Source organism: Aulonocara stuartgranti (assembly GCF_965226115.1).
Source record: "Aulonocara stuartgranti genome assembly, chromosome: 3".
NCBI lineage: Eukaryota > Metazoa > Chordata > Actinopteri > Cichliformes > Cichlidae > Aulonocara > Aulonocara stuartgranti.
In genome coordinates, this window is record NC_138941.1 from 25,557,667 (window position 1) to 25,846,024 (window position 288,358).

General features: G+C 40.6%; 14 protein-coding genes and 5 long non-coding RNA genes across 25 annotated transcripts in view; 5 read left to right on the forward strand and 14 right to left on the reverse strand.

Moving 5' to 3' along the window:
- The window catches only part of tbc1d14 (TBC1 domain family, member 14), a 45,019-nt gene extending 5,185 nt beyond the window's left edge, over positions 1-39,834 (reverse strand). The window contains 12 exon segments of the mRNA XM_082511144.1: positions 2,016-2,125; positions 2,590-2,718; positions 5,770-5,841; positions 6,078-6,166; positions 6,256-6,336; positions 7,780-7,886; positions 8,923-9,040; positions 9,211-9,293; positions 10,992-11,116; positions 23,105-23,228; positions 34,012-34,774; positions 39,253-39,834. Of these exon segments, the coding sequence (XP_082367270.1) occupies positions 2,016-2,125; positions 2,590-2,718; positions 5,770-5,841; positions 6,078-6,166; positions 6,256-6,336; positions 7,780-7,886; positions 8,923-9,040; positions 9,211-9,293; positions 10,992-11,116; positions 23,105-23,228; positions 34,012-34,774; positions 39,253-39,301 (1,850 nt within the window). The 5' untranslated portion in view covers positions 39,302-39,834.
- LOC309692633 (C-C motif chemokine 3-like) overlaps positions 1-67,578 on the reverse strand; it is an 81,783-nt gene extending 14,205 nt beyond the window's left edge. The window contains exon 1 of the mRNA XM_082511313.1: positions 67,568-67,578. The gene's annotated coding sequence lies outside the window, so the exon portion shown is untranslated. The remainder of the gene's footprint in view (positions 1-67,567) is intronic.
- kiaa0232 (KIAA0232) lies at positions 41,919-56,150 on the reverse strand. Its single transcript, XM_082510946.1, has 8 exons — positions 55,609-56,150; positions 53,248-53,816; positions 52,863-53,003; positions 49,446-49,515; positions 49,264-49,348; positions 45,784-49,135; positions 45,541-45,649; positions 41,919-45,113 (listed from the first exon to the last, which is right to left on the reverse strand). Exons 2-8 carry the CDS (start codon positions 53,482-53,484, stop codon positions 45,097-45,099), a joined length of 4,011 nt encoding a protein of 1,336 aa, XP_082367072.1. The 5' UTR covers positions 53,485-53,816; positions 55,609-56,150; the 3' UTR covers positions 41,919-45,096.
- A 1,474-nt stretch (positions 67,579-69,052) lies between the features above and the next one.
- On the reverse strand, positions 69,053-72,628 carry LOC309703314. Its single transcript, XR_014275849.1, has 3 exons — positions 72,473-72,628; positions 71,113-71,228; positions 69,053-70,113 (listed from the first exon to the last, which is right to left on the reverse strand). It is a non-coding gene; the product is annotated as an uncharacterized lncRNA (long non-coding RNA).
- A 2,043-nt stretch (positions 72,629-74,671) lies between these two features.
- On the reverse strand, positions 74,672-78,288 carry LOC309701757. Its single transcript, XR_014275238.1, has 3 exons — positions 78,108-78,288; positions 76,739-76,854; positions 74,672-75,739 (listed from the first exon to the last, which is right to left on the reverse strand). It is a non-coding gene; the product is annotated as an uncharacterized lncRNA (long non-coding RNA).
- A 2,016-nt stretch (positions 78,289-80,304) lies between these two features.
- Positions 80,305-83,921, reverse strand: LOC309703313. The gene is made up of 3 exons (XR_014275848.1): positions 83,740-83,921; positions 82,372-82,487; positions 80,305-81,372 (listed from the first exon to the last, which is right to left on the reverse strand). It is a non-coding gene; the product is annotated as an uncharacterized lncRNA (long non-coding RNA).
- A 2,015-nt stretch (positions 83,922-85,936) lies between these two features.
- LOC309704025 lies at positions 85,937-89,554 on the reverse strand. Its single transcript, XR_014276118.1, has 3 exons — positions 89,373-89,554; positions 88,004-88,119; positions 85,937-87,004 (listed from the first exon to the last, which is right to left on the reverse strand). It is a non-coding gene; the product is annotated as an uncharacterized lncRNA (long non-coding RNA).
- A 3,090-nt stretch (positions 89,555-92,644) lies between these two features.
- LOC309698123 (uncharacterized protein) lies at positions 92,645-96,925 on the forward strand (the record flags this gene model as incomplete). The annotated part of the gene is made up of 2 exons (XM_082520439.1): positions 92,645-93,201; positions 95,267-96,925. The coding sequence occupies exon 2, from the start codon at positions 95,471-95,473 to the stop codon at positions 96,923-96,925; it is 1,455 nt and encodes a 484-aa protein (XP_082376565.1). The 5' UTR covers positions 92,645-93,201; positions 95,267-95,470.
- A 284-nt stretch (positions 96,926-97,209) lies between these two features.
- LOC309702002 lies at positions 97,210-99,714 on the reverse strand. Its single transcript, XR_014275339.1, has 2 exons — positions 99,277-99,714; positions 97,210-98,277 (listed from the first exon to the last, which is right to left on the reverse strand). It is a non-coding gene; the product is annotated as an uncharacterized lncRNA (long non-coding RNA).
- A 10,154-nt stretch (positions 99,715-109,868) lies between these two features.
- LOC309703763 (protein S100-P-like) lies at positions 109,869-110,696 on the reverse strand. Its single transcript, XM_082528656.1, has 2 exons — positions 110,469-110,696; positions 109,869-110,118 (listed from the first exon to the last, which is right to left on the reverse strand). Exons 1-2 carry the CDS (start codon positions 110,604-110,606, stop codon positions 109,972-109,974), a joined length of 285 nt encoding a protein of 94 aa, XP_082384782.1. The 5' UTR covers positions 110,607-110,696; the 3' UTR covers positions 109,869-109,971.
- A 420-nt stretch (positions 110,697-111,116) lies between these two features.
- On the reverse strand, positions 111,117-112,101 carry LOC309704057 (protein S100-G-like). Its single transcript, XM_082529008.1, has 2 exons — positions 111,836-112,101; positions 111,117-111,358 (listed from the first exon to the last, which is right to left on the reverse strand). Exons 1-2 carry the CDS (start codon positions 111,971-111,973, stop codon positions 111,218-111,220), a joined length of 279 nt encoding a protein of 92 aa, XP_082385134.1. The 5' UTR covers positions 111,974-112,101; the 3' UTR covers positions 111,117-111,217.
- Positions 112,102-122,320: 10,219 nt separating this feature from the next.
- Positions 122,321-127,467, reverse strand: LOC309702154 (uncharacterized protein). The gene is made up of 5 exons (XM_082526597.1): positions 127,402-127,467; positions 126,381-126,728; positions 126,001-126,108; positions 122,935-123,035; positions 122,321-122,627 (listed from the first exon to the last, which is right to left on the reverse strand). The coding sequence occupies exons 1-5, from the start codon at positions 127,457-127,459 to the stop codon at positions 122,565-122,567; spliced, it is 678 nt and encodes a 225-aa protein (XP_082382723.1). The 5' UTR covers positions 127,460-127,467; the 3' UTR covers positions 122,321-122,564.
- A 1,581-nt stretch (positions 127,468-129,048) lies between these two features.
- Positions 129,049-157,625, reverse strand: LOC309692600 (uncharacterized protein). 2 transcript variants are annotated; one of them, XM_082511258.1, is made up of 4 exons: positions 157,336-157,625; positions 137,061-137,483; positions 132,493-132,609; positions 129,049-132,416 (listed from the first exon to the last, which is right to left on the reverse strand). In XM_082511258.1, the coding sequence occupies exons 1-4, from the start codon at positions 157,358-157,360 to the stop codon at positions 132,316-132,318; spliced, it is 666 nt and encodes a 221-aa protein (XP_082367384.1). In that variant the 5' UTR covers positions 157,361-157,625; the 3' UTR covers positions 129,049-132,315. The 2 variants fall into 2 exon arrangements, with proteins under 2 accessions (XP_082367384.1, XP_082367383.1); XM_082511257.1 differs by lacking the exon at positions 157,336-157,625 and adding an exon at positions 139,801-139,867.
- Positions 157,626-157,754: 129 nt separating this feature from the next.
- Positions 157,755-169,974, forward strand: LOC309692570 (equilibrative nucleoside transporter 2-like). 2 transcript variants are annotated; one of them, XM_082511199.1, is made up of 13 exons: positions 157,755-157,919; positions 163,076-163,132; positions 163,281-163,362; positions 163,505-163,650; positions 164,175-164,314; positions 164,411-164,545; positions 164,775-164,872; positions 165,211-165,280; positions 165,733-165,920; positions 166,030-166,135; positions 166,270-166,355; positions 167,063-167,262; positions 168,036-169,974. In XM_082511199.1, exons 2-13 carry the CDS (start codon positions 163,101-163,103, stop codon positions 168,145-168,147), a joined length of 1,395 nt encoding a protein of 464 aa, XP_082367325.1. In that variant the 5' UTR covers positions 157,755-157,919; positions 163,076-163,100; the 3' UTR covers positions 168,148-169,974. The 2 variants fall into 2 exon arrangements, with proteins under 2 accessions (XP_082367325.1, XP_082367326.1); XM_082511200.1 differs by lacking the exon at positions 164,411-164,545.
- A 3,402-nt stretch (positions 169,975-173,376) lies between these two features.
- LOC309702874 (serine/threonine-protein phosphatase PP1-beta catalytic subunit) lies at positions 173,377-204,958 on the reverse strand. The gene is made up of 8 exons (XM_082527501.1): positions 204,828-204,958; positions 185,780-185,911; positions 185,397-185,627; positions 184,227-184,331; positions 183,263-183,334; positions 181,243-181,394; positions 180,885-181,019; positions 173,377-173,928 (listed from the first exon to the last, which is right to left on the reverse strand). Exons 1-8 carry the CDS (start codon positions 204,877-204,879, stop codon positions 173,824-173,826), a joined length of 984 nt encoding a protein of 327 aa, XP_082383627.1. The 5' UTR covers positions 204,880-204,958; the 3' UTR covers positions 173,377-173,823.
- A 2,163-nt stretch (positions 204,959-207,121) lies between these two features.
- Positions 207,122-218,143, forward strand: rela (v-rel avian reticuloendotheliosis viral oncogene homolog A). 2 transcript variants are annotated; one of them, XM_082527499.1, is made up of 11 exons: positions 207,122-207,287; positions 209,059-209,094; positions 209,268-209,401; positions 210,200-210,345; positions 211,354-211,445; positions 211,792-211,926; positions 212,487-212,591; positions 215,482-215,697; positions 215,782-215,862; positions 215,969-216,052; positions 216,378-218,143. In XM_082527499.1, the coding sequence occupies exons 1-11, from the start codon at positions 207,281-207,283 to the stop codon at positions 217,175-217,177; spliced, it is 1,836 nt and encodes a 611-aa protein (XP_082383625.1). In that variant the 5' UTR covers positions 207,122-207,280; the 3' UTR covers positions 217,178-218,143. The 2 variants fall into 2 exon arrangements, with proteins under 2 accessions (XP_082383625.1, XP_082383626.1); XM_082527500.1 differs by having other exon boundaries at positions 216,381-218,143.
- On the reverse strand, positions 218,130-220,372 carry cUnh11orf68 (chromosome Un C11orf68 homolog). 4 transcript variants are annotated; one of them, XM_082527504.1, is made up of 3 exons: positions 220,283-220,365; positions 219,855-219,924; positions 218,130-219,391 (listed from the first exon to the last, which is right to left on the reverse strand). In XM_082527504.1, exon 3 carries the CDS (start codon positions 219,346-219,348, stop codon positions 218,605-218,607), a length of 744 nt encoding a protein of 247 aa, XP_082383630.1. In that variant the 5' UTR covers positions 219,349-219,391; positions 219,855-219,924; positions 220,283-220,365; the 3' UTR covers positions 218,130-218,604. The 4 variants fall into 4 exon arrangements, with proteins under 4 accessions (XP_082383630.1, XP_082383629.1, XP_082383631.1 ...); XM_082527503.1 differs by lacking the exon at positions 220,283-220,365 and adding an exon at positions 219,998-220,276; XM_082527505.1 differs by lacking the exon at positions 219,855-219,924 and having other exon boundaries at positions 220,283-220,372.
- On the forward strand, positions 220,340-228,051 carry drap1 (DR1-associated protein 1 (negative cofactor 2 alpha)). Its single transcript, XM_082527506.1, has 7 exons — positions 220,340-220,521; positions 221,117-221,189; positions 221,396-221,489; positions 222,633-222,758; positions 223,630-223,720; positions 223,819-223,907; positions 226,553-228,051. The coding sequence occupies exons 1-7, from the start codon at positions 220,480-220,482 to the stop codon at positions 226,743-226,745; spliced, it is 708 nt and encodes a 235-aa protein (XP_082383632.1). The 5' UTR covers positions 220,340-220,479; the 3' UTR covers positions 226,746-228,051.
- Positions 228,052-230,752: 2,701 nt separating this feature from the next.
- LOC309702871 (mitogen-activated protein kinase kinase kinase 11) lies at positions 230,753-283,165 on the forward strand. The gene is made up of 10 exons (XM_082527498.1): positions 230,753-232,670; positions 255,681-255,861; positions 259,265-259,413; positions 260,403-260,578; positions 261,793-262,039; positions 264,752-264,868; positions 267,861-268,032; positions 268,123-268,235; positions 268,419-269,033; positions 273,897-283,165. Exons 1-10 carry the CDS (start codon positions 231,914-231,916, stop codon positions 274,481-274,483), a joined length of 3,114 nt encoding a protein of 1,037 aa, XP_082383624.1. The 5' UTR covers positions 230,753-231,913; the 3' UTR covers positions 274,484-283,165.
- Positions 283,166-288,358: the final 5,193 nt, after the last annotated feature.

Genomic DNA, 288,358 nt, shown 5'->3' on the forward strand with positions numbered 1-288,358 from the left:
CCCTATTCTGGTATTTTAAAGAGTACTTAGCGTAAATATTAAGCAACCTAACTAATAGGGTTCCAACTCCCAGCAACAACAAAAATAAATAAATAAAAAATAGGGAACCACCCCTCACGTGCCACCTCATGATGCTTAATCAACGTAATCAACCTTAATTTGACGCAGTGTGAAAAAAAATGCACAGAAATCAATTATTTTTCAAGAAATATTAAATAGATTCAACATCTTTCTTCAACAAAATTGCAGACTGCACAGATGGTACCTTCCCAAAGGAAAAAGTACTATAGCTTACTAGGGTATATATATTAGACTTAATAGTCACTATATACAGTAATTGACTTCTATTCATTTTACATCAAATTAAAACTTTCGGTGTAAGATAATTATTTATTAAAAGCTCGACATTTTAAATGAGAATAAGAAAGAAAAGTATGTCTTTGTGCCCCCTTTTCCCAGTTAATGCCCTATCGGCCCCCCTGGCTAAACTTTGCTAGATCCGCCCCTGCACAGTTACCAGCCTCAGCTACGTAGAAAAAGATCCTCGAGTAGAAAGTAATATTAAATAAATTCTAACAACAGCTGATCAAGCTTAAACGTGCTGCTGTTGTTCAGCCGCTGGTTTCCTCTTTCTGGTGCAAAGTGGGCGATAAACAAACAAGAGAGACGGACTCGCAACAGAAAAGCCGATCAGCTGATCATTAAGCAGTTTCATGATTGAAGTAGCAGCCAGAAGAGGCAGTCGCTCCATATATCGTTTGGTAAGCTTAACGCAGGAATGCTTTACAAACATTCAGAGATGGACTTACACACTTGCTTTACTTCTCTCGGGGATAACTTTGTCGGAGATGAAATGCCGGGTTGCTAGCGAAGCTCCAAATGCTATTCAGACCACCGACAGGTCCCGCATGCCACAGCCGCTCTATCACGTGATGCATACTGCTCCGACATGCTAACGTTCTGAGGTGAGTTATGGCGTGTTGCAAGTTTTGTGAGGTGCTTTTGTGATATTTAATGGATCGGATTACATTTTTTATTTTTCTCCGATATCCGATCCAGTAATTTAGGTCAGTATCGGACCGATACCGATACGTAATATCGGATCGGTCCATCTCTACTTTACACCACTGCATCCCACGCTTTGCACTGTGCCTGGTGATGTAAGGATTCAGCTGCTGAGCCATGGAAACCCAGTCCATGAAGCTGAAGTTGTTCACGTTTGTACCGCAGCATCCACTGTGATTTTACAAGGCCTACCACTTCTGTCAGTTCCCAGTTGCTTTGTTATAATTCCACTAACAGCTGACTGGAATATGTAGTAGTGAGGAAATGTCTGGACTGGTAGCACAGGTGCATCCTAGCTTGAATTCACTGAGTTCCTGAGAGCGACCCATCCTTTCACAAATATTTGCAGAATTACTCCGCATGCAAATAAAAAAACAAAAACACTTTTTAAAAGAAAAAAGGCTCCTTTCTACGTTGTTACAAGCTTCAAGAGATTTAGAAGCGAGCCGACTACCACCTGCTCTTAATAAAACTAAAAGGCTGTTTTAGGTGTAATTACAAACAAACAAAAAACACAATAATTCACAATATTAAAGTCAGAAGTCTGTGAATAAAAATAAATGATTGATATTATTGCCCTAGTTATGTGGCATATATGTGGTTAAAGTGAAGATACAAACACAAATTTCTACCTCAAATGGGCAGTGACCACTCATACAACCCCTTTCCTGTTTTCTCAGAAACACACCTGACACTGAAAGTATGACAAACTGAATGTGAGGCAAGTGTCATGTTTCGAGATGAAGGCATGTAGCGTGTTTTCAGCAAGACGGGGTACAAAGTGCACTGTGCATGTGGGTGGAGGACGAATCGGTAGAGCTTTGCTGCATCAGTGAAATGACACACTGCCAAGTAATTCATGTTCATCAATAGATGCAAGTTCACTGTTAAAACAAAACAGGAGATATAAAATAAAATGAGGCAATAGCACAATACAGGGAAGCACTCACCAGTCAATTAAATAAATATCAGGTGTCAAGTTGTTTTTCTTGAAATGTGCAAATAGCTTTGGTAGATTTTCTTCAAAGAACACTTCAAATGCTGCAAAGTACGTCAACATCTGCGGAGAGGAGAGGAGGTGGTCTTAGAGAGAAGTAAACCCAAACCACACTTACAGTTTGCTCAGTGAGTCAGACACAAATGACAGACACTTTGGTTTAAATGGAGACAAGTGTGTAAACACAGTAGAGATGATGATGGGACAGTAACATTACCAAGTTTATAAATGTGGTTAGAAATAACAGCACTAGCACTGCTATATTCAGTAAAACAGGTAATGGAATTTACTGACGTATTAGGTATTACTGATAAATGTTTTAAGTCAAACAGATTTTTTTTTTAAACCGTTAAGTTCTCAACTTTACAGCTGAACAAAGAGCTTGGCGGAAAAAGGTGATTTGCAGTCAACACATATGTATACATATATGTTTATTTAAAAAAAAGCTCAGAGTCATGTGTATTTATAGGTACTGCGTGTGAAATAAGTGGGCGCGCACGTGTTTGCCATGCTCTTTGTTTACTTACAAGGCTGTGGTCAACCCTGAAAAAGGCCATCTGACAGGGCTTGTTGAGCAGGTTGGCAAAAGCTATGAAGGCATCGGCTGTGTCCAGGTTCAGGATGAGCACAGCAGCGATGAAGGACATTCCCTGCACCTTAAAAACACACAAACACAGAGTCAGTACAAGCGAATACTTACAGCAACCCTAAAACCGGTGACGGTGCGAGCTTGTACGTGTCAAATGTTGTAATATTTAGACAGAAACACTGGCAGGAAGTCATTAACGGGTAACCTTGCATTTGAGTCAGACACTATTAATCGGTGCAGGCGCTTTGACAGTGATGTGCAAGTATTACAAGTAGTGTGGACAATAAATCTGGGGAGAGAGATGATAATGCTGATGGAGAAATGGAAAGAAATAAACCTGCGTACAGCTTACACAGACTGAGAGTGTGTGTATGTGTAGCTGCTCATGGGTTGGGGTCAAATGCAGGAAGTCACAGTCATTTCTACCTGTCTATAGACAAAAGCATGGGGCTGCGGGTAGGAGCAGCAAGGCAAACCACAGCAGCACTGCTCATTAGTGCAAATGCAGCAATTTTGCTGTAAGAGCACACAGTGATGATACTGAGAGAAACAATAAAACAGAGAGCACAGTTGGTCAGGTCCATTACAACTGACAACATAAACAAAATGTAGCGGGTGACTTTTTAAAAATACTGCTTTGCGATCGTTGCTTCTTTATCCCAAATATTCGCTGGGTTCACACTTTGTAAATGTGCAGATTGTTTGCTAATGCTCCTGCGCATGTCTTGTAAATTCAATGTTTGGAGGTTTGGATGATTTAATGAATAAAGAATCAATCTGAATACATCCCCCTATGGATTTTTGGTTTGTTTGATATTTTAACAGGCCAACACTGTGAATGAACAAAAACATACATTTTATTAAATAATAGTTTAAAAAATAAATAAAACTTCAGCCAAAAAATTCAGTTTGATTTCTAGGAATCAAGTAAACCATGAAAGTATCACAAGGGAGGATCAGGGCATCGTGAGAAACTAGAGTCGGAAATCCAGGGCGTCACTGAGGCTCAATACAAAGTCTCCTTGAAAGGAAGAAAAGAGCGAATGGAAGGAAAATATTTGAGGTCTTCTAACTTTAAAATGGAACCTACATGCTGCAGAAACCCCCTGACCAATCTCCTGGGCACGGTATTTCAGGGTTAGTGAACGTCACACAGAACTGATCTTTTGACTGGTTGCTGGTGATGAGGCACAAAAAATCCCCCCAAAAACACAAAAGACAAAACAGCGCAAACAAATGTGAATCTGTTGCTTAGAGAATTCTAGAAATTACTCTGAGCACATCACCTGTTAAACACACTAATGCCAATCATAAATGTAATATTTAATACTATCAGAAATGAAAAATGATTTGCTTTTAATATTAATGCTCAGTCCTGAGGGTCCTTCTAAATTTCCAAGTAATTTTTGCTTGCTTAGAAAATTCTGTAAATTTTCACGTGTGGTCTTGTTCATAAGTAATTCAGCAGAGGTTAATCACGGGCTCCCTTTTCTACAGTTGGCTAGCCCCACATTCTGTAAATAGCATCCTACATTTTACTCATCATAGCTTGCAAAAAGGAACATAAGTGAGTCAAGCAGAAATAGGAAACTTAAAAAGAAATGCATACATATGGATGTATCCCAACTGAAACCCAAAAAAGATCGCAAACAGAAAACCAGATCAAATGAGACTTAACTACATTTGTCCTTCGTATGATTGATACCAAACACGCAGAGTTATCCTTTTAGATCAGCTCTCAGCATCAGTAACAAATGTATCTACTGGAAATCTGAAGCACCTTTATTTACACTAAAAACAAACCTATGGCATAATGTAATAAATCTGAAAATGCATCATTTTCCTCATACAGAGCTTTAGTTGGGTGGAAACGCTCACACAGATTGCTAACAGGACCATCCTCTATATGAATCTGATGATTTCATTAAAATAAAAGCCTGTGTATGTTAATACGTGTCATGTTTTATAATGTTAGACCACATCTATTAATACATTCTATTGAGGGGAGTGACTATTCATGTGGTACTACTACCACACCAAAGCTTATATAACTGTAATTCATGTGCAATATATTCCTTACTTACAATCAATTAGCAGCTTTTGGGAGGTTTTTGAGAAAAAATACTGGAGAATATGATGGAGCTAAAGAAGGTTGTGCACAACTGTTTTATAATTGATATGAAAAAGACAAAATGCATGAAATCAAGCCAATGAGTATGAAGTGCTTTAATATCAGGACACCTAGTGAAATATCAGTGCTTGAAAGAAATACTTAGCGCCAAGAGTAAGAAGATAAAGATGGCACAGCAGGTAAAGCATTTATTTACTTAATGAGAAGGAATCGGGCCTAAATATTCTATTATTTCTGGCAGGATTTTGTTTTTCAGACTGGTGAAATATTTGAGAACCGTACTCACAGACAGTCATCCCATCTGTCTGTCTTCTTATTCATTTGGTGACTTTGAGGTAAATTACCGTGCTTTCCCCTTTTTGCTGCACTTACATTGAGCCCAGGTATCGAACTGTATCACACACCGGCATAGAAAATGTTGCCGACTTCATATTCAGTACCCACTCAGCTCCTCGCGTGTGGCAGCAACCTCCCACTTGGTGCAAATTGAATCGTCTTATTTTAAGCTAATATTAGGCTACTGTAGGTGTTGTGTGGGAGATCAAAGTCTGTTTAACCTTCATAATACACAATGAGCTGCAAGGTGCAATATCTCAAAGTTCACTTAAAATTTCCAAGAACAGTCACTTTAGTTTCAAGAAGACAAAGTCGTGGAGCGACTCCAAGGGAACAAGACTTATATTTGTGGTGTAAAAATGACCCGTTTTATCTACTACCTGAACAAATGTATTAAACAGAAATTGTTTTATTTGTTCGTTTGTTAAATAAGAGCATATAGATGAATAAACTCTTTATGGTCTCCAAAAATCAATCTAAATTTCAGCGCCAGTAGATGTAAGAATCTCATGACTAAACAATATTTTCTATACTTGAGATATTCATGTGGCACTTTGTGTTTTTGTCCTAAACATGAAGCTGTAACATGCCCCAGTCACAGGTGTGAGTATCACAACATGATGTAATATTGGTTAAGCATGTGTGACTTACATAGCCAACATCAGGCCTGTAACAAGTGTATGCTCCCAGAATGCTGTGCAGCACGTCGTGATAGGGCCCACCCTGATGACGTACAAAGAAAAACAAAACAATGGAACAATGAGTCCAAAAACGCACAACGTACACACACCTTTTTACATTTACAACCTTTCAAAACCTGTTTCAATCATACAAATATTTTTTTACAAAAATAAGCAAGACGTTCCTTTCATGTCTTGCCCAGTTTAGTCACGTTTTCCTTCGGTGCATCCCATTACCCACATCGTGCTGAAACGTTATTCTAATTCTCTCTCACTGACCTTCTGGAAGATGCACAGTTGTGGGAAAGTTCTTGAGATGTCCAGCTTGATGAGCTCGAGACTTGACTCTCTGTCTGAGGAACCAACATCTGCAAGACATTTCAGCACATTAAAAAAAACAAACTGGAAAAATATGAGTATTATTATAAAATTAAAGCAGTTTCTTTAGAAACTCCACCTTCACTTTCAGTCTCGGTGAAGAGTGTCGCTGTGCTCTTCCACTTCTCCTTGGCCCGGGACAGACAGATGTTATACAACTCTGCACAGACACACAAACAGCAGCACAGTGAAGTTAATGTGAGAGATTGGAGGGACGCACAAGTTTGAAGACTGAAATGTGAACGTGATAAATGGACAGAAAGCACTCGCATCAGCAAACAGTGAAGGTGACTGAAGAAAACATGTCCCCCAATTACAGAAGACTGCACTGCTGTGCAGCCTTTCCTTTGAACTGCTGCTGCCCTCTGGTGCTCAGATGCTAGATTTAATATTGAGCGTTCAGAGAGGAGACGTGGAGATTTACACTAGTGCTCGAGTCAAATCTGAACTACAACAAGCTGCTTGTAGGATGAAGAGGTTAAGCTGATGATCGGTTAGCCTGTGGTATGCAGCTCGTTAAAGACAGATTGAAGCATTAGTTGATGCTAGGACTTTAAGCAGCCTGTCGGGTGATTGGTCTAATAGAGACGTTGATGTTTTGGAGGAACCGATTAGTGAAGTTAACTCTGAGTTTTAAAACAGCTGATATTTATTTAAAGCTGCTGTAAATAATTGCACGTTATGACAAGTGAACAATTTCTCTAATCATTAAAGACAGATTATTACTCTGCTATATTACTCATCTGCAAGCCAGTCAAAGACATTAGTAGTAGCATTAGCATCAATAATAAAAATGCTTCTGTGAAAGTGAGGGAGTGCTGTCACTGAGCTGCCCATGCAGCTACTTTAAAGGGACTGAAAACTCCACGAGTGTGTGTGTGACTGCAGTGTGTGTTTTGGTGTGTAGGATAGTGTAGCTCCAGTTAAAACGATGAATAGCACAAAGTGGAGCAGACCAGCTCAGCAGTCAGAGAGAGTGCTTATCTGCAAGCAGCCTTGAGGGTGCTGAGGAGCACACACACACACATTTGAGCATGCATGCACACAAACACACAGTCTAAGGAATGCCAATTTCAGTTTGTACTCCATTCTCAAGAGGAAGATGAGGGTAGTGTGTGTGTGTGTGTGTGTGTGTGTGTGTGTGTGTGTGTGTGTGTGTGTGTGTGTGTGTGTGTGTGTGTGTGTGTGTGTCGTCTGTGCAGGATCAGCGAAGTCATTGAAATGCTGCACATTCTCTCGTGTACTGGGGGAATTATTGGACCGTGCTCCTTAATGGACACGCTCTTCCTTCCTCTTCTATCCATCTCACTGCCACACATTCAACTACAAACACTGAGACAAATTGGTGCACCCATCTGCGTGTGTGTGTGTGTGCTTTTATTACTTATTTTGTGGGGATGTGTGTTTTTGCAATCACCCAATGAGAAGAACACCAACTTTTGAGCATCAAAACGCTCGCATTAAAGAAACTGTTACATTTTAAGTTGCAGACATAATTCAGGGCTAGGTTAAGTTAACCCAGCTGGCAGTTTTTAGGTTAAGGTTTGGCCTGCTAACAGATCTTTTAACTTGAGAAAACACACACACACTCATTCCCACGTACCGTGTGTTATGTTGAGATCGTTGCCCACAGCCAGGCTCCACACTTTCCCTCTGACACTGGGGGGGATGCCCTGCCACCAGAGGTCCCTCACTCGTCGAGATGTACACCTGTAGCAGTGGGGGATTAGAGGGGAAAAAAATGTTAGCACATCAGAGTCTATGATAAAAATGTTTTATAGAGTGGGCTGTAGGTTAACAATAACCTAATTGGCAAACCACTGATTCGAAAGCAAGAAAAACACTTTCCTTCAGTCTAACACCATCTATAATGTCTTCTGTTTGTATTGTTGTAGTAATAAAGATACAATAGACTAAAGGAACGATCTGGCAGCAGTACTGTAGCGATGTTTGGTAGTGTGAAGTGAATTAGTCACATATTAATCAAGGAGTACACCTGCAGGAGGAGCCTGGTACTTTTATGAAGATTACCTGAGATGACCACACTGGTTTGAACGTGTTTTTCCAGCTTAACCGCCACAACAAGTTGTGTCTTGTTATATTCTTATGTCTGCATACTGCATTTCCGCCCTGCAGTGCTGGCCAACAGCAGCAGTGTACTAAATGCTCCCAAGAAGGATCAAATATTGAAGATTCAGTAAACTTTTAAGCAGGCAGAGAAGTAAAACTGTCTATGTGGTAATAAAGGAATAGCGAGTTGAATTTGTTGGTCATTATTTTCTCTGACTTGTACTTCTGTGTTTTTTATTAAAAATTCAAGTCCAAAGTCAACAACACTATTGCGTGTTCTTCCAACATGTACACTCCTATAGTCAGGCTCTTTTCAGGGTCAAATTCAAGCATTTTCAAGCACCTGTACAAACCCTGAATACTGTACATGTTGACCAAGGAATACTGCACATTGAGCATGTTGCACATTTTGCAAGTTCTGCATTAAACTGAGAATAAAACGGCAGTAAAGCTCCATGTAATCCCGCAGTGTAACATGCAGCGAAGACCAACATCAGGCTTAACCTTCGTAGCCACCTAAACACAAATGCTAAACACTGATACGGCATTTTTGTTGTTGTGACTCTAGCTGTTGGGATGGAAGCTAACTGCACAACTGAATATACTGAAGCAAAGCAATGAGCTTTGTTATTGTTAAATATGTTATAATTCAAACCAGAGTCTTTTTTGTACTCACACTGTACTCCAATTAGGCAGGATGTCTTGGTTCCAGGTCTGAGCTGCTGTGCCAATGCTCTCTTCAAGCTTGCATCGATCCTCCAGCTGCTTCTTCCTCCTCTGAGCTTCTTTTAACTCTGCAGAAGTCATTAAACATAAAATTACATGGGAAAGAGAGGAGCGGACAACAGACTGGACAGAAATAAGAGTCTGAACTATTGTGTAGTGTGCCAGGCTGGAGGACAAAAAAAAAAGAAAGCAACATTGATGCTGAAGCTGCAGCCTCAGTTCACTCCACTGAACTCACCCCTCTTCTTAACCTGGGCCACCATCTCTTCATACTGCTGCCTGTGTTTCTGTGCCTCCTCAGCTGGCTTGGCAGGCAGGTTACTGCACATGCAAATGCAAACACACACACACACACACACACACACACACACACACACACGGTTAGCAACTATGTGCTCTTGCATTACTCATGCTGAGCAATCTTGGAGTGTATAAAAAGAACATCAGGACAGGAAGCTGCATGTGTTTATGGAGTGAACACAGCTGCTTATATTCCAGTAAATTCAACTTACTGCCTCTTTAACATGCTACAAACATTAGATAACCCTTTTTTCTTTTTTTTCATCTTTTCCAGTCTTTCTAAATCACTTGGCTGATGTCGTGCTAGTTGCTGGTTAAAATCAATAAGCATTTAAATTTTCTCAACACCTTTGCCTTTATATATCAGCCCCTGGCAACAAAGTTTATTCTTGGAATAAGGACTCGGAATAGGCTCAGGGAAAGAACATAAAGGAGGAACATAAACATCTAACTGATAAAGAAAACACTCCACAGCACGTACTACAACGGACCTTGAGAAAAGAAAAGAAAACACAATGAACTAAAGGAACATTTACAATCATTACAGTGCAGATTGTTTTCCTTTCCACTATCTTGCTTTGAGTCTTCTGCATGGCAAAAAAAACGTATCAAAACTGTGTATATGGTTAACAATGTGCAACACAACTTTCATTATTTGGACGGCTTTCATGAAGTTCAAGCAGATCAATTCACTGTTACTCATATAACACGAAATCACAACAACAGTCGCGTCAACGTGCTCTATAATGTATGATAGAGGATACAATCATACAGAAAAGCCCCCAACTTGGCGATAGTGGGGAAGAAAAACTCCCTTTTAACAGGAAGAAACCTCCAGCAGAACCAGGCTCAGGGAGAGACGAATAGCACAGCCGAAACTGATTAAGCAGCTCTGCTACTTAAGTGACATGATCCTATACTCCGATTAAAAAGTGTTCCTTTAATTTTTTTTTCAACAGTGTATAAAATGCTATATACATATGTGCCAAAGTCATCAGACTATATTTGTTATACTCTTATCAACTGTGACAATAAACATAAATACAAACGGCATTAAATTCAAACGTATTCAATTATTAAATTGCAATGTGAAAAACAACATTCGTAACAATGCTAAAATAAATCCATCTTTGTTAACAGCAAAATAAATGTTAAAATATATATGCTATGTTTAGTCACATTTGTTATAAAACACATCATTTGCACTTTTCTTGCAGGTTCAGAGCTTGTGTGCAGACACATGAGAGGCTGCATGCCACAAAGGGAGCAGCAGCTGAATGCAGTTCTGCCATTCATGGTGTCAAAATAAACTTCCTGGTGTTCACAGAGGAAATGTGTCTGAATACGTTTTCATACACTTAGCTCATGGCTAAGCAGCAGTACTCAAAGATGTTGCTCGGCATGTCTGTCTGCCTGAATGCAAAAACATTACAACATACTAAAGAAAAGAAAAAACAATTACAAAAGGGAGGGTAATGAAACCAAGCTCAGCGAGGGCCATTAAACTTTCAGCAGCACGTCTCTTTTACCATCTGCGATACAAGCGGGGAAACAGTGAGAGCTGAAACAATGCAGAACAGAGCCTAACGACCTGGCAGGGGAAGGAGAACTGATAAGAAATGAGAGGAAGAAGGAGATTGGCTTTTATGTCTGATAAGCAAACTCAGCTGACAGTGAGAGGGAAAGAAAAATGTGACTGCGCCGTTTGTGTTTACATACGCAGGTCTGTCTTCTAGTATCAGCGCAGTGGTGGAGAGAGGCTCAAAATCCAGGTTTTTCCTCACACTCTGCCTCGGAGATGTTGGGTTGCCAGATCCAGCTCTGCCACTCTTTGTTTCATATTCCTGACATCAACAAAAAAATAGAAAATTTAGACATAGAAACATGAAAGTAACAGTGTAACTGTGTCACAGGGAAACCAACTTGCTTTTGAGGTCAGTTTCATTTGGTATATATTTAGTTTCACACATTAAGATCTGCAGCATTTAAACTGAAGTGAAGAACAGAACAAGGTAGAGCACTAACAAAGGTCACAGGAGGCCTCAGTTCATGCTGTAGCTTGATGCAGACCGGTTAATAATGGAGGGAAAAAAGTTGATAAAAGAAGAGATGACTACTATTCTGTATTTGTATGACGTTAACTTGACATGGCCTCTGAACATTTGCCAGCTGCTGTTTAACGAGTCTGTTGCTTCTGCTTCACTACTGGGAATGTGATACAGGACTTTTAGGAAGAGAGCACCATGTGACAGGCAGTCATTACAGCTAAGACCACACTACACACAAGACCAACCGTCAGCTGACTCACGGGGTGTGTGTGTGTGTGTGTGTGTGTGTGTGTGTGTGTGTGGCATTCAGAGAAGGCCTGTCATAGATCTTATGGTGTGCTGCTAATCAATTAGGAAGCTATAAATGGGGTGAGTGCAATATGAGTGCAGAAACACCCCAAGTGTGACCAAAATGGCCTCCAGTGTGTAGTGTTGGTTAATAATGCAGGCTGAGATCTGCAAGCAATCAACAACACTATACCACCAATGGGACACACACACACACACACACACACACACACACACAGTCGGAAAATCTATTCCCTCAACAGGACTGTGTGTGCACAAGTGCATTCATGACTTTTGTAATGCAGCCAGTGTCATTAATTTCTTTGTGTTTGTGTCTGTTGCACCTGCTCTCAATTGGTGTTGGGGGTGGGGTGAGTAAATAAAGGTAATTGGACCTAATTTTTTCCTTGAGGTGGGGGGGTGGGGCACCAATATGCTTGTCATACTCTGCACCACGCTTTGGTGTCAGGCAGTCTCACACCTTTCTGTTTTTTGGGAGGTGTCCGCCCCCTCCCCTCCTCCCCTCACACAGGTGATGCAGCAGCCAGCGCCATCACAGCCAGGTGGAAGACATGGCATGTAGGATCACACCAATTTTTAGCTACAATTTTAATGATATGGGAGATGCTGCAACAGACTAAAGCTGAGACTTTCTACTAGGGCTGCTCGATTATGGCAAAAATGATAATCACGATTATTTTCACTGAAATTGAGATCACGATTATTTGACGATATTTATTTAACCCTTTAAGACCTACTATAGAACCAAGTCCGCCAGAGCTTATATTATTTTTTTACATGCTGTAGTGCCATTTGTGGGAGCATTTCAAGTTGCTATACATCAATACAACTGTTATAGCCCATATTTTAATAATATGTATGCATTAAGTGCATAGTAATTACATAAAATTCAAAAAAGTGCAATAAACTACAAAAAAATTTGAAAATCGCTTTTGTTTTGTTTACATATATTTCTACTTGGAGAAGTTTAAGAGGTTTATCCCTCAAAACTTTAAATACAATAAAGTTGCAAAAAATAGTTTCCCACCACAGGAAATTTATTTTGAGTGTCTTCATAGTTTTATTTTGGAGATACAGCAATTTTTATATACTGCAGGAAAAACAAAAAACAATCCTATGATGCAAATTTGCAAAGAAAACAGCATGTGCATCATTTCACTGTGGGAAGTGTTACGAACAGCTGATAGGAACGGCAAAGCGTGTTTCTGGAATATTATGTTTTTGTTCCTGCAAGCGCTTTTTATGCAATTTTTGCAAAGCTATATGTGGAACGAAACCGTGACCGAGGACAAGCTGATGGCATCAGATGTAAGTACAACTCCTCCGGTTTCATGTGCAAAACAAATTATTGCGCTAGCTTACACGGTTCAGGTTCTACAGGGATTTAAAAATAGTTACGCAAAACGGAGCGTGCTGCTCTGACCGGCTTTAAAGGGTTAACAATGACTTTAAAAAAATAATATAAAATAGTGTGCAACACCACTGAAGTTTTTTTTTTTTTTAACTCTTTTCAACCAACGGCAGTCACTCTCCAAATAACTTCTGCTTAGCTTTCCGAGCTTCCCTCGGGTCCTCTTAATCAGCGGTCTCCACCCTTTTTTGCGCCACGGACTGGTTTATGCCCGACAATATTTTCACGGACCGGCCTTTAAGGTGTCGCGGATAAATGAGGGAGGGGCTAATAATCGGCTCGGTCATTTTTAATGATCGTTGAAAGCCCAGATCGTAATCGTGATTAAAATTCGATTAATTGAGCAGCCCTACTTTCTACTACTACTACTCCTCCTACACCACCACTGAGTCAGTCACTTTGTGTGAACGGTGACACCTGTTGTTTAGTTGTTTAGGGGGATAATGCAGCAGCATTACAAAAGCAGTGTACAAAAAATTCACTATGTAATACTAAATGCGATGTTCACCTAATATTTACAAAAACCTTTAAGAAAAAAGGGTGAAATTAGTGTGCACTTCCTGTGTTAAATGTTTCTCAGTTTTGAGGCACATGATTGAAGTAACTACCTGTGAAGTGTAGGGTACCTAAATGGACTAAATGGTAAATGGCCTGTATTTGTATAGCGCTTTACTAAGGACCCCAAAATGCTTTACACTACATTCAGTCATCCACCCATTCACACATTCACACACTGGTGATGGCAGCTACATTGTAGCCACAGCCACCCTGGGGCGCACTGACAGAGGTGAGGCTGCCGGACACTGGCGCCACCGAGCCCTCTGACCACCACCAGTAGGCAACGGGTGAAGTGTCTTGCCCAAGGACACAACGGCTGAGACTGTCCGAGCCGGGGCTCGAACCGGCAACCTTCTGATTACAAGACGAACTGGCAACTCTTGAGCCACAATTGCCCTAACATGAACTTAAAAATAAAAAATAAAAGCACTGCAAGACTGTTTAAATCCACCAATATCCTATATCTAGAAAAAAGCTAGCTTAACATAAAGGTCAAGTGTAAACTAGTAAGTTATCAAGTGTAATAAAGCTGAAATAGATCAGATATGCTTGTCTTTTAAGATTCAGGTGAGTGAATGACCTGATATTGGATCAGGAGCCAGTGCTGGATGGAGTGCAGACGAAAGTAGTAAAGTACACAACAAAGCAGTCACAGAAATTGTGTTTTTCCCCAGTCACAAAGAAAGAAGTACTGTTAAGGGGGGGGGGGGGGGGGGGGAGTGGTAACAAACACATGAGGAAAGATACTTATCGTTAGCTTCATAGCATAATTGCCTAAGTCATTTGACTAAGTCAATGACTTAGGCACTTATGCTATGAAGCTAACGTTATGTGAAAATAAATGGAAGAGAAATAGCAAACCAATAAAACACAACACTAGTTTTAGAGTTTAAGGTATCATGTGAAGGTGATTGAAACAGAAACATGCACATGATGGAGGGAGATAAGATGAGCTAAGCTTGTAGTGTGGAAGAGGAAAATTCTGCTACTGTAAGTGACTGAGGAAAGTTAGAGAGGAGAGTACTACACAGAAGGTTATTTAGCAGTGCCATTTGTGTGTACTTCTGTCTGCTTTGCCTGTAGTTGCTGTCCATATCCTCTTTCATCTGCTTTGCATCTGTCTGTCTTTCACTTACTCTGTGCTTGACTGTTCTTTAACTGCACCATACTGAAGATCACTGATCTCCCGAACTGGCTAATTTAGCTTCAATCTTCTGTTTCATTGTTTTGGTTTCTTGACTCACAGATTTATATTCAGTCATATTAATCCACCCACCTTTGATTCCAGCAGCTATTTAAAGTATTTAGCTGTCAGTCAGATATTTCTCCTAGGAGTCTTCCCAAACATGCTTCCAATGAAATCCTGAGGTTGTTCACTGAACTTAGAATAGTAAAGTCTCTGTTAACCAGGTTTTTCTGGTCAACCATAGTGGTTTAATTGCTTAATGAAGAAATAACAGTCATGTGCTGCTGCATGGCTTATTAAACATGATGTGTACTCAAGCAGCTGCAGGTCAAAGAAAAAGGTTAGAGATGTGCTGCCTGAAAATCAATGGATACTGCAGAGAGGGGGAGGAAGAGCAGATTTTGAAGAGGAGTAGGCATCTGTTCAACCTGGCATCTGTTCAGCAGCAGGGCAGGTACACGCACCAACGTGAAACTAAAGAAGAAAGGATGTGTGAGTGGCAGTGCTGAGGTGCTGATGAGAAGGTGTTGGTGCAGTATTAAAGTGCCCGAGGTAGAAAAATATGTAAAGTTAATGAGGTTATTTAAAAAAAAAAAAAAAAAAAAAAAAAAAAAAAGATGAGACATGGCTCCAATCCTGGATTCTCTTCATGGCTCCCTGTTAAATCCAAGGGAGTTTTTATATCCTGCTATCACCATGCGCTTTCTCAAAGGAAATGATGTGAATGTTGGGATTTTCTCCCTATTATTGTAAACTTACTGCAAAATTATTCTTTACCTTACAATAAAAAGTACCTTGGGCTGAATGTTGTGTGTTGGCACTATATAAATAAAATTTATTTGAACTTAAAGCTGAAGTGAATTGAAGTGATCATCTGGGAGGTGAGGCCGAAGAGCTATTGTGCCATTGTGACAATGAAACAAAATCCAGTAAAACGGTAACCCAACTATTCCAAGTCTTGATGCATCCTCAACCATCAAGATAAGGAAATCCTAGAAAGTTTATTCTGTTCATCTGGGAGAAATATTTCACTCATCCAAGCGATGTTCAGATAATTACAATCAACTTTTTGTGGCACACTACTCCACATTCCTCTGTTACCTCACAGGTAGTGCTACAAGTTAATCAACACTTAAGCTGACGAAGCATGAGCAGAAAGGATGAAACATTACTTTACCAACTCTTCCTCCTGTGGTTCTGTCACTATTATAAATGCAACACATTTGTTTTCTTGTTTTGCAACACAAAAAGCTTCTGCTTTACAAAAACAAAAAACTACACCCTGATGTTTATTGCCCTTGTTTTGGATACTGAAAGCTTGATGCATACAGCTTGATTTCAAACTGCTCATATGCAAAGGTGATCAAAGATCTCTTCCCCAGTTTCCCTCTGCTTACCACTGATCAAATAACAGAGCTTTATCGGACTGTGCCACGCCTTCTGATGTTTCATACTGTTTCATGTGGAAAGATATAGTAAAATCCAATTCATTTGTCATCCTGGTACAGGAACAAAGCTGTAAATAACACTTGTAAAACGTGCTATATTTCTTAGAGACTCAGCGCTGGGAATAAAGGCAATCTGTCATCTGTTATACCCGTTAGCTGCAATAGCAATTGGATCCCATGATAAACTACAGCCAAGGCAACCTGCTTTGTCACTATGGCTTTCAGTAAAGTTCTCCAATTTCCTGGTAGTGATGTAAGAGCTCTCTGGGTGCCTGGCTGGCACAGTCTTTCCGATTTAAAGCTATAGACGTGAGGAAGCTGCTCTGTGATGATGACCTCAGGATATTTTCTTTAATGATTCGCATTTGGTCAGTCAGTAATATGTGTTCAAAGTCAAATGAAATTCTGCTTGAGAAGAGGTTAATTTCACTCCTGGTTGTAAAACCGTCCTCCTACAGTGTCAAAGAGCATAGCCTCTGCATCAAATCCTCAGAAAAACACCACAGGGCTTTCTAATAATGCAAGCTGGGAGCTGAGAGGAGACAGCAGTCTGCTTATCCTTGTCGCCAAACTCAGCTTTTCACCAAATGCTGCTTAAGGCATCAACAAGCATACAACAGAGTAAAATACTAATTGATTCTCTATCATTTGTTATGTAGGAAGGTAGGGGTGTGTGTCAATTTACAGGTTATCTAATCAGAAAGGTAGTAAATTCTGCTGAAGGTCTCTTCCTGGTAAAATTCTTTCCTAATGTTGCCTTTTCACAGAGGATTTCACAGCTATTGGGGTTGTCTCTCCAATAGTGTATGTCTGAAGGTTCTCACTCATCCAGGTCATCATAATCTAAGGAGGTTGGAAATAAAGGAGTCTGGACTTCTGCAAGTTTCCTGGAAGACGTTTCACCCCTCATCTGAGAAGCTTCTTCAGTTCTAAGAGCAACCGTGGGGCTACCGTGGTTCAGGGGGTTGCCGGTTCGATCCCCAGCTCTCTCTGTCCTGGTCGTTGTTTCCTTGGGCAAGACACTTTGGCCAACACCAGTAGGTGGTAGGTTAGAGGGGCTGATGGCACAATATGGCAGCCTCACTTCTGTCAGTCTGCCCCAGGGCAGCTGTGGCTACAACTGCCTGCACCAGTGTGTGAGATTGAATGAATAGTAGAATTGTAAAGTGCTTTGGGTGGCTCTTCTATGTTGTGCCATGCACTTATGAAGTGGCTGTTTGGTCTTGGGGACACCCCCATAGGGCTTAAAATCTGGGACTCTCCACCAATTACTCTTAGAACTGATGAAGTTTCTCAGATGATAGGTGAACGTCTTCAAGGAAACTTAAAGTCCAGATGCTTTTCTTTCCAAGCTCCTTAGACTGTACGTTCTGTACTTAACACTTAAAAGGTACTTTTTGACAATGTTTGCTATGGACTCCTATTATGTTGTGACCAACGTCTGGTATATGAGAACACCATAATGTAAATAGTAGACACACAAGCAACATGAAATTCTGCCTGTTACGTTTGGTTGCGTAACAAAAACAAACTTGACCTAACAAAAAAACAAAAATAAACATTTTACTCCTTTTTCATCTTCTGTCAGTAGAAGTTTGTCAATAGGATGATTCTGCGTGAGTACCAGATTGAGTTTTTATTAACCTACAGATTAAAAGGTTTGTGGTGGTGAAAAAAAAAAAATCAAGGTTAAATCAGGAACAATCAAGAACCACAATGTCACTTTGTTTTTAATGCCAACCATCATTGTCATTATCCCATTTGCTTATTTATATCATCTATGACACGTGACCTTACTCATGTTGGAGTAATTAAATGTTTCTGAATTGCTTTCAAACAAGGATTCCAACTGCATGTAGTGTCTTTGGCACAGGACAGCTGACACATTAATAACAGTTCTCACAGGGGAGCTGAGGAGGAGTCTGTAATGATCTGGCAGAAAGTGAACAATATCTAGACAAAAACATAGAACTGAATACTGGCATCAAACACTCCAATGAGACGTCTTAGATGAGCTGTTTCTTTTTAACTGCATCAGTGGTGACAGCAGGAGGAAATCCCTTGGATGTCCCTACAATTAAAAAAGACAATGCTACTTCCACACTGCTACACATACTTTGGTAATACTTGGTAAAGGGCTACAGGTCAGGTTCCATGCAGTGGCGATGCCCTGTCCCCTAGCTGGCCAACCAACCATCAACACATCCAAAAACCAGACATTATCTTTTTAGAGACATTCCAGCAATCATCACCCTGCTCCCCAACACAAAGCACAAAGCTACGGCTATTATGGAATAGCCTGAAAGAGGCTATTACAGGATACCCGAGATGTCCTTTTCCTGTGCTGCTTCTCTTTCAACCTCTGACTACCAGTGTCCTCTGATTCTGCCAGACAAGGCGAGAGACAGTGGGTCATCACACTCACAATGCAGCTGCTCACTCACCATGAACGCTGCGGTTCTGTACAGACAGCCAGTCCTCCGGTGGGGGTTCGTCTTGAAAACCCTAGCCTAGCATCATTGCTGCTCCACAGGGCTCACTCCTGGCAACAGGAAACCCAGGAGGTGAAAAAGAAGGGCTGCTGACAGAGCAACACACCCCGCATTACAAGATGATACAGCACCATGATACCCTGTTTCCTCCCCCCACTCTCTCAGTGTCCCTCACTTGGAGCGGTGACGCTACACTGATCCACTCTAGTCTGTCAGTGCCGCTGCTGCGTGTGTGTCAGCAAATCAGCACCACCGTGTCGCTGCGCTCGAAGGAGCTCTGCACTCTGCTGTGCTCTGGCAGGCGCTCTAATCAAACCCCGAGTAATAGATTAGTTCACAGCCACTCTGGCCTCCACTCTCTTAATCCAGTCAGGACAGAATGAGCAGCTGCGACTTAAGAACTGATAGATCTTTTAAAGACAGCATAACAACACATGAAGAGATCTAAAATTGAATGAAAGCTGTGATTCCATTTCTAAACATTCAGTTGCCTTTCAAAGACGCAAGTATCCAGAAAGCTTTTGTTGCTAAGGCTGAAACACAAAGTTCAACTAATGAAGGCTTCAGGTGCTTGTATCTGTACTCTGGACAGATGGAAAACTTGCCGGGGGGGGGGGGGGGGGTCTGAAAATGTTATTCTATTCATTTCTATGTTGAAACTGGTTAGATCCATTAGCAGCATCTAACCAGTTGTTAGAGGAAGCTAACATATCAGAGGAAACCAAAGGCTAGGCAGTTAAGAGGATTATAGGCTGATACGACCAATTTTTTTTTTTTTTAAATAAAGTCAAATTATTGCAACCATGCTACTAAATTTAGACAACATATGTTTGGCTATCAGCTTCTATGTGAACATTTGTTGAGAATCTTTTATTTTTTAATTTATTTATGGTGACAAAAGGTAACTTGATTCCAATTATTATATTGTTCACACACGTGAGCGAGGTGCTGGACACACGCGGGGGACTGGCTATAAATAACTGCATTATACAGTAAAAACAAATCACATTGAGACTAGATTAAATAAATAAGCGAGTAATCTAATCCTCTTTCCTTCATTGAATTTATCTTTGTCTCTTTTTATGCATTATTAATGTGAAATCAGACTCGAAGTCACAACAAGGCCTTTAAACACAGTGGAGCACAGTGATGTTTTACTCTCAGCAATGCAGAATTGGTGTACATGACAGAATAATGATTCATAGCTTTGGGAAAAACTGTTAGTGGAAACAGCACAGTGAGTCTCATAATAGCTCAACAATAACAGAGTCAAATAGGAGTCCACACAGAGTCCAGTAACTCCTCCGTGAAACAGCAGCAGCACTGGCTTAACAAAGCCTTGAAATCCGAGCCTTGTTAACTGATTCCTCAGGTCCAATATAGAGTTACAGCCACAGACAGACTTGTGTGTGTACATGAGAACTTGTATATCAACATGCAATTTAAAGCCAACTTGTTAAAAGGTTACACATTAACAGAACCTTTAACTGGGCTTCCCATGCACAAAGATCACTGTAGAGTGCTTTTTCCTTTGTATCAGAAACGGGGCAAATGGAAACACAATAACAGGTTTCTGATGGCTCTAATTACATGTTAGCATCTGGTTCTTTAGTTTATTTTATCAGCACAGAGCGACCCTCTGCTTTTATTGAGCCTTGGGCACTTTTCTGTGGAAGTGGGAAAAAATAATAAGTATTCAGGCACCAGCTGGCTATCTGGCAGTGTTGTCAAAGACCTTGACATTTTGAATACTGCATAACAAACACGTTATGCTTGCTCTCCACTAAACCCAGTCACATAGAGAGAAACAGAAAAATAAGTATATATAATATTTTAGCAGGTTCTACTTGTATACATGCAACTGTTTCTTCTATTTTGGCCATTTTACATCAAAAGACAAAAAATATTTTAGGCAGCCATAAAAAGAATTGATGATTCATTATAACCGAAAAGCTGGAGCTCAAAGCAAATGGGTGTCCATAAAGGAAGCAACTACCAGCAGCCACAGAAAGTCAATGAGATCGAGCAACTTCAAGAAAAGATGGAAAAAATAACCACTGACCATATGAAGTTAAAATATACAGATCGTTTTCATCTTTGAGGTGAGCAACTGCAGCTTGGAATGTCTGATAGCGACCAAACATCACTGTCTGTCAGGGATAATACGTGTAGCATACTTACATCCCCAAAGGAGTATATTATCAACTACTTCAGCTGTCTTCCTGAAGTCCACTGTATTGTAATAACATGCTCCTGCTATAGTGACCATGCAAATAAAATTCTCCTTGTCATGTAAAACCCAAACCATGACCGTGCATGCTCCCTGCTTTGAATAAACGAATAAATAGCTCAAGTCAAACATTTGCTGGGCCATCTACTATACTTCTAAGAGCTGCTGAAGCCAAACAGAGGGGCCACTTCAATTTCTGCAAGTGGTATTTTTTTAAATATAGCAGCTGAACCTGCATGTCATTTTTCAGCTCAGTACTCTTATTGTTCGAGAATACAGCAGATTGTATGCATGATCTGAGTATTTTGAACTTGCTTATGATGAGAGCCATTATGAACCAACTACTGACAAAGGCTTCTTTATCAGTCTTAAGTAGTTATGATGTTACTGTACTTTACCTCATGGTACAACATTAAGGCTCTGCTTAAAACTGAATCCAAGCTATCTGTCTGACCTTTGAACAACAGATGCACACTCTGCAGAAACACCAATTCAAAACTGCACTTTCTGAATTGAACTGATCACATTTTGGGTCAGAGCTGGACCCTGGATCATGGAGCCAATGCCTACTTGTATTAGCGTCAGTTACCTTATGAATATAATACCAATGGTTTGTGCATCAGACAGCTGGCTGTACAGTTTGACTGGGGCTGTGATGGCAGCACCTTCTGCAGTCACATAAACCGCTCCTGATGGTCTATGCCCAGGCCAGATCAACCCCATTCATAGCACACATGCGGAAGGCTGGTTTTCAAGGACAGTGACCGACTGGAGTAGGATGTTGATACCTTATCAGCTTTATCAAACTCCAGACTAAAAATGTAATTATACTTTTCATGGTTATTTTCCTGTTGGAGTCTTCATAATTTTATTTGATGGTTTCCATTTTTCTGCATAGTCACCACAAACAGAAGATCAGCTGCTCTGGGAAGAAAAGTCCTTGGTTCTACTGAAGTACGCAAGGCCATGTTCTGTGTGTCAACCAAGCAAAGCACACACAGAGCTGAACAAATGGGCTACAAACAGACAAAACTCTCCTTGGTTTATAAACAGGACAGTGAAACTTCATGTAAAGGAGAAACAGTTCCTTTTCTGATTAGTTTTCTCTCAAACGAGCAGTGACCTCCACCTCACACTGGGGCGGTGCCCAGCTGAGCAACAGGAATGAAATTTGGCACATCGCAAGTCTGAGAGAACAGTTCTCATCTGGAAAAGAGTTAAAGGCACATACCAGGGAAGGCAGAGGTTCATCTGCAGTGGTGCAGACACTGTACTGGTGTGCTTTGAAAATAAGAGCTGAGTGTACAGCAGAGCTGTAAATTCATTGGTCGGTCTATGTTCTTACCCTCGCCTATGGCCACAGGCTGTAGGCAGGGACTGAAACAATAGGATAGCAGATGGCTGAAAACTACAATATACCTGCTGCAACAGTCGGTCACTTCGCTCAGCACGGCAACTGTGTTTCATAGACATTTGTTTTATACCTGCTGTTACAGGAGGCTGCCGCAGTATTCTCCTGAACTATAGATATGGCCACTTAGACAATACATCCACATAAGCGTTGATATAGGAGGAAAAGAAGCCAAAACTGGAAGCCAAGATGTTGTCAAAGGTTTTTTGCAAAGTTTTTTTCCACAAATTGTCAAGTTTTCTGCATCTGTGCATCTCTGATCATGTGCTACAATATCATTAAAATGGCAGTAAAAACCAATACAGATGTGTCTTCAACCCAGCTCTAGCAGCGCACCGTGCCAAGTTAAAAAAATTGAGAGGTGCATAAGCAGCCGACTGGCATCAAAATTGATGCGCAACACTACATCATGCCACATGAGATTAAGCCTAGCTAGTACATTGAAAGAAGCCTGGTTCAGGAATCTTTTCTAGAATGTCGTCAGGATGCCTCCTTGTTTTGGAGTTTTAGGCTTGTCCTACCAGGGAGGTGAAGAAATTAATTGGAGAATGGAAAGTATGGTGGGGAAATGGAGATCTGCACATCACTGCTTGGACTGCTGTTCGTCTGACGCAGACGCAACTACTGCCCACGTCTCCATCCTTTCTGGCAATTCAATAGGTATGCTCGTGCCACAAGCCACACACAAAATAAAGCCCCTTAAGTTCTGCTGAACCCCTGGTCTGACTACAGATTCTACCTTTTGTATTTTCTTAGGGTCTTTGAGGGGGCTTTCCCGAAGTGGGACTTTCCCAAACAGCTTCCACCCAGGATCCTTCTGCTCCACAGGCTGATTTTCCTTCACTCTCCTGGCAAACAGGCTCCTGGGAGAGGAGAATGACACAGAATTAGAATGGACGATAATTAGCTCATTATAACAGCAACAAAAAGGAAGGAAGGCGTTGACAACCTGCCTCCTGACTAAAGCAATCAGTGAGGTGAAACACTGTAGTGTGTGTGTCTCTACTACTGGAGGGGACAGCTGATGTAAAGCCACATATTGTATATTTGACTTAAAGAACAAGGGGTTATAGGTCGCAAGCCATTTAACCTCCTACCTTATATGAGCGATATTCAATTAAAATTTAAGGTCTAGTTAGAGAAAATTTCCTCAAACCAAGGTCCAAAATATCAAAGTTCCAAATGCATTATAATTTAATGCAATATATAATAAAGTAGCCCAATTTTTGAATCAGTAGTAGTTTGAAGTTATATAAGAATATTAAATCTACATTTATGGTAATTACATTTTAATGGAGAAAGAATTCAACCAAAAATCCAGAAAGAAAATATTACATGAAAGTAATAAATAAATAGATTTGCATGTCTCTGAGTAAAATAAAAATTTGATTCCCCCACAGATTGACTATAATCATGGGACATAGCCAGTCAATTCCAGATACTACTGATCTTAACTTGTTGTGTATAAAGTACACCTTTTCACAGAATCAATTTGCTTTTATTCCAACCTATCCACGACCACAGGTAAGACCAAAGATCGATCAAAGAACGTGACAAGACTGCAGATCTGCACAACGCTGGGCTACACATGGATGAGTTACAAGAACATCAGCAAGAAGCTTGGTGAGAATATGACAACTGTCCGTGCAATTATTCAGAAGAAACTGTCACCCTTGAAGGAGTTCTTCCCTCACAGGGTGAGGATGATCACAAAAAAAGTGGATCAGCCTAGAGCTACACTTGTTAATGACGTAAAGGCAAATAAGACCACAGTCACCAAGAACACCACTTTTAACACACTACACATTGAAACCTTGCAGCGTTCCAAGTTCCCCCCTTGGTTATGCGGCCGATCTTACAAACTCAGAAGGAGAACATTTCCCCCACTGTACATCGACTATTGTAGACAAAGGAAAAGGCTGACCATACTAAAATAACAATAAGATAAATGTGAGAAATGTGGCACTAACGTAAAATAGAAATGGTGCATCAAAATCTAGTAATAGGTCTGGGTTCAGATCCAGATTGTAGTCTGCCTATTCACGACTTAGGCACAATATGGAAGAAAGCATTGGGAAATGGTTGAATTTGGGTGTTTTTTTGTCCCACTGCCACAGGTGTATAAAACTCAAGCACTTGTAAAAGAATGGGTCATCTAAAGAGCTTACTGAATTTGAGTATGGTAGTAAAAAAGATGCCACTGCTGCAACAAGTCAGAGTGAAATTTCGTATCGGCAAGTGGTATTATTGCAAAACTAAAGTGTTTAAAAACCACATCAACATCATGTAAAGTTACGGAGCAGGCTTGCCATGTGCTGAGACACACAGTGCCTAACTGCAGAGTTCCAAATTTCCCCTCATTATTGCCGCTTTGACTGAAGAATACTACCTTCATCCAATGAATTTTGTGAATTCCCATTTGAAATGAATTGTATCCAGTCTCCTCTGCACTGCATTGAAAGTGCAGTGGTTTCAACCCACCTGGGGTTTAAATACTACCTGCTAAACCGTTGAAAAGCTTTCTTTTGTTCCACAACATTCACTAAGCCGTTTAGCCAGCTATTCGGTTTTATTTTTTTATTCATTTATCACTGCGTTGATGTCACTGAGCTGTTAGAGGTGGCTTTAATTAAAAGCCCGAATAGAGGCAAGCTGTGAAAAGACATTTAAATTGGTCAAATAAAAAGCCTCTTCTGATCAAGCAGGGCAAGAACAGGCACAATAGAAGGCTGTAACATCAAAGAGCCCACACACTGCTGTTTGTCTAAGGCTGAATTTCATCAAGGGGTCTTCTATAATGATTTTCACACGTCAGCTAAATATGACATTTTCAAGCTTTGGCTCTCAGCAAGTTGTACAGACATGTGGAAAGAGCCGGGAAGGGTCAAATAGGTCTAAATGCACAAGTTGTCTCAGTTGAATCAGTGACCCCTGACCTCTTAAGTGCTGCACAGCTTGACCTGTGCCCCGTGGGTTGGTCTCGAGAGTAGTGATGACAGGAAACATGCTGCCAAACACAGGACAGACTCATTCAATGACTGTCACCACATGTGCTACGGGCTTCTGTTTTTGCTTTGGAAATTGCTTCATTCAAGATGTTCTGTGCTCAGTAAAACCTTACAGTTCCTGTCATCTGGACAACAAAATGACACTGGCTCTTATCTTGCTTAATAACAGTAGTTATAAAGTTATTATAAAGTGCAATTAATACTAATCAAGAAGAAGCTGCATCATATCAAAAACAAGCAATGCTTTGCTGCTAGTAATCACTTATGTTCAATTATTAAACAAATCTTGCAGCTGCTCTAAAATTAGTTTGTAATTTTCCTTTTTTATGATTTGGTAATATTTCAGTTTTCTAGTTACAGTAAAACAGCCCAAGTTGCAAATATGACCTATATTCCACAAGAAAAAAAAAAACAAAACTAACATGCACAGAGACCAAACTACTATAATAAAGCTCACCACCTCTGAGCAGCTAACTCGGCTGAACTTCCCTTGTTCTATGCAAGTCTGATCTCTTCAGGAGCTTTTAATTATCTTAAGAAGCCAATTAAAAAGCTCTATTTTAAATTCAGAAAAGAAATCCATGAGCTATGAGCCCTAAAATGCTGAGGCCTGAACAACTTATTCAGCAATATTAGCTGAGAATTAATAGGGAAGAAGTATTATTTATGTATAACCTGCAGGTTTTCCAGTATTCAGAAAGCAATGTGTTTTATGAGTTACAGAGCAGTCTGAGGAGCAAATATCAGGAAAAAAAACATTATTTCTTGTAGACCATTAATACTGTTAGGAATCAGAAGGTGACGCAAGACAGAAAGATGACAATACCATCACACTGCAACTCTGGACAACATTTCAAACAGCCAAGCTTTACAGCCAACCAGCTGTAATTGCTTATGAAACGTAACAAAGATTAACAACAATTTTGCTAATGATTTACCATGGTGACATTTCAGTTTCCAGTGACAACCTGAAAACAAAATAACTTGATCTTAACAAGTAAATCCATTTATGTTCACAGTCAGGCATAAGCTGGGCGAGTCGCCATTCTATTTACCCTCTAATGCCAACGCCTCATTCCTGCCTCGTTGTAGCTGCACGTTTCACATCAACCCTGCATATTTTCCGCTCTGCTTGCTGATAACTACAGTACACAAAGATAAAAGTAATGGAATGTTACTCCCAAGGTGAAAAAAAGAAAGCCGTTAAAAGCCAACACTTTTAATATTTTACAAACTGTAAATGCACAGTGACATTTAAGCTGAACTTCTCTGCTATTTTCACAATTGCACAGACAAACCAGTGAACAAAACAAAAAAAAACCCCACCATTTTCCATACTATCGCCATTTTCTTAATATTTTGACAAAGAAGTGCTTGAACGCATAAGACATCGGTAAATTGTACAGCACCATTTCACACTCAAATATAGAGGAAATGGTCAATTTAAGGATGTAATATCTACTGACATCAAAGCCATCTAACTCCACCCACAGCAAACAGAGGAAGGAAACGTTAGCCTTCAGATTACAAAGAAACAAAAGATGGAGAGGATAACTGAGGAACGCATGGGGTGACGGAGGAAAGAGTCATTTAGCCACAAAGACCAGGGGAAAGACAAGGACTATTTAACAGATTTCTTTTGAAGCTTGGAGAACTCAAAACAATTCAAGGAAAACTGCTTCACAGACTTTGCACAGGCTGTACTGAATGCTACACTTAAGAATCCCATTATTATCATTGCTCACTCCCTGTCATAGATTTACTTTTAGAAAGACGAGTACTGGCAAACATGGCAAAGTTTCATATATTGAATCCAGCTTTACTACTTTTCTCTACTTTTGGTTCTGAATGATGTTAATCTGAACATGTCGTTAGAATCTGATCTCTCTGGTTATGAGAACCTACCTCCTGTTTAATTCTTCTGTCTTAAAATGAATAAGGATTATTTATAAGTGTTAATCATACAAAACTACTAAGAGTTCTAGAATTTAACACTTCTCTTTGGTGAGGAGGACAGACGAGCTGACCCATGCAACAGGGCTCTCCAACACCATTATAGGCAATCCATCCCTCCATCGCAATTCCAAAGACTTAGAGAAGTAATACCAAGAAGCAGGGTGTGGAACAATATCTTAAAACACTGCACAGCCGTGAAAAACACAAATTCACAGCTTAAAAAACCCAATTACACCCTGATGGCTTCCAAAGAAATTAACAACAATAACAATCTTGGCAAAATTGGACATTCTAGCAAATTCACCACAAAAATGAGAATGCTTAGAGAACCTGCTAAATGCAACAAACCCCAAGAACTGCATCTCAGACTCAACATTTAACATGCTGACATTTGTAAACGTTCAGAAAAAGACTTTTAAAGTATGGCTTGTTTGGAAGGGTTGTCAGCAGGAAGCCTATTCTCTGTAGAAAGAAAATGGCTGCATGACACAGGTTTTTAAAGTTGCATCGGAATAAAAAACAAAAACAAAAAAAGAACAACTTTGGAACGATGTCCTTTGGAAATAAAGACAAATCCAAAGTAGAGATGTTTTACCATAATGCAGTGTTGTAGTTGAAAAACAAACAAACAACATGAGCACAAGCAGTGGTTTTGTAACAATTTATTCTAGTTAAATGTGAGGCCATCAGTGGATGAGCCCTGCGAAAGCTGATGAAGACCCAGAGGGAACATCACGAGTGTAGATTAGATGATTCACGAAAACACGGCTAAACTCAAACTTCTCAAACCACAATGTTTCAGTGACTTGTTTTTCAAGCAAATAAAGATGGCAAGTAGAAAAGTAGAGGAATTTCATAGTTTGTGAAAGTTATTGAACTGATTCCTGGTCCACGGTTATCAGTTTGGTAATGTGGATAGCAAACTGATAGCTTGCTATCCACACTAGCTTTGGCTGGCCTAAAATCAAAATGGAAAGCATCTCTTGATCCTTTGCAATTTACTTGAATACCAAATCTGAGTGTGGATGATGCAATCATGCCGCAGAGACTATACTCCCATTTTAACAGTAACAGCTGCACATTAAAGAACCTTTAAGAAATCTTGGTAAACATGCCCACCATCACAGGGCTTACTAGAATATATTATTGTCATCTCAACCTAAAAAATAAACCCACTAATAAATCTTAAAATGTGGTTCAAAGCTTGGGAAAACATTACTTGGTCAATAATCAACTTTTTGGCTCAACCAACTAATTATTTAAACAAGAATCTGTACATCTGTAACGCAAAAGCAATACTGAAAATATGCGATATGCCAGAAAAAGTAAACTGTCAGCAGGGAGTAGTGAACACGAGTAACCCCAGAAAGCCTCTATAAAAGAACGCAACACAGATCAAAGTGCAGAGGCCAACACGGTGCCACCTTTAAGAAGCAAACTTTGACTTCAACTCCTGGATTACTCAACACCTCGTGTGGATGCCATGTGTTTTGTTTTTGCTTGTTTTTGGCTTTCGTGTCTGCAGGAACATGGTTTGCATTCAGTCAGGGCCAAAGTTGCTTCAACGTGACATCTGAATTGGTGCGGCTACGGTCGAGTACTCAAACGGAACAGCTAGGAAGAACCAAAGAACTGACTGTCAGAAGTGCTTATTTATATATGGTCAGTGTGAGCTAAGACATAGCACTAGATTATTTTTTCCCCAAAGGATTTTAAGATTTTTAGCATTTCACAAATCTGGTTTTCAGCCTTGATGTCTGCAAATAAGGTGATAAAGTGTCTCAGCATGGTTACAGGCCTGAATTTACAATAAAGAGACATGACTCAAAAAAATTAACACAAGCCATCTCAAGTAGAAAAGCAGACTCAAGTCATAGAAAACATAAAATAACCAGGACAAAGAACTGCTCAAAGCTGCCAAGCAGAAAAAAAAAAAAAAAAAATCCAACAGGAAACAGTAGCCATGACATGTCAATCAAGACAAACTTATGCCACCAAATACTGTTCATTGTCCTACCTGTCAGTGTACAGCATGAGCGATGGAGTTGCCATCCTGCTCTGTTAATGCAATTACACAACAGAGAAACAAGAGCCTGGAGTCTAAGCTTCAAAAGACGATAAGAGGAACAGAAAAATAGCAAAAACCCTGTGGTTAAACTCATAGATCAGCAAGTCCCACTGCATTTACGGCTTTTACTACAGAGTGTAAAAAAAGCCCTACACAGCCCTTTGTTCAGGCAGAGTGGAAAGGAGGGAGCTGCTCTCTCCTCTGTGTCCCCACCTCCTCAGTCACAAGGCTGACTTCTAAACAAATGGGATGTAAGGAACAGGAGGAATGAGTGTGAGAAGCAGGAATCTGAAGGGCAATCAGTAAATGAGTAACTTTTACTTGTGACGAATGAATAAAAACAGGGATGACGAGTTGAGTTTGAGGGAGTGCCAATTTAACACTTGATGTTACCTCATTAACTGATTAATTCAGTCAGTAAACATTTTGAGTGTGTTTGGAACTTGGATTCAATTTGAGGAAAACCAGAGCAGGCAGTGGATCATTTCATTCCCGTCATCCTACCCATCTAATAACTACAACCAAAACAAAATGTAAACTCATGGTTTTGACTCAAATGCATCTTTCCTGAAATATATATTGGGAAAGATGCATTCAGCAGAGAGGAATAGTACATTTCTTGCAAGTCAAACAGAATACGGAAATTCCAGGTTTGGCTTCAGTTCCTAAAAGAAATAAAGCGTCTGAAAATTAAAATAGAGTCTCTGCTTACGTTTAAGTAAAACCTCCAGGCACCGATGAAAAGAGGATTTAAACCAAGGTCATCTCAAATCATCACATTTTTGGCAGCTTTCATTTGCCAAGTGAACTCCTACACAAATACAGAAACAAGAAAAGGGCTACTTTCAGCTGCTCTATTACAACAGTGGGCAGTTCCACATGTTTGATTTGGCAGAGTCTTGCACCAGATGCCAAATATGAAATGATTCACACACTAAATCAATGAAATGTTACATTTCGGTAGCAGAGTAGATCTGGGTTAGAGGAAGAAAGAATGAGACCATGCGATCTGACACACGTGGCAATGGCACCAGCAGCCTCAAGCTGAAAGCGGTCTCAGTTGAGATTACACTTTTTCAAAACTCAATGCACACAACAATCTCTGCAGCATCTGTAGTGCTAAATGCAAGCTATCCATGACAACACACTTGATCTGAAATAAGAGCCTGGTCAAATACAAAAAGAAATCTTGGTAGACTAAAAGCGTTCCTCAGAACGTGTGCAAAAACCTGTAAGTCAAATGAAAGTAACTTTAGCATGTCTGTGCCAGCTTATAACAAGTTGAACCCGAGTATGATGATGAAACTTGTAGTGAGACATCAAAAACCTCATTAGCATTTTCTTCAGGCAATTAAGTAGTTTGATATGTTCTTGTTGGCTGGCGTTTTTTAACTTAGTTACTTACTACGAGGACTACGGTCACCATCCTGCTGCCTTTTCTGTGCACTTAACCCTCTAACTTCATCTTAAATAGTCTTAGTAAACTGCTGTTCCCCTAAGGTGCTCTATCTGTAACATGCACAAGGAGGAGGAAGAGGAAGGAGCACCACACCTTTAGCTGCACACATTCAGAAATGGGAAGTAGCCCATTAGATGCAATGTCATGACAGTATCGTCTTCACAAACAGAGAAGCAGTGCACACTCTCTCAGGACAAGTTATGCTGTTAAGGACGTTCCCTGCCAGAAAACAGAAAATTCCTCAGGATCTGAGATACTAGGTAGGGATGCACATATCTGATAGTCGTATATAAGGGGACAGAGTGCTTTGAATCAGCACAAATATGCTCCACTGCAGGCCTCTAAAAATTCCAACTGCACATTTGGGTCACGCTGTGCATTTGTTGAATATTGAAGCAAACGGCCCCCTCACCCCCCTAAAGAAAGAAAAAAAGAAAACCCCAAAGATCCAAAAACACAGTATGAAGAGTACAAACAGGAGTCGCTAACATCAGCACAAACAACAGTGGTCAACAGACCAGTTGTATGTAACACATCTTTTTGACACTGGCCCCATCTGAAAGCAGCAACGTGCAACCACCACTGAAACTTCATAACTTCTACATGAAACAGCACAGAGGAAGCTGACGGCAAAGGGTCAGTCGTTTGAAGGCATTTCACAGTCTGTTTGCAGTAATTCATGTAATTAACAGCAAACTATAGTCAAGTGAGTTAACATGAGCCAGAAGCTCCAAAAACAGCACTTTCCTTGTTAGCTGCTCTCGCCCCTTTTCTCTTTATGTTCGTTTTAGCACTTGTGAAGCTTTTACTGCACCTACAGTAGAATATGGAGTTTCTTGTTAGACATACTCTGCATGTGTGGCTCTAAGAGCAATGCTTAGTGCTGAGAAACTACTGTGAACATAAATTAGAGCAGCAAATTCTCACTGAGCTTAAATTAAATCTGTTTTGTTCACCATGGTTTTGTTATTGTTTTACCAACAAATACAACTTCAGCACATACATGAATGAACTTTAGATTTATGTTATAAGGATGGGATCAGTAATAATTGGTCTAACTGGTCCATTTGTACTATTGAAACATGATGTGCTGGGAGCTGGTGTCAAAAGGTGTGAATAACAAGCAAACCAGGCTTTACCAGGGGTGTTCATATACTAGTCTGTATCTTAAACACAAGAGACAACATGTAAGTGGTAGCTAGGTCGCTGCTGTGCTTTAAAGCTGCTATCAGACTCATGCTTGGCCATGATTTGGATAAGCAGAGGTCAGGGTCATGATCTTTTATGTTCTGGGTGAGCTGCAATTTCCAAGAGTGGTGGAATGGGTCAGAGGGATATTTTGCTTAATGCACGTTTGTGAAGCAATCTTAAGCATACAAATTCTGCAAGTCAAAGAGGAAGTTGACAATCTAGTATTATCTCAGTAAGGCTGGCTACAATGCTGCTTTTTGTTTTTCTTCTATTTCTGCCCTATTATGGCCTCATAACATTTGTGATAGATCAATATTTCTGCCCACGTTTCATTATACTCCAGCATGGTGCAAAGATCTTGAAGAAAGTTTACAGCCCTTAATTTGTAGTTTACATCCAAAGAGACAGGCTTTTTAGATTTTTTTTTTTTTTAAGTGTTCTTGGACATCAGGCTGTCTGGAGGTCTTTTAAAGTTTTTCCTTTGGACAACTGCTGCTTTTTCATAAAACAAAAGGCAGCCAATATCCAAAGAAAAGCTCTACAAATGTCCCTCCTAAATCCTGCAACTCCTCTAAAAGATTCTAAATTACAAGTAGTGGTGTGTGGATCACACCATATATCGATCGTGGCTCAAGAGTTGGCAGTTCGTCTTGTAACCAGAAGGTTGCCGGTTCGAGCCCGGCTCGGACAGTCTCGGTTGTTGTGTCCTTGGGCAAGACACTTCACATACTGCCTACTGATGATGGCCAGAGGGGCCGATGGCGCGATGTGGCAGCCTCGCTTCTGTCAGTCTGCCCCAAGGCAGCTGTGGCTACAGCTGTAGCTGCCTCCACCAGTGTGTGAATGTGAGAGTGAATGAATAGTGGAATAGCGGAGGGCCCCGAAAAGCGCTATATAAATGCAATCCATTATTATTATGATATATACACGATTCCTCTGATACCAGATATGTATGTTCTAGAATCGATTCTCACATTAAAATATTGATATTTTAGTAATTTAGTAATAAATTTGTACTTTATCATTAACAAGAACACAGTGGAAAGTAGCCGTTATTGGGATCGTCTAAATGATTGGTAGGAACAACTCCTTCCTGTCGTAGTGAGATGCAAAATGCTGCAATATAAATGTGTCACGGCTTACGTGTTGACAATAAGGGCTGATTGCAAACGGAGTCATGTACCAGCTAAGATGAGGTTTGTGGCACATGTGGCAAGACCACAAACAAAAATAAATCATAGCACAGAATATGAATACTTGATGATGAGGATGAGAGGGACAGGTGATGCTAGGGCGAGACAGAGTCCTTTGGTGCTACAGGCACCATCTTGGTACAGAGACAGAAAATGTGGGGATGTGTACCACTGCTGCCGATTTTTGAAAAGTGACTTATGTCTAGGCTTAGTTTTTGTTTTGATGTTTAAACAAGTTGAATTCCCCGCACCCTTAAAACTATGGAATCACATTTGTTCTTGTTTGTTGTTAATTTACATTAATAAATATGGTAATGAAATAAATACATGCCTGAATGAGTAATTAACTTTAGATGTTTACCCTGAGATTACCTCACATGAATTCAATTGACCTAGATTTGGTCAAGGTTGTACATCGTTGACAGTGGATTATACAGGTTAGGTATCATCAAAATATATTATCTATATGCAAAAAACAGCTACTGTAGGCTTTGAAAAAATAAAAATGCATCCAATAAAAACACAGCTCAAAAATATTTCATATATAAGACAAATAGATAATAACGTGAGTCTAAAAACTTTCTCAGTTGTATTATTATTTTAAATCATTTGTTTCAAATGATTGTTAATTGAATATTCCAAAATGTAGGTACTGACTTTACAGGTTTTTTTATTTCTTATATGATAATTGTTCATAATTGAACAAGAACAGATAGTCTGTGGGGGTGTGGTGGGGTGTTACAAATACAAAGTACAGAACCATGGACTTACCTTGCAAATAAACTTGCTAGTGGTCCCAATTTTCTCTGCCTCCCATCCTCTTCTTTCTGCTTGACTTCTGCCGCCCATAAGTCTCTGGAGGTTCCCGCTGAAGACGACAACACCACTTCTGAAAAGTGGTTAGTGCTGCTGTCGGCTGTCTCCAAAGTGACAATCGCACTGGAGTCAGATGTAACTGTGAAATCCAGGATGTCTTCGTTGGAGACCGACAGTTCTGTGCTCATGCTTGACACGCTGCACACAGAGATGTCATCACTACGGTTTAATGCTCCGCCCCCAACACCAGCTCCCATGGTGGAGGATAATCTGAGGGTGGGGCTAAAGAGGCGGATGTTGTCATAGCCACTGCGGGGAAAGGTGGAGGATTTTCGTACAGTGGTGCCATCAGAGGGACCATTGTCCAGAGGTAATGTGGCGGGGGTGTCGTGACTTGATTCCAGCATAAGGCCTCCGTCGCTTTGCCTTTGGTGACTGTGAAGGAAGGGCTCCGGAGGATTGATCTCCAGAGTGGGGATACCAGAGTCCTGGGAAGTCAGGCTGTGGTTGTCTGGCTCCAGGTCTGGGTAACTTTTCTGTGGGCTGCTATAACAGACAGTAGTGGGCGAGCAGGATGGCTTGTAGATGGGCAGGACGGCGTTGCTGTGTGTGGCCGCTCTGGCCTCATGGCAGTGATTGCTGATGTGATCATTTAGGTGAGAGGCCGTCGGGTCTTTGACCACAGAGCCATTCTCCACTATGGTTCCTCCAGGCATAACTGTAGGAAACAGAAATTTCAGTTTAACAACATAAATATATTTATTCACCTCCTGATAACTAGTTTGAGCCAATTTGCTGTAGTCTTTCATAAAAAGTACGTTAAAAAAAAAAAAAGTGACAATTCCATTGTTACATTGTTGAAATAAAGAAGCACAGAGAGTGCAAACTCGGTCAACACGATTAAGATTTTTAACGCTATTAATGCATCTGGAGTGCAGAATGATTCAAAATTCCCGAAATGTTTCTGTCAACGCATTTTGGGCAGTTTGTCCAAGTAGAGTTACCTTCACACATGTGCAAATGTGCAGTTGATCTGGTAGTGACGGGCAGCTGAACCAAACAACTCAATATAGAAGATGATAAACGCACGTTTGAGTACGTTTGAATATTAAAAAAAAAAAAAAAAAAAAAAAAAGACAGAACAGTCAACCGACATAGTATTATGCACATTGTGAAAGAATGAATTCTCTTTTCACCGAAGCACTTCCATCTTAAAATATCACATCGACGTGAAGCATACATTAGTCGTGGATGCTGCTAGGACTAACGCGTCACCAAGCTTGCAACAAACCACTCACAGAGCATTGGCAGATTGCAACAAACTGCAGACCTATTAATATCTTTGGGAACATGCGCTTTACATAGCTTTGGTTCCTCGTTTCAAGGACTTGAAGCCTCCCCAAAAGTGACAGAGAGAGAGCGGATAAATGTTTACAGAGTTTTTTGTTAACATGAATGTTCAGGGTCTTGATGCATTCTCAATCATCCAGGAAAATAAATCTCCAAATTCTGTTCATCCAGATTCTATTCATCTGGACGTAGCGTTTTGTGGGAGAAAACGCTACGTCCTTCAGTGAGCTGGTTTCAGTCATTATGCAAATGTACTGTTTATAAGATTGGGGAAACCTGCAGTCAGCTGAGACTGAAGAAGTCACTTGGATGAGTGACGAAACGTTTCTCCCACAAAACGCTACGTCCAGATGAACAGAATCAACTTTTTGGAGATGAATGTTCAAGATAAATAAACATGTTAAGTACGCATATTTTCCCTTTTTTCTTGAATCTGTTTGCTCGTGCAAAATTAAATGTGATTAATATAGAATAAAAATAAATGGTATTTAATTGTGATTAATCAAAATTAATCCAGAGTAACCCTGTGATGAATCGGATTAAACATTACCTATTAATTTTCAATTCAATTCAATTTTATTTATATAGCACCAAATAACCTCTAGGTACTTGCACAGTAGATCGTACAATAACAAATACAGAAAACAAACAAACAAACAATCATATGACCCCCTATGAGCAAGCACTTTGGCGACAGTGGGAAGGAAAACTCCCTTTTAACAGGAAGAAACTTCGAGCAGAACCAGGCTCAAGGGGTGAGATAAGGAAAACAGGATAAAGACATTCCTATTAGTATGTAGGTTTTTTAAAAAGTTGTATTTCACTGGTGAGAACCAGTTTAAGCATACATTCTTTGTGTTTACTCTCCATTTACTTCATTATATTGCATAAATGTCAGTTACAAGCTTAAATATAAAGTTGAAAAAATGTAATTGCAACCAGGCTGTTGATCAAGTAATTGCAATTAATCGCGAATAATTACAGAAAATTGTGCAATTAATTAGTTATTTTTTTACTCTATTGACAGCACTAAGAATAATGTAATATGGAGTCAAATTGATAGAAAAGCAGTGCATTATAAAAGTGAGATCAGAGGTGAAATGTGACATGGCATTTGGATGCAAACTATAATGTGACATTTAGTATCCCCATATACCAGTTTCAAATGTTGCCAATATGAACAGAAGGCAGTAAAATTTTAAACAGTTAAAGATAAGACAGTTTATGAAAGTTTGACCTTATTTGACCTTGAAGAGGTCAGAGATCCAAATGTGATTGCAAAGGTGGGAAGCGGCCTTTCTCCAAACAGCTTGTGTGGAACATGGCTTTAACTTTCTGCAGTTAAATCACCGTCCTGCAGCATCTACATACCTATGCATGTGACAAATAATAAAGAACCTAGAACCTATTCGTGGAGGAATTTCTTAATTTCTCTTTCAGCTTGTTGAGGTTCTGGTTGCGCTCTGAATACAAGTTCATGCACATTTTTCCTTAATGTGAATTTCTCTATATACAGACACCAACAGATTTTTGGTTTCCAAAGATTTGTCACAGCTAATCACCATCTTATCAAACGCATTGCACACAAATGCCAATTTAAACCCATTCAATGGCAAACTGATAGGAAACTCATCATCATATTTTCATTTTATTGGCGCCTTGATGCAATAAAATCCATTTAATAACAGCAACTGACTGCACTGTCTTCAAAGCAACTAGGAAAATAAATCTCAAGTTCACTGCACACAGTTGGAATACCTTTGGTTATGTCGTGGTCCCACACCAAAGTTTTCCCTAGTATGACTGCACCATAACTGAAATGTTTTAATTTGCATTTTGTTTAAAGAGGCTATATAGGGGTCATTTGACAGCTCAGTGTTGTTATTCGTGGGCTTTAGCCAAAATGATCCCACTTCTCTCCTTCACAAACAAAGTTTGAACAGTATGTGAGTGAAGCTTCTGTGCTTACAGAACCTTCAGCTCAAATAACCACATCTATGATATCGCCTCTCAATGACATCATCAAGGCCCAAGAGTAAGAAGAAAAAGAACAACCCAGAAGTGTCTAGATCAGTCTGAGCTTTTGGCCCACAGGACTTACTTGTACACGCGTATACTTGCACACGCGTATACTTGCACTTTGTCTATGTTTAATACGGGCATCCAACCTTTCAATAAACACCTGCTCAATCAAATAACCACAGCTTTATTAGAATTAATGGGCTAGGCAGAAAAACTGCAGAAAAGTTATTTTTGACTGTACATCCCATTGATATTGGTAGCTTTAATACAACAGGATTAAAGGTTTCCTCTAATTGACATTGGATACACGAGCATGTGAGCCTAACTAGGTGAAAACTAATCCTAAAGTAACCCGACTGTAACTGGAGTCTGCAGTGTAATGTGAACATGTTTTCTGCTGGGCTCCATCATGCTCCAACCCCAGCTTAGAAGCTAGTGTGTCTAAGCTCTAAGCTGCATTAGCAGTGACAGGAGAGAATTTCAGGAATCCTTTCATTAAACCAATTCTGATGCGGGGAGGGGGGGTGTTATCTCCTGCACTCTGGCAACAAGGGAAACTCTCATAAACTTCAGAGCACACATGGTGGGTTTAGTGTTCCTACTACATAACTCACAGTGGCCCGACTTCCTAAATTTAATCACACAGAAATAAACGACAGGCATGTTAAGACAGTAAACAGGTTACGATTAAACCAACCACGCCCTAATCAGTAAAAATAAATACCCTTTCAAAGTCAAAACCCTAAAAGAGTTGAGTGCTCTCCAACGCACTGACACGCGAAGCCAGATTTTTACCCAAGCTCTAAACCCTGACCTGCAGGTAGTCATGTGAGCCAGGCAGACTTTGTCCCAAAACACAGCAACAGGTTGTGCCACTGTAGAAATCAAAATACAAGTAGAGGAGAGGTCACCAACAAATGTCAAAATTAATGATGATGACCCTACGGTCATTATTATTAATACTGCTATGTATTCTGAAAATATTAAAAGGTCTTAACAGCTAAGCACTGAAATGTAAAAGCTGTGAAGCATGCGGCCGCACCAGAGTTTTTTTTGTTCTTGTAAAAGTAATGAAACAGAAACAACAAGATTGCCTTCATTGTCTGCCCAACTTAGCCGCCTATTTGAATACACACACAGACACACACACACAAATCTGGTTCTTCAAGTCATGATATGATGACTCTATGGACACCATAAGGAAATGCAATATTACACCACTATATCCCTGACTAAAAGCAGAAATTGTGAAAAGTGGGCCAACACTTTCACAAGCAATGGAGCCAGTTTTCAGTTTACCTGCATTTGTTTAAAAGCACATCACGTGTTATGGCATAACCCAATTCCAAATATCTGTGTCAGGTATATGGAGGATTCCAGTTTTCGGGAGTGGTTACAAATATTTATTCCATGCCAATATCACTTTCTACAAAATTGAATGAAAGTTCAAGTTTTATTTATTCTGAAATGATGTGCAGAACTGAAGACTAGCCATAGCAATTTGCAAACTCACTCAGTGACGCTTGATATTTGAGATATGTGACGAAATAAAAAGTGCAAGTGCTGTTTAATGTATAATTAATCTATGCCGAATTCATGCCCGTATCTATAAAACACGAATTATTCAACTGGTCATAGTTAAACATCTGTGTAAATTCGCGATATTACATAGTTTTGATTTTTAAAAGTTTTTCTAATGCAGTTTGGTGTGACATACGTCACCAGGGAGGGCAGCACACTCAGTGTCAGGGTCACGGTGAACATGTCATGTTGTCTAACCGCGATAAATACACAGAACTGAGACCGTGCTCGACAGTAACGTACCACAGTGGTTCTCCCTCCGGTCCTGTGTGTCGTGGGCCGTGTTGGCCATGCTGCCGGTTAAAGCTACAGGTGGGTGACAGGTAGGCGCTGGCCGGAGTGGTCCATGATGATGCTGTGACTAGTGCTGCACCACCATCAACTCCCAGCCTCCTCAGCGGAGCTTCGGCCAAACGAACAGCACTGAAGTCAGCTCATTTGTTGTCGAATAAATTCCCCGGAATTCAGTCGGAATGCGGCCAGTGAACACACAAACGCCGTGTTGAACCGCACTTGCTCGCCAAGTGCACTTGCCGCTGACGCCAACTCACTAATTTCACGAGCGCTTCCTCAAATGGAACCAACACTTTTTAAAATGAGAGAGACATGTTGGTTTAGCCTTCCCGGCATCACAGCAGGACAGGAAGTGCTTCTCCGCTCTTTTGTGAATCATAGAAGCAAGCGCATTTCTCAAGTTTCTCCGGAATCGTTAAGATTTCATACCTGTGTCGATGCTTCTGCCGCCATTTTAAAACAAACTTGTACGGAGAGTGCGGTCTAATCGAGTAAAGAGTGCTCCCTGTCGATGGTTCACCTGTCTGGACCTGAAGGCATTATTAATCGACTTCGCAACCTGCGGGCTTATTATTTATATCACTGACCGTATGTTACTTCTACAATATAGACGGTTGTATGACGTAGAAGAGTAGTCCTCCCAAAATAAACAATTAAATAACATTTTTAAAGTCGGGTTAATGTTACAAACACATTTTATTAAATGTATGTTCATATTAAAACCATATTGAGCCAATATCAACAGAAGTATATTCAATAGCATCGTAAACTGAAATTTCACAAATTGCTATAATAACTGAGCACCTGCTTATCAAATTGTGAAAACTGTCATTAGAAGTGCTATAGGCCTGAAACTTTTAAGAAGATATACTCTGTATAAATAAAGTGGAATTCTACAGAAGCAGCTCTGGGAAAATGTATAATTGTTATGACACAAAATAATGTACAGAGTTATCTCCTATATGTCTACACCATTTTGGGTGGCATTCCTTTATAGGCCATATAAATAAAAAGTTGATGGTAGTATTTTTAATTGTACAAATCCTGTAGTGACAACAAACCTCTGTTTTAAATAAATATTTTAGTAGCAAAATAATATTTTCTTAATAAAATATTTTTTTCTGCTGATAGAAAACCCAGTCTTTGGTTACACCATGACATTTTCATATCCCAACTCTTCTGTAGCATCCGCACAACTTGACAAAAGACCTGTAAAACATGGTTGTGAATTCTGGATTGTATTGTAACATATCATCAACTACTTAAGTGTATATTTTCTTATAAACATTAATTCTCAAGCTATTCCCAATTCCCGTTACATATTTATAGGTCTAAATAAGGGATAGCTAGAATTAATATGAAGTAATATGACACTGTTGAATATCTGGAAGTCCTACTCGTCTTTTTGTTTTATAAGTTTACAACAGATTTTCTAATTACTAATAAAAGTTTTGTGCAAAGCAGCAATTATTCATCCAAACTCAAAAAATATCAAGGTTAAAATATTAAGTGTGTCCGTACTTTTGGATTGCAGTTTTATTAAGTGCAATTTCCAAAATTAATCTAAAGTGTAGGTGGCTGGCCTTTCACTTAGAGATAAGGTGAGTTCAGCCACCCGGGAGGAGCTACTCATCCGCCACATGAAGTGGTTCGGCATCTAATATGCCAGCATGTTTTCTGTACATAGTAAATTGTTAGCAAATGCATAATCATAATAAAGTAATATAGTGAACTTTAATTATTACTGCTACTATTATTAATGAAAGCTTTTATTTTGATTGTAGACATCAATATTATAAAAAGCTACACTTAAATGCTATGCTCAGGAATATCAACCTGTTTTCTGCATTGTTGTGGTGTAACCCCTCCCACCATGTCGCTAGCCTCCACCATTTTAACGAGAAGGCACAGATCAAGTCTGACAGAAGCAACACTCACACATGGGATAATCATTTATCTCGTTTGGTCATCTTATTAACACACATTGGGTTTGTTTGACAACCACAAACATCACATTCATTTTATTCTGTTACATTAGAAATATAAAATCTTAATGTGTATGTGTGGATAATCTCATAATGTTAAATATTTAGTCACAATTCTTCAGTGCAATGGATAAATTATTTAAGGCTGTTGCTGTTATATTAGCCTTTCAAAAACCAGCTAATAATGTGTTGGAAAACCACCTTTGGTACACAAAAGTATACAGGATCTTAAAAACATTGTCCGCAAGAATAAAAGCTGCAGTCTGACATGTGCTATAAATACTTAAGCAGTTGGCAGTGCCTCACCTGCTCTCTAGTGTCACCGTGAGGCTGACGAGCTAAAATGTAACGCTGCTCCTATTTCCTTTCAACACTCTAGATCAGGGGTGGGCAACTCCAGGCCTCGAGTCCAACACAGCTCCTTGATCCAACACAGCTGATTTAAGTGGCTAAATTAGCTCCTCAACATGTCCTGAAGTTCTCCAGAGGCCTGGTAACGAACGAATCGTTTTAATTCAGGTGTGTTGACCCAAGGTGAGATTCAAAACCTGCAGGACACCGGCCCTCGAGGCCTGGAATTGCCCACACCTGCTCTAGATAATGCAAAGACACAGGAACCTACAGACTGCATTTTGGTTTAATCCTTTATTATGTGTTAAGAAAATCCACAATGAAACAAAAATAATTTACTCAGGGTGAACATGAAATAAGAACACAGCTACGCAGGATACATAGGGTTCAGGAACATAGAGAAGAGGGAGGGCAAAGGAGCATCATCTACTTGGGAATGAACAGACGAGGAAAACTTGGGTTTTCTGTGCTGGATATGCTGTTCAGAACACAGCGCAGTTGAAAGTTTGCTTGTAAGAAGTCTCTCCGAACACATAAACCCTCTCTGAATGCGTTTACTCGTCACGTTTTGTTTCAAACACAGCCTATCAAAATGGAAGAGTTAAATACAGAACTCCCAAGTAAGTGTTTTTTGTGATTTCTTGCACACATTCACTGACAGTTTCTCACACACACACACAGTCATAGCATTCTTTCAATCACTTTAACCTCACTCGTAAGTTTATTTTTTTTACCCATAATAATCCAACTAAAAAAGATGGAGTGTGATGTTTGCATGCTGTATTTTTAGAGACATTCCATAAGTTTGTTTTTTCTGTCCCATGTGTTCCTCACTCAAAAGCGATCCACATGCAAAAGTAACTAAAGGACATTTCTCCATATTCTCTTCAATGTTTCCATGCGCCAAGGTATTGCATAGGACTTGGGGCTCGTGGGACTCCCTTCCACATTGCTTATGCAATTTACAATGGCTTAGTTCTTTTTTCCCCCTTCCTAAAACTACAGCTCTAAATTAATGACAGTCACCTCTGCTGTTTGGAAAGAACTCCTGTCAATAATTTGTTCAACATTTGAAGAAAATGTTTTACATTGATGCATCAATGCACTGCCACAGGTCTGAGTGTAGACTATGCAGTATGCTTATATTAAAAAATTCCTGAGTGTCTCAAAGAAAGGTGACAAGACCCTGAAGTTAAGTACCTTCCATTCAGCTACTTGGGGGGCCCTTTTTTAAAATCAAGCGGCATTGGACTAAAACTTTGGACCTTCAAATCTTAATTTTCTACAGAGCCATGTCAAAGCCATGCCCAAAATAAAAACACCTTTACCTGCGACAGTGCATTACTGTGTACACTGCTGACATGTACCCATGACAGAGGGATGATTTTGGTAATCTGTGCTTCAGTTTGGGGTATGATATGACAACAACAAAAAAAAAAAAAAAAATTAAATATGAAAATAAAAAGAATATATACACACTGCTACTATCCTCAAACGAGAAGACAATAAAAGATCAGACAGAAAAACACCTTTTAGGAAACATGCTTATCTGCAAATATTTTGGGGTTTCAAAAGCAAAGGTCACACAGGGAGGCACATGTGCCACGACAAATTGGTAGCCAATTGGATCAGGGTTTTAGTTCAAGCTAGGCCAAATTAATGAAGGTGAAGCTCACCATACACATATTTAAAAAAAAAAAAAAAAAATCAACAACCACTCATTCTGAACCAGTAGTTTCACAAGTTCTATGTCAACACACACACACACACACACACACACACACACACACACACACACACACTGACATTACTTAATATTTCATTTCAACATGATATAGTGAACACCAAAAGATAAAAATAAAATAAAAACAAAACCCATATGGAGAACAAAAAGCATTTGTACCTTAGTGTAGTTACGCCTTTTTTTAGATTGAACATTTGCCCCACCACTTACACTGCTATCAATCTGTTTAGCTGCAGCAGGGAGAACCAGTTTTGGCCTTTCCGAGGATGGATAGAAAATGAAGACATGCTACCTGCAAGTATTTCTCCTTCTGCTGTTACAGGAGAGTAAGACATCAGATAGGTTTCATTAAAATAAAAATCCAGCCAAATTAACTAGGAAGGGCAAGTTTTCTATTAATTTTCTTATAGGTTATCTGAGGGACAACAAATAAAATTTTTGTCATCTTTAAATCAAGAGTCATATAATAAAACTGCAACTTCAAAATATTTTGAACGTATTTATAGCACCAATAGTGTGTACCATTAAAATTACAAAAGAAACAGAGACCCCCCCCCCAAAAAAAAAACAAAAAACCCACACACGCTCTCTCACACAACCTCCCACCCCAAATAAACAAATAAACAAACACAAAAAAAAAAAAAAACCAACAACAACAACAACATATCTCATTCAATTGCAATGCAGGTCTCTGGAGAGAAAAACAAAACATTAAAAGAAAACAAAGACTGTAGTCATGTCTTATCATGATGGGTTATTACCCCAAATCAAACGTTGCCCCCCAGTGTCTTTTACAGCATTGCATTTTCAAGTAGATTATTAGTATTTTTTGCCAAACAAAAAACTCATTTGATTTCCTTATTTTTATTCATTTGTTTAATATTTTTGCGACTCACAAACCACACTATATCTACTGCTGGATTCTAAAAAGACTATCACCATTCCAAAAAAAAAAAAAAAAAAAAAAAAAAAAAAAAATCTCTCACATGGGGAACAGAGATTCAGAATGAAGCTGCACACATTCTCTACTTCACATTCAGAAAGTCATCCAAACAAACTAAACTTTTAAACTGAACTCTTAAAAGTCTTATGGTGTCATTCAAAGAAAAAAAAAAAATGTTGTATCGTCTTTCTGAACACAATCTTGTAAGTAGAGGATGCGATAGCAGTCGTTTTCACACAACTACAAAGGAGGAGTGAGGCTGGACAAACATACCGAACAACCATTCAAAGACCACCAACTACCAGAGACCTAATTCAAAAAGCAAAAATGGTGGTAACAAAATGGACAACAATAGAACAAAAGATTGTCCCTCCTGATAACTGTGAGACTTGAAAAGGGACCAGTGTACAAAAGAATCAACCCAAACAAATTCAAAAAAAAAAAAAAATGCCTAAATGCTTAAAAATGCACATCCGCACATGGCATCACTCAAACACAGAACATATTTTTTTTAATTTTCCTATTTTTGTTGATCCGATTGTTGATTACACAAGGTTTTTTTTCTCCTTTTTTTTTTTCTCCTTTTTTAAAGTTAGAAAATGAAAACCAACAGGGTTTATGCATTGTGGGATTTGGAGGGGCGTCTCAGAAAAAAAATGAGCCTAAATTAGGTTTTCCAGCTCTGAGATGACCCTGAATCATTGCTGGTAGAGAGGTCCAGTCACAAAAGGAGAGGAAGAAAGGTTTCCTCTCTGCAACAGGTAGAATATTCAAATGTTGCTGCTCCCTGGAGAAGGACAGAAAGAAAAATGGTCAGATTCTTAACTAGAACTAGACTAGACTAATGCTACAAGCAGAATGTCTCTAGATACCAGAGTAGCAAAATTGTAAAAGAAACAACTACAGTTTCGGTAAAGCAGACAATTATATGCTGAGAGAAAAACTTAATTCCAATAATCTCCCAAAAATAAAATCCCCTGTACAAGATCTTCAAAAAACTTGTCTCAAAGTCAAGTTCATTGAGATTCAAACTTGTCCACGTGGCCTCATTCTCAATTATACACAAACTTAGCAGCCCACGCAACCCACCCAACCAACGGGGTGATGACTATACCCCATCAGACTTTTACAGCTGAGAGGTAAAAAGTTGTTTCATGTGTTCTACACAATAATGGCATGAATAAGATAAGGATCTAATGTTTTCCAAGTTTTACCTGTGCACTGAGATCCAGGGAAGAGGGGGGAACAAGTTGTGTTCTGCCACCAGCACTCATCTTGCTGGTTCCCAGTTCCTTCCTGTTCACCTGTATTTAACAGAGAGAACTAAATAAAACAAATACACAGTTAGTTGTTTGTTTGTTTTTAAATCCGTATTCATCCAACAGATTGATTTCACAGCAAATGACAAAACACCGTGTAGAAATTGACAATCAGAAATCATTTGAATAAAGACTTACCTCTGCCACATCTCCAATAAAGTCGTAAGCAATCCCATACTTGGGAATGTGACCAGTTGGTGAACACGAGCAGAACCGCTTTTCTCCTGAAGATTCGTCTTTTTGAATCTTGGTGACTGAAGTGTCCGTCTGTCCACCTGCACTGGTAACAGCTGCTGCTGTTTTGCAGTCTAAGCAAATCTCTTGCTCAGCGATTGGCAGGAGGGTACTGGAGCCCTCCTGTGAATCCAGAGAGGTCTGAGCACTCTTCTCCATGCCAGACTTCTTTAATCTGGGTAAGAATTTACCAGATTCCAGTTCTGACTTTCCATAATAAGGGCCCTCGCACTCTGCGTCCTCCTCCAAAGGTTTCAGGTCTGCCTGAGGATCATCGAAGACGTCAACTGGTGCTAGGATGGGAAAACTTGTCTCCTCTTTGTCAGACTCAGCCTCAGAATCACTCGCTCCACCAGGGGACAACTCAGAGGCAGATATTGGTCGGAAATGGGTCCTGGGGGAAATACGAATGGCCCTGTACTGTGTCCGATTGATGCCATATATTCGAGGGTGAAAAGCTTCATTCTCAGAGTCTGAGCAAAGAATAGATTTTGGCTTGAACCCTGGACTGAATGACGCCATATCCTCAGGCTCAAAGGAACACTCAACATGAAGGACTTGAGAGAAGGGACTGTTCAAGTTGAAGGATGCAAATGGGTATTCTAAACCTTGATCCTCACTATGCAGGCCTCCATAAGATCCAAGCAAATCTTCATGGAAGATGAAAGAAAATCCCTTATTCAATCCATCGCCACCTCCTCTAATGGCCTGGTCACTCTGCCCAAAGGACACCAGTGGCCTCCACAGGGGCCTGTGCCCAGGTGCAAAGCAGCTGCTTGTGTTCATGAACACATCAGTGCCAGTGATGGTGAGCATATCTGAGCCTGAAGCAGATGCAGCTACAGCAGCGCACTGCAGCAAGTTATCTTGGGCATTACTTGGTGGCACAACAGCCCAATTCTTATCACCGCTTAGTGTCTTCAACTCTCCATATACCCCTCCTAGGATGAACGACGTGCTTTCCTTGTCAGAGTTCAAGTCCCAGGGCTTGGACGGAGTCATGTAATCCCCAGCACCATCTAACTTGGAGAGTTTGTTTTTGGCCAAGTCCTGCTCTTCTTTCTTGCCTTCCCACAGGTGGTATTCTGACCGCTGCACTGCTTTTTTCTGAGGTCCCTGAATTGGAGCTCCTTTCGCATGCACCTCCAGACAGCTGCAGCAGTAACCACCTGACTCCTCTGAGAAGAGGCCCTCACTGGATTTTTCTGCTCTTTGACGTGACGTTACAGATTTGCTGTTTCCAATTGCAGTCCAAATGTCTTTTATTATCCCTGAGGTGTAGTTATCACTCTGTTGGTTTGTGTTGTCCGAAAACATGCCGGTGCTATACTGTTTACTCTCGTCCTCTTCCAAAGCTATACCACAAATGGACTCCAATTTAGATTTTTTGGTGAAGGTCTGATTGGATGCTGTGCTAACACTGACCTCCTCACACTTACGGCCAGAGTCTTCTTGCAAAAAATCCAAGATTTCATCCTCGAGATATGTACTAGTCAGAGGAGGTATTATACAGTTAATCTCTTCACTGCCAATTTGAGCAACATCTTCTGCTGGAACGTTTCCTTGCTCATTATCAGAACGAGTCTCCTCCGAATGAGACCACGGACTGCACGTTCGCGTTGATAGGTTGGAACAGTGTTCAGTTTCGTCAAAGGCACTATTTTTGGTCCATATTAGCAAACGAGACTGTTTATTTGAATGTAGGTCGAGACAGCTACTAGAATCGGTGTTGTTTTCGTGACCAACGGTGAGTGAGTCGCATGGAAAAGGAAAAGTAGGACTGTCGTACTGCAGCTCGAAAAGAGAGAAGCAGGATTGTTCACTGGTGGCTTCAGGAACGGGGCACTCCTCCAGATGTCCTGACAGTTTGCTCAGTGTGAATGAAACACTATCGAGGAGAGGAGAGAGACGGATGGGAGAGTCTCCTATGAAGCTTTCTCCATCTATATCCTCTGAAGTAGATGGTGAATAACATCCCCAAACTTGCGCCATGTTTTCAAGATCCTCCATTAAATATCCAACAGATCCTGAAGCTTCCTGCATTGCACTTTTCCCTTGCTGCTCAAGGCCATCTAACACTAAACAACATTCTGCCTCAACGTCTCTTTGCTCTTTGCTTTTCTGTCGAATCATGCTTAAGATCCGACTCTCTTGTATTGAATCTGAGGCACTAGTATCCAATATGGATTGATAAATATCTACTTCATAGAAGTGAGTGAATTCAGACAGATGCTTGTCATCTAAATCTCTACTATCCTCTGGCTGAGGGCAGCTTGAGGTCCCAGTGAGTTCAGCAGCTTCATCGTCTGCTTCGCCAGGCCCTTCTACAAAGTGCCCATCCACAAATGAGCCTGCTGCTAGGTATGCTCTCTGGTACTCATTGGCGATGTAGATTCCCTGGATTCTCTCCGGCAGCCTCTCCATGTTGGTTGACAAGGAAAAGCCACCGGGAGAATCTACCTTGCTTCGATATTTTGTTTCCAGCTTGCTTTCTCTGCTGCTGAAAGGTATGAAATACTCTGTTATGGGCTCAGTGTACCAAAGTGGCTCCTCCATGTATTCTTTTCTGTTCCTGGCCTCAATTCCGGACTCTTTTGCTTCCACCCAGCCTGGATCTTTACGAATCTCTTTCAGCGGTCTCTTCCCCTTTTTGTAAGGCTGTGGTTGCTTGGCAGTGCCACCGGTGGTGCCACTACTGCTCCCTCCAGTGTTTCTTCGCTCTTCTTTATCAAGAACCTTCACCTGCAGCTTCACTTGCCCACTGTTGCGTGTTCTCCTGTTCTTTGCAGCCTCCCTGGACTTGTGCCTTATTCTAACTGCCTTGCTTCTTGATGACTTTGAGTCACCCTGGTTCCCACTTGAGCTTGAGCCTGCCTCACTAGAGCCAGAAGACCAAGATCTTGGTCGGTATTTGCCCTCAGATCTGTGTCTCATCTGTCTCTTAGAGTGGACAGTAGGTTTCTCCTCTGCTGTTGCACCACTGTGATATCTGTTTTCTTTCTCCTTCTTGCCTCGTCGTTGCTGGCCTCTCTCGCTGGTTACAGTAGTGATGGTACCACACGCCTCTAGGTTTCGCTCCTTTGCAGCCTCGCCTTCACTGTTGCAATCTTTGGGGGAAGAGGTGTCTGTGCTAGTTTGTGGGGCTGCAGAGGATGAGGAGCTTGAATACGTACAGGCCTTAGCCTTGTTCCACACTGTCATAATCTCCTGGAGACAAACAGATTTCTCTGACAAAGGAGGAAAGGCTTCATAATACCTGCAGATATAAGAGATGAGGAAATGGGAGTTACATGCAATTTAATTCAAATACAACTGCAAAAGGTCACCTTTATTTTTTAGTAAAACACACACTTTGGATGAAAACGCCCACATTATATAGCTTACATTTCCACCTGGTCCTTTGAAGAGGGGGACTCAACACGTTCTGGAGACTGAGAGCCATCAGATTTCCTTCTAATCTGTTTTTCCTCTGCACAAAACATTAAACACCAAAACATCACATTAGAACAATCACTTAATGTTTTTAAATGAAATGATTATAGATTTGATAACACAGGATATCAAACCTTTCTGTTTGTTTTGGATCTCCTTCAGTTTAGAGCAAAGCTCTTCAACAAGGCTTTCAATTCCAGAGTTCTGCACAGATGAAAAAGACAAAAAGATTAGAGATGCATATTTTTATACTGTACTTAATAATTCCCACAACGACCCAATTTTGGACAGCAAATCTCAACAATGAAATTTATCAAGATATTGCAGTTTTCTTGCTTGTTTAGTAACAATATAAACTGTTTTATAAAAAAAATATTTGTCATACATGGTTCAAAACAAGATTTTAATATTAAATAAAGTAACCAGAATTAATGCAAAAATTATAGCTTTTTAATTATTTCATTCAGATGGAAGAAAAAAATGCCATCCAACCCTGCCGGTCCTTCTTTTAAAATAGTAATTGCTCCCGTTTGTTAAACTATGAATCAACTGTGATTAACCACAATATTTTAGAAAGCCAAGTTCCGTAGCCAAATGAATCCTAATTAGTGCTGTTCCTGTTAAATTGAGAAATCACTTAAATAGAACCCATCTGACAAGGCAAAGTAGACCAAAACATCTCAACACACTCTACATCATGTCACAAGGCTTTGGGACTCCAGCAAACCACGGTGAGAGACATTATCCACAAACAGAGTAAACACAGCTGTCTGGATGCATGCTGTCCAGGATACTACAGCTATGAATGGGGGATATATATATATATATATATATATATATATATATATATAAAAATTTCTCCTGCTGAAGACTGAAGATGGACACACAAAGTCATTTCACTGCGTGATATAAAAACATGTTGTACAACCAGGCTACGAAAGAGGATGCTAGCAGCTGGAAATGCATGACCCAAATATAAACAAATGATTTGACCAAGTGTGGTTGAAGCACCCGCTAGTTCAAATTTGTAGGACAGGAAGAGCAAATGCTGAATGGAAATTACTAATGCAGCTGCATGGTAGCAACATAGGGGTGGTTGAAACGTCTGACAAGGTTGATTTCCTTTCGTTATTGCTAAACAAAAATGTTAAGCAGTTATTTTAATACTTCTACTTAAAACTTACAGAAAAAAATAAAAATACTGGCAACTGCCAGTGCTACCCCTCAGCCTGCTAGCACACACATCTAGGTTTGCTGTTATTGAGTTCACAAGATTTTCAGAAAACATGACCTTGACCTCAAAGTCAGAGGTCACTGAGATTCAAAATCCCAGATTTTTAGTAGATTGAAAATCCAACATCCCCAACATTCTCAAGTTATCGCATTCACAAAGTTTTTAGAAAACTTGACTTATTACCTTAACCTTGAGGTCAATGTCACTGGGATTTGAATTGATCCTAAAAAAAAAATTTGACACCTACGGTATCAATTTCAAAATCCTATGTGTCTCATTCAAGTTATCACATTCATTTGGTTTTCAGAAAACTTGACCGAGGTTGAGGTCACTGAAAATCTCAGATTTTTTTGGGTGTCCACACCAATCTCCCATCTACCCACCAGGTTGGGTGACAAGGATATCCCATTAGCCTTTAAGGCCAAGAGGTAAAAATGAGAAAATGATAATAAGTTACTAGAAAAAAAAAAGGATGGGAAATGCTCTTCATTTACTTATAAATCCTTCTGCCTGCAAGCATCAATAAAATGTTGATCAGTAATTTTTCCCACGCATTTCAAAATATTTTTGGAATATTTGACACATTTTCTTGGAATATTATGATGTAATTTTGAGGCTCTAGAGTCCTCTCTTACATGGAACAAGGCATAACCTTCCCAAAAGTGGCTAGCCTAGAAAAATTACACTAAGACCCACTGCAGGCCTTACTTGCCTGAGTCATGGTCGGCATTCACGACAATAAAAAATAGACAGTGGGAAAAAAAAATGGCACCCATTGAAAAGTTCCTTGGTGAAAACCATTGCCATCTAATTTGCCTGAATTAAAGCAAAGAGTGGGCCAAAAGCTGTCCACAGCAATGACTGCAGTTCTTGCTGTCAAGGGTACCAGAGGCAACATTTTTAATGCAACATGCAAGTGTGACAAAAAATGGGAGAAAACAAACAAACAAAAAAAGCACAATCCTGCCTTAGATAAGACTGCAGTGTTCCTAACACTACTACTCTTACCCAAATGAAAGAATGAAAAACACAAGATGGACATAACTTGAGCCAACTGAATTACAAAAGCTCAGGCATGCTCAGAAACAATTGTTCTATATTTAGCTTTGGTACAGAAATGCTTTCAAAATGATAGAAAAAAAAACCCCAAAAAACCCCTCCACTAACGATAAATAATTGACTTACGCGTTTTTAACAATGTGCAGTTGCTACATATACTGTTACAATACACTGCTTCCTTCAACAGTTGAACAGAATGTGAAAAACAGTAACTGTAACAAAAACAACAACTTGTTTAAAATGCCAGCTTAAACCAAGGAGTCAGAGCAATGAGCGTGAAACAAATAAAAACAACCATTTCTCAACAGTTTCACATATTTGTTGTTCATTCTCCCAGACAACAAAATTTCTTCCCATACCACTTCATTAAAAGGAAACCAAAGTTTTCTCCTCCCTGTGTTTCCTCTTGCATCATTGTGCTAATGCTGGTCAGCTGACAACCCACAGACTCTGCTGCAATTCCGTGCACTGTGTACTAGTTAAAAAATAGAGTGCAGAGTCCAGTCCCCAGGGAGGAGCTCCACACTCCTCCCTCTTGCCTTGCAGATCCTTCCCCCTTTCTCCTTCCAGCTATTTACACTGTGTCATTCTCAGCTGAAGCACACACCCCTTACTACAGCTGACCATACATTAAAATGCCAGCAATTTTTTTTCTGCTGTTTTTCCCCTTCATAAAAATAGAAATGCAATCTAATTTATACTTGTGTAATACCTTAACCCCTTACACAAATTATGTTGATTTTGAAGGTCATTTAGAAGTCAGAATAGCACTATTTTATGTTCAATAGAAACTTAACTCCTGACAGTAATATACCCCTTCTAGTGCAGACTAATAGAAGGTGTGACCATCCAGCAAAAAAGGTGACTATGCATTTTCAATACAGATCTCCATTTTACACTGCTTTGGCTTCACATACTGACATAGCTTTATTCACAGTCTATCCACTGCGATTCAATCAATCAGGAGCTGCATGACTGCACCTTAACAAATGACAAGAATACTACAGTAACAGATTCCTTACATAATTAGCACCACCATGTCTCTTGTATTCAGACTGCTTTTCATTCACAAGTTTCCCAAAAAAAATGGAGTCAGTGACAGTCACCGACAGGTTTATCAGGTTCCAAAGCAACAGTGATTTGAGTTCATCACTTTAAACCACAGAAAATAAAATCATTAAAAATAAAGCCTAAGTTGTGTCATAATGAACAGCTGAACAACCGCAGAATTACAAGAGCCAAGTAGAAGAAAGCTTACTTCATCAGATGCAGAGCGGAGACATTGCACAGCGGCTTGCTTCTTCATTTCCTCAAGACTCAGATCGGTCCCTCCCTTCTTCTTGCTCTTGCCCCATTTCTTCCCCGTTCCCTTCTCCCATCCCAAGAAGATGTCATTTTCCTTTCGCACACAAACCAAGAAAAGTCAATCACAAAGCATTTTAAAATGTAAAGGCAAAGAGCAAAACTCAAAAGATTCCTCATTGAAACAGTGGTACAATTGCCAGTTGAAAGAAAATCCACACTGTGAACCTCTCCTGGCAAACTGACTTATTCCCCTGATGAGACATTTTTATTCCTACACCAGCAATGAAAATAATTGCTTTAGGGTAAAAGAAAATTTATTTAGATTTCTGAATTCTCACCTGGTCTTGTAGGTCATAATCATAACTGTCATGCAGGAGAAGACTGAGAACATAGCGGGTGTAAATCATGGCATCAATCCCGCACTTCTCAAGCTCCTGGCCTAGCCAGCTTTGCACTGGACCCAGCGAATGAAGCAGAGACATCTTTGAGGCAGGCAGGGGGCCCACAAGAGGGTAGGGGCAAGAGAGGTTCTCAGGAGGAGCAGGACCGTCTGAATCGGTGCTCACTGGACGCATGGGACCTCAGGTATTGGCCATTCTTGGGTAGAGCAACATTATGACAGGTATTTATTGTTGGGTGGTTGGTGGAGAAAGGTGCAGAGGCGATTAACCTATCTGAAAGAGGAGGCTGTCACTCCAGCAGTACAAACTACATGGGGAGACATGTAGAATGTTTTTTTGTTTTTTTTTGTTTTTTTTATTGCTTTGAGCAAAAAGGGGGGATGTTACTCATCAGGCATGGCTTAATGCTGCTGATAGATTTCAGCTTCTGAGCAAAACACAAGACGTGTTTGCATTTTAGTCAGAGGGGTCCATTTTGTGGCTACGTCTTACTTCACCGGCACAACCTGAAACAGAGTAAACAAGTTTCTCACATATATTTTCCAATGTAGAATGCAAGAGAGCATAGCAGCGTGAATCAGGACCTTTTTTTTTTTAAAAATTAAAAAAAATACATGAAGACACAAGTTTGCTCCTTTCAGCTGAATATAAGATGCATTTTATGGAGGAAACAAAGGAGCATTTAATGTTATAATAGGTTCAATTGTAGCATGTGTGTCAGATAATCAAATCTTTAATTTTTTTTTTTGTTTCTATAAAATCTTAACAAGTATGCCCAATCTCTTTCAGCAGAATAAAAAGGTTTGTTTTAAGCAATGTTGCATTTCCTCAAAATATAGCCGACTGTGACCCTTCACATAATTCTCAAATGCTCATGCTATTCAGGTCTGCATGCCATTTAAGTGACAGACAAAGTGAAACATGTTTGTAGTGCAGGGCATGAAGAAATCCTTCCTGTTTGACTACTTTTGTGTATCACGATCACAAAACATCCGCATTGTTTCATGACTAATATCGCCAATAAGTTCTGTATTAGCGACAAATCCAACAGCTGAGTGTAACTGCGGGCAGTGAGCAGGGGAAGGCTCGTATAGCAGCGGTGGATTAGGACACCGACGTGAAGAGCAAATGGAGGCTGCGGCGATTTGATTGGCTCCAGTGCTCGTCATTCAGCGGTGGTATATTATAAGTTACGACATAAAAAGGTCGAGATATGAAGCATTAGAGCTTGTCATCACGTGATTCCAGCGGCCGACACCTTTATGTATAAGAATGTTTATAGAAGTGCAGATGGACAGCAGCTGAAAGGTTAGCTAGCTCGAAAACTACTAAATATGGCTGACCAGTATCTCCAACCCAGCTGTTTCTTAAATGCACACCATCTCCGGCCGGCAGTTAGCTTTTCACTGCACGACACCAGACCAACTTTATCCAACAGTACTCAAATTATCCCACATGAGAAACAAATGCGTGCCGCTTTAGCGGGTTTATTGTGACTTAGCGCAAATATTAACTGACTTAACGTCACGCCGTTGAGCTACCGAGTGCGGCAAAGCAACTACAGGGAAATCTAGAAGAATATTTAGTATTAGTCAGAAATGTCATCACCATGCCAATATACCATTTAGTCTGGCATTAGCCAACAGCTGTGGCGTCAGCTAACGTTGCGCAGACTTATGCTATAAGAGTCATTTTGCAGTCAAACAGCAAGGTTAGCTTGACCACCGACCTTTAGCTAATAAGCCGTTAGCCAAGTTAGCTGCCGACGGCTTCTCATTTTTGGTCATAAGACGGATTTTAATATTAATGCGACTACTACCTAGCATACATAATTATAACGAAGTGTTTGTTTGATTTGGTTCGTTTCTTCTTTTTTTTAAATCTGAAGACTAACGCTACTGAAGTGGTGAGCAGGTAAACGGAGCTTGTTTCTATACGGTGACAGAGACCTGACAGTTCTCTATTAAATATATCAACACGCTAACATTTGAGCAACTTTCTGTAACACGGCACATGAAAATAGCAAGCACAGAGTCAAAACAAAACGGAGATGCGTTTTTATTAAAACCGAAACAACCATTACATAAGGTTAGCTACGCTTGTTGTTGTGACCGAGGGGGAGGAGGAGCGCCTGCCCGGTAGCCTACAGAGGACTTTCAGACGTTTCCCTTCAAAATTGTGCGTCATATCGTCGTATATAGGCAAAGCAGTAAGCTGCTTAAGCATGAAATACAGAGTAGGAACTAGGATATTTCAATGCGAAAAGAAAACTTCCATGTGAGTCGCTGGTTTACGTACCTGCCGTTGGCTGAAGTTAAGAGAAGCAGCGAGAGGGGAGCGGCTATTTCTCTCCCGCTGCTGTTCCGAGCTCGAGCTCTGGAATCTGTTCCAGTCGCATAGCTATCATGGACGCCGACAGAAATGGCGCTGTTTTCACGTCTGGTGCGTCTTCAACAGCGTCAAGGAAACTGGCGTCATTCGGGCTCAAACATCAGAGAAGGTCATACTGTGTCGAGACAGAATGCGCAGAGCCAAAATGTCCGCTGAGTAATGGCAGTTTCATTTAGAAACGGATCCCAAATGCACCGCCCTTTGCGTTCGTATCCAAGCAACAACGCAAACCGCTGCTGATCCTGCTCGTATGGGTTGAACCCTCCGCTGGGGTATTGCATCAGAAGGCCATCTAGTACTGTCAAAGGCGGGTCTGACGGGGTGTCCCCCACGCCCCCTGAAGGGTAGTTTCAGTTCCGGCGTCCCCCCACTAAAAATTGCTGTTTTAACAAAGGAAACGCCAACATTCACTGCGTGGGAATACAAACTTGAGTTGAAACAAGAAGAGAGAAAATCACTGTGTCCTATAGTAAAACGGATGATACAAGTTAAATGCAAATTTCATTCAATAATGACGCCTTCTTGTCTGAGTTCTAAGAAATTGTAGATATTATTCAACAAATTTCATGTACACATTTTGGTACAATTAAATAACATTGTTCACTGTGACATGCTGTCTCGTTGTCATTTGAATGCCAATAATGAAGTAGTGTACTCTTAATTTGACACTTTTTCATAATATGTTTTTAATAAAGCAGGTTAAGTCTAAACTGATGCAGAACTGATGCAGGTGATGACCACGCTCAGCATATTTATCTGTATGATTCACAAAAACAAGTACATATGTCAGACAGTTTTGACCTTTTGCTCTTATCAATATGAGACAGCTGGAGCTTTATCTCATACTGTCTACCATCACTGGTTTGAGTGCAGCTTTTGAGTGTCACTTTTACCACTATTACTATTTATAGCTCTGCCATTCAACAAGAAAAAGATTTAATATTTAGGATTTTGTAACAAGAACAACCAGCATCTCCAGATTACTGCAAATAGGAAAAATTATGGTTCAGTGGCAGTAGTGTGTGTCCACTGGCAGTTATGGATCGCCCATCTACGTGCAGAGAGCATTTGTTGAGAAATGGCGGCGGTGTCAAAAATATGTGATGCAGCCAGTCCCACATATTTTTCTATGTGTTGTTATTAATCCATCAGCCAACTGTGGAGAAATTATAACATATGAAGTAATAAAGTAAAACTGAGTGTTAAAAACAGCTACTGTCTGTAGTTTTCATGCTGTATTTTTTTCATCTTTGATGGGTTTTTTGTGCTTTTCTCTTCTACTGTATGTGTCAATCAAGTATTCAACCAATGCGCAGTGTTGTCCACATTAAGCAATACAGTTGAGAGCATGCTCATGTTTGTACAAATCCCCTCTCTGTAGGCAAATACAATCACATAATCATAAGACTGTGTATTTTGAGAGGGGGTTGATGGTGCTTGTTCTATGGACTGCCTTCTAATAAGGATCTATAGTGTGGCACTCTTTATCTGACCCCAGGGGTTATGACCTTTGTGCTGAGACGAGCCAAAGCCTATTGACCAGCTGTTTCTACCACCATGTGTGCAGATACACACACACAGCACAGTCTGCTTCAATCAGGTTAGCACTAATGGTGAGGGAGCACCCAAACTGCTAACTGTGACTACATCGTAATAATCACCACCACAATATTCCAAAATTAGCACAATTCAACATCAGACTGTGAACTTGGCAGCTGGCAAGTTAATGTCCCATTTGAACGTGTTGGAGAACTGTGTTGTAATACATAACTTTACCAGGGAAGTCCTGTAAAAATTCAGGTATGCAAAGCTAATGCACAACAGCCACATATGAATTTCTGTTTTGTCTGCAAGAGCACTGGGGCTAAAAAGTCAAATTCATATTGACTTTTTGTCACCTGGAGACTAAAGCCATGATGAAGTATTATAAGTTTTCAGCATCAACATTTTGTGCACACTGCAAATTCAAGATGTTTTTTTTTTTCATTGTTTACTTTGTTCACTTTTTTTGCCTTTCCTGTTACATGATAACATCTCATGAAAGCCTCAGCCATGAGCACGGCAGCAGTTTAGCTCAAGGCTGTTTGACATCTTCATCACCAAATTTGCTCAGCAGCAACTATACACTGCCCAAACGATTTGTGAGGATTAAAATACACAACGTTGGGCTTTGTGGAAAGTACGGTTTTGTAATACCACAAGTTTCCCAATACAAAGCACAGAGTCAGGTTAAAAAAAATCTAGCAGATCCTGATAGCCTAATCAATACAATCACTCAGGCAGTCTAAATTAGATGTATCAGTGTGCAAATTGAAATCAAATGTAATCTACAGAAACAAGAATCAAATGTAATAAAATATATATATATATCAATTTTGGCCTAATTTTTGTCTTATTACAAGTTGGTTTCTTTAGTAAATTTAGTAAATCGTCCACTCTTCTCTCACCCCAAATGGTTGCGGCAGATGCCCGCCCCTCCCTGAGCCTGCTTCTTCCTGTTAAACAGGAGTTTTCTTCTTCCCACTGTCGCGAAAGTGCTTGCTCATGATTGTTGGGCTTTTCTCTGTATGTATTATTGAAGGGTCTAATTTACAATATAAAGCGCCTTGAGGCGACTGATGTTATGATTTCACGTTGTATAAATAAAATTGAATTGAATTGAATACGAACTGGATGTGGTACAGGATCCTCCATTCACAGAGCAACAGCTCAATCTGCTCTGCTCTTTGCTCTGACAGCTTTCTCATTTGCCAGTGTTAATTGAAAGTCAATTTGGAACAGATGGCAGAGTTAAAAGATGCCCCATAATCCTCTCAGCAAAAGGCGTTAGGGAAGTGGGGGTAGGGAAGTATGCCTCTGGGTGATAGCACTACAATGTTATGACAGTAAAATGTTTCTCATAATGCTATAGCTTTGCTTTTCAACAGAGCACACAGTAGCATTTCAAAGTGAAATTGGTTCTCATTCACATGGTGGGTCAAACCTTTTATTTGTCACAAGCATGAGAGCAACCAAAGCTGATACTGATTTGAGTTTTAAAATATAATCTCATTAGTTGAAGTTTCCTGCAAATTTCTCTATTTTCATGCTGTAAAAAAATATAAACAATCTCACAACTGAAAACTTCAATGAACATTCAAAGAAACTATATACAATGGGATACATACATTTCACGTTCTTGGAAACAACTAGCTCCCTTCGGTGAAGTGATTTACTACACCTGACTGCCTCATTAAAGGTCAATACTCGCTGTGTATTTTCAATTTAATTTAGCTATATAGTGTCAAATCACAATAACAGTTAGGGGCGCTTTATATTGTAAGGTAAAGACCCTATAATAATAAAGAGACAACAAAGAAAACCACAAAAATCAGATGGGCCCCTTATAAGCAACCACTTTGGCTACAGTGGGAAGAAAAAAATTCTTTTGAACAGGAAGAAACCTCTGGCAGAGCCAGGGTCTTGGAGACCCATCTGCCATGACCGTCTGGGGCTGATGAGAGAGAGACAGGGCAAAGACTAGTCCCCATTATTATTGCTGTCACCTGTAGTAACCTTCGCACCTACAGCATAAAGTGGCAAGTATTTTAAGGAGAATATTCTAGAAGATTGACATATGTCATTGTGGTATTTTTCAGGGCCCAACATTTTATTAATTGTGCAAAACCTAGATATTCAAATAAAATAGTGTAGAGAGTATAGCAGTCTTTATAAAGACTTTTGTGGGTTTTCAAGAAATTACAGCTTTTCTGAGGTTCTGTTTACGCTTTTTAAAGATAAGTCAGTTGACCATCTTTCAGATAAAGTATATAGAATAATTGAAAAATTTGTGCTTACCTCGCGAACCTGCTAACAATGCTAATATTGAGTCATGATATTTTGTAATTTGAGGTAAGCTATGTTGTTAAATTGTATAAGAAAAGGTCCCCCGTTTATGTCATTATTAGGTAGCACTTTATCAGTTGTACAGTAAACCACTCTATACATTTTATAGTACCTAAAGCTATTCAAAATAGCTCATATTAATAAGCTAAAGTAAGTTTTGTTGCTAGCAACACTAACAACACAACAGTAGTAGTAGTTTTCCTTTGTAAATAAATACTAGTAACAGTTAATCCTCAAGTAACAACTAGTTTGGGTTGTGCAGCCCTTTTAGTTTAATGATTTATACTTAATGTCTTAATTTAACTGTGTGATTTAGCCACTTAGCTATTGCTGCTGAGAGTAGCATGTGAAAAAATAAACAAAATTAATTTCAGTCAAATCTGTAAACACAATGAGCATAGGGACTTGACTTCATTAGGTTTGAGAAATTCACACCATGTTCTGAAAAAATGAATGCTGAAACTAAACTAAAATATATTATTAAAAAAACATGGAAAATACAAAACTAATAGTTTAATGATCATATTCCATATACTGTAAACAAAAATAAGCAAAGAATATAAGAAAGAATTTTAACTAGCGCAGTCAGCCCAGCATCAAATGCATCTGGTAGTTAGTAAAAACAAATTTTTATATAAAAACTAGTTCCTGTGCTGCAACCAGATTATCTGTGCTTTATGAGCACTTGTGTAACACACATGGTAAGAGATGGTATAACTGGGTCAAGTAAGTATTAGCTTGGTTACAAATAGCTAGTTCTACTAGCTCCTGATCCACCAGTACAACTACAAACAGTAATGGAAAATGAAGAAAAAAGAAACACCAGTCATTATATTTTATTACCAGTATGCATTTATGTAGAGTAAAATACTTTCTATTTTTATTTTGAGTACTAATGTCACTAATAACTGTATTATTAAAGGACTGTTATCAATTGCACAATGCAGTTAGTCAGTTATTGTTCAGTAAGTATCAGTAAGAGCATATTGATACTGTCTGTATCGAGTGTATTTTTCTTTTATAGGGCTTATTTCAGACAGAGAATTTATTTATGTGTTATCCATATAATCGGATTGAATTTATGAAACATATTCCTCATTATTATAAAAATCTAATCACATGTTAGGATTCAGTGCTGACTGTAGAAACTATAGCTCACATGTGCCACAAACGGCAAGTTAATTCTCACCTCCTGTGAGGGTGACACACTTCTTACAACGCTAATCTATTTACAGAATGTAAATGCTCATGGAGAGACCAATCACAGCTTGATGCATTATTCAAAGAGACCAATCAGCATAATTAGAAGACCAATGTGACTTAAATTCTTTTTTCTCATCTCCAGACATGTTTACCGCTGTCTGTGCTCTTTCTGACCACTAATTGCATAAATGCATTTGTTTGTGCTTTGACAACAACTCCTCTAACTGTGACTAGTGTGGTTGAGTGATGTTTTGTTTCCTGTGCTCAAACTTGCACAATGCTCCTGCTAGCACTCAGCCTGCACACTGTATCTCTCCTCAGGCCATTCACAGAGATATTAATAAAAACAAATCCATCATCTTCTCTCGATTTGTCATTGTTTTACCTGCAGTGCTGACTGCAGTCTTTTCAGCTTTCCTATTCTGGAAATAGGAAAGCTTCCTATTTCCAGAATCCAGAATCCTTGCATCCTACTGTAATCATGCCTCAGCTTGCAAATATGTATCAACAGCTCTAGCATTAAAATGCTGATTTTAAATTCATGTAAAATAGATGGGCTTTGTTTTGCCAAATATATGTTGCCATGGGGACCTTTGTTGCTTATGTCTTGTTTGATAAAGAGCTGTGAGATTGAAAAGAAAATGTGATGATAATAATACTGATGCAGATGAAACTCCTGTAGTTCACCTAAACTAGCTGAGTGGAGGCTTAACAACTTTCCTGACTGGTGCAATGCATTAATCCTTATATGTCTACTTATCTCACAAATACCCTTGCAGCTCCCTCACTTAAACCACACAGAGTATTTTCAGCAGTGAGAATGCTTTTGATGCAGACGTCCTCTATTTGGTGCTACATGTGAGACAGGGCAACTGTAGACCACGTCATAACTTTACTCTCCAAATATCATCGTGGGTTAATTTGTAAATATGGATTTCTGTCAGTGAGCCAAGCAGCAGCAGCAAATAGCACTTCAGTAGGTCTCTGACTGTTTGCTGTCTGAGGATACTTTTGTAATGACGACATTCATGTTAAAGGTCAGCCTGGTTTCTGCTGTAGGAAAACTCATCAGTACATAATCTAAAGAGCTGTTTGCAATATTGACAGTTATGACTTGACCAGAGAGCTCACTCAGTGAGTCATTCAATGCAGATCAATGTGTCTGACAGCTCTGGGCCTCTTCCTGTGATCACATGGAGCCCCTTAACTTAAGGTGCTTAAAGAAGTGGTGAAATGTAATTGATTATTACATTTTGATCATCAACAGTAGACTAGTTTGTGTTGTAAAACAGCACAATTTGGCACACAAGCAAATGCTAATTGATAAGCTGATGATTGAATGGTTTCACTCTTGATTGTGGACTTTGTAGATAATGATCTTCGATGATATCTAGGAATTTAAGCTGCAGATGTTAAACACAGCACATGTTTTGCAGGGAGAGTAACTGTGAAAGCAAAGGCACAATTAAAGGCTTTTATGTGTGCTAATGGTTTTGGATGCTTTGAGATATGTGCTGGCTGAGAGTGATGTGACGCTAAGATAACAGTGTGTAAATGTGTCTTGTTGCTGAAGGGTTTTTCTTGGGCCGCTGATGATAAAGGCGAACAAGGTCTTCCTGTCATGTGGTTGGCTGCATGTCAGTGAATGAACAAGTAAGACAGAGAATGGCCCTGTTCACGTAAGGAAAGCACACATACATTGCTGGTTTTAATTACGTCAGAGGCAAATGGGTGTGAAAGCAATGAAAATGTGGATTACAGCACGGGGTCACAGTCTTTCCACAGAGGGCCTGTTATCAGCACAGCACAGGCATGAATGTGCTCTCAATGCAAATGCCCTGGCCTCACAGTCCTCAGTCAACCTGTCTGCTGTTTGCAAATGATGAAACTGATAGTCAGTTCAACAGGTTTACAGTTTCTTTTTCATGCTCTGTTTGATCAGATCGAGTTTAACAACAAATTATTGAAAATGCAGATTTACAGTAAATTTACCCATAATTTCATAAAAAGTAAAAGATTTGGTACAAACCATGTTGTATTTAGATTATTTTGTTATTATTGTGTTACTGTACTAACTTTCGCAATCGTGCAACAGTTACTAACAAAACAATTATTGTGTGTTTTTTTTGTTACTCATGCTACGAAAGTTCTTTGGTTATCAGAAAGATGACAAGATGTGCCTTTTCCTGCAAACTCACACTACAGTTACCTAACTCTAGTTCATGTGAAGGAAGGAGGTAAATAATAGAACTCTACAACTTTTACTATGAGAGGCTCTTTAATGTTTATTGCATGATAAAACAAGAACGTGATAGACAGGCCCAGGTCACAAATAATTACCCACTGGTGCTAACACTTAGCACCTGCATGATAGCATGCAGCACGTTAACACAAAGCTAGTAGCAAAGAACACTCCATGCAGACACCAACCAAGCCAAGCTTAATGAGGAATGATGAGCACTCATTATCAACTTTCATGTCAGCTTTGTGATAATACTTCAAAGGTGAAGGTAGGACAAATAACCTAGCATGTCTTTGGTAAAACAGAAGCACCCAGGAGAAACCCATGTGGGCACAGGGAGAACATACATCGCCATACAGAAAGGCCCCAGCTGACTTGAGCATTCAAGCCCAGAACCTTCATGCTGTTTGCATTTTTGCAATACGTCATAATGTTTAACCATTTTATACTTAAGATCCCTGAAGTATTTACAGCACATATTTGTAGCACGGTGACTCAGTCAGACAGTCATAGCTTTCAATCTCTTCTCTTCAGGACTGAGTCTACTTTGCTCCCAAAATGGTTTATGTAGTTAATGACTTTGTGGTATCTTTTCATGGTTATTTATGTGGGTCTCTCACGAACACGATGGAGTAGCCAAAAAGTCAACAAACTGTGGAAGGTTTAGTCCTGAAATAAATCTGAAACCCAAGCTGTAAGTCACAGTAGCTATGTTTACAGTAATGTTTCCTAACCACTTAGTTTTTAGTGTGCCTCCTTAACATACCTGTAGTACAGATGCAAATATGGCATCTGTATGTTAAATGTGGGCCAAAAGCTTGCTGAATCACATCCAACCTGCTAAAGTTCACTGGTTAACAGGTAAAAATAAATTGCCATGGGTCTGAACACATGGGCACATTTAAGCAGCTTGGCCAAATAAAAGACAGAGGCAAAAAAAAAAAAAAGACAGAATTACATCAGCGTTTTATACTCTGACCCTCAGGCCTTGAGTCAGGGAGACACAAAAGAGGACACAAGAGTAAGTCAGCTCTGCCACTGTGTTGCTGTGTTGACTCATTAGACATAGTACTAAAAATATAATTCAAATAGCAATGGAATTTTTGACTAGTGTCTGATTTTGGAATTTTCCTTCATGACCGTAAACATATTTTTAACATAAACTGATGCAGGAACGGTCCTCTTTGAGTGCTTCACTTGATGTTTAAGCAAAACCTACTGCCATTTACAGTCAGAAGTAACCATTTACTTTTTGTTTCCTCTAAATCGAACTGCTGTTAAAAATAGCCCTGACCAGTTGCAGTTTTTCCTCCTGTTGAAATTATATTTCCTGAAAACAGCAGTGCTCAGGTGTTTCATGACGTCATGGATCTCTGAGCCATTGTTAAAAATCAAAGCGTGTGACACCTGTAAAAATGTACAGCACCTGTAAAAATTTGTTTATTGAACTCACTGTTTGACATTTCAAGAAAACAAAGAATGCAGTCAGGGCTTGGGACATTATTTAGTTTATTATTTAGTTTAGTTCTTAAAAGAGAGTGATGAGAATATGATGCAGTTCAACTGAATTTAATTGAGTGTAAGTGCTGATTGAACTCTTTTAAGCAGAAATTCTGCTAATTGAACTCTTTTCAGCAGAAATTCTGCTGATTCACCTCTTTTCTGCAAAGTTTTCAGCCTTTTCACCTCTTAACAGCACAATTCTCAGCCGCTTCTGCTAATTTCAGCACAATTGTCAGTCTCTCCACCACTTCTTTGTGAGAAAGAGTTTGGTGCAATGAGATGAATAGCCGCATTGAGACCTGAAGGGCCAGGTTCAAATCCTGCTCAGGGCAATGTTGTTGTTTTTTTTTCTTTATTCAACCTTTTCAGCTTTTTTCAGCAGACATCTTTAACGTTAAGGCATCCACACAGCATTTTCGCAGGAAATGAAAAATTTTCTAGTTCTTTATTCCACTATTTACTAGTTACTTCCGTACACTTTTTGGCACTCAACTACTCCCACAGTTTTTATCCGATTTTCGCCATTCAAACTTTAAAAAATTCTGCTCTTTCTGCTAATGTGTGCTATGACTTTTGGTGCTCATAACTTCTATACTTTTTGAGACGTTGCCCACAAAATTACAGATATAATGGTGACTTAGCTGCCCGTTGGATAAACCCATGGACCTTAGAAAAGATCAACACTAGTGATGTGACGTTCTGTATCGAGGCTTCGAAGCTTGTGTCGAGTAATTGAGGGAGCGTTTCCGCGATGCACGTATCGAGGCTTGCTTCATTTATGGGAGGAGCTGAAAATGATGACGTCCGAAGCCTCACTGCCCGGCTGTACCACGTGACTGGTTCATGAAGTGGTTCGAACTTTGCCGCGAGATATGACAGCGATATAAACCCCTCAGACTTCATTCAAAAATGTGGGTGTTTGATGGAGAGTTGCGGTTAGTGAGAGTTTGGAGACAGTTTGGAGGTTTATGAGAGTGAGGAGAGAAAGTCAGGAGAGAATGGAGCCAGCTAAGAAGAGGATGTCCTCCCCTGTGTGGGAACATTTTGATCCTCCCAACAAGGTATGTAAATTTCAGAAGATGTATTTTCATAATACTGATGGTGCAATACAATTTATGTTAAGCTGTCTTGACTTTTGTACAAGGTGAAGTGTTTGCTATGTGCCAGGGAGCTGGGATATAACAACAACACCTCATCCATGCTTAGGCACTACAGAGCTTTGCATGAGAATAAGGGGGACACCGATTGTGGAGCAAGACCAGGTCAGCCATCAAATGCAATGATAATATAGGATGCCGTAATGTTACTAAATGATATAACAATATTATACAACTGTTATAAGTTAAGTGTAAAGTAAAGTGTAAAGTGTGCGTGTTAGTCCCCATAGGGAAATAGTTCCTCTGCATTTAACCCATTCACCCAGTGAAGCAGTGGGCAGCCACCAATGCAGCGCCCGGGGAGCAGTGTGTAGGGATGGTACCTTGCTCAGGGGTACCTCAGGGTAGCCGTTCAGTGGAGTCGAACCCCCGACCTTCCGATCATGGGGCCACCAATCTACCTACTGAGCTATCCCTGCCCCTGTGTGTGATATTTATATTTGTGCTTTGTCTTTATTGTCTTTCCTCAGGAGAACAATCTCAAATAGCTGAAGACCTGGTTAGCATGGTGATTGAGGACTCCTAGCCATTTAGCATTGTGGAGGACAAAGGATTCAAAAGATTTGTTAAATCATTAAATCCTAGCTATGTTCTCCCCACTAAAAAGGTCATAAAAGCAGTGAAACTTCAGTTTTTACAGAATGAAATGTGAACAGGCAGGACTGAGGCTCAAAGCCTCAGTGTGTAGCTGTCCATACCTAAACGTTACAAAAGCACAACCACTGTCCACACCCCAACCACACCTCACCTCACAGTAAATGATCATTTCCATTTTAAGCATTTCCAAATAATCATTTTCCATACTGCCAGTATAAATATACACAGTATACTGCCATCACTACAATATACATGTTTTACACACTCCTTTTGTTGTTGACATTTACAGGCTGTGTGCAAAAGGCCACACTCTTCAAATTCATGCCAACTAATATTTTTACGTCCAGTAGGTGTCCTACTAGAGCAAATGAAGCTTCAAGAAGCTTTGCGCTGGGATGAACCAATTGGATGAAAAGCTTCAGTGCTTCATGAAGCTTCATCTACCCATCACTAATCAACAATACTCGGATGTAAGCACCCGTGTATAACACAATAGGCAAAATTACGCTTGCTAACCTTTCCACATCACAGGCTTCTCATTAAATAAACATTTTTTTCAAATACTCACCATGATCTGAGACCGTTTAAATATTTTGTTACTCTGAAAATATGGCAGTATGAAGCTAAACCTTTAGCTTGACGGCTAAAGCAATGCTAAGATTTACACGGAAACGATCAGCGGACATCGTTAAAGTACTATTGGTCTACATTCTTCTTCTATGGTAGCAGCCTGGGCAGAGTAACAGCCAACTTTAAACTGCGCCATCTGTTGGCACAAATTACAGTAGAAAACATTATTGCGACAACACGTTTTTTGGGGAAAAATAACAGAGATTGAAACTTTATTGATAATTTGTCCAAATTGAAAAATGCCCTCCTCCAAAAATATCACGTGACAACCTCATTGCCTTACAGAATTATGACGTCACACACATGTAGAATCTTACCACCATTCTGATCCTTTGATCCTTTGATCCAAAAATCTATAAATAGCGGTGAAGAGCAACGACTTTTAGTCCGTTTCTCGCAGCATTGATGTGTGCAGCATTGAACCGTTCGCCAGAAAAGCCTTTTGAAATATTTGGATCCTTTGCAATTCTAACTGTATCCAGACCCAAGATGTCTCAAACAAATCCAAAGGGACAAGAAGTTGACCCCTACACTCTTCCCTGGGATGAGCCACTAGACTCTTCCCTTTCCTCTCTTCCTTGGTGTGACCAAGTCGAACTAGAGGAAAAGCGTTTGGAAGAAATGGAGGATGAAGCGCTCAGAAACACCGAGAAGATTAAGTTCTTGATGGAGGAAAATGAGCAAAAGAGCGCTCAGCTAAAAAAGTTGTCATACCAGCTTCAAGAAAAGGAAGCTATTATTGAGGAGAAACAACAAGATCTCCATGACATGGACAAAAAGAACCAGGAGCTCCAAGGAAAGCTTGATGAAGCCCTGCAACAAAATAAAAAACTTGTCCAAGAGAAAAAACAAGACGGCACGAAGAAGAGAGGGCTGTACAGCAATCTCCAAGAAATGGAGCTAATGTACAGTGTATACAAAAAAAAGCTTGATCGCACACTGCTAGAAAATGAAAAGCTTCTCCAAGAAAAAAGGCAACAGGAGTTAAAAGAGAAAGAAATGCATTCCAAGCTTCAGAGCATCAAGCAACACAATGAAAGCTTGCAAGGAAAGCTTGATGAAGCTCTTCGACAAAATAGAAAACTCCTCCAAGAGAAGAAAGAAGATGGCATGAAGAAGAGAGGGCTGCACAGCAACCTCCGAGACATGGAGCTAAAGTACAATGTTGACAAAAAAAGGCTTGATCGCACAGAGCAAGCAAATGAGAAGCTCCTCCAAGAGAAAAGGGAACAAGAAAGCAAACAAAAAGAAATGGATTCCAATCTTCAGAGCATCAAGCAACAAAATGAAAGCTTGCAAGGAAAGCTCGATGAAGCTCTGCGACAAAATAAAGCAATCCTTCAAGAGAAAGAGCAGCTGGACAGAAAGCAGGGAGACATGGAGTGCCAACTCCAGCTCATGGAGGGAAATGACAGGATGCTGCAGGTAAAGTTCAATGAGACACTGCACAAATATCAAGACCTGCTTCAAGAAAGAGAACAGCTGGTCAGTAAGCAGAGAGAAGAAAAACTTCTTCTCCAGGAGTTTGAGAAGAACAACCAAAACCTGCAAGAACTTTACAACAAACTGAAGTTCAAAGCATCTGAGCTGGAAGGAGAAAATGAAAAACTACAAAAACAGGAGGTAACATCTAAAGTGCTGACAGAAAGGTTGGAAGAAAAACAAGGCGAAAAAGAAGAAGTGGTGAAAAAATGCAACAAGCTGCAGAAGCAAAACACCGAAACAATCGAGGAGCTGATCCTCATCCTTGAGAAAAAGCAGAAAAAGAAAAAACGCTTCTGCTTCTTCTCGAGGAAGAACACTCCTTCTCTCACTACTGCCAATGTCACCTCTTCTTCCCCCACCTCTATTCCAGCTTAATTCCCCCCCCCCTTAACTACTAACACCTCTCCCATCTCCCTCCCCTCTCTTCACAGTCACCCCCCAACCAGTCCCGACAGTTGACTGCCCCCTCTAGAGCCTGGTTCTGTCATAGGTTTCTTCCTTTAATTTTAAAGGGAGTTTTTCCTATCCACTGTCGCCTAGTGCTTGCTCGGAGGGGATTGTTGGGGTTTTCTCTCCTCTCTCCCTTTACATCCCACCCACCTTCTCTTTTTTCTTAATAATTGAACAATTAAAAACAATTGGCTGCTAATTAAATGTGTCAAATCAATGTCTTTATTCAAGAATACAAGAAATGGGTAATAGCTGCATGTGTGTTTGTGTGTGTGCATAATATGCATACTTTACGTGTTGGATCCAAATCCCACAAGGAATTAAATAAAACAAGAAGACAAACAAAAACAAATATTTCTCTCCCTTCCCAGGTCAGGAATCAGGATGAGGAAGAAATGAGGTCAGATCAGTGCAGGTTTTTGCACTACTGACAGAAAGTTTCTGCTGATTAAAAAAAGTATGTCGATATTTCTGAAATACATTTGCAAACAAATAACTTTGACAACTTGTGTTTTTTCATAAAAGAAAAATCAGAGAGCAGAGCTGGTAAAACAGCTTAGCTCCGCAGGTTACAGGAGATCAGATGCCAAATACTTTTCATGACAGTCTTCGTTATTGCATAAATCTCCCCTTTTATCATTGATCAGTAAATCACTGCATATACATTCATCTAACCGTTATAATTTCATGAGTAAAGATTCTCAGATGACTGAATGGCGGTTTTAGTAAATGTTGAACTTTATTGTGATTTCTATTTTTAGAATCAATAGCACACATTTTGATTTAGTTTTGCAAGCTGCTGATTTCACACAGATCCACTGCCCAAACGTGCCTTTGAGCTTTTCATCATTTAACAAGAATAGGCTCAGGCAATCATTGTGTAATTAGGCTTTGGGAAGGTCTGGGGACAGGTATGATGGTGGTGGTTTTAAAGCACTGTGGCACAACAGCTTGACTCAGGGAGATGTTAAAGATGCCCGCTAGGACATCAGTCAGCTGGTCAGCACGGGCTCCGAGCACGCGTCCAGGTATATTGTCTGGTCCAGCAACTTTGTGTGGGTTGACTTTAGTGAGAGTCCTTCTCACACTGGCCGTGGACAGGGACAGCACTTGGTTGTCTGGCAAGGGGCTGGCCCTCTATAGTCCATCTTGCGTCCCACTTAAACAAGTGCGTGTTCACACTGCCCCTGGATGTCCTGGCCTCTGAGGTTAAGGTGTACGGCTCCTGGTTGTCAACTGACCAATTTATCATGGCAAAGTCTGTGGTGGACAAAAGATAAGAGGCTGATTATAAAAATGATCCATGCACGCCTTATGACCTACAGCATGTACAGTTAACACAGCTAAATGGCTGTGAAATTGTAAAATTACTTTTGAAATAAAGCTATTCAAAGTCAATTAACTGTGACTATAATAATAGCAATGTTAGCCAGCAAACAAAGCGTTAGCACTAATTAAAATAAGCTGCTAGGTGATGTTACCGTTTCAAGTTCTCTCATTGTTTGACATGTAGGGCAGATATTTTGGTGACACTGAGATTAGCCAGACACTAAACAGCAGTGTAATATCAACGCTAGATTAGATGTTTTCTAATCCGATAAAATGACATTATTCCTGTTTATAGAAGATGTTTGTCGTCTGTTTGTTTGACTGACAGGAACAGGAAATAGTGGTTGGAAATTACTGTTGGCGTTACATGAGGGTAAAGAAGGGCTTTAAGCACCTGGGTAAAAACTGGACCCATGATGAAACACTACAACAAGTACAACATATTCTTCAGTTTTAATATGTGACCATACTGTGCAGACTGCTGATGAGTTACACGGTTACATTTCATTAGTCATTGTTAAACTAAAGTGGTAAGCAGTTACTTTATCCTTTCACTTAAAATTTCCAGGAAAAACACTACCTTGGCTACTTTTGTGCTTACATTTGATCTATGCTGGGTCACTACTTTTGCACTATAATGCTGCTGCTGACACCTTGGTTCACACTGACAATTAGAAAAAAGCTGATATGAAAAGAAGGATGGAAAATGCCTGGAATTTAGTTACACTTGCAAATACTGCTGCCTCCAAACTGCAAGCATCAATAAAATGTTACAGTATTGTTTTCTATATCTGTGCATATATCCTTATTGGTAGTTTTCTCGAAATAGAAGATCTTCATTTTTAAAAAAGAAAATCTCTGATAACATTGCTGAAGCTAGCGCCCACCCCTACTGCGCGTACTGCAAATATAAAACTGATATATACTTACATCATGAAGCAGTTGATGTTTGGTTTCTGACAAATACAGTAAAGAGGTGCGTTCTCCCCCTCCATACCAGTGTTCTCAGGCACTGGTACATGGTCAGTGTCAGACACTTCACTGTCCTACAACATACCACATAGGACCACATTAGAAATGACATGTATGTAGACATGCTAATTATACCTGGCTAAATGGATGCAGTAACAAAATGTTACTTAACTACTCTAGTTATTAGTTTCCAGATGTGTGCAGTTGCTCCAGTCTTACTGACAGTATACTGTTTCAAACACCAGTGCCAACATTTTATTTTTTAAATCTTAGTATGATTCTGCACCAAGACTTGTGGCCTGTTGCTCGGTAACTTATTGTCTGACTACATTAACTACAGTTCATAAACATCATTCATTTTCTCCTACTTATTTTATTCAGGTTGTATTCCAGCTGTCATAGGGCAAAAGTACACCCTGGACAGGTCGCCAGTCTGTTGGAGGGTTATTAGAGAGACTCAGACAACCACTAGCCAACTAACCTAACCCCGCGCATGTCTTTGGAGTTCAACACCAGTCTGGCCGAATCACAGATAAGCAGGGTGTCTGTGCTGCAGAGCACAGCTGTGTCAGAGACTCTTGACATCAATGTAGCGTTAAGGATGCGGAGCGACGGGTGCACTAACGTAATGAAATTATGAGAGTGATCGTCATTGTCTCTATGTTGTTGCGCCCTTATTCGTATTACTGAAACCATATATCTATTCTAGCTCACCCTAAAACTGTGGATAAAATTAATCTGTTAATAAACGTGGTCAATTATTTGGGAATGTTCTGGCAAGAACGTCGCATTCTTCCGGTGGGGAAACTAATCATAATACATAGTAATTATAATAACAATAATAAATATAATCACCGGTAAAGTCAGTTAGCGAACACTACTGGCATGTAATGCCAATGACGACCATTTCACAAACTGTCGAAAATGCTCAAAATGTTGTCGGCACCAAAAGTGAAGGGCTGACAGTTGTGTTATATACGAACCGTAAGCGCTAATGTTGGTTAGCATCAGCTAAAGCGAGGAAGTTTGACACTTGCAGAGGCAGTGAACGCAGAGAGAGCTTAAAAACGCATTGTGTGGTTTTTTAGTCTTTGCTTCGTTGCTTTGGGATTTTTTTTTTTTGCATTAAGACGTTGCCCACAAAATTACAGATATAACGGTGACTTAGCTGCTCGTTGGATAAACCCATGGACCTTAGAAAAGATCAACAATACTCGGATGTAAGCACCCGTGTATAACACAATAGGCAAAATTACGCTTGCTAACCTTTCCACATCACAGGCTTCTCATTAAATAAACATTTTTTTCAAATACTCACCATGATCTGAGACCGTTTAAATATTTTGTTACTCTGAAAATATGGCAGTATGAAGCTAAACCTTTAGCTTGACGGCTAAAGCAATGCTAAGATTTACACGGAAACGATCAGCGGACATCGTTAAAGTACTATTGGTCTACATTCTTCTTCTGTGGTAGCAGCCTGGGCAGAGTAACAGCCAACTTTAAACTGCGCCATCTGTTGGCACAAATTACAGTAGAAAACATTATTGCGACAACACGTTTTTTGGGGAAAAATAACAGAGATTGAAACTTTATTGATAATTTGTCCAAATTGAAAAATGCCCTCCTCCAAAAATATCACGTGACAACCTCATTGCCTTACAGAATTATGACGTCACACACATGTAGAATCTTACCACCATTCTGATCCTTTGATCCTTTGATCCAAAAATCTATAAATAGCGGTGAAGAGCAACGACTTTTAGTCCGTTTCTCGCAGCATTGATGTGTGCAGCATTGAACCGTTCGCCAGAAAAGCCTTTTGAAATATTTGGATTCTTTGCAATTCTAACTGTATCCAGACCCAAGATGTCTCAAACAAATCCAAAGGGACAAGAAGTTGACCCCTACACTCTTCCCTGGGATGAGCCACTAGACTCTTCCCTTTCCTCTCTTCCTTGGTGTGACCAAGTCGAACTAGAGGAAAAGCGTTTGGAAGAAATGGAGGATGAAGCGCTCAGAAACACCGAGAAGATTAAGTTCTTGATGGAGGAAAATGAGCAAAAGAGCGCTCAGCTAAAAAAGTTGTCATACCAGCTTCAAGAAAAGGAAGCTATTATTGAGGAGAAACAACAAGATCTCCATGACATGGACAAAAAGAACCAGGAGCTCCAAGGAAAGCTTGATGAAGCCCTGCAACAAAATAAAAAACTTGTCCAAGAGAAAAAACAAGACGGCACGAAGAAGAGAGGGCTGTACAGCAATCTCCAAGAAATGGAGCTAATGTACAGTGTATACAAAAAAAAGCTTGATCGCACACTGCTAGAAAATGAAAAGCTTCTCCAAGAAAAAAGGCAACAGGAGTTAAAAGAGAAAGAAATGCATTCCAAGCTTCAGAGCATCAAGCAACACAATGAAAGCTTGCAAGGAAAGCTTGATGAAGCTCTTCGACAAAATAGAAAACTCCTCCAAGAGAAGAAAGAAGATGGCATGAAGAAGAGAGGGCTGCACAGCAACCTCCGAGACATGGAGCTAAAGTACAATGTTGACAAAAAAAGGCTTGATCGCACAGAGCAAGCAAATGAGAAGCTCCTCCAAGAGAAAAGGGAACAAGAAAGCAAACAAAAAGAAATGGATTCCAATCTTCAGAGCATCAAGCAACAAAATGAAAGCTTGCAAGGAAAGCTCGATGAAGCTCTGCGACAAAATAAAGCAATCCTTCAAGAGAAAGAGCAGCTGGACAGAAAGCAGGGAGACATGGAGTGCCAACTCCAGCTCATGGAGGGAAATGACAGGATGCTGCAGGTAAAGTTCAATGAGACACTGCACAAATATCAAGACCTGCTTCAAGAAAGAGAACAGCTGGTCAGTAAGCAGAGAGAAGAAAAACTTCTTCTCCAGGAGTTTGAGAAGAACAACCAAAACCTGCAAGAACTTTACAACAAACTGAAGTTCAAAGCATCTGAGCTGGAAGGAGAAAATGAAAAACTACAAAAACAGGAGGTAACATCTAAAGTGCTGACAGAAAGGTTGGAAGAAAAACAAGGCGAAAAAGAAGAAGTGGTGAAAAAATGCAACAAGCTGCAGAAGCAAAACACCGAAACAATCGAGGAGCTGATCCTCATCCTTGAGAAAAAGCAGAAAAAGAAAAAACGCTTCTGCTTCTTCTCGAGGAAGAACACTCCTTCTCTCACTACTGCCAATGTCACCTCTTCTTCCCCCACCTCTATTCCAGCTTAATTCCCCCCCCCCCCCTTAACTACTAACACCTCTCCCATCTCCCTCCCCTCTCTTCACAGTCACCCCCCAACCAGTCCCGACAGTTGACTGCCCCCTCTAGAGCTTGGTTCTGTCATAGGTTTCTTCCTTTAATTTTAAAGGGAGTTTTTCCTATCCACTGTCGCCTAGTGCTTGCTCAGAGGGGATTGTTGGGGTTTTCTCTCCTCTCTCCCTTTACATCCCACCCACCTTCTCTTTTTTCTTAACAATTGAACAATTAAAAACAATTGGCTGCTAATTAAATGTGTCAAATCAATGTCTTTATTCAAGAATACAAGAAATGGGTAATAGCTGCATGTGTGTTTGTGTGTGTGCATAATATGCATACTTTACGTGTTGGATCCAAATCCCACAAGGAATTAAATAAAACAAGAAGACAAACAAAAACAAATATTTCTCTCCCTTCCCAGGTCAGGAATCAGGATGAGGAAGAAATGAGGTCAGATCAGTGCAGGTTTTTGCACTACTGACAGAAAGTTTCTGCTGATTAAAAAAAGTATGTCGATATTTCTGAAATACATTTGCAAACAAATAACTTTGACAACTTGTGTTTTTTCATAAAAGAAAAAAGAAAAATCAGAGAGCAGAGCTGGTAAAACAGCTTAGCTCCGCAGGTTACAGGAGATCAGATGCCAAATACTTTTCATGACAGTCTTCGTTATTGCATAAATCTCCCCTTTTATCATTGATCAGTAAATCACTGCATATACATTCATCTAACCGTTATAATTTCATGAGTAAAGATTCTCAGATGACTGAATGGCGGTTTTAGTAAATGTTGAACTTTATTGTGATTTCTATTTTTAGAATCAATAGCACACATTTTGATTTAGTTTTGCAAGCTGCTGATTTCACACAGATCCACTGCCCAAACGTGCCTTTGAGTTTTTCATCATTTAACAAGAATAGGCTCAGGCAATCATTGTGTAACTAGGCTTTGGGAAGGTCTGGGGACAGGTATGATGGTGGTGGTTTTAAAGCACTGTGGCACAACAGCTTGACTCAGGGAGATGTTAAAGATGCCCGCTAGGACATCAGTCAGCTGGTCAGCACGGGCTCCGAGCACGCGTCCAGGTATATTGTCTGGTCCAGCAACTTTGTGTGGGTTGACTTTAGTGAGAGTCCTTCTCACACTGGCCGTGGACAGGGACAGCACTTGGTTGTCTGGCAAGGGGCTGGCCCTCTATAGTCCATCTTGCGTCCCACTTAAACAAGTGCGTGTTCACACTGCCCCTGGATGTCCTGGCCTCTGAGGTTAAGGTGTACGGCTCCTGGTTGTCAACTGACCAATTTATCATGGCAAAGTCTGTGGTGGACAAAAGATAAGAGGCTGATTATAAAAATGATCCATGCACGCCTTATGACCTACAGCATGTACAGTTAACACAGCTAAATGGCTGTGAAATTGTAAAATTACTTTTGAAATAAAGCTATTCAAAGTCAATTAACTGTGACTATAATAATAGCAATGTTAGCCAGCAAACAAAGCGTTAGCACTAATTAAAATAAGCTGCTAGGTGATGTTACCGTTTCAAGTTCTCTCATTGTTTGACATGTAGGGCAGATATTTTGGTGACACTGAGATTAGCCAGACACTAAACAGCAGTGTAATATCAACGCTAGATTAGATGTTTTCTAATCCGATAAAATGACATTATTCCTGTTTATAGAAGATGTTTGTCGTCTGTTTGTTTGACTGACAGGAACAGGAAATAGTGGTTGGAAATTACTGTTGGCGTTACATGAGGGTAAAGAAGGGCTTTAAGCACCTGGGTAAAAACTGGACCCATGATGAAACACTACAACAAGTACAACATATTCTTCAGTTTTAATATGTGACCATACTGTGCAGACTGCTGATGAGTTACACGGTTACATTTCATTAGTCATTGTTAAACTAAAGTGGTAAGCAGTTACTTTATCCTTTCACTTAAAATTTCCAGGAAAAACACTACCTTGGCTACTTTTGTGCTTACATTTGATCTATGCTGGGTCACTACTTTTGCACTATAATGCTGCTGCTGACACCTTGGTTCACACTGACAATTAGAAAAAAGCTGATATGAAAAGAAGGATGGAAAATGCCTGGAATTTAGTTACACTTGCAAATACTGCTGCCTCCAAACTGCAAGCATCAATAAAATGTTACAGTATTGTTTTCTATATCTGTGCATATATCCTTATTGGTAGTTTTCTCGAAATAGAAGATCTTCATTTTTAAAAAAGAAAATCTCTGATAACATTGCTGAAGCTAGCGCCCACCCCTACTGCGCGTACTGCAAATATAAAACTGATATATACTTACATCATGAAGCAGTTGATGTTTGGTTTCTGACAAATACAGTAAAGAGGTGCGTTCTCCCCCTCCATACCAGTGTTCTCAGGCACTGGTACATGGTCAGTGTCAGACACTTCACTGTCCTACAACATACCACATAGGACCACATTAGAAATGACATGTATGTAGACATGCTAATTATACCTGGCTAAATGGATGCAGTAACAAAATGTTACTTAACTACTCTAGTTATTAGTTTCCAGATGTGTGCAGTTGCTCCAGTCTTACTGACAGTATACTGTTTCAAACACCAGTGCCAACATTTTATTTTTTAAATCTTAGTATGATTCTGCACCAAGACTTGTGGCCTGTTGCTCGGTAACTTATTGTCTGACTACATTAACTACAGTTCATAAACATCATTCATTTTCTCCTACTTATTTTATTCAGGTTGTATTCCAGCTGTCATAGGGCAAAAGTACACCCTGGACAGGTCGCCAGTCTGTTGGAGGGTTATTAGAGAGACTCAGACAACCACTCACACCAACAGCCAACTAACCTAACCCCGCGCATGTCTTTGGAGTTCAACACCAGTCTGGCCGAATCACAGATAAGCAGGGTGTCTGTGCTGCAGAGCACAGCTGTGTCAGAGACTCTTGACATCAATGTAGCGTTAAGGATGCGGAGCGACGGGTGCACTAACGTAATGAAATTATGAGAGTGATCGTCATTGTCTCTATGTTGTTGCGCCCTTATTCGTATTACTGAAACCATATATCTATTCTAGCTCACCCTAAAACTGTGGATAAAATTAATCTGTTAATAAACGTGGTCAATTATTTGGGAATGTTCTGGCAAGAACGTCGCATTCTTCCGGTGGGGAAACTAATCATAATACATAGTAATTATAATAACAATAATAAATATAATCACCGGTAAAGTCAGTTAGCGAACACTACTGGCATGTAATGCCAATGACGACCATTTCACAAACTGTCGAAAATGCTCAAAATGTTGTCGGCACCAAAAGTGAAGGGCTGACAGTTGTGTTATATACGAACCGTAAGCGCTAATGTTGGTTAGCATCAGCTAAAGCGAGGAAGTTTGACACTTGCAGAGGCAGTGAACGCAGAGAGAGCTTAAAAACGCATTGTGTGGTTTTTTTAGTCTTTGCTTCGTTGCTTTGGGATTTTTTTTTTTGCATTAAGACGTTGCCCACAAAATTACAGATATAACGGTGACTTAGCTGCTCGTTGGATAAACCCATGGACCTTAGAAAAGATCAACAATACTCGGATGTAAGCACACGTGTATAACACAATAGGCAAAATTACGCTTGCTAACCTTTCCACATCACAGGCTTCTCATTAAATAAACATTTTTTTCAAATACTCACCATGATCTGAGACCGTTTAAATATTTTGTTACTCTGAAAATATGGCAGTATGAAGCTAAACCTTTAGCTTGACGGCTAAAGCAATGCTAAGATTTACACGGAAACGATCAGCGGACATCGTTAAAGTACTATTGGTCTACATTCTTCTTCTATGGTAGCAGCCTGGGCAGAGTAACAGCCAACTTTAAACTGCGCCATCTGTTGGCACAAATTACAGTAGAAAACATTATTGCGACAACACGTTTTTTGGGGAAAAATAACAGAGATTGAAACTTTATTGATAATTTGTCCAAATTGAAAAATGCCCTCCTCCAAAAATATCACGTGACAACCTCATTGCCTTACAGAATTATGACGTCACACACATGTAGAATCTTACCACCATTCTGATCCTTTGATCCTTTGATCCAAAAATCTATAAATAGCGGTGAAGAGCAACGACTTTTAGTCCGTTTCTCGCAGCATTGATGTGTGCAGCATTGAACCGTTCGCCAGAAAAGCCTTTTGAAATATTTGGATCCTTTGCAATTCTAACTGTATCCAGACCCAAGATGTCTCAAACAAATCCAAAGGGACAAGAAGTTGACCCCTACACTCTTCCCTGGGATGAGCCACTAGACTCTTCCCTTTCCTCTCTTCCTTGGTGTGACCAAGTCGAACTAGAGGAAAAGCGTTTGGAAGAAATGGAGGATGAAGCGCTCAGAAACACCGAGAAGATTAAGTTCTTGATGGAGGAAAATGAGCAAAAGAGCGCTCAGCTAAAAAAGTTGTCATACCAGCTTCAAGAAAAGGAAGCTATTATTGAGGAGAAACAACAAGATCTCCATGACATGGACAAAAAGAACCAGGAGCTCCAAGGAAAGCTTGATGAAGCCCTGCAACAAAATAAAAAACTTGTCCAAGAGAAAAAACAAGACGGCACGAAGAAGAGAGGGCTGTACAGCAATCTCCAAGAAATGGAGCTAATGTACAGTGTATACAAAAAAAAGCTTGATCGCACACTGCTAGAAAATGAAAAGCTTCTCCAAGAAAAAAGGCAACAGGAGTTAAAAGAGAAAGAAATGGATTCCAAGCTTCAGAGCATCAAGCAACACAATGAAAGCTTGCAAGGAAAGCTTGATGAAGCTCTTCGACAAAATAGAAAACTCCTCCAAGAGAAGAAAGAAGATGGCATGAAGAAGAGAGGGCTGCACAGCAACCTCCGAGACATGGAGCTAAAGTACAATGTTGACAAAAAAAGGCTTGATCGCACAGAGCAAGCAAATGAGAAGCTCCTCCAAGAGAAAAGGGAACAAGAAAGCAAACAAAAAGAAATGGATTCCAATCTTCAGAGCATCAAGCAACAAAATGAAAGCTTGCAAGGAAAGCTCGATGAAGCTCTGCGACAAAATAAAGCAATCCTTCAAGAGAAAGAGCAGCTGGACAGAAAGCAGGGAGACATGGAGTGCCAACTCCAGCTCATGGAGGGAAATGACAGGATGCTGCAGGTAAAGTTCAATGAGACACTGCACAAATATCAAGACCTGCTTCAAGAAAGAGAACAGCTGGTCAGTAAGCAGAGAGAAGAAAAACTTCTTCTCCAGGAGTTTGAGAAGAACAACCAAAACCTGCAAGAACTTTACAACAAACTGAAGTTCAAAGCATCTGAGCTGGAAGGAGAAAATGAAAAACTACAAAAACAGGAGGTAACATCTAAAGTGCTGACAGAAAGGTTGGAAGAAAAACAAGGCGAAAAAGAAGAAGTGGTGAAAAAATGCAACAAGCTGCAGAAGCAAAACACCGAAACAATCGAGGAGCTGATCCTCATCCTTGAGAAAAAGCAGAAAAAGAAAAAACGCTTCTGCTTCTTCTCGAGGAAGAACACTCCTTCTCTCACTACTGCCAATGTCACCTCTTCTTCCCCCACCTCTATTCCAGCTTAATTCCCCCCCCCCCTTAACTACTAACACCTCTCCCATCTCCCTCCCCTCTCTTCACAGTCACCCCCCAACCAGTCCCGACAGTTGACTGCCCCCTCTAGAGCCTGGTTCTGTCATAGGTTTCTTCCTTTAATTTTAAAGGGAGTTTTTCCTATCCACTGTCGCCTAGTGCTTGCTCGGAGGGGATTGTTGGGGTTTTCTCTCCTCTCTCCCTTTACATCCCACCCACCTTCTCTTTTTTCTTAACAATTGAACAATTAAAAACAATTGGCTGCTAATTAAATGTGTCAAATCAATGTCTTTATTCAAGAATACAAGAAATGGGTAATAGCTGCATGTGTGTTTGTGTGTGTGCATAATATGCATACTTTACGTGTTGGATCCAAATCCCACAAGGAATTAAATAAAACAAGAAGACAAACAAAAACAAATATTTCTCTCCCTTCCCAGGTCAGGAATCAGGATGAGGAAGAAATGAGGTCAGATCAGTGCAGGTTTTTGCACTACTGACAGAAAGTTTCTGCTGATTAAAAAAAGTATGTCGATATTTCTGAAATACATTTGCAAACAAATAACTTTGACAACTTGTGTTTTTTCATAAAAGAAAAAAGAAAAATCAGAGAGCAGAGCTGGTAAAACAGCTTAGCTCCGCAGGTTACAGGAGATCAGATGCCAAATACTTTTCATGACAGTCTTCGTTATTGCATAAATCTCCCCTTTTATCATTGATCAGTAAATCACTGCATATACATTCATCTAACCGTTATAATTTCATGAGTAAAGATTCTCAGATGACTGAATGGCGGTTTTAGTAAATGTTGAACTTTATTGTGATTTCTATTTTTAGAATCAATAGCACACATTTTGATTTAGTTTTGCAAGCTGCTGATTTCACACAGATCCACTGCCCAAACGTGCCTTTGAGTTTTTCATCATTTAACAAGAATAGGCTCAGGCAATCATTGTGTAACTAGGCTTTGGGAAGGTCTGGGGACAGGTATGATGGTGGTGGTTTTAAAGCACTGTGGCACAACAGCTTGACTCAGGGAGATGTTAAAGATGCCCGCTAGGACATCAGTCAGCTGGTCAGCACGGGCTCCGAGCACGCGTCCAGGTATATTGTCTGGTCCAGCAACTTTGTGTGGGTTGACTTTAGTGAGAGTCCTTCTCACACTGGCCGTGGACAGGGACAGCACTTGGTTGTCTGGCAAGGGGCTGGCCCTCTATAGTCCATCTTGCGTCCCACTTAAACAAGTGCGTGTTCACACTGCCCCTGGATGTCCTGGCCTCTGAGGTTAAGGTGTACGGCTCCTGGTTGTCAACTGACCAATTTATCATGGCAAAGTCTGTGGTGGACAAAAGATAAGAGGCTGATTATAAAAATGATCCATGCACGCCTTATGACCTACAGCATGTACAGTTAACACAGCTAAATGGCTGTGAAATTGTAAAATTACTTTTGAAATAAAGCTATTCAAAGTCAATTAACTGTGACTATAATAATAGCAATGTTAGCCAGCAAACAAAGCGTTAGCACTAATTAAAATAAGCTGCTAGGTGATGTTACCGTTTCAAGTTCTCTCATTGTTTGACATGTAGGGCAGATATTTTGGTGACACTGAGATTAGCCAGACACTAAACAGCAGTGTAATATCAACGCTAGATTAGATGTTTTCTAATCCGATAAAATGACATTATTCCTGTTTATAGAAGATGTTTGTCGTCTGTTTGTTTGACTGACAGGAACAGGAAATAGTGGTTGGAAATTACTGTTGGCGTTACATGAGGGTAAAGAAGGGCTTTAAGCACCTGGGTAAAAACTGGACCCATGATGAAACACTACAACAAGTACAACATATTCTTCAGTTTTAATATGTGACCATACTGTGCAGACTGCTGATGAGTTACACGGTTACATTTCATTAGTCATTGTTAAACTAAAGTGGTAAGCAGTTACTTTATCCTTTCACTTAAAATTTCCAGGAAAAACACTACCTTGGCTACTTTTGTGCTTACATTTGATCTATGCTGGGTCACTACTTTTGCACTATAATGCTGCTGCTGACACCTTGGTTCACACTGACAATTAGAAAAAAGCTGATATGAAAAGAAGGATGGAAAATGCCTGGAATTTAGTTACACTTGCAAATACTGCTGCCTCCAAACTGCAAGCATCAATAAAATGTTACAGTATTGTTTTCTATATCTGTGCATATATCCTTATTGGTAGTTTTCTCGAAATAGAAGATCTTCATTTTTAAAAAAGAAAATCTCTGATAACATTGCTGAAGCTAGCGCCCACCCCTACTGCGCGTACTGCAAATATAAAACTGATATATACTTACATCATGAAGCAGTTGATGTTTGGTTTCTGACAAATACAGTAAAGAGGTGCGTTCTCCCCCTCCATACCAGTGTTCTCAGGCACTGGTACATGGTCAGTGTCAGACACTTCACTGTCCTACAACATACCACATAGGACCACATTAGAAATGACATGTATGTAGACATGCTAATTATACCTGGCTAAATGGATGCAGTAACAAAATGTTACTTAACTACTCTAGTTATTAGTTTCCAGATGTGTGCAGTTGCTCCAGTCTTACTGACAGTATACTGTTTCAAACACCAGTGCCAACATTTTATTTTTTAAATCTTAGTATGATTCTGCACCAAGACTTGTGGCCTGTTGCTCGGTAACTTATTGTCTGACTACATTAACTACAGTTCATAAACATCATTCATTTTCTCCTACTTATTTTATTCAGGTTGTATTCCAGCTGTCATAGGGCAAAAGTACACCCTGGACAGGTCGCCAGTCTGTTGGAGGGTTATTAGAGAGACTCAGACAACCACTCACACCAACAGCCAACTAACCTAACCCCGCGCATGTCTTTGGAGTTCAACACCAGTCTGGCCGAATCACAGATAAGCAGGGTGTCTGTGCTGCAGAGCACAGCTGTGTCAGAGACTCTTGACATCAATGTAGCGTTAAGGATGCGGAGCGACGGGTGCACTAACGTAATGAAATTATGAGAGTGATCGTCATTGTCTCTATGTTGTTGCGCCCTTATTCGTATTACTGAAACCATATATCTATTCTAGCTCACCCTAAAACTGTGGATAAAATTAATCTGTTAATAAACGTGGTCAATTATTTGGGAATGTTCTGGCAAGAACGTCGCATTCTTCCGGTGGGGAAACTAATCATAATACATAGTAATTATAATAACAATAATAAATATAATCACCGGTAAAGTCAGTTAGCGAACACTACTGGCATGTAATGCCAATGACGACCATTTCACAAACTGTCGAAAATGCTCAAAATGTTGTCGGCACCAAAAGTGAAGGGCTGACAGTTGTGTTATATACGAACCGTAAGCGCTAATGTTGGTTAGCATCAGCTAAAGCGAGGAAGTTTGACACTTGCAGAGGCAGTGAACGCAGAGAGAGCTTAAAAACGCATTGTGTGGTTTTTTAGTCTTTGCTTCGTTGCTTTGGGATTTTTTTTTTTGCATTAAGACGTTGCCCACAAAATTACAGATATAACGGTGACTTAGCTGCTCGTTGGATAAACCCATGGACCTTAGAAAAGATCAACAATACTCGGATGTAAGCACCCGTGTATAACACAATAGGCAAAATTACGCTTGCTAACCTTTCCACATCACAGGCTTCTCATTAAATAAACATTTTTTTCAAATACTCACCATGATCTGAGACCGTTTAAATATTTTGTTACTCTGAAAATATGGCAGTATGAAGCTAAACCTTTAGCTTGACGGCTAAAGCAATGCTAAGATTTACACGGAAACGATCAGCGGACATCGTTAAAGTACTATTGGTCTACATTCTTCTTCTATGGTAGCAGCCTGGGCAGAGTAACAGCCAACTTTAAACTGCGCCATCTGTTGGCACAAATTACAGTAGAAAACATTATTGCGACAACACGTTTTTTGGGGAAAAATAACAGAGATTGAAACTTTATTGATAATTTGTCCAAATTGAAAAATGCCCTCCTCCAAAAATATCACGTGACAACCTCATTGCCTTACAGAATTATGACGTCACACACATGTAGAATCTTACCACCATTCTGATCCTTTGATCCTTTGATCCAAAAATCTATAAATAGCGGTGAAGAGCAACGACTTTTAGTCCGTTTCTCGCAGCATTGATGTGTGCAGCATTGAACCGTTCGCCAGAAAAGCCTTTTGAAATATTTGGATCCTTTGCAATTCTAACTGTATCCAGACCCAAGATGTCTCAAACAAATCCAAAGGGACAAGAAGTTGACCCCTACACTCTTCCCTGGGATGAGCCACTAGACTCTTCCCTTTCCTCTCTTCCTTGGTGTGACCAAGTCGAACTAGAGGAAAAGCGTTTGGAAGAAATGGAGGATGAAGCGCTCAGAAACACCGAGAAGATTAAGTTCTTGATGGAGGAAAATGAGCAAAAGAGCGCTCAGCTAAAAAAGTTGTCATACCAGCTTCAAGAAAAGGAAGCTATTATTGAGGAGAAACAACAAGATCTCCATGACATGGACAAAAAGAACCAGGAGCTCCAAGGAAAGCTTGATGAAGCCCTGCAACAAAATAAAAAACTTGTCCAAGAGAAAAAACAAGACGGCACGAAGAAGAGAGGGCTGTACAGCAATCTCCAAGAAATGGAGCTAATGTACAGTGTATACAAAAAAAAGCTTGATCGCACACTGCTAGAAAATGAAAAGCTTCTCCAAGAAAAAAGGCAACAGGAGTTAAAAGAGAAAGAAATGGATTCCAAGCTTCAGAGCATCAAGCAACACAATGAAAGCTTGCAAGGAAAGCTTGATGAAGCTCTTCGACAAAATAGAAAACTCCTCCAAGAGAAGAAAGAAGATGGCATGAAGAAGAGAGGGCTGCACAGCAACCTCCGAGACATGGAGCTAAAGTACAATGTTGACAAAAAAAGGCTTGATCGCACAGAGCAAGCAAATGAGAAGCTCCTCCAAGAGAAAAGGGAACAAGAAAGCAAACAAAAAGAAATGGATTCCAATCTTCAGAGCATCAAGCAACAAAATGAAAGCTTGCAAGGAAAGCTCGATGAAGCTCTGCGACAAAATAAAGCAATCCTTCAAGAGAAAGAGCAGCTGGACAGAAAGCAGGGAGACATGGAGTGCCAACTCCAGCTCATGGAGGGAAATGACAGGATGCTGCAGGTAAAGTTCAATGAGACACTGCACAAATATCAAGACCTGCTTCAAGAAAGAGAACAGCTGGTCAGTAAGCAGAGAGAAGAAAAACTTCTTCTCCAGGAGTTTGAGAAGAACAACCAAAACCTGCAAGAACTTTACAACAAACTGAAGTTCAAAGCATCTGAGCTGGAAGGAGAAAATGAAAAACTACAAAAACAGGAGGTAACATCTAAAGTGCTGACAGAAAGGTTGGAAGAAAAACAAGGCGAAAAAGAAGAAGTGGTGAAAAAATGCAACAAGCTGCAGAAGCAAAACACCGAAACAATCGAGGAGCTGATCCTCATCCTTGAGAAAAAGCAGAAAAAGAAAAAACGCTTCTGCTTCTTCTCGAGGAAGAACACTCCTTCTCTCACTACTGCCAATGTCACCTCTTCTTCCCCCACCTCTATTCCAGCTTAATTCCCCCCCCCCCTTAACTACTAACACCTCTCCCATCTCCCTCCCCTCTCTTCACAGTCACCCCCCAACCAGTCCCGACAGTTGACTGCCCCCTCTAGAGCCTGGTTCTGTCATAGGTTTCTTCCTTTAATTTTAAAGGGAGTTTTTCCTATCCACTGTCGCCTAGTGCTTGCTCGGAGGGGATTGTTGGGGTTTTCTCTCCTCTCTCCCTTTACATCCCACCCACCTTCTCTTTTTTCTTAATAATTGAACAATTAAAAACAATTGGCTGCTAATTAAATGTGTCAAATCAATGTCTTTATTCAAGAATACAAGAAATGGGTAATAGCTGCATGTGTGTTTGTGTGTGTGCATAATATGCATACTTTACGTGTTGGATCCAAATCCCACAAGGAATTAAATAAAACAAGAAGACAAACAAAAACAAATATTTCTCTCCCTTCCCAGGTCAGGAATCAGGATGAGGAAGAAATGAGGTCAGATCAGTGCAGGTTTTTGCACTACTGACATAAAGTTTCTGCTGATTAAAAAAAGTATGTCGATATTTCTGAAATACATTTGCAAACAAATAACTTTGACAACTTGTGTTTTTTCATAAAAGAAAAAAGAAAAATCAGAGAGCAGAGCTGGTAAAACAGCTTAGCTCCGCAGGTTACAGGAGATCAGATGCCAAATACTTTTCATGACAGTCTTCGTTATTGCATAAATCTCCCCTTTTATCATTGATCAGTAAATCACTGCATATACATTCATCTAACCGTTATAATTTCATGAGTAAAGATTCTCAGATGACTGAATGGCAGTTTTAGTAAATGTTGAACTTTATTGTGATTTCTATTTTTAGAATCAATTGCACACATTTTGATTTAGTTTTGCAAGCTGCTGATTTCACACAGATCCACTGCCCAAACGTGCCTTTGAGTTTTTCATCATTTAACAAGAATAGGCTCAGGCAATCATTGTGTAATTAGGCTTTGGGAAGGTCTGGGGACAGGTATGATGGTGGTGGTTTTAAAGCACTGTGGCACAACAGCTTGACTCAGGGAGATGTTAAAGATGCCCGCTAGGACATCAGTCAGCTGGTCAGCACGGGCTCCGAGCACGCGTCCAGGTATATTGTCTGGTCCAGCAACTTTGTGTGGGTTGACTTTAGTGAGAGTCCTTCTCACACTGGCCGTGGACAGGGACAGCACTTGGTTGTCTGGCAAGGGGCTGGCCCTCTATAGTCCATCTTGCGTCCCACTTAAACAAGTGCGTGTTCACACTGCCCCTGGATGTCCTGGCCTCTGAGGTTAAGGTGTACGGCTCCTGGTTGTCAACTGACCAATTTATCATGGCAAAGTCTGTGGTGGACAAAAGATAAGAGGCTGATTATAAAAATGATCCATGCACGCCTTATGACCTACAGCATGTACAGTTAACACAGCTAAATGGCTGTGAAATTGTAAAATTACTTTTGAAATAAAGCTATTCAAAGTCAATTAACTGTGACTATAATAATAGCAATGTTAGCCAGCAAACAAAGCGTTAGCACTAATTAAAATAAGCTGCTAGGTGATGTTACCGTTTCAAGTTCTCTCATTGTTTGACATGTAGGGCAGATATTTTGGTGACACTGAGATTAGCCAGACACTAAACAGCAGTGTAATATCAACGCTAGATTAGATGTTTTCTAATCCGATAAAATGACATTATTCCTGTTTATAGAAGATGTTTGTCGTCTGTTTGTTTGACTGACAGGAACAGGAAATAGTGGTTGGAAATTACTGTTGGCGTTACATGAGGGTAAAGAAGGGCTTTAAGCACCTGGGTAAAAACTGGACCCATGATGAAACACTACAACAAGTACAACATATTCTTCAGTTTTAATATGTGACCATACTGTGCAGACTGCTGATGAGTTACACGGTTACATTTCATTAGTCATTGTTAAACTAAAGTGGTAAGCAGTTACTTTATCCTTTCACTTAAAATTTCCAGGAAAAACACTACCTTGGCTACTTTTGTGCTTACATTTGATCTATGCTGGGTCACTACTTTTGCACTATAATGCTGCTGCTGACACCTTGGTTCACACTGACAATTAGAAAAAAGCTGATATGAAAAGAAGGATGGAAAATGCCTGGAATTTAGTTACACTTGCAAATACTGCTGCCTCCAAACTGCAAGCATCAATAAAATGTTACAGTATTGTTTTCTATATCTGTGCATATATCCTTATTGGTAGTTTTCTCGAAATAGAAGATCTTCATTTTTAAAAAAGAAAATCTCTGATAACATTGCTGAAGCTAGCGCCCACCCCTACTGCGCGTACTGCAAATATAAAACTGATATATACTTACATCATGAAGCAGTTGATGTTTGGTTTCTGACAAATACAGTAAAGAGGTGCGTTCTCCCCCTCCATACCAGTGTTCTCAGGCACTGGTACATGGTCAGTGTCAGACACTTCACTGTCCTACAACATACCACATAGGACCACATTAGAAATGACATGTATGTAGACATGCTAATTATACCTGGCTAAATGGATGCAGTAACAAAATGTTACTTAACTACTCTAGTTATTAGTTTCCAGATGTGTGCAGTTGCTCCAGTCTTACTGACAGTATACTGTTTCAAACACCAGTGCCAACATTTTATTTTTTAAATCTTAGTATGATTCTGCACCAAGACTTGTGGCCTGTTGCTCGGTAACTTATTGTCTGACTACATTAACTACAGTTCATAAACATCATTCATTTTCTCCTACTTATTTTATTCAGGTTGTATTCCAGCTGTCATAGGGCAAAAGTACACCCTGGACAGGTCGCCAGTCTGTTGGAGGGTTATTAGAGAGACTCAGACAACCACTCACACCAACAGCCAACTAACCTAACCCCGCGCATGTCTTTGGAGTTCAACACCAGTCTGGCCGAATCACAGATAAGCAGGGTGTCTGTGCTGCAGAGCACAGCTGTGTCAGAGACTCTTGACATCAATGTAGCGTTAAGGATGCGGAGCGACGGGTGCACTAACGTAATGAAATTATGAGAGTGATCGTCATTGTCTCTATGTTGTTGCGCCCTTATTCGTATTACTGAAACCATATATCTATTCTAGCTCACCCTAAAACTGTGGATAAAATTAATCTGTTAATAAACGTGGTCAATTATTTGGGAATGTTCTGGCAAGAACGTCGCATTCTTCCGGTGGGGAAACTAATCATAATACATAATAATTATAATAACAATAATAAATATAATCACCGGTAAAGTCAGTTAGCGAACACTACTGGCATGTAATGCCAATGACGACCATTTCACAAACTGTCGAAAATGCTCAAAATGTTGTCGGCACCAAAAGTGAAGGGCTGACAGTTGTGTTATATACGAACCGTAAGCGCTAATGTTGGTTAGCATCAGCTAAAGCGAGGAAGTTTGACACTTGCAGAGGCAGTGAACGCAGAGAGAGCTTAAAAACGCATTGTGTGGTTTTTTTAGTCTTTGCTTCGTTGCTTTGGGATTTTTTTTTTTGCATTAAGACGTTGCCCACAAAATTACAGATATAACGGTGACTTAGCTGCTCGTTGGATAAACCCATGGACCTTAGAAAAGATCAACAATACTCGGATGTAAGCACACGTGTATAACACAATAGGCAAAATTACGCTTGCTAACCTTTCCACATCACAGGCTTCTCATTAAATAAACATTTTTTTCAAATACTCACCATGATCTGAGACCGTTTAAATATTTTGTTACTCTGAAAATATGGCAGTATGAAGCTAAACCTTTAGCTTGACGGCTAAAGCAATGCTAAGATTTACACGGAAACGATCAGCGGACATCGTTAAAGTACTATTGGTCTACATTCTTCTTCTATGGTAGCAGCCTGGGCAGAGTAACAGCCAACTTTAAACTGCGCCATCTGTTGGCACAAATTACAGTAGAAAACATTATTGCGACAACACGTTTTTTGGGGAAAAATAACAGAGATTGAAACTTTATTGATAATTTGTCCAAATTGAAAAATGCCCTCCTCCAAAAATATCACGTGACAACCTCATTGCCTTACAGAATTATGACGTCACACACATGTAGAATCTTACCACCATTCTGATCCTTTGATCCTTTGATCCAAAAATCTATAAATAGCGGTGAAGAGCAACGACTTTTAGTCCGTTTCTCGCAGCATTGATGTGTGCAGCATTGAACCGTTCGCCAGAAAAGCCTTTTGAAATATTTGGATCCTTTGCAATTCTAACTGTATCCAGACCCAAGATGTCTCAAACAAATCCAAAGGGACAAGAAGTTGACCCCTACACTCTTCCCTGGGATGAGCCACTAGACTCTTCCCTTTCCTCTCTTCCTTGGTGTGACCAAGTCGAACTAGAGGAAAAGCGTTTGGAAGAAATGGAGGATGAAGCGCTCAGAAACACCGAGAAGATTAAGTTCTTGATGGAGGAAAATGAGCAAAAGAGCGCTCAGCTAAAAAAGTTGTCATACCAGCTTCAAGAAAAGGAAGCTATTATTGAGGAGAAACAACAAGATCTCCATGACATGGACAAAAAGAACCAGGAGCTCCAAGGAAAGCTTGATGAAGCCCTGCAACAAAATAAAAAACTTGTCCAAGAGAAAAAACAAGACGGCACGAAGAAGAGAGGGCTGTACAGCAATCTCCAAGAAATGGAGCTAATGTACAGTGTATACAAAAAAAAGCTTGATCGCACACTGCTAGAAAATGAAAAGCTTCTCCAAGAAAAAAGGCAACAGGAGTTAAAAGAGAAAGAAATGGATTCCAAGCTTCAGAGCATCAAGCAACACAATGAAAGCTTGCAAGGAAAGCTTGATGAAGCTCTTCGACAAAATAGAAAACTCCTCCAAGAGAAGAAAGAAGATGGCATGAAGAAGAGAGGGCTGCACAGCAACCTCCGAGACATGGAGCTAAAGTACAATGTTGACAAAAAAAGGCTTGATCGCACAGAGCAAGCAAATGAGAAGCTCCTCCAAGAGAAAAGGGAACAAGAAAGCAAACAAAAAGAAATGGATTCCAATCTTCAGAGCATCAAGCAACAAAATGAAAGCTTGCAAGGAAAGCTCGATGAAGCTCTGCGACAAAATAAAGCAATCCTTCAAGAGAAAGAGCAGCTGGACAGAAAGCAGGGAGACATGGAGTGCCAACTCCAGCTCATGGAGGGAAATGACAGGATGCTGCAGGTAAAGTTCAATGAGACACTGCACAAATATCAAGACCTGCTTCAAGAAAGAGAACAGCTGGTCAGTAAGCAGAGAGAAGAAAAACTTCTTCTCCAGGAGTTTGAGAAGAACAACCAAAACCTGCAAGAACTTTACAACAAACTGAAGTTCAAAGCATCTGAGCTGGAAGGAGAAAATGAAAAACTACAAAAACAGGAGGTAACATCTAAAGTGCTGACAGAAAGGTTGGAAGAAAAACAAGGCGAAAAAGAAGAAGTGGTGAAAAAATGCAACAAGCTGCAGAAGCAAAACACCGAAACAATCGAGGAGCTGATCCTCATCCTTGAGAAAAAGCAGAAAAAGAAAAAACGCTTCTGCTTCTTCTCGAGGAAGAACACTCCTTCTCTCACTACTGCCAATGTCACCTCTTCTTCCCCCACCTCTATTCCAGCTTAATTCCCCCCCCCCTTAACTACTAACACCTCTCCCATCTCCCTCCCCTCTCTTCACAGTCACCCCCCAACCAGTCCCGACAGTTGACTGCCCCCTCTAGAGCCTGGTTCTGTCATAGGTTTCTTCCTTTAATTTTAAAGGGAGTTTTTCCTATCCACTGTCGCCTAGTGCTTGCTCGGAGGGGATTGTTGGGGTTTTCTCTCCTCTCTCCCTTTACATCCCACCCACCTTCTCTTTTTTCTTAACAATTGAACAATTAAAAACAATTGGCTGCTAATTAAATGTGTCAAATCAATGTCTTTATTCAAGAATACAAGAAATGGGTAATAGCTGCATGTGTGTTTGTGTGTGTGCATAATATGCATACTTTACGTGTTGGATCCAAATCCCACAAGGAATTAAATAAAACAAGAAGACAAACAAAAACAAATATTTCTCTCCCTTCCCAGGTCAGGAATCAGGATGAGGAAGAAATGAGGTCAGATCAGTGCAGGTTTTTGCACTACTGACAGAAAGTTTCTGCTGATTAAAAAAAGTATGTCGATATTTCTGAAATACATTTGCAAACAAATAACTTTGACAACTTGTGTTTTTTCATAAAAGAAAAAAGAAAAATCAGAGAGCAGAGCTGGTAAAACAGCTTAGCTCCGCAGGTTACAGGAGATCAGATGCCAAATACTTTTCATGACAGTCTTCGTTATTGCATAAATCTCCCCTTTTATCATTGATCAGTAAATCACTGCATATACATTCATCTAACCGTTATAATTTCATGAGTAAAGATTCTCAGATGACTGAATGGCGGTTTTAGTAAATGTTGAACTTTATTGTGATTTCTATTTTTAGAATCAATAGCACACATTTTGATTTAGTTTTGCAAGCTGCTGATTTCACACAGATCCACTGCCCAAACGTGCCTTTGAGTTTTTCATCATTTAACAAGAATAGGCTCAGGCAATCATTGTGTAACTAGGCTTTGGGAAGGTCTGGGGACAGGTATGATGGTGGTGGTTTTAAAGCACTGTGGCACAACAGCTTGACTCAGGGAGATGTTAAAGATGCCCGCTAGGACATCAGTCAGCTGGTCAGCACGGGCTCCGAGCACGCGTCCAGGTATATTGTCTGGTCCAGCAACTTTGTGTGGGTTGACTTTAGTGAGAGTCCTTCTCACACTGGCCGTGGACAGGGACAGCACTTGGTTGTCTGGCAAGGGGCTGGCCCTCTATAGTCCATCTTGCGTCCCACTTAAACAAGTGCGTGTTCACACTGCCCCTGGATGTCCTGGCCTCTGAGGTTAAGGTGTACGGCTCCTGGTTGTCAACTGACCAATTTATCATGGCAAAGTCTGTGGTGGACAAAAGATAAGAGGCTGATTATAAAAATGATCCATGCACGCCTTATGACCTACAGCATGTACAGTTAACACAGCTAAATGGCTGTGAAATTGTAAAATTACTTTTGAAATAAAGCTATTCAAAGTCAATTAACTGTGACTATAATAATAGCAATGTTAGCCAGCAAACAAAGCGTTAGCACTAATTAAAATAAGCTGCTAGGTGATGTTACCGTTTCAAGTTCTCTCATTGTTTGACATGTAGGGCAGATATTTTGGTGACACTGAGATTAGCCAGACACTAAACAGCAGTGTAATATCAACGCTAGATTAGATGTTTTCTAATCCGATAAAATGACATTATTCCTGTTTATAGAAGATGTTTGTCGTCTGTTTGTTTGACTGACAGGAACAGGAAATAGTGGTTGGAAATTACTGTTGGCGTTACATGAGGGTAAAGAAGGGCTTTAAGCACCTGGGTAAAAACTGGACCCATGATGAAACACTACAACAAGTACAACATATTCTTCAGTTTTAATATGTGACCATACTGTGCAGACTGCTGATGAGTTACACGGTTACATTTCATTAGTCATTGTTAAACTAAAGTGGTAAGCAGTTACTTTATCCTTTCACTTAAAATTTCCAGGAAAAACACTACCTTGGCTACTTTTGTGCTTACATTTGATCTATGCTGGGTCACTACTTTTGCACTATAATGCTGCTGCTGACACCTTGGTTCACACTGACAATTAGAAAAAAGCTGATATGAAAAGAAGGATGGAAAATGCCTGGAATTTAGTTACACTTGCAAATACTGCTGCCTCCAAACTGCAAGCATCAATAAAATGTTACAGTATTGTTTTCTATATCTGTGCATATATCCTTATTGGTAGTTTTCTCGAAATAGAAGATCTTCATTTTTAAAAAAGAAAATCTCTGATAACATTGCTGAAGCTAGCGCCCACCCCTACTGCGCGTACTGCAAATATAAAACTGATATATACTTACATCATGAAGCAGTTGATGTTTGGTTTCTGACAAATACAGTAAAGAGGTGCGTTCTCCCCCTCCATACCAGTGTTCTCAGGCACTGGTACATGGTCAGTGTCAGACACTTCACTGTCCTACAACATACCACATAGGACCACATTAGAAATGACATGTATGTAGACATGCTAATTATACCTGGCTAAATGGATGCAGTAACAAAATGTTACTTAACTACTCTAGTTATTAGTTTCCAGATGTGTGCAGTTGCTCCAGTCTTACTGACAGTATACTGTTTCAAACACCAGTGCCAACATTTTATTTTTTAAATCTTAGTATGATTCTGCACCAAGACTTGTGGCCTGTTGCTCGGTAACTTATTGTCTGACTACATTAACTACAGTTCATAAACATCATTCATTTTCTCCTACTTATTTTATTCAGGTTGTATTCCAGCTGTCATAGGGCAAAAGTACACCCTGGACAGGTCGCCAGTCTGTTGGAGGGTTATTAGAGAGACTCAGACAACCACTCACACAAACAGCCAACTAACCTAACCCCGCGCATGTCTTTGGAGTTCAACACCAGTCTGGCCGAATCACAGATAAGCAGGGTGTCTGTGCTGCAGAGCACAGCTGTGTCAGAGACTCTTGACATCAATGTAGCGTTAAGGATGCGGAGCGACGGGTGCACTAACGTAATGAAATTATGAGAGTGATCGTCATTGTCTCTATGTTGTTGCGCCCTTATTCGTATTACTGAAACCATATATCTATTCTAGCTCACCCTAAAACTGTGGATAAAATTAATCTGTTAATAAACGTGGTCAATTATTTGGGAATGTTCTGGCAAGAACGTCGCATTCTTCCGGTGGGGAAACTAATCATAATACATAGTAATTATAATAACAATAATAAATATAATCACCGGTAAAGTCAGTTAGCGAACACTACTGGCATGTAATGCCAATGACGACCATTTCACAAACTGTCGAAAATGCTCAAAATGTTGTCGGCACCAAAAGTGAAGGGCTGACAGTTGTGTTATATACGAACCGTAAGCGCTAATGTTGGTTAGCATCAGCTAAAGCGAGGAAGTTTGACACTTGCAGAGGCAGTGAACGCAGAGAGAGCTTAAAAACGCATTGTGTGGTTTTTTAGTCTTTGCTTCGTTGCTTTGGGATTTTTTTTTTGCATTAAGACGTTGCCCACAAAATTACAGATATAACGGTGACTTAGCTGCTCGTTGGATAAACCCATGGACCTTAGAAAAGATCAACAATACTCGGATGTAAGCACCCGTGTATAACACAATAGGCAAAATTACGCTTGCTAACCTTTCCACATCACAGGCTTCTCATTAAATAAACATTTTTTTTCAAATACTCACCATGATCTGAGACCGTTTAAATATTTTGTTACTCTGAAAATATGGCAGTATGAAGCTAAACCTTTAGCTTGACGGCTAAAGCAATGCTAAGATTTACACGGAAACGATCAGCGGACATCGTTAAAGTACTATTGGTCTACATTCTTCTTCTATGGTAGCAGCCTGGGCAGAGTAACAGCCAACTTTAAACTGCGCCATCTGTTGGCACAAATTACAGTAGAAAACATTATTGCGACAACACGTTTTTTGGGGAAAAATAACAGAGATTGAAACTTTATTGATAATTTGTCCAAATTGAAAAATGCCCTCCTCCAAAAATATCACGTGACAACCTCATTGCCTTACAGAATTATGACGTCACACACATGTAGAATCTTACCACCATTCTGATCCTTTGATCCTTTGATCCAAAAATCTATAAATAGCGGTGAAGAGCAACGACTTTTAGTCCGTTTCTCGCAGCATTGATGTGTGCAGCATTGAACCGTTCGCCAGAAAAGCCTTTTGAAATATTTGGATCCTTTGCAATTCTAACTGTATCCAGACCCAAGATGTCTCAAACAAATCCAAAGGGACAAGAAGTTGACCCCTACACTCTTCCCTGGGATGAGCCACTAGACTCTTCCCTTTCCTCTCTTCCTTGGTGTGACCAAGTCGAACTAGAGGAAAAGCGTTTGGAAGAAATGGAGGATGAAGCGCTCAGAAACACCGAGAAGATTAAGTTCTTGATGGAGGAAAATGAGCAAAAGAGCGCTCAGCTAAAAAAGTTGTCATACCAGCTTCAAGAAAAGGAAGCTATTATTGAGGAGAAACAACAAGATCTCCATGACATGGACAAAAAGAACCAGGAGCTCCAAGGAAAGCTTGATGAAGCCCTGCAACAAAATAAAAAACTTGTCCAAGAGAAAAAACAAGACGGCACGAAGAAGAGAGGGCTGTACAGCAATCTCCAAGAAATGGAGCTAATGTACAGTGTATACAAAAAAAAGCTTGATCGCACACTGCTAGAAAATGAAAAGCTTCTCCAAGAAAAAAGGCAACAGGAGTTAAAAGAGAAAGAAATGCATTCCAAGCTTCAGAGCATCAAGCAACACAATGAAAGCTTGCAAGGAAAGCTTGATGAAGCTCTTCGACAAAATAGAAAACTCCTCCAAGAGAAGAAAGAAGATGGCATGAAGAAGAGAGGGCTGCACAGCAACCTCCGAGACATGGAGCTAAAGTACAATGTTGACAAAAAAAGGCTTGATCGCACAGAGCAAGCAAATGAGAAGCTCCTCCAAGAGAAAAGGGAACAAGAAAGCAAACAAAAAGAAATGGATTCCAATCTTCAGAGCATCAAGCAACAAAATGAAAGCTTGCAAGGAAAGCTCGATGAAGCTCTGCGACAAAATAAAGCAATCCTTCAAGAGAAAGAGCAGCTGGACAGAAAGCAGGGAGACATGGAGTGCCAACTCCAGCTCATGGAGGGAAATGACAGGATGCTGCAGGTAAAGTTCAATGAGACACTGCACAAATATCAAGACCTGCTTCAAGAAAGAGAACAGCTGGTCAGTAAGCAGAGAGAAGAAAAACTTCTTCTCCAGGAGTTTGAGAAGAACAACCAAAACCTGCAAGAACTTTACAACAAACTGAAGTTCAAAGCATCTGAGCTGGAAGGAGAAAATGAAAAACTACAAAAACAGGAGGTAACATCTAAAGTGCTGACAGAAAGGTTGGAAGAAAAACAAGGCGAAAAAGAAGAAGTGGTGAAAAAATGCAACAAGCTGCAGAAGCAAAACACCGAAACAATCGAGGAGCTGATCCTCATCCTTGAGAAAAAGCAGAAAAAGAAAAAACGCTTCTGCTTCTTCTCGAGGAAGAACACTCCTTCTCTCACTACTGCCAATGTCACCTCTTCTTCCCCCACCTCTATTCCAGCTTAATTCCCCCCCCCCCCCCCCCCCCCTTAACTACTAACACCTCTCCCATCTCCCTCCCCTCTCTTCACAGTCACCCCCCAACCAGTCCCGACAGTTGACTGCCCCCTCTAGAGCCTGGTTCTGTCATAGGTTTCTTCCTTTAATTTTAAAGGGAGTTTTTCCTATCCACTGTCGCCTAGTGCTTGCTCGGAGGGGATTGTTGGGGTTTTCTCTCCTCTCTCCCTTTACATCCCACCCACCTTCTCTTTTTTCTTAATAATTGAACAATAAAAACAATTGGCTGCTAATTAAATGTGTCAAATCAATGTCTTTATTCAAGAATACAAGAAATGGGTAATAGCTGCATGTGTGTTTGTGTGTGTGCATAATATGCATACTTTACGTGTTGGATCCAAATCCCACAAGGAATTAAATAAAACAAGAAGACAAACAAAAACAAATATTTCTCTCCCTTCCCAGGTCAGGAATCAGGATGAGGAAGAAATGAGGTCAGATCAGTGCAGGTTTTTGCACTACTGACAGAAAGTTTCTGCTGATTAAAAAAAGTATGTCGATATTTCTGAAATACATTTGCAAACAAATAACTTTGACAACTTGTGTTTTTTCATAAAAGAAAAAAGAAAAATCAGAGAGCAGAGCTGGTAAAACAGCTTAGCTCCGCAGGTTACAGGAGATCAGATGCCAAATACTTTTCATGACAGTCTTCGTTATTGCATAAATCTCCCCTTTTATCATTGATCAGTAAATCACTGCATATACATTCATCTAACCGTTATAATTTCATGAGTAAAGATTCTCAGATGACTGAATGGCGGTTTTAGTAAATGTTGAACTTTATTGTGATTTCTATTTTTAGAATCAATAGCACACATTTTGATTTAGTTTTGCAAGCTGCTGATTTCACACAGATCCACTGCCCAAACGTGCCTTTGAGTTTTTCATCATTTAACAAGAATAGGCTCAGGCAATCATTGTGTAATTAGGCTTTGGGAAGGTCTGGGGACAGGTATGATGGTGGTGGTTTTAAAGCACTGTGGCACAACAGCTTGACTCAGGGAGATGTTAAAGATGCCCGCTAGGACATCAGTCAGCTGGTCAGCACGGGCTCCGAGCACGCGTCCAGGTATATTGTCTGGTCCAGCAACTTTGTGTGGGTTGACTTTAGTGAGAGTCCTTCTCACACTGGCCGTGGACAGGGACAGCACTTGGTTGTCTGGCAAGGGGCTGGCCCTCTATAGTCCATCTTGCGTCCCACTTAAACAAGTGCGTGTTCACACTGCCCCTGGATGTCCTGGCCTCTGAGGTTAAGGTGTACGGCTCCTGGTTGTCAACTGACCAATTTATCATGGCAAAGTCTGTGGTGGACAAAAGATAAGAGGCTGATTATAAAAATGATCCATGCACGCCTTATGACCTACAGCATGTACAGTTAACACAGCTAAATGGCTGTGAAATTGTAAAATTACTTTTGAAATAAAGCTATTCAAAGTCAATTAACTGTGACTATAATAATAGCAATGTTAGCCAGCAAACAAAGCGTTAGCACTAATTAAAATAAGCTGCTAGGTGATGTTACCGTTTCAAGTTCTCTCATTGTTTGACATGTAGGGCAGATATTTTGGTGACACTGAGATTAGCCAGACACTAAACAGCAGTGTAATATCAACGCTAGATTAGATGTTTTCTAATCCGATAAAATGACATTATTCCTGTTTATAGAAGATGTTTGTCGTCTGTTTGTTTGACTGACAGGAACAGGAAATAGTGGTTGGAAATTACTGTTGGCGTTACATGAGGGTAAAGAAGGGCTTTAAGCACCTGGGTAAAAACTGGACCCATGATGAAACACTACAACAAGTACAACATATTCTTCAGTTTTAATATGTGACCATACTGTGCAGACTGCTGATGAGTTACACGGTTACATTTCATTAGTCATTGTTAAACTAAAGTGGTAAGCAGTTACTTTATCCTTTCACTTAAAATTTCCAGGAAAAACACTACCTTGGCTACTTTTGTGCTTACATTTGATCTATGCTGGGTCACTACTTTTGCACTATAATGCTGCTGCTGACACCTTGGTTCACACTGACAATTAGAAAAAAGCTGATATGAAAAGAAGGATGGAAAATGCCTGGAATTTAGTTACACTTGCAAATACTGCTGCCTCCAAACTGCAAGCATCAATAAAATGTTACAGTATTGTTTTCTATATCTGTGCATATATCCTTATTGGTAGTTTTCTCGAAATAGAAGATCTTCATTTTTAAAAAAGAAAATCTCTGATAACATTGCTGAAGCTAGCGCCCACCCCTACTGCGCGTACTGCAAATATAAAACTGATATATACTTACATCATGAAGCAGTTGATGTTTGGTTTCTGACAAATACAGTAAAGAGGTGCGTTCTCCCCCTCCATACCAGTGTTCTCAGGCACTGGTACATGGTCAGTGTCAGACACTTCACTGTCCTACAACATACCACATAGGACCACATTAGAAATGACATGTATGTAGACATGCTAATTATACCTGGCTAAATGGATGCAGTAACAAAATGTTACTTAACTACTCTAGTTATTAGTTTCCAGATGTGTGCAGTTGCTCCAGTCTTACTGACAGTATACTGTTTCAAACACCAGTGCCAACATTTTATTTTTTAAATCTTAGTATGATTCTGCACCAAGACTTGTGGCCTGTTGCTCGGTAACTTATTGTCTGACTACATTAACTACAGTTCATAAACATCATTCATTTTCTCCTACTTATTTTATTCAGGTTGTATTCCAGCTGTCATAGGGCAAAATTACACCCTGGACAGGTCGCCAGTCTGTTGGAGGGTTATTAGAGAGACTCAGACAACCACTCACACCAACAGCCAACTAACCTAACCCCGCGCATGTCTTTGGAGTTCAACACCAGTCTGGCCGAATCACAGATAAGCAGGGTGTCTGTGCTGCAGAGCACAGCTGTGTCAGAGACTCTCGACATCAATGTAGCGTTAAGGATGCGGAGCGATGGGTGCACTAACGTAATGAAATTATGAGAGTGATCGTCATTGTCTCTATGTTGTTGCGCCCTTATTCGTATTACTGAAACCATATATCTATTCTAGCTCACCCTAAAACTGTGGATAAAATTGATCTGTTAATAAACGTGGTCAATTATTTGGGAATGTTCTGGCAAGAACGTCGCATTCTTCCGGTGGGGAAACTAATCATAATACATAATAATTATAATAATAATAACAATAATAAATATAATCACCGGTAAAGTCAGTTAGCGAACACTACGGGCATGTAATGCCAATGACGACCATTTCACAAACTGTCGAAAATGCTCAAAATGTTGTCGGCACCAAAAGTGAAGGGCTGACAGTTGTGTTTATATGAAAAACTGCAAAAACAGGAGGCAACATCTAAAGTGCTGAAAGAAAGGTTGGAAGTAAAACAAGCTGAAATAGAAGAAGTGGAGAAAAAATGCAACAAGCTGCAGAAGGAGAACACAGAAACAATCGAGGAGTTGAAAATCCTCATCCTCGAGAAAAAGGTGCTCGTGGTAAAGCAGCTGGAGAAAAAGAAAAAACGCTTCCGCTTCTTCTGGAGGAAGAACACTCCTTTCACTACTGCCGATGTGTCAGATCAATGGCTTTATTCAAGAATACAAGTAATGGGTAATAGCTGCATGTGTGTTTGTGTGTGTGTATAATATGCATACTTTACTTGTTGGATCCATGTCCTACAAGGAATTAAATAAAACAAGAAGACAAACAAAAACAAAACAAAAATATTTTTCTCTCCCTTCCAAGGTCAGGAATCAGGATGAGGAAGAAATTAGGTCAGATCAGTGCAGGTTTTTGCACTGCTGACATTGAAAAATGTATGGCGAGATTTCCAATATACATTTGCAATCAAGTAACTTTGACAACATAAAGTTTTTTAAATCAAAGAGTGGAGCTGGAAACACAGCTTAGCTCAACAGGTTACAGGAGATCCAAAGCCACCTACTTTTCATGACAATCTTCCTTGTGGCATAAATCTCCCCTTTGATCATTGATCAGTAAATCACTGCATATAAATTCATCTAACTGTTATAATTTAATGAGTAAAGATTGTCAGATGATTGAATTGCGGTTTTAGTAAATGTTGAACCTTGTTGTGATTTCTGTTTTTAGAATCAATAGCCCACATTTTCATCCACTGCCCAAACGTGCCTTTGAGTTTTTCATCATTTAACAAGAATAGGTTCAGGCAACCATTGTGTAATTAGGCTTTGTGTATGTTGGAGATGGCATTTGGCCAAATAGAGAACATGCTACTACCAGCATCAACCCCCTTTTTTCTCAAGCTTTTCACTGGTATCCATTACAGTTCATTTGTTATACCAAGGACTTCCACAACCCCAACACAACTGACTTCAGCGTCCAACCAAATAGAAAAACTATGACTGCTTAAGAAAAAAGCGCAAAACATTTCAGCCTGTTTCAATTTCAGCATCTGCAGTATTAATGAGCATGAGTTAAAACAGATCAGCTTTCTGAACTAAAAGGTTTTAATAAATTTGCACAAAAGGTAAGGAAACGTGTGTTTTGTTGATAATTTCTTTTTGTCAGTTAACCTTATACCGTTTTCCCCCCTTAAATGGTGTCACATTTGTAAGGAAAATTCATTTTTGGTCACACCCATGAGAAACTTGCCAAATGTTCTCTGGAAATCAGTGTTTTCTGCTACTGACTCTTATTTTGAGCCTCTTGTATTCCACATGCTGACAGTCAGGTGCCTGAATGGAGCCTGATCGTCAGCAATTGTTAGCTTAGACTGTTCCACAACAGTCAGTTGCTGTTTACTCCAAACATACCACATTTCTCTGTAGGGCTGCTCGATTATGGCAAAAATGATAATCACGATTATTTTCACTGAAATTGAGATCTCGATTATTTGACGATATTTATTTAACCCTTTAAGACCTACCATAGAACCAAGTCCGCCAGAGCTTATATTATATTTTTACATGCTGTAGTGCCATTTTTGGGAGCATTTCGAGTTGCTATACAACTGTTATAGCCCATATTTTAATAATATGTATGCATTAAGTCCATAGTAACTACATTAATTGCAAAAAAGTGCAATAAACTACAAAAAAATTGAAAATCGTTTTTGTTTTGTTTTTTTTACATATATTTCTACTTGGAGAAATTTAAGAGGCTTATCCCTCAAAACTTTAAATACAAAAAAGTTGCAAAAAATAGTTTACACCAACAGGAAATTTATTTTGAGTGTCTTCATAGTTTTATTTTGGAGATACAGCAATTTTTATATGCTGCAGGAAAAACAAAAAACAATCCTATGATGCAAATTTGCAAATAAAACAGCCTGTTCATCAAAATAAACTATTTCCAGCAGTGCAATTCGAGTTCCAAGCATCCCAGAAACTATTCAGAAAAGTCAAACATGACTTATAAAAACACCAGTATAGGCTTTTAAGGCCTACAAGTAAAAAACTACATTTTCCGCAAAAATGATGTCACTTCCGGTTTTGGACAGGAAATGGGGGACATGAGATAGTTCGTGTTGATGTCTTTTTCAATGTGGGAAGTGTTACGAACAGCTGATCGGATCGGCAAAGCATGTTTCTGGAATATTATGTTTTTTTTTCCTGCAAGCGCTTTTTATGCAATTTTTGCAAAGCTATATGTGGAAGGAAACCGTGACCGAGGACAAGCTGATGGCATAAGATGTAAGTACAACTCCTCCGGTTTAATATGCAAAACAAATTATTGCGCTAGCTTACGCGGTTCAGGTTCTACAGGGATTTAAAGGGTTAACAATAACAATGTATTGAATAATGACTTTAAAAAAATACTATAAAATAGTGTGCAAATGTTTGCAATATAAGAAATAAATGAAAAATGTAAACATCTATGTTTAGTGAACTTTGCAGTGTTGCTCTGTGGTGCAGCTACGACACTGTAGCAAAGTTTACACACTATGTCTACTTGATCCACGTCTGACTCCACAAACGCATAATGTTTCCACACCACTGAAGTTTTTTTTTTTACCTCTCTTTTCAACCAATGGCAGTCACTCTCCTCTCCAAATAACTTCTGCCTAGCTTTCCGAGCTTCCCTCGCGGGGGCCCATCACGTATAGGTGTAACGGAGAAACAGCCAATCAAATCGCAGCTTTTCGGGCATTGGAAAAAAATGGGGGTTTTTTTACACTGAACTGTCTGAGCGCGGGTTCGAGTCCTGGTTGGGACAAAGGTTGTGTTACATTATCAAAAGTTAAACACCATTTTCAATTTACTTATTGTGGATAACATTTATTTTTCACTTTGCTTTTAATTTGTATTTCATTATCATTTTATTTATATTATATAGTGTTATGGCCTGTGGAGCAATTTTTCTGCATTACGTACCTATACTGTCACAAAGTACATAACTCAGACTAAACTGTATCATCACAGTTTTGAGATGATACATACCAGACATATAGTCTACAATTATGCAGACATCCAACTTTTAATACAAAGACTAAAGCTAAAACTACAATACAGATACATTCTGATGACATAGAAAATGAAGCTTATACATAATTTAAACAAGGCATGTCTGTAATAAGTCATCTGTCTGCTTCCTGGTGGCTGTTGGTTTATATCTATTCATTTTCCAGCACAAACTCAGTACTGACATCATTACTTTATTCTAGTCATGCTCTTGCCAGCCTCCACTCTGCATGCTTTAAATCTGTTGCTCTTCTGCTTCTGCCATTCTGCGTTTCAGATCCTCAGCTATGCAGCCCGCCTCCTCTCCTTTCTCCTCCTCACTGTGGTCACTCAGAACCCTGTCCCAGCCTCCATCTTCATCACTACCAGCATTTTGACTCTGGGGTGTGGCTTATGCAAAATCCTGTCACTGCTGAGATTTCTTCTGCTATGATGGGTCATTGGAGTCTAACTGCCTAACAGTTACATTTATTTCTGTATCTCAATAAATCATGTTCAGTTTTTCCACATGATCTCTCCTTATTGAACTGCTTTTGTAGATAAGCTTCAAGCCAGAAAGCAACAATACCTAAACCAAAAATATTATCATCAGAAGTGAGACAGTGTCTGGACTATCTCCAGCTGTGTTGCATGTATTAAAGGTAACTTCAGACACTGTCTGGTTGTCATGTCTGAAACAGGCTGTATAGTCACACAGATAAAAGACAGCAGTCATGTTTCTAATATTACAAATCAACCAGAAAGATTATAAAGATAAAAGCTGTGAGACCCCACTAGAGTGCGCGGGGCGCGGGTACCCTCCCATGTATAACTATAGAGGCTCTCTCAGCAGCCATTTCCAGTATAAAGAAACGTTCCATGTTTTTCACTGCTCTGGTTTAAAAGCCCACTTCACACATCTCTCTGCATTCTATGAACTCCTTGCAGACTATTCATTTCATTTTCGGTCACTACAATTCGTATGAGTGAGGTGTGAGGGCAGGGTGGGAGGGTTGGAGGTGATGGGACAGGCGGGACGAGACTTCTGTTGATCTTATTAAAGTGAGATTGGCTTTTCTGGATAATTATTATGTCATAATGTTTTGGCTATAATATACAATATCAGAATCATGTGTGCCATGGGGATTTATCATTGGAAGAAGGCTGAGAGAACACTACTCTCCAACTTCACAAGCTCTTGCTGTGGGGTTAAATATTGTGGAAACCCGATGAATTTCTACAACTGCAAAGTCAAAGACGAAAAGACACAAAATTATAATATTACAGTTGTACTGAGTGTATAAAGCAAAGTCAGTCAGTTTGCAGTGGTTGGAAATCAAAAGTCCTCGCAGCTGTGCGCACGTTGAAATACAAAACAGATTTCAACCCTTAAAATGCAAATAATTTCTCCATATACCCCAGCTGGTAAAAGGTTGAATTTAGTAAAATGGTTTAATAGGAACTGTGTACATTTACCCCTGGAGGGTCATTAATGCATGCTGTTGTTTATTAGCCCAATTTTTGCTGATTCCTGGAGCACACTGACATTGGAGCAGCAGAAACAGAAATGACCTAACAGATCACATCTAAGTAAAGTTGGTTAACTTTGTGTTAACACAGGTCTGGCACAGAGGACTCTAGCAGTTCAACAGTTCTGGGTCTAATTAGTCGTACATGCCCTAAATGTTTCAGCTGGTGAAAAGTTTGCACTGAAGACCATTTCAGCACCCAAAATTGTCTACAATGGAGCTATACTGTTGTAGTAGCTGTACTATGTAGATAACACTGTGTTGCTGAAATGTGGCCTTCCCAGAAAAATGCACATTCAGGATGGAAGCATATGTTACTCCAATACTTGTATACGCCTTTCAGCACTGATGGTACATTTTCAGATGTACACGCTTCTGGTTCCTTGGCGCAAGGTTTTGAGCTGAGCAGTGACAACAAGCCAGATGGTCCTTCTGGTCTCCTCTGGAGGTTGTAGCATCCATGTTTTTAAAAAAGACATTTCAATTTGTCTGACCACAGGACAGTTTTACATTTCGCCTCAGTCCATTTTAAAGGAGCTTTGGTCCAAATGTAAACAACAGAATCATGTTTGTTTTTTAGTACCGCATGAGAGGCCCAACGATTGCCCTTCATCCCAGAGATTTTTCCAGATTCTTGGACTCTTCTAATAATGTTATGTATTATAGATAATGAAATCTTTACAATTTTATGATGAGGAATGTTATTCTGAAACTTTCCACAGTTTGCAGATGCACTTTTTTGTAGTTCAGTGAACCACCGCCAATCTTTACTTTTGAAAAACGCTGGTTCTCTAAGATGGTCTTTTTATATTTGTAGTACCATTTAATTTTACAGCATTTACAGCCTAGTTTCAGTATAGTATCACTTTAGTTAACAACCAGACTCTGCACTCACAGTCGATTAATACGTGTGTGTATGTTGAGTTCATTAGACCACTTGTGTCTCTTTGGCTTTATACATCATGCTATCTTATACAGTTATTGTTTGCACATTGGTAATTGTGGTTACATTCCTTTATCAGTGCATTAAATACGTGGTTTTAACACTGCATATCAATGCATATCAGATGCTTTAAGCCACATCATGATAAAGCATCTTAAACGTTCAATTTGTTGTGCAGGTGGCCCAATGTGTAGGCTTATTAGTTATATAGAATTAATGGCCTCTTGCAGTATTTTTTTTTTTAAAGTAAACAGATTTTCTGCTGTCCTTCTAACTTTGTAACCTCTGTTTTGTGGACACAGTGTGCATTTCTTTTCCCTATCACAGCTGTCTAGTCCTTGAGCTCTGGCAAAAACTATAAACAGTTAGCTCCATAAATATGTATAATCTTGGTTCTGTACATTAGCACAATATTAGCACAATATGTATTATAAATGAAACAACTCAAATGCAGTTGAAGTGCAGACTTTTGGCTTTAATTCAGTGGGTTTGAACAAACACATAAAAATGTGATGAACTAATGCTTTTTTAACCCAATCACTTCATTTCAGATGTAACTGGACAAATATATAACTAAAAATATTGACCGTATGTTGTCTGTTCAAAGCAAAACCTTCCAAATGATAGCACCACACATCAAATCAACTCCATTTCTTTTATCTGCTTAATTAATAATGACATAATGAAGGAATTGCCCACACCTGTCCATTGAATAGCCTTTTAGTTCCTTTAAAAAAAAAACAGTGGCCCCTGTTACAGAACTGAAAGGCCTAAACGCTTCATCCAGTTTGAATATGGATACCCTCAAATGAAAGCTTAGAGTCTGCACATTATGTCGGTGGAATACATGTATGTGTCAGTAAACAGGTTAAAAAAAAAAAAACTTGTGTCAGTGTCTAAATATATATGGAGATGCAGTGTTCAGATAAACAATTCACTTGCCTTAAGGTGACTGTTGTTGTGATCTAGTGGTTTATAAATAAAAATGAATTGAATAAATATTATGTGTCTGTGTTTTATTATTATTAATGCAGTAAAAGTATATGATTAGACAAATGCAAATCAAAACATAATATGATTTGTTTTTTCAAAAGAAGGTAAGAACCTCAGCAAACACAGTAAACTCCCCTATAATACACTTTCCCTCTCCTCCTATATGTCCTAAATCCAGAGCCACATCCTCCTCCACTCTGGACATCTAATCCCCATAAGCCTGCATAATGCCCTGGCCAGGGTGAGCGAGTAGAGGAAGTGAAGAAAGGCAAGTTCAAGTTTAATGACCTTGCAAGTGGATTACAGGTCGGCTAGGGTTCAAAAACGGCTCTGCGCGGCCTTGAGCGCAGCCTGAGGACCAAAATCAGCTGACACAGAAAAGAAAGGTTCACAAATAAGGACATATGTAAGTCAGGTTAAGGGCAGGGACATGTATGACCTCTGTACTGTGTACGTGAAGTTGCAGAGTGTTCCTCTGCCACTAGAGGGAAGCAGAGCCTCTCATTTTCTTCAGTCGTAGCTGAAGAAAGTGTGTTACTTGGCCTATGCTTCCTGGTGGGCTGATACAGCAATGACCTGACCTAAAGTATCACAGAGGTGGATTAAGATGCCTCTGGTCAGAGGATTAACTAAAAGCTGCGTTTCCATGCAGCATCTTTGCAGCTCCATGTCCTTCTGTTATTGTTGCAGCAATTGTTGTTGTGATGTCTGAGTGACTGGGTGTAAACACAATGCAGGTCAGCGATAGTGAGCAGTGTAACTGCTTCACAACCTTTTCAGCATTTGTGTAGATCGTGATTTGCTTTTTGCATTGTTTTAAACTCCCACTCAGGTTCAAAACAGGCCCACTCTGAAACCACTCACATGTTTGAAAATGTGTTTGTGAGCAGACAACAAGCTTGTCTACTTGTAAGTCTGTTGCACAAGAACCAAAACCGCAACTCTGACCACTCGCTTGAGATTTTGAACGTGTCCTCTTCCCCTGCTTGTACCTGGCAGAGGTACTTTTTCCGAGCATCGGTGATACTCTAATAAAGCTACACTCAGCAACGTGATTTAAAACCTTATACATGGAAAATGTCACCGATTGGTTCTGAGCTTCAGATGATTTTATCACATCAAAGCACTTCAAGCTCATAGACTTGCTGTCTAATGACATCAGGTGACACAGGAGAATCTTACATAATCACAATAGCACAAACCCACTCTAACATCTTGCATCTTGCAGAGGCATGGTAAATGGATTGATTCTTATATGGTGCTTTTCTACTCCCCCGGAGTACTCAAAGCGCTGTATACAACATGCCTCATTCACCTATTCACACCCACTCATACAAGCACTTCCTTCTATACTTAAGTGCAATCTAAACATTCACACACATTCACACTCCGATGGACGGATTGAAAAGCAACTTGGGGTTAGTATCTTGCCCAAGGATACTTGGCATGCAGACTGGGAAAGCCAAGGATCGAACCACCAACCTTCCAGTCAGTAGCTGATCTGCTCTACCACCTAAGGCACAGCCACCCCAATAACCCCATCTGCCCTAATACAGATGCCATCATGTAAGAAGCGATCCTATACAAATGTCTGTGTGGAAAGTATGTTACGACTTGCTAAATTAAGTCGTAACAAGCACCTCTGTCTTAACTCTGTCATTTCCTGTCCCTTCCAACAACTCTCCATCCACTGGAGATATATTTCTAAAGGTCATGTTTCTCTGCACACATACGGAAATGTGAATCTGCCGTTGCCGTTCTTGTTTTTGGTTTTGATTTTTCTTACCCTTTGTAAGAGCCTTGAGAAAATGCCCCAAGGTTTTCAGGAAATGCATTTCGGGAACTGAAATGTGCTTCAGTTAAAGCTCGATGATTATGTTATACTTGCCTGTACTTGCACAATTCGTTTTGAGAAGGTTTGGTAATCCCTAAATGTTTAGAATTCATGCAAAGAATGCATGTAAAGCCGAAACTGCACTGTAATTACATTTTGTTGTTTCCAATATTTGGGATTGTTAAACTGTTTCGTAACTTTTTGTTTGCTGTATAGACTCAGTTTTACAGTATAATGCTGTAAAATTTATAAAATGTTACTGCTACCACTCTTACATCCGATTTGGGGGGGGGGGTTACACCAGCATTGTAAGCTGTTATTGTCCATTTTTGTCCTTTGTAACTCAAATTCAGCACAACATATTTGTATTTATGTGCTCTACAAGTTATGTTGAGCTTTACTGCTAAAAAAACATCTCAAACATCTCAATAAAACATTTTGAAAAACATGTACCTGGATTTAATCACACATCTTCTTTATCCATAATTCATGGTTTCTGTAGCTCTGACAATGCCACTGCATGATAGGTTAATCAAGCAAATAGTAAACATGGGAAGTGGACATAGCTGTGGTTAGAGTGAAGCACAGCTATGTCCCTTTTGTTTTCTTACTTTTGTAAAATTGGGCCCCAACAATAAGACAAGTTTCTACAGGTAGGGCTCACGGAAGTATTTCATACAGCTGGTGTTTCAGACTGTGCCAACCTACAATTCCTACATGCACATTCCCTGTAAGGTCATATACTGCATTTGTGTGCATTTATTGGAGATATTTTCTGTAATTTGTTTAATTCTGTATGAAGTTATTATTATTATTATTATTATTATTATTATTATTATAGTTATTATAGTTATTAAATTATTACATGTGGTAATAATTGTGCCAGCTGAGATATAAACCTTGCTGTGCCATCATTTTGGTTTAATTTCACTGTCAATCCATTTTCACTGGTTGATGTTTGTTGCCACAAGATAATCCTGAATCATGTTTTAACCTTCTGTCATTGCATTTACTCTGGTTTGCAGCTGTCTGTGCTTCTGTGTGGCTGGACCTGAGTTATTATTATTACTACAGCTAATGTTTACTACTTCTGTTACACCATGTATTAGGTGTAAAAATCTTCTAAATGTTTGCAATTCCATATAAACAACGCTTTACAACCATGTTCAGGAAGATAAACCAATTTATTCATCTGTTACAAAACAAGTGGAATTTCAGCAGTGTTATGCAGCTGTTGGTGCTTTTGTCTCCACCCCAGGGTGTGGTCTCTACTTCTTGCTCTTAGTTGGCACACCACGGAAGCAGCAGGTCAGATCAGCTACCACCGCCATAAACTCCTTAAAGTCCACCACGCCATCTCCATCAGAATCAAGAGATTTGACCAGGTCATCCACTGCTTTTTTGTCCTTTGCTCCCTGTGAAGACCAACAGAACACCAGTGCTGTAAGCTACAGTCTGCAAGCTGCCAAATAGGGCCTCACTTTTTAGTCAAATAAAAACAGTTAAAACTAAACAAAATGTTGTTGTTCAAGTTAAACAATCAGTCTGAAAACACCATTAGGCTGACACCTTTTGTTAAATTTTAAACATCACAACTTGTCGGAAACACTTTTAAAAACAACTAGAAGCATGCAGCTGCAGGATGATATGTCCTTACTGCTTTCATTTTGCAAGTTAACCACCAAAACCAATCACCAACACATGAATTTGTATATTTTGCAGCATATAGTAAAAACACAGGTATGCCCTCTGGGGTGTACATTACCGAGATCATTTCAGGCATTTCCTTTTCCAGCAACGTCTTGACTTCAGATTTGGACAGACTGTTCGGGTCGCCATCAGTTTTTGCATACTTTCCAAAGGTGTCGAGCAGCATACAGATGGACACCTGTAGCTGAGTCATGGTTCCTGGCTGATGGGTAGTTATTAAACAGGTAGAGAAAAAGAAATGGAAGGTCGACAGAGCAATACCTGTGCAGGCAGTGACGGAAAAGAGGAGATACGGTTCTTTTTATACCTTTAAAAATGGGCTTGGCCACATTGGGAAGACAAAACCTCTAAAGGTGTGGCAGTGTTTGCTGCACATATCAGGTTAAATACTCTGAGAACACAACCTCATTCTCCCAACGCCCAGTATGCAAATACTGAAAGGCCATATGCAGCTTTAGTCATTTGCTAGTGGACTTTGGTGAAAATTAAATGAATATTTAATTGTTGATAAACATTGTGCTTTGGATATGAGTTTAACTTTTCTACCACTGCATTTCCTGTGTTTGGCATTTGTCTGTGCTTCTGCATAGGACTGGACTTAAGCCACTAAAAGCCATACCATTTTTAACCCTGTATTTAAAAAAAAGTACACTGTGTAAATATCATTCTAGGTTATGCATTTTTATATTAAATCACAACTATGTGCAGGTAGATAAATCCCTTTATTCAGCTGTTACATAACAAGAGGCATTGCAGAGATAATAGGCAGTTGCTGCTGTTGTTCCCAGGGTGTGGTCACTACGCTCACTTCTTGCAAGGGCGGCCGTGGCAGACGCAGGTGATAGAAGCTACCAGCACCATGAACTCGTTGAAGTCGACCTCACCGTCTCCATTGAAGTCCAGCTCTTTGAACAACTTGTCCAGGTCTTCTTGATTCTGTGCTCCCTGTATAAATCAAAAGATTGTGTCACTAGTGCTACATTTTCTAAACTGCCAAAAGTGTTGTTGTCAGTATCATTTTTATTCAAATTTAGCCTTTTTCAAGATCACGTTGTTCCAGTTCGATGACAAACAACCCTGAGATGTATTTGATTGTCTTTACTTTTCAAAAAAATTGAAACACCGTATAAAAACATCAAAAAGCAAACAGCTGACTGTTTTACCAACCAAAACCGAGCATGCAAATTTTTTGTAATCATTCAGTGTCTTTATTGTACTTGAACTCCTACCATGAGTCAGGATGTTTTCTAACTTCATGATAAACTCTTGCATACAGTATATTTAGTTGATAAATATACTTAAATACATAATGTTATGTAAATTTAAGCCTATGTGGCTGATCCTCGCTGAGCAGATATCAGCACTGTACCCAGCGGTGACATGTACATGGCCCAGCACATGCGTGCAAGGAATGAACAGTACCTTGAGCAGTCCAGGCAGCTCGCTTTCCAGCAGAGCCTTGACCTCGGCTTTTGTTAGGCTGTCCGGCTTTCCATCCTTTCCTGCATATGTATCAAAGACCTTCATCATGCAAGCCACGGACGTCTCCAGCTGTGTCATGATTGCTGTCTGACAGGTGGTTATTCAGGTAGAGAGGAAAAATTGGAGGTGGACAGAGCAGTAGCTGTACAGGGAATGAAGGGTTAGAGAGGGGATTCTTTTTATACCTTTAAAAAAATAGGTTTGGCACCACTGATAAGACCAGCTTCTATTGCTGAGGTAGTGCTTCCTCAAATGTTTGACTCCAACTTAGTAAACACAACCTTGGACCTGCATCGCCCAATATTCGCATCACCTGAAAGGCCATATGCAGCTTTGGTCATTTACTTGTTGACTTAAGGCGAGGCCGATCTATTAACAGAACAACAAAGGTAATAAATTCTATGATTTAAAGCAGTAACTAAGCGATTGATTTATTATACAAGCTGAGCTGCAAAGTCTGTTGTCGTTATCATCCAAAGACGATAATGAAACAAGTTTAAACCTGCTGTCAGTGCAGCTTTTACTGTGGTTGGTGGCTGTCTGCGTGTCTATGTAGGGTCGGATTTAAACCACAATAGGAAAGTTACGAAAACTGAGTACACGCGGGCGGTAATCTGTTCTCTCTCATAAATGATGTTGTGGAAATTGTGCTCTCTTACAATATATATATCTATGCATGAAACATCAAAAGCATTTTTGTGGTCAGATAACATGTCACAACATGCCTCTTGCTTCATTATGTCAAACACAATGAGAAATAAAGTTCCTCATGCAGATTGGATGGCAAAGGAGGAATCAAAGATGATGGCGTTCAGTGGACCGAGTACCCGAGTCATACTTTCGAATTTCACTTTTTATTTTAAAAACAAAGCATGTGGATGTGGTGAAAGTGCAAGGGTGCAAGCTTGCAAGTAGAAGAAAGCTTCTGAGACTGTAAAAACCTGGCCATTCAGTAGCGGTTAACACGTTTTGGAGGGTACATCATGGCAAGCAGGCCAGGTCTAGTATCACACTGTAAGTTTGGTTTGTCCCTCTGTCAGTCTGAACCTGGCTGACTCAACAGGTCAAATATTTGCATTGCTTTTGTCCGTCTAGTACATGTTAATCACCGCTTTCTGATATTATCACAAACCCAAATGTGTTAATGCAAAGTAATGTGACACTAAAACTGATCTGTCTTGTAGCTGTTGGTATCACTTTCTGAGGCAGAGTTGTTTTAAGGGTGTAAAAAACACTGCAATTTTAAGTTTACCTGAAAATTAAACCATTTTCTAAATATTTTCCAGTACAGCACATTTTGCAGCTTTGCCAAATGGTGTAGACTTTTCATACCACAGATTGTATATTGTCAGTACTCAGTGCTTCATGGTGAAAACTAAGCTTGGTCTCATGGCTTCTGTTTCTATTGTGTCACTGTTTTTTTCACTGTGGTGAAAGGTGATAAAACATCTTTACGTGGCTCTCCATTTATAGGTTCTTTCCTCTTGCTCTTTTCTCCTTTTATATGCGTCTGCCATCTAAAGCAGCCAAATCCCTCAGCCTTAACGTGATGATTAAATTATTTGTGCGCAGCTGTTTAAATTTGCACCCTGAAAATGCTTTTTATTGTCCACCATGCGTAACTCTGTGTGTGAAACAAAAACTTGACAAATATTTTAGGTATTAAACAACAAATCCTGCAAATACATTTGAGTATACTGAGTATATTTCACTATGACATGAAAGAGATGCTAAGAGATAATATCTTTCCTTTGCACAGCAGTTAGTTTTCCATGTATGGTAACCAAACTGATTTTGACTGTAAGCTGTAAAGCTCTGCTCTATTCATGTGTTGTTGACAGGCAGTTTGACCTGGAGACATGCTAAACAATGCCAACTCTACAAACATGAAAGTGATTCTTGGAAATTCACCGTCAGGGGTTCCTATGAAAGGCGGTGCCTTGACTTTTGCTGTTTAAAAAGAAATTAGAGCGCCTTCCCTGGTTATTGTAAAATCATATATGATATTATAACATTGTCATTATTTTTATAGAAGCTGAAGATGAGCACAATATCTTGAAATAGGAGTAAAAACGAACAGTGGTATATACAATATATAACATAAAATATGTTCAATGTGTGATGTACACTGGCATTATGCCAAAGTCAACAGTGTGCGTATACACACGATGCGGTGTATTGGGTGGAGTACTGGATAAACAGGTGCAGAGAACTAAAGTCTTAAGGCTGCAAACCTAATGCATCAACACTTTAAACAACTTATTGTGATACACACAAACAAAACATAATCTTTCACTTCAAGGTGGCTGTAGCAGGAAGGTGGGTGGCTCCCCCTAGTCTCCATGCCAAATATCCTTGTGTTAGATATTAACCCTAAGTTTCTCTCCGGTGCGTCTATTGGAGTATCAATGTATGTAAATGTTAGTTAGTAAGAAGTTGTTACGGTCACTGGGGGGACTCAAACGCGGGACTCCTTGCTCAAAGGAAGAACGGAGGGTTTTATTTACAAACACCAGGTGAAATGTGTGACAGTGACTCAGTGCTATATACAAGCATGCGGGGATCAGGGCTCCAGGGAATCCACGGGGAAAAACAGGGGAACACTCTCACTCCTCCTCAGTCTCTCTTGGCGTCTCACCAGTCATTTACTCCTCTCTCACACCAGAAACTCAGTAGGGAACAAGGGCAGGTCCAGGGGTACAGGTCAACAGAGATGGCCAGTAACGCGTTACTTGTAACTTGTTACTTGTAATGCGTTACTGTAATCCGATTACTTTTTTCAAGTAACGAGTAAAGTAAGGGATTACTATTGCAAAAACGGTAATTAGATTACCATTACTTTCCCGTAGGAACGCTGCGTTACTGCGTTACTAAAACCGTGATTTTTTTGCGAGAATGTCTCATGACAGTGACGTAAGCGAGTGCGACGTTCGTGACAACAGCTGTGTGCAGATCAACAATGGATCACATATCGATTGTGGGAGAGAGTATGAGCGTGCAGCGTTTAAAGCGTGGAAGTACTGACCTTACTTTGAGTTTGATTCCATAAAAAGTGACAAAAACATTAGTGTCCGTTGTGCGTGGGAAGAAAACTTTTTACAGCGAAAAAACCCCCCCTAAACGTCCAAGCAAGCACCAAGTGCACAACGATGTAATGAGAAACTCACAGAGAAACTCGCGGATTCTTTAACTGACCGCTGCACACCTGCACCAGAGCACACCTCCGCCTACCCTGCTCCTGCTTTACAGGTGAAAATAGAGCAACAGGACCGCTAGTCTTTGATTTTATTTACTTTCTGCTGTGTTTTACTTGCATCTATTTGAAAGAGTGAGTGTAAACACAAAAAAATATTTTATTTTATGTGCTGGAATGTGCAGAAAATCGGTTTAAATATTAAACAAATTTCTTCCAGTCAGAGAATGTTGCATATAATTACATTTTTGCTTGATTCATAAAGTTAAAAGATTAAAACTAACAAAACAAGTTTTAAAAAGAGACTTTTCCATTTGATTACATTCTGTATGATGAATTATGTAGAAAAAGTAGAATTGGGCTGAAAGATCTATCGCTTTATTACCTCTTCAGGTTGTAAATCGTGTTTTTAAAAAGTAACTAAGTAATTAATTACTTTTGAAAATAAGTAATCAGTAAAGTAACGGGATTACTTTTTTGGGGAAGTAATCAGTAATTAGTTACTGATTACTTTTTTCAAGTAACTTGACCAACACTGCAGGTCAAGCAACGATCCAGCGAAGAGCAGTCTCGCTTCTTCCCTTTAGTAGAGGCCAGTTAATGAGGCGGAGGTGTTGATCATCTCCCAGGTATGTAGACCAAAGGCGGGAGCCCACAATGAACTCCGCCCAGGCGACAGAGGGGGAGAGGGAGAAAGAGGGAGAGAGAGAACAAAGCAGAACTTCTCAGGCAGATCTGTCGGACCGTGACAGAAGTAAGTTGGCAAAAATCATAGAATTAAGTGCTTGGGGGAATCTGGCATGTTGTATTAAGTGCTTTGAGTACTCAAAAATTGCTATTTAAGAATCAGTCCATTTACAATGCATTGCTTCTGTTTATAGCACATGGAGCTGTGTATTGTATTTATCTTATCATGTACAGTCATATGACTCAGACAAGATTATTGCCTGAGTCATATGAACAAAAGACGGTTCTGGAATGCGGCACTCCCTAAAACAGGGAATGGTAACTGGAATATACCAACTACTGACACATTAGTGGGGGACCACCATTATAAACCAAATATTTACTTCTAATATGATTACAGTTGTGTTCATAATCACTCATTGTGGACATAACTGCCATCGTTTCAGTTTTAATTATTGCTTTGAACTGTTCCTTTTCAAGTTTTCATAAGTTTGAATTTATTTTGGATTTTCTTTAAGTCACACGGGGTCAAAAGTATAGAAACACAAGGGGAGCTGAAAGTTCTAGTGTGTTTTAACTTGATAAGACCGAGGCGTATTAACTTCTTGTCACTAAACATGATTGAGTACGACTGGTAGTTTGTCATGCCAGCATTTTTTTATAGCGCTTATCGGCTTGACCAATACTCAGAACAATAGGAAAGTCCAGGGAACTCAGTGAAGATCTAGGAAGGAATTGTGGATTTATGTAAATTGGGAAGGAGTCTTGGACTCATGTCTAAACAACTGCATAATCCAATATCATAATTTTAAGGAGCTGAAACACTTCTTTGCAAGCTTTGCAAGCTTTGCACGCTTTGCACGCTTTGAGGTGAAGGGACCAGAGGCAGCAGCAAAAACATCAGACAGCAGCAGCAATTTAAGGGATATGAGGTGAGGCGCACACTGAGGGCAGAGAACCCCATGAAGGCCGCTGGTCCAGATGGTGTGACGGGAAGGGTTCTAAAAGAATGCGCAGATCAGCTGGCTGGGGTCTTCACTAAGATCTTCAACACTTCACTCTCCCAGTCCTGCATCCCACCATGCCTAAAGTTGGCCACAATTGTCCCACTGCCAAAACGTACAGACAGCCTCAATGACTACCAACCTGTTGCTCTAACACCTGTTATAATGAAGTGCTTCGAGAAACTGGTCCGACGTCACATCATGTCCCGCCTGCCACCCACACTCGACCCGCTCCAGTTCGCATACAGAGATAACAGATCAACTGAAGATGCCCTTGGCACAATGCTCCACACTACCTTCTCTCACCTGGAACAACAGGGGCGTTACGCCGGGCTGCTCTTTGTTGCCTTAACACCAGCTCTCCACAAGGCTGTGTACTGAGTCCCCTGCTGTACACTCTGTACACATATGACTGTGTTAAACGTCTTCAAGCAACTTAAAGAAGTCCAGACGCTTTTCTTTGCAAGCTCCTTTGACTACGATGACCTGGATGACTGAGAACCTTCAGACAAGGTGCAATAATAACAGTGTGCAATACACATGCACTTATTGTTCATTTTATTACTAAGTGAAGTTACTGTGTTGTGTTGTGATGTGTCGTGTTGTGTTGTACGTAGTGCCGACGTGGGACAGTTTTCCAATTTCATTGTACTATTGTACTATGTGTGACTGTGCAATGACAATAAAGAGTTATCCTAAATGATTATATGTAAGGATGGGACAGTTTAGACCTGCTGTTGCACCAATTCCTTTTTAATTTCATTCAGGCCTTTCTAACCAATTTTAAAATGTTTCCGCCTTTCTTGTTTTTCTTTAATTGCTGGAATTTATAACAGAGTATGTTTTGAAAGATGACCAAGTAGCAAACCTCCAGATTAAGAAGGTAGATCACACTATAAGATACTGGAGGTGTGAAATTGTAAAGGGTGAGATTGGGCCTGTGGCTCTCTAACCTGACACATCTGAAGCTACAGCCACAGGAAATAACACTTGTTTCACTGTGAATAAAGCTTTTTTTTTTTCTTTTTGAAAACTTTTTCAGAGAACTTATTACAACTTATATATTTATAGCAGTGTTGTAGCACACTCTCACATACAGAGCTCTCATGGCGCGTGTGTTTGAAGTATGGGCAGTATGTGCTGCCCATACTTCAAACATAGGCTAGTTCGTTATCACACCTACGATGGGCTACTTTTGCCTTTGTAAACTATAAAAACTGTTAAGAGAGTGTCAAGGTTCAAAGAAACTGGAAATGAATTAACGACTGCACCATAGGTGATACTTCTCTGGGTGCACATCTACAGTAGGACGAGGTTGATTATAAGGTGCCGGTAAATCAGAATACAACGGCTAGTTTGTTAAATTGTAACAGTAAATGGATTTCTATTTTATAGCACTAGTGACACACCACTAACCCTGAGAGCAAGTAGAGCTGACCAGTGTTGGTCAAGTTACTTGAAAAAAGTAATCAGTAACTAATTACTGAGTACCTCCCCCAAAAAGTAATCCTGTTACTTTACTGATTACTTATTTTCAAAAGTAATTAATTACTTAGTTACTTAGTTACTTTTTAAAAACACGATTTACAACCTGAATAGGTAATAAAGTGATAGATCTTTCAGCCCAATTCTACTTTTTCTGCATAATTCATCATACAAAATGTAATCAAATGGAAAAGTCTCTTTTTAAAACTTTAAACTTTAAATCTTTTAACTTTATGCATCAAGCAAAAACTTATTATTTATATATTGTACTTATATTATATTGTACCCCGCCTCTCGCCCTATGACAGCTGGGATAGGCTCCAGCGCCCCCAGCAACCCTGAAAAGGATAAGCGGAAGCGAATGGATGGATGGACTTATATTATACTTATTATATGCAACATTCTCTGACTGGACGAAACTTGTTTAACATTTAAACTTATTTTCTGCACATTCCAGCACATAAAATAAAATAGTTTTTTGTGTTTACACTCACTCTTTCAAATAGATGCAAGTAAAACACAGCAGAAAGTAAATAAAATCAAAGACTAGCGGTCCTGTTGCTCTATTTTCACCTGTAAAGCAGGAGTGGCGTAGGCGGAGGTTTATCCTGGTGCAGGTGTGCCGCAGCGGTCAGTTAAAGAATCCGCAAGTTTCTCTGTGAGTTTCTCATTACGTCGTTGCGCACTCGGTGCTAGCTTGGAAGTTTAGGGATTTTTTTGCTGTAAAAAGAAGTTTTCTTCCCACGCACAACGGATGCTAATGTTTTTGTCACTTTTTATGGAATCAAACTCAAAGTAAGGTCAGTACTTCCACGCTTTAAACGCTGCACGCTCACACTCTCTCCCGCACTCGATATATTATCCATTGTTGATCTGCACACAGCTGTTGTCACTAACGTCGCACTCGCTTACGTCACTGTCACGAGACATTCGCGCAAAAAACCACGGTTTTAGTAACACAGTGCTTACATGAAAGTAATGGTAATCTAATTACCGTTTTTGCAATAGTAATCCCTTACATTACTCGATACTTGAAAAAAGTTACAAGTTACAAGTAACAAGTAATGTGTTACTGCCCATCTCTGGTGCTGACACATATTTGTTTTTATTTTATGATGCAAAAAGGTTTACAGACAAAACATTTGAAGGGACTTGACACAAAAAGTCTGGTCTCCTACCACTTAATGTATGTGTTTAAACTTTTAAAACTATTGATATTAGTGTTTGGTTTCACAGGCAGAGTTAACAGCCTGGAGCAAGGTGCATCTGTTACTCATTATACTAAGGACTGAGGAAACACCCTTTTATCATCGGCATCGTCGTCGATTGGTGTAGTTTTGTGTTTCTTCTAACTAATCACATGAGAAAACATTTACTCAAAGTAGTAACAAAGTTACCAGTAAATGTTGTACAGCAGATAAGTAATGTTCTTAGTGTGTACAGTATTTGTGCAGACATCTGCACAAACCATTTATTCTTGTTTTATTATAGACGGACTTTAAAAAGGGGGTTAATCCAATGCTAGCTTGCTTTTTTATTGTAACTATCCATAAAACATTTTATTCTGTTATCTCATACAGCTCAATTATACGGACAGGCCCTGTAGATCATTTGGTTAAATGCACCATTTGTGTGTTATGAGCCACCTGTGTGGGCTAATCCAATCGGAACCGTCCATGGGGGGTTATGTATTGGTATTGGACGGTATAAAGTATAAAGTTTACAGGGGAATAATATCCGCAGTGGTCATTGACTCATACCAACTCATGAGACAGCTGCAGGCCTATTCAGTTACTGGCTGTAACTGGCTGCTGGGTTTCCTGACAGGAAGAAAGCAGACAGCAAAGGTCTGCAGTAACACTTCTAGCACAATAACAAGTACAGGGACTCTCGAAGGATGTGGGTTGGGGCCCCTCCTCTTCACTCTGCTGACCCACGACTGCACACCATCACTCAACTTCAACCTTTTCATCAAGTTTGCAGATGATGCAACTGTGGTAGGTCACATCAGCCACAATGATAGAAACCTACTACAGGTGAGAGGTTAACCCTCTGGCAGAGTAGTGCAGCAACAACAACCTGTCCCTGAATGTGGAGAAAACTAAGGAGATCATCATAGACTTCAGGGGAATTCACACCTGCACACCCCACTAACCATCAGTGGTGCTGCTGTGGAGAGCGTAAGCAGTGCCAAGTTCCTGGGTGTGCACATCTCAGAAGATCTCTCCTGATCAAAAAACACAGCATCACTGGTCAGTAAAGCCCAACAGCGACTCTGCAAACTGAGGAGAGCAAGAGCCTCAACCCCCAGCTGCATCACTGTGTGGTATGGCTCCTGCACTGGGTCCTTCCGGAAAAGTTACAACGGCTAGTGAGAGCAGCAGAGAGGATTGTGGGTACCTCTCTTCCCTCTCTCCAGGACAGCTACTGCATCTGCCTAATCTGGAAAGCCCTCTGTATTACAGGTGACTGCACTCATCCGTCCAACAGCATCTTCAGTTTGCTGCCATCATGAAGGAAACTGAAGAGCCTCCGGGCTAGAACCAGCAGATATAGAGACAGCTCCGTCCGTCAGGCTGTCGGGATGCTGAATTCACTCCCTGCTGTCACACACATGAACCCCAGACCTGCATTCGCCTCGTTCCTCTGAAACCCCCAACCCCCAAACATATAAAACTCTGAACCACCACCATTGCCCTTTCACTGACTGCCCCACCCCCCACTTGCACACCCACGCGAACTTGCCCACAATCACTATGATTGAGTTGGACACTGCTGTTTATATAAGATAGTATTGTATTGTATGGTGTTTTACATAAGATTCCTGTTTTATTTTTCATCTTTTAATCTTTATATTGTTTGAGTCTACACTTAGGACCATGGGAGCAAATTCTTGTGTATGACTGTACATATGTTCTTTGACAATAGCTGACTTTGACTTCAGTTGTTAGAACATTTAGCAAAAAAGCAGACATTCAGCCCAATGGCTAAAGACTTTGGGCAGACATTGGCTGTTCGTTCATCCAAGGATTAAAGCATAGGTGTAATTCTTAAATAGTTTGAATTAAACCTTGAAAGTCTGCACTTCAATTACACATCAAATGCTTCAGTGACAATCGTCATGCCGTCGTTGTCCCAAAGACGGAGCACTGCATGTAAGCATCTCGTGTTTTCTGCAATAGTATATGTTGCAGTTTGAGGTCTGTCAGTCTTTGCTCACCACCAAATGTTACTAGGACATTTGGCTCAGATGCTTAGGTAGGTCATCTAAAAACAGGAAACCCGCTGGTTTGATTTCCTTGGGCAAATTTAAATTGTTGTCAAATTGTTCTGAATGCTTGAATAAATGTGTGACTGTAGCTTGTACTGTGGGAGCACTGAGCCAGCAAGAACCAGGATGAGAAAAATGTTTATAGTTATAAACATCACGTATGGGTTGCTAAGTCAACTTGGAGGTCAGTGTTCAGAGAAAAGGTATTTTAGGAGCTCGTCGCTAACTGGTCTGATTCTGCCTTCAATCATGGTGAAAACACTGAAACGTTGACCTTATTACATGAATACAGAGAAGATGTACTGAATGATGAGGACACATTTATAATATCAGAGACATGCATTTAATGTCTCAGATTTATTTGAGATGTACAAGTTTTGTATGGTTGATACGACAAACACACACATAGCAAACCTTCGCCCGTCACAGGCGTACTTTCCACTTCCTGTCACTGACCTACTATACAGTCACCCCTGAACACCACACTTTCCATTCAGCATCCTAATCGTAAGCTGTAATCATTACGAAACCTGCGTGTTCAGTGTCGCATTTTTAACCCTCACTGTTGCTGATCGTGTTTTAGCCCGATCAAATTCTGCCTGGTACCATTATCAGTGTATAACCCTGTGATTTTGGGTGTATCCTATATGATGTCTGCATGATCAGAGTGATTTTCCCCCTGAAATACCGAAATAAATTGCACAAAACATTTTTAAGCAAGAAATTACACAAAAATCCTGAATATAGCAAAGATGCCACAAATTAAAAACTATGCAAATTCATCATTTATTTTATTTTTTTATTTGTCAGAAGGTTAAATAAACACATAAACATATTATTATTTTGTGATTCAGGCTTTATGGGACTAACACCCCATCACTGAAATTAATTTTAATTAAGATGTAGTTTATAGAAAAATACATACATATTTACAACCACATATGGGGGTTTTTGCAATCATGCAAAAATGTAAGAAAAATATGCTATATACAGGACAGAAAGTACACAAGAAAACTCTGGAGCCGACACTCATTTACTTTCTTTGGGATCCACATGCTCGAAGTAGAAGGATTCATACAGAGGCACTTGCCGCTGAAAGAGAAGGACATAAAGAAGAAGCTCATCAGTCAGACATCACAGACCGAGGCGCTCCACAGGTCAGTGTTTCCTAAAATGCACAACCTAAAACTCAACAGGCAATCTGAGTTTAACACATAGTTAGGTAGAAACATTATGTCAGTTATATTTTTATGATGTCTCAATGTTGAAGTCACCGTGAATAACTCAGTGAAAATGGATCAACATGTATTTGGACTGTTTAAAAATGATTTTCAGTACTGTTTCCTATTGTCCCCCTAAACTAACTAAAACATCACCCTGAAATGAACCCCGTTCTCACCCACTGAGACGAGCCTCTGGAGGAGCTTGTGCTGTCTTTGTCTGCATCTGCCATCTCGGAGTCTACGTGGGGAACCTCGTAGATGACTCGGGCTGCTAGTGCTGAAAACACACACGTCCACATAGAAATGATTACAAGGATTTAAATTGCATTTTCTTTTTAAAATAATGACCTAATTGGGAGCCGCATTTAATCCTTTCGGTCTCTGTTACTGTTACTGTAATGTTACAAACATGTTACAATACTTCATCCCTCCTTATATTTTCATTTTTAACAAACTTATCTCTGTCAGTGTTTAAACTGTGGCATCCTGTTATTATGGGATGAAATGGACTTTACAATAATTCACACTTTATCTACTTCACTTCTGCACCTGTGGAGACTCAAACCAAGAACCTTCCTGCTGTGAGGAGACGGCACCAACCACAGTGTTTTGTTTTTCCATATCTGCATCAATTACTCACCTCCAGCAGTATCTGAACCAGCTGTTTCAGCTATCATCGTGTGCCAGTCTCAGCTCATTGACCATCTGCTCTTCAGTGACTGGCTTCCTCTTTTTAATTAAATCAGACTTTAGATTTGCCCATATCTACATGTGCTTCTTCTTTAATCTGATGCCAGCAGTCAGTTTAAAAACTAAACCATTTTGAACTATTGCATTCTTTATTTGATAACACAATTTTGCAGCCTTTTTCACAACCCTAGTGTATTAAAACATTATCCTTGGCACACAACGCTATTCAATTTCAGCCCCAAATATTTCTAATTGAAACACTATTATGTTGTTGTTGTTTTTCAATGTAGACTTGTTTCATGAGTAGATCATCTATCAAGAGGAAATTTGCTCTTTTGAGGTTGAACTCCAAATTGTTCCTAGTGAATCAAGTATTAATGAATGTATGAATGCAGCTTGTAGTGTAGAACGACTTTGAGTTTTCAGTGTTATAAATATAATAAAGTAAAAACGCATGTTATTATAAAGTGGTAGGGTACTTACAAAAAGAAAAAAAAAGTGATGTGATCCAAAAACCCAAAGTTTTCTGCTTGTTATCACAACCAGGCCTCCTGTTAGCAGCTCTTTTATCTTTCAGTCAGTAGAAAGCTGCTGTCACGTGTACAGATTGTTCAAAATTACAGATTACTCCTACCCAATCCAATTTCATTACAGTGGGTTGCACAGAGTATTATAGTTTAACATTGTGCTGCACAATGTGTTAATGTTTCCTGTAAGAGCGCCACATGAGTTGTGATGTGTATAGAATTGTTTGCTGCAAACAATCGTTTGCTGTTTGGTATTTAAAGAGAGTCTATGGGAACTTCACCGTTGTGGCACATACTTTAAATATAAGGTTACAAGAACTGACAATTCAATTTGAACTGATAGTGTCAAAATATTTTTCTAAAATATAAAAAAAAGTAGATGTTTACTTTCTTCATATTGACTGTTTAAGGTGATGAGATGAAGCTAGCACCTGGATAAATCTCATTGTGTTCCAACTGGTTTCTTACAACTACATTCAAATATACTTCACATTTGTTTTCCGCCACTAACATATATGATAGACTTTGGTGCTCTGTAAGACAGTCTATGTTGTTGTTTATACAGAGGATCCTGTAGGAGAACTTTCTGAAAATTGCCATTTTCATTTTGAACTACCTCCAAGCTCTTTGATTGTGTGCTTTTCTATTACGTATTCATCTACACTGTTTATATCATTCTGTTTGCTATTTATTGCTGTCTTCTACACTCCTGCACAGTTGGCGTGGAACGCCCATAATTTCGTTGTACATGGACAATGACATTAAAGTCCTATTCTATTCGGTTCTATTCTATTTTCCAGGTACCAAGATATTTCTTCTAATGAAACCCTTGAAAAACTTATCAGTCAGGAGCATTAAAATCCATTACATTTGTTATTTAGTATACTAGTTGACTTGATACCAAATAAATAAATAAAAGGCATTTTTCTACTCTTTCTGATCCCTCAAAGAACTTTTACATTAAGTGTAGATTCTTAGATTCAGTTAGTTTCTTCCTTTTAGTTAGTTTATTTGAAAATATTTTGATGTTCTCATGTCAGGGTCAGCTTTGTTGTATTTAATATAATGAGTGTGTCAGGAGTGACAGATATTACAAAACAAGCAGCACTTTTTGCAGGTCTTTGAGTCACAGCCATGAAGATGCCAACAGGTAAAAGGACTGTTTCTTATGCAGCGCTTTTCTACTCTATCTGAGAACTCAAAGCGCTTTATCTTAAACAAGTCCCAGTAAACACAGGTGGTCGAAGAATCAAGCTAAAAACATTTCATATATATTTTTTATTTAATTTATTTTTTACTTACTAGTTAGTACTTTTTTAAAGCCTAGTTTTATTTTGTTTAACAGACGTGTTTGTTCACACCTGGTTTTAGTTTAATGTAAGTACAAAAACCTTGTGGCTCAGTTACTATTTTTCTTTCATCGGTTTTACCACAACACTTAAACTTTGCTGCCATGCAAACTGACAGTTGTGCAAATGTATTAGTGAGGAAAGTGTCAGCCTCCACATTACGAGTCCTAATTTCAAGGCTTTTGATGCAGATTGTTTGGAACTTTTCTTTTTCAGGAATAGTTTTGCGTGATGAAAAATGCGGACTGCAGAAGGTACTAAATGAATGCTGTTCAAATAGCATGTACAGAAACTCACACAGTTTTTTTAAAATCCTCGTGCATTTCCTGCTCCAACTTTTTATTACGTATATGGAAATATTAGCTCCTAACTTGTTTGAATTGGCTCCAATATAGTCCAGTAATAATGTCAAGTTACAGTGGTTGAGGTATATCACAGAGAACTATCTCATCATAAAACAACTGCACATTTATAGTCAAGTGATTATTTTGTTTATTGTTTAAAATGAACCTGTGTTCCTGTGTGTGATACCTGTGTCATGTTCTTTGGTTAAAAGAGTTAAATACAACGTGTCTTTATGTATAGACAAAAACACAAGTAACAAAGAAATATTTTTGTTCAGTCCACCACTCATAACTGTGTCTCTGATGCTTTAGTATTCATTTAAAGTTGGTACCTTGTTTTCTTCGCAGAGTGCAGTAACAGACGAGTGTGATGAGGAGCAAAGGAACCACTACAGCCAGGGAAATGATCACGTTGGTTGGATTCCCAGGATATAAAGAATCTGTTAAATTTGTAATAATATTATAATAATAATTACATCCATCTATCTCATGTAAAAATGCAATGCCTTCTGGTACTATCATGGTAAAATGTTGTGTAATAATTTTTATTTTTTTTTTAAAAGAGGGATAAAAACTGTATTAATTGTCTATTAAGACTACCAAGCCACCTAAAATGACAGTGACAGTACAGTTGATTTCAGTCTGCAGTTGATATTGATTAAATATCAACTACACTCGTAAAAAGGGATTTGAACATGTCACCATACTGAACCTTGTGCACTTTGCGAGTTGTTCCCAGTATCGTTGCCTGTCTTGACTGTGATAACTGTCCCATTTCCTTTAGCCTCAGTTAAAGATGGTATCTCCACAGTCACCTTGCAGATGTACGTCCCTGAATCGTCTGGTCTAATATTTGAGATTTTCAAAAAATAACATTTCTTCTCTTCCTTTTTCAGAAACACATTAGGCTGATCACTCCTAATTTCTGTTTGATTTTTAAGCCAGTTCACTCTAATTCTTTCAAACTTCCCTGTCCAGCAGCAGGTGATGTTTACTGTCTCTCCTTTCCTGACAAAAACATGATCGCTCTGTGTCACAACAAATGTGCCTGATGAAACACCTGTAAGACACAAAGTGGAACATAAGTCATTACAAGACCACACATATTGCATGATTTCTAAAGCTAAAAGCATCAAGGTTTGGTACAAATACAGTATGCAGATATGTTTTCAAGTAGCATGAAAAGAAAAGCAACTGAACTTTTTTAGGTTTCCTAAAGATGTTTCAGCTCACATCAGAGAAGCTTCTGATGTCTTCAAGAAACTTTAAGTAGTTCAGTCACTTTTCCTTCAACATCCTTAGATTACCACACATGTGTCAAACTCCAGGCCTTGAGGGCCAGTGTCCTGCAGGTTTTAGATGTGTCCTTGATCCAACACAGCTGATTGAAATGGCTAAATGACCTCCTCAACATGTCTTGTTCTGCAGAGGCCTGGTAATGAGCTAATCATTTTATTCAGGTGTGTTGACCGAGGGTCATGACAATAATTTTGTTGTCTTTTACATCTGTTATTTAAAAAGCCTTGTATCTTTATAAATCATTCTAGATCTAAGTTAGTCTCACTTCTTAGAACTAAGAACTTTAAACACTGACATATTGAGAAGAAATAATATCAGACATTCATTTATCGCTTGAATATTTATCACAAACAAATTTAGGAAAACTTAACTTTTCCATTTAGAGAGGAATGGTATAAAAACTAAATAATTTGTTAAGTTGTGTTTCTACTTACTCCAGGATGACAGGGTACAGAGAGAGGCGAAAAGCAGGCTACTTAGCAAGATCTTCATCTTGCCACACTGATTCACTACTGAACAGTTACAATCACTTCATCTGTCACAGCTTCTCTTAGTCCCACCCACCACACACACACACACACACACACACACACACTGTGCACCATGTTTTCTTCAAAGATCTTCTGTTTTCTAGAGAAGTGTGAAAACCCACAGATGCTGCTGCTTCCTCCTTCAGACAGACGGCAGCTACAGACAAACTATAGAAGCTGTGACTAAGACTCAGACCTTTCTCTTCCGACTGAAAAGGACACTTTTTTTATCCTCATGCAGAGATGCTGAAATGGGGTCACAATAAAATACATATTAAGGACAGATAATGTAATAAACTGTATTTTTGTTCAAGAATTGTTATTAAAATTGTTTGAAAGTCAATCTTTGTAAGTTTACACACATGCATACATACAAAGTTTACATGTTAACATTAATTTATTTTAATATTTTATTTAATTGTTTTAACTGCACTGTTTTGGGGGTTTTACGTTGCCAGATTATTGTAGTGGTATAGCTTTTGTTCTATTATTATTATTATTTTGTTGAAAACATCCGGGAGGAAGTTGATGTAGGTCACCTGATAACGTGAAATGAGAGTTCATAAATGACGTGAATTGTCATTCTGTGAAGTCCTAAGAGTCTGAAGCTACTTTTTGCTGCTACTATGTTTCCCAAGGGGTTGAAGCAGTCGACACATCCACATGTTTTGATTTTACACCTGATGCTCTCCCTGACACAACCATTCTTTTTATCCAGGCTTGGGACTTGCACTAGCATGTGACCCCTCAAGGTTGGTTTTGTACCTGCTCTCAGATTCAAACCAGGATCCTTTCATGTGTAAAGCGAATATGTTAAACACTGCTGTGTGTTAGCCACTAGAAGTCCCCAGAGTTTAAAATGTCAGATGCGACACTGAGACACAGAACAAGAACAGGATGAAATGTCAGCACTGCTGCAGGCACACACATCAGAAGTGTTGGTCACTATTGTAACCCATGGTTACTGAAAGAAGTTTAAGATAACCAAGAGTCGTAAAATATAAATACTAGAGATTTCTATTACCCCATCACAGTCTCATTCTGAGGGTGTCACATATTTTTAAACAGTGCGGCTTACATAAGCACACGGTGTCTTTTAGCATCTATGCTTAAACCTAACTGTGATAGTGGTTTGTTGTTTTGCCTGCAGGAGGAAAGGTGGAGCAGTTTGTGGTGCTGGGTGGAGCTGATTGGCACAGTTGCTGCATACGTGCCATTGCATGTTGGGAGCTGAGCCAGACCGCAAAGCAGCCAGTCACACTAGCTCTCACAGCCTGGGTCAGTCCAAGCAGAGAAAAACCTGAGTTGTTATTTAGAGTGTGCTGTGAATTCCCCTGATTGGCTCTGTTAAAGTGACAACACACTACATGCTTTACATGCTGAGTAGTTTTCAGTGTCAAAACCTCATCAGTGAGCAACAGGATAGGCATGAATAAGAAAGTGAAAAACATAATAGTCACAAAAGACTTTATTGTAACACTGCAGTGACAACATAAAACAATGTAAATACATGTATTTTACTAAAGTTATAATGCTATTTAAAGTGTTATCAATTGTATCAGTTTTAGAACGTACAGTAACAATTGCAACGTTATTTTGTAACAGTGTAACAACCAGCTCATCTGTGACTTGTCAGTCACAAGTCAGTTATCACTAGGGAATAGTAAATGGACTGATTCTTATATAGCGCTTTTCTACTGTTCTGGAGCCCTCAAAGCGCTAGTGAGTCAGAAATATTTTGAATATTGAATATACATGGTCTACTGTGGAGTAACATTTTCCAAGAATTTGATGCATTCTCATAGACTTATAAGAAAACAGAACTCACTTCACTTCAATAAATCAAATCAAATCAAATCACTTTTTATTGTCACATCACATGTGCAGGCACACTGGCACAGCACATGCGAGTGAAATTCTTGTGTTCAATATGCAATCTACTGACACCTAGTGGTGAGATTTTACACACTGTACCTTTAAGCATGGGTACCAAGAAAATACTAGTTCCCTATCACCTATGGTTTCAACTTATCTAATGAAAACCCACTTAAAATTATCAGAATATAAATCCATCTTATATACAGTCTGTGTTTTGTAGGATATGCTGTTAAGAGCTACTAGCATAGCTGTACTCTGTGTGAATTTGAAAGTTAGTACAGCACTGAATTGAGCTAAATGCTGTCAAGCTGGCATTTAGTAGATAGAGTTCATCTGATCACCTTAAATTACAGGGTTACCATGCTAACAATCCAACTTCCTGGAAACTTAGTAGCAGCCATCACCGCTGTTCCCTCTCCCAGTAATGGAACAAAAGCCGAGCAACTTAAAGCTATAACATTTCAATTAATAGCCTTTAGCATTTAGATTTATTGTTTGGTGGACCAGTAGTTCTCAACCTGTGTGCCATGAGGTAAGCAAGACATTTGAACAGCCAGTGTGTTTCAGGCTGATGAAACTGCATTTGAAATACGACAGTACTCCCATGACCTGGATGACTGAAAAGCTGCACAAACAAAGACACAGAAAACAAAGAACAAAAACCAAACAACATTGTACAGTACTGTGCAAAACACTCGAGCCATGCCTCAGTCTTAGCAACAGTTCAAAGTTTTTCTTCTTTCCTTTTAAGTTCATTTAATTTTTTTCAGTCCAGTCCTCATATCTGGCCATTTTCAGGTGAATGTTGTTTGTTTTTTTATTTGTTTTGTTTAGCTTTTATTTTGTTGAGCCACTTAATACTGACCTTTGAATCCCTTGAACACCGCACACAAACATGACACAAGTGTTATGTCTACACATAACAGACAACTTTGCAAAGGACAAATCATTACGACATATAATCATTCTAAATGTAGAAAAGTACCAACAATTATGCAGCACCATCTGAAATGTGTCTGACTGACAACAGTTTCATTTTTCAGCATTACAATGATTCCAAACACACTGCAAACACAGTAAAATAGTACCTGGATAGAAAAACTTATACTGGAGGTCACAGATTGTCTTCCCTAGAGCATGAATCTCAAAATTACTGTAACAGTGTGGACTGCCTCGACAGCTGAATTTCTCTAATTGTGTATTTTGATGAATATTTGAAAATGAGGGGTGGCCAAAGACTTTTATATCATATGCAATATGTGAAATTATTAACAGGAAGTTTAATTTTAGACAGTAAGTACATTCATTCTTACTGTGTACTTACTGTGTTGCTCCTCTAAAACTTTACAGAACATGCTGTTTTAGGAATTTGTGTAAGTTTCTATCAATGGGACTTTTCAAATAGCTTTATCACACTGGACATACAGACATAAAATTGTTCAATATTTTACACAGAAATACAGAAAAATAAAAGCTCAGATTAGTCTCGTCTTTCTCAGTTTTTGCAGAGTTCAAAGCCACAGCTTTTCTTCCTTCTCTTCGCTGAATTCTTCATAACAGCAAAATCATACTGTTTTGAGCAAATAGTTAAAGGACAGACATTTAGTGCTACAGATGGAAGGCTAAAGAAAGTAAATAAATAAATTTTCCATTTACACTTTGATATTGAAAACTAGCTTCTTTTCAGCCTTATGTGGCTTTTTGTTCCTTACATAGGTGGAGGAAAGCTGTGCTGAGGGTAAGGATAGGTAGAGTGTTAGGACTGAAATGAACATGTCTACCTGGGAAATTCATCTGATGAGGTAAACACAAGTTATTCACTACCAGGTAGCAAGAACTGGTTCTTGTTAGATGAAAACACGATTAAAAGGCACTGCTACATTATAACAACTGCTATCCCCAGTGCTCCAATCGGCTGGACCTTACACCTTACAGACTCATACTTACTGGTCAAGCAAGTCTGTGGTTCAGTTTTTAGCAGACTTAGCTAATGTGATCTGCAAAGTAAAACATAAAAGTGGCAACAAGCATGGATGACACTGATATAGCTGCACAGGCTGTAGCAGCTCTTAAATACTGTATTTTCTTCAGTTGCTAAAGAAGACTTCTTTGAGATCAGGTCTATAACTTTGTACAGATACAATAATCCTAAAACTGTAAACAGGATCAGGTGCTCAACCTAGATTTTTATGGGTTTTTGCTCATTTCAAGTGGAGCTTTTCGGACTTTTACTACTAGCAAGATAATATCAAGGTTCAAGGTTCAAGGTTCTTTATTTGTCAAATGCATCATACAGTCCATAACGGGACGGTATCAACATGAAGTATGGCAGGACATTTTGTTACTTACCCCCAGCAACAAGCTTATCTGTATCAACCATTTTTAGAATTCTGATGTCTACCATTTCCTTTGTCTTATTTAGCTAGTTCACACTCACTCTGTCAGACTTCTCTCCAGTAGAACAGACATATTTGGAGTATGGGTCACAACAAATGTGCCGTTAAAACATGTGCAAGAAAACACAGAAACATTTTATTCCAATTTTTTAGTAGCTTAATGGCAGAATTACCTGAAGTTTAACTGAACGTGAAAACAAAGAATAGGAACAAATCTGAAAGCAAAGAGGTTCTTTTTTTTACTTACTTCAAGATGTGAGGGCACAGGATAAACCTTTCACACTGAATCAACAGTCAACAAGTGTCACATACCACTACTTGGACACAATACTTCCACACAGACACCATCTACCCACTTTACTTCTCATGCGTTGTGGTATTATTCACTTTTCAATCTATTTACATGTGCAGTTACTTTTTGTTGTGCCAACATTTGTTGTTTTGAATGAATGAAGAATAAAACTATACATACTCTTAACTGATCAGTAACAAAAGAATATAGTTCTTCTATTTGTAATCAAATTTAATTATCAGACACTTTTATCTAACATTCATTTGCTGCTTCTACTGCTCTTCCATCTCTTTCTTCCTCTTCCTCGTCTTGCTCTTGCTTTTGATTTGAAGTTGGTTTATTTCCAGAAGAAGCTGAAATATGACAATCAACCGGTCATTATGCAGCATAACCAACTGGCTGTCACTGGAGCTTTGTGTTGTATTGTACCTTTTGAGTTCTGCTGAGCTTTGCTCCCTACATAGTAGAGCCAGAAGAAGGCTGTGATCAAGGCGAGGACGGGCAGAGTCCTCATGAGATAAGTGAATACTTCTTCCTTTCGGGCTTCTGAAATTCATTGACAGAGGCATCTGATCAGGTGCACACAGGTTATACACAGTCCACAGGCTGGAGTGATAACTCCATGCCAGTGTTTTGAGTTTTGTGGATTTATGACTTGTTGTAGGTTTTCCACACACTTTTGAGTTTGTTTGTAGTTTTGTTCCTTGGTTGTGGGTTCCCTTTTGTGATCCCTGTCTCTCTGGTTGTGTCCACATGTCTGTTTGGTTTCTCTATGTTTTGCCTCCCTAGCTGTCTGCTGTCTGTGTAATTTCCTGTTTTATGTTGGTAGTCACTTGTCTTGTTTGCATCGTGTTCTGTTTCACTTCCCCTTGAATCATTTAGTGTGTTCAGTTCAGTTGTGTTCCCATATGTCCACTTCCCCTCATCATCTGCTTGTGTATGTATTGTCTCCCTTTATCCCTCAGACCGTTAGTCACCATCCCCTAATGTCCCCAATTCCTAATGTTCTAGTATAGTCTCCCAGTATAGGTTTCAGTTAAAGCAGGAGCATCAAATGCATTTTTACACTGCGGGCCATATGGTGCCCACTTAAGTGGGCCAGACTAGTGAAACTCTCCTTCCTGTCAGTGTAAAGAAGTTACATATTTAACAGTTTTTCTACATACTGAAGAAAATGCTGCTGTTGAAAAGGAAGAAAACAGTCAGCATGAGACTTGAAAACATCTTTGTCCCCTGACTGTTGTCATTGTTTTGTTTTTTGAAAACAAAAAAACAACAGAAATGTCTGTAGTAGAAAGAGAAAAAGAGAAACAATCAATCACTTTGAGCGGAAGCACGAGCTCCAGCAGCTCTACGCTGAGGAAAAAAGATACATTTGCTTATTTTGTGCAGAATAACTTCACGTTATATTGATCAGCAGCTGCCCATATTAAGCTGTGATCGTCACCAGGTAACGTGGGCGTGTTTCCTATATCAGCAGGTTTTAAACAGCTGACAGGTGAACAGGATGTATGCAGGTAAACCCGACGGTCAGTCGAGCTCATCGGTTGTGTTGTGAGGAAAATCTCGGCTTGTTATTTATGTTACAGAAAGACACGGGCACGACGACAGGTGGAAGACTTTCTGATTTAATTTTTTTTAACATAATTTCATTGTTGTCTGAGGATAATATTGACACGTGTCTATATTTGCATGAGCTGGAGATGGAGACCTTTCTTGGTCAACGTCATTAATCTTGTCAAACTCCACGAGACGCTGACAGACAGAGAAGACTATTCAGTAAAAAATCCAACATCTGCTGCACGGAGAATGGACTGTGCAAACAGATCTAACCAGCTAGGATAAAAACCAGTTAACCTGGAACACTGGCTCACGTCTCTTTGTGTCTTAGGAATGTCTGCTGCCCTTCCTTCTTTTACATAATGGTGTGATCTCTGCCTTCGCATGTGATTGGCCGCATGGTGTGCCCATTAAAATAAAGTCCTACCCTCCCATGCACGGTTTCTCAGCAAGGCTGAAGATTCGGCTCCCACATAACGACGGATCTTTAATAACAGATATATGAAATTATCTCCTAGGCCGGATGTGGCCCGCAGGCCGTACATTTGACACCCCTTTTATATATTTTTTTATATTTTTTTATTTACTTGTTGGCCAAATAAAGGGCTTGTCCTTTGTTCACTATATCCACTCCTGTGCATTTTAGGTCCATACCACTCATCTCTTCACAGTGTTGGGAAGGTTACTTTTAAAATGTATTCCACTACAGATTACAGAATACATGTTACAAAATGCATTTTGTAACATTTTCCGTCATGTTACTCGATGAGAGTAACGTATTCTGAATACGTTGGATTACTTAATATATTATCATGCTTTTTACAACTACATGAATGTACTATTGTTGCGTGATGTATTACTATTACTGAAGGTTGTCAAAGGAGCTTGCAAAGAAAAGCGTCTGGACTTCTTTAAGTTGCTTGAAGACGTTTCACCTCTCATCCGAGAAGCTTCTTCAGTTCTAAGGTCAAATGGTGGAGAGTCCCAGATATAAACCTAGTGGGAGTGACCCCCCACAGAGGGACAAAAGGACCCCCTGATGATCCTCTAATCGCCTGAGCCAAGGTGGGAAACTGGGCGTGGGTCCCAATCAGCCAGAGTTTCGGGTGAGCTCATTGTGAAACCTGGCCCCACCTTATCATGCGAATTCCTGAGGTCAGATGGCCCAGGATGTGAGTGGGCGTTAAGGCGTCTGGGGAGGGAACTCAAAACTGGATTATAGATGGCAGAGAGTTGGTGTCGTAAACCCCCGCCTCTGTTCAAAGATGGTCACTCACAGTGGACATAGATGGCTTCTTTCACTCCTCTTTCAAACCATCTGTCCTCTCTGTCCAAAATGTGAACATTGGCATCCTCGAAAGAGTGTCCTTTATCCTTAAGATGCAGATGGACTGCTGAGTCTTGTCCTGTGGAGGTGGCTCTTCTGTGTTGTGCCATGCGCTTGTGAAGTGGCTGTTTGGTCTCTCCAATGTAGAGGTCTGAGCATTCCTCGCTGCACTGTACAGCATACACCACATTGTTAAGTCTGTGTTTTGGCGTTTTGTCTTTCGGGTGAACCAGTTTTTGTCTGAGTGTGTTGCTGGGTCTGAAATACACTGGGATGTCATGCTTGGAGAAAACTCTCCTGAGTTTCTCTGATACACCGGCTACATAGGGGATGACAATGTTGTTGCGTCTGTCCTTCTCATCCTCCCTCGCTGGTGTCTGGTCTTCTTTTCTGTGCCTCTTTGCTGACTTTAAGAACGCCCATTTGGGATAGCCGCACGTTTTGAGTGCTTCCTTTACATGTGTGTGTTCCTTCTTTTTTCCTTCAGGCTTAGAGGAAACATGTTCTGCCCGGTGGTGTAGGGTCCTAATTACTCCAAGTTTGTGTTCCAGAGGGTGATGGGAGTCAAAGAGGAGGTACTGGTCCGTGTGTGTGGGCTTCCGGTAAACTTCGATGTTGAGGTTGCCGTTCTCTTCGATGTGCACGGCGCAGTCCAGGAAAGGCAAACAGTCGTCCTTTGTGTCTTCCCTGGTGAACTTGATGTTTTTATCCACAGCGTTAATGTGCACAGTGAAGGATTCCACTTCTTGTGTCTTGATTTTGACCCAGACGCTTTTCTTTGCAAGCTCCTTTGACTACGATGACCTGGATGACTGAGAACCTTCACTGACATTACTGAAGGTTATTCGACATAACAATACCAACTGGATTTTCAAATATCAATAAGAAATGCGCAACAGTAGGTTGACATTAGGTAAGGCTGCACTTTTTGCAGGAATAGAAAACTATTCCGCGCTTATAGAAAATGGGTCCGCGGCTCCAAACCGTAAAGGGACCTCTGGCTAATATGTTGGGTTTCGTGTCGGGCTCGTAGCCGAAAACTAGCTTTACTTTGTTGCCTGGGTCAACTTTGCTAGCGAGAGACAGAGAGAGGCGTTGAAAGGCTGCTCCAACGGAACTTATTTTTTCAGAGGAAAACACGAACACAGAGTACAGTCGAGTTTTAATAGCTTACTTACAACTGGGCTTGTCAGGCACTCTTCTTGGCTGCAGTGGTTATTATTATATTTACATGCTTCCAGCTCCTGCTTCTGCTCGGTGGCAACTCGTACTTTTTGACTCTCCTTTTTCTCCCTCCCTCGCACTCACAGACACATCACGGGTATAGCAGTCCATTCTGCCTGCAGCACGGACTATACTGTCCATGAGGCTACATTCTTTAGGGTGATGCCTGTAACACTCTGCCTATTGCCTTCATATTAAATCATTTTTTGAAAAATAATTTTTAAAAATATTTCTTCACGTCAAGCGATGTGACATCACGGCAAGTAGAGGTGACATGGGCAGTGAGATTGAGACACAGGCATTTGAGCCTCTTTAATGCATGTTTTGTTTGGGTTTCCAAAAATAGAGAGGGCATAGCCTAACATATGAAAAAGGAAAAGACCGCGCGTAATCCATTTAGTTCAACAGAGTAGCTGTATTCTGAATACCCCCTTTTAAAACGGTAACTGTAACGGGATACAGTTACCCATATTCTGTATTTTAAATATGTAACGGCGCTACATGTATCCTGTTACTCCCCAACACTGCCTCTGCACAACTTGACAAAATATGAACTTAATTTTTGCTATCCTGGTTCCACAGCGGTTTTGTGCCATTTTAAAAATCTACACAATCAGACATTTGCATATGGGATTATGAACCACCATCATCCTAGTGCACGGTTTGCTAATCATGTGAGAGCAGATGTATAACACCGCTGTTGATTTGTGAGTGTACATTCATATGTTTTTAGTGAAACATTACTAATAACGTTCGAGACACAATCAATATTTTTTTTAAATGATGTTTGCTCATAAGACCTGATCATGTCTCGGTAAACCTATATTAGACAACCCAGTGGCTTACATAAACATGTTTGTCAGCATTCTGGTGATTTGTCACCTACCTCGAGCAATATGCTGACCTGTGTTGTCATCATTCTTCACTTTTTTCACTTCTTCACGATTTCTTTTATCTTGAATGTCGAATGTCCCACTTCTTCCCATCGTCTTGACTGTGATGACTGTCCCATTTCCTTTAGCCTCAGTTAAAGATGGTATCTCCACAGTCACCCTGCAGATGTACGTCCCTGAATCCTCTGGTCTAACATTTGAGATATTCAAAAAAGAACATTTCTTCTCTTCCTTTTTCAGAGACGCATTAGGCTGATTAATAAAGTAGTCGCTCCTAATTTCTGTTTGATTTTTAAGCCAGTTCACTCTAAATCTTTCAAACTTCCCTGTCCAGCAGCAGGTGATGTTTACTGTCTCGCCCTCCATGACAGAAACATGAGGACTCTGGGTCACAACAAATGTGCCTGATGAAACACCTGTAAGAGATAAAGTGGAACATAATATTGTAAGTTATTTAAAAATAATATAAAGTAGTGATTGCACATTGGAAATAAAGATGACATGACAATCATTTTTGTCAAGGGCAGTGGATAAAGACTGTGTGGAGTTGAGAACAGAAGACCTAAATCCAGACAAAACAAATCATGGAAACAAACTTAATATTAACTGAAAGCGAGTCGTTTATTATGGCTGACGGAGAAACACAAAGCAATGCACAAGGTAACCAAGCTGAGAATAAACAATAACCTAAACTGGGAAAACTAAGCATGAAAAACCCTAAATGTGAAACTTGGCGTGGATACATAGACACCTGGAATAGGTGGGCAGGGGCAGGGATAGCTCAGTAGATAGAGTTCTTGCCCCATGATCGGAAGGTCAGGGGTTCGAATCCACTGAACGGCTACCCTGAGGTACCCCTGAGCAAGGTACAGTCCCTACACACTGCTCCACGGGCGCTGCATTGGTGGCTGCCCACTGCTTCACTGGGTGAATGGGTTAAATGCAAAGGAGTAATTTCCCTACGGGGACTAACACATACACATTGGAACATGGAGACATGACACAGAAGAGTACTGAGGGAAGTGGAAACACCTGGCAAACACAGCTGACACAAATGAGCATGATCCCACAGGGGAGGCAAAACTGAACACACTGAACATGGAACACCAGACTGTCAAAATAACATAGGAAACATCGTGAGACGTAGACATGACAACACAAGCTTGACGATATGACATGTGTTAGGTTTGTAGCTTGAACCTATTCGCTGGAACGTTAAGACAATATAATTACACTGCAAGCAAGACGCAAGTAGGCAAACATCTTCATGGTACTCGTGCACGGGAGAGACTGGACAGAGCGCCGTCCCTTCGCTTGACCCCAGTAGCTCTCGTCCGTCCTCCCATACACTGTCCTTTTATTGAGGTTACATGAATATGCATAGGTTCATTAACATATAACGTCTACATACACAAAGAGTACCTTGTGTGTGTGTGTGTGTGTGTGTGTGTGTGTGTGTGTGTGTGTGTGGACTGCTGATCAAAGGATCAAACATCCTTGGTCAGGAAGAGGGTAGCCTCCCCCTCCCCCTAGATGGTTCATCCTAGATAACATGGTGAGGAAGTCCTGCAGTTCATCTAAACAAAGAGCACTTAGACTAGAACAGACGCAACTACGTTAATCCTACCATAAAACAATAAGACACGGTATGACCTCTCATGCTCCCAAAGTGCTGTCTAATACACACAAAGTTTGCAGACTATCAAGGATCAAAACCTCTACCAATCTACAACTAATTACAAAACTCTAAGCATATATAAGTAAATATTTCTAAGCATAAATGACAATCAACAATACAAATCTAACAACATGGAAAACGCAGACATGAAACACATAACAGACTGGGGAGACCGAATGATACACAAGGAGAGGAACACGGAAAGAGATAAGGGGAACGAGGCACAGGCATAACTAAAAATCATGCACAGAGGACAAGAGACAGAAAACGACACATAAACAAGGGAGCATGGATGAAACTTTAACTAGACAAAACCTAAGACATATTTATAGTAACACTAGAACTTAGCATTACGGTAATACGGTAAGAAACATAAAAAATAAACTCAAATAAACTTCCTGACAACTTTTAGGTTGTCTTTTACATCTATCGTTTCAAAAACCTTGAATAAATATAACTTCTTCATTCAAAGTCTAAGTCAGAAATCTATTCACTCTCCTTTTAACTGTTGTTTGATGTCCATAAGTTGTTTAATGTGGTTCACTATATGTTCAGTCACTTAACATGTGAAGTCACTTCCTTCATGTGAATTCAGCTAAACTTCACTCAGTTTCCTGCTCAGAACTAGCCATGCATTGTAAATTTGTCATGAAAATGAAAGTGATGGGCTTAAAAATGCATAAAAGCACTTACATTCAACTATGTCTATATTTCGCTATTTTCATTAAGCTTTATGTTTAAGCAGGTCCCCCCTTTTTTTTTTTATCTCGTCCAGTTCCTGTGCATTATAAGTAGGATGATTAAAGTCAACAATAATTTGAATGCTAAAAATTAATTCTGTATAATCTGAGTACTTTTAGAAACTTTAGTTTTCAAGTTATGTGAGAATTCCATGAAAGCTTAGTACCCATTAGATTTTGATTATGCCCAGAAATCTAGATTTGGTTTATTTTTTTACTTATTTTCTCAAGTTAATTTAAAAATTTTAAAGTTTTTAAAGTTTGCATCTTTAGAAGCACACACGATCCTACATTAATATTGATGTTTTTACTCACACCAAGTTGAGAGGGCATGGAGGAACAAAAGTAGCAGACGACCCAGCAGAAGACTCATCCTCGTACAATTCACCGTTGAATACTGATACTTGTGACAACTTCCCTAGAGAGTTACAGATATCACCTTTGTTCCCCACCCCCACTACCCCAAGATGTAATTTAGGTTTTTATACAGCAGTTATGTCATTTCCTTTACTCAATCAAATTAATATTTTGTTATGCAAAATTCAGTACATAAGAAAATATTGTCAGTGTTGTCAAAACTCAAACACATGAAAAGAAAAGATTCCCCGGAGCATTAGATTAAAAGTCACAGGCTAGAAAATGTAACACAAAAGACAACACCATTAAAACTGTTCTTTAATTAGTATTAACAAAAAAATCAGACAGCTATATGGCGCTGTATTTAGCGCTTAGGTAAGATCGTGTTCTTTAACATATTTAAAGTGTTCGTTCACAATTGCACATCAACACATGTTGAAAACACTTTGCACCGAAATAACTACCAGACTGTTTCTGTTTTACCCTGTGCAGTTTATCTCATATTTACGGTAAGTGGTAAGTTTATTTAAACTGTATAATGTTTCCATTAGTCTTTACGGTCATTAATGTAGGTAGTACACAGGAAACATATAGAACACAATGAATAACTGGGTACATTGTCTCATGTCACACATCAGGTATTCAGAGTGTGTGGGAAAATAAAACTCTACATGGAGACCTGATGGTGAAGAAAGTGTCACAATTATTTGGTACAAGAAGTCTTTGTGCAGAGAAGTGCAAATTTAAAACATAAAAAGAGCTTTTCATACTTTTCATACATATTTATGTTAAATTTGTGTCTTTCCTATAGAGGCTGTGGTCATAGGACAAAGCTAGCTGTCCTTGTGGCTACATCGCTCAGCTGGTTCATGATCAATACAGAAGGTAAACTGAAACTTCCAGACTTGTTCCCATTGTATGTTACTTGTCTTTAATAAAATATTAAGGCACTATGTAGCATACTTGTGAATTTAATTAAATATATCCCTGTTGTGCCATTTTCTCGTCCATTTATCAACTAGAAAAAAGAAAGAAAAGCCCAACCCTGTCCCTCAGAATCTCGAAAAATGAGCAGCAAAGAATTTTTTTAGCTGCAGTCATGGACATTACTTCTATTTTGTGAGAACGTGCTGGCTAGAACGGACAAGAGAGGGATGGTAAAATGAAAACTGCATCCAAGACAGAAACAACACAACTTCAGACATGCTAACAGGAAGCTACAGAAGAACCCAGAGTGATGTTGAAACTGAGCGTATGCTGAGCTGAGTCTTGCTTCCAGAGCCTCATCTTCAGCACTTAACAGAAGTACTGATGAGTTAGGAGTCCAGTAGCCTTGTAGCCTTCAGTCCTACTCTTACATATAAATAAAGTAGAATCACTATGGTAATTGCTTTGAAGTCTCTTTGGGCAGGTTTTCTGCAACTGCTTTGTGTTGTCGGTTTGTGTTTATGCTCATTGGGATTGAGATTTCCATCAATATGTGTAGCCCCAGGTTTTACTATTAACTGGTAATTATGTGACAATGCATTTCAGGTCATGTTATGGAGTAACGTGAAAGTAATGGATCGAGAAGTAACAAATTACTTTCTCTGGTGATTAATTAAGTAACGTAATGTGATATCTTTAAGAAAAGTAACAAGTGGTGTGTAATGTATTCCCTTAAAGTATTTGAAAGTAGAAAGGGAGGCAGAGCCTTCAGCTTGCAAGCCCTCTTCTGTGAATCAGCTTCCACTTTGGATTCAGGGAGACAGACACCCTCTCTTATCAAGGCCAAGTGGCCCAAAAGCAGACTCAAAACACTGCTTTTTATTTTTAGACAAAACTTTAATTAACACAAGGATCACTAAGGTCAAGGAGTGGCAGAGAGAGAACGTCACAGGAGCGGGACCCACTGCAATGGCGGGAGAAGACGAGTTACTTCCAGAGCTCAGGTTGAAAATAAGTATGATTGCAAAAGGAGTGAAAGAAGGTTTGCTTATTTTTAGCAGTGCGATGCAAGGACTTAGAAAGGGGTGGTTCCCCTAGTGAGTGTCTGAGAGATGGAACTTGTAGAACGAGATGTTTGACCTTTCCTTTCCATTTCCAGACCTAAAGTATGTTGCAGCAACCAGAAGGGCAGACAGAGATTTCAGACTTATTCCACGTATTCCACGAAGACCTGAGGTAAGAGGAACAGTAGTTGGCAGGTAAGTTTCTGACAGGCAGTGAGACAGGGAGGAGGATCAGCATCAGAGGAAATCTGGTTCTTAACAGAGGCGAGTTAATGTTGATCCAAAGGTGCAAAAACTGGAAACACAGAGAGTGCAGTGTTACTGGCCCTACTTCTGCTGGAGGTTTCTTCCTGTTTAAAAGAGTTTTTCCTTCCCACTGTCGTTAAAGCGCTTGCTCATACAGACTTACGTGATTGTTGGGGTTTGAATTGAATTGAAAATCCAGTGAGTTTACTGTAATACTGATTTGCATTTTTCAAAACATCATACCAGACTTGGTAGTTTTAGGGTAACGTGTTCTTACTAACATGTTTCTGATCCATTTGAACAAAAAGTGTCGTACAACAGAAGGTGAAGAGTAAATTCCATAGCATACAATCATAGTGCAGCAAAGTTCAAGATAGTCTGTATATGAGTCCCCTTGAAACTGTAGCGCTATTGGGGAACTTTCATGAACGTTAAACGACAATACACACTTCTACTGTTAAGTGATAACAAATGGAAGTTGTTTCTTTTCGTATTCATAAAGACTCTAAATAAGAGTCTTTATGTATGTAGTGTGTAGTTTAAAGTCTACCAAACGGAAGTGGCCTAGTCCTCTCCTCTGGCCTGTCAGTGTGATGACAAACAGGAAGCCCTTTAGCCACAAACCACTAAGTCACTAAGTCACCACGAACATTACACACACCATGCAACATGCATGTTATACCTATATATCCTTAATTCTTCCATCTTTGTATATATTATATAGTAAGTCTGTATTTTGTCTTGTAGTTTGTCCTCCAGCTTGCACTGGAACAGTTCGCAGCCAAGTGTGAAGCGGTGGGAATGAGAATCAGCACCTCCACATCTGAGGTCATGAGCCTCAGAGGGAAAAGTGTGGAGTGCCCACTCTGGGTCAGGGACAAGTTCCTGCCCTAAGTGGAGGAGTTTAAGTATCTCGGGGTTTTGTTCACTAGTGAGGTGAGGTGATATGAGGTGCTCCGGGCACATCATACCGCACTGCTAAGTACACTGCTAAGCAGTATCCTATTACACATTAATACTCAAATATACTCACATATACATACGCAGAGTATACTTTCATTCAATTCAATTCAATTCAATTTTATTTATATAGCACCAAATCACAACAACAGTCACCTCAAGGTGCTTTACATTGTACAGTAGATCGTACATGCCATCCATGCCCTCTATATATGTACAGTATATATATATATATATTTATATAAAGTATAAATTATTATTATTATTATTATTATTATATTCTGTATACAGAATCTGCAGAGGAGCCGTCTGTCCCACTGTGTTAATGTGGATGCCCGGTGTACGTTACAAACCCCTCTCAGAATACTTAGTGGGACTCTGAACAACTACAAATATTCACCTTTTGATTACATTCCAATAGGAATGAACAGGTTATAGTACAAAAAAATTACATTTGAAAAAATTGTAAAAACAGGGTGTTTTTTGCTGTTAGACCATCCATTATGGCATCATCCTTTTCTGAAGGCAGTGAGACTTTTAGCTTTTCAGGAAGATCCCCCTCACCTCTACCCCCACCCTCGCAGTGGGGTCTAGACTCTTGCCCCATAGACATTGCAACATTGCTTTTAATGAGAAGTGGAAATGAATGTGGTGAATGGGAGGTGCAACAGTGGGATTTTGAAATGGTAGACATCCATGACATCACCGCAGGAAGGAAAAGGTTCAAATAACAGAAATAATGTTTGCCTTAAAGTCTTTTTTTATTTTTTATTTAGCTAATTCTGATTGGTTTCACAGAGGAAGGACTGCTTTCAGTCAGCTGATATAAAGAGTTAAAACAAGAGTATAAATAGTCAGTACTCTTCCTGTTTGGATCTTTGCTAAGGTCCTTTTTAGAAGGTAACACCGCCCCAGTTTTAATTAGAATTGAGTACCTAACTACACTATACTACAGCGGGCGATCGTGGCTCAAGAGTTGGGAGTTCGCCTTGTAATCGGAAGGCGGTTCGAGCCCCGGCTTGGACAGTCTTGGTCGTTGTGTCCTTGGGCAAGACACTTCACCCGTTGCCTACTGGTGGTGGTCAGAGGGCCCGGTGGTGCCAGTGTCCGGCAGCCTCGCCTCTGTCAGTGCGCCCCAGGGTGGCTGTGGCTACAATGTAGCTTGCCATCACCAGTGTGTGAATGTGTGGATGACTGGATATGTAAAGCGCTTTGGGGTCCTTAGGGACTAGTAAAGCGCTATATAAATACAGGCCATTTACCATATAATCAATGAAGGCACAGAGAGTCTCATGATGTGAATAACTCAACTCACATGAATCTGTTAAGAATTGAAATTTGTCCGTGTTACATAACACATATATGGTTGTATTCAACCTGCTTTCTCTAACTCCTTTCAACTTTGACTTCAATTGTGACGAGCTGCATAGTAGAAAAATAGAAACACTGAAGAAAAATTGTTTCTCTTTGTGAATCTGTTATCTTGATATGCGTCTTCCCCTCTGACTATCTTACCCTACTTGTCGCACTAATGTAATGTTTGAGTGTGCTGTGCTGAATGTAGTCCTGAGTGTAATTGTGCACACAGCAAACAGAACAGCGCTGTCAAGTGACAACAGGCACACAGAAGCGCGGAGCCGAAAGACACATTGAGACTAACTGAAGCTCATAGTAAATGGTGTAAACATAATTTTGGCCTGAATAGACCTCCACAGACCGACATCTAGCAGCACGCAACAGCCAAATCAGATGAAGAGCATCAACACCACAGAACTAAAGCCGTGCTGACACACAAGCAGCTCTTTTTCCAGTTAACTTTGTCCCAGCTGAAGTGCAGTTCACAGTTCAAAAGGTGCATCACATTCTGTCATATGCTCAGTTTACACAGAGAGTGGGCTTACGAATATAATTTTGTCACAAATATAGTTCTCATAGCTGCAGCAAGAGACTGTCATGACATTTACACCTTCTTTTCCCCTCTGGAAATATTTATTATGCCTAACATAAGCTATTGGAGATGATTGTGTCTCTTTTAATATTTTTTTGTGAATGAGTCACAGCAGTGGGTAAATGTGAACACTTTCCACCTACCAGCTGCCCTTTCAACAGCAGTTTACAGCTGTTTTCAAATGGTCCTTTTATGGTAAGAAAAAGGATTCAGCAGAGTGCTTTCTACATTTCATTGTGCTTAATTCATTGAAATCAGGTAATTCTCATTTTCAGTGATTTGTAGCCTCCTTCTTTGGATTGTGTTTAGCATAGATACTGTGACGAGAATTTACACTCTTCAGTTTTTGTTTTTAAATGTGGGTATTGGCTGTTTAACCACAGGATGTTTCAAAACTGCCAAGGGCTAAAGCTGTTGCAACAAGGAAGAGAGTGTTCTGCTTGTCAGCTTAAAAGTGAAACAGTTTTGAGACATTAACTTTGAGTATACACAAGATAGTTCCACAAGCATGGGTTTATATTTTATATGGGTTTCAAATTCAAATCAAATTCAAATCAAATTCAAATTCAAATTCAAATTTTATTTGTCACACACACACAACCATACACAGTATGACATGGGGGTGAAATGCTTGTAGCTGTACAATGCCCGACCATTAAATGACAGAAGAAAAGTTTTACAATATTTACAATTTACAGTTTACTACAAAATTTACAAATTAACTTAGGAATTTACAGTAAAGAATGTGCAAATAGCAGAAGAGATTATAAAGATTATAAAGATTATAAATTATAGGAATTATAGGATTATAGGAAATGTGTGGTGGTGCGTGTGGTGATGTGTGTGAGAGTCCAGTCTTATAGTGACGTGTGTGGGAGAGTCCAGTCCTACACCTGGTTCAGGGCCCGAATAGCCTGGGGGAAGAAGCTCCTCCTCATTCTCTCTGTTTTGGCCTTAAGGGAGCGGAAGCGCTTCCCAGACCTCAACAGTGAGAAGAGTCCATTGTTGGGATGGGAGAGGTCCATCATAATCTTCCTAGCTTTGGACTTGCACCGCTTGGTGTAGATGGGCAGCAGGTCAGGGAGCTCTGATTGAATGATGCGTTCGGCTGAGTGCACCACTCTTTGCAGATCTCGTCTGTCCTGCTTGGTGCTGTTCCCAAACCAGGTGCAGATGTTTGCCGTCAGGATGCTCTCGATGGTGCAGGAGTAAAAGTTCTTGAGCACCTTCAGTGGCAGATGGAAGTCTCTAAGTCTTCTGAGGAAGAAGAGACGCTGACGGGCTTTCTTAACCAGGGAGTTGATGTGGCAGGACCATGACAGGTCCTGAGTGATGTGGACACCCAGGTATCGGAAACTGTCCACTCTCTCCACTGGCGTGCCACTGATGATGAGGGGTTTTATAACTATTATATGAAGGTATTTTCTTTTCTAGTGTATCTACATCACATATTTTATTGCAATCAAGTACAAGTATTTCGGCAGACCTATTTTCAATATTTTGCAATTGTTGTCACTCTTGATTCTTTGCACAATGCATAAATATCTTCCTTTAGAACATGAGCAGATTTTGCGTTGGGGTCAAGTTTTTCTGGAGTTTAAACATCCTCTAATAGTAAGAATTTCTGCAGCTTTTGCTGCCATCTAGTGTAGCATGCCTTCACCTTCACTGCCGTACAGCAAATTATTACAATAGCCAGAGTGTTAAGGTACTGCTGTGGCGTACTCAAGTTGCATTAATTGGATAGTGCAGTGGTATCATTATTGTCTTCGGAACAATAGGCCAGGCTTAACAAATTCTGTGTCAGGTGTTTTGGTTGGGTCGACTACTGGAACAAGGCGTATATTTACAAGGACTGATAATATGAAGTTGGTTAAATGCTACTATGCCAGCCAACCCAATAAGAGAGGTTATATATGTGAGAACTATAGATGAGTAGAAACCAAACATCCAAAATGGCCAAGAAGCATCCTTTTAGCTCAGCAACATCAGCTGAAACTACTATCTAAGCTAGAGATCCCGAGGCTACAGCACAGTGGGAACAACAGTGACCATTATAAATATCATGAGCCAACCTGGCCAACCATCCCAACTACCAGTATCACTGAAACCAATGAGCTCATACAGGCCACTGCCACAGTAATCCCAGAAGCAATTATATATAAGATCAAAGATGCATATAGACGAAGAACCTGTGGAGAAGGCTGGAAGCCACAATCAGGGAAATCCTGAAGGATGTTCGTCGGTTTACTGAAGTGCCGAAGGGTTTGCAAATTTATCTGTTTTGATTTAGCCTCAGAACGTCAATATACAATAATCAAATAGACCCAAAGATCCTTTGCATCAGTGGCCATGCGCTCAGCACGGCCTTGTAAGCCATGTCCTGTGGATGCCAGTTTATGGTCTACAGAGACCTCTTGTGGACATTCTGAAATATTGCTTGTGATGAATGAGCTACCCCAGCAGAAGGTGATGCTATTGTTATTTATGTAGTTATTCACAACTTTGCTAGTTTACTACACACACACAGGTGTTCTGTCCATAGTATGCACGTGATGTCAGACCTTCTGGGACACGCCCACCTGTCGGTCAAAAACAGTAGTGAGGTCTGCCCTCAAACCATCCTCTGAATGTCTTTGAGATTAACTTAGTCGAAATGTCACATAGTTGCTCTGCTATCAGATTCACTCATCAATGTTTATTTGCAGCTACCAGAAGGACCCAGAGTACAGAGTACCTCCCTTACAGGTCAAATTGCGCAATAACCCCTTCTGTCAGTGGCAGCTTCTTTAAACTGTAGGAATTATTTGCAGTGTAAAAATACTCAACTCTCATGGCATGACATTAAAGTAATAAATTAATACTACTGGAACTTTTCTGGTCAAAGTCCAAGTCAACAAAAGATAAGATTTGTGTGTGGTAGTTGGTTTAAGGTAGATATGTAGCCCTTAACTTTGCTTTAATTAAATAAGCAATTTCTTGTTCTTCACCTCCCACACAGCGCCATTATTTTACCCATCCAGACTGAAAATACATCTAGCTGTCTGTACTTTGAAAGCTTGCATCCTGGCAGCAGTGTTAGGTGATGGATTCTCTACAAGTTACATGTAGAGGTCACCGAAATGGAGCTCTGGGAGAGACGTTGCTATTTTCAGGGATTCAAATAAAGCTGCTGGGGCAGAATATGGATCACAAGTCTACAAAATTCATAGTTTCTCTTCATTTCTCCATTTTTTTCTCCATGGATAGATGATCCAAGTAGTCTTGGCTAGATACCCCCCCACACCAAAAAAAACCCCAACCTTTTGTCCTGGAGTAGATCTGACTGTCCACTGATTGGTTGTCACAATGGAGTAATGTTTTACCTGCCAGGTAAAACTATAGATTAATGACAGTTAACCAAACTTCTTTACTGCTGCAGTTTTCTGAAAAAAGACTAAGGCCACACTTGTATACCCCCACATTTCAGCTGGTGGACCTAAGAGAAGACCGCAGCAACCGCCCAGAGGAAGAAACACCTAAGATCACAAAAGGCAGACATTCAACAATTAGTGTCCTGAATTAAGAACCAGGACCTGATGATCCATACCTATTGGCTGGGTCTGAAGGGCTGAACAAGCTAATGGTACACCATGTTTGGCTAGAGACACAAAGAGGGCTGCCAACAACAGACTAGCTAACACAGGGCCGAACAATCATAATCATGGTGGATCCCCACAAAAGTACAGCATTATCAAACTCCCAGCAGATTGCCTGCCTCACCACAACATGGAAGCTCATCTCATCGCATGGTAGCAATCAAGATGAACATGATCACATCTCCGAAAGGCACTGAAAATAACAGCAAAGGGTCAAAACAGCGGCTCCTGGTGGATAGAGCTCTAAAGCCAGGCAGACCAACCTGAGCATTACCGTCAACTACAAGAACTCAATACCCTACAAATGGTTACTGGGGTGCTTTGCCTTGTATAAGGCTAATAGTGTGCCAATAACATTGATCAGGAACTCAGTGGGACTGTGGAATACAACACTGGAGGCCAACTTGAAGGCAGTGACACAAGTCACCATTAAGTGTGGAATATACCAAGATGATGCACTGACCCTGTGGCTGTTCTGTAAGGACTCAACCTCCTAAAACCTTCTCAACACTAAGAGTGAATACAGATATAGATTCAGCAGTGATTTAGGAGTGGAGTGACATCAGCCACCTCCTGTAAATAGATGACATCAAGCTCTATGCCAAAATTGAGTGAGACATCAACCGCAACCTCGAGCAAACCACTAGTCTAAGAGCATGGTACTCTAATGGGGTACGATGTGCTATGAGGTTTTAAAGACAATATAGGAGCTGATTATTTGAGACCTTGTATGTGATGGTATTTTAAATTCTGGACTTCAAAGGGTGTCAAAGAAGAGTTGTCAATTTGGGAGAAATGTGCTCTTTTGTTTCTAGTCCCTGTCAGTACTCTTGCTGAAGCATTTTTGATGAACTGAAAGCTTTTTAATGATTTTTGGACATCCTGATAATAATGAATTAGTCCAACATACAAGTAATACATTTATGAACTAATTTTCAGCATCTCTCTGAGACAGGATATTTCTCATTTTAGAGATATTATACAAATGGAAGAAAGAAGTCCTATGTATTTGTTTAATATGCGCACTGAAGGACATATCCTGGTCAAAGACGACTACAAGATTCCTCACAGTGTTACTGGAGGCCAAGCAGGGGAGATTTGAGGTTCAAACTTTTAGTGGGGCCCAGCCAAAACAATGACAGAAAAGCCTAGCTGCAACTTTATTTAGATAAAGTCATTGACAATGAATCCTTCAGTAATTTTTGTTTTAAACAAACAACTTTCATTTTAAACAACTATTTGTAACTTTTGTCACTAGACTGCTTCATTAGTCTGCACCACTTCTTCAAAAAAGCAACAAGTTAAACAGAATGTGAACATTTCCAAACATGGAAAATAAAGTTCAGTCTTAATCTTATTAAAAAAAAAAGAAAGAAATCCAGAAACTTGTGAACAGAGATTAAAAATATATAATTTAGTGACAGTACTATTCACTCTTTGTGGCTACAGTGAGCCTGTTTTTCACTACAGAGCTGTAGTCGGGCGTGGTCTGCGGCGCAGTTGCGGAGGGGATGGATGCACCTGAACACCATCCCCAATCACGCCTCGCCAGCTTAAAACAGAATGAACTGGATTCTGTTGTTCTTGATGTGTGTAGGCTGTAGCCGAAAAGCTGCAGTGTGTAAGTTGGCAGCCGCAATAAAGTGTGAACATGTGGTCGGGTCGAAACTTCGGTTGGGCCGAAACCAGTGGCCCAATCCTGGGTTTTGGCACCACTGCAAATGATGCCCGACAGACTTGACCACATGTTCGCACTTTTCAGTACACTTCTTTATTGCGGCTGTTGCGTTACACACTGGGCTGCACCTTTTCAGTGGATGCACATATTATTCACATAACTGCCATGAATTTCTTAGTTCTGCCAAAAAAGTGATTCCAATGCTAAACATTCGTTCTGCATGACCTTTCTGCCAGCTGACTTGCACCCCACCTGTCAGAATTCTGAGCCCCACTAGTGGGGCGTGCCACATACCAAATCATCAAGCACTTAAAGAAGCATTTAAGTGCTACCACTGCATGCCAAATATCCTTGGGCAAGATACTTAGAAACACCTTAGAAAAAAGTGCTTGTGGGAATGGGTGAATGTACAAGTTATGTGAAGCGCTTTGAGTGCTCAGATTGAGTAGAAAAGCACTATATAAGAACCAGTCCTTGTGGAACTCCATAATTAACCTTGTGAAGAGTCAGATTTTATTCAAATTTTTTGAAAAAATTTTCAAGGAAATACGTCACTTTTTCTTGTTAAGATTTAAGATTGGATGGGCCCCATGTGATTTTCTGTTTTTTAAGTGGGCCACAGTACTTTTGACTTTGGGAGTGGCTGGTATACAGGAACATCTGTGCTAAATATCGACTAGAAGTCCCCAAAGCTCCAATGGGAGACAGCACCAAAGGGGGTTCAGAAAACCAGGGCTAAGGTCATTTGGGCATGCAGCTGCTGGCCAACCAACCAAACATAATGGTGGTTGACAAGATGTACCAATCCCAGTGGACAGCAACAGGAAGAAGGAGCATGGGACAATAGAGAATTATCAGGAACTAAAGTAACAACTGGAGCAGACGTGGCCCAAAGTGGTCTCAGTGGTTATAGAAGCTTTATGAGCTGTAATTTCCAAAGTGGAAGAGGGGCTCAAGCGGATTCCAGGTACTGGACAGAGACATCCTGAACAGTCTTGTCCTATATACAGCTAAGATACTGCACAAGACTTTCAAACTCCTCTGGTAGAGGACCTGAGCTTGAGGGACTTGCTATACCTTCAGCTACAGCAACTAGGTTAACCAAAGGAAATCAACTGAAGTAACTCAGTTTCCTGGGCATGTCCTTCCTTTTTTCATAGAAGTAGAAAACTGTATCTTCTACGAATTGAGTGTTGTACAACCACAATATATTTTGATATGATAAAACATATATATCAATGTTTTGATAGTTTATTGTTTTTGAGAGCTAAAGTTTGACTGAATAAAAGTCTGTTATTTTGCCCTGTTTGCCTTTTGGATGGGACATGGTCCCTGGGCACATGCCCAGTATCTTCTTTTGATAGCTCATTGGCCCTTAAGAGATGATTTCCCTTGAAGCCTTTTAGGTGTAATCTTGTTCTTTCTTTATCTGAGGATGAATCAGGTGGTTCTTGTACTCTGTCATCGTACATGCTGTTTATTTGTACTGGCATAGTAGTTTTAGGTAGGCTTCGCCAAAGTGAGTGATGTGTGGTTAGAAACTCAGGCAGTAAAATAAAACAAAATGATTCTGTTCATTTAGAGTCTGTATTTTCATCACTCATGACAAAAATTAGTTCAGGCCATGGATCTGGTCTACTAGCACAAACAGAGCAACATAAAATGTTTGTGGTTAAGTGTCAAGAGGATTCTTGCGACGTATACATCGGGGAAACCAAACAATCTCTGGCTAAGCAAATCACAGGCCACAACTCTTTCATCTATTTACACCTACAGTCTAAAGCCACTTCTTCAATGATGATGATGTACACATGGACCGGGAGCCCCCTGGACTGGGAGGTAAGTTCCTTTTTTGATCCCAGAAGGGAAAAAAATAAAAACAGTACAGTGCCTAAAATAAATGAACTAAAGGAAAAAGGGTCACAGGCACTTAATACTATGAGAGACTGCAAAAATATATATGCACAACAAGAGAGAACTGTGAATTTCATTGATAACTAATATGTACACCATAAATTTAAGAAAAACAGCTGCATGAAAGTATAATGGAAATATATGTGGATTCAAACCCCATGTCAGCAGACACAGAATACACAACCACTGGATCACTAAGAGTAAAGTGAATAATGACTGCACCTCCAAGAACTCGGCTGTTAAACTCCTTAAGTTTGCAGATGACACCACCATCATTGGACTCATCAAGGATGGTGATGAGTCTGCACACCAGCAGGAAGTTGAGCAGCTGGTACTCTGGTGCAGTCAGCACAATCTGGAACTGAACACGCTTAAGACTGTAGAGATGACAGTGGACTTCAGGAGACATCCCTCAACACTTCTCCCCCTCACCAGATCAGACAGCCCGGTGTCGACTGTGGAGATCTTCAAGTTCCTGGGTACCACCATCTGGGGTGGGAGACCAACACAACTCCATCCTCAAAAAGACCCAGCAGAGGATGTACTTTTATCCCCATTGATGTGCATTGAGTTTTTCCTTTTCAGTCACCTTTTTCACTCACTATGTGTTAATAGACCTCTCTGCATTGAATCGTACTTGTTATTAATCTCTGTCTCTCTTCCACAGCATGTCTTCTATCCTGTCTAACTTCTCTCACCCCAACCGGTCGCAGCAGATGGCCCCGCCCCTCCCTGAGCCTTTCTTCCTGTTAAAAGGGAGTTTTTCCTTCCCACTGTCGCCAAAGTGCTTGCTCATAAGGGGTCATTTGATTGTTGGGTTTTTCTCTGTGTGTATTATTGTATACAATCTAAAGTGCCTTGAGGTGACTGTTGTTGTGATTTGGCGCTATATAAATAAAATTGAAAAGAATCTAAATGTCTGTGAAGGTTCTCAGTTATCCAGGTCATCGTAGTCAGTTTTCTTGATTCCCTTTCATACTCCCGCACCAGTTCAATTCAATTCAATTCAATTTTATTTATATAGCGCCAAATCACAACAAAAGTCGCCTCAAGGCGCTTCATAGATACAGAGAAAAACCCAACAATCATATGACCCCCTATGAGCAAGCACTTTGGCGACAGTGGGAAGGAAAAACTCCCTTTTAACAGGAAGAAACCTCCGGCAGAACCAGGCTCAGGGAGGGGCGGCCATCTGCTGCGACCGGTTGGGGTGAGAGAAGGAAGACAGGATAAAAGACATGCTGTGGAAGAGAGACAGAGGTTAATAAGAGATATGATTCAATGCAGAGAGGTCTATTAATACATAGTGAGTGAGAAAGGTGACTGGAAAGGAAAAACTCAATGCATCATGGGAATCCCCCGGCAGCCTAAGTCTATTGCAGCATAACTAAGGGAGGATTCAGGATCACCTGGTCCAGCCCTAACTATATGCTTTGGCAAAAAGGAAAGTTTTAAGCCTAATCTTGAAAGTAGAGACAGTGTCTGTCTCCCGAATCCAAACTGGAAGCTGGTTCCACAGAAGAGGGGCCTGAAAACTGAAGGCTCTCCCTCCCATTCTACTTTTAAATACTCTAGGAACAACAAGTAGGCCTGCAGAGCGAGAGCAAAGTGCTCTAATAGGGTGATATGGTACTACAAGGTCATTAAGATAAGATGGGGCCTGATTATTTAAGACCTTGTATGTGAGGAGCAGGAGTTTGAATTCAATTCTGGATTTAACAGGAAGCCAATGAAGGGAAGCCAAAACAGGAGAAATATGCTCTCTCTTTCTAGTCCCTGTCAGGACTCTTGCTGCAGCATTTTGGATTAGTTGAAGGCTTTTCAGCGAGTTTTTTGGACATCCTGATAATAATGAGTTACAGTAGTCCAGCCTGGAAGTAATAAATGCATGAACTAGTTTTTCAGCGTCACTCTGAGACAGGATATTTCTAATTTTAGAGATGTTGCGCAAATGGAAGAAAGCAGTCTTACATATTTGTTTAATATGTGCGTTGAAGGACATGTCCTGGTCAAAGGGTGTTCCTCCCAAAATGTACGGCAATATGTCTGTGAAGGTTCTCAGTTATCCAGGTCATCGTAGTTTTTGGAGAGACCAAACAGCCACTTCACAAGCGCATGGCACAACACAGAAGAGCCACCTCCACAGGACAAGACTCAGCAGTCCATCTGCATCTTAAGGATAAAGGACACTGTTTCGAGGATGCCAATGTTCACATTTTGGACAGAGAGGACAGATGGTTTGAAAGAGGAGTGAAAGAAGCCATCTATGTCCACTGTGAGCGACCATCTTTGAACAGAGGCGGGGGTTTACGACACCAACTCTCTGCCATCTATAATCCTCCCCAGACGCCTTAACGCCCACTCACATCCTGGGCCATCTGACCTCAGGAATTCGCATGATAAGGTGGGGCCAGGTTTCACAATGAGCTCACCTAAAACCCTGGCTGATTGGGACCCACACCCAGTTTCACACCTTGGCTCAGGCGATTAGAGGATCATCAGGGGGTCCTTTTGTCCCTCTGTGAGGGGATACTCCCACTAGGTTTATATCTGGGACTCTCCACCATTTGACCTTAGAACTGAAGAAGCTTCTCGGATGAGAGGTGAAACGTCTTCAAGCAACTTAAAGAAGTCCAGACGCTTTTCTTTGCAAGCTCCTTTGACAATTGAATCTAAACATACCAGCCAGCAGATCTACTGATGCTGCTGCCCATGTGCAACACAATAAACCATGCTTTGGTGATTACACCACTATAATAAGATTTATAACTGATGCAAGACAACCTGCAGAGGAAGAGACCCAATATCTGGTCAAGTTTGTAGAAAACACAAAACAGGTCATGGACTGAGACCTAATCAGTGAGAGGCTGGTTTACTAACAAGAGTTTTTTTAGAAGGACTTTGTGTGGACTTCAAGAACTTTCATTGTCAGGCTTGTCCCGGTCCATACTGGCAAACATGATCTACGAGCTTTAACATTATTTTTGAAAGTTTTAATCATTTGTCAAAGTACTCTAGAGGGATGCTTATCATTTCAGATAATGTTCTTGTAAAGTTAGAAGTTAAACCAAGACGTGATGCTTTGAGGGTAGCATTTTGAGGATGTTTTGAGAATGCTGATAATGTGCACTTTTATAACATGCTCTGTGGTGTTAAATCTAACATTTTTATTTTCAAACTGGCAGACATCTGGGGACTGTCCGTGTAGTCTTTGCATGTTCTACCTGTGCCTATGTGGGTTCTCCCTTGGTCCTCCACAGTCCGGAGACAAACATTGACTGATGCAAAAAATGCCATAGGTCTAGGTCCAGAAGCTGGACACCTGCTGCCTGCCACGTCGTCGCCACACGCCACTCAGTGGCCAGATGCCAGATGGCTGATGCATGTCACCTGCCACACTGCTGCCCATCACACTGTAGCTTTATGCCGGACAGCGGAACCTGCCGCCTGTTATGCTGTCGCTGAATGCCAGGCACCTGCCGCTGGACACCTACCGCCTGCCACGCCATCATGGGACTCCAGACAGCAGACGCTGGACACCTATTTTTCCCCAGAGACCACCTAAATTCATTTGGTTCTGTCAACACAGTCCTCCTGCTGGCGAGCTTTTAATGCACATCAGGGTAATCAGGATTATGTGTGCTCACTCCTCTGCACTCCTTTGCTCTGTTCATGGGGCATCCACGTACTGAGCTGCACAAGCTCCCCACTGGCAATGCCCAGTTTGTCAGTAGCTCAGACACCTGGCACATAGGACGCTAGACACCTGCTGGACGCCAAATCTTAGAAGCCAGACTCCTGCGACTTGCCACACCATTGCCAGACACCTGCAGGTTGCCAAGCCATCACCAGATGCCAGACGCCATATGCCAGACGCCATACGCCATATACCAGACGCCAGATGCCAGGCGCCATACGCCAGATGCCAGACGCCAGATGTCAGACGCCGGGCACCTGCTGCCTGCCACGCCGATGCCAGACGCAGGACAAAAGCCGCTTGACACCTGCTGCCTACCACAATGTCGTCTGATGCCAGATGTTGGACTGCTACTGCCTGCCACGCGTTGCCGCTGGATGATGCTTGCTGATGGCTGCCACATGCTGATGGATGCCGGGCAGCAGACACCTGTCGTCTGCCACGCCATTGCTGGATGCCAGACGGCCAGACACTTACTCCGGACACCAGATGCTTGACACGGAGACCTTCCATTGTCACCAACGTGGGACCACCTAAGTTCCTTTGCTTCTGTCAGCTCCAGCCTCCTGCCTTGCCACCTGAAAGGGTTCATCTCCATTGCCGGCCACCTCCACCCGCCTGGGTCAACATTGCAGACATAGAGCACAGTTACAAGTACCTGAGGATCCCACAGGCAAATGGGAACCATTAAGAGGTCGCTCAAAAACCACCAAGTACCTGCAGAGGGCCAGGCAAGTCCTGAGAAGTCAGCTGAACAGTAAGAACAAGATTTCACCCCAAGTCCAGCACCCTGAGGTTGTATGCTAAGGGGAAGGAAGGAGGCCGGGGACTGATGAGTGTGAGCACTACGGTTCAGGATGAGACAACAAGCATTCACAAAGTAAGATGGCCCCAACCGACCGCGTGCTCAGTGAATATCTCAGGCAAACCTGAGGAAGAGGAGGCACCACCATGGAAGGACAGGGAATTATTTTTTTTTAGAGGCTGGTGAAACTGTTGGGGATTCAAAATTTTAAAATTAAAGGCACACTGAACCAGCATGGCTATCACAGCATCTTGAAGTGACATGCCATCCCATCCAGTTTGCATTTAGTTGGACCATCATTTACTTTTCAACAGGACAATGACCCCAAAAGCTCATCTAGAGAATGCCAAGAGTGTGCAAAGCAAAGGGTGGCTATTTTGGAAAATCTAAAACATGTTTTGAGTTATTTCACACTTTTTTGTTTGCTACATAATTAGGTGTTCATTCATAGATTTCATGCCTTTACTGAGAATCTACAATGTAAATAAAGAAAATAAATTAAATGAGAAGGTGTCCAAACGTTTGACTGATAGTATATATATATGTGTATAAAACATGCCTCTTCAGCTATAGCATGTAAGTTAACCAGAGGAAATAAACTAAAATAATACTTTACCCGGACATGTCGTTCCTCTTTTCATGGAAGAAAAAAAGATCAGCTAAGAGCTGGGTGTTACCATCGCAGTTGTGTTTGTCATTTTTTCTGTACATTTATTCATATAAACGTGAAATAGATATTACGGTCTCAAAAAATTGCAAAGCTCTCATCCACCCTAAACTGAGCTTTGATTTAAAGTTGTGTCGACTGCTTTAGCCCCCCCTCCCCAACAAACCCTGTAATAATATAAGTCAGTTGTAAATTGAAAAATCAGAGTAGCACTAATAATTGAGCCTCTTTGTTTAATTAATTTTATTAAAACAGCACTATTAATTCAGCGTGTCAAACGAGTTTCAGCACAAAATGTGCTGAAACAGTAGAGCTGAAACGCAGTAGAGCACACCGGAAGTGCTTTTTGCCTCTTTTTTAAGGAGGCGGGTTGTGCCGGTTATTGTGCTATAAAATGCATAGTGGCACTATTTCTACATTTCCCGCCATGTGAATGGACAGCAAACATATGTTTGGACCCTCTGGCTCACTGAACCTTTCCGCGAACAGCAGGCACATTATGTTAACAGCGTGACGGCAGCATCGGTTTTTCGGTGAGTGTTTCACGCTTGTAGGTCACGTTAGCTGGCACTGTGTTAGCTTACTGCTGTTTTGTGATGAGACGTGATATTCGCAGTCTCTGTAGTTACGCCGTGATAGCAGCTTTCCTCTTGTGTCTTGTACACCTTGAAACGTGCGTCTACCGAGTACAAACTGATGCATCACTATCGAGACTAACCGCAATGTTCAACATAATATCTTTTCTTAAGCTTAAAATTATTATTCGTTTGGTGTGTCTGGTAAACCGAGCAGGTGTATTTTCATATCTGTTGGGATTAAAAGCGGAGTCCCTCGTCCAGTAAAGATCATATTTGACGGGAGTTTACCTCTTTGAATAATGTAGTTACTACAGCGGAGTAAGTAACTACTGAACCAGATAATGAAGAAAAATGTGTTTTACAGTCTGGAGTGAAATGAACTCGGGCTGAATGTCTTTGAGTAAAAGTGGTTGAATCTGCGTTATCGCGTGATAACCGAACTTAACCAGGTAGTACTTAGTTGAGGGTGACAAGGGCACATACGTTTGGTTTTCTGGTGTGAATGGCTGCTGCCATGTGCGCACATGGTCAGATTACAGTAAGAATGCCCCTGTGACTCAATACGGAAGCCATGTAGGTGTTACACCTTATAGTACTGTGCGATAGTGTGTCTGCGTATTGACCTTCGGGCTTTGTGTTTCAGCCCATTGGGTTGAAAATAAAATAAAATAATGGGTACATAAAAATAGCACGTCTCTACTTTGAGTTAGCTTATGTCAGCATTTAATAAACTGTGAAATTTTCTGTTCAGTTTTTTATAATTGAATATTCTCTGTTTGTTTTTCTGTTTGATTATTAGTAAGTTTGTGTTATCATCTTTGTGGGATTCTTTAGTACTCTTAGTTGCAGTTACTGTTAGTATGAGAGTATTAGTTTGATTAGGTTTTCCCTTTTTGTCTTTGTTGTTTCCTTATATTAAGTTAGGAGCCTTTTAAACAGATTTTTTTTTTAGATACCCTGAAAGACCACAATTGGTCACCTTGCAGGAATCTAGTGTCTGAGCTTCTGATGGTGAGACGGTGGAATATCTTCATCTGTCTGAGGAATCTGCTCTTAGTCCAAATGATTTACATTCCCCTGTGAGTCAACACGAAGAGGTCCAGGGAAGAAGAGAAGTATGCGCCTATTCGATAGACACATACTTCACTTCAATAGACAGACACATCAGTCCTTTCCTTTCCATAGTTATGGTTCTAATTGCTTTTAAACTCTTACATTTTGGGAGCTGTGTGCCAGAAGGGATACAGTTCCCTCAGGGTTTGTTGTACGTTGATTACACTTAAATACAAGACGAGACTTGACAGATGAATGTTATCCTGTGTGAGGTTTAAGGGCCAGATTGTCTAGACTTAGGATTTGTTATTACAGACAACAGAAGCAGCTCGTGACAAATAAAACTGACTCTGTAGTTCCCAAATGTCTTGACCTAATTTGGCCCGATTGGTTTGGTTTCATTTATTTGATGTGTTTTCACTGAGCGTGACCATTTATAAGGAAGAGCTGCATTTTTTTTTCTATTCTTGACTTAAAAAAGATTCATGCTTGCACCATTTCACCTACAGAGCTTAGTTGCACCTGACCTCAGCTGTTGCTTATAAGTAGCTCCTTGTGCTGTATAACTCTGGAGGTGTGTGTGAAGGAGCAGGACAGAATACCATTACGGCTTTTTTCATGGCTTCTCCTGTGCCCCAGCATCTCGACATAGCTAGCCCGAAGGTGTCTTTAAGATGTTTATTGATGTCTGACAGTGAAAGAAATAAAGCGCGTGAGAATGCATTACTTAAGTAAATTACGTATATTGGAAAGCCTTCGTTACAGTGTTTTGAGTAACGTGGATATCTGGAGACAGATTAGGTTTTGTCCCAAAATGAAAAGGACACAAATATTGCTTTGGCGTTGCTAGGAGCAGAATAAATGCTTGTCAGCCAACATCAGCTGTTATCTTCAACACTCATATCCTGTTTAAATGCCTCCGAGCTCTCAAGTTAAACACTCAGAGTCTGGTACCAACTTCTGACTAATACTCAAATTATAGCTTCACCCCAGGGAGTGACTGCCTCATTGTAGCTGCTGGATTTGAAGCCTAGCTGTGTGTGAGCTGTGTTGGGCAGTTATTTACTTAAAGTTCACAGACCTGGGAGTGTCTGCGACTTGAGCAAAATGTCCCTCTTATCCTGCTTGTCCTACTTGTTTTTGAAGGTGAAAGAGGGCCGGGCACACCTTCTTAATAAAGACGAATATTAAATGAGTCGTCAGCTCTTATATGTAAACCTGCCAAAACATTTCTTTAGGTTGTTTTTGGGCTTTATAAATTATTTTACTAATTGACGTCCAGCTTTTATTTATGTTTGCTGTTTTTAAATGTTTCTGTCCTTTCGTCGCCCTACACATGTAATTTCTTTCTTAGTCTTACAAGTTTAGGCGCTGACAGTATCGTGTTTGTGAGCGATCTGCAGTCTCTTCATTGATCGGGTCCTGTGACCGGAGCGTTTGATAGCCACCTAGTGTTTTTGTTTCCTGCTCATTGTGGAAATTGATTATTTCATCTAAAGAAATGAGTAACATCAGCCCAGACTAAATTTCTCAACAGTGGGCATACACGTGATTTCAGCAGCTGAGAAGTAGCTTATCAATGAAACCAGCTGATGCTGCTGATGTAGACCTTAGAAAAGGTTGTGTGACCCTATTGCTGTATGTCTGCTTCAAGCCTCGACTTTAAATGACCCCTGGACGTGTTTGTATCACTGTGCCCTTGATGGGACACGTGGCACACCCAACACAGAGTGTGCAGAGAACAGTGTGTACTTGTAAATTGTACCTCTAGATGTTTTTAAATAACTTTGAAGGTGCCGCCAGGTAGTCATTGTCGAACCGCAGCATGGTGATCATCTGAGGCATTTTTACCTGCATGTCTTTCGCAATATGTTTGAAAATATGAAGCTGGCAGCTTTTTATGGCCCCATGACTTGTTCATGATTTACCAGTTCAGTTTAATTAGTTCTGCTCCGCTGCTTAAAAAGTCCTGTTTGGTTGGACTGTAACGACTCTGACCAGGCTGATTTAGTGAATGATGGCTTTTGAAAGCTCTGTCACTGAGGGAAGAGGGCAGAGGGTGTTCAACCAACTGTCTCACCAGGGAGGAAGCACACATGGATTTTTAGCTTATCTAACAAAGCGAGGAGTAGACCGGCGTATAAACCCAGCCATTTATAGACGATCAAGGACACTCATAATAGTGAGGACCTATAACTCAACTGTAACAGTGGTTTGTTGGTCTGTCACACCTGCCTTTGTTGGAAGGAGGTGTCAATAACAAGTTTTACAGATGAAAACCAAACCATGACAAAGAAGTGTAAATGAAACTCGGCGGGGGGGGAAAGAATAGACCATACTACATCCTCCTTCACAGCTGCATAACAAACGGCCTGGTCCTCCAGGAAATCAACGCAAGCTGCTTCTGAATCTGTCTCTTGCCTTATTAGAAAGAAATACGACTGTGCTGTAAAACTAAGAATTATAGCTGTATGAATAAGACATCCTGTCATAAGGATCGCCAAAGTCACCCTGATCCTTGATACAACACAGTATTAGTCAAGACTGGATTAGGGGAACATTACGAGTATTTATGGCAGTGAGAGAGAAATTAAACATGCCAGTGTCAGATTTTAGGGCCACTGAAACACAGTCTGTCCAAACGGCAACAACAGGCATTTAATTAGGCACAGGGCGTTAGACTGACTTCCCTAAGGGGCCCAACAGGAACTGAGAATCAGGTCGGAGGTCACACATGTAGTTTATTGTCCTGCCTTCATGTGAAATGTGTGACCCATATTGCTTTTGTCATGTACTCTGTGGTCTGGGTAAAGCATTCAGCCAGTCATCCAGAAGCAGAATAGCCATTATCAGTGTTTTTATTAAGCAACATTATTGCATTCTGATTACACTCATAAAAAGTCTCTCATGCAGCCAGTTTTAAAGCCTGAATATGATGGCATCTGCAGTATGGGGCCTTTTAATAAAACCAAATATATCCTGATGTAAACGAGGTATCCTTTTTATTGTTGTTGTTGTTTTTTCAACATCACAACCCAGTAACCTCTCAGCCGTAAATGGCTGCTGTTGTCACACTGCCAGGTGGGCAGGTGGTGCGGAAAGAGTAAATGAAGAGCAAATCCCAGCAGGTTCATAGTCTTTAGTGCTGTTTCTGTTATTATCCTCCCATGATGAATGATACTGTATCTAAAAGATAAAGTATCGTCTTTGTTGCTTTATCGTTTGGATATGCCCGCCCAATATTTACAGCTCTGCTTTTAATTTAGTAGCGGCATGAGTGATGTGGTAATGATTATGTCAGCCAGTGAAGTACATTTTCATTACCATTACAGAAAAGAGATGAATATTGTGTTTAATATTTTTTGTGTTTATTGAATTTAAAAAAGTGAGTTTAGAAAACAAACAGTGGAGCAGCCTTACATGTCCTCCTGTGAGTGAGTGGAAATGGCTTTTTCCAGTGAGAACTCAATACCTGTCTGTCCTCCCCGAGGCTGTACTGCAGTCATTTGTGTGTACACAAGGTGTGAAGTCAAATTCATGACTAACGGTGGACACATTGGAGAGAGGCTGAACTTGTTCCAGCTGCTGCTGTTTCCATCGCCTCTATTGAAAATCGTTGAAATTGCACTTAGTCGTGTTGTTTAATTAGATGTATGCACTCCTGTCATTCATGGCTGCTTACACCACATGCCGCTAGGTTCATTCTTATGTCACATGACGCAAGTCAAAGTAACTTTAACCCAGAAAGTAACGAGGAATGTCAAAGTCATTTTACATGCTGCAGCCCACTTTGATCTCAAGCGGGAGTGAAACTCTGCTTTATGTCACAAACAGAAGTTTACCTACATATTTAACCCCTGACACAGGTAGAAAGAAGTGTGTCAACCGAATGTTGCTGCAGTAAATGGAAAAAAATCTGTCAGTAAGGCTTAAATTATAAGATGTAAATGTGTGACATGTATGTACTATACAGCGTCTCGAGAGCCGGTTGTATTTGGCCAGCCCCTCACAGCTTTTGGAAACGTGGCTGACCCTTTTTTCTCTCCCACTGCCCGTAGAGTCTAAACAAACTCTGACACCAGGATGAAACGACGAACAGACGCCCCTCAGGACCGGTGAGTTACACAAACAGCAGCAGCTTTCAGTTCCCATTCGTTTTGCTCTCAGCCACAGTTTCTGCGTGACACCTAAACACGTTTTGTTGCATAAGGAGACACAAGATTTCACCAATATTCATGCACCATCCCTTTTCCCCATCTACAGATACTACACGGTGGGACTCATGTTCTTCATTCTGGGCCTGGGAACGCTGCTGCCATGGAATTTCTTCATGACAGCTTCACTGGTAAAAACAAGACTTCACAAAATCTGACACAATATGAAGCATATGCTGGGTTTTCAGTGATAGTATATTTTGTATTTTATACGTCAGATGTAGCTGCTTTGTCGTATTTTTGAATGAAAAGCCCTGCGTTTGTGGTGTGTAGTACTTCCAACGTCGACTGGAGACAAATGAATCGAGCAACGGGACCGAGGTCGTCCGCAAAGAGTACTACTTCAACAACTGGATGACTCTGCTGTCTCAGCTGCCTCTGCTGCTATTTACCCTGCTCAACTCCTTCCTCTACCCGAGGTCAGTGACTGTGTTAAAGCGCTTTCAAACATGCAGATCATCCTTTCTGATGATCTGGCTGCACTTGAACATGTCACCTTTATGTCTGAATCAGCAGCTTAGTTATTGGTCTTTAAGTAATGGCAGTAGGAATCTGATTATACCTAATAACACGTTTCTCTCTTTTAACATAACACAAGTCTGAAGGTCATGCAGTCACATTAATGAACACATCTTTAGCCCAAAAAACAGATAACAGAAAGCCTTGTTGCCATGGTGTCGTGAGAAATCTCTGATCCTATACTATATTATTTGTCACGTGAACTTTTCGTGAATGTCTGCCGCTCTAACAGATGGATGTTTATTGCCTATTAGAGGACGACGATGTGTTGAAGTTGATTTGCTTCGACACATCGTCGTCCTTACAGGATGTCTGTTTCCCGATGGTGCGCTGTAAACGTATACTCAGACTGTTGCTCTGTGGTATATTTTATGATCTGTTAGATCCTTCATGGTTAACTGTGTTGCAACTGTGTGTGTTTCAGGATATCGGAGGCGATACGTATCGCAGGTAGCCTTGTTTTCATCCTGCTGCTCTTCATCCTCACAGCGGTTTTGGTCAAAGTGCCCATGGAGGAAGACTGCTTCTTCTCGGTCACCATGGCTACTATCTGGTTCATCAACTGTAAGTCAGTGTGCTTCTATGTATATGTGGGAGACAGATGTGTTTGAGTGATAAGATGCTACAAGAAAAGCCCCCCCTTTTTTCCTCCCTCGTCAGCGTTTGGTGCCGTGCTGCAGGGCAGTCTGTTCGGTCTTGTGGGGATGCTGCCTCAGAAGTACAGCAGCATCTTCATGAGTGGCCAGGGCCTCGCTGGGACATTCGCTGCCATCGCCATGCTAATAGCCATAGGAAGTGAGTCACTTACATCCACACAAGCTTCCAGTGGGCTCCTAATCCTCAGTTGCTTGGTAACCAAGGGCATTGAAAATCAACGGGAGCAATCAGCATGACACCGCACAGCACACTGCTTTCAAAGAAACCTGAGCACACTTGGTTTTGTTGAACGCTTTTTTTTTTTTTCTCTTATATTTCTGTCCCAGAATGCTTCAGTAACTCTGCTTTGTGTGTGTTTGTCACTCAGGTAAAACGGACCATGAAACGGCAGCTTTGGGTTACTTCATCACACCGTGTGTGGGGACGTTGCTCACACTCTTCAGCTACTTGGTGCTGCCACGCCTGGTCAGTCAGCTGTCCTCTCAGCATAACTGCATTACCCACAATCCATCTGACCTCACCTATACAAACTCTCCACACATAAGTTTGTATGCAGATGAACCTGGATGTGGGCATTTGTAGCATTTTTCGACTGCAAACTGTCTCGTCTGAGTAAACAGAATATATAAAGTATATAAAGATGGATGTTGAACACACAGTGGTTTTGGACTTTGTATCACAAGTGCTCACTGGCATCCTAAGTGAATCCATTATAGTATAAACTTGATTACAAAACCTAATGTTTATTATATTTTGATATTTCAGCTGCTTGACTTTTGTGTTGTGTTTTTGTTTTCATGCAGGGGTTTGCTCAGTATTATTTGAAAAAAAGCAGCACGTACGAGGCAGACACCACAGACGAGCTGCTGAAAGGTAAGCTTTGGCTACACAAACAACTCTTCACCATCGCTGAATTAATGCAATTCCTTTCCAAGCTGCGCCACACGCTGAACACCAGAAGCCTTAAAATCTGTCAGACGTTACTGTGACAGTGAGCGAACGTTTGTTTGCTTTTCGACTCAGTTCACAATTCTGTCCCTCGCAGTCTGGTTGAATCAAATCAATTCAGTGGAACATTATCTCATTAAGTCAGTTTACCCTCTGTTTATCCAATTAGACGGTGCCTAACAAAGATGGGTTTGTGAGGCTCACACAGCCTCCTGCCTTGTTATGAATGCTAAAAAGCCCATAGAGGTCCAATTAGTCATAATTCACTCAACCAGATCCCACATTTGAAACATTACCTTTGAGCACATATTGAATAATAATGTTTTTGTGTGAAAGTGAAACAGCGGAAGTGAGGCTTTATATACATTCAATTGCAGAAAGCAGCATGGTGGAAAATGGCAAGCTGGCCGGGCACGTTAACGGATCGGCAATCGGCAACTCGGCCAAAGGTAGCAGCGTCGCCGAGGCCGAGCCGAGGTCTGATGGAACCAAGCAGGCCTTCCTGCCCCTGGAGCAGGTTGAGAGGGGGCAAGCCAAGGCCTCTGTTATAGAGGTCTTTAAAAAGGTACCCTCGTGTTAGTCGTCGTTTTGATTTAAGTTGAAACTATTTAGATCAGTTCATTGTCTGCAAATATTAAAATACTAAATAAATAAATCCATGTCCTCGTTTTCAGATCTGGGTGATGGCGTTCTGCGTCACCTTCGTTTTCACAGTCACTCTGTCTGTGTTCCCTGCCATCACCGTAGATGTGAAAACTACATCCGAAGGAGAAAACTGGGGTAAGACCGAACACTCGCTTCAGTACAGCTGCGCTCAACATTCATTTAGCGGATGGCAACAAATACAGTGCATCTCTTTTGTAGCCTTCCTATCGCGATATAAAAATGTATCTTTGTATTCATTCTTTCTTCAGAGAGCTATTTTATTTCGGTGTGCTGCTTCCTCATTTTCAATATTAACGACTGGCTCGGCCGGACCATCACCACAAAGATACGCTGGGTAGGTTTCCATATGTTATTTATGTTTCTGTCTGATGCCAGACTGGACTTATTATATATTTCATCAGCAAAAAACTGAGCTGTTCTCTTTCATTCATTCATTGTTTGCTTTTTTTTTAATATGACAAACATGTATGTGTGTCATACATGTATGCATGTGTATATGTATGTATGTATGTATGTATGTATGTATGTATGTGTGTGTATGTGTATATATATATATATATATATATATATATATATCTCTCTCTCAAATATGAAAAAAACAAGGAGGAAATTCTTTTACTGTGTATTGATGCACAAAATTGTGCTTAGATGTAGATTTTAGCACGTTATACAAAAGCTTTTAGCACAAACGCCCAGAGCGCACTCACCACAACACTTGTCATTCTGAGGCGACTCCTGAATCCAGATGAATGTGTTATCCTGAGCTGGAGGTTTCTTCCTGTTAAAAGGGGCGTTTTTCCTTCCCACTGTCACCAAACGCTTGCTAAAAGGAGGTCGTTTGATTGTTAGGGTTTTTGGTCACTGGTGCTAAATGACGTAGCCACATATTTGCTCCAGTAAGCTTCAGACAGCAGTAGGTGCACTGCATCCTCTTTTAGTGAAATTATTTTGGATTTCCTGAATGAGCGTAAATCAGAATACTAGCACGCTTTTTAACCAGTTTCACGTCTTCATGTATTCTCCTACATGTCTCCTCTGCAGCCCTCTAAAGAGTCCCGTCTCTTCCCGGTGCTGGTGATCTCCAGAGTCGGGTTCATCCCTCTGCTGATGTTCTGTAATGTCCAGAGCCGCAACTACCTTCCTGTTTTATTTGAACACGACGCAGCATTTTCTGTCATCATGGTTTTCTTCTCTCTGTCCAGCGGCTACTTCGTCTGCCTGTCCATGTCCTACGCGCCACAGTGAGTACAGCGTCGACACATTCAGAGGTTGCACGATCACTCCGCAGACAGCTGCAGGACTGTGTTCTGATTCTTGTCATGTGGACATGTTTTGGTTGCTTATTATTGAAATTTGGGACCAAAAGATTTACAGTTTATTAAACAGTGTTGTGTTTTTGTGTTGTTTTGGAGCTCATGCTGTGTTTGAGTCTGTAACAGCTTAGTGTAATCGCCTTTTACAGCTTCTGAAATTCATCTGCATAACTGTGGTGTAGTCTTTCAAATCTGTATGCCCGTTTTGGACACAACTTTGTATGTGGAAGCATATGGAAATGTTCACACATGCAAAATTACCCCTGAGTTATGAAACATGCTGTTATGTTAGTGAGTCGTTCTAAATCCACGGGTTTGTGCTTTGTGTCTGCAATCAGCATACTGCCACGCCTCATGTACCCATGTAGGGGTTTCATTTAAGGTGAAGTGGAGAAAGTGGCGAGGATGCTGTAAGGAAGGAAGACATGAAGACTTATTTGTGTACCAGGAGCAAAAACTGTAACAAATAACAACAAGGAAAAAATGAGATACGAGTACAAATTTTAAGGTGAAATCACAGAAATATGATTGCACCTCGTTATGCACACTTGAATTGGTAAGCGTTCTTGAGCTGTACCTGGATCACATGACCAAAGGGCACAGCAAGCTGAATGTCCACTAATGAATGTAGTGAAGCCACTGTGTGCTTTTTCAATGTTGTTGTGGTTCCTGTGGATTAAATACGTGATGTCTGCCTTCAGGTTGGTGGAGCCTAAAGACGCAGAGACTGCAGGAGCCCTCATGACCTTCTTCTTGGCTCTGGGTCTGTCCATAGGAGCCGCCCTGTCCTTCCCCCTGCGGAAGTTGATCTAGTTAAACACACACGAAGAGGAAAACGAATGCCCCCGTCTGGCCGACCTTTCTGTTTTTTCTTTTTCTTTTTTCTTCCTGTTTCCTGCTTGCCTGGAAATGTGCCCCACAGTGAGACTGGAACAATCATGGCTGAAGAACTGCTACTGTTTGGGAATTGTTAGCTTCACTTCGAAAAGAGAAAGGGAAATGCTTCATGTTACTGAAAAGAACTGCTGCTCATGTTACCTGCTGCTAATCTGAGAAACAGGTTAGAAACATTTCCTCCGTGGGAAGTCTTTTTTTTTTTTTTTTTTTTTTTTTCTGATCACTGTTGTGCATTTCTACATTTTGAGGTTTATTTATGTTTGAAAGAAAACAAAACAAAAAAAAAACAGTCAAAGTTATTTCTGGGCATTACCCTGTGCCAATAACTTGTAGATAAAGGGAGACTGAGATTAATTTTTACGGCGGTCAGAAAGACTTTTGTATGATATACTGTAGGTCATTTTTTTTCCACAGCTGAGACTGTGATATTTTCCTTTGTATTGAGGACTTGGCTGATGAGTTTTTTTTGTTTCCTTCCGTTATTTCTGTAGTTTCTCTTCTTCAGGCCAGCAACTCCATAGTTTGAGCTGATGCTGCCATCTGCTGGTCAAAAGTTTGAACTGACTTTTTTTTTTCCTGCTTACAAACCTGAAAAGTTCTAAACATAGGAAATACTTATCTGTATTGCAATCAGGATGTAAAATGCTACTGAATGGCAGGGAGGTGGTTTGTTTGTTTGTTTGTTTGTTTGTTTGTTTTTTCAGGTAAATGAATTTTCTGTAGCTGTAACATAGGAATCAGATGTGATTGTTAGGGAAATGACGAGAAACTTACTCTTAATGCTGATTCGTCATTTTATTTGTTACTTTTTACCAATTTGAACGGTCAGATATTGGCCTTTGTAGACGATTGTGCCATGCTCCGCTTGCACACTGATTTTATAGTACTGCTCTTTGCTCAAATGTATCGAAGTGAAAAAAAAAAATTAACATTAATGTTACACTTGGGTTACGTGCACTGAAGTGCTCGACAAGTCTCTGTTTTTGTTATCTTTCTGTAATTGAAGACTATAGAACAATGATGTGTTGAAATGTGTGTCGTTTCAAAGTGAGCGAAGGGCCGAGAGCTCAAGCTGGGAGAAATATTCACGTTTTGTTTTTTGTTTTTAATTTTTGTTTTTTTACTTGATTTATGCTGGATTTACATCCGACAGGAAATGAACCAACACAGGCTGTGTCGTCATCTTTAAATAGGAACCTAAAATAAGGCAACGTTGCGCCAATGCCACTTCAGCAGGTGTGCGTTGTGTTGCAGTGGAAAGCAAAGAGTGGCAATCAAGAACAAGAATGTCTTGACTGTTTTCTATAAACAATCTAAACTGACTTGAAGTGAAGGCGTGCGTATTTCTCTGCTATTCTAAAATATTCATGTCTGCTCTGCAATACATTTGGTTTTGTGTTCTACATCCTTCTCTCTGACACATTGGTACATGATGTGCTCAATAGGAACAGATTTTTACTGAATTACATGAGGGAAGGGACTTCATGCCTCTGTGTATGTGTGTGTGTGTGTGTGTGTGTGCGAATAAACTTATTTGACAGGTTGTGCGTTTGGTGTAGATTGTTCATTTGTATGTACAGTTACAGTCAGCAGGATCTTTTTCTACATCCAAAATAACAGGTAAGGGATTTGCTACAGTGTGTGTACATGTAAATGTAGTAAAAGAAAAGTAAGTCTACCACACAAGGTCCCTATTTGTCTGTTGTAACAATGCTTCGTGGTAATAAATCTTGATAAATCTTACACTTTTAAAGTCTATTTATTTCCCCTTGAAGTCTGGAAGAAGACACATTAGCTATTTAACCATTTATACATGTAAGAAACATGGACCTCAGTAGTGACCGTGAAGGCAACTTTGAGCCTGTGTTTGAGCAACTGAATCAAAAGTAGCCAATTTTTTTTTTAACTGAAAAATAAACATTACAGCAGAAGAGCTTTAAAAAGGAAGAAGCAGGGGAAATAAAGGTTGTCTGTAAACAATGACATCCAGCTTATTCAGCAAGTCTTTCCATATTAGTTACATGTGCCATGAAAGCACATCTGTCTGTGCTCTGTTAAACCCTCTCTGACTCTATTTGGATTTGGAGTCTACTGGGGGAGGACTCAAGACCAGTCCTCTGGTTAAACATCACACATGGCAGAAAAAGGAGGAACGTTTTGTAGTAAATGATAAAAATTAACCCAAGTGAGGCATGAAGTTTACAATCCAAACAAAAGGAGGAACATCGTGGAAAAATAAATACAAACAAGGCATCCATCTGCAAAGTTTGAACCCATATTTTATTTACAACAATGTGGAAAATATTTAATGTTTAAACTGAGAAAAATTTCCCATTTTAAGCGAAATATAAGCTCACTTTGAGTTTGAGGTATTAGTACTTCAAAACAAATGAATTTGGAGACAGTGGCAACAAAAGGCTGGTAAGTGTTTTGTCTGTTCAAAAATTTCTTTGGGAACATGTAAGTAACATGATTGCTTCTCTTAAACGGTTAAAAAAAAAAAAAAAAAGTCCAAAGCTTCTCAGAAGTAAAGATGGCAGGGACGTTCACCAAAATGTGTACAAATTGTGGAATAATTTTAGAATAAAATTCCTCAGTCTAAAATTTTAAAGACTGAATATCGTCTACAGAACATAATATCAAAAGGAACAAGGTCAAAAACCAATATTGGATGTCTGCTCTTCTGGCCCACAGACAACAATTCATTAAAAACAGGCCTGACTCCATCAGGGAAATCTATGCGTGGGCTCAGGGCTTCAGTGTTCAGTGATTCCACCCACAAATGCAGGTTAAAGCTCTGTCATGCAAAGGAGTCATGTGTAAAAATGATCCAGAAACACCACCATCTTCTCTCACCGAGGCAAAAAGCCCAGCAGCTGGTCTTCAACATGTTTCCAGACATGCAGAATAAAAAAGGGATGCTACACAGCGGTAAGCTAACCAAACGATTGAGATAATATTGCTGCCATTAAATTCAAAAGGAGGCATTCTTCTTCTTAAAATGCTTCATTTTCTCAGATCACAATGCTAACATGTCCAATGCGGTTTCTGTTATAATAATAAAATAAGGGTTTGTGAGATTTGAAAAAAAGTCATCTTTTTATTTACATTTTAGCATCTCAAGTCTTTCAGATTGAGGATTAAAGTAGAGCAGGGGCCTGTTCTTCGTACCTCGCTAAGTAAGTTAGCTGGATTTGATTGTTGACGATTTCGCCTGATCTTGGATCGTTCGGTTCCCCGAAGCTCATCCGGGACTTGCTGTCATAGCAACAGAGCCGTAAGCGTAAACCTGCTCGGGAGCAGGTTTACTTTATGTAAACAGGATTAGATCGCGGCCACGCAGGTATGTCCGCTTCATTTATACGAAAGCAACAGCGATATTCCACCACTGTTTCACCATAAATAAATAACATCAATGTAACTAAAGATAATGCAGCACCTGATCCTTTTATTGATGTCACACAGATACATACAGGTCATTTCCTAAAAAAGGGAAATGAACTATTAACATTCTATTACATGTATGTGATTATTACAGATGTAATTCATATTTTAGAGTAGTAATTGCAAATCACTTCGTGTAATCAAGATGAGAGACCACGGCTATAAAAGCGAAGGTGGATTTGGGAAGTCTGTCGCAGTCATATCCTGTCCGTATACGCGAGCCACCCATTGCGGAAGGTGCAAGATTGATAAGGAGAGTCCTCAGAATTCAGCGTATATTGCGGGACAGACAGGATCCTTTAGCTCAGCGCGACAGTGTGCTCATTGAGAGATATCGATATTCCCGTGAGGGTATTATTCACTTAACCAACTTGTTGACGAGGGGGTGCAGGACCACCACCTGTCTTTTTTTTCCTCTGCCCTTTTCTTGGTTGCTGTTATGAACAAACAAACAGATTATTTCAGGGTCTCTTTCCAAGAGACGAAAAGCAATATAAGTGATAAATATTACCATTCTGTAGAATATTCTTATATTTCACTTTTACTTGTTCCCATGTTCTAGTGGGTCCTGTTGTGGCTCTAATGTGAAAGGGGATATAATATAACAATATAATATAATGTAATACAATATTGGATAATATAGTGTAATATAATAAATCTATGAATAAATAATAAAGTGAATGAATAGTGGTATTGTAAAGCGCTTTGGGTGCCTTGAAAAGCGCTATATAAACCCACTCCATTATTATTGTTATTATTAAATTACTTACGAGTTTAATTTGTCAGCAACTTTCTGCCAGCCCTCTCTCCTTGCTTTTGCAGCCTTTGCAGTGTTCCCTTGCGTTTTAATTAAACTCTGAAACTCCTGAAATCCCTCAATCAAGAGTTCTTGCTCTGCTGCCGGAAAATACCGAGCGCGCCCCTTCGACATTTTCGCCGACCAATCAGCGGGTTGCCGATCAATGTTTCTACTATCGATGCGTAGCCCCTTTTACGACACCCAGTGATGTCACATTACTGCGTCCAGCTGTACTAATCGTCAACAACAGGTGTGTTCGGGGAACCGGATTAGCGAGCTCACGGTTAGCGCGATGGTTTGGTCTTGGATGTGTCATTTGATCTTGGATGTAGTGAGCGACGTACGAAGAACGGGCCCCAGGTCAGATTATATCTGTGGGCCTCGGTGGTATAGTTTAACATGTGGCTTTAAAAGAATGCCTTACTCAGCTGAAATAGTTGAAACAAACAAACCAGTTCTTTGTTTCATGGATAACGTTCAGATTGAGCTGACTTTAACGGCTGAAATAAAATAAAGGCATATTTATATTTCTGTAAAGGTTTTATAGTCCAGGACGAGCAACAATTCAACTTTCAGATAAAGAAGTGGCATACCAGACAAACTTGGGTTCCTCATACTTGAGAGAAGCCTTTACTTGCAGAAAAATGAGCTCATTGTTCTTTAAAAATAAACAGAATCTGTGTTAGAAGAACCAGTTTAGCAGGAGACATTATCAGATCAGTTTAAAAGTTAGCCTTAGCCTGGCTAAGCCAACGAGATAGACTATCGCTGTAACTTTGAATTCACCGATATATTAAATTTGAGGATCTCTCCCTTGTTGTGGTGTTTGTGTCCCTTTGAGAGTTTAATGGGCTCTCTCGTGAGCTGGTTAGACTTCAAGAACCACACAGAGCCTGCAAACATTTCTTCCCTGTATTATTTATTGAAAACCCAGCAGTTGCCATTAATACCTGTTGTGTCTGTACAGGCAGGGGGGGTAAGGAGATGTGGTAAACTAAATTAGCAGTCATTCTGTTCTCAAAAAAAGGAGAAGAAAAACGACACGGACAAAACAAAAACAAAAAAAGCACTCCGATATGCTGCAGAATGACCCCTTGTATTGTTTTCTCATTTCTCTTAACACTTTGTTTTAAAAATGTTACACAGATGCAGGGGGGCTGGGGGGGTGCACGGAGGAAGAAGGGTGACAGCAGTTCAGGGGATGAAAAATAAGGATGCAAATGAAAGTCTGATTTGGGTGTGTCTTTTAAAAGAGTTGCACTGATCCGCTCCTCTTCTGCCAAGTGTTGCCTTTACTTATTCTGTGTGGTGAAACACGAAACGGTGGTTGACGTCTCCGTGCCTCTGCTTCATCGTTTCTTTGGAGGTTGGGCTGTGCGGGGAGGAGTGACGGGTCGACCGGAGTTCATCCCTCCATACTGGTACTTGGCCTTCTTCTCAGACGGCTTCAGGATCTACAACACGCAAACAGAGCAGCGTTAGCTTCAACTTTCCTGCAGTGAGGTGATGGCGCTAACCACGACACTATAGGATTTTTAGATTGTCCCAGATGAACGATGATCAACGTGAAAAACGATTTTTTCAAGATGAAAAACATGAAAAAGTCAACATTTGTATGAACATCTTTATGGTTCAACACAGCCTGAAGCTTCTTGTAATTTCTTTAGTTTTCAGGAAAACTTCTCCAGGCTCCTTTAAGGACATCCTGCCACGTGTTTTAAGATAAGATAAGATAAGATAGAACTTTATTAATCCCCCGGGTGGGTTCCTCTGGGAAATTCGACTTCCAAAAAGCACAGCAACGACCGAAGTTACAGTTACAGAATTTTTATTTATTTAAAAAAAAAAATATATATATATATATATATATATATATATATATATATATATATATATATATATATATATATATATATATATATATATATATATATATATATATATATATTTTTTTTTTACGACTAATAATATTTTACGACTGTCAAATATTTTTCATAGATTCAAATTTGTGTTTTTGGCCGTTAGTGACAACGTGCCTACAAGTTCAAGCTGGCTGTTTGAATGATTCAAAGGTCAGTGTTGAAACGGCTCAAAAGACAAACCTTCCTCTGAAGATGGTCAGATATAAGAACTGGACTAAAAATCAGAACTAAATTTTAAAAAAGTAAACTGGATAACTATCGCTCATGAACACTTAAAAACTAACAGGAAAGGACTTCCGGTCGCTAGGGGGATGTAGCAGGTAGAGGAGAAGACTGCTCCGCTAACTTTACCTTTTCCACTCCTAAACCAGCCAATTCACAACAAAACTATTGAACTGCGTACGTTTTATTTTACGGTCTCCGAAATTGGTTTTTCCTCGTTCTAACATGGCCTCGAAACGCACTAAAGCGGCAGAAAAGGAGGACGACGCACCTAAGCTGAACATGGCGGCCATCTCCTCCCTTCTGGAGCAGCATAGGGAGGTATTGGCCAGCGACTTCAAAACATCTTTTAGTCTACTGGAGTCGAAGTTTGACGAAGTCCGCTCTGCGGTGGAAGACCATGGCCAGCGGCTCGGATCTCTAGAGCTAGCAGCGGACGACTTAAGCCAGCGGGTTAGAGATCTCGAGGACGTTTGTTCCAATCTCAGCGAATCCAACACTAAACTTCTGGCTAAAGTTACGGACTTAGATAGCCGAAGTAGGCGCCAGAACCTGCATATCCTGGGACTCGAGGAGGGCGTTGAAGGTGGGCATCCCACAGAATTCTTTGCAGGTTTGCTCTGCGAGATTTTCGGGAAGGAGAGGCTCCCGACCCGCCCGGAGATCGACAGGGCCCACCGTATACCTGCCGCTAAGCCAGCCCCAGGTCAGAGACCGCGACCCGTAATTATACGCCTTCATCGGTACCAGGTAAAGGACTTTCTTATCCGGGAGGCCCGGCGAGGAGGGACACTAGAATACCATGGTCGGCAGATCCGCGTGGTGGAGGATTACTGCCCGGAAGTTTTGAGCAAGCGAGTGGAGTACCGGGAAGTGATGTCCGAGCTGTACAAACGGGGTCTCAAGCCCGCTCTGCTGTATCCTGCACGACTTCGCATCACGTCTCCTGACGGCGCAAGACGCTGGCTTCATTCGGCCGATGAAGCGAGGCGGTACTTGGACGGCCTACCCGCTACAGCCGAATCACCCTGAGAGCCTGCTTATCTGGTGTTGACGTTTGTCCGCGGGTCAGCCCTGTGAGTAGATTGTCCTGGCTATCTTCGTCTCCTGGGATGTGGAAGGACTTTCGTTCATATCCAGGCATTACCGACGTCTCTTCCTTTTTTTTTTTTTTTTCCCCCCCTTCTTCTCTGCTATTTACTAGCTGGGGGGCTATTCATATCTCATTGCTTCTATTGTCCCCAAAGTTGATCATTGGTTCTGTTGTGGTTCTATGGTGACTGCTTTAACAAATTTCTACTGCTCATAGAGGAGTGTTGTGCTTACTGTAATCATCGTTATGGGAGCTAAAGTCTGTTCTTAGTGTTAGACAGGAAGAGTTTATTGTTCTGGAGGGTACACAATGTGTGTTTTGGAGAGCTTGCTGCTTTTTTCCTTGGCAGCTGTCTTGTGGGTGGGGGGGTGGATGGGGAATGGGGGGAGGGGGGAGACATCCTTCAGAGCCGGGGTGGTTTTATGTTGTTTTGTCAAGTTGGGGGATCCGGGAACCATTCTACTCTCTGTTTTAGTCGCTTGCTTGTCATTTTTTTTTGTACTCTGTTTTCAGCTGCACCTGTTTTCTTACATTTCCAGTGCGGGACTATGGGTAGTCGCTTGAACTTTGTAAGCTGGAATGTCAAAGGTTTAAACCACCCTGTTAAAAGAAGGAAGGTGCTCTCACACATAAAGCAGTTTAAAGCAGCTGTTGTCTTTCTTCAAGAAACACATCTCCGTGATTCGGATAACTCTCGTCTTATGTCCCGATGGGCAGGGCAGCACTTTCATTCCACCTTTCAGGCTAAGGCCAGAGGCGTTTCTATTCTAATTGACCAAAATATTCCTTTTGAGGAACATAATGTAATTTCTGATACGAGTGGCCGGTACGTTTTTGTTTCGGGTAAACTCTGTAATACGAAAGTTGTGTTGGCCAACATATATGCCCCTGATATTGATAATGTAGCTTTCTTCCAGCGTGCTTTCTCGTTGTTGCCTGATCTGAGCTCATATTCTCTTCTACTTGGTGGTGACCTCAACTGTTGGCTGGACCCTGTGTTAGACCGATCCTCCCCGAATCCCTGCACTGTCAGTAAATCTGCTCTTTTCATCCAATCCTTTTTATCTAACTGTGGTGTCTCTGATGTTTGGCGCTGCCTACACCCCCACAGAAGAGAGTATTCTTTTTTCTCACAGGTACACCACACTTATTCTAGGATCGATTATTTTCTTATTCATAAGCAGCTGACTCCATGGGTCCGATCCTGTGAATACCAGACCATAGTGATATCAGACCATTCCCCTGTTGTGCTATCAATGAGTTTCCCAGACATCCCTCAATCCAGACGACACTGGCGTTTTAATTCGACTCTCCTGGCAGATGTAAACTTCCTGGAATTCATGAAAGAACAAATAAACTTGTTTCTTAAAACGAATACCGTAGGAGAAACTTCTAGCTTAATAATTTGGGATACGCTAAAAGCCTTTCTTAGGGGACAGGTTATTTCCTATACTGCTAATATGAAGAAGAAGGCCTGTATAGAACGACTCGATTTAGTCAACCGAATCAAAGAAATAGATCTGCTCTATGCTAAGGTAAAAAGCCCAGACCTATACAATAAGCGCGTGGAGCTTCAGACTAAATTTGAGCTCCTCTCAACGCACTCAATTGAACGTCAGCTCCTGAAGAGTAAGAGTTTGTTTTATATTCATAGCGATAAATCGGGTAAGATGCTTGCCAGCCAGTTAAGGGGCTTCCAGGCAAAACAACATATCACGAAGATTAGAATGGCTAATGGTAATATCACTTCGGACCCTTCCAAAATTAATGATACGTTTAGGGCTTTTTACTCCCAACTTTACACCTCCGAATTCCCGCAGGAAAACACTTTAATGGATAACTTTCTAAAGACTTTGAATGTACCTATGCTTTCCTCTGATAGTAAAAACAGATTGGATGAACCCATCACGCCAGAGGAGCTGAGCGCAGCCATCTCCTCATTGCAGCCTGGGAAATCCCCTGGCCCTGACGGCTTTCCTGTAGAATTTTTCAAAGCATTCTCACCCTTGCTTTTACCTCAACTACATTTAACCCTTTCCGACTCATGGAAGTGTGGTAGACTTCCGCCATCCTTTTACGAGGCAAGTATTGCTCTTGTCCCAAAGAAAGGTAAGGATCCTGTGGAATGCTCATCCTTTAGGCCAATCTCTCTATTAAATGTTGATACTAAAATTTTGGCCAAGGTTTTGGCGCGTAGGCTGGAAAATATTTTGCCCTCAGTTATATCCGAAGATCAAACAGGCTTCATTAAGAATCGTTACTCTTATTCCAATATCCGCCGACTATTGGATGTATTATACACCCCTTCCAGTCAGGGTCCTGAGTGCATTCTCTCCCTAGATGCGGAGAAGGCATTTGATCGGGTAGAGTGGAAATATTTATTCACGATCCTAGATAAATTCAATTTTGGATCGAAATTTATTTCATGGATAAGGTTATTATATATGTGCCCTAACGCTTCAGTTTTTACTAATTCCATACAGTCGCGGCCTTTCAACCTCCAACGAGGAACCCGTCAGGGATGCCCCTTAAGTCCTCTTCTTTTCAATCTGGCTATAGAACCACTCGCCATTGCACTCCGCAGCTGTGGGGAGATCAATGGGATCCGGAGGAAAGGTGCTGAACATAAAGTATCCTTGTATGCCGATGATCTTTTAATTTTTATTTCAAACCCCAAAATATCTATACCTGCAATGTTATCCATACTTCGCCAATTTGGCCAGTTTTCAGGATACAAGCTCAACCTATGTAAAAGTGAGTTGTTTCCTGTGGATGGAGGGGCACCAGTGTTTGACTATACTACCCTCCCCTTTAGAATAGCAGGGAATCAATTTACATATCTAGGTGTAATTATTACAAGGACACATAAGTGTCTCTTCAAAGCGAACTTCCTTCCTCTGTTAAATAATGCAAAAAAACATCTGGCACAGTGGTCCCCTCTCTCCACCTCTTCGGTGGGAAGAATCAACTCAATCAAAATGAATATACTTCCTAAATTTTTGTATCTCTTCCAATTGTTACCAGTATTTATCCCCAAATCCTTCTTTGATTCCTTGGACTCAATTATCTCATCTTATATATGGAGGGGTAAACGCCCTCGATTGAACAAGGCTCAACTCCAAAAACCCAAGAGTCGTGGAGGCCTGGCACTGCCTAACTTTCGATATTACTATTGGTCAGCAAACATGCGCTACATTATATCTTGGCTTTACTTCCACAACAAGGGTAATTGCCCATCCTGGGTGCTCATGGAGTTGAACTCGCCCACAGGCTCTTCTGTCCTGGCCCTGATTGGATCTTCACTCCCCCTTCCCCCAAACAAGACAATCGATAACCCAGTTGTCTGGCACACGGTGAGGGTGTGGGCTCAGATGAGGAAGCATTTTGGATTAACAGGTTTCTCCCTTCTAAGTCCAATTTTTTCTAACCCCCTTTTTCAGCCATCACTATCTGATCCTATATTTCGAGATTGGCATGATAGGGGCATTACATGTTTCAATGATCTATTTTTTGACAATACTTTTGCATCTTTTGCCCAGCTTTCTGAAAAATTTAATCTCCCACGTACACATTTTTTCAGATATTTGCAGACCAGACATTTCCTCCAACCTCAGATTCCAAACTTTCCGGTAGCACCAGCTGCAAGCCCAGGGGATATGCTCCTCACCCTAATCCCAACACGTAAAGGGTTTATCTCTCTTATTTATGACAGGCTGGTGAGCATGAACGGTTCTTCGATAGATCGGATTAAAACGGCCTGGGAACAAGATTTAAATCAGTCCCTGTCTATGGATACATGGGACTTAATACTCAAATTAGTTAATTCCACGTCCCTATGTGCCCGCCACTGTCTTTTACAATTTAAGGTTGTGCATAGGTTCCATCTCTCCAAAGTCAAACTATCCCGTATGTATCCGAACGTTGACCCCACCTGTGATAAGTGTGGGAGTGCGGAGGCTTCCCTTATTCATATGTTCTGGAAGTGCCCTAGCCTCGAAGGATTCTGGAGAGATATATTTCAGACCTTATCCCTACTTGTTGGACACCATATGGATCCTGATCCTTTAGTTGCGCTTTTTGGCACCACTGGAGAGGCTGATGCACGGTTGACCTCGTCACAGCGTTGCATGCTCTCCTTCGCCTCCCTTGTAGCTAGACGTACAATCCTCCTAAGATGGAGGGGTGCCCCTTTGCCCACCCAGGCTCAGTGGCTGAGGGACCTTATGTACTATCTGAGCCTTGAAAAGATCCGGTATGCGATTAGCAACAACAGCGGTAAGTTTTACAAGGTGTGGGGGCAATTCCTGAAATACTTTTCCAGCCTCCAGGCTACAAACCCGACTTCCAGCATTGCTCAGTAAATCCTCCCCCCTTCTTCTTCTTTTTATTTATTTACTTATTTATTTATTTATTGTTAGTCGTTTGTGTGTTTTTCTTATTTTGTTCTTGATTTATCTGCGATGTTGTTTTTATTTGTTTGCTTCTTTTTTCTTGCTTTGTTTGTTTGGTTTTTTCCTTCCTGGTCTGAGGGATAGGGGTTCTAAGTGTTGTGGGTAGGGGATAAACTGCTGGAAGCAATTATAAGACATGTGAGTGTGTCATTAATCTGTATTCTGATATTTCAGTTTTAACAGTCGCTGTGAAACTTGCTTGTTTGGTGTTTGTCAATTCTGCGTGTATTTGCTTTTCTTTGTTGCTTCAACTCAATAAAAATATCTTTGAGAAAAAAAAAACTAACAGGAAAGCCTGACTTCTTAGAAACAAAATATACAGAAATGAGTGTTGACTCCACACTTTTGCACAGCTATGTATATTGCAATTATATTCCAGTTAGCTCCTCGGTAGGTTGCTGGAGTTTGGGGGATTCTGTGGATGTGTTTAATTCTGCAGATAATGTCATTTATTCAGTCATACGGTGCAAAGCAGGAAACATCAATAAAATTGCTTTGAATCATTTAGCACCATAGTGTGATCTCAACTTTTGTCTCTGCTCACTGGCTGTGTTTAACCATCACTTCTAATATAATTATTGATTACTCATTAAACAGGGATGAAAAGCACAGGATGGATGGATGAGAAGACATTATGATTTTTACTGTGCTTCCTAACGGGGCTTCTCAGATGTAACCACAGATTATATCCATGTTTGGCATTCAGTATTATGTCATCATACCTGAAAGGAGCACATCAGGGTTTCATCCACGCTCATCATGCCACCAGCGTTGTCGAACTCTCCACAGTAGTTGGGAGCTGAGAAGAGCGTCACAAGCTGCCGCTTGGCAAAGAACTCATAACCATCTTCTACCACCTGGGGGTGCCAGACACACAGATACCTGAAGGTGAACAACTGGCACTGCCCTCATACAAACACTCATCATAATCATGATCAGATTTAAAGTACTGCTTTATGCAGATATTGAAAGCTGAGGCACATGTTGCTAATGGATATGCATTTCCAGAAGTTTCTTGGATAGAGCGTTTGTTTTCTGTGCGGTTTAATGATTTTTATACCAAGTCGATGTGCATGTTACCTGGTGGGCTCTACAGATGAGATCCAGATCATGGCGATTGAGGAACTTGCTGACCACATCAGCTCCAAAGGTAAAGGAGACGCCGCGGTCGTTCTCTCCCCAGCCCTGGACGTCCTTGTCCGGGTCAGACCAGAGCAAGTCGCACAGCAGGCCTGGAGAGGATAATTCACAATGTGAAACATCTCAGCTGCCACACATTCATCTTCATTCTGAATCCAGCCTCTCTTAGACCACAGAAGTCAACTTTTTGTCACATTTATAGTCTGAATGTCTCATCCAGACACACAGAGTCACCCTGAAAGACCATAAGAGGATCTGAGAGACAGCCGCTGCCAGGGTCTGAACACTGGTTGCCTTAAAAGGACAAGAGGCAGCAGCTTTAATGAGGAGGGGGGCAAAGGCACAAAAAGAAGCTTTGCTTGCCTTGGCTCACCACCACCGAGACTCAGCCTCATGTGTTCTGAAAAACTCTGAACCCAAGTCTAGCTAAAGAGTTACTGAAACGAGAGCTGCAGCACAAAGAGCATGAGGTGATGATGATAGATGAATGCCAGCAGATCTGATCAGACCTGACATGAAGACCAGAGAATATTCAGACATTAACTGGATTACAGGGACCTTAATCAGTGCTGTGTTTATCAGCAGTGGCAGAATCTCTACTGAGAAATAAAGCAACAGAAAAGTGAGGGCTAAGAGCAAGCAGTCATATCCTGAGGGTTATTTATGAAGCTTGATGAAGGTCTGACCTTTAGGAAGACTGCTTCTTCAACAGGCTGTCACTGCACTTTGTGCAGAAATGCAGAAATAAATAAATAGTGTCCAGTGTAGGTGTTGGCGATTTCCTGCATTTAGCTGCATTTTTATGCAACAGTTGATACTTTTCTCTATTAATAGAGTGGAAATCCTTTTATTTAAGTGAATGAAAACAAAAACCCAAACAAGGCCAGAGCTGACATCTCAGTGTTTACTGGAAAACACTACCAAGTCTAAACATTTCCCTCATTCATTTTTCCTCCTGAAGCAACACAGCTTTTTGTGTTAATGGCTCCAAACATCCAGTGAGTCTGACATCAGCCTGCTTTCGTGTAAAAGTAGAATGGGAGGCAGCCTTCAGTTTTCAGGCCCCTCGTCTATGGAACCAGTTTGGATTTGGGAGACAGACACCATCTCTACTTTTAAGATTAGGCTTAAAACTTACGTTTTTGCTAAAGCATATAGTTAGGGCTGGATCAGGTGACCCTGAATCCTCCCTTAGTTACGCTGCAATAGGTGTAGGCTGCTGGGGGATTCCTATGATGCATTGAGTTTTTCCTTTTCAGTCACCTTTCTCACTCAACATGTGTTAATAGACCTCTCTGCATTGAATCATATCTGTCATTAACCTCTGTCTCTCTTCCACAGCATGTCTTTATCCCATCTTCCTTCTCTCACCCCAAGCGGTCGCAGCAAATGGCCCCGCCCCTCCCTGAGCCTAGTTCTGCCGGAGGTTTCTTCCTGTTAAAGGGGAGTTTTTCCTTGCTCATAGGGGGTCACATGATTGTTGGGTTTTTCTCTGTATGTATTATTGTAGGGTCTACCTTACAATATAAAGCAGCTTGAGGTGACTGTTTTTGTGATTTGGCGCTATATAAATAAAACTGAATTGAATTGAATCCTTGTTATTTTAAGTTACCTGTTTAAATGTGCGTGTCATACATCAGTTCAAACATATCAATCCCTGTAGCTGATGTGCATATAGACACACATGTTACTGAAACTCTTCTGCTCATGTTTAAATGTGTGATTTAAGTGATCATGTGCTTATGTAAATCCCAGATATACTTGTACCTTTAGACTGTTTAGTACGGGAGAAACAACAGTAAAAAGGCTCACATGCGGGTCAGTTTAAGTTGTGTATCCACTGCATGTACACCTGTCCATTTCACACTGGGTAAAAGTAATCATCAGAGGGTTATTAGTTCCTCTGACAAAAGAGAGAAGAAGAGAAAATGGCCTGCTGTGTGAGAGTGTGCTGACCTACCTGTATCTGGCACGTCTGTGGGTCTCATGATGCGCCTAATCTGCTCCATAGACTGCAGGTCAGGAGAGAGGCCTGTGGGCGACACAAACACCCTTGGGTAAATCTCTTCAATCTCTACTCCTGCGAGGATGGAGGTATTAACTCATATCAGCGCAGCCAAAACTTGTTTTGAACCATTTACTTCACATCCGATTAGTAAACCAGAAATACCAGAAGCTCACGAGAGCCGTGGACTTTATCTTTCATTTTGGGTAAGTGATGTGAGAAGAGCTCAGTGCTGACCCACAGTCTTCACAAAGCCCCAAGGACCAAATAAGAGTGTCACACTAAAGAGTTGTTACAATGATAAAACATGACAAAACATTATACAGAAGCCCGTCTATAAGGGCAGGCTTGTAAATGCCAAATGGGGAACAGATTGTGATGATCTAAATGTAAGAGGAAGTTTGTCCCCGCTGCATCATTTTGCCATGCACACAATGACCTACAAAAATAAGCTGTTCACAACTAGTTGGAGTATTTCTAATTGTACCAAGCAAGACTGGATTTTAGTTTTGTCTTATTTCAGTTGAAGGCATTTAAAGCCACCAGCTCTTAAAGCCAATGATGCAGGAATGCAGAGAATCTAGTTGTCTGTGTTTCCTTTGACTGAACAGAGCATAAACAAGCAATCAGCATAAGCCTTGTTCTGGCTTACCTGACCGAGTGGCAAACGATAAAACAAAATACAGCAAGTCCAAGTACTCAGCCCTGTGGGACCCTGCATGTAATGTTCATGGAGTAGGATTGTCCACAGTGACATTAATGCAAAGACTGAATATTTGAGGGTCTTTCCACATCTATATGCTCAACCTTCCACTACCCCCAAAAGCTGCCTGGTTCCTAACGGGGCTTTCTAAAGTATTTTTCAAAGTAGCAATAATCTGGAGACTAAACAGTAGTTACATTGTTTCAATATGAATACCTCCGTGACAGCAGAAGATCTTCTCATCCACGATGGCGGCGATGGGCAGGCAGTTGAAGCAGTCGGTGAAAGTTTTCCACAGTTTGATGTTAAATCTGCGTTTACCTGTAACATCAACACGACAGTGTCAGCACGACCATATAAGGCTGTTTCAAAGGTCTTCCAGCTCCGCCTCCAGTTTAATAGATTTAAGACAGTCCTCTTTACACTGGAAGACACAGACGATTTTTGATTTTTATTGGTTTACAAGTGCCCGTCAACCAAGAGCAGTGCTTGCAAGCCAGCAGATCTGCTTGCAGTAACAACATTTTTCCATCTCAATGCTGAAAAGCTTTCACAGACAAGTAGTCCCTTCTTTCCTTCATTTGGGTAAAAGGACTACTGTGCTTAAGGAAATCTGAGATTTGAATGTACACTTTACACAAAATTTGTAACAAAAAACTACCTTTGTGACTACTCATCAGGTGCTGCTGTTGGAATGAAAACACTGGCTATCGGAGGCTAATATGGAGGCAGCTTACTGACTTACTTAAAGTAATGATGAGAATTGAATGCCATTTTTTTAAACCTCCTTAAATCCCGCTGCACTCTCCATCAAACTGAGTGAACTGGTTCGTCTGCCACTGTGCAGCATAACAAGTACTACCATCTCTAGCTGCCTTCCAACACCGTGACCAAGGGACTCCATCCGTGGGATGAGCGACTCACTGGAGAGACATCTGACTCTATTAAAACTGTCATCTGTCACAAAATACTCTGTTATTGTGGCATTTGCATGGAAACACTTTCCTTCATGAAAGCCTGCAAGACCAGTTCAAGTGGCAGGAAGTGGCCTCAGAACCCCTTTAAAGAATAAATAAATAAAAATAAAATAAAATGCAGTTAATAGGGGAATTAGTAGGAGCTCTATTTATGAGTTACTTTCACTCATTTAATTTTACATTTCTATTTTATAGTGAAACAATTCAAATATCTAGAAAAAAAAAGGGGGGGGGGATAGGATTGGGAACATGAACCATCAAATTACCATTTTTGCCTGCCTGCTTCCTGATCACCACTTTTGTTTCACTCAAAAGTGTTTGTGTGTTAAATCACGCACAATGGAACGGCAGCCACCACAAAGAACTTAAGAGGAAATAAAAAGTGTAACTATGAGAGCAGGATGCTCACACTCGTCATAGAAGCCGTAGATACGGTTGATGGAGGCACACTCGTGGTTGCCCCTGAGCAGGAAGAAGTTCTCGGGGTATTTGATCTTGTATGCCAGCAGCAGGCAGATGGTCTCCAGAGACTGCTTCCCTCTGTCCACGTAGTCTCCTAGAAACAGGTAGTTAGCCTCCGGAGGAAAGCCGCCATACTCGAAGAGCCTCAGCAGGTCTGTGTACTGTCCGTGGATGTCACCTGGGGTTGGGAGCAGAGGGGAACACTTTGATCCAGAAGGCAAAGAGGAACGTTCTCCAGTAATAATAAGCATTGTTATATCTGTTTGTTTATTTGCAATAGGCATCACACTCTATACTATTTGTGCCTTTGCTGTTCTTGATAGTACTGACCACAGATTTTGAGAGGAGCCTCCAGCTCCAGAAGGATTGGCTGACTGAGGAAGATCTCCCGGGACTTGATGCAGAGGCCGCGGACCTCCGCCTCCGTCATCTGGACAATCTTCCCTGGACGACATCCTCGCACTGGGGAAGGGAGAGCAAAAGCTGGGTGAGCTTAAACTAAACTTCGACACCAAGCTTTCTGATGATGTGAAAGTCAGTTTTAAGGAGTAAGCTTTCCCAAGGAGACTGGACTCCCCTGATTTTTTCCTCAGGGTTATGATTGTCAAATAACTTTTTGAATTAACTTCAAACTAAATATGGGAGGACCGTGTTTAGTCAACAGGAGGACGACAGAAATAGCCTGTGTGGATATTGTTGATGTCAGTGTTTGTGGATACACTTCCTGTTGCGTAACAGAAAAGAGAAGGAAGGAGAAGGGGGAAGGGGGGCAGTCACAGTGGTCAAGTGACAAGAAGCCCTGAAAGTTCGTGAAATCGGCAGATGTACACATAACTATTATGAAAGCCAGCAGGTCAATATTACATACAGATGAAGTGAGGATGACTTGTTAATTAAATCAAATACAAATACATCATTTTTGAAAAAGCATTATTTTGGAACAATACACTGTTACACAATTATACACTTACTCTTACTATACCGTCTTAAGATTACAGGAATTAATGTACACACACGCAGATAAATTAAAGAGTAGAAATGCATTTCCACATTTTGCTGCCATCCTACATTCTCCTACAAAAAGATCAACAGCTACTACATAGACAAATTTATTCTTCTTGCTTAGCAACAATAAGGACCAGAGCTGAGCAAGACTGCTGCTGTCAGGTGACACCACGGCAACATGAAGGAAATCCAAGCCGGTGTAAAACACTAGTCCATGAGTGGATCCCAAGAATGTGGTCAGAAGGATGCAGCAATAACACAGCCAGAAAGGCTCGTTTTTCTAAGGAGGAAGTGGCTTGAAAGGGCTGAGTATCAAAGGTGTCGTGTGTGTGTCCTGCAGGTGAATCCCTTTGATCCTGAAGGAGAAGCAGCAGCAGCAGCAGCATGTGTGCACATGTGCTGCATGACCCTGCCATTTCTGCCTGGAGATCTTAGGCGTGGACTATAAACACTCTTGCACTGCAGCCAAATACATCCTGTGATCACACACGCCCCACTTGAAGGGCTATTTTTATGACTGCCCAAAAGGTGAACTTTTTTCTAGTAAACGAGCAAAAAGAAAAGCAATACCATGCAAAGACTGTACGTGGTTTAAATACTAAACACATTCTCTGCCACTGATCCTTCCATAAGCACACACACAAGCAAGATGTGTTTGTGTGTCTAGTGTTGAGTGATTTCACACCTCTGCTTTCCAGCTCGGTCAGGGAGGCCCGATATAGGATGGAGACACAAACACGAAACCAGAAGCACCTGCCCGAGAGGATAACCCTTCATCACAGGGTTAAGCTGAGGCGGAGCAGGAAACACACACGCACGCACGCACGCAAGCACACGCTCGCACAGAAAGAGAGTGCGATCCAGTGACCTTGACTTCAGATTGTACCATTATAAGCTTGTGGGGAGGTATCCCAGCATCCTTTGGTCCATCACTTGTGCACTGCAGCTTCACCAGTCAAGAGAAGGAAAGAGCAGGATGTGGCACCCACATCTGATTACCGTGGCAACCCAGAAAGACCAATTTCCAGCGGGAGAGGTGTTGGCGAATGGAGCAGCAGCTGCATCTCACAGGGAAAAGGAGGCGATTCGCAGATTAAGTGTCACCTCCACCAGCCCACGCCCTGCATACTAACACTGCTGCATCCGACAGCCGTGACGGAGACCCAACAACAGGCCTGCCTGTATCCGCATAGTTTGTGATTCCGGTCAATTACTTAGCTCAAAATAATTTACTCATGAGGTTTTTACACACACACACACACACACACACACACACACACACACACACACACACACACACACACACACACGGTTTAGAACATTTGAAAATATGTTAAAAGTCAGAATGTATCCTAAATGTTCAGCTCACACTCAGGCTCTAAAGTGAGTTACCGAGTACCAGTGATGCATGCAGATGTAATTTATTGCACGAAACACTCTGTCCAACCTATTGCTTAACACGTGTAACAGCCGTGGCAGCCACAGGCAGTGATGTGCGCCCGTCTTTTGCGTGAATATTCATGGGGAATATAAAGAGCAAACCACGTGAGAACATGACAGCTGACACATTGTGGAGATTCTTTAAAATCCGCACAGTTTGTAACTCAGTATCAAAGTTTGCCTTCTAAATGGCTTCTCCATAACCACCACACATTTCACTTGATTCTGCCCTCCATGATTAACTTGCACATCATTAGGGGCTTTGCATTTTTGCAGAAAAACCGTCAGATGTCAGTTATGTGTTTGCTGACATCACATGGTATGATGGGAAGCATGGGTAGTGTTTTGCAGCATTTGTTTTACCCATGCAAAGCATTTCAGCCTTTCACCAAATTCTACACTTACAGCGAAGAGAAATAGGTAACGAGCAGAGAGAGAAGATCTATGCCATAACAAAAGTAACCCAGTGAATGATCCTTCCCCCCCCCTCTGGCAAGAAGACAAATAAGAAAATTTATAGTTAAAAGCTAAACCTATAACATTAAACTTGGGTGAACTCAGGGCATACAGAAAGAGGTGCTCAAATACATCAGGTAATCTTGAGTTTAGGCTTAAATTTTAGCTTTCTTTTTTTTTTTTTTTTTTTTTTTTTTAAAATCTGCCTGAGAAAAATGCTACTTTACTACTCCTCATCTTTTCCCCTGAAAATTCAGTTGTTGTCAACCTGCTGGACACAGTCCTTCACAATGACATTAGAGCCAAATGAATACACAGTGTTAAGGAGTAGTGGCATGGTCTCAAACAGCTGTTTGGTTTCACTCACACCACAGCCCATCCATAAACTGGCTTTTCGACATGTTCGTGCTCAGAGATGGTAAATGTCATGTTCAAGAAACCTCTAGTACATTTTCCTAATTTGGTCAGCTCAGGTCCATGTGCCTGAGCCACCACAGTGGAGTTTGGTCACACCCTCTTAAAACAGTATGCCAGAGGAGTTCATGCAATCAAGTGCCTGCTGTCAAAATCTATTCACCAATTTGCCTCTTCCTAGGGCTGCTCAATTAATCGAATTTTAATCACGATTACGATCTGGGCTTTCAACGATCATTAAAAATGACTGAGCCGATTATTAGCCCCTCCCTCATTTATCCGCGACACCTTAAAGGCCGGTCCGTGAAAATATTGTCGGGCATAAACCGTCCGTGGCGCAAAAAAGGTTGGAGACCGCTGATTAAGAGGACCCGAGGGAAGCTCAGAAAGCTAAGCAGAAGTTATTTGGAGAGTGACTGCCGTTGGTTGAAAAGAGTTAAAAAAAAAAAAAAAACTTCAGTGGTGTTGCACACTATTTTATATTATTTTTTTAAAGTCATTGTTAACCCTTTAAAGCCAGTCAGAGCAGCACGCTCCGTTTTGCGTAACTATTTTTAAATCCCTGTAGAACCTGAACCGTGTAAGCTAGCGCAATAATTTGTTTTGCATATGAAACCGGAGGAGCTGTACTTACATCTGATGCCATCAGCTTGTCCTCGGTCACGGTTTCCTTCCACATATAGCTTTGCAAAAACTGCATAAAAAGCGCTTGCAGCAACAAAAACATAATATTCCAGAAACACGCTTTGCCGTTCCTATCAGCTGTTCGTAACACTTCCCACAGTGAAATGATGCACATGCTGTTTTGCAAATTTGCATCATAGGATTGTTTTTTGTTTTTCCTGCAGTATATAAAAATTGCTGTATCTCCAAAATAAAACTATGAAGACACTCAAAATAAATTTCCTGTGGTGGGAAACTATTTTTTGCAACTTTATTGTATTTAAAGTTTTGAGGGATAAACCTCTTAAACTTCTCCAAGTAGAAATATATGTAAACAAAACAAAAGCGATTTTCAATTTTTTTTGTAGTTTATTGCACTTTTTTGCAATTTATGTAATTACTATGCACTTAATGCATACATATTATTAAAATATGGGCTATAACAGTTGTATTGATGTATAGCAACTTGAAATGCTCCCACAAATGGCACTACAGCATGTAAAAAAAAAAAATAATAATAATATAAGCTCTGGTGGACTTGGTTCTATAGTAGGTCTTAAAGGGTTAAATAAATATCGTCAAATAATCGTGATCTCAATTTCAGTGAAAATAATCGTGATTATCATTTTTGCCATAATCGAGCAGCCCTACCTCTTCCTTCCCCTTCCTCCTTTAATCTCCATCTTTATTATCTTTATTTTTCAAGTTCCATTCCTGGCTGTGGCTGACTCTCTGGGTCACCCTCCTCCGCCTCAGCAGTGAACTGTGCTGACGTCAGAGGACAGCTCTGCCTCATACCCCTCCCTGAGTGCATACCAGACAGCTCACAGGCCTTTTTAAACCTTAACATCTCAGCCTACTGCAGCCTGAGAAACATGCAGCCAGGGAATCTACACGTACCACCAAAACCCAAAGAACCTTTCTAGTACCAAGTGTGGGGAACCAATTTTGGATGAAAAAGCGTCTGTGAAACTAAATGCATCAACACAGCTCACTAGAAAAGTTCAGTTCAGTTCATTTTTATTTCAAACATATACATTCACCAACATTTCATAAAAATCTTTCCATGCAGTTGTAAAAGTAAATCATGATACACTAAGCTGAAGGAAAAAAATTAAAGTTTAGCTAATGTGACCCTCTGGATTTAAGGCTTGTTGTCAATAGTTAAGTTTTTAAAAATACAGAAGCAAAAATTGTCTGCGAGATGTCTGAATTTATCCAGAGTCCTGTATTGAGGTCTTGTTTTGTCCAACCAGCAGCAGTCCAAACCTGTTTGGCTCTCAGGACTATTATTCGAAAGCTACTCTGGATCACTGTACTTAAAACTGCAATATGGCATTGGATATGGGACAGGGCACTCCCCCAGTGTCCCTTCCACAGCCTGAAATATACATTTACTAATTAAAAAACCAGACAGGTTGCACTCCGAGCCATACTTCAACTCCAGTGGCTATACTAGAGACATTATTAGGATTGTGTTTATGCAAGCAGCAGAGCACAGACCCACAGTTAAACTTGTTAACACTGTGCAATGGTTTACCCAACCCGTAGTGAACATAACTGGAGACCAGTCACCTGAAACAGTATTGACATTTGCTTGTTTTTACCGTTTTAAATATGTTATCATTTTGATTTCTTCTAACTAGTAGAACCCTTTGCTTAAAAAAGTAATTAGTTTGAATGGTAGACATTTAAATGTTACTTATAAACTATAAAGTTGTAAAGCTCAGCAACATGGCAACAAGAGACCATAAAAAATATTTTAATGACTATAAATGAGTGAGTCTAAGAAAGTTTTTGTTAACTTGAAGGCGAACGACTGAATTGACTACCAGTGAGAGGTGAGGATGCTGGCGATTCACATATTGACAGAGTAGTAAATAGAGGACAGGGTTACCCAGGCAACCAGACCCTGGATGGACCACTTCAGCTTCAAAGAGATGTGTGATGAGCACATCACTCATTGTGTGGACATATCATTAGAAACAACCTAACGTTCTTTGGTTGTCATATTTCTAGGTACAAACTGGGAGGGGTTTTTTTTGTTAAATAAAAACTCTTCCTGCCCAGCATTTTGTGACAGTGACTCATTAAATATTTGGGAGGATCTTAAGAAAAACCCAGCCATCTATTGAGCTGCGTAATAAACCACACCAGAGAGGTGTTGCCACATAAAGCAACAACGTGACAGGGTGTGTGAGTACACAGTCAAACCTTACATAGTAAGGCCAGGCTTGCCCGATCAGTTTTGCAAACATATCAAGGCCAGAGCTATCTGCAGAGTCAACAACTGTAATCTTTGTGGACTGTGTTGCCCAAAATTGATGGTAGTCTAATATTAACCACTGACAAAAGTGAACATCTTCATATCTGAGAAAAAAAAAAAAAAGAAATAGAAAAGCACTGTTTTTGAATCTATAAAGGAAAACGTGGTCGTTCTCTAAAGGAAGGGGTTTGGTTGAGAGTGATTTCCTCTGCTTCGCTGGTTGTAAATGACTTGCCAAGCGTCAAAGAGGTCAACTATTTTTCCATTCATTTAAGAGAGGGCTTACTTGAACAAAGAGCCAAAGAGAGCGAGTGAAAGATAAGTTAGTTACAGACAGATTCTCCTTCTGGAAGGCATTGCCATATATGGCCGCTGCTGTATGAAGGAAGTAGTCAGTCAGGACAGAGAGGGAGTGCTTGAAGGCTCTGCTGCATGTGATGGGAATAGAAACAGGCTAATGAAGCGCAGGCCAGAGCTCGCACTCAGGGCCACAACAATATAATGGCTGTCAGCTGCACTGGAAAAGCGCTGCGTAGGATACATCAGCGAGAAACACGCGCAGATGTCAGCGCAAACCATAAGCGTGACTACTCCAAGTCAGCAAATTCTACTTATTTTTCCATGAGATCTACATTTGTAATCCTTAATGCAGGTTCAGTATAGGTCTATATATAGCCCAGTGTTATTATACGTGCTACTTGATTATTTTGTTTTTCCTGGGTCTGAAAGGATTGTTTGGAGTGGTCATGTTGTTTCACTGAATCAGTGTTTTTGAATCAGTGCTGAGTCACCGATTAGCTGACCAATGAATTCGTTTTAATTTTATTTTTTTTAAGTAACTTGTTCAATACTCCCTGTCAACTGAAACTGTTCCAAGTTCATCACAGCGGAGTTTCCCGAGAACAATCGGGCACAGGCATCAGTGAACTTGGCCTCAGTTTACCCGACGTTGCACTGAGCGTACAGTACCAGTTGTGACAATTCTCATCTCGACTCAAACAGTATCTTACAAATGGTGCACTTTGTAGTGAAATGTAAATATACTCAGTTATATAAATGTCTGTGAAAAAAAATGTCATCACAACATTGCTCCAGCAATGCCACATGTTTACGTTTCCTAGTACGTGCAACAATAGATAAGCCCAAGCATATCTGACAACAAGAGCCCTGTCTCGGCTTCCGGTGATGATGTAGTAGTGACAAAGGTAGCTATTTAAACAACCTCCAACAAAGCACATAACTTTGCAAAATATGCAAGACAATTGTTCCAGGTAAATGTGGAAACAATACACTTGTTTCACTACTTGAGACAAACACATGCTGTCAAATGCAGCCTGGCTATAAAGGAAAGATACCAGCAGCTGGAGATGTGTGACGCAAATGTAAACAATTGACTCTACAGAGGATTGCTGGAGCACTTTCATTCCATAAGACAGCAGCAACAAACAGTAGATGAACATCACTGATGTGGTTGCATGGTGGAAAATAGAGCCGTTTAGTTATTTTAGTTTTAAACTAAAACGTTAAGCAGTTATTTTATACTTCCAAGGTTAGGCCACCTGAGTTCTTACGTTGACTAGCTGTGTTACCACTATAATGCTACTGCTGCTGGCACCTGGTTTTCACACTTCAAATTAGGAAACATGTCATGATGGTATGTTTTTTTTTTTTTGTTTTAAATCACATTGTTTGTAAACATATCATAAAATATAAAGTCCATATTGCCCACAGCTACACAGCACTAAGGAACTTTTAACAGCACATTTGCAGTACCTGGACCTAGCATAATTAGTCACAGCACATGCCACTAGTATTGCTGCTCTAATAAGACTCTGATGTCTTATTAGACATTTTCACACAACTCAACACAGGGAGCTCTTTTGAAGTTGCTCAAGTTTCTCTCTGAATGGTGTCTGGTTTCTAAGGGACTCTTAAGATTGCAGTGTTAGCGTGAGCCAATTTTTCCCCAATAGATCATGCACATGGGCCGAGGGGGTGAGCCGACAAAGCCAGCAGAAGCTATAAGACAGGTAGGCTTCACGATAGTAGTAAAACATTTTTTTCCCCTCATATGTTTAGGTTCTGGGTCTTCTACACTGGTTAGTTTAATTATTATCTATATAATTATCATTATTAATATTATCATTATACCTATTGTTGCTGGTGTTTTTGGTTTTGTTAAGTCTGCAAAGGCAAAGAATGTTTGACTTTGTTGAACTTGCATTGTAGTAAGACCACTCAAAACATTGGATGGCCCTTTTGGAAGGTTTCTGTGCTGGAGCTGGCACATGACCATTTCAAACTCAATAGGTAGCATGCTGCAAGTACGCATCTCAATATCAACTTGAAAAACATAAACAAGCTTTTCAACTCGATGGTCTAACACCACAGTCCCACATTTAATTTCACCACCCTAGCTCTCTTGCAAGGTATCACCTGTCAAATAAAGGCACTAAAAAAATTACCCATGACACATCAGCATTATGGCTTAGAAAGGTAGTGCAAAGCTAAAACTGAAGGTGACTGCAAAGTCTATGTTTTGTAAGTATGCCCACATGTCACAATTCACACTGTCAGTTCATTAGTGCCACTTTCTGGTAACTTCAACTTTAACAGAATATCTCTCCTTTTCAAGAAAAGGATTCAAAAGTTCTACTGGGTAGACTCATGAATTTAAAGCAAGTATGACTGTGCATGTTTTTAGACACTGCAGCACCAAAAAAGATGCCGTGTCAGACCTTTTTTAGCCTTCCTCTTCCATTCACTCCAACTGGGCACAAGGCCAGCAGCTCTCAACTGCTCCTCCATCCCACTCTCTCCCACACGGGAGAGATGGAAAACAGTGACCCCTTAGTGAACGAGAAACACAAAGTAACTCTGGCAAGAGGAGCGGGAGCCACTCTTAACTCAGAAATCCAACTGCGATGGCATTTCTGGGCAAGCTTTAGATTTTCAGAGGACGTTTTGTTCGTCTCTAAGTGCCACAGTGAATGGCAGTCTTTGTGGGGCGAAAGAAAGGACGAAATTGAGAGGAGAGACTGGGGGAGATATAAAAGGAGACACAGCTATAGACAGAGAGAGTGGGAGAGATGGAGAGGAGTAGAGAAACGGGAGAAAAATGTAGGCTGACACTGAAGCTTGAGACCCTGCAAACGAGGGACTGAATAGAAGGGAGGGTTTATAGCTAGGCAGCTGAAAAGCCTGGGTGAGCTCTCTGTGCCATGTTTGGTGCCAGGGGGTGAACGCTCCCCGCCACACAGGCTCCACCATTGTTGTTTCCATAACAGAGTGCCACGCCAGCACCCTGAACACCACGCAACACAGCAGCAGTCGACTACATCTGACACAAACAAGCAGGGTGACAGCGAGGAAACAAATATGCATTATGAATAGCTGTAAAATAAAAATTGAATCCAGGAAAATAAAAATAAAAAAGTTACTTTAAATGGCTGTCAAAGTGCTTCAATTTCAGTTCAGACGGCGATGAACTTTCCTCACACAGACACCCAGATGCTAATTAAAATGATAAAACCTCCGAACTGGTCAAACCGATAGAAATTTTGAAAATAGGAACACAAGCAACTCCTTGTAAAAACAATTAAGAAACAAATTCACGCTGCCTGAAAAACAAAGCTAAATACAGCAAAACACATCAGTCAGGATTTACACTGGCTCGAAAAATCCTAATGCCCAAGTTTGAGATAACAGGTCTCACGACGGTGGCTATCCGTTTTCGCTTCCTGATTCAGGCTCTTTCACACGTCATGACTCTTTTCAACATAAAATGATCCCTATGAGTGTCGTCTACACCAATCAGACATGGTATCAGAAGATGCAAAGCTGGTCGCAAAAATCTATAGAGAATACTTTAAAAAAAATAAAATAACAGTAAAATGCAACATTGTTGCAAATAAGAAAAGAGATCAATACCACTGAAACTTGTTATTTTTGGGATTTAGTTCACAGAGGAGTAACATAGAAGTACTCAACAGCCATGTGACATTTTGCATATAGTACAGGTATTTGCACAACAGAAAAGTATTTGTGCAAGGGGTAACAGCATGCCCGTCTTCATTACTCACTGTGTTTATCAGACACATCTTTACCCAAGTGGAAAGCAATAGTTAGGTTGCTGTTGGCATTTCCAGTATGTCTTTCAGAAGATGTCTGAGTTAATGTTGAATGACTCACATTAGCAACCACTGCGTTGCTTTGCTTGGCCATTGTTATGCTGCGATTCGTCACGTGTTTTCTGGAACTTGAATAAGTTATATATTGCTTTGTGGCAACTTTACAGCACTCGCTGAATTTGTTCTTCATCACTACTTGCTCTAAATCCAAAGCATTTTCAAATAGCAGATGATGATCCACTTCCAGGATGACTGCATTTGTTCTTTACAGTGCCAGACATTTGATTTTTGTATGGCTAGTCGGTTATCTATAGCATATTGCTGACGCCTATCCAGGAAACTTCACATTGCTCAGTGCAGGGAAAAGGTGTGACTGGCATATGCAAGCATCTCAGACAGTAATTTATTGAGTGTAATTGCAGAATAGCCATTTATCGGTTAATTCCAGTAGTCAGTGACTACTATGACTTATATCCAAAAAGTCTTCTTTAATATGACTTCTAAAGCTTTTTCTTTAAAAAAAAGAAAAAAAAAAAAGAAAATAGCTTCAAGCTTCATACGATAGCCTTCATAAAGGCTATCGTATACTCATATTAAATGTCTAGAAAGTATATGGTATGTGGTATCATCACCACAGTAAAATATCTTACAGTTAGAGGCCATCTAAACAATATGCAATTAAAGATGCACTACACTCTTCTCACTGCGCATTTTACCCCCTTGGCTTATTTGTCATTGTGCTGTTGTCATCTTTGAAAACTGTAAGGACTAAATGGTGGCTCCTTGGTAAAGGAGTGACTCAAATTCAGGAAACATGGACATCTAAACACAAACACCTTTTAGGAGATTTTATGTTCCCAATTTGACAACAACTTGGCTGCTGTTTTTGCCCATAAACCAAGATGACCAAAAAGAAGAAGAAAATAAATAAAAATTCCATCCTACCTCCCCTCTCCCTTACTGGCTGATCCATGGGGCTGTGGCGTTGATTGTGCCACATAAAGCCTACGGGCCACCTGTGCTGGCAGCCCAGACAGAGGGCTTGTTGTCACTAAAGGCCAGCCAGTGTGGGCTTAACATGTGTATGCTGGAAAAGCTGGGGCCTGTAATCGCTGCTTTACTCGATTGCAGCACAGAGACACAGTACAGCAATGGTTATAAACTAATGAGGAGGAGAAAGAGGAGGAGGGGCAGGTGCAGAGAACTCAACAAACAAACAAGAAAACACAAGGCTTGGCCAGTAAACTGTGCACAGGAATGTAGGGAAGGAATACCCGCAGCTTATATGAAGCATACTAGAGCAGGGCGATATGACCAAAAATATTTATCACGATATACTTTTGAAAATTTGCGATAACAATATAATTGACACTAGACAAAATACTTTACAACTCCACAACTTTATTAGCGCAAAATACAAAACATCAATGTAGTTTCACTTAAACAAGCAGCTGTTTTTTATGTGCATTAAAGTTATATAAAAATTTAACAGTGCAAAGACAAATTCCTTGCTGACAGTTTAACCAAAAGGCATTTCCAGTGGAAATTGGCCGACAGATCCTCAGCATAACCGTGTATAATATCCACAAAACTTAAAAAGGATGAGTATGAAAACAAATGCACCACGCATGCGCGTTTTATCTATATTCTATCGCGATATTTCATTTTCTTATCGTTGCCCAACATTATACCGGTATTACCGTGAACAGTATGATATGGCCCAGCCCTAAAGCATACTACTGCTTGCTACTGTGTTAATGCAAATGTAAGATTTCTATAAACTCTAAACAATTCCGGGTCAATTCAGATGTGATCTAACTAACCACAGCGAGTTGCTGCGAAATCTGACACGAGCTGCTGTGGATCATACAAAAACAGTAGACGGCTGATTGATTTCAAACAGACCATGGTGTCATGCAATCCTGTGTAATGTGGCTGCATTGCTATTGATCTTTTCACCTCACAATAATACCGCATTACCACCCTTTGATTAGACACATAACTGTTTAAACCGTACTTCTTTTGTTTTTGTTTTTATTTTTATAACCAGGAACACAATACATTAGGCAGCTGTGGGTAACTTTGCAGTGTTAGTAATCAGCAGTGCTTTAAAAAAAATAAAATATGCATGCAGGCTCTGATGCAACACAACAAGCTTGATCCTGCATGACCACACTGGTGTGGCTTAATACAAACATTCAAACTGGGATACCACCGTTCTTACATGCAAAACAATGACAGACAGGACTCTCGTGTCCTCAGGGAGGAGTGCAAAATATGACTGCATAACATTACCACTGTCAGACACACAAACCTCCAAATGGCATTTTAATACAGACAAATAGCTTTAGTAAGTAAGCTACACACCATTGTGCTGCTTACCTTTCTACTCTGACTCAGAAGACTGGTCACAGGTCAGTAAATCACAAGTCATTGTTGTACACAGTGACAAATGAAACCTGAGAGGCTAGAAACCTGCATGCTTTGCCTGCTATGCCACTGAGGAGGCTTCAGTGATGTAAGTCATGCTGTCAGTTGATCAGGTTTAGCCTGTCAGCTAGAAACTCCTGTCAACCCCTCCACCAAACCACTCTTGAAGCACAGCTTCAGTGTGTGTCTGTCTTTAGACACACCAACACATTTGCAGATAAATTTGTGCATACCGAAAACCAACTAAAACGAAATAAATGACAAGCCTGAACACAGAACATAGGAGATAGAGACTCCTAGTTCAGAGTTTTCTTCTTCCTTTTTTTTTCTCTTCAAGCTGATCGATGAGTTTGAGGACAACTATGCAGTTTGGGTTAAAACTTGACAAACTGGGAGTGATGCTGGTCTTAACTTTGTCACAAAACATGCATCATAGGTGCATTTTACAGTAAAGCAGGCCTACCGATCACAACTGGATATCTAACTGCAGCACCGAACATTAGCTAGACGTAATAAATGGTTGTTCAGTCACGTGTGCGTTAATTCAAGTGGCACGCTGCAGTAATTTGATTTACAGCAGTCAGGATTTGATACTCAACAACATTTTGTGTTCCTCTACACAACCAGCAGGTCAGCTCGTAGAGGTTTAACTGCTGTATGGACGCCCCTCAAGTCCCCACCCAGTCTCTAACAGTGACCAAACATTTCGCCCTTGCGTGCGGGCATAGAAATCCTCCTGCCCCGGCTTAGACTTGCCATGTCATTTCCTGAGAAAAACATACTTGAAACACACCCTTAGAACGGATTAGGCAGACATGTATAGATTTTCCTGGTCTTCCTAACCGCTCAAATGTGCTTATCACCCATCATTTCCCTCAGATTACTACTATCAAGCTGAAAATGTGATGCTGATTACTTGCAAGGTTATTGGGTCTGCTTGTTTTTCAAAATGAACTGCCTGTGAAAGTGAATGGCACAGCTTAATGGGACGTCCTTCCACAATAACTGGCACACTTTGACATTTTAACAGCTGGCTGTGGAAAGGAACCCATCTATGACTGTAGTTTTAAGGGATTATGGCACAGAAAGTAAATATCTTTGATATCCTAAATAGAGATGGACCGATCCGATATTACGTATCGGTATCGGTCCGATACTGACCTAAATGACTGGATCGGATATCGGAGAAAAATAAAAAATGTAATCCGATCCATTAAATATCACGAAAGCACCTCACAAAACTTGCAACACGCCGTAACTCACCTCAGAACGTTAGCATGTCGGAGCAGTATGCATCACGTGATAGAGCGGCTGTGGCATGCGGGACCTGTCGGTGGTCTGGATAGCATTTGGAGCTTCGCTAGCAACCTGGCATTTCATCTCCGACAAAGTTATCCCCGAGAGAAGTAAAGCAAGTGTGTAAGTCCATCTCTGAATGTTTGTAAAGCATTCCTGCGTTAAGCTTAACGAGCGACTGCCTCTCGCTCTCCGGCTGCTACTTCAATCGTGAAACTGCTTAAATGATCAGCTGATCGGCTTTTCTGTCGCGAGTCCGTCTTTGTTTTTGGCCCACTTTGCACCAGAAAGAGGAAACCAGCGGCTGAACAACAGCAGCACGTTTAAGCTTGATAAGCTGTTGTTAGAATTTATTTAATATTACTTTCTACACCAGGATCTTTTTCTACGTAGCTGACGGCTGGTAACTGTGCAGGGGCGGATCTAGCAAAGTTTAGCCAGGGGGGCCGATAGGGCATTAACTGGGAAAAGGGGGCACAAAGACATACTTTTCTTTCTTATTCTCATTTAAAATGTCGAGCTTTTAATAAATAATTATCTGATACACAAAGTTTTAATTTGATGTAAAATGAATAGAAGTCAATTACTGTATATAGTAACTATTAAGTCTAATATATATACCCTAGTAAGCTATAGTACTTTTTCCTTTGGGAAGGTACCATCTGTGCAGTCTGCAATTTTGTTGAAGAAAGATGTTGAATCTATTTAATATTTCTTGAAAAATAATTGATTTCTGTGCATTTTTTTTTCACACTGCATCAAATTAAGGTTGATTACGTCGATTAAGCATCATGAGGTGGAGTGTGAGGGGTGGTTCCCTATTTTTTATTTATTTATTTTTGTTGTTGCTGGGAGTTGGAACCCTATTAGTTAGGTTGCTTAATATTTACGCTAAGTACTCTTTAAAATACCAGAATAGGGAGGATGGTGTAGGTTTAAGTTTATTAGATTGATCAGTATTGCTTAACTATGAAATATTTTTTTTGTATACAGGTATAACAGAATAGCTTTAGTGTAGTTGTTGTTTTAAACTTGAGTATGAACTTGCAGACTTGCAAAATGCAGCAAGATATTTTAAAAAACAGTTTTGTTGATTAAAAAACACTATATCGGATTCATATCGGTATCGGCAGATATCCAAATTTATGATATCGGTATCGGTATCGGACATAAAAAAGTGGTATCGTGCCATCTCTAATCCTAAATTAGGGCTGTTCGATATAACGATATATATATATATGGACAACGATATAAAAACATTTATCGTTTCATTTTACGCTATCGTTTGTTTCGTGGTGTCCCAAAATAAACTGTTTACGGCAATATTTTTTCATCGTTTTGATGGTCACTGTAGTGGCTATATTAATTTCTTAAAGCTCTCTCTTTCTCTTATATTTAATATAACCACACTACGGATGGGCAAGCGACTGTTTATGCATTGTGGTTAGCAACAACGACGGTAACACCACCGCGTGTCCGCTTGTTTATGTACCACATAAACCTTTCACAATAAAGCTCAAGATCCTGTTGAGACTTTTCAAAATAAACTGAATCATGTGAAAGAGCAGATTATTTATGGATGAGAAGTAAAAAAAAAAGGTGCTAAAAAATAAACCTTGGACTCAAACGTTAGAACAGGCTTTTCCCCGCAGCACGCCATGTAATAAATACTCACAAAGAAAACGGCGGCTGTTACAACTTATGTCTAAAAATGTATAGTTTCATGCATCTGTTGAAACACTCGACTCCAGCTACATGACGCGCAGTTGGAAACGCTTCCCGCAAGTCGAGCTGCCCGAGATTCACATAATTTACAGAAAATGTTACATTTTTGTGATTTATATTGTTATCGACGATAGAATTCTTATATCGGGATATGAGATTTTGGTCATATCGCACAGCCCTATCCTAAATACATGAAAAGGGAAAACAAATACAGGGTACTGAGATATTTGATTAAAAAAATACAAGCATTTTATTGCCACTGCATGTGGAAAAATATTATAACATCTCTCTTGAATGAAAGAGTTGGATTCCACACATGTCCAAGAAATGAAAAAGCAATATGTAATATTATGAAAAGGAAAATTAGAAGATTTTTCAAGAGTTAGAACAGCAACAAATTCCACCTTATTGCCATTTTCCCCTCTCCCCTGTATGTTTGTGTCACCCAGAGGGTAGGTTAATTTCTACCAGGGACAGCTGTGGCTGTTGACATTTAATAGGAGATCAGCGAACTCTCCATATGTGCGTCTGTGTGCATGAGTATGTGGCTCTCTGCCTGCCACCAGCCCTCACAGAAAAAGTGAACCATCACACTTTTAAAGTGCTTAAAGAAATCCCTTCCTATACTGACAAAAAGATCTAATTTTATTCACACAGGAAAGAAAAAGAAGAAACGGCTCCCTGGCGTGGAGGTGATTCTAAGCTTCTTCGTGTGAATATCGGGAGGAAACAAAACAAAAAAAAAGACCCACAGACGGGTAACTTGCTAAATTTTGAAAGGAAAGCGGCCTGTAGATATAACCTGGGTAAGTAAACTAAAGATGATGATTATCAAGGGTTGTGTGAGTTTGTGAAAAGTGAATGCTCGCATGAATCTGAATACACATTTTCTTCTTCTTTGATGGTGCTTAACCATTACTTAACCAAGTGTTTGGTCATTTTTATGAAAGCCAATTACGTAAAATTCACTTGATGTGTAAAGGTTTTCTTTACAATCCATAACAGAAAATCCAATACCTTTTACAGTTTTCCCCCACACAACTAAACTGGATTTACAGTGAGAGCAGGTTGATGCATATGATTATGTCTACAAATCTAAATAATAGGAATACACAATGTTTGTGACCATTATTCATATTCAGCTGTCTACCCAGTTAGGACATCATACAGCAGACAATTCGACTATCCAGATCAACAGGAAGCGACAGTATTCCTTGTCCTGCTCTGCGGTGTTCAGCATAGCGGCACATAAACCACACCTCCACCTGCCACAGATTCTAGAGAAGCTCACAGAGGACTTCCAGAATAGACGAAGACTACTGTTGCTAGATGCAGTCCACGGTGGTGGTGTTGAGTCTGTCCAATCGCAGGACGAAAGACTCTCTGGGGAAGCAGCTCAGTGACATTGAGGGTTGCTGCAAACTGCTTAGCAGCAACTGCAGTCTCAGAATTATAGCAACTGGATTGGCCATGAATAAGAAAATAAACACTGGCTTTGAAATTTGAAAAAAAAAAAAAAAAAGATGCTAAAAGGAGTCCCAAATTATTCTTGGACAAAAGTAACCTACTCCATTTTGGAGTAAACAAGTAATTTAAATGCAGGAACATTGGATTTACTTGCAGCCCTGTTTTAATAAGATTCAAAACCTTTTGTTTAAAAAAAAAAAAAAAAAAGCCCACAGAAACAATGTCGGATAATCTCATTACAAAAACATTATCACACCATCCAAACTGAAATAAGTATGCTCAACAAAATCTGGACATTGCAGCGATACTAGGAGACATTTCAAATGTACCCAGTCCGTCTATTACTAATCACCGAGTATTTGTGACCCATCACCTGAAAACTGTTTTTGTATACATCCAGTTTTGGTTATGAGTCAGAACGAAAAGCCTTCAGTTATGATGCCCCTCTGATACTATGCTCATCCCAACAAAAAGGCCAGACATTTTCAAATGGTTGTTGATGAAAAGTGAATGAAAGGAGATTGATAGTTGGATACATTGAGGGCTCACATCTGGAAGCTTTTAGGACCAGATCCCTCCAAATTCCTGCAATGAGGTTAACTGCTAAACACGAAGCGAGTATACTATAGTCAGTTCTTGTAGGCACAGTACTGTGTTACTCTACATATCACGCACAAAGAGAAAACAAGCACCATTATGTCACTGCTCCCGTCAGTCCAGATGATTAAGTTATACTGACATGCACTGTACATCTACACTGGGTTCAATCATTAGCAGAAGTTGCTGTGCATGAGATGATCTGGCATGAATGCTTGTTCACCACTGACTCAGAGAGATATAATCTCCCTGTTTATAATCTATTTTCAAGAAATTCTCATCGACATCAACTCGTCTGTCTGTCAGAATCCCTCATTTAGCACTAAGAAATCATCCCCTGCTGCTAGCCAACACATAACAATGGAGTAGAGGCAAAAACACTTTTACACAACAGCTCAGCAGAAAAGTCCACATGCATATGAGCTACGACAGAATACAGAATTAACAAGTGTCTCTCTGGATAAAGTTGAGCCACAGCTAGTATTGAAAAGATTCCTATTCAATGTAGTACTGTTGACAAAATGTGTGTTCTTTATGATCAAAAGGCCAGCTGAACAAACTATATGCACCGGTTCATGGATAAGAAAACACACGGAGTAGTAGAGCTAAAAGTTTGGTTTAGGTTTTGAACTCCTACAAGTATGTTTTAATGGGAATACTACCGAAGCCTGTGGCTTGTGTAAACATCGCCACTTAGCAATATGCGCCAGAAAACAACAGAGCTGCAGTCTTCAGCTCAGAAACCCTTAAGCCAAATCCCATTTAAAAAATTTTGAATTTTTCTTAGAATTAAAGACAAACCCAATTTTTAGAAATCAGAAGCAAGATTTTGCTTCCTCGTAGATCGGGCAACTGTTGGGACACTTTCGGCTACACTCAATCATCAATCTAAACTTTATTTTTAAAGAAATGTCAACTTTTGCTGAGCATTTGCCCCTGAAGCTATCGCCCTCCACCGTGTATTTTGAACAGAGCTTTTGTAAAGGAGCAGAGACTATAATAGGTTAAAAGACAGTAGAAGCAACTTGTCAAGTATTTCATTTGGTGCATTCCAAAGTGATAACACAAATGCTGTGACGTGAGTAAGACAGCACTTAATTACTATACTATTAGCTAGTTAGTCTAAGATGGATAGTAAGATAGGTCTGACATTATCTTCCATCGAAGCACAAACAGCCCACTAGCAAGAACTTTCTTACCACTTAATCACCAAAACCCTCAAAATGCAGTTTACAAAAAAGCTCGAACATAGTTGCATCCAAATGAATTACAAATTAATCTAAAAAGATCCGTGAAAGAAAGACTGTTGCTGACTAAAAAGGTGTGCCTGTTGTTAACGACAGTGAGGACCAGTCCTGCTAACTCCAGAACCGGGCAACGCTAACACGTAAAGCGGGCCTTTATTGTCAAAAATGAAACCTAAATAAGTATTAGGGGCTAACACTGGGCAAAACAAGAATACACAAATAAAACTTGGTTGTGAACTCACCCTCTAAAAGCCTGGAAATCAGCGAGTCGACGTCCAACTCCCCCTCCGCCATTTCTGTAACGAACAGCTCTGCCCGCCGCAGTCTGAAGCAGGCAGGGCAGACACCGCCTCACCGCACAGAAACCGCCTCCCTTTCGCGGCCTCCCATTTAGGGCCATTACGCCTCATTCAACTACACCTCGGATATTTTAGTTTCTAGAACAGAAAGGAGAACAGTGGACATTTTTTAAAAACATAGTAATCCTGCTCATAAGTTTCACATACTTTTTTTCCTCCTCATTTTCTAATTCAATCCTCATATTCAGCCATTGCTATATAAAGCCTGGCTCAACCATAAAGATCATGATATGAGGGTACAAAAATGTATTTGTATTAGAAAAGAAGGGTAGCCAAAAAAAAAAAGATGGTCAATAGCATATTCACTCTTGCTTTTTACGTGTGATTTTCGATTGCGTTGAATGCATCAGCTAATCCAGTGCTTCTTACAGCAATAATCATAATGATAACGATGCAAAGATTACCATTAGATATACTCTATTTATAATGGAACATCGTTTACACTAAGAAAATAAGTTTTCGTTTTCACCATATTCTATCAAAGGACAGGTGTCTTAAAGGGCCTGATTTATTCACCTCCAGCGCCCCCTTCTGGCCAGGATATGTCTCTTAGAGCAAAATCAGTCCTTTATTCACGTTACTTTGTCTTCAACTGGACTAAAACAACATGGTGAAATAATCGTTGTTTAAAAAAAAGGCGTTTGAAGCCCTGTCACTATTATCACACTGTATTAAGTAGGTACTGATTTCTAGTGCAACCAGCAGACCAGAAACGTGTAAAGTAAGACCGTGTGTGAAGGACTGGCCTGAAAAACACTGAAACTGGTAAACTTAAGATCTGTATGTTGTGTCTGTTTACAGAGAGAAGAGCCGACAGACAGGAAAAAAGTGAGTTGGATCTTAATCTTAAGACTCTTCCAGGTTATGACTAAAGCCAAGAGTTATGTTATTGCCTCTCCCACTCACTTATTTTTCAGTTTCTTTCAAGTGCGTCACTGGGTATTTCCGCACTGTTTTGAGTGGGTGGAGGCAAGTTGCACTGCAGAGAGAAGGCAGAGGTCTGCAACTAGATCAAGCTAGCCACAGCGCCGGACACGACGCAATTTTCCCTCTTCAAAATAAAAGTATGCAGTATTTTATGAGCAATTGCTTGTCCCTTGCAACTAGACGAAAGTCTTAAAATAAGTAACGCACAATTGGTATACACTACTCCTATTACACCACAGTTCTGCTATACTAATGTGAAAAAGCGTGAAAACCATGAAAATAAACTATTGTTAATTTTGGAGACTTGGTAAAGGTAGTGGCTGGCTTTAAAAAATAAAAAATAAACCAAGTTATTGTTCTGTTCACACCTATTTCCGTTATCTTGAAAATTACCCAAAAAAATCTGCCATGTTTTGATTTTTTTTAGTTCACTATAAATTCGATTAATTAATTTAACATTTGGGGGTAAAGCTAGTAGCTGCCTAAGTAGTCAATAAAAGGCGTTATCAGCGAAAGGTTATCCAATTTCAGATTCTGCATTTGTAATAAACGTGGCACAAAAACAATGCCTACTGTGTGAGAAAAAGACAAGATGAGGACAAAAATAAAGCAGAGATGTGTTTCTATTAGAGGAGTTAACCTGTGGAATAGTTATGACAGTGATTTAAAAAGGTGTAGTTCATTTTCCTTGTTTAAAAATATGTTTAAAAATAGAGTATTAGAAAAATATATAAATCAAGAATGAAAAGAGCAAAAAAAAAAAAAAAAAAAAAAACCCCTCTTGATTCTTTTGCTTTGATGTAGTTACTTATCTAAGGTGGAAAGTTTTTTTTTCTTGTTTGTTTGTTTGTTTTGTTTTTGCTTTGTTTTATTATTTGCTTCGAGCCCTGTGTACAGGAGCTGCATGCAAAAAGATCTTTTGTTAAAAGGGTTGGCGTAATAAGCAAATGCTTCAGCCAATACCTTTTGATTAGCCTTGTCTCATGCTTTCTTGCTTTGTGGTAGATCTTTGTTCTGTTTTCACTGAGATATTTGAATGCTAATCAATAAAAATCAAATCAAATAAAAAAAAATCAAACAATGAAGAGAATAAAGCACGTACTGTGCAGTTGCTGCAACTTGGCGAGAGGCGTGTTGCACAACAAAGTTGCAGCACATCGCTTCCCAAATAGATGTTCCTTACCGGAAAACCCGTGAGCACGAACGTAACTATGTCTGTGGCTTTACTAACTGTACACTCTCGTACACAGACGTAGGTGGAGCGAAGGAGGCGACAGAGCGGCTCTGTCAAGAACTTCGTGGAGTCTGTAGTGCCGTGTTTCCTGCTCTTTTTTGGCTTAAAATAAGATACAAATTATTGAGAAACAGCGGGGGATATCGAGGAGCGTGAGCTGGACTTGGACACAGCCATGGACCGTAAGTGGAGCTGCTTTTATTTACTCATCTCAGACACGGGAGGCGAAACTGTACAGGGAGTTGTTTTGCGCACAAGGGAAAGCCCCGCTATCATTGGGTTTTGCGCCAACAGGAGGAGTCTGTTCCCGAATAGTAAGCTAACGTACAGACAGAAGTTTGACTTAACTTTGGTTTATCGCATACATGTGAAATAGCCGAGAGAAACTTGATGTTTAACTGAATGAATTTCTCAGCTTGTGGACAACTCAACTGGCACGAGCGGAGCGAACCAAACAAGTCTCGCGCTGCCAAGAGGCCTGTGGGGTTTGTCCACTTGAGAGATTTCCTTCTAGCCTCTGAAACTTCGTTCAGAACTCTCGCCATTTAATGTTTTTCTGTATGTAAGTGGAAATATTCTTTGTGAATCACGCACTCAAAAGCTTGTCAGTAACAGTGAATAGTGTATTTTAAATTCGGCCTGGTTAAAATCACCGTATAACGTTCTTTTCAATAAAAAAAAGTCGTATTTAATTGGTCGACGCGTTTAGCAACCGCCCACTCCGGCTTTAATTGACAAAAACGGTTCCGATAGGAAATTGTGGTAATAAGCTCTGTGTTCAGGAGAACACGTGTATGCAGATACTGTGAAGATTTCACAGCCGCCTCCGTTTCTATTTTATTCCATATATACCTTTGCCTTTAGGCTAAACCATAAACAAACGAGATTTTATAATGGAGTTCTGTTGACTTCCTATGTTTAGAGTGCAGCCACACTTTATGCAAATGTTATAAACCTTAAAATAGATTATGTTTGTTGATAAGTGTCACTTATCTCTGTCTTGGTTGTCGATATTGGCACGACAAACAGCCAACATCTGACTGAGCATCATAAAAGTATGTCCCTTTGTTCGGTCAGTAAAATTGAAAGTGATTCTAGCAACAGTATCGAAGGCCTCAGCTGTGATGCTCTTAATTCAGTCATTAATGATCTTTCGGTCATTGTGGGTATGTGCTTTCACTTTCACATCATCCAGACTCAGTAAGTAGAAAAGACTGTCTTTCACATAAGTGGTCAAAATGCAGTCATTACAGACTCATGTCATCCTTTTATTTTAACAAACAACAACTTTTGTTTGTTTGTTTGTTTGTTATTTTTAGTCTTCACTTTGGGGCTTTGCACAGCCTCTTCATTCAGTATTATTCTGGCATTTTAGGTATGATCAGAAAAAGCAAGAATAATGTCTTTGAGCTAAGGCTAGAAAGCGAACATGTTACAGCATGGAAAGGACTCTACTCAAGCTTTTGAGCTGAACCTTTCCTGCCTGCTGATGGGTGGAGCTTTGATCGACTCACCCAGTGTTACACCTTACTTACTGCCTGAAACTGGAGTGCACCCTGCACTAAAGGCTTCCAGCAACAAAGCTGGTAACCTGACACCAATATTAAAAGCCCTGCCTGTCATTGTTTGCCTTTTTCTGCACTTCGTCTCCTTCTCGGTAGCTTTGCAGGCAAGTGGTTTATGACAACCAGAGATTATATTTAGCTGGGAGGCCCTTGTATCTCGGCATCCTTCGACCCCGTTGGACGCTGCACTCTCCTGTAGAATTCCACCCTGACCTCACCACAAATGACAAACTCTGACTAAACCTCAAATATGCAACAAATCTGTTTTCTGTTATTTTTGTCATCTCCACCACCACTGCGTGCTTCCTCGTGGAAGTCGTAGATGGAAAACCTGCAGTTTTTCCTCAATAAGTTGGTTAAATTCCTTTCTTGTTTCTGTTCACCACAGCTGGATATGGATGGAGCCTTACCCCGCTCAACCAGGGTAAGCACACTTTCCTTTTTAAAAAGAATTACTGATGTTCTCTGCAGTGATTTCATGAGTAAACATTTCTACCCTCGGGTGTAGTGACGATCGATGAGGCTGTCTGTGTTGACACACTGACACAAGTAAAGCAGTATTTCACAATGACACAATGCCTTTGCTTTCCTCAACAGCTCCCTACATAGAGATTATCGAGCAGCCAAAGCAAAGGGGGATGAGATTTAGGTACAAGTGTGAGGGACGGTCTGCTGGCAGCATTCCCGGAGAAAAAAGCAATGACACCACTAAGACGCACCCAGCAATCAAGGTGAGGTGGCACAACTTACTGATGCGTTTTAGCGACGATTCATTAAATATCATTTACATTACAGATAATATACACATTGGTGAAGATTTAGGTAAAACGGGTGCATGCAACCACAGCAACTGTTTCCACAGTGACTCATGTACGTCAACTGTACATTTATGGTGGAGAAGGTCAGTGCTGAAAAAATGCTTTCTGCAGCTGAAACATCTGTTTTTCCTGTTGAATGTTAGGAACACAGACTGTGTATGCGTGATGGATGATGCAAGAAAGAAATCCAATATTATATTATATATTATATAATATCATATATATATTTGTGTTGATCATTTCAATTGAAAACGTAATTTCCAGAAGAATACATTTTTCCTACAATATCGGCAAAATTAATTCTGGACTATGAAAGAATGGATGTTATCAGCTAACGCTAACAAGCTTGGTTTGCAAGGTACATCTGTTAGTACAAAGTCATAAACCCAAACTGAAGAATGGACCTGTCTGACAGGCAGTTAGTGCAGATAACTTATATTAAAAATGTCCTAGAAGGCATCAGTACTATAAACATAGTTGAGATGTCCAGTTCGTTAACTTGAATTAAAGGGGTGAAGCATTGCAAACAACTTAGTCATAGACCCTAAAATGAACAGCACCACCAGTAAGTCATCAGACGAACGTTTGTGTATCAGAACCTGTAATTCTTCTCTGCAAGTTGCATGCAGTGAGTTTGTTTTAGCTGCAGACAATGCAAGTGCCCTTATGGCTGAACCTTCTATCAGTAAAACTCTGTTTTTTTATGGACAGGTGCACAACTACAGCGGCCCCCTGCGTGTTCGCATCTCATTGGTGACAAAGAACTCACCCTACAAGCCTCATCCTCATGAGCTGGTTGGAAAAGACTGCAAACACGGCTACTATGAGGCTGACCTGCAGGAGAGACGGATACACAGGTAGGACTAGTTTGTATGTAAAGATAAAATTAGACACTTCAGAGAAACCTAAAGGAAAAAAAGCAATACAGAGCGCTACGGTGTCTCGAGGAAAACTACAGTTTCAGGCTAATGCAAAGTGAAGTTTTGCAGTGACTGACCTAGATTAGCCCTTGATCGGTTCTGGAAAATGACGTGTGTACTGTCACCTTGCTTGGTGTCTAGATGAGCAAAAATTTAACAGAATACTTTTTTTTAGCACAAAAGAGTTAACATTTCCTCTGTATTACAACCAGAACAAAATTTCCACAAGTTGGAAAAAAACCCCAAATCATTCCCAATTTGGTTCTGAAGTGGAAATACTGACTGATAAGATATGTTGAAACCTACTGAACCCATATACCTGGCAAGACATGACAGTTTTTTTCTGTCTTCATTGAAACAGTGACAAAAGTCAAACAAATCAGCTTGTACTGCAGACAGATGTGTGCACTGTGATTCAACATGAGCAACTGCACGTGCTTATGTTAGGCAATTGTTTTTCACACTGAACAGTTTATATCCTGATCATTGCTCTAGATCACCACACGAGTTATAAAAGGGAAACCGTTACACTGTTATTTCTAATTATAGTCTCCCTGGAGTCTAAATTAATGAAACATCATGTTAAATAACCCAGAAAAGTACATAAAAAAATCTGTATGCTAACAAGCTTTTAATTGTTAAACTATATTTGACTGTGACTAACAACAACAATAATAATAATAAAAAAATAATAATAATAATTAGGTTAGGTTATAATGCAGGTATAATGCAGGTACTGGACACAAGCAGTTCAAACACAGTCATTATAGTGCAGCCAGAATAAGGGTAGATATGGGGTAGAAGTCAAGAACAGCAAATACTTCAGGAAGTAGCAGTGCAATGCCTACTATTTCGTTAACCAAAAAAGTAAACTGGGTCAAAAGATGATTGCATGAACTGTGTTGCTAGATGTCTAAAAAGTTGTTTTGTTTTTTGTCTTTTCAGTTTTCAGAACCTGGGTATACAATGTGTGAAGAAGAAGGATGTAAATGAGGCCATCACTTGTAGACTGCAGACAAACAATAACCCCTTTAACAGTAAGTGGCCATAGTTAGAGATGAGTCTCCACCACAGATTTTAGTGATTGTTTATGTTAACTACCTTTGTCCTTAAAGGATATGATAACATCATTTTGGAGGATAATTGTAATCATGTGCTTAATTTGGATTACTGACTTCTTCTCATGCAACAGCTATGCGTTAACTTCTGTATGGTCAACTCTTATCAACAACACTAAGCAAATTCTACCTCATGTTTGTTACTGAGACGATAGCGGGTGGTGGCTGTGTGCTGAAAAGTAGTACGACAGGATGCAGTGGTTTGCTTGAGTGTTTTATTGTGTGTTGCGTACCACGCCCTTTTCCTTCTCTTTCTTGGATGCAGTTCCTGAGGCTAAGGTGTGGGAGGAAGAGTTTGACCTAAATTCAGTCCGGCTTTGCTTCCAGGCCTCCATCACTCTCTCTACAGGGGAGCTCTATCCTCTGGAGCCTGTGGTATCACAGCCCATCTATGACAACAGTGAGTTGAACACAGCACACGTGAACAGAAATGCATATGCACCAAATTAGCTATTAGCTATAATATTTCTTATATGTTAATATAAGGTAAGAGGTGCTTATAGTAAGTACTGTACCATTGTAGAGAGACGAGTATCAGTCTGAGCTCTCTGTACCAGCACGTTCACACGTATAATCACGACTATAAAACTTCCAAATGTCCTGCAGCCTTCCATGCCCTCAGTGATTCTCTGTTCCTCTTTGCAAATTAATGTTTCCTCTCAGTTTGAAGGTATTTACAAGAAATAGACATCACCACAGACTCACTTGTGGATCAAACACATACATCTGTGTTTCTCCAAACAGCTGAAAAAGTTTAATTTCACTTTCGAAAAATGTCAATTGTCTGTGTTTCAAAAAACAAACAAACAAAAAAAGTAGACAAAGTAAGCCAAATAAAACGGAGACGTTAGCCACCCAAGTATCGAAGTGCCAGCCAGAGCGGGCCTCACTGTGTGATATTTAAGTGTTGCACTACTATCGTGTTCATGGGCACATAAAGGCTTTTGTTCTGTCTTGCAGGGGCTCCAAACACAGCAGAGCTAAAGATCTGCAGAGTCAACCGCAACTCTGGAAGCTGCAAAGGAGGGGATGAAATCTTTCTGCTGTGTGACAAAGTGCAAAAAGGTACTGTGTTACTGTACAGATACCGAAAGAGCACAGCGGCACACAGCACAACTAAACCTACACTTTCAGACTGAATAATCCATAAATAGAACTCAGGACTGAGTAAGCAGATGTAAAACTTGCAATACACGTAGAGCGGAAACGGTGTAAGTCCTTTACACCCACAGAAGATTGTGTGAGAAGAGAAGAAGTTAGAAGCAAGTGGTCTCAAAATAGAAGAGTGACTCACTTAATAAAATATACTATATGAGGTGACTGGGTTTCCATTTTTTACAGCAGCTGTCATGGCTTAGTTTCCTTCTTCAAAACAGCAGATGTGCTAATTATGCATGTAATGGATATATTAAAAAAGTTAAAAAGAAAATGCAGACTACCTGGCATTACACACTAAACTGACCCGTCCTATATCATAATGCAACTTACAAACACGTGTTAGAGAGACGTACTGAGGCTTTCAGTGCTCATTTCCCCTTTAAGTTACAGCAAGTCCACTTTTTTACTGGACATACGTGGTTAGCCAACCTTAAGTAGAGCAAGACTGTGTCTTCTTACAGTCAACCTCAGGATCTGTTATTCAAATAAAATGTTCTGTATTTCTTAACAAAACTTCTCGACTGGTCACACTGAAAAAATCTGTTCTTTCCAGATGAACTAAATCAGCTTTACCCTCATTCCCCTAAAATGGTTTTTAAAAAGGCTTTTTTTATCCTGAAGTTTTACTTCTACCACTGCCTTTCCTGTTGCCAAATTATCTGACAGATTCCACTTCAGAGAAACAACTAAGGAATAACACGATTGTGTTTGTCCAGAGCAGTGAGTTTACACAGTGATATCATTTTTGTTGTTGTTCAGATACAGAATAGGCTGCTAGCTGATGCCAGAGCCAACAAAGCTGCCACTTAATGAACATACGTAGGTCAAATATGCCAATACTGATATATCTATACTCGAAGCCTCAAGCAATAAACAGAAATTGTTTGAACATTATAATACAGGTCACCTGTAATAAAAAGATTTACTAGTCTCTTTGACCATGTGTGTTACTCCTACGTCTTCTTTGGCATGCTGTGACTTAGATATTCTAAGCAAACATGTAGTGAACATTAAGCTTATAGATGTTAGACAGCGCAGTCAACAACACTGCCCATTGTACAGTCAATGAGAATATTCTTGAATGACTGCACACTGACTGCTAATTAATGTTGGCTAATGTCAGACAGATATGGAAAACTGAAATTTGTCTGGGCCAACTGTAGACAAGGAAAGATAAATAACGGCTCGGTCTTGAAAGTCAATTGATGAAGCACTTTTCTCATAATGAAAGTAACACCAGCAACTCGACCAGCTGTTGTTATGTTATTTATTTATTGATTTAATATTGTAATATAGCATGTAGTGCTATATCCCAGATCATTCTATTTGCTAGTCACTGCTTCCCATTAATAGACTTTAAAGCCACATTAATCATGATATTGCACTATAATACACTACAGTTACACTTTAATAATTCATCAAACGACTGTCTTAAATGGGAAAGGTGTAACTTGCTAATTCAGTAAAAGGACTAGATGTTGTAGTCCCTGATAATGCATTGCGTTAAATGGCGAGAAGCTTGAGGGATGGCTGTTATGAGGAAAGGCAGCCCAGAAACCTTTGGTGTTTTACCCAGGCTAATCTGACATTTTTGGGGGGATTAGAGATCTGATCTAAATGATCATATTAAGATTTGGGACACATTATCAGTAGTGGACCTTGGATTCTTCTTCAAAGGGATAGAAAAGGTGATAGAGAGAAGTAAGACAAAAGAGACAAGATAGGAGAGTGCAGAGAGGAGAGCCAGAAGGGGGCGCTCGATCTGGCTTCCCACACCGCCCCGCCGGATCGGGCTGTATGCTCTACCTCCCCACTAGAATACAGTCTCCAAAAATGATCAGAGGAATTATTTTATTGTGTGTTGGTTTTTCCTGTCTGCAAACTTTGAACTCACTGAGGTTGTTTTCAGCAGGCAGCAGGTCTCAGCAGCAATGAGAGAAAAGTAGTGACAAGGACTTGATTTAGGTGGACACAAAGATGACTCCAAGGGAGTGCTAATGTTAGCTGCTAGGAAACTGCTGTAGGTGATGATGGAAATTTAAAAAAAAATGTTGACTGAAGCATCACGTATGCACTTCAGAAACCTCTGGGTTCAGACTGTGCCTTTGTTCCACGTGTGGGATTTCATTGCATCTCATGGAAGCTGCTGTGTGTAACACAATGCAAAGCAGTCACCTAATCTGTTTTTGTGCTGAGTTAAAGCTTTCTTCTTCTTCTCATTCTTTTCCAGTTCTTTTCATTTCTGTACAACAGTTTCTTTTAAAGTGATCACTTTATGCTCATTATACAAGCCTTTTTTTTTCTTCCCTCACTTATCTGCTGCTGTTTGATCATGGCACACATATATGCTTTGTAATTTGGATGTGGGTGCTCCCCTGAGTATCATTTGATACATCTTAAACTGGATACAAATTGCATCATTGCGAAAAAAGATCGTGAGAAGGCTGAATTTTGTACTAGTTCATCTCTCGGTCCTGCTGTCTCTGGGAGCCTGTCACACAGCTACTTTCACAACGAGCGGCGCTGTCACATATCTGCTTTGAACATTAAACCCTTTTGGTTGAAGTTTAACAACTGAAGCTGGCTGCGAGCCTTCTGAGTTGTTGTTAGACTTGAGTGTTGCGTAGCAGCAAATGTGATGTAACACCCCCGGGGTCTTTTCTCTGTTAATCAAAAACATCAGAGCTGCTTTTGCACCGAAGCCGGCGAGTTAGTGCCCGATTATCTGATTATTCTTTTTGAGTTCTTCACCAGCTGCAGTATGTTGTTACATTTGCCATTTTCTGTTTCCCTGCAGAGGACATTGAGGTGCGTTTCTTCCAAGACTCTTGGGAGGGGAAGGGCACTTTCTCCCAAGCTGATGTCCACAGGCAGGTGGCCATTGTGTTTCGCACTCCGCCCTACCGTGACACTAACCTCACTGAGCCAGTGAGAGTCAAGATGCAGCTCCGGCGGCCCTCTGACCGAGAAGTCAGTGAGCCAATGGACTTCCAGTACCTGCCGTCAGATCCAGGTAAAATATATTATATGCAGAAAATGTGCTGAATATGTGCAACTTTTCTCAAATTTAACTTCTTTATCATTTCCACCCTGGCAGATGAATACAGGCTGAGTGAGAAGAGAAAGCGGACAGGAGATATGTTCCAGAACCTGAAGCTAGGGCCCTTGCTATCTAGTGGTAGGTTAATAAGATTTTTTTTTCTGTCAGCTGAGCATAGTATAATTGGATAATGGTTACACTGTTGTTAAGCACGGTATTATAAAGACGTCTTCTGACATTTCAGTGACCACTCCACAAGATAGACAGCACCTAAACCCATCAAGGAGAAAGCTGACAGCCAAGCCTCAATTACTGAACCCACAAGCTGGTGAGTCTGTTGCAGATGTTCCTTCCTTATTTGAACTCATTTGAAGACATTTTACTTTACTTCCTGATATCTTTTACACCAACTAACAAATGGATTCATTCAAAAATTGTCATTTCTGGCAAATGTAATTTGATGATAGTTAATGTCCGCTTATAATGAGTAATACTCTAAATAATAAAACAGTAATTTAGATTGGTGTTAGTTTCAATCTCCTCGTCTTCCTGTCTTAAAGCAGTTGAGTCATTAGCGGTGAACTTTGTGTATGTGAAATATGTGATAAGGATTTTCTGCAGTGAGTTCTCAAATCACTTGCTTGTGTTTGCAGCAGCTGTGGTGCCCACTGGTCCCACTGGGGCAAAATCACATCCCCAATACCCCTTCCAACCAGGCCAGCTATTTTCTGAGCAGACAAAAGTAGAAGCCTCCAACATGTCAGCAGCTCCTACCAACCAGTGGAAGATGACAGCCCTGGGCTCCCAACCAAAAGCAAACCCAGTGTCTAGCTTTTCAATGAACCCATCACCGGCCACCTCTACCATCACTTCCACTTCCAATCAGGACTACTCAACGGTCAACCTGTCAGATCTTCATGAATTCTTCCCCAACATTTCCTCGACTATCACCCAGCAGGAGCCCTCAGCTTCTCAAGTAAACTTGGCCTCTTCACAGACAAGCAACTCCTTCGCCCTCCAGAGCACTCAGTTCCGGGGAGAGCCACCACTTGTTGATGACGATATCCCAGATTTCCCTAGCTTCACTGAAGGCCAGGTCCCAGTCAACCTGGACAGCCTCAACATGGATGACTTGGAGGATCTTCTGAACCCCCAAATCGTAAATCATCCTTCATGTCAGCCGACTGGCCCTTCGGGCTCCTCTACCGCTGCCCAGACTAGTGCAGCATCTCAGAACACTTCTGACCCTGCCAGCAACCCAGGAAGCACTTGGATGAATTACCCCAACAGCATTGTGCATCTGCTCCAGAACGAAATCATGACAGACAGCAGACCCAATAACAACCAAATGCTCGAAGACTTCGATGAGTTGATGTCTGCTGATGAGGACCGTCTTATTTCCATTTTTAACAGTGGAAGCCAAGCTGGGTTTGTGTCAGGACACCCGACTTAAAGTTTCTTTCATTTTTCCAAAGACCAATTGTATCTTCCCCTGTGGCCATCAGGACTAAAACTTCTTTATTATTGTAAGGCAAAAAAGGAAGTAGGCAGAGGAGACCGAATGTAGCAGCACTGCTCACTGTGGACACACTTCTTAAAATACCAGCAATGACTTTATGGTATTCAGTCTGACGCCTTGCCCAGTCATATAGTTTGTCTGATAAATTACAAAACCCATAATGTAGGTGATCAGATTTCATGCCCTGTGAAACCCATGTCCAGCATCTGTGACTAAACGTTTAGGTCACTGTCAACATATTGATGGTGGAGACAGATTCTCCAGCGAATGTTTTACGAAGACAGACAGCATGGGTACTTTGATAAAGGTATCCGGTGTGGTGATTATTTTTGGAACATGTTAAGCATGTTTTTGTACTGTCATTTGAACAATTTTGGTAGCTGTGGCCACAAAAATGTGCAGCTTTTGTCTCTTTTTTTGTCTTTATACAAAAGGGTTCATATATATGTAATCAGATCTAGAGGTAAGTCTACACAGATTATGTCCGTTTTTAAAAAAAAATTATCTCTTTGGATTGCACCATTGTTTTCTGAAGGTTAACACAAACTATCTGAATGTCTTGGAAACAAAATGAAGGTGTACATTTATCAAACAAGCAACATTACTATATATGTGCTTATACTAGAGATTGTGCTTTTTGTGGTAATAGTTTCCACTGCTCTGTAATCAGTTTTTCTACACTTATTTTATCAGTAATGGTTGCATTTTAACTCAGCTGTTTCAGACTTGCTATACTCTGCAGTAAGGTGCTTTACTGAAATGTATGTTTTTACGTGTATTATGAAAGTGGATCGTAGTATAATTGTGCTTTTTTTTTTTTGGAATGAGACTTTGTCAACATACAAAACACTGTTTTGGCAATAAATACCACAACATATAAAGACGATTTTCAAAAGAGTATTTTACTTTGCAACTCTGTAACTGTTATACAGTACAAAGGTGGGAAAAAAAGGCGAACGCAAGAGACAAATGTAAAATGGCAACAAGGAGTACTTCAGTGGATCTTCTGAAAATGTGCATACAAATCAAGGATGTTAGTCTTCTTCCCGGCACTCGAGCCTGTTAGAATCTTGTTAGTACTACTATTCTTGTATACAATATTTTCAATACAAAATAAAAAAAATCTGAAAGTGTTTCAGGTCATTCAGAAAATTTTACAACACAAAAAGAAGAGACAAATTTAGTGTTTTGGATTTTTTTTTTCTAGAAAAAAAAAAAGGATGAATTTGTGATCGGAGTTCAACCAATGATGTTCTAAATAGTTGCAGTCAGAGGACTGTACTGTCCAACCCATCTCCTGGGATCATCACGCACCTCTTCACATACTGTTACAGCAAAACTCCTCTCTTGGTCTGAGTGGCTTATGTTACCTCAAGATTGGTAACTTTGTTGATGACGTGGGAACGCCTGGGCACACACTCCAGGTCGAACTTGCTCTCGTATATGGTGGGGCAAACATTCCAGCGGTTGTTCCGATAGATTCCCAGGTATGTATACACATCTGGCTTGTACGAGAGAGGGCATTTGACCCCTGTGGCACGAATGACCGAATCCAGCCTCATGACCTCATTCTCATCAGTGAAGTTCTGGTTATAGGCACAAATGACCTGCTTGCCCTCTGCCTTGCGGTCAAATGGGCTGACTTTAACGAGTGAGATCTTGCCATCTAGGGCTGCTCTTGCCACACATTCCCAAGCGTGGTCCAACTTGAAACCAGTGTCCAAGTGCATAAGCCACTTGCCTGAGAGTACTCTATGGTTCAGGGCCAGCTCCCTCACTGTCTGGAAGGTGACGGGCCGGGAACTCGCCAAAAGTTTCTCCCAACTCTCCTGGAGTCCTGTGACATCCGCACCACTGGGGCAGTGGTTTGGGCCCACCACAGCAATCCACCCCACAGGGCTGACGCCACCCTCCTCGTCTCCAAATCTGGACACTTGGGAGGGCCTGTTACTCTCCAACCAGCCATCAAACTCGGATCTGGGAGTTCTTCTAGAGTCAAAAACAATCCAGGGGTCCATGTCTGCAGCCATGGCTTCAGCAGCATAGGTCTCTGCAGCAAAGGGGGTCCTCATCTCGCCATCAACAGGGCTCTCTTCTTCCTCCATAATGGTATAGCAGTTACACGAGTAAACAAGTTCTGAAGCCTGCCTGTTGAGTTGAAGAATGCAGTTATTATTTGAATAAAAAACCACTGGTTTAGCCTCTGTGTTAGCTTACAACCCTTTTGCTGTTATTTATTAGCTTACAACCCTGCCTAACTTCGACAGAAGTGGACAACTGAATTGCTTATGAATGCTACTAGCTAGCCTGCTACAACAGCGAAAGTTAGCGTATCTCTACCACTGATTCAGTTTCACACGAAAGTTGCTATCGACCCCAGCGTACCGCCTACAGCTGACATGTCAAAGAACACGCAGAACAGCTTTCTGACTGCTTTAGCATTGTTGTAGCTAGCCGACAAGCTAGTCGTCTTTATAAATGTACACACTCGTCCTGGCTAGCCATTTCTAGCCAGCTGTTGAATACAACTGACTCTTTAACATTCACAGTTTTCCCATTCAAAACGTAAATAATCGCACGCCGATGTTAAACTTTGAACATAAAGGCTTACTCTAGCCGTAGATGTCGAAGTTTGTTGTTCAGTGTTGATCTTCCGCATAAGCGCAGCAGCTCCTCTGTATCTAAGAGCCAAAACCCATTCAGGTGGCTGGCAGTTTAACTAATAATTATTTATACATCAATTAAATTACGTACCTCGTCCACAAATTCGACCGTATGTAACAATATAAATATATGATATAAATATATATTTTTTACGTTTTGCTATAACATAATTTTAAACATAAGTTATGCTGTACTAGATTCAGCGACTTGCATGACTTGCAAAACTTGCATGTTCCTCGGTATGTGTACAAGTCAAAATATGTAAGTTTCCCACATTTGTATTTTGTTAAGCTTTAAAAATAAACATGTTCCATTACTATGGTTAAATAAAAGTATTTCTTTTCTTTGCATTTGCGGAAAGACAAGCGCTCCAACCTGACGGCACGGAGACCCTGCGGAAACAAACTGACCGCACCGAGGAACGAGTGACGAAGACGATGTGCTAACTAGTTAGCCGGATAGCCACCACTATCTGGTGTGCGCGCGGTGGAGGCGAATTTCTGTATGAAATAGAATACGAATATAGCATATATTGTATTTTATTTTAGTTTAGCCACCCAGGTAATTTAATTATGCCCAGCAAAAAGAAGAAATACAACGCCAGATTTCCTCCGGTAAGTTTAAACTGTGCTGAGCCGGTGTCAAAGCAAGCTAACGTTAGCAAAGTGTAACATGGAAAGCTAAGTTCTGTAACTAGCTTAAGTGGAATTCGGCCTCTTTTGTTGCTTAGAGAGCATACAAGCCATCTAACACTCCCAAACCATTTAGTATACAAAGCACGTGCCTTAGTGAAAAGTAGTTGATATCATGAAATTAGTGACCAAACATCCCCTGTATGTCATTAGTTGGTGGTGTACACACATAGCAGGCGTGCTATTTAAGTTGGTCTACTAATTGACGTTGTTTTTAGCATCTCAAGCTAGGCTAAACGGCACGTAAATAAATGTGAATAAATCCATTCTTTATTGTAATAAGCTGGATAATGTATCTACAATCCTCACACTACGTGAGTAGTGTAATAGTAATGATTGCAGTTACTTTGTGGGGACCTCACGTTATTCGATGTGCTGTACTGCAAACTCTTTACTAGGTTGTCCCCGAATTTCAGCGCGTTTTCACTGAAAATGTTTGTTGTTGTTTTTTAAGAAAATGAAAATTTGAAGCGTTGCTGTAGACACATGCATAAAAATAGACCTTTTCTCATTTCAGGCAAGGATTAAGAAGATTATGCAGACAGATGAAGAAATAGGCAAAGTGGCTGCAGCAGTGCCTGTTATTATATGTATCCTTCCTGCCTGCAGTCGTCACTGTGCAAGTTCTGTCTTGAATTATAAATTGTAAAAGACTGTTTAATAATTAGAGAAAAATGCTTCCTTAGTCTGTTGTGTTGTTGTGTCAAGTTGTCTATTATTGCATGTTTGGTAGTTTGATGATTTAAAGTACAAACACACCACTGCTTCACTGTACTTCCCTTATCCAAGATATCAGCAAGAGCACTGGAGCTTTTTTTGGAGTCCTTGCTTACAAAGGCTTGTCAAGTCACCCAATCTAGGAATGCAAAGACAATGACAACGGCACATCTGTAAGTTCTGTGTTTGTCTTCATTCAGAGCCCTGTCTGTGTTGCACTGTGTTGGAGATGAACGTCTTAGGAAGGCAAAGCCATCTGCTGTTCAGATCACTGGTATATTATATAGTATTTGTTTTTAATGAGTGTAGCTGAAATGCTGTCAGGCCTTTATTTTGTTTATTTTTAAAGTGGACTCATGATGAACTTCCAGCTCGATAATTTCATTCTTGGACTTTACTAAAGTAGCTTTGCTTGATTCACATTTAAAAATAACGACTATTCGTAATATACACAACATACTTCTTTTAAGTCAGTTTTCTTCTGATTGGTTTTAACAGTACATTTAACAGTTCTTTCATCTCATTTAATCAAATTTCACAAAATGGGAATTGTGCAAAATTTCAGGACTTCAGTCATTAGTTTACTCAAAAAATAATCCTCAGTGAAATGTTGAAAATAGGAGTGTTTTTGAATAATTCCCTAGCATAATTTTGTTTTTACATGACAACATGTACCAAATCCAAATTGACTTTTTAAGTAATGATTGTGATGGTTTTCTTTCTCATCTTCCTAAGAAAAATTTGCCTAAAACACTTTAAAGTAGATAATGTCATTTTAAAGTAGCCCCTCAAAAATGATGTTGGAAAATGTCTAAAAACAGCCCTGCCATCATCCTTTGAAATATTTTTGAGAAAGCTAATGACAGCCGGAACCTCAAATTTTCCACGATTCCTATTTAGGATGTGTATCCTCCACCTGGAATGTTTTTTCAGGTAAGATGGTGAGGTGGGAAAGCATTTGATGAACTGACAAGGACTAACCCTACACATTGCAAAAAGATAAATAAGTAAGGAAAATCATTATGAGCCGTCTTTACAAAAAAATGGCATCCTGTTACACAGCATGATTTACTGTGTGGTGGGAGCCTGATAGTTCTGTGGAGCACATTTGCAGTACACTGCTGAATCCCTTGTATCTGAAAGTATTTCTGGCCTGAGTAAGACAGCCCGCCAAAACAATTTTTCCCTGTGACTCAGACTGTATGTGTTGCTAAAATGAGTATGTACTACCATTAAGCTTGCTGTCTTTTTGATACGAGCTTATATTTCACTTGGCAAGTAAGGCTGAGGAGAAAACTGTTCATATTTATTCACAGAAAGCAGTGCATTGAGCTGGAGCAGCAGTTTGATTTTTTAAAAGACCTGGTTGCGGCGGTGCCAGACATGCAGGGAGAGGGGGAAGAGAACCACACCGAGGGGGGAGGAGAGAAAGTCCCACGGAGGTAACATTCGCTCACACAGACACCCAAACACGTAGAGAAAGAGTCATGATGCTTTGAAATGGAAGGAGTATTTCACATACACGATCAAAACACTCCAGGGTGATATGAGGCAGCCAATCCAGCTGCAGATAATTTGGACTTATTTCATTAAGCAGTTTGTAATTCAGTCAGCTCTGATAAGTGCACACACACATCGGTTTAAACTAAAAAGGATTCGCTCCACGAACAGACAGAATCTGTGTACGTTATCTTTTCTTCTTCTGGAAATGAGCACTGCTGTAAATTGGTCTATAATCCTTGCAGTGTTACCGTACTCCCGTGTTCCTTTAGTTTTGTGATTCTAGATTATCAGAAGAAAATGAAAGAACTGGCCAGAGCGAAAATTAATTGTTGAGGAATTGTAGACAAGAAAATGCAGTATTGACTGTCAGATCAGACGCCGGCACCGCAGCTAATTTGTAGCAGAGAGCTTGGCGGGGAATTAGACGTTTCTTTTCTCTGCAGACTGCGGCTGATTGGATTCATATTCAATTCAAAGTGGTCGTAAAACTTGTAATGTTTAGACATTTGGTGTCAGCAAGTGCCTCAGAGTAATTTCCACCAGCAGTATGCGTCACACTGTTCTACTCTGGAGTTATCTTAAAGTTGCAAGGAGAGAATTTCTGCTTTAAAAAAAGCCACATTAGCTACTATGTTTTTCATTTAAAACATTTTTGTGCACTAAGTTAAACAATTGATTTCTGGTTCCCTCGTCCACAGTAGCCCAAGTGTACGTTCTGTTTCATGTGTTGTCTCGTAAACATTCTTTTGAAACTTTAAAGTAGGACCTGTTATCACATTTCCTTACATGGTTATCTTTTTTCTTCCTCAGAGGTCGAAAACCAGGGTCTGGTCGCAAAAACGGAGGTGCTGGCGCCAAAGGCAAGGACAAGAAGTTATCTGGAACAGAGTCGGAGCAGGAGGTGTGAGATGATTTGCATGTAGAGGCCTGAACCTGTCTACTGTGTTTGTCTGTATGAGGGGAGACGACTCACTGTTGTCTTCCTTGTGATGGAAACAGGACGACAGTGAAGACAGCGAGACAGACGGGGACGACGAGGACGGCTCTCAGTCTAGCACACATCTGCAGGCTCCATCCAGGTTCCACAGGTTTGTGTCCAGATCCACATGAGACGGTGTGTCTGGAAATATCCTCCCAGACTGCAGACTCGGAGAGAGGGAGGGCGTGTTTTCTTTTAAGCTCTTGCACTGCTCTTCCCTCTGAAAAACAGACTCTCTGATACAAAGATGTAAAATGATTTACAGCATATGACAAAGGAGATAGATGCCTAGAAAATGGCATAGAATTCATGAGAACTGCTGAATCATTATAAACAACCCACACACATTTGAGCCATTCAAACACTACATGATGCCCACAAGAGGGCAAACCAATACAGCAAAAGATGCAAGTAGTTACTTAGGCACATTTAGTCCAACATAAACATGTTTACATACCTACACATTACAGAATAAACTAAACAAGTTGGGTCTGGCACCCTGAGTGAGCTCTGCTTTGGAACAACATGGAGTGGTGTGGACTGGCATTTATACAGCACATCTCTGGTTTTCAGTATTCTGAGTATTCAAACCTCTTCACACTACTGTCCCCATTTATTCTGTACTAGCACACTTTCAGCAATTTATCTACACACGTGCTGTGAGACATCACAGCTGGCAGAATTAGCACTTTAACTTGATTCTTATATCAACTGATAAAAACAGAAGACTCGTCTAAACATGGAACAACAATTCAAAAATTCCATCGATATGAATTTGGGAAATGATTAGCAGGGACCTGACGTGTATGAGGCTTTTCCCACTAGCCAAATCACGAGACTTGTGCTTCAACCATTGCAGTTAGGTGCAGTTAGGGTTACACTGTTCTGCAGTCTGCTGATTACAGAGCTTGAAGAGCAAATCGCTCTTTGTGATGCTGAGTTTACTTGAGAACTGAGATTATGATATTGAAAATGGTAATAAAAACAGTAAATAACCATATAGCATACTTGAAAAAGTAACCAAGAATGTAGGAAATGTGTTTTATTTCAGTCTTTATTAATTTGGTCAAATTTGCCAGCACAGAATAAAATTAAGAGGCTTGTGGAGTCTGAGATGTCTGCAGTTCAAAGTGTTTTCTATTGCTGTATTCCATTATTGCACTGTTACAAGCAGATATAATAATATTCGAAACCCAATGTGACCTCCCCTCATATACAACTCTACACTCACATGCCAGTTTGTTAGGTATAAATGACTGGGTTGGGCCCCGTTTTTCCTTCAGATCAGTCTAAATGCTTTGTGGCATAGATTCATCAAAATGCTGGAAGCATTCTTAAGATTTTAGTCCAAACTGACATCAAAGAATGATATCGACTTTGCAGATTTGGCTCTATATCTGTGATCTTCCATTCCCCCACATCCACTGGCGGTGACTGTAGAGGCCATTTGAGTACACTGGACTCATTGTCATGTTCAAGAATCCAGTTTGAGATGATTTGAGCTTTGTGACATGCTGCGTTGTTCTGCTGGAAGCAGCCATCAGAAATGGGTACGCTGTGACCATAAAGGGATGGACATGCTTAGTGACAATACTCTAGTAATGACGCTCAGTTGGTACTAAGGAGCACAAAGTGTACCAATATAATACCCATGCACCCATACAACAATGGCACCAGAACGAACTTCTGATCCAAGGCAGGATGCTTTCATGTTTACACCAAATTCTGACTCTGCCATCCAAATATCACAGCAGAAATCAAGACTGATCAGACTGGGCAACGTTTTTCCATTTGTATTGTACAATTTTGTTGAGGCTGTGTGAAGTGTAGCCTCAGTTTCCTCTTTCTAGCTGACAGCACCTGGTGTGGTCTTCTGCTGGAGCCCATCTGCTTCAAGGTTCAATGTGTTGTGCATTCAGAGATGTCCGCTCAAATAACGAGTGGTTATTTGAGCTCTTGTTGCTTCTTATCAGCTCAAAGCAGTCTGCCCATTATTCTCTGGACAAGACATTTTCGTCCAGTGAACTGCCTGCAAACTGGACAGCTTCTAATTTTGGACTGTTCTCTAAACTCGGAGAGAATTGTGCAGGAAAAGCCCAGTAGATCAGCAGCTTCTCAAAATACTCAGAGAACTCCGTCTGGCACCAGGCTAGGTTCTTCACTTGACTGGGATGGCATTTTAAGACTTGTCTGAAGAAGCACTAATTGGTCAGTAATTACATCAGCGGCAAATCGAGTTCAAAGCTGTCTGATCTCTTAAGAAATAAACACTCAATTTACTTTGCATAATCTTTCAGCTGCTGCTCTCTGTTTTCGTTGTGCCTCCCATGAAGGTGCTGCCATTTTTACTTTTCATTTGTAAGAAAATCTCCAGACAAGCAAAGTTTTTTTTCTCTCAAAAAGTTATATTGCCTCACATTAAGAGCACATAAAGGCATATTTATATATGACTATTACTGTAGCTTGTTAAGAGAGAGAAATCTGGTGGCTGAAATTATGCCAAAAACAGGAAGAGGGCGCTGTTTTCCTACTAGAATCGATAGACAAACCTTTGCTGGCCCCAAGTTGAATAAGTTGTACCTGGAGTTCCCTGTAAATATCAAGATTCATTTTGGATACTTAACTCTAAAATAGTCCATTATTTTTTTTAGTGCACAGTTAATTTGACTAATAATGTTTCAATTTAAAAGGTAGTTTGTGCATAAAATGCACACGACTCCTCAGAGGTTAACACCTGTTCCTGTGCCCCCACAGCTCCAACACCCCCCCTCAGTATATGCACATGGCCAACATGGTCCCAATGGGCAACATGGCTCCGACGCAACCTCCGGGCACCGTGGCCTTCGCCCCACACGCCTCCATGATGAGCATGGCACCACCTCCCACAGTCCCTGCACCGCACAAGAACGGGGACGACGATGACGACGACGAAGACTATGACTCTTAGCTCGTTCTCAGCACTCCGCTCACACACTCTCTCATTCTCTTCTACCACACACACACACACACACACACACACACACAGTCAATGTTATTTTTCAAATTCTTAAGTTGTTTTTCTGGCAGCTGCTGTAAGCAGAGGAGAGAGAGACTCTTCATTGCAGCCTGCTGACCAAAACGCCCTTGGCGGCCAGCTATAAGAGCCACCACCACCGCGAGAGACACAAAGCCTGTACATTATGTGTTTTAATTTTCTTTTTCTTCTTCTTCTTCTTTTTTTATAAAGAAACTTTTATTTTATTGTAGAGAAGAATCCAACGAGGATCTTTTTTAACAAGTCAGTCGCTCGATTTTTGACTAGGAAAAATGGTGGTCGTCACCGTTTTTGCAGGCACAACAAGCTTGGGCCTCGCAGCTTTTTCTTTTCTTTCTCTTTTCTTTTGGGAACTTTTTTTTTCCCTCAGTTTCCTGTTGTAGACCTGAACATATCAGTCGTCGTCACTCAGATCCTCAGGTTGGCTGAAAGAATCCGTACATAGTAGTTGTTGAAGCTTTCTTTCAAGGCAACAGCACAGTATTTGGAAGATGATCATCGAGAAGGTTGGTGTCTCGCTGCTGAAGTGTTATGACTATGTTATAGATTGGCTGTGATATACAGCTTTTAAGCTCTGAGCTCTACTTCCCGGCTTTGTCACAACTCGCAGCCCAATTGTCTGGCTGTAACATAAATAAGGAAGCAGGTGTATTTTTTACTATACATTAGCTAGCTACACCTCTTTTTTTTTTTCTTCCCCCCCCCTTTCAATGAGTTTCTATTTTTAAGTCACGTTTTTATCAAGAGAACTGTAAACCTTCACAGCTCTGAAGTCAATCATATCAGCAGGTTAATGAGTTAATTATTTGTTGTTCATGACCCTGGCAGAGGTCTGTTACTTTGGCAATTGGATCTTGTTATTATTATTATTATTACTTTACTCGACCATTTAATACCCTTAAATTGCCCATCTGAAGTATACTGTGACTCTTGGACCATATGTTTGTTTTTAAAAGCTTTTTTCCCCCCCTTCTATTGTCCTCTCTCATTTCTGTTCTGGCCTCTCCTCCAATTTTGAGTAACTTGCTCCTTTATCCTGACTGTTTTCCTCCCCTTTTTAGATTCTTTTAAATGTGTTGATTGGAAGCAGAGTTGGGGCGCCCGTTTATGTGTCAGTCTCCGTATGAAATGGTTGCAAACAGACAGTTGGCACTGTATTGTAAACTTTTAACATTCTTTTTATTTTGTATGTAAAATAAAGTTCATATTTCAATTAAAATGGTCCTTGTATTGGTTTGATTTCTGCATTGGAATTGAGAGCTTGAAGGTACCTTCCATATTCAATATCGGCTTAAAGGCAAAACCAAAGTACACTTACTAATATTTCAAAAACCCTCCACTGAAATTTTTTTACCTTCGTGGGCGTGGAGTACATCCTTTGTAGTTCCAAATCCTTGCACTTTGGAATTCTCTGCATTTTCTATTGTGCAGTTTACCTTGGATGCTGTGCATCTGCCAACCGGTGACTCAAGCAGCCTGAAAGACGCAGCTTTGCAGTCTCCTTCTGGTATTTAATCAGATAAAAGTGCAAGACAGTACAGGTTTGTGGAAAAGTGAGAGATGTGATTGTTATCATGGGCTTGCGTTGTGTTCAGAGTAGCTGGCACACTTGGCCCTGACTGTTCATCCAGCCCCCTTTCCTCTTCCTCCTGCCTCTATTTTTTTTTTTTTTTAAACAGTCCCCTTTGTCGTGTAAATGCAGCCGCCTCTCTTACCCCCACCTCCAAACACAGCCGACCAAGCAGTGCAGAGCCGGGACCACGAAAACAACTGCATCCTTCCTGCACAAGCGTTGACTCAGCGCACTGTGAGGAGGGAGGGGTTTTGCTCAGTGTGTGTGTATGTGGGGTAAAGAGGGAGGAAGGTGGGATGGGGTGTCGGTAGTTGACTTTAGGAGGTTGGTGTTCAAACAAACGGCAGCCGTGGTGCAGGGAAGGAGGGAGGGGAGGGGAGCCATCAAAGGGCTAACAGAAGGAAGCGTGCTGTTTCCACACAGGAGCCGGCGGGGACAGAGGTGACCCTCTGATTCCCGTCACCTCCTGAGAAGCCACTGACTTACAAACATGGGAAAATATGACCAAGAGGAATTCCCTGACCTTTTCCAAGATAAAGTATTTTTGTTTTAATGGATAGAATGCACCTTCATCAGTGGGAACACCAGCAGTCAATTACTAAAATATGCTCCAGTCTTTACTGAAGGCTATTTTTAAATAACTCTTAAACATTAGGTGACTACACCACCATGGTGGGCACCCTGTGTGGGTGTTTTCGTCATGTTAAAAAACACGGTTGGGTACGTAGATGGACCAGTCAATCATGAGCTTCATAACTTTATTCTTTTCACCACAACAGATGGATGGTTGTGGATGCCACCCTCCCACCCTGCTTACTGATACTTAAAATTCCTCTACTTGGGGCAGTAACAAGTCCTCGACCCAGAGTGACTGAAAGCCTTGACCCAAGACTCAGGGGTGCTAATTCTCATTCACGTGCTGCTGTAAACTGTCCAGCACAAACTGGAGTTCATGGTTTGCTGAAGCCAAGAGATCCACATCAGCAGCAGCAGAAACAAGATCCTGAGACCACTGAACCTGACACCTTCCCCTTCTGCCGTTTCTCATGAACACTAGAAATTTTGTCCATAGAAATTATGAACACAATCGGTGACAAAGGACAGCCTGGGAAAGTCCGACACCCAAGAATGGTCTGACTTATTTTCAGCAATGCAAAAAACCTTTCACTGTATACCACCCATAGGACACATGCTGACAGCAGACTGCCACACACATCCTTGAAAAAAATATCTGGTACAGTGTTCAGTGACCTAGTACTACACTACATAATGTTCCATGTAATATTGAATTAAATTATAAAATATATTTAAAAAAAATCAAAATCAAAAATGTTATGTTAAAGAAAGCCAAATTATGAAATGCTATATTTAAGTAGTTCTCACAATTTGAACTTTTCACTGCATAAATCATAATCTTTATTTGGCACTAATGGACTTCCATTGGCTCATCGCCAGGATTACCAAAAATTCTACCATACTGATAACTATACTGCAGCATTTATGAGTTTATTTTTCCCCAGGTGGTTTCAAAATAAAAATCAGATTAAACTGTCCCGTAAGATCAAGACAACATCTGCGGTTAAAAGATGTGTCTCTTCTACCAAGTATCTCAGAATCACATCATTAAATGACTATTATTGTCATTTCGTCAAACCTCATTTTAATGGGACTAGATTAAAAAAAATGTATGCGAAGGCAAAAACTTCCTCTTTGTTGTTGTTTTCTAAGTAGCTGCTTAATTTGGTGAAGTTAGCTAACAAGAAGTTAGCTAATACCGGAACTGCGGAAGGCTTTTAAAATAAAAGTATCAGAACTACAAACTATATGTTTTTAAAGGAGGCCACAAACCACTTTAACTTTATTCTTTTACCTTTACTCACATGTCATAATAACCATTTCTTATCTCAGGTTACTGCTTCAAAATAGTATCCCGTTCAGACATGGGTACTTTTATTAGGTATATAATATAGACTGACTTGATTGGGGTGATACTTGAAATTACATTACACGGGGCTTCGTACAGGGTTTTCATTGCACTGGAAAGCAAGATTATTAACAACAACAATAATAATAGTAGTAGTAGTAGTAGTTCTAGTAACAGTAAATGTAGATATAAGTTAGTATTATAGCGTATTGTGCTGCATAGCTGGGCAGCTAAACACTTCTAACTTCTAAGTAACTAAGTTATAGAGCAACCACGTAAAGGCGCCCACAAGTTTTATTCTGAAAGTTTCAAGAGAACGCGTTACGCCGCTTCCCGTAACTTGACGACGCTCTGTCATCTGACTCTTTTCCTGTTGGGAGAGAAAAAAAGTTTTGAAACCCCACCCTCTCCACTGACCGTAAGCGCAGACGTAGAAGTGGTTCGACAACCTGGCGAGTGAACTCTGCGTGAGGAAGACAAGTGTGATATGAAGTTATGATGGAGTTGTTCCGCTCTTTGGATACCGACTGTAAGAACGGGGGACTCGAGCCGGACCAGGCCACGCGCTGAACTCCCACCAGGAACTAACGGGATTTGTTTTTACTGCGTTTCTCTGAGGAAAGTAGAGCCGAGCAGGTTTGGAGAGCTCTTCCTGTTACAAAGTCGGCGGTCCCCAAGTTTGCTTTATGTTATGGTAAAGGCTGGCTATTCGTGTGCTTCCCATAAGACCGTGAGCATGGATACTTTGGCGCAATGGGATGCGGGATTTCCTGCGGAAGTGCCGCAAAGTTGCGGTGAGACGCCGTTATTGGAGTTTTGGGCTTAATGCGAACTGGACAGCTCTGAAACTTGTCGTAAAACACTGGTTGGCTGGACTGAATGCTCCTTTCCTGCTATTCTTCTCCGCTTTTCAGCGCTTCCTGCTTGTGGTGGCCACTGCACTTAATGGCTAAAAATACATAAAAACTCAAAATGGACAGTTAAGTGTGGTGGGAACCTTTATTACCAGTTGCAATAGCAGTACCTGGGAGTGTTTCGCAGTAAGCGGAGTAGTTTTCATTCGTCTTCTTACACTTTCCCTCTCTAAAAAAAACAAAACAAAGTCAGGACTCAACAGGTGGCAGTTTTGAATGAGGGGGAAGAAGAGCTAAATTAGCCATAATGAGGTGATTCGAGAGGCCCTTAAATACAGGCCGGTGAAATGATATTGTGCTTAAACCATGTGTTGGGAAACCACACACCACATCACTTGAACAGAGAGAATTTCAGTGGAAGCAGTGCTGTCTTTCTGAGCTTTGAAACACTTAGCCTTAATCAAACAAAAGCAATATCTAGTGAATCATCCGATGGAGAGACGAGTTTAATGCGATGATGAATAAAAGACACTTGCGCTTCTGTTGTCTTTGACTGCTCTCCTCTAGCCCACTTGTTGGTCCAACTTTTGAACACATTTCATTAGTCCCTGATGAGCCAACAAGAAAGACAGGAAAGGGAGCGAGGCGCAATAAAGTACTCCTTTGTACTTTATTTTCAAACCCTTGGGGTGCTAAATCATATCCAGTCAAAACATCTGCTTGAGGCTCCATGGAGCCACTGAAGAATATATTCAGCCGTGGCCCGCTGTCCAACTGGAAAAATTTGGAACAATCGCAAAAAGGGAACTTCACCAACCCTGTGTGGACAGCCTTATTTGACTATGAGGCATCCTGTAAAGATGAGCTCACCTTACGTAAAGGCGATCTGGTGGAAGTCCTCTCTCTGGACTCGGAGATATCAGGGGATGAGGGCTGGTGGGCGGGAAAGGTCAACAACAAGGTGGGTATCTTCCCATCCAACTACGGCTCCTTCAAGCCGAGTGGATATGGAAAACTTCCGGGCAGTGCCGTGGTGGATGAGCTCGCTCCGGCTGTGGTGGGTGAGTTTGAACCTGAAGAGGTAGATTTCCGGGAGTTGAGCCTGGAGGAGGTCATTGGGGTCGGGGGATTTGGAAAAGTGTATCGTGGTACATGGAGAGGAGAGCTGGTGGCGGTGAAGGCCGCCCGCCAAGACCCGGACGAGGACATCAGTGTGACAGCGCAGAACGTGAGGCAGGAGGCCCGTCTGTTCTCCATGCTCACCCACCCCAACATCATCGCCCTGCAGGGCGTGTGCCTGCAGGAGCCCAACCTGTGCCTCATCATGGAGTACGCCTCAGGTGGGCCGCTGAGCCGTGCTCTGGCAGGCCGTCGAATACCGCCGCACGTCCTGGTCAACTGGGCTGTGCAGATAGCCAGAGGGATGTTGTATCTGCACAGTGAAGCCATCGTCCCTGTCATCCACCGGGATCTCAAGTCCAACAACAGTAAGTCCTTCAAGCCCGCAGCGCAGATCAGCATAGCTTCAGTCTGTCTGTTGGGGTTAGTTCAACGAAATCAAAGGTTTGGATATAATTACAGGGCTTTCTACTTAGGAAAGCCTCATGGCTCTAATGAACATGGCTGTACTGTAAAGCTCCTAAAGGAATCTCTCAGTGTTTACAAAGCCTTTCTAGAACAAAGAGGGCCTTTTAAGCTATCATTCACATTGCCAGATTAGTCCGTCTCTCATTCTGATTCTGTATCATTATTGATAAGAAGATCAGATTTATCTAGGCTTCATGTGACTCCTGGGCTATATAAGGTAGGCCAGACCTATAGGCGGCTGATGCATACCAGGAAAAACTAACATAAAGTGTCTTAGGGTAATGCAGGGCCAGTGTGTGCCAAACCAGTCTGCAGCGCTCCACTGAATGGATTGAACACACCACTCTTCCAAAACATTCTCCGGGGCGCTCTCATTACATCTTTGTATTGATTTGTGGGGGATGTGCACCCGAACCTTGCCAGCAAAATTCCCTCACAGGATAACTCCTGGTCCCTTCACTGCATGGGTCAATTTACTTTTGTTTGTCATCTTTGTGTGCCTGCTTGTGTGTGTTTGCATACTGCTCATAGGACAAGAATACCAAGTTTTTCCAGTGAAAGAATGCAGTGGACGAGTTTTACTTCTCGGCACCGTTATATTTCACACTTTGGACTTTAATGCTGTCCTCTTCTTGCATCAAAGGTCTTGCGTCAGTGTTTTCGGGGCCTCGTGGCAGACACGTAGGGGTTGGACCTTGTAATTAAAGCAACAATGCAGGGAGATGTATCACTGATAAAGCTTTCTGTCTCACCCCCCTTTTTTTCTGTAGAATAAGAAGCTCTTTTCTCAGCATCTAACGGCAGCTTTAACCCAAACAGAGAGCCAGCTGAATTTGTGCAGCAGCTTGCTCTCTGTTATTATCATTCCTGTGACGCAGCATATAATCCCCATCAACTCTGCTGTGGCCTAAAAAAAAAAAAACCCCTTCCTCTGCTCATCCTTTGTGTTGTTAGAGATCCCGGTCACCAAACTACACCGAGAGAAAAAGATCACCTAGCAACACTTTTTTTAGGGTGTGGCCTTGGATGGGAGCATCCAAAGGACAATATTCTTGATTCAAGGTTTGCTGATAGCAGTGGATTCAGCACATCCTAAGATATCAATATTTCCATCGTGCCTTTTGTTTCTGTCGGTATCATCAGTGCTCCACAGAATGGCCTCACCCTCACCTATTGCGTATCATCTGCCTTGTCAGGTTATTTTCCAGCTGGAAGTGCATCTGCTGTAACACACACACACAAAAAAAACCAGAGGAGTTATTTTAATGTAGTGTTTGTGTAGGAGACAGGCCAGAGCGAACACAATCCCTCTCTGTGTGCCCGAGAGATCCTATCTCTCTCCTGCCTCTTGTTTTTTAATTCTTCACTGAATCTTTGTCTGTGGCCTGCCTCTACATGTCTCCGTACGACCTTATTCCTGTCGTGCCGCTGAGCAATATCCTGTTGTGGGGAGAGAGAGGGCGGTGGGGTCATTCGAAAAAGACATTCTTTCAGTTCGACAGTAATGTGCATGGCTGGAAGCGCCACTCTGACAGGTTTAACGGACAGGTGCAAAAACACCCCGAGATAAGAGCGCCGGTTAAATAAACCAAAAATCTTAATGGGGCGGTTTCTTTGAAGGTACAGCATGTCCTAAATCATCCACAGTTGCCCTCAGATTGTAGTGTCAGTTCCTCAGAATAGTGGTGCAAGTTCTTCTTTCTATAGCTGCCATTTTGCGCCAGCGCTCTGCAGTCAAACAGGGAGGAATCTGTCAGCGAGGAGGCAAAAAGCCTGCTTCCAAATGTCGCTGTAAGTGACCGAACGCAGGAAAGAACTGAGGCTGAGGTGGGCTGAGGAAAGGATAACTCATTGTACGATGATGTCATGGTAAAGGGGGGGCAAAAGGTTTAATATTGTTAATTGTTAACATTTGTTACAGTGACGGATTATTAATGCGAATAGTCGTTTTCTCTGCAGGGCTTCTAAACAGCAGCTGTATCGCTGTTGTGAATTGTAGGGTGGAAGGTGCTGATTTAACAGAAGCATCAGAGTTCATGGTGGGGTGCTTGGCTCAGAGCCAGAGGCCATAACTGGAATTCCACTGAATGCAAGTGGGGACCGGAGAGTGGAGCAGCATCTCCTGTCTCTCACTCTGGCGTCTGCACGTCCGAAGAGTTTTCACACCTTCTGCACTTTGGTGTTTTAGCATCTTGTGGTTAGGTTTAAGGGCTTTGTATACAAGTCTTTATGAAAAAACCGACATCTTTAGCAATCACTGGCTAATAACCAGCACAGTGGTTCAAAGCCGCAGACATTGCTCTATAGCTAATCCATGCTGCTTATCTACAAACAAGCACCTGTCTCTGTCTCACACCTTCATTGTCTGCTTAAGCTACCAAAAACATCGGCTTGCGGCTTGGATCGGTCACTTAGTCGCACATTAAGCAGCTTAATAACTTAGTTAATGCCAGGATTTGTCGTTTTAGCTGCTAAATGGTGGGTTCCTTATTCTGCATTTCCACTGCTAACATGATCTCTAATTAGAACCATACGTTTATGTTTGTGTTTGTTGTTCCCCGGCTGCCAGCCTGTACATGTGAACACAGAATAGGAGAAATTTAAGACCTCTATTCATTCTTCTAAGCTTTGTCTTGAAAAACGCCTGCCTATTTAGCCACCAACAACTCAATTAATGATACATTACCGCAACCTGCCCCGTTATAAAACCACTGGTAAGAAAACAGTCAGAGGTGTAACTTTTATCAACAACTTTTTTTTCCAGAGGAAAACAGGGTAATGACTAAATAAAATTCATGCATTTGCCCCTGGGAAGCAGTAGTACTTTCTTATTTTTACCGTTTACCTTTGGGAAACAGTACAGTTAGCTCTCCTGCTCCCCGTTTCTCTTGGAAAAAAGGAAGAAAAAACCCTGTAAAATATGTTAATTCTTGAGTGTGTCAGGGTTTCGTAATTTTTGCAATTCTCGGTACAGCGGATGACACTTTTGTCCCATTCAGGTCTCAGTTTATCAGATTATCTGTTTGGATAAGGTTTACTTCAGGGTTTATTTCCCTGTTCGCAATACCTCTCATATCACTGCAGCTTTTATTGCATTTTTTCTGTTTTACTAGACTGTTGAGTTAGAGCCCCATCGAGTTATTGGCAGGTTGATATTATGGGATAATATTGGCTATTTCTTGATTTATCAGTATTTATAATAACCAAATCAAGAAGAGACAGCAGACGGACCTTAACCATGTTATGAGTGTTAACATGGCACCGCACGACTACACCCTTGTGGAACAGAGTGGATGATGGCTAACCGAAAATGTGTGGGTGTGGGCTCATCATTACGAGTGACATCCTTTACGCTGCACATAGAACCTTTTTTTTCCGATTCTATGAAAAATATTGATTCGTTTCAACATTTCTGTGATTAAAATTTCAAAGCAGCAACATATTTTCTTCATCTACAGTAAAACTCAATCTGTTGGCTTTCAAGAAGCTCATTCAAAGTGTCACCCGCGGACTGATATACCAAAGAGTCACCACGCACCATCAAACTGCAGAGGCTTTAGCTGAGTCGGTGAGGAAAGTGTCAAGCTAATCATTTGCTGTGCTAAAACTCACAGTTCCCGTTTTCAGGAAGAAGCCACAGTTGGATCTTTGATCAACATGTTTTTTTTTCCACAAGTGGACAAACCTCTGATACATGTCCTCTACCAGCATGTTTTTCATTCAGGGCCCCCAGTGCCCACACTGCAGCACACTCAAAACATCCTCTGTGTGTGTGCACGTGGGTGGGTAGCTGGGTGGCTGGGTGTATCGCGTTTACATGCATGTAGTGAAATGCACTCCTGTTAGCACTGCATTTACACATCACCGTTCCTCTTTGTGGCTGCAGGGCATATGAGGGCCATTTAGACTTTTTAGTCTGCTTTCCTGATGGTGCAGATAATTTTTAGAGGAGGGAATGAGAGCGCGCGATAAAGTCCAAACATGCACCTGTGTTTTTGTTTTGTTTTTTTTTAAAAAAAGAAAAGAAAAGCTTGCCAGTCAAATATTGTTAGCTAAATGCATGCTCGTCACTTCACTATTGGGAATGTGGGAAGAATTTATACTAATTTTGTGGAGCTATTTAATTTCTTGTTGACTTCAGCTCATGAGACTATAGTCACAGATGCCTTCTTGGCTGTAGCGAGTGCCAGACTATCCTAATTTGTGTCAAGGACAGCAGCAGAATGGAGCAGTAGGTGGAACGAGCAAGCTACTTCCAGCAAACCTGTCAGTCAGAGCAAACAGAGCTTGAAACCTATCCCTTGATAAAGCATAATAGCCTCCTAATGGAGCAATTTTAGGACTCGCTGCCAAGGCAAGCTGTAGAAGGGAAAATGTGGTCTTGAGAAAAAAGTAACATCTTGCCATGTGACACTTTAATACATCAGGGCTTTTGCTTATCAAATTAGATTAATGTTAGAGGTAAAGACAGGAACGTGCCTGCACACATTCAGTGCAATCTGTGTGCAAGGCTTCAGTAACATTGTTTATGACTCAAGAAACTGAGACAGCTCACGTATGCACATTTCTCACTGTCCAATAACAAACCTGAGGCAGAGGAAACTGTTAATCAGTGTTATATTTCTACGGACTAATTTCAATGGGGAAATCCCTTCTTGACGTCGGTCTGAACAACTTTTGCAGCGTAATGTAAAAATGTTAAATGCATTTTTCAGAATCTAGTTTTGACAGACTATAAGCGGCCTCTTAGCTAGTGGATCTTCAGATAATTATGCTTAAATGCGATTGACATCTTCTGACTACAAATCCACCATATGACACATTAGTAGTGCAAAGTTTTATTTAATGTTATTTAACAGCGATGTAAAAGCAAAAGAGATGCAGGAGTGCATATACACACCCAGATCCACAAAGCAAGGCCCTACCCTGGTTTAAGTGCGAACCCCTGTACTACAGATAAGTGAATACTTTTGAATCTTCGACTCTTGGTGAAACCACAGAGGAATCTGAGGTGCAGTGGTTTGCACTGTCACTTTGCAGCCTCTCTGTGTGACACTGGCATGTCCTTGCTGCGCCTCGGTGGGTTTCCTGTGGGTGCAAAAACATTTATGTTGTCTTCTGTTGAAATCAGTAATTAGTAGCAGCTTGAGTTGATGTTGATCTGTCATAAATGTTACTTAAATTGTTGCACAAATTCCCTTTTCATCTCACACTCTACATCACTGCTCGACTACACACAGCTGAGCTGAGCCACACATGGTGTAGGGCATGTGTGAACAGAGACGTGCTTCCACAGGCTACATGTTCAATGGGGGAAAAAACGGCAGGACAGTTTCACACAGTTTTAATTTAGGCTGATAATCCCATTGAGCACCTACCTGCTCACCTTGTCTTGCTGCCTTTAGCTGCTCAGTTCCCTGTTTGAAATGCAGAGCAATCTCACTATAATTTCACTGCCAAGCGAGCCTAAATTTTGTGCTTTTTCCAGGTGATTCCTGCTGCTTTCATGTTTGGCAATCCTCTCAGAAAGATGCTGGAGCTCCTAAGAGCCTGTTTCTGAGCTGTTGCCCGTTTCACTAAAGCACTTGATGCACGCTACTTGCATGCAGATCACAAGTGGTACCAGCATCCTGTTTTCCAAAAATACTTTGTCACTTGCAAAATTGCAGATACATTTACATGTTTTACAGTCTTACAGTCTTCCTCATGTTCAAATATTACCACATCTTATAATTACACGCAGAGAAGACCAAATATATCTTCTTTGTTACATCATACATTTTTTTAAATTAAATTAGATTACATTTAGATTAAATTTCACACAAAGCTGTGTCATACCGAATCATGCAGCACTTGCACATGCCTGTATCTAACCCATGCCCTAGTTTACTGACACACAGCACGCTCTCTCATTAAAAAAGAAGCATTTATGTCGAACACAATCAGGACTTGTTTGATGTTTCACTTTCACTTCTAGGTACCTTAAATACCTGTAACGTACGTCGTACTGGTTTTACATTACTTGCTAGCTACTCATTAGTGCTTTTTAGTGTGCAGTCTTCCTTAGTATTGAAAACTAAATCAAATGTTCAGTGGCCAACATGATGGCACCAAGCCTCTACAATTTTATTTCAACCGTTAGTGGTGACCTGTCACTAGATTTAACTTTAACCTGCAGTTCAGTAAAATCAATAATTGATTAAATTCCAAATCTCCACCATGTATTGCTAACGTTGCACAAACTAGTTACTCAGTGATGTTAATAGCATGCTATAATTTGATGCTTCCCTCGGTACACTCCGGTGTGGCAGTGGTTTGACTTTAGATTTTCTGATTGGTCGGTCAGGGAAGCGAACTGGCTTCTTTTGGATGTGTGAGAGTGCAGTAAGTGTTTACCACATATTTACTGCATGTTATTTACAGAGGTGTTGTTTGTGTTTTACGGTCTAGTGAGAAAGAGATGATGGAGAAAGCTAGGGAAAATTTCTGACACTATCAGATGAATGGACTTTGTCACAGCAAAAGACTTGGAGACATTTATCTGATTTTGTCGAGATTTCTCACTTTTAAAGTCTTAAAGTTGAAGTACGTAAAGTCTCACTGCTAGACGTCAGGGTTTTAAAAAACAAAAATACCTTCAGATCCAGGAGTGGAGCCTGCGGCTTAATTTGACTCAACACGGGAAACCTCACCCGGCCCGGACACGGAAAGGATTGACAGATTGATAGGATGGCCATTGTAGGACAAGCAACTCTGGCCACCAATCATCTGCAGCGAGCGTTGGCTGTCAGTCTGCTGTCTCAGCTGTGCCAGGTATCCAGGCCTAATGAATCATTGAAACGCACTTCTGTTTGATGACAATGATACTGAGGTGAGTTGTTGAGGATATTTCTGCTGTTTTTGTCATTGCAGACACAACAGGTAGATGCCTGTGAATTCTCTTCTCCTCTGCTTTGGGCATACTACTTATGTGTTTGGTCTTTAGCTACACACGTGAAATGCGATTAGGTAGAATGGTGATGTCCATCTTGGCCACTGTATTCAAGATGGCGTTGAAACAGGTTAGCTTTGAAAAGCAGCACCCGCTACTATTCTCAGTTTAGAAAAATGCATCAATTTGTTGGAAGACATTCCAACAAACTCAAAAATGGCTGACTGTACCTTTTGATGTTAGTCCTTTGGTTGGTACCATGTTGGTTTTTTGGAGCCAGAAACGACCGTATTTACATACGTGACTGGGGCACCAAGTATTATAAAATGATGTGTACAACCTGCATCCAAAAACTTGATTCTTCATGTCCAGATTATCCACCTGCCGATACGCACTAATTCACAGACTAATAAAATACTAGAACTTCTCTCAGCAGTACTGAAGCACAAACATCATGGACAGGTACATTTCTTAGGAAGGCCTAGCCCAGGGGTGGGCAGTTCCAGGCCTCGAGGGCCGGTGTCCTGCAGGTTTTAGATCTCACCTTGGGTCAACACACCTGAATCCAATGATTCATTCGTTACCAGGCCTCTGGAGAACTTCAGGACATGTTGAGGAGCTAATTTAGCCATTTAAATCAGCTGTGTTGGATCAAGGACACATCTAAAACCTGCAGGGACACCGGCCCTCGAGGCCTGGAGTTGCCCACCCCTGGCTTAGCCAAACGCAACCTACATACCCAGAATGCCCTGTGTCAGTACAAATGTCAGTCAAAAAGGTCACACAGTTACCTTTAATACTATGACAAGTAACGATACCAGTAACCACAGCCAAATATTTTGGACTTAAGCAGCTGATTATTATTTAACCCTCATTGGCCACATCTGTTTTTCCTAGTTGTTTTTTCCTGGCTCTGCACGGTGAGTAGAAAGACAATTGAAACGGGATCCGTTGTGAATTTGCAAGTCTGATCCATGTATGAGCCCACTGCACACTTTATTGAAGCAGTGTGACACTTCTTGTGCTTTCTTTCTTTGTTCCCTCCCTTGGAGCGTAAGTGGAGCACATTTCAGTGAATACTTCAGTTTTGTTTGTGTTCTTCTTTGTTTACATTTGAAGGTTTATTGAATTTGTACTGAGGATATGTACAGAATGTGTTTATAGCCTGTTTATCTCAGGTATAAAAAAGAACCCTAAAGCTTGACAGAAATAGTGATTTGATTTATAGTGTTTTATGTATATGTATAAAAACACAGGGGAAAAGAATAAATCTCATTTCTCAAAGTCTCTGGGAAATGCATAGAAATGGCAATGAACCATAATCATCTAAAAGTAAAAATGAGAAATGTGTGTGTTATCTGTGATGCTTAGCAAAGCTGTCACATCAGCTTAGTTTCAGTATATTTCAGTATTAAAATACATAGCGTGAAGTAAGTTGCACAGTGTCTGTTTTTAAACTTTACTTAATTACTTGCAGAGTCTAGCACTCAACCCTCTTAACTGCCTTACCGAGAAGAGAAAATTTAGCACATGCTAACTGTTTTTATTCAGCAGACAGAGTAACCTCAGAAGTGAGCAGAAAGTGCCTCGTTTTGAAGGATCCATAAACGTGGCTGCCTCTTCAGTGCCAATTGCTGACTGGCATATCCGAGGGACGCCTGGGGCGTCCTGACTGGGAACGGCGCGGGGGTCACCAGGGGTAGAGCTCAGCTGTGTTGCTGCTGGCTCAGAGTGCGTGTCAGTGGGCGATAAGGCAGAGGGGAGTTTGCTAGGCTAACCCGATGCGCAGTTTAGGCAGCTACCTGACTGCTTTGTTTTCCTGTGCTGTTGTTGGAAATAACAGCCTTGCTCAATCCAGTGAGGCTTATAATGAAGAGCAGATTGGATCTGGAGACTCATACATGTGAGGACAGACTTGAGCTGAATTTTTTTTTTTTCTCAAGCTAGAGCAAATACAAATATTTTTTTAGATCAAAGCTTCCAGAAACTGATCATTTCCAGGTTGAATTTTGACCATTTTCTTGTCCTCCGGATGAGATTCAAAATAAATTCATGCCATGTTGGGGCACGGTGTTTCCCAGACTCAGACTTTACTTGGGCAGGGCGCCCAGGTATATTAACGGACTCCTAAATATATCTGATGACCAGGCCACTGTTTACCATATGTGGGCCGCAACATAAAAACAACACACTGCCACTTATACATTTTCTATTTTCTTTACTGTTTAAAACAACCACTTGTCTGCTCTTTCTTTCATTTTCCCCCCACACACACCAGAGAGACTATATGCGAATGTGACATGGCACTCTGTAGAAATCTGTAGACTGCAGTTGCGTGCTAGAAATTGTCAAATTTTTGAATGGAGTCAATTGTGAGTTCACAGATGGTTAGCGCTGACAGCTAATGAAACTACCAAAAGTGATGCAGTCACATTATCTTAGATGTCTCATTTCTTAACACTGTGCTGTCAATCTCTGATACATATCTGGTCACATAACCGCACAAAGCACTTGTTAGGTTGACAGGGTTTGAACAATTAGTTACTGCTAATTTCCTGTAAAAGTAGATAACAGTAACTTTTATTCCTTAACTTTGATGGTACATCCAAATAAATATTGAAAAATATTTTGAAAGACTTAAGGCGCGATTCTGTTCTGATGACGGGCAAAAAGAGGGTCACGAAGATCTGCAGCTCAAAATGACCACCACAAGTAGGCTCTTATTATTTGGGGAGTATTGAGCATTTTATGTAACAACGTAAGATTTTTATCAATGTCCATCCTATCCATTAAATTAAATTTTAATTTATTTCAATGTATTTATTTATACAACACCAAATCACAACCACAGTTGCCTCAAGGCACTTTATATTGTAAGGTAGACCCTACAATAATACATACAGAGAAAAACCCAACAATCATATGACCCCCTTTGAACAAGAATTTTGGCAACAGTGGGAAGGAAAAACGCCCTTTAACAGGACCTTTAACCTCCAGCAGAACCAGGCTCAGTGAGGGGCGGCCATCTGCTGCGACCGGTTGGGGAGAGAGAAGGAAGACATGATAAAAGACATGCTGTGGAAGTGAGCCAGAGATTAATAACAAGTATGATTCAGTGCAGAGAGGTCTGTTTACACATGGTGAGTGAGAAAGGCCTCAGGTCAGGAGCTGATTAGACTAGCTTAGCATACACACTGGAAATTGATTAAAACAGCTAGCCTTGTTCTGACAAAAGCAAAGTACTAGCACTGCTGACTTCCACTAATATCTTATTGTTACTTTGACGGATGTAGAATTGTGCTAAGCTAGGATAACCACATCCTGAGTTCAATTACCTCTTAAAATTAAGTGTTCTGTGTGAGTTATTAGTTATTAAGTATGTTTTCTTTTGTTCTTCTTAGCCCTTCAGTTTTAACTGCCATTAAAACCTTTTTACTAACTATTTTGACTCCTAGTTTAATCTCCTTTTAGTATTTTATGTATAAATTTTGTGCACATAAATAGCTGCAGTCAGAATATTCAGGTTATGATTTGTATGGTGTGGTGGTCTGAATGGTAGCATATGAAATTAGTATGCAGATAGTTTTAGGTGTCTCAATTAAAATGCTGCTCGGTGCATTGTTTCGGCATTTCGTATTTAGTTGTTACTGTATATATCTGCACCATATAACCTCTGTATTCACATGCATTATGCACTACGTACTGTAGGTGCAAAGCGAGACAGACCCACACAATGACTGCACGCCCACGCTTAGTCATGAAGGCTGCAGAGTTATGTCTCTGTGTGTGTAGTCCGAGCAGGATGAGTGAGGGGGGCCAAACAACAGAACTGCAGGGGAGGAAGAGGAAAAAACAGAAAGAAAATAAAAGCAGATACTGGAAGGTCAGAACACACAGGAAGTAGAGATGTTTCCAGCACTCAGCCAGACTGAAATCTGTTGTTGTTTTTTCCCCTTCTCCAGTCTGAAATATAGTTTCAGCTTGTCCTCTTTCTCACCTCACAGATCATAAGATATGTTTGTGGAAGAGAAACCAAATGCATGGGTTAAAACATGTTTATATGATAAAAGAAATTAAGGAATTGAAAGATTAAATTTATAATAATACATAAATGTTGTTTGCTTTTTTTAATCTAGGCTTGCAGTTCTAAAGAATTCTTATTAGTTGCAGGGTTTCCACTTAAAATATCGTTACCTGTGTTGTCTTTGACCAGCATGATGGAATTCAACATTGCACTCAATTAGTATAGCAGTATCAGTCTGCTATAGTGCTGTTGTGAGGCACTATACAGAGCACTCCCTGTTCCTGTGATCAGAAGGCCTGTTTAGTACCATTTTTACAAGATATAAAATATCATCCCTTTAATGTGTGCAAAAACAAGTCAAGCCCAGGAATGTCTGAGAGCCCTGTGTTAACATCCGATGCGCTCTTACAAGGTCTCTTCAGATATTGGTAAGTGCGAAACAGTTACTTAATATTTCCAGGAATAAACTGCCTAGACTACTTTGTGCTTATCATTGACTTATACTGTGATGCTTGATATACTACTATGCTCTACAATGTTGAGTCACACTTCAGATTATTATATCATGAGAAATATTTTTGCAAATTCATATCATCATATAATTTTGAGGCTATGTAACCCTTTCCTAATGGTGAGTGACTAAGGCACTGAAGAATTTGTTGCCAGTATTGTAATACACCAGGTCACTGGACTTGGCAGGAACACTGGGTTAACTTCTGAAAACATTTGAGCCTTCAACACTTCAGCCCAACAGTCTCAGTCATCTGACCGCCAATCTTTGCAAAAGCTCTAAAATGACCTAGCTTGCTTTAATTTTGGAGTTTTTAGCTGCGCTATACTATCTCTATCTGCAAAACAGGAAGATGGGATGAACAACACTATGCCATAGCTCTTATTGTCGCAGTGTCAACTCTGCTGGTGTCATTTTATATTCATTGTCTCATAGTAATTTTTTAAACTACTTTTAGTTCCCTTAAACAACTAAAATTTCAACAGTTTGTACTTAAAATATTAAAAGGAGATTAAACTAGCTATCAAAATATAGTTGGTAGGAAAAAAGTTCAACAACTAAACAACTAAAAGAACTTTTAGTTCCCTTAAACAACTTTTAGTTCCCTTAAACAACTAAAATTTCAACAGTTTATACTTAGAATATTAAAAGGAGATTAAACTAGCCGTCAAAATATAGTTGGTAGGAAAAAAGTTCAACAACTAAAAGAACTTTTAGTTCCCTTAAACAAAATCTTTACATTTGGGTTTTGAATTCAGTTTAAATGTGGTTCTTTAATGGCAGTTTGTGGCTTGGAAAATACTTTGGCAATGGACGTGTTTACTGTCTCCGATTGGTCGTGTGCTGTAAATGATAACAAAAAGTCCTTAAATTGTTAAATATTTTCAAAAAGGGGCTCTATAGATATGCATATCTATACTGTAGAATCCACATAATATATATATTTTTTAGCTGGCTCTGGTTCATTAATCAAATTTACCACCAGCATAATTCCTTTCCCCCACCACCACCTACATTGACCCGAAAACCTCTGGGGTCAACCTCATAACAACCCCTTATTTAAGCTTCTGATGAAATGGCTGTAATGTAGGTTAAATTTCAACACCATGGACCTCTGGATGCTTGTTAATAAGTCACTGCTTTCAGGCACTCACAGGCAGTTACCTGGCGCAGGGAATCATTTATAAACCCCCCTCATCAGCGTTAATGTGGATGCCCAGAAACAGAATACTCCCTTGTATTTGTTTTGGAGGGTGTGTTTCATACTGAAACTCTCATGATGATTCGCTTCTAGCTTATATGCTTAAAGACATGCTTAAGAAGCCAGGCAAGATTTTGTTCTTTGCGTTCTTCTTCTTTACCCCCCAGAAAAGTGTGTGCGTGTGTGTCATTTTAATAATTAATAGCAGTTTGTCTCAGAAGTTCTTTTAGAGTTATTTTTTTGCATAGATGCATTTTGGTGCCTCCCAGACAGGTCTAGCCAGAGCCAGTGGATGATTTCCAGCATTTGTTAGAAAAGCATAAAGCAGACTTGTTAATGGGGGTTTCATTTACTCAAGCATAACACTGTTTTGTTGATCGGTTTTGTTTTCAGCACATCAGCTCTACTCTGTTGGGCTAAGTATATTAACAGCTTCCTGACTATATATATATATATATATATATATATATCTGTTTACTTATTTTAGCAATTTCTTTATTTGTCTGAGAGACTGGCACCATTCGCAGTCCATTTAGTAGGATTTATTTGCCCTTATTTAGAAAGTTCAGTTGCCGCTAACTAGCTAGCCCCAGACCTTTTGCAGCTTTTATTTTTCCTACTGACTGGCCTCCTGCCATTTTTTGCTGTCACAGCCAACCACAGTTTAATTTAGCTGTTTTCCCAAAGAGGATCTCCTCCTGCTGTTGGGTGAACTCACACTTCACCATTTTGGGCTTGAGCTGCTGACAGTACTCCATCTTTGAATGCTTTAGGTCCACTTCCAGAAGCTACAGCAAGCGGAGCTACTCCAGGTTCATAGGCTGGACTGCAGAACAGAAACTGCAGTCCAATATGGTGTAATGGGTAAAATAATAATTGTATATTGCTCAGTTATTTGTCACAAAATACTTGGAACATAAAGTAGCGGCAGATAGATTTCTGGTAGCGCTACTGCTTCTACGGTGCATTGATAGATACCTAGTCTTCCCCCTTAATAGCCCATTGTGAGCCAGAAAAAACCCAACTTCTAAGTTATTTAGGCTTAGTGAATTTAAAATTTAATCTCTCAAAGATATGTTTTTACCCAGTTTTCATGAATGCAAGTTATATTTATTTAAAGATTTTAGCTAGCAGTGATATTTTTGTTCTGACAATTTATTTCTGTAATTTCAATGAATAGAAACGTTAAAAGGTTTTTAAATTCAGATGTAAAACAAGGATAAGTTTCAGTTTAGATATGAAACTACAAATTAAGCTAGCTAACTGGCTGACTCCTTCTCATGGCCTGTAGTAAAAACAGAAACATGCTAAAGGGGACGTGGCTGCCTCCCTCTGAGAAGTTACATCACCCCGCTCTCAGGGTTTGCATCTATCTATTAAGACTCTCCCTATAAAACAAGTCTAACAGGGCAAACGTCGCAAACCAACAGGTTCACCAACATTATCTTCCAACTTACTTGGATGAGTTCGCGAGGGTTGATTTTCCCCAAACTGCTGCAAACATCATCCTCCCCACCAAGGCTCTGACAGCAGTTAGGTTGTCAAACTAATCATGACTATATATAATATTTCTCTGCAGCTGAGCGTGATTTGCGTCTTACAGGAAATGGGTGATGTTTTAAGGTGCCATACAGAGTGATAGCATGAGTGCATTCTGATCAGGGAATTCAGGTTTTACTAATGACAGCCCTGTGGTGCAGTGTGTGAACCAAAAGTGCACATCAATCACAACTTTATCTTTACACATATCAAATAAGGAAGATGTGCCGCCTCAGACGGACAGCACACATTGGTTAGTTGTGGCCTAGTGTTTAAACTGCTGACGTTGCTTAACTCTCGCGCTCAGCGAGCAACTTTGAATGCACCCCTGAGCTAAGGCGAAACTCCAGTGGCATGAGCGCCAGTTTCGTCGTGAGTTGACATCTGCACTATGATTGTACCCGATCTCTCTCCCTCTCTCTCTCTCTCTCCTTTGCTCGCTGCCTGGTCAGAGCTTGCCAAACTGTCTGTCAGGCTATGGCTTCGTCCCTCAGGGGACAAAGCTCCCGTTCTTCCTGGGGAAAGCCCCCACCCTGCCGGAATTCTCCCCTCGCCTACGGGTTGCAGGGCAGGGAGGAGGGAGAGGGAGGAAGGTAGAGAGAGCACAGAGGTCGACCCGATGTCGGCATTTAAAGACCAGCACAGATCATTTTGGCCATGGAGCGATACTATGCACTCTTTCATTTGACCTTTTTGCTTTTTGTTGAAAAGAATTAGTTTTTTTGTGTTGTCCAGATTATTATTCCTTTTAAAAAAATGCACACCAAGTATGGCGCGAGTTTTCAGTCAATGCCGGCTTAGTATCCTCGGGTAATTATCAGTCCAACTCTAGCAGAAACTAACAGGGGTGAGGAATCATACCATACATAGGAACAAGTGGTGAGAGATGGAGATGTAGCTGCAGTTTGGAATTATAGGGAAGAAGATAATTAAGTGAGGTGCAGAGTGAAGAGGCAGACTTTTGGATGTGAAAGTTTATAGCCTTTGTCGCTGCATGCACTGTATGTTCAGTGTCCTTGACGAGGGCGTGAGCCTAAGCCAGACGTTGCTTTTTGTATGTCAGTACCTGCCAGTGACTGTTTAAGTCCACTTTAGCGAATTTTTCTATGCCTGCTAAACTTCCTTTTTTTCAAACGTCGCATAATACAGTTTACATTAGCAGCTGTGGTGGATCTAATGTGCTCCGTTCATAGTAGTTTTTGAAACACTTGATCCATAAAGGATAACTAATAATATCCTGTTTTGTCATTATTTGAGTGTAATAATAAAAATTCAAAAACGAACTAAATGAAACAATACTGTCAATGAAAAACAAAGTAAATTTCATAACACATTCTGCTTCATATAGCTATGGTAGACAAGTGTATTTAGCCAACCACAAACCGCAGCCTCGGTATGAGCAAGGGATCAAAACAGGGAGGAGGAAAATTATGGAGATGAGTGAAAACAAGAAAAAAGAGAAAAGGCTTGGTGGCCTTTTTTTCCAGTGAAGTTATAAATGCCCATCGAAATGATATAAATTGACCAACATTTCTTGTGTTATATAAATTTGTTGCACCTGCTTTTTTTCTATAAGGTAAAATATACCTAAAAGTTGGTGCAAGCAGGCTTTGCACCAACTTTGTAATAAAGTAATAGAGTCCAGTAGCACTCTATTTCCAGTCCTAGACACTATAACTTGTTGCAGTTTGGGTAAAATTATCAAGTTTAATACCTTTAAAAAAATAAAATAAAAATCTGAAATAATATTGCTGCATTGAATAAAAATAGATGTTTGTTTGTATGCTCTGTCAATTTACTGGCCAAGAAAACTGCAACTGGTGCATCTCTACTGAAAACTGGACTACAACAAAAAGTCAAAGCAACATGTTTTTTGATAGGCTTGATGGTTAATCTGTGACAGCATATTAAGAGACCCTTTCCCATTAGTATTTGCCAGTAAATCTGGGGTAATGTCAGTAAATGTGAGCAGAACAAGAAGCCTTGCTTCTTAAATGCCATGTGAAGAATGTGGGGAATGTATAATAGCCCATATTTGTCCATGAGGCACCGCTGCCTTTATCAGTCAGGTAAGCACATGTTTAATCAGTGCTGGAAAGACCCCTGAAAAAAAGCCATGACTCTGGGATTCTGTTGCAGAGTTGACTCACTCCCACAGCCGCTATCATATCTAGGCCACCGCTGGTAGGAGTCATGTCTGCAACTGACACACTCTTGTTTCTGAACAACAAACAATGCTAAACAGAGTGCCGTTGCCATGGAGAACAGTCATGGTGTTTTTTGTGGTGACATTGTTGGTTTCGTGCCTCTCAATCAGGAAGACACTCTGACTGGGCAAGCCCGATCTAGTCGTGATATTTGCCGTTATCCTTTGAAGGAGAGCTGGATTTCCTGCTCTTTTTACCTCTTTGGTTCACACACCTCCTTAAAATGTGATTAATATGGGAGACAACAGGGGAGGTAGATAAAAGCACTCCCGTATCCCTCCATGTTATGATTTTAGTTCAGTACAATTTATTTGTAGACTTCCTTTCTTAATGAATTTATTGCTTCACATAGTTTTGAAGATATCAGCAGCACAATTATTATTATGTGGGTCAGTGGCTGATTTGGACACGGAGTTTAGCCACACGGTGTCCAGTAAGCAGCTGACTAGCACGCCATTTGCCGTCAGTGTGACGGTGGTGGTCAGAGGAGGATGGCCGAACAGGAGCTAAACTGTGAATGCACTCTGCCTCAGATCAGGAAGTGGAAGAAGAATGTCATGTGTACATGTGCTGAGACTTTGTTTCGTGTGTTTGTTTCTCTGTGTGGTTGCATGTGTGCACGCGTGAGTTTGAGTATAGCTGTAAGTGCAAGCACATTTATGTGCATAAGTTTTGTTTGTTTATTGTGTGTGTTATGAAACCGTCTATCACCTCTGCTCTGGTGTGTGTGTTTATTTACTTATTTATTTGTTTATTTATGTATTTTTTTAATTTATGGCCCTGTTGGCTTTTGCAGTAAATCTCTGCAGGATTGTGATGGATTCATGCCTACTTTCCCCCCCCCTACAGAATGCCTCTGTGCTCAGACCTGTTAACATCACATAATCGATGGAATGTTTGCTAAATAACAGTCTAGAAGTTTCTACATATCGTCCATGCAGCTGCAACGTACATGCAGACTTTGGAAATGACTACTTCTTTGGCCTTCTTCTCTCCCTACTGCACAATATATAATAAATGGTGACACTGCTACTGGGAATCTAGAATGAAATGTATAGTTTATACTTTTATTTGTGTAAAGTAAAAGTCGTAACATTACTGCTAACCTGCTCCTACGTGATTTCAAGTGAATGTGACACAGAGTGAGACATCAAATTCATAAACTGTGGACGCATGAATAATCTTAAAAATTTCTTTACTTGTCATCAAAAGTTATTAATAAATGATCTGTTGCATAGATCTCGTTTCCCCCTCATTTCCATTGGATAAATGACTTCATTCCTGTGACCGCCAACTCTGAGGACTGGTGTCGTGTCAAGGGCTGATGATTGGTCCACCTGTCGTAGCGCACCCGTGGGATTTACTCTGCACCTCGGTTTGTTTGTGTGAACTAGTTCAGTGGTGTGTTTTCATGCCTTCCTTTTAATTTTTGTGTGTGTGTGTGTGTACATTTTTCTCATATTTGAATGCTTGTGTGCATCTGGGAATATTGCTAAAAATCAAATGTGGCAAATGTGTGTTAAGTGCCTGTGTGTGCATCGTTTTGCAAATGTAGTGTGTGTGTGTGTGTACACAGTTATCTATAGCTCTGCTTTCTAGCCCAGCCACTTACAGCTGTGCCCCATGTTCCTCTATCATATGATAACAATCAACAGTCAGCTACTCTCTCTCTCTGTGTGACACCTCTGCTCACTCCCTCACAGCACCAACACTTCCCGCTGCTCTGTCTCACTCTGTGTCTGCAGCCATGTGACCCCTCTTAACCTCTGTTTACTAAAATAGCAATAAGCAGCCGTCGGTGGGAACTTTATTTTCCCCCCTTCAAAAAAAGCCAGATCCTTGTTAGAGCAGGCTAATAGACAGATATCAACGTCACTGCCCGGAAGTAGGGTCATGGCACAGAGATCGAGCATCCTGGTGGAAATGGGGGTGACTGACCAGGGCTTGTTTTCACTAGACGCTGACCAGCAGTAGGACAAAAGAAGTAGAGCAAGGGATCAGGGCCTGTTGCAGTAAATACCCCCACCCCTCCCTGTGGCCTGTGGAATTGACAGAAACAGTGACTCAGGCAAAGAATGGACAGAAATTGATTTTCTGCAGAAAGGTTAAATGTGCAGCAGTAGAGGCTTTTTTTTGTTTTGGCTGTTGGCTTCTTTTGCTACTTCATTGTTTGGGTCTTCGTTGTGAGGCAGAAGTCGATAATTAAGCAAAAAAGTTGGTGGTCGACATGCTTTTAAAGCCCCCCCCCATTTAAAAAGCTTTCGGTCTATAAGAATATAAGGTAAAAGCCTCAACTTATCGTCTTGCTTTGCACCTACCCATCATCTTACAGACAGAATGGACAAAATAATATGCACGGCTGTGGATGGTGTCTCTATGACCAGGGAGCACAATTTGTCATGCAAGTACATTATGAAAGAACCGTGTCTCCTATTCCCTCCAATGTTCTCACACACAGAGCAGACAACACAACCTCTTGTGATGCATTCCTTTGTGACGTCAAACTTGCTGCCTCTGGGCTACGAGGCACAGCACAGGATGTCTGAACAAAAGAGACGGAGAGAGGGAGGGCGAGAGTCGGTTTTATATCTGGAAAATGATAAAAATTCATATATTTGTGGATAAAGAAAACAGAGAGAGGAGAAAATAGATTTTTCAGTGAAGTCGAGGGGAGGAAAAAAAGGGAAAGAGAGCCGAGCCTAGAGAGTCGGAAAGTGACTGCAAATAGTTGGAGTCTTACTTCCCTATAATAAGTGAAATTCTTTGCTGCTTCTCCTCCCTGAGTTTGACAGCCAGCCTTGCCCTAAGCGATGCCCACTCTGCCAGCAAAGGGGAAGAGAGGCACGGCTGCCGATCTCACTGAGACATGTGATACAGAGTCACACTGCAGCGACAGAAATCCTCAGCTTTATATTCTGCTTTCATAGAAACCTGCCTGGCGAGGCTTTCGGTGCTGCAAGATTTCCTGACACTGACTGGTTAACAAAATATAGAACTTATTGCATTTTATACTTTGACTTTGCTTAGAGTTTCACACAATCCCAGTATGAAGAGTTCTGGTAATGTGTAGGTCAAAAGCTGTGCGTTACTGAGTGTTTTACATGTTATTTTAGTTATACTCCATGCAATTATACTGCATGTTATAATTGCATTCGAATGCAATTATAAGAACCTGCCACACATTTGCTTTCTTATGATTGAGCACCTTCTTCCCTGCCTGAAGCGTAAATATACCTCAGATTCATGCATGTAGAAAATATAATATCCTCATACTTAAGTGAAAATACATTTATGTTTGTTTTTTTTGTTTTTTTTTTGCACTAATAAAGTTGAGGAGTTGTAAAGTATTTTGTCTAGTGTCAATTATATCGTCAGTTATCGTTATCGCAAATTTTCAAATGTATATCGTGATAAATATTTATGGTCATATCGCCCTGCTCTAATATATGCACACATACACTAGTCATTATAAGCACACAGGCATTAACAATAAGGACAGTTTTTTACCAACATTGTCAGGTGTGCATAAATCTAAAGTAAAAAAGGAACTTATGTGAAACAGAGAACTAAAAGACCTTTAGACCATTACATTATGTTCATATTAAAGAAAGCCAAAGTTTCAGATAATTTATCAAACAAAGTGTCATTGAAGCAATTCACTGGACATTTTAGGCTTTAAAAATTAGAGCCCAGTGAAATGGGTGTTTTTAGGTTCTGTACAAATACCGATTGTAACAAAGTGGCCTTTTGTGGCTGGAGATGAAGGCTGAGGCAGAGTACTTTGGAAACAAGAGGTGTTTATTTGTCCACATATAATATAACTCCGTAGATAATGAATGCCAGGTCAAGCCTTCAAGCAGCAGCACAAATCGGTGTCTAATGACAAATGGCAGCCTTAAATACTCTCAGCTATTATAGGACTAAACCATTATTTACTCACAGGTGAGTTTACCTCAATTCCACCATCTATATACAACACATACTTTAATAAATAAGCATATACATTTTACCATTTTCTAATAATAATTAAGTATTTAATATTTTAACCTTACACCTTAGCATCATTATGAAAATACCTAAAACCCATGTACAGAAATTCCCCACATCGCCCAGAACCTTTAACACCAATGCTCCGATATTTTGATATGTCAGCCGATATGTATGTAGACGCAGTATAAACAGGCTATATGAACAGAACTATGATAAATGCAATAAGGAACAGTAGTGCTGCCTTTATATTAAATAAATCAATGTTGGATTGACAGGAAAGTGCATTACCTAATTTACTTGAGAGGACAAAAACAGGAACCCACTGGAAGCTTCCTCTGTATCAAATTACAACTGACCAAATCAAAGATAAGATATTTTTTAATAGAGCCGAGAAATTTATCAGCGCGCCGACATTACTGACAGTCTGATATTATCGGCTGCTATTAGCTTTTTCCGAACTATCAGTATCAGCATTTGCAACAGTTGAAAAGCAAAAATTAAAAAAGTAAACCGCTTAAATTATGAGCATTAATGTTGCTCAGTTTTCCTAACAGAGGGCACGTTGCCACTTCCCTGTTGGTTGCACTCGTGTTTGGAAACACAGCAATCATCTGACCAGAGTTGGGCACAGCATAAATGAGTAAATAAATAACTACACACGATAAATGTCAGGGAAATCTGTTTATTTTTTGTGTGTCTGAAATGGGGGGAAAAAAGATCATATTTTTAAAGCACGAAATATCGGAACAGGTCCTACGTCTGAGTATTATTTAAATTCTAAAACGTTCAATAATCTACTTTGGCTCTCTTTAATATGAACACTGTAATGCTATATGTAGCCAGTAAGGAAAAACACAAGATTACATCTTTTAAAGAGCTGTTTAGACTTATAGCTGTGGGTTCTGCTTGCTTTGAACATACTTGTAGCTCAGCAGTCAGATGGCGGTCTGCAGGCGCCAGATAAGAGGCTGGAAAAATGAGTGTCACTAATGAAAATAGAATACAGGAATAAGCTTTACTTGCAATATTGCAGTAATATTTTTTTGTTTGTGCAGTTGAGATGGGTGCACACTGTGAGCTCTTGTAATGCTCTTCTGTGTGTAAGGGCAGCAAGATGAAAGATGTTTCTTTTTTTGAGTTTGAGTTGTTGAGTTTGTGCAAATAAATATCTTGCGATGGCATTTTTAAATGCTGCACTTCATCTAATAGGCTGAAGGAGATATTTTTTTATCATTTCTTTCTGCACCTTTTAAAACTGATCCACATCAGGCAAAAGCACCAGCATAAAAGAAATGGGTGTTTGAATTGAATTGAAAATACATTTTACTGCAACTATTAAGGCCTTGCTCATTTATAAATTATTATTTTCAGAAGTCTCTGTGGGATAAGTGATTCTAACAGGGTATCACAATATTAACCATGCATCCAGGCCCTCTATACAGTGAGTAGTGAGTGATTTCAGAAAATGTAAGTCATTCTGAATTTGGCAATAAGAAGCTGCATAAAATGCAGTAAATATAAAATAAGCCAATAATTATTTCTATAGGTAACATTTTTATTAGTTAAGTATCAAAGTGAAGTGGCTGTAGCTAACGTTAGCTGGTTATACAGAACAATTTTGTATTTTTAATGTATTTGGCTGTGTGATAACCCATTTAGTAGTTGCCCGAGGTTTAACAGTTAAAGAGGTTTGATATTGTTTAAAGTGTATATCATTAACTGTTATTAAAACAGTCTATATAGTATATAATTGCTGCTCCTTTAGCTAACAGGAGCTAGCTGGCTAAATTTGAGAATAGTTATTGAGCTAGCTTAAGAAATGCGGTGGTGATTTTGCTAACAGGCTAGTTTGAGGATAAAAAATTTAATGGGGGGGATGATTAAAAACAGAAAGGCTGGAAGACTTTTAATTTGGGTATCATAATAGCTCCTAAAAGAAATACTTCTTTATTGGAGTCACCGAACACATTTGTTTTAGAAATGGTGCTTCCTCTATATATTTCCTCATGTGGCCAACATGTCGAGCCAGTTCACTGACAGCACAGCTCAGTTCAGCTGAGGGTGGAGACAGAGTCTGGCCCAGCTCCCAATCATGCACAGGTCAGCTTGATGTGCTAACGTACTATATAGCGTATTGTGTACGCTGCCAATCACCTACCACTGCCAGTCTAACTAGGCAGAGGTTTATGTAGTTCCATCGATTGGTCAAATTGAAGCAAATTATGTTTGTCGACTTGAATTTTAGAGGCCTAAAATAAGAGGAAGAGGAAGTGAAAAAGAAACTGACAATGTGTGAATGTGCGTATTGAAGACATTGCTCAGTTTAGTGTGACGTTTTGTCTTTTTTTCCCCTGCTACTAGCAAGACAAGTGCATCTCTGCAGCGATGCATTTCAATGACTTTTAACCAAAACACATTTCTCGACTTGCATAGTAAACATTTTTATTAATTTGTCTCCCCCCCCCACCCTTTCCTTTCTACCTACCATCTACATCGTCTTCCTGAAGTTCTTCTGGCTGAGCCCATAGAAAATGAATGTATGGAGGGGTTGACGTTGAAGATTACAGACTTTGGCCTGGCAAGAGAATGGCACAAGACCACAAAGATGAGCACCGCTGGCACCTATGCCTGGATGGCCCCAGAAGTCATCAAGTCCTCCACGTTCTCCAAAGGCAGTGATGTCTGGAGGTAAGTCTGTGAATGTGTGTCCTTATAAACAGTTTGTTATTAAAAGACTGTTGTGGCCTGGGAAAAGAGATGATGTAATTCTCAACACCTTACAAGAATAGTTTTACATTTGAGCAAATATGATTCTTTCCTTTCCTGCAGACATTAAATTAACAAAAGATTGTCTGCCGCCATTGCCTTCGCCATCCAGCCTACTCACACAACACAAAAAATTAAAAAGTGATTTATTTACTACAAAAAGTTCACCTTTTTCATACAGTGTCACAGTCTCTTCTGCATTTTGCAATCAGTCATTGTCAGGCTTGTTTCCCTGCGCGAAACAGTGAGAGGGCAGGGAGGAGCACATCAGGGAAGGGAGTAGCTGAGGAGAGGATGGTGTTACTGGAGTTGATGACTCCCACAACTTGTTGGCCAACTTAAAGTGCAAGAAAAGCTTCTTGACAAGTGTTGTTTTGTCTAAAACTAAAGGTGAAGAGTAACACCCATCCTCCCAAAGCACCCAGTCTAGGGGAAACCACTCTCACTCATATATATGTATATATAAAGGAAGGCCTGAAGGCTATTAGCTTACCTTAGCAATAAAGGAGAACAGGATAGGGAAGCGCCCAGCCTTGCTTTGTGGAAAGTTTATAACATCCACCCACCACCATGGCTAAAGCTTATTGTTAATTAATTGGCATTGTTCCAGGCTAGCCGTTTCCGCTTTTACAGCCTTCATGCCAAGCTTAGCTAATGAATCTTCAAGCAAGCTTCAGCAAGAAATTTACTGGTAAAAGGAAAGGGAGGTATCAGGAGACTTGAGATATCTCAAAATCCTTAAAATTGTTAGCAGTTTAATCATCGGCAAGGTGACTTTACTGAAGGAGCTCATATATGTCCGTGTTTTCTGTTGGTATTGTTGAAGAATTTGAAATTGGTCTTTTGAAGCTTTGTGTGTATGTAGACTTGTCGTCCAAAGGACAAAGTGATGGGTTAGAATTAGAGGGTGAAAGAACAGAGAAGTGATAGTGGGAGACTCTGTGATGAAGAGATGGAGGGACAGAGTGATGGATTGCAGCAAGGCTGCCACGACCATGTGATGGCGTCTCTTCAAAAAGCTGCTCTGTGCTTTGTTGTGGGACATGTGTGCTGCACACTGTCCCATTGTCTCCAGTATAGACGGAGAAGGAGGCCACACACCCGACCTAACCGCAGCCCTTTATCTGGGAATATCTTTGTGTGTGTGTGTGTGTGTGTGTGTGTGTGTGTCTGGCCACATCTACACAGAGTCCCTTGATTATGGCTTGTGGTTTTATAATAATGCCTTAAACAACTGTGTGATTTGTTGAGAGGGGATTTGTGATTGAAGTGCACAGTACATGAATTTGCATTTGGAATAAGGCAGCAGGGATGTTTTCACTGAGCAACAGATAAAACTATTAAAAAAAAAAGCATGATAACTCTAATGTGCTGTGGTTTAATTGTAATCCTATAGATGTGAACTTCTACATACAGATCCTATATGAAACCAGCTCAGCAGGCAGGCAGTTTCCATAGCCTTTGTCCATCAACTGCAAACCCACACAAAGTGAAATTTCACTGCAGAATCTGGAAACCGGTGAAACGAGCAAACAGGCAGGCAGCCCCGCTCTGAAGAAATGAAGGCTAATCTTTGTTTTTGTATTCTTTCTCATCTGTCCACGGCCGCTCGTCTCCAAAGCCACCATGCGCAGACGACGACCGCTTCGGGGCGAGCCGGCGAGCGGCGTTTCTGCATAGTCACAGTGTGTGGAAGTTGTAATTAAAGAACTAAATAAAAAAAGGCTGCGGCCTGCGCTCTCCACTTAGTGAGCCTGCAGTGTGTGTTCAGTCAGGTCCGGGCGAGGGCTAATTGACAGTGTGGGAGATCCAAGTCCTACGCCACACTTCATCTTCTTAGGACACAGGGCTGATCCCATTGTGTGGGCTCAAAAGTCCTGTGTGTGTGTGTGTGTCTTTGTGTACTTGTGTTTGCGCAAGTTTTGCATGCATGAGTTCACAGTGCTATGTAAGCACGTGTTTCATCAAGCAGAAATATTCCACTGCACAAAGACCTCTTGGTTCTCTGTCACCGCTGTCATAGAGAAGGTATAAAAGATAATCTTTGCTGTACAAAGCATGAATTGGAATGAAAGATGACCCGGATTTAAAAGTTATCATCTTACCTTCTTCTTACCTTCTTTCCTGAGACGTGAATTAAAACAGAATGCACTGATTTGCAAGTCATTGTATACTGAATTGGTATTGAATTCTTGAAGCTGAAACATATTTTAATCAATTATTCTTTAAATAATTTTGTTTTCTCAGAAGGTGTGTTGATTTTATCCACCGCTGGTCGAAATAGCTCAATTATACCACTTTATCCACAACACCGTTTACATGCTCCTCCCTCTTCCTGTCTACTCCAGGCTGCAGCAGGGAGTAGCTTGTCTGGGTACACGAGATTAAAATGTCTTTAATGCTGAATGTTCATATCCCACTTAGTGTAAGTCTAGCTCAACTTGTAGAACAGCTCATTTGCTCATCGGAAGAGCAGTGAAAAGTTCCCCGCCTGCTGTGTGGGTTCTCTGGTTATCTCTGCTTGCTCCTTTCTGAAGTCCATAGATGCATGTTTGATAAACTGCTGGTTCTAAATTGGCCGTAGGCAGGAATGTGTTACCCCTGAACAGGTTGTCAGTCTGCCTTTTACCTCATGAATAGACTCCAAACTCACAGCGACATTAGTTGTTTGGTCTCCTCATGTCATCACTGCGAGTAAGATTACAACATTCCTCCCCCAAAAGTCCAGCAGTTGGTTTCGTCAGTTCCCAGGCATTTACAGACTGTTGTTAAAAGAAGAGGATATGTGGCACAGTGGGAAACATGGCTCTGTCCCAACTCAAATTCAAAATAAAATCCTAAAAACTGTTTTCTTCTTAAATTAGTGTATTTTCTCTTTTCTGGGTTTATGAGATTTGCAAATCACTCCATTCTGTATTATATTTATATTTTACACACCATGTCAACTGTTTTGGAGTTGGGGTTGCACATAAATACCAGTCCATTTACACCCTAGCTGTGAGTTTTTTAATCTTCTTCTTGTTTTGATCGTTGTTCGCTATCACTGTTAAATAAATGAAATGTAGTTTGCACTAACAGCTTCCAGATAGAAAAACATCCTCACATGGCAGCTTGGGGGCAAAAAAATCATTTTCTTTCTGACACACAAGCCTAGAGGTTTTGTTTGCTGTTTAAATGCGACGGTAATTTGGTTGATATCACATAGAAATGTAAATATAAGTGGTATATGCAGCGTAAACATAATGAAGTGTTCCAACATCCTGTGTCAAATTTTGGCTCGAGCTCACTGTGTCATGCCTCGTTGTCTGGCTTGTTTCCCCTCCAGCTATGGTGTTCTGCTGTGGGAGCTGCTAACAGGAGAGGCACCCTACAGAGGGATCGATGGACTCGCTGTCGCCTATGGAGTCGCCGTCAACAAGCTCACCCTGCCCATCCCTTCCACGTGCCCCGAACCTTTTGCGCAGCTCATGTCAGGTGGTACACTCCTGCAGAAATGTAACGAAATTTTGGCGTTCGATTCAGTGGTGTGACAGGACTTTAGCGTGCCATCAGGTTGCTGTCCCGAGCACGCGTTCTTTTCCATTTCCCCAAATCCCTGCATGTTGTCAGTAACGTGGCCATTGAGAGGAAGCGTTTTATGCAGAAGCCATCTTATGCAATACATTTGTGCCCATTTATCTTCTGTTTTTTGGTTTTAAAGTAAGAAGAAATGCCACCTGGGTGCTTGCTGTCAAGCTACCAGCTGGTCCAGAAAAGTAGACACTTGGATTCCCTTTCCCTTGATGTCATTTTGTCGTTTTTTTTGTTTTTTCCTAAGTCAGGATCAGTGCACAAAACAACCAGTAGCCACCTCAGAGGATTAATTAATTATTGGATTGGTTTTTGATCTTCTTGTAATGCCTAAAGTTTAGAAGCAAATTATGCAAAAGTCCCCGCAGCAAGTTAATTAAGCATGACACTTTGAATAAGTGATCAGCTTGACTCTAAATTGTGCTCACACAAAGTGCCTGAAACATGTGTAAATAAAAGTTAGAGGCTTTGCAGGTTACTTGTTCAATATTACATGTAATAAGTGCAAAGACATACGCCTCATGTAGTTATCTGACCTAATTTTAAGTCTTTAAATCTCAGGTGACGGCATTCAGTTGGATGATGAAATTCTTCTTCTTCTTCTTTTTTTTTTTTCATTTTGTCTGAGGATTAAAATTAATGAATGAGGGACTTTCAGGTCCCTTGATTTTAAGAAAATGCTCAAAATATGTGAAGCTGTCCTAGAAATGAGTAAATTTGTCGTCTTATTGTCAGTTAAAGTAACCTCTGATCTTTTCCCCCAACTGTAACGTTTCTAATCGCTCTGTATTTCTGATTGGTCCATTACTTCTGGACAGCTACATATGCACGTCACTTTGGTGTAGCACCAACTGCATCCCTGTGACTCACTGTATCCCCTGTATGTGTGACAGAGTGCTGGGACCAGGACCCCCATCGCAGACCCAATTTCAGTTCCATCCTGGCCCAGCTGATGGCCTTGGAGCAGCAGGTGAAGGAAGAGATGCCGCAGGATTCGTTCCACTCCTTGCAGGAGGACTGGAAACTGGAGATCCAGGACATGTTTGATGAACTCCGGGCTAAAGAGAAGGTAAGAGGCCCTCAACTCTGAATCACTAAGCCATGCCCTTGCCAGGGCTAGCTTCTGATTTAGAAAATGTCATTTTAAATAATAACAACTTGATGGTACTGATATTAAAATGAAGTCATCCACAAAGCCCACTCCTGACATTTAACTGAACATGTTTCATTAACCACATGATCCGGGTTAATGTTCATGTTGACATTTCTGTGCAGTTTTTTCTTTTAATGTGTTTCGTTGATTTATTATGGTTCAACACACCATCAGCTGGAGATTTATTCTGGCTCTGAATTGGTCTTTTGGGGGCAGTAAGTTTGTTACTTCACTCAGTGAGTTTAAATACTTGGAGTCAACCAGCCAAAGGAATGGACACTGCAAAAGTGGGATGAAAAAGAGAGAGCAGGCAGGGTGGAGTGGGTGGAGACGAGTGTCAGCAGTGATTTGTGACAAAGGGATGGCAGCAAGAGTGAAAAAGAAGGTTTACAACGTGGTAGTGAGACCCGCTGTGGCATGTGGCACTGACAAAACGACAGGAGCGAGAGCTGGAGGTGGCTGGTTGAAGATGTTGACGATCAAGATGTTGATGACCAGAAGGGACAAGATTAGAAAGAAGTACATCAGACGGACAGCTCACGTTGAGATGGTTTGGAAATGTGCAGAGGAGAGATAGTGGATATACTCCACAATGAATGTTGAAGGGTGGAGCTGTCAGGCCTACAGTTGTTTATGACAACAGGATTATAGTGGGATTTTTGGTTTTTAAGCACAGCCTCATCATAGGTGGGCTTTTCATCCCCTCTGCTTGAGCAGATCCCACAGCTCAGGACAACCAAAGTCCTCAACAATATTGTATGTTTCAGGGGTTTCTGGAAAAGCACCCTAACTCTAAGAGCCACAGCAGCTGAGGTGTCTTGCCAGTCTTTGTTATTCTCCCTTATTTCTGTGGCCTGGGGGTCACCGAGCCCCTCTAGCCGTGTTCTTAGCAGCACAGTATTTAACAGAGTATTTAGTGTAGTATCCCAGGAGGAGAAACCCATCAAATAAAATGTCAAAGAGCAGCTGTGAGTCATCATGCATAATAATAGCTTTCACTGCTACCAATTTTCTCAGAATTTTGTTTCATTAAACTGTAAATTTGCATAACCTCAGTCACACACACGAGACCTGCTGATATTAATTCACTTCTAAATACTTTCTTTCACTTGCCTTTCGCCCTCCATCAGGAGCTGCGATGCCGTGAAGAGGAGCTAAAGCGAGCAGCTCTGGAGCAGAAATCTCACGAAGAGTTCCTGCGGCAGCGTGAGCAACAGCTGGCCCAGTGGGAGCAGGATGTGTTCGAGCGTGAGCTCAGCCTCCTCATCCTCCACTTGAACCAGAACCAGGAGAAACCTAATGTCAAGAAGAGGAAGGGCACCTTCAAAAAGCACAAACTCAAGTCCAAGAACGGCGAGAAGATCAGCATGCCCCAAGGTGCGTCGGCTTATATCCGTCTATCCATCTTATCTACCTTTGATTTGTTCTGTCAGAGATCAGACTCGATTTCTTGGTCAGTCTCAACAAGCAAAAAATAACAACAGTCCAAAAAAACACATGCAAGAGAGCAGTGAGAAGGAAGTGAGGGAGAGTTTTTGTGGCACGACTGGTATTTTTGTAGCACGGCTCCTTGGAAAATTGCTATCAGGGCTGAACTCATGTAAAGATTGACATTTTGAAAGAGAAGCTGCAGACAGGTGCAGTTTTGCGCTATTATAAAAAAGTTTGTCATTTTTAAATCTTTTTTTCAGCAGCTCCCCTCCCCATCTAAAAATAAATAAATAATTTAAAGGTGGATCACAGGTCTGACTTGCTGATATCTACTCTGACCAGGATTCACTTTGCCCTCCTCTTTTTCTTCTCTTACTCACCTGACTGCCGTTTCTTGTCCTGAGCTATCACAAAGTCACACAGTCTGCAGCAGTTCACATCAAGTGTTTCAAAGCATGTATTTTGGGCTGAGCAAGCATGCATAAATGCGCGCTGTGTATGTGTGTGTTGTGGTTAGGCCTTTCCCAGCAGCAGCAGGGCGGTGATGTGGTGGTAGTGGTGGGGGGTTGATGAGAGGGGAGAGTGAGCCAACCACGCCTCGACACTTCCTGTCCATGGACAGACTGCTGGCTGGCCTCTCTCACTTTCTTGCTCTCACTCTGTGCCTCTCTCTCCCTCTTTCTTTTTAAGCATACCTTCCTCACCCATTTTGTCTTGTTCCTTTTCCTCTTTAGCTCCCTGGCCACTGGTTTTATTTTCCTTCTTACAGTATGTGCCTGAATCCCTTTCTCTTTTTTTCCCCTTTTCCCACCAATATTATTATTGTCTTTTTCTCCATCCTATATTAAACTTGCACTTTATACCCTGCAGTAACATATATATTGTGGGCTTTTTGGAGGGGGTTCAGTAGCTGGAACATACTTATGTGTCCTTTTTGGGATATTTTTTTCCCCACATACACACATATTCAAAAATATCTGAGAAAGTAAAGCATGGGATACTTTGTAACTGTGTTAAAACACAAAAGTAAGACATCTAAATCATAACATTTCAGAAATATACAATCTTAACATAAAATCTTCACTAAGGAAGACTCGTTAAGCTTTGCATATATGGCCTTTTAACAGATAGGCTGCCTTAGCAAGTTGAGCACTAGCAAGATTGGTGACTGATTTGCAATAATTTAGATGAATGTGAAATTTTTGGGATAGTAACAGTGTAAATAATTTGTCCTGCTTTTAACATATACACCTATCTTCCATGTCTATCGACTGCATAACAGTTACTCTGCATAAAATCACTACTTTTGCTAACTAGCTAAAGCTAGCTGCCTCATGTGCTAAATTAGCTAGCTAGTTTAACCTCTATTAGCATAGCAACATGCACTAGCAAACTTTAGCAAACAGTAGCAGTTCCTTTCTGACACCACATGTAGGTCTTTCATTAATTTTACAGTTTATCTGTAGAATAGAATAGTGTTAATTGGCCTGCAGGCCTTTCTGAGTAATATCAGTGTTGTAGTTAAACACGGACTTTAATCAACATGCCATTATCAGCCATTGCCACTAGTAGCTTCCTTAATGCTTGATACATGGAAAGAGTAAGGTCTTTCGTGAGTCCTCCAATTATGTATCTGCCTATATCAAAGCTCATCAGTGAGATTTTAAAAATAAAAATCCTGTTTGTGTTCTGCAGAGAGATTTTGATTATGAGCCATAATGTTGTAAGCACCCAAAGTAGACTTGATGTGAGCTGCGAGACTGTGATACCATATATGCCCCTGTAAAAACCACAGGTCTCTACGATATCAACCTTGTTTTTTTTCTCTCTCGAAAAAACTACTCTACCCACAATCCTAAATCAAAAAAGCAATGCCCCTGATTGGTGGAGGCGTAACCATGGAAACGTTTAAACTGCAAATATTAGGTTGCTTAGTGAGTGGGAAAAATTCAGAAAGTGTGAGAACAGTGATTGCAGTCTCAAACAAAGCACTGTACCATATCAGTAACAAAGCTTTACACACACCACAAACTGCAAAGTGTATTAAAAGCTGTTATACAAAACTAATGAAAAGGACTCAGTTCAAGAGGGTTGGAAGTTATTTGCTGTGGAATTTGGGATTTGCTGTGGGTTGCAGTGGGATGAATAGTTCCTTCACTTTAAAAACTATTTCAACAGTCTTGTGCCTTTTCCATTTTTGACCTTTTCTTTTTTATTAATTTTTTATCTAGATCAAATGTTTTTATGGTCACGAGTCCTTTCATTGCTGGTTGGCTTGGTTCAACGCTGAAAACTTCAAATTGATGTGTTATCACTTGGAATTATTATGACAGTAATAACTGCAAAGAACACATGAGGAGTACTAGGATAAATACAATTGCATTTGAAAGAACGTGGGGGAAATGCCATGTTGGGGCTCATATTAGTGCACAAATCGGCTGTGGAAGGTGTGACAGCTAAAGTCTGCTTCAGTTCCTGCGTTTTATAGATATGTAATGAAATACTGCTATCACAATTTGTGTAACACTCGATTTCTACAAAAGCAAACTCTTGGCTTCTTTAGAGAAATAAGGAAGCTAAAAAAAATGTTGCAACCTCAAAAACAGCTGACATTTCTTGACTTTATGAATGTCTTACATCCTGTTGTGTGTCTTTCAGATTTCATACATAAAATTACGGTGCAGGCATCCCCAGGCCTGGAGAAAAGGCGGAACTCTCCCGATTTGGGTTCGGGCTCCTCACCTTCCTTTGGACCGCGGTTCCGCGCTATCCAGTGTGAGTGCAGTCGTTTTTACGTACATATATATCGAGTGTATGTGGAGGCGTTTCTCAACGCGCTGAGAAAAGCAAAAGAATAACGTCTCTCACCATCTTGCATGCACACACAGACTCTGTTGCGACATTACTCGTCTCCATTTCCAAATTTACTCCTTTTATGTGCTCTCAACCACCCACTCATCTTTTTGTCTTCCCATTTCCCTGTGGGCCCCAGCTCCCTTTCTCTCTCTCCCCCTCACTGCTCTGTCTCTCTCACACACACCCTTTTCCCTTTTCAATAGTGTGTTCCAGTCCAAATATTATCTGACTTCCTTTCAGCAGCTCAGCACTTCTCAGCAGCTTTTTTTTTTTTCCGCCGCTGCCCTGCTCTGCTCCCCTGCTGATTGCAGTTACATCAGTGCTGCAGTGGGGGGAGCTATTCAGCTATGTTTTCCAGGCACTTAAGCGTCTACAGTTTTTATATGCATGTAGTGGCTACAGTGCGGTTTACTGAATTAAAAATAAGCAGGGAGGAATTCACTGCTCCAGGAGAAAAGGGTTGCAGCAGCGGCAGAGATCTACATTGCTCGCCTGCTTGTCGGCTTCTTAGACAAACGCCCGAGATTTTTCCCTTCGGAGGGAAATTGTAGCCAGCAGGTCACGGGGCGTTTTAATACAACCCAAAAGGAAATTTTGTGGTGTAGCAACAGGCAATAAAAGAGACTTCACAAAACAATTACCACCGCGGGTTAACATAAAAGCACAAATTGCAGTGAAACATTTATCTATAAAGTGGTTAGTCAATCTAAAACATCTGCCAGCTTCATTTATTCATTAAGTAGCGGGCTGGTTTTCTTTACTTCCTAATGACTCTGCTTAATGGCAGTCACTAAGCCATGAGTGTGCCTGTCATTAAAATGTGTTTAGTGGATATTTATGCTTGCCCTCTCGGTAGCAAGCAGTGATTTATTGCAAGGGCCTCCTGTACTGATTTGTCTAGAGAACTGCCAAATTGATTTGCATTAGTCCACAGAGCTAGATTCCACTGTGCCATATTTTTACTGAATAGATATGTTGAAAATTAAACTGCCTCTTATTTTTAGAGAGTTTTTGAACTCTGAGATTGTAATAGTTTGTGTTTTTAGCATCTCAGTAGGTTGGCTGTGTCATGTGTGTTGGCAGCTTATGGATACTGCTGTCATCATTTATTTATTTATTTTTTCTATCTGCGGGGGCAGGATTAGATTTGGTTCTATTAGTCCTTTTCCTTCTTCCAGTTCCAGTACCTGAGGTACAGCAGGCTAAATTTGGACTTTTAATTGATGATCTAAATGCTACAGAGCGTGGGAATCGCCGCCACGCTGTCGTTTGCGCAAAATCAAAACATTGATAGAAGCCAGGTTAATAAGGAAAAAGCATGAAGATGATTGTGCTGGCTGTGTTGCAGCAGCCCTGTAGCCTGTAACCAGCTAACGTTTGTTACAATAGCATCCAGTCAGGATCACACTGACGCCTTTCAGAAGCTTCTTAAAATCCCAAAGCATTTAAAATGTGCAACGTAGCAAAGGTTAAATATACTGTAACAATAAAACATTTTCATCTTCCAACATCTACCCGAGGCAGACGTCGTTGCCTCTGCGATCGCCATTCCCTGTGTTTTCCTCCCAAGCTGGAAAAAGGCAAAGAGCCTTTTCGGTCATATGTAGAGATGTGTCCTTTTAAAAGGCAGCTGCTCACTATTCTGATGAGTTCCTGATGTCCACAATTTTACTTTCACACCTAAAACCACCTCTATTTCTGAATATTCCGTTATCAACTCGGTGTCACAATGTCACCAACTTGTGTTGAAAGCAATGTATCATTTACTTTTACATCTAGGCTCCGAAGCACTGCAGAAATGTGTGCAAAAACCATAAAAGGCTTACCTTTTTGGCCTTTTTGTTTGTTAAATAAAAATATATCAGTGTGGAGGAGTGTGTGGATTTTTTTTAATACGTTAACAAAATATATTTCCTGTCAGAACAACAGTAGAAGCATTTCTCTTAATTTTTTTCACTGTTAATAGAAAGATTTGATCAGCGTGGGGCAGAGGAGAAAACCTGTGAGCTTTACAAAATGATGAGAAAATATATTCTATGAAAGCATGTTGATATTAATAGAGGCACACTGAAAAAGGAAAAGAGTTCAGAGAGGAAAAGGCTGGGAATGGGGAGCCACAGTGTGATCTTTATAAAATCGTAACGCCAGCACTATCATCTGCCTCCTGTGCTTGCTTTGAAAACATAGTGCTGGAGAGTGACGGGCAGTAACGTGCATCAGCCAGGCCTCTGCCGCAGTACAGGCCAAAGGACATAATACAGCATGTCCAATCAGAGAGCATATTTACTTTTCCCATTTCTGAAGCTGAAATGAAATGGCAGCGCAAAACACTGGGGATAAAAACAGAACCACAACTCAATGGAATAAACTGACAGCTTCAAAGTTTTCACCTTGACATGTGCAGTATGTAACTGTGGTGCCCATTCCACTTATAGCTCTTCTGGCTTGTTGGGTGTTGACATGCTGAGAAGGATCCTCGAGGCCTTAGGAAGGGTGTGATGGAGTCCATATGTGTTGTGACAGTAGAGCCCAGGCTGGCTGAAAGTTCACGCGCTGTTCGCACACTTTGTGTTAGCAGCACGAGCCCGCTGGTGTGCCGCCAGTGTCTGGCAGGTGCAGTGCCAGCTTTAATCAGAAGTTTGCATTGGAGCTCACCCCCCAGATAACTTTGGCACCTTTTTTCACACTTTCTGCCCTGTGACTGTTCGGCTGTTATTGTGGTATAGGCTGTGGTCACATGATCGGTTTTAAAGTCCGCTGGAGCTTAAACTTTCATTTAAATTCAAGTTTCATGAATTGTAGCTCTAAAGTCAACTGTGTTAGAGATGATCGTACTCACCCGATTAGAACGCAACTAAGCTGATAATAAACGAGCTCATACTGATTGTATTCTCTCCCCTCTTCTCTGCAGTACCCAGTGACAACAGCAGGACTTTCGGTCTCAGCCCAGTCCGGCCCTCCCTGGATACCTCTTCTCATAAACAAGTCAACGGAGACCTCAGGTTGAGCCCTCATTGGAGGCCACAGAGCCCCAAAAGTCCCAAAAGTCCTAAAGTCCTGCGCCTTAGTCCCCAGGAAAGCAGGTACGGCAGAATTGCTTATTCCTTCTGTGTGTATGGATTTGATATGCTTAACCATCACCATGCTTAAGTTGAAATCTTTCCTGTTTTCAGCTTGTCGATGAGAGCTAAGCTCCTGAAGGCAGACAGCAATGAGAATGGAGACTCCAAGGATGACTTTGAGGAGTACCGACCCGTCACGCCAACCCCTACACCTGCTCAGAATGGTATCCACTGCCCTTCACCACCAGCTTTACCACCTTATCTTCCACTTAGCCTCCTTTCTAATTCTCTCTGCCATGACCGTGAATTATGAATCGAAGCTAAATGAATTATAAATACATTGAGTATTCCTCTTCTTCTATTTTGGGCTCTCCTTGTGTCTTTTTAAAACCTTTCTTTTTCCGCAGGCTCATCGGTGAAGGATAGCCCGTGGCCTCCTCTGTCTCAAGGAGACTCGGGCAGTGAGGAAGGGAGTTCTTCCCCAGCTAGCTCTCCAAGGCCTGAGAGGGGGCCTCTCGGTGGCCTGATTAACAGCACCCACCGAGCCCTGCTGGGCAGCGGCTCCCTGCTTGCCTCCATAGGACTTGGTCGCTGCCTGGATATTCCCCCAAGAGTGCCACCTCGAACTCACCCACCTTGCTTAGAGGGCCGCAGCCTCTCTGAACTTGAGATTTCTCATCCTAGGCCCCTCATTTCAGACCCTCCAGTAGTGGACGATCTCATCACCTTCTCCACCTCGGAGCCGCTCCCCAGACCCCTGTTGGATTTAGCGCTGCAATACCAAGAACTAAAGCCTTTACCCCTGACACCGCCTCCACCAAACCCCCGCGAGAGGAGCAGCCACCGGACGCCACACAGTCCGCAGAGTCCCAGCAGTGCCTCCATGCAGCACGACAGGACCAGCCCAGGGGAGTGGACCCCCACTTACAGTTCCAGTAACGGGGAGCTGAGCAGTGACTCCTGGGAACACAGAGCTGACAGGAGGAGGAGGTCCAGCCAAGGCCTGCACGCTTCTCAGCTAGGTTGGTCCGAGTTTGTTTTACACAGGCAACCCCATCAGAAAATAAAGTTAAAAAAAAAAGAAGATGTTTTTATTACTGTGAGACAGAAAGTACAGAATGAACAAAACTGGATTAAAGGAGACCTGCTATATGCATTCTTGATTTGACTAGAGCTGTATGATTCACAGATCAAAACAGTCCTTATGACACTTAATATATAATTATATTTATCAATGTTATTTATATTTATCTTGTTTCGTATGCCGTCTTTTAGCTCCTCTCCCTTTAAGCCCCCCTTGCTTTTATCTGTTTTCTTCTGATTGGCTTGCCTTCAAAACAAAAGGCTTGAGTAGCCGGTGGGAAAGGGACCACTTGTCTAATATTGCATTAGTCCCCTTTTGCTTCAAAAATTGGCAAAGAACTGCGATGCTCTGTGTATTCTGACACCTTTCTATCTACAATGAACTTCTTCTGCAATCTGAGCTACAGCAGCTCATCTGTTGCATTGGACCACATCTGTGTCAGTGAGCCTTGGCTGCTTGTAACCAAGTCTCTGGTTCACCACTGTTCCTTCCTTGGACCACTTTTCATAGACACTGACCACCACAGATTGAGAACAGCCCACAAGAGCTGCAGTTTTGGAAGATGCTCTGACTCAGTCGTCCAACCATTACAGTTTGGTGCTTGTCAGACTCGCTCAAATCCTTACCCTTGCATACTTTTCTGTCTCTGACACATCAACTTTGAAATCAGAATGTTCACTTGCTCTCTAACATATCCAACCCACTAACAGCTGCCATGACGAAGAGATAATCCGTGTTATTCACTTCACCTGTCACTGGTCATAATTAGGGATGGGTATCGTTTAGGTTTTATCCGATATCGGTGCCAAACCGGTACTTTTGAAACGGTGCCGGTGTTTAAACTGTGCTCGAACCGGTGCTTAAAGAATGGAGAACATAAACTTTGTCCAAAAACCTCTTATGTTTTTATTTTTAACAGTCTCTTTTTTCCTGCAAAATGATAACCAAGTTAGCCTTTTCTGTTGATACAAGATACCTCCTTTGGTTGGAACCGGTGCTTAAACAATGGAAAACACAAACTTTGTCCAAAAACCTCTCCTGTTTAGCTGTTTTCTTTTCTTTTTTTGTAAAAAGATAACAATGTTAGCCTTTTCTGCAGCTATGGGGCATAAATGGTATCACTCTTGGCTGGAAGCAGTGCTTAAACAATGGAAAAAACACAAACTTTGTCCAAAAACCTCTCATGTTTAGCTGTTTCCCTCTTTTTCTTTGGTCATTTTAGCCTTTTTGGCCAGGGTGCAGGGAGTATCTGCCATCAAACAAGAAGGCAGACGCATGTAACTACGACGGTGTTTGCTAGTTCACCTTACATGCATTAATTTAATAATGTGGTTAGCCTACTCAACATAAATTACACAGGAACAACATTAAACTACTCACCCAGAGAAGAATGGCTGCTGCTGCCATCATCATCCTCATCATTTCTGCTACACTGGCAGGGCTAGGGGCCAGGACTCTCCTCTTCGGGTTCTTGGGGGATGTTGCTAACTCCGGGTCCGATAACAGGCACCACACACCCGCAGTAGATGCGCTCGGTGTGAGGTCTTGCAGCAAGCTATCAAATGCGGTGCATTTCTCGGCTTTTAAAGAAACGCTATGCGTCGCCAGGTGTTTCATCAGATTCGAGGAGTTACCTCCTTTGCACAGTATCACCTTAAAGCACTTGTTGCAGGCTGCTGAGTTTGCATCTTTTGCTGTGAAGTACAGCCAGACATTGATCGCTTCGCCTTGGGCATTTTTAATCTGTAGCTCTGCTCTAAAAGAACGTACGTACCTGGGCCCGCCTACTATCCTCGGAAAGGTAAAATGATTGGCTAGAATCCAAAGTGTATGACATCTCAGGGAAAAAAAAGCACAGAAATAAAGCATAAATAAAGCTTTTCGGTCTGATTACTACCGTGAAATCGGTACCCATCCCTAGTCATAATGTTATACATATTCAGAAAATACAGAAAAGCATAATTGGTCTTCTTTAAGTTGCTTTTCAATAAGAAGAGATAACTTGGAAGAACTGAACGTAATTTATTGGGAGAGAGAAATTAATTATTTGGCAATTAGACTCCGATGACCCATCATGGCAGAATAGAATCCCAGGAGTGATAGGATTTAGGACAGGACCCCCCGGAGTCTAGACACTGATGGTGGTGAAGATGAAGACTGAGGCTTAAGCAGAGCTCTGGCCGAGGTTTCTGAGGTGGAGATGGGGAGGAGACAGTCTGAAAGGGAGGATGACCAAGAGCACAGATTTAAACCAGGCTGATTGGTTCCAAGAAGGCAGGCGAGAAGATGATTGGACTCGAGTAATGATGTCAGTAATCAGATGGACAGTGTGGGAAAGTGTTAGACATGTAAACAGAAAAGTAGCCGAACACATTATGTGATTACTCCCATATTGACCTTACGTTAAAGCTTCATTATGGGTCATGTAGGAAGCAAATTGCATCTTGTACATATTTTTGCTTGATAAAAGTGCAGTTTTTAAAGCAGTGTCGTCTCCAGATTGGTAAAATAATTTGTTTGTTGTTTTAATTTAGCTGTATAATTCATCTGCATTCCTCAGAGTGTGTCTACAGGACAGCCTGCAATTCTGATCCAGCCTTTGCCTTGAATAATGTACCGCCTCAGCATTACAATGTTCCCTCACAGTTCCTTAGAATTATTGTGCCTTTTTATTTTTTCTTTAGCAAGATCTTTCTGGCACAACAGAGGCTTCAGTGCTGTATGAGCTTTTTCATTTACATCAAAGCTTTTTCTTCTGCCTATTTGCATATCTCAGGTAACAGCTGGCCCTTCATCCTTCACTGCTAATACTTGCGAAGCAAAGCTACCGTCCAGTCCTCTCTTGTTGCCCACCCCTTTCCAAGACAGACAGTTTTCTTTAGATGAATGGGAAACATGAGGCATCACAGCTGAGGTCGCAGCACATTCAAAATTCCCACTAATCTATTCTTGACCTCACTGGCTCGGGTAGATTGGGAATTTGGCTGAAGTTCAGCATCGCTTCTCAGGCTTGGCCAGTAGTGCCGGTAGTTAGCATTAGTATCCTTCATTATGAAACGTGTCGTGGTTTGTGTTTAAATGAATTCTTTGTGTTTAATCAGCGTTTTAATTTTACAGTTTTGTTTTATCCCTCCGAAGGCTAATATGCATCAGAAACACATTGACACACTTCAGATCTGTAATGACGGAGGCATGAGCATTGGTTGTTCTGTGAGCGAGTGGGCTTCAGGAAGGCTTTAAGAGTGCCCCTGGGTAACATTTCACACTCTATATATGGTCCGATTGAGTCACAAAGCCTTGGATTCTCCACAGAGAGGTTTTTTTCCCCAGCTCTACCCGCAGGTACTGAGCAGACGAGCCTCGCCTGCTCCGTTGCTAACAGCCATGATCTCCCGAAACATGTGCGCCCGTTATATCCGGCTAAAAAGCCACACATAATTAAACAGCGAGTGTTTTAGCTAAACATCTTATTATGTTTATTGGCTGTAATGACTCAGGCTCAGATGCATAGACACACTGCCACAAGGTTATTGGCGGAGAATGTGCATGTGAAAGAGACAAATTCAGAGGATTCCTTCCTCTGCTTTTTTCTTTACTTTTGTTCCTGCTCTCATGTGACTCTTGATTGCTCTTTTCTTGTCAGCTGAATAGCTTAGCAGCCTTGGAGAGTTGCTGTTGATGTAAATAATGCCATTTGGCAGACACATCACATTTGGAACTAGCAAATGTTCATTCAGACTGATTTATACTGAGTTTAATGTTCCTGTCGGTACTAATTTACACTCTCTGCTTGCCATTGTTGCTGCTTTGTCAAAGAGCTACATTGTACTATGTTATACTTAATTTAAACTAATTGCATCAGCATTCTGTGCTGGTAATTGTTCCATTTCTTCTTGGAACAGTAATGTACCGATTTCATATTACTGTTTGGATCACTTTCATCACACACGGTTTGGCAGAGTTTGGTTGGAGAGGAGTGTTTGAGAGCGCACTGGGGCAGTTCTGCAGTACTCTGAGAGTCATTTGCAGATTAACAATTAAACTTTTCTACCAAGACAGTTGAAGACAAAATGATGAAGATGTTTAATATGTTGAATATGAAGCCTTTTTCTCATATTGTGTATTTGTGAAAAGGTTAAGCCATTAAGGAGAGTACAGCTCCGCATGAGGAAATGGCAACTTCCTCAATTCACTAACGCTCATGATGTCAGCAGGGTCATCTTAAGTTAGGGCCTCTGTCCAACGGGGTCCAAAAGGTTTTTAGTTTTGCCATCTCTTCTGAAAAATCAGAGCTTTCAGAGAGATTTGCAACAATATTTTTTCAGTTGAGACACTGGTTGCTACGATACTGAGTATCCACAGAGGTAATGTCAAAATCCTTCTTGAAGTGGGTCTTGCTACTGATTGTTTCTTAACTGGTAGACCTACAGTGAACAAAATGTTCCTCCAAGCATTAACTTCTGCTCACTTGTTGTTCAGCACTTGTACAAACAGTGAAGGAAGTGTGTTGTTGGTTGGGGTCCACTGGGACAGTAATGAGCACAGTGTTGTACTGACTGCTTATGAACTCTGAATGACGAATCGTCGCCAGCAGCTTGCTGTGCACATGGAATTTTTAGCACCTTGTCAAAATGTTGTACTCCAGTTGCAAACAGTTGAAATTGCACACCCCACCACATTATATTCACCTTACATATACTTGACAAAAAACAGTGTTTTGAAATGTTTCCAGTGTTTTTCGGACAGATACTGTCTTTCAGTGCCTCGTTAATGTTTTTCTTTCCTTTTATGTGCTTTTCAGTTTTAGACCTGCCTTTGTGCCAAGACACACAGGACTTTGATGACAAGGCTCTCCACCCCAACCCTGCGCTCTGGAGCCCCAAAACACGCCGCCTGGAGGTCAGCGTCATTCCTCGGCCCCGCCCATCTCCCATCCGCCCCCGCATCGACCCTTGGAGCTTTATCTCAGCAGGTGGTGGAAACTCAGGTGGTGGGCGCAGCCCACACCGCTCAGAAAGCAACTTACTGAGCTATCAGCCGTCACCCACCAACCCCTTCACCAACTGTGACCCTTTCCCCTCTCCTGACTGCGACCCCTTTGCCCTCAAGGCTGATCCGTCAAGTGGTTCGGATGGTGCCTCACCCTTTGACCCCTTCTCAGCTCCCTTTCCCACATCGCGTTCTGCCCCATGTTCTGCCAACGGCTCTCCCACGCTGCCCTCGTTCCGTATAGCACCCATTAACTCAGCTGACTCGGCCCTTATTGACTTTGGCTGCGGGGCCTGCAACAAGCCTCTGGATGGCACCAAAGAGAGGGCTCACCCCCGCAGGATACTGGGGCTCAAGCCATTCAAGTCCCCGACGCAACTCAAAGACGACAGGTTCTGAATCCAGCCTTGCCCCGACAAGGGGTTTATTCTCAATGATATGAGCCTGGATTTGATTGCAGGAGCACAGTCCAGGACCGTTTCCACTACTATGTCCTACTTCGGAACAAGGATTCGGATGTTATATAAAAAATAAAAAAAAACATGCACACTCATGACTCAACCTACCAAGGGAGGTTTTCCCCTTTGGGAGCACCAATCATCACAGGTCTTATTTATACACCAGCCTGCTGCTTTGGAAACCAGAAAGCCAGTGAAAGGTGGTACAATGAATTGTGGGATAGCTGCCTGTGAACCAATAGCTGGTGCCCATTTCATTCTCTCTCTTTTTTCCTCTGTTTCTCTATCCCTTTGAAGGAGCAGGATACAGATCACTAGCCCCATCTTCAGATTCTATCAGACTGCTCATATCAACTGCTTTCATCTCCCCTTACCTTTGAAGCATTGTGACAATGCAGAGGTGGATAAGGCGACTTGCACAGCTTCATCTGCCTCTACCTCTCTGCAGACTGAACGCCTTCAGGACAATGGAAAATTGGAGTGCCTTATTTCGTGAAGTGTTTTTAATATATATCTTTTCAAGGCTCTTTGAATGGTTAATCTGGTGTGTAGGGAAGATGCTACGAATCTGGCTTAAATTTGCAAATCAGCTTAGCATTGCAGTGTAAGAAAAATATCGTCTGCATGTATGTCTAGACTCATTGTTCAAGGAAAGCTTACTGTTTTTTTTTTAAACTGCGTCTGCGTGTTGCATTATGGGAGAAAGCACTCTGAGTGGATACTAGGTCGCTCAAGAAATCCGAGATGAAACCGTGACCCAGGCATTCCACTTGGAAGCAGATAACATTCCAGTCACATTCTGTGGGAAATGCCAGGAATTGGCAGATTCATTCAGGCTGGCAGGCAACACAGCACAGGAAACAAGACAGGGGTGCCCTCCGCATTCCCGTCATATGCCAAAGAATGCCACTGTGACTGTGTAAGTCCTGGGACGAAGGCTGTTTGCAAATGCATTGTTTTTACCTCCTCAAAGTGCCAGAACAGAACAACACAGAGCAAACTGACACAATCACACAGAGTATTTGAACATATGGTTCTCAGATTTTGTTAGAAATACTGTCTAATCACCGCCACCTATAAGAGGTTCAACAAAGTACTTTAAAAGTGTTTTAAAGTACTTTACAAAAAAAGTCTGCTTAATTTGTAGGCGTTATCAGTCTCACAACCCATGATTCTGAGTTTCTTCATGTACCAAAATTTAATGTCTGAGTAAATATGAGCCAGATGCTTCATTTTCCCCCCTCCCTAGAGAGTTACATGTGAAGATTGAAACCATCCTTATTATCATTCATTCGCAAAGCAGATTGCTTAACATGGAACAATATGGAAAAGTTAGTCCAAGGAAAACATTCCAGAGATCTGTGAAGGCCACACAAAAAGCATTTTCTGTTTTATCCCTCTGCAGTGACGTCTGGTCACTCAGTGGTTGTTAACCTACCAGCTGATGACTTAAGAAGAACTTGGTGCTTTTCCAGTCGAATTTAATGCTGATTGACACTTAAAGTTCTAGATGGACTTGTTACCTTTGACAGGAGCAATTTTGTTTTTGCTTAGTTTACCTGGCTTCATGGATTCCACACTGAAATGAAAGTGCTACTGATGTTCTCATCTAACTCTCCAGAATATCTGCTAAAGTTTCTTGATCGGCAATGTCCAATATTCCCTGGCTCAGCAGATGTTTTTAGCGTTGTGAGAACAGCAGCGTCCCTCCAATTTAATGGTTTTTGTTTTGGTAAAAAAAAAAATAACAAAAAAAATAACAGGAATACAGGGAGAACCTCACTGTACAGATGTGGCAACATCATGTTTTTAGCCTCAGCACACCAGAATGCACTACAGCAATAACTTTCTCATGGTTCATTATCATTACATTACATTCTACACCTATCAGCCACAACATTAAAGCCTCAGAGAGGGAAAGTGAATAAGACTGACAATATTTTTAAATTGCTATTTTCTGCTGTAAAATGTGTGGATTTTTTTGACACGTATCACCTGCCTTAGCATTGTTTCAGACCAAGAACCCTCTTCTCAAAAATCGAAGGCTCTGATTTGGACTCGGATCAAAACCCGCATTAGCAAAATGGACCGCAACAATCCTGAACAACCCACCAGCCCCAAACGATCCACTGCTAACTTCCCAGCGCATGCAAACGTGCATGTTTCTGCATGCACTCTTGAAAGCAATCGGAAGCACTACCCAGTATTAGGTGGTTTTAATGTTGTGGTATATAAGTGTACATGCTAAATGTAACATGTTCACACTTTCTCAGGGATTAGTTTATTTTCTAAAATCATCCCGAGGAATGTAGTGGTGTGAGACAGGTTGTGGGAAAATTGCAGCAACAAAATAGCTCCAGACTACCAATGCACAACAGCTTTTGAGGGTGTGTTTTTGCTTTTTTTAAATTGACAGTCAGCTCAAGCACTGGTTCAACATAACTAAACCAGTGCAGGGGAAGCACCTGAGAGACCCACCTACCTAGCACAAACTCTGAGCCTGTTAACGATGGCTTTACTCTAACATTTCAAGTACAAATGCTGATTCGCTTCATCGCTGTCACCGTGTCATTGGAGGACAATAACAGCTTTGTTCTGTCGAAGAGTGAAAACCTTGTCTCCAAAGGGAAAAGCTTTGTGATTAGCCTAATAATCCCACTGACGTACAGAGGAAGCTGATAGTGATAATTAGCCTCTCGATAAGAGCAGGGAGCATAACAAAGCGCTGAGATATTTGGTTAATTAATTTGCCCCGACATTAGAAAAATGCCCCGCATATCGAGTTGCGCCCCGCTCCGGCTTATGTGTAGATTTAAGCTGCGCACTATCACATGCATAAAGTTTCAAAGACAGGTTGAGCCGCCTTTTCTGTCTTCCATTTCTTTGTCTCTCTGTTGCCACTGGCTACAGCTCCTGACCGGACTTCATCTTCGCTGTCAAAGCTCAATTTTTTTATTTTTTGCATCTTAACCCCTGAGGTGATTTGGGAGATAGTTCTGCTCCTTTCATTTTGTTCTGCCTTCACTGCTTTCGTATCTGGAAAGTTTTTCTTGCGGGCAGTTTTGTCCTGACAGCAGAGCGTTCAGTTCAGTCACAGCCAGGTTTCTATGCAGCTAGAAGAGATGGCATTTGTTCTAGGACAGAGTCCATTTGCAGGAGAGTGCTCATTTTACCAAGGCATTATGGTTTGAAATTGAAAGGTGTATTGTCTTCTTCTTTGGCCCAATAACGTGTACGTGTGTCCTCTACTGTGTATACCAGCTATAGCCAGCTTGTAAAGATCTCATTTTTAATTCTTTGAATGTGCTAGCTGCTAACGTGTGGGTGTCTTCTATACTATATTTGATAGCAGATTTTTTTAGATTGAGTGAACAGCCTCCTGTCACAGAGATGTGGCAAAATGCACAAGTGCACATTTTAACTCTTCTGCAATTTGAAATTAGATGGAGGTAGTCATATCAGGAATTTTAAAAAAGGAAAAAGGGAAATAAGACCTAGTTCAGAACGCTGCCTACTGTCATGCCTCCGCACATCTGGCAACTGCTGCGGAAAGTGGGCGTAAATGTCAAATTGTCTGATTAGGAAATAAAAAGAAAATAGTCGTACCAACCCCTTGGATTATGAATCGGTTAAGAAGGATATGAGTGCTGTTAGACAAGGTGACAAAGGCTTCTTTTAAATCCTTGAGCCTGATTTTAACGAGGCTGCAGTTTGTCATGTAGATGACTGTGTAGTTGGTATGTACCTGGAGGGTTACAAAGTTCCACTGCAGTGAACACTCGAGTAAAAGCGATTACATACAGACCACCACCATTCCAAATCTGACATGTTTACCCAAGCAGTGTTTGACAGCGTGCTTGTCGTGATGTCAACCTGTTCTCCAATTGAACAACTCACCTGCCACCACCTGGACGTGGACATGAGTATAGAAAATAGTTTATCCTTCGGCAGCGTTCCCCACCTTTCTCCGCTCTCTTGTCCTCCCCACCGACATTTTAAAGACATGACAAGTGACGAGTTATTGCCTTGTCTGTTCACGTCGACACGCAATGTCACGACAGCTATCTTCTGATAGTAATTACACTTGGGTAGCTGTTATTGTCAACAGATGCTCTGCGAGCCCCCACACTATAAAAAAAAGAAAAGCATGAAGGAAATCGAGATGATTGAAACGTCTGGCAGGTTATTTCTGTCATAAATTGTCCGTGTGTGAAGTATCCACTTCAACCTGCCAGTCACGTCATGTCTGCACGTTCTCTGGGAGCCAGACTTTAATTTTCTCTCAGCCCCGATGATGACAAGAACAATTTGGCCTTCTCCATCAAGTGTGTGTGTGTGTACAGTGACATAAAATATTATTTTCAATAACTGCAGTGCTTTACACAAATGATTACATTATTACCTGGGACACAATGTTTTTACTCCTGCTCGTAATTTCTCGAGGTGGTTAGAAGCCTTTGTGGTAATGAATTATTTAGGCTGCAATTGGATTGTTATTCATAGACAAAATACTCCTACTTCAGTTCATAATGTGTAATCTGAAAGATGTACAGTCAGCTCGCTGAGGGGATAAAAGGGACACATTTTAGGAAGCCTTTTGTGGACAAAGACATCCGATTCTCGGTTTTGGCTGTCAGATTTAGAAACCAGAGCTGCCATTTATCTGCTGGAGCTGACAGCCAGCACTCCAATACTAAAGTCTTGATGAGTTGATTGTGATGCTCTGCGCTTTCAGGCATCGCCCCATCCGTCATTGCAAATCACTGCCCCGAGTACAAACTGACAGGGAGAAAGGAACTGAAATCTCTAAAGGCGAGCCCTATATCTGGCCACCAGTGAGCTGCTTTGAGCCGCTCGGTGGCAGCGAGCAGACGAGAGTCTATGATCTTCATTCAGAGTTCAAGCTCAGACCATTACCCCTAATCATTGAATGGCAACTGGCTATTACATGAATGAAATCTAATGAGATGGCACCGTGGAGAACCCCTAAGGCCCTGACCCTCATCAAGCCAAGAGGCCACCTGTGAGTGGTGGTGTTGTTTTAAAATTTTAAAGGTGAAAAATCAGAGCCATTAACCAGATTAAAAAAAGAAAACAAAACCCTTTGTGAAAGAGGAACAGTAGAATGTGCTGTTTTTGTGTTTGTTCAGGTTACACTTGCACTCACAGGTTTAATTTGGCTGCTTTGTGAGCAGCAGATGTGTTTACATGCATACTTATTATCTGATTTACCTTGATTAAACCATTGATTCAGCTGTAGCAGTAATCATGCAAAGACTTCCATGGGACTAATGCTATTCAGGGAGACCGAGACACCTGTAATAGCTTTATAAATAATAGTGCCAGGTGCTAATATATTTGTCATCTTTAAGGCAAAATTAGGAAACCAGAAAATCCCTAAATTAGTTATAGTCAAATATATTGTGCAAGAGGTTATAAAGTAAAAAAGTAAAACCACTAAAAAGCACTTGATAAAATGATCTGGCAAACCTTAACATATTGCAGAAATGACAGAAGTGATTCAACTCGAGTTTGAAAAGAAATAAAAGTGCTTTTTTGTGTTTGTTGCTCCTGCTCAGCTCGGAAAAAACAAAAAGCTGCCAACAAAACAAAAACAAAAAGCTGCTGAAATGATTAATTTCTGAATGTAAGTTATTTTACTTTTTAATTTTCAATAGTTTTATCTGCTCAGTCTTCATTTTGATAAGACTGTGAGCTCAGCTAGGTGGAGCCTGATAACACAGATGGTTAAACAAACTAAATAGCAGCCTATTTAGCCGTCAGTAGCTAATAGCTAACGCTAACCTTTGGCATGAAGCAAATCACCCAAGCAGTCTGCGGAATAAACTCTCTTTTTTGGTCACTCTTTAGGACATATTAACTGATATTGTCTTTACTTGTGTTCCTTCTTTTTGTCTTTTTATGACTAGTGTGTGACAGTGAGGGAAATGCTGAGTGTTATTAATGCACTTTGTTCTAGTTAAAGTAAGAAAGCTAAATGGAGAATATGGGAGCTTTGTTTTGTTTTGTTTTCTGGCATGAAAAAGAAACTCATTTAACAGTCTGAAGGCTTGAATTGAAATGATTACGTACAGTGGCAGAGAACACTGTTCGACTTGAAGAAAGTCAGGAAGTCCAGTGAAGAATTGCTGCAGCTGCGGTTAAAGTATGTTTTCTCTCCTTCATGGTTACCAGGCAAATTGGAGAATGGTTCAATAAGGCCGGATGGAAAAAAACTACGGCTGAACGTGTGTTGTATTTGCTTTATTGATGAAATTTTACCTTGGCAGGTCAGTAGAGCACACTCTGAAACAACAAAATAGATGGCCTGCCATTTCAGCGGCTTTCACTCCATTTACCTTTGCTGCTTTTGCTTGTTTGTGTTCAATTAAGTGGATGTTACAAATATGCCTGGTTTTCACCCTTGTTTAGTTGTCCCCCAGCTAGCTGTCAGTGACAGACACGCATTATTGCTCGATCTGGCTCATATTAAATCGAAACACCTGCCTGGGCCTTTGTTTGGCCTTAATAGGCCGAGACAGAATGATCAAATATGATCTTTCATCAACTGTACTGGTGTGGCACATCCCAATAGGGACAGGAACAAAAGCTGTGTCTGTGACAGGCGCCGCCAGGTGTGTAAGCTAACGCTCAGGCTCTGAAACTGTGAATATTATTCCTAATTCTTTTTAGCCTGTGCATCCAAGGTCACCATCTGCTGTCCCTTTTTCAGTAACAACAAAAAGCCAGTGAATAGGAGAAATGAAAGAAAGACCAGTTCACGTTCAAGACCTCAGTGATGGCTCCTGGAGAAAGCTGCCGCTCAGTGCAGAAAGTAAACACAGACTTTATCTATGAGGTTATAAAGTCCAAGGCCCACATACTCATGCCTTCCCTCTACTCAACAGCAAACAACAGCCCTGCGGTTGTGATTGTTGTTCCGTCTTGCTATTGACACACAATTACCTCGTGATCTTCCTCAGACAGGAGCCGCGCAACCTGTAAATTATGCTTCTGTGCTGCTTGTGAGTTGGTTAAGTAAACAGTCCCTCTTAAATATAGAAAGTGTGAATTGATTTATGGCCTTCTCTGTAACATTTGCTGATATTTTTGGGATCTTTCTTAGTCATGTGATCTCTTACTGTATATCTGGATTCATGGGGGTAGTCCTACAGGTAAAGCCCCTTAAATGTCACCTTTTCCCCATCATGCATTCATTAAGGACAGCTAAGCATAAATCATTTCAAGATGCGCAGTAGCGTGAATGTTAAAGTTGAGCACTAGCTAGAGGTGATATCAACTGATGGGTCGAGTCGGTTCCAGTGAACTGATGTTTGCTCACGGATGTTTGCAGGTTTAGCAGAGCACTGACACGTTTAGTGACAAAGACGTCTTCATTTTTAAAAAAATCAATATTAACGGATATATAGGTGACTAAACTGGCGAGGCTTAACCTGATTAACGTCTCCTTAGACAGATATAAGACGGTAAAGTCTTTTACTAAGGCTCGAGGGTATTTAACAGTAGGTGGTCTCTTTCAAGTGCTCATGGTTGGGCTTAAATGGCTGAACTCTAAACGATCCAGAGAGGCAATTTGAAACGGTTTGGATGGTACAAATCCCCATGACTCAGTGGTCAAATCTCTCCCACTCACAGCTTCACAGTACTGTGAAAAAGACTTTGCATTCTGACAGTTTCCTGCCAGCCAGCTGAGGACATTGACAAAATTTATATATATATATATATATATATATATATATATAGGGGGGTTAATGTGGATATTTATAAATGGCCATCTTTTTACACACTGGATTAAAACTATTTCATTCTCAAGATGGTCAGGGACACAGTCCACGTTAGGATGATGGATTGATTGCTTCATATGAACAAAGCATTTTCTAGGTTTTCACTGGAGTATTTAAGATGTATGGGTGCTTCACATGAGACAGATCAATGTTACGTTCCCGTTCACCAAGTTGGCCAAATCTGCACGAAACTGATTTTTCTGCAAGCCCTAGTACTTTGTCTGTGTTACTGAAAAGCCTTGAGAAATGTGCCTGTTAGAGCTCGATTTCCTTTTCCTTATGTACATTGCAGCAAAATCTTACACTTAAATTGCAGCCGAATGTCCCCTTGGGGCACCCATACTGAATTTTTATGTGCATAAAACTGCTAGATGGAGAGGAAATGTTTGTAAGTACCTTAAGGTAGCAGACAAGCTCAACCACCTCTCTGCCTTTGTATCTATTTGCTATTTTTGTAATTGGATTAATTTCCATGTCTATTGTGTGTTTTATTACAACCTAGGCGATGTGATAACACAACTGTTGCATTGCCCTGGCAGTCATTTTTACATCTCTCTCAAAACTCTCTGCTCCTGCGAGTTAGAGGTTTTGCAGTCCTTGGGCTTTGAAAATTCATTCTTGTTGCATTTTTGTGAAATCTCGCACTGGGCTGGGCCTAATCAACTGTTTTTATTGTGCACAAGAGGATTATTTCTGTATACAGTTATGTGAAAATGTTTTTATTTCTCTTGACTATTAAAATGGGTTTTAACCTGTGGAGAAAAACAAAGGAAAAAAAGCTCAAAAAGACATAAGACCAAATAAAATGTAACACTCGTGATGTGTTTGTGGTGTTTTTCATGTCAAAGGACAGACAAAGAGAACTTGATGAGAGAAAAACATGATTGTTGTTCAGACATCCAGGTGAAATCGTGGACGATGTTTGAACTTGAGTGATTTTTCTTGTGCAATTATATTTGGTGTTCTTTCTCTTCACTGCCTGGATGCCATTTAGGAGTGTTTGAACCTTTCTTTCCTCTAGCTCTTTGTGAACAAAGAACAATAGTAAAAAACCTGGTGACAGGCGCGCACACTTATAATCTTAAATGATCAGTAATGGTGTGTGATGGCAACCAGATCTGTAGTGTCACATTTAAATCACGTGGTTAGCCAGAAGGACGAGGTTCAAGGCAGAAACAGAAAATACCAAAATAATTTTCTAGTGAATCTTTTCTTCTTTGCGCCACCTTTCATTGCTATACTTTACTTCCAATGAGTTTTCAGTTTTTAACAGTAGCTCTCCTGGCTTTCTGGAGATTTTAAATAAATTAATTTTATATTTAGGCTTTAAAAAAAGATTTACTAGTAACCTGTCACCAAAACACATAATTTGTTACCATTTTTGTTGACTCTAAAAACAAATGCTACAAAGGAAACAGTCTGACAGGCATAAAACTGTATTTTTGTGCAGACAAGTTGACTTCGAAAGATTTGAGGCAAAAAAGTTGAGGAAACTCAACTTTTTTGGGGGCCAAAAAAGAAGTTAAAGGCTTAAAACCTCCAGCAGATGATTGCTATCGAAAAGCCAAGTCTTTAAGAAAGAAAATCTAGAAAAGATGTGACACAGGACCTCAGACACGGATCCGTTTATCCATCCACTGTTTGCCAAAACTTCATTAGAAATGGTCTTGGCAGAAAGGCGACTGTCAAAAAGCTATTCTTGAGGAATGGCTAAGGTATCCCAAATGACTCAGCAACTGCACTGAAAATCACTGGCAACAGATATTATGGAGTGATTAATTGTCAATATGGACAAAGGAAGTACAACAGCAAGTGTGTGCAGCCATCTGTAAAACGTTGGAGGCTCTGCTATGGTTTGGGGGTTGCATTTTTCAGCCATGGTGTTGATGATCTCGCAGAAAATTCTGGAATTATGAATGCAGGAAAGTGCAGGAAGATTTCGATCCGTGATGCAGACCATATGGAAAGCATCTGATCATCAGCAGCTTCATATTTCAGCATGGCAATAATCTCAAATACACAGTCAATTCAGTAAAAACACGCCTGGATCAGGAAACAAACATCCAAATACACACATTGACCTCATTAGAACTGTACTGTACTGTTTTTGCCATATACACTGTATTTCTTTTACACATTCCAGTAAATCCCTGCACCCATTTCCTATTTTCCTGGCAACAAGACTTTTGGACAGCAGCCATCAGGAGCTGGCACAGTGTGGTCATAAGTATGTAAATAATCCTCACTTGGAAAATAACCCCCATGTCATTACACAACCACCACCAGCCTCAACTGTCAATTAGCAGAGTTGAGGCTACAGCTGTCCGTGTTAGGATACATGCCAGTCAAAGCAGACGTGACCCCATACTTTATCCAGGTATCCAGGCTGTAAATGTGCTTTTTAATGCTGTAAAGTTGGGTGCTTTAAAGTGGAAGACTGCCATGGACAGCTGTACGGACAACACGGACTCAACTCTGCTACCAGACGGCGTGGAATTTAAACTCTCCATTGTGTTTTTGTTGTCGGTGCCCTTTGGTGTCATAGCATTCATTGTTGAGGTTCAATACCACCTATGCTCTGACTGTCACCTAGATAGTTACTAAGTTACATGAAGTTAAGTTGCTTTACATTTAAAAATATTACTGTCAGAGCATCACTAAAGTCAAACAGGTTCATCCCCTGTGGACAATGAATCTCTGCATGAACTTTGGTTCCACATAGTTGCAGATATATTTCACTGAGGAATAAAGTTGTGGACAAACCTGGTAAAATCTTTCAGGTTAGAAAATGTCCATTCTTGGGTTTGGGCAAAATAATGCCAATCCTGGCCCAGAAACAGAAGGAAATATTCTGGTTTTACAAAGTCACAATAGGGTGAGGACAGCACAGGTTAGTGTGTGTATATGTTTTCCTAAACAACACAAATTTTGGGCTAATCATGCACTTTTTTCTGCCTTTTATAGCATGTGATGTGCCATGTGACATAAAGACAAAATGGATATGCATAATGAGAGTGTTTCTGATGTTTTTGACCTCAAGTAAAACTATTTTTAGAACTCTATGGCCTCTAATCTAATCTTTTTTTATTGGTTATGATGGTGAAGGTCAAGCCTAATACGGGCCTAGCGAAGCTATTCATCATTTTGTCAGGGGATGTTCATGGACTCAGGGACTCTTAATAGTATTTGCAAAGCTGCAGGTGTGTTTATGTGCACAGACTGCAGCAAGTCTTTGTCAGATATACGTCCTTGTTTGTGTTAAAATGTCAGGAATTGAAAAGGGCTGTGAGGAGATTATAACCAATTCAACATAGCAGCAAGTGTACACTGCCAACTTCAAATATCAGATGTCTCCTGAGAGAGGTCATCATCTCCAATATGAATCTGTTTGAAGAGAGCGGGAGGAGCGGCATTGGGTGGTTGACAGGTTGGGTGGATGGACATGGTGAGATGGGCCGCCCTTTATGACGACTCTCTCACTTCTCATCAAGACTGTCAGTCAACTGAAAAACAGAGAGAATGTAGAATCAGCATCAGCGAGGACATGACAGAGAAACTCTGCAATGGCTGACCCTCCTCTATCCCGGCGCAAGTCTCCAAGGCTCTTGTTGCCATGGACACTGTGAGTGAGAGTTTGTAAAGTGCATTGGTGTGGCTCTGCTATCCCTTTCCACTTCTTTATACACACACGCACACACACACACACACGTATATGTATACACAAATAAAACATAATGGAACATTTAATAAAAACATGCAGTAATGTATTCTGTATTTTTTCCGGCCTCTTTGCAAAGCAGAGCTGTGCTTCCAAACAATTTCATATTTACAGCAGACACTGAGCAGCATAATCATCAAGACTTAATTCATTCATTTATTGCTTAATATGTCCAATATTGATTTGCCTCTTAACCCCAGTCAGGTTTCTGCTCTCCATCATCTCTCAAGGGAAACATCGACTTTTTCATCAGCTAAATAATATCTAAAAATATTGGCTGACAGACGGGCGGATGACAGATGCACTTACGATAGGATAAAATAATAAATGTTGTTTATGCATTAACCATCATTAACCCTAATTCTAACCCATGTTTTGTGAGTCACATGCCGCAGGTTGCTGACCTCTGACCTTACCTATGCATGTCAGCCAACTGATCTGAATCCAGGACCTTCTTGCTATGAGGTGCCAGTGTTAACCACTGCATCATTTTAATTATCATAGTCTAAAATTTCAAATACAATTTATTCTTCAATTCAGTTCAGGTCAGTTCAGTTTCATTTTATTTATATAACAGAAACCACAACAGCAGTTGTTTCAAAGCACTTTATATTGTAAGATCGAGAGCCTAATAGGAGAATTGTACAGAGAAAACAGAGAAACCTCCAATAATCAGATGACCCCCCCATGATCAAGCACTTTGGTGACTGTGGAAAGAAAAAACTCCCTCTTAACAGGAAGAAATCTCCAGCAGAACCAAGCTCAGGGAGGCACAGTCATCTGCTGCGACTGTTTGGATGTGAGGGGAGAAAAACAATACAAAGACAAGCTGTGGAAGTGAGCCAGAGATGAATAATAGCCAAATTAAAAGCAGAGTGGTGTATCAACACATAGTGAGCGAAAAAAGGTGCGTGAAATAGAGCGTCCAACAGCCTAGACTTATTGGAGCATAATTAAGGGAGGATTCAAGGTCACACTCAACGGTTATATAGAAAGTTGCATCTGAGCAAGCAACAAAGACTTTTGGAACAATATTCAGCACCACGTTTGGTGAAACCCAAACACAGCATCCGTGCAAACATCTCATACCAGCTGTCTAGCACGGTCGTGGACCGATGATGTCTTGGACTTATTTTGGATCCACAGGACCCGAACACATCACAGTCAGGCATGAAGTCCTCTGTCCAAAGTATTCTAGAGTCAAGTGTGAGTCCATCTAAGCAGGACTGAATAGAGTCCTAAAGAAACTTTCTTTTTCATATCACTTCTTGTTTTGTTGCCCCCGTGTGGTCAAAAATGTAATAATGCAGCTCTATTTTTTTTGCCTCCTATTAACCATTCAAACTCTTCATAAAAAAGAAATAAACAAAATATTCTAATATGAATTATACATGAAACAGTCACGTGCCTGTGTCAGCTCCTCTGTATGTTCAGTATAAAACTGTTAACTTTCTGTTTTTCTCTTTAGAGCTCCAAGCATCCCTTTCAGCATCATCCAGATGCCAGCCCCAGCTGGGTGTCAGATGTTGTAATTTTTCAATTCTGTAATCAAATCAGTCTCCCACTATTCAGGGTCTCCTATTTCCCCAAAAGAAAATGTCTTATCAGCGTTAATGAACAGTGGGAATGAACTTCTCTCTGTCTCTCTCTGCTCAGCTGTCTTTGAAGTGAAACTATTCGGTCTGGCAGTGAAGCAAAATAAAATAAAAAGAAACAAACCCTGATGTTTCCACAAGAGCCGATTGAACGTGATTCTGCTGCTTGAAGGAGTGAAGATGAGTGTTTCAGATGTTCATTACTCCATGAAGCTGGAGAGATGATAATTATTTTGTGCACTTTTATCTCTCTCCATCAGAGCACTGTCAGCTCGATAACTATTCATTATCTGTCGCAAATCGATTAGACACGAGGCAAACAAAAGAGGAATGGTTACATTTAGCCCGGGGTTGTGCTAAATCATTCCACCCATAGCAAATGAAGAAAACTTTTATTAATATCAGTACATTTATGCAGCTATAAAAATGTTGATGATACATTGAATGCTCGTATCTCTGAATTAATATCTTCTGACCTTCATCTTCACCAAGATGTGTAAAGAACAGATGGACGGTTGTAGCTATGGCAATAGGACATTTTTTAAATGAAAGCAGCTACTTGATGTCAAGCAAATCCAGTCATTACGTAGTAATACTATTTAGAAATGAGCTGAAGGCCATCTTGTCTATTAAATGTACCGAGAGAGTAAACGTGCTCTCAACAGAAAGGAGATTTCTGCACAGACTTCAATGAAGTC

Coding starts and splice junctions, on each gene's coding strand:
- LOC309692600 (XM_082511257.1), bottom strand. CDS start 139,858: ATGAGTCTTCTGCTGGGTCGTCTGCTACTTTTGTTCCTCCATGCCCTC. Junction 132,610..137,060: donor AGGTCAGCATATTGCTCGAG/GTAGGTGACAAA, acceptor AATGAATTTCAG/AAGCCCGAAAGGAAGAAGTA. Junction 132,417..132,492: donor AGCTCAGCAGAACTCAAAAG/GTACAATACAAC, acceptor GTCATATTTCAG/CTTCTTCTGGAAATAAACCA.
- drap1 (XM_082527506.1), top strand. CDS start 220,480: ATGCCCAGCAAAAAGAAGAAATACAACGCCAGATTTCCTCCG. Junction 220,522..221,116: donor ACAACGCCAGATTTCCTCCG/GTAAGTTTAAAC, acceptor TTCTCATTTCAG/GCAAGGATTAAGAAGATTAT. Junction 222,759..223,629: donor GGAGAGAAAGTCCCACGGAG/GTAACATTCGCT, acceptor TTTCTTCCTCAG/AGGTCGAAAACCAGGGTCTG.
- LOC309704057 (XM_082529008.1), bottom strand. CDS start 111,973: ATGACACAGCTGGAGACGTCCGTGGCTTGCATGATGAAGGTCTTTGAT. Junction 111,359..111,835: donor AGCTGCCTGGACTGCTCAAG/GTACTGTTCATT, acceptor TGATTTATACAG/GGAGCACAGAATCAAGAAGA.
- cUnh11orf68 (XM_082527505.1), bottom strand. CDS start 219,348: ATGGAGGAAGAAGAGAGCCCTGTTGATGGCGAGATGAGGACCCCCTTT.
- rela (XM_082527499.1), top strand. Junction 209,402..210,199: donor AGACGCACCCAGCAATCAAG/GTGAGGTGGCAC, acceptor TTTTATGGACAG/GTGCACAACTACAGCGGCCC. Junction 212,592..215,481: donor GTGTGACAAAGTGCAAAAAG/GTACTGTGTTAC, acceptor GTTTCCCTGCAG/AGGACATTGAGGTGCGTTTC.
- LOC309702871 (XM_082527498.1), top strand. CDS start 231,914: ATGGAGCCACTGAAGAATATATTCAGCCGTGGCCCGCTGTCCAACTGG. Junction 259,414..260,402: donor TTTTGCGCAGCTCATGTCAG/GTGGTACACTCC, acceptor TATGTGTGACAG/AGTGCTGGGACCAGGACCCC. Junction 268,033..268,122: donor CTTAGTCCCCAGGAAAGCAG/GTACGGCAGAAT, acceptor TCCTGTTTTCAG/CTTGTCGATGAGAGCTAAGC.
- LOC309692570 (XM_082511199.1), top strand. CDS start 163,101: ATGAAACGACGAACAGACGCCCCTCAGGACCG. Junction 164,546..164,774: donor CATGCTAATAGCCATAGGAA/GTGAGTCACTTA, acceptor TTTGTCACTCAG/GTAAAACGGACCATGAAACG. Junction 166,136..166,269: donor ATCCGAAGGAGAAAACTGGG/GTAAGACCGAAC, acceptor TTCTTTCTTCAG/AGAGCTATTTTATTTCGGTG.
- LOC309702154 (XM_082526597.1), bottom strand. CDS start 127,459: ATGAAGATCTTGCTAAGTAGCCTGCTTTTCGCCTCTCTCTGTACCCTG. Junction 126,109..126,380: donor CAACTCGCAAAGTGCACAAG/GTTCAGTATGGT, acceptor CAAATTTAACAG/ATTCTTTATATCCTGGGAAT. Junction 123,036..126,000: donor CACTCTGCGAAGAAAACAAG/GTACCAACTTTA, acceptor GTGTGTTTTCAG/CACTAGCAGCCCGAGTCATC.
- LOC309702874 (XM_082527501.1), bottom strand. CDS start 204,879: ATGGCGGAGGGGGAGTTGGACGTCGACTCGCTGATTTCCAGGCTTTTA. Junction 185,628..185,779: donor GGCTCCTCTCAAAATCTGTG/GTCAGTACTATC, acceptor TCCCAACCCCAG/GTGACATCCACGGACAGTAC. Junction 184,332..185,396: donor CTACGGCTTCTATGACGAGT/GTGAGCATCCTG, acceptor TTGATGTTACAG/GTAAACGCAGATTTAACATC.
- LOC309703763 (XM_082528656.1), bottom strand. CDS start 110,606: ATGACTCAGCTACAGGTGTCCATCTGTATGCTGCTCGACACCTTTGGA. Junction 110,119..110,468: donor AAATGCCTGAAATGATCTCG/GTAATGTACACC, acceptor TGGTCTTCACAG/GGAGCAAAGGACAAAAAAGC.
- kiaa0232 (XM_082510946.1), bottom strand. CDS start 53,484: ATGCGTCCAGTGAGCACCGATTCAGACGGTCCTGCTCCTCCTGAGAAC. Junction 49,516..52,862: donor TCCGCTCTGCATCTGATGAA/GTAAGCTTTCTT, acceptor TCATCTGTGCAG/AACTCTGGAATTGAAAGCCT. Junction 49,136..49,263: donor TCAAAGGACCAGGTGGAAAT/GTAAGCTATATA, acceptor TTATATCTGCAG/GTATTATGAAGCCTTTCCTC.